Genomic DNA, 258,811 nt, shown 5'->3' on the forward strand with positions numbered 1-258,811 from the left:
TTGATCTCTGGTCTGGAACTAAGATCCTGCAAGACACGTGGCACGGCCAAAAAAAAGAAAGAAAAAAAAAGGCTAGACTCTTGCAAATGCAGAACCTGAGGTCAGGAGGGGACCCTGGGGGTGAAAGTGGGGTGGCCAATCCTGAGGCTCAACCCACCGGGCTCCTGGAACCAGCACAATGGAGCGTGATCACGTGGATGTGTGGCCAGCCCCATGACCGGTTCATGACCTGGACCCTGTGCCCAGGCCCCTGCTCCCGTGCCCAGGCCCTCTCCCCCCACGTAAACCGCCTGCTCGCAAGCCTTGGTCTCAGGCTCCACACTGGCTTTCCCAGTGTACCCGGGGGAGGGGGGTAGTAATCAGGCTGAGGCACAGTCTAGTGGAAAGGCAAAATGGGCAAATATGCAGAGTGACGGAGATGCCATCAGAAGTCATTGAGGTACGATGACAACGGGAAGCGGATAATCAGGACGATCGGGGAGGATGTCACCGAGTCGTCCCTCCAGCAGGATCTTAGACCACAGGGCAGGTCACCAGGGGCCCCAAGGGGAGGGAAGCGTGTTGATCTCCCCAGCTTCGCCCTTTCCACTTTTGTTTCCAGAGCAGCCTCTGCCAGAGATACACCTCTGAGATCCGTGTTTTAATCCATCCAGGACTCTCTGTGTAACTGAAACAGGAGGGAAGGGGGCAGGGCACAACCTTTGAAAGAATGAGACAGCCCGAGGACATGACATAAACTGATTAGAACCAAATGGGTCCAAGATAGTGGACAAGTTGACTTCCACTAGACCTTGAGCCTCAGTATATGCTCATTGTAACACACCAGCACAGCTAAATGACACACTCACAGGCGCCATGACAGTTCTAAGGTGACCCTAAGGATCAAAAAGTGGGCGGTGGCCCGATTCCTGGAAATCCCTGCCCCTTCCAGAAATAGCTGGAATCCTCCTCCCACTCATTAGCCTGTGAAATTACCCACCCCTATAAAAACTGACAACCCCATACCCTGGTGCCTTTCTCACCTTCTGAGATGGCCCACACTCTGTCTGTGGAGTGTGTGTTTCTCTCTAAATAAATCCACTTCTTACCTATCATCACTTTGTCTCTCACTGAATTCTTTCTGCGATGAGACATCAAGAACCTGAGCTTCATTAAGTCCTGAAACCAGGTGTGTGATCTCAGTTGGAAGACTGTGGGTTTGGGCCGGGTCTGAGTCCCAGTTGTGTGGGTTCAAGTCCCAGTCAGGGGTCTGGCTGGGTTCAAGTCCCAGCCGTGTGGGCTCAAGTCCCAATCTGGGTTTTGATTCAGTTCGAGTCCCGGCACGTTGGTTCAAGTCCCAATTTGAGGTGCACAGTTTCATAACCACGGTCAACCAACACATAGTTTCCATGACTGTACTCATATCTTATATACATGTAATCATTGGGGGTCCAGCACAAAGCCTTGCCTTGTGGAGCTCACATCCCAGCGTGGACGATGGGCCTTAAATGAACAGGCAAAGAAATATCTAGAACAGCATTAGGTGGTGATAGATGCTTCATGAAGAATAGAGAGGCAGGGGATGGAGCTTGCCTAAGGGAGGGGGCAGATGGGACTCACTCTCATTGGACATTTAAGCAGGCTGGAAGGCAGGGAGATCAGAGCCATGCAACCAGCAGAGGGTCGAGGGTCCAGGGTCAGAAGAAAGTTCTGAGCAAAGACCCAGAGGCAGGGTCACGTTTGGCTGTTCAAGAAATGAGAGACCGGTTGCCCCGGGGAGCTGAGCCAGGAGCAGGAGCCAGGGGGTCCTGGGGGCAGAGGGGAGGAATTAGGAAGAAACCTGGATTTCCATTTTAAAAGGATCCCTCTGGCTGCTGAGTGAAAGCTGGAAGATCAACATGGTCCAGGAGTTTTGTTGGACAGCCCTTTCCTTCCCTGGTGTATTTATCCTTCTAACAGGGTTCGATGCAATTGTTAATCTCAGCTCCTAAAATCACAGCGGTTTCCTGTAAGGAGTCCTGCAGATAACATGCAGGACTTAGACATTTCCCTAAACCTAGACAGTCTGCCCAAGTCCCTTCACCTTCACCCTGAATGGCAGCCTGGCAAGCAAATGACCTGAGCTGCCTCCCACCCCAGACACGAAAACAAAGCTCCAGGGGCCCTGGGACTTTAAGGCATCTGAGAAAGGGTTTAAAGTGTTCTTGTTTATCTTTTGGTTTGGTTGTTTGAGGATTTTTGGAATGTTTCCGTAACAAAAACAGATCTTACAGGCACTCTCTGATTCCTGATATGGGAGTCTGCCTTTAGAAACAGACCGTGCATATGTTTTAGCTCAGATAAAGCAGCGCTCAACTCCCAGCTCAAGTAGCAGATTGTCCCTCTGAGCCTCCAAAATGGGCGCAATTAGCTTTATCTCCAAGGAATGCCGTGAACTGAGTCCCGACTGACCCAGAGCAGGCTGTCAATTAAAGGTGGGTATCATTGCCACTGCAGGGCTTTGTGACTTCCCTCTGTTTCCTGGCTGAGCTCTGCAAATTGTGAAAGGCAAGCCTCTCTTAAGACCTTCATCCTTCCCCCTTAGGCCCACAGGGAGCTTTGTGCAGGAGCCCTTGCCCAGCTCTGCTCCGGGGGTCGGGTCCCTGCACCTGCCAGTACTTGGCACACAGTAGGGCTCAGTGACCCTGAGTCAGAGGAACGGCTGCTTTCCTGGACTTCTTCAGAGGCTGCTGCCCCTCTCTGGTCTCCGTGTCTCCATCTGTCAAGGGGGTGGAGGGAGCTGGTCCAGATTCCCTGACCTGAGTCCCGCGCCCTAAGTTCATGGTTCATGCCCTCCTCCTCCCTGGTTTTCTGTCTTCTGCTACACAAACCGTGTGTGCGAGGGTGCAGCTCTCCAGCTCGCCTTTTATTTGGTCTCCTTCCCACCTATCCTTCCACGTACGGCGTCCTCTGGCCAGCCATCACTGCCGGGTGTGCCTTGGTTCTGCAGTAGCTGATTGCAATCATTCTCTAAGGTGGGCTGGCAATGCATGTTGTTTCTACTGATTCTTCTTCCCTTTGTTTTTTTGGATTGTGTTTTGGACTCAATAGTAGATTCTTTGTTTGTGCGGCAGAACTTCTGGATTGAACCCAGATTGTGTTTGTTTATTCTTTATCTTTAAGATCGTCTTTCCTCCAGAAGGTATTATTTGCATTCGCCTGGGTTTGGCAGAAGCAGGCTTTCTCCTTCTACTCGGGGTGCAGGCCCATCCCCTGCCTCCTGTCCCCGGTTCATGGAACTTACCGTTGCCCTCCCCCACCCTGTGGCTGAATCAGATCACCTGTCTCCCAAGCCTTTGCAATTTCCTCTTATATTTTACAGACCTCGGATATCAAAAGGCAAATGCACATGCCAGGTATGCTATCCAGCCTCTCCCGATCCGTCTGAAGACCATAGTTGACGGCTGTCCTGTGCAAGCATCACCTCCGCCGTGTCCCCGGCAGCCCTGGACACCGGGTCACGTGTTCCCCACCCCACATCCCACTGCACCCGACCAAAGGCCACTCAGCCAGGCTGCATGCTGGGCCATAGATGTCACCGGCTGGGAACCTCCCAGGGTCCTCCTCCCCCGGGGCCCAAGGCTGGACACTGCAGCAGCTCCCATCCCCGAGGAGTCAAGGCCGTACTGCATGAACCAGAAGTGGACTCTGCTGCCGACCTGGGGACGCGGCTCACGTGCAGGTGCCCCTCCCACCGCCCTCACTGAGCTCTCCCCGCCTCTGAGGACCCCAGCCAGCCAGCCAGCTTTCCTCCAGCTGCGGAGACGGGAGCGGAGTCTCTGCAGAGTTCATCCCCCGGGAGCTGGCCTTTTCCCCAGCACGGTCTGCTGCTAAGCAAACAGCATCCCCCAGACAAGGCAGGCCTACTCCCCACGGGGAGAGAAACCCAGGATGTTGCCGACAGGACGGCCAGACTGTGCGAGGGCGGCCTTCGGGGTCCCACAGCCCTGTGTGTCATTCCCTGCTCCACCCCTCGCTACTGGATAACCCTGGCCCACGTCCTAACCTCACTGGGACGGTCTTCTCACCTGCAGAGCAGTGTCACCTTGAAGATTAGATGAGCTGGTGCAGAGCGCAATGCCAGGCACCCTCTCAGCACCCGACCCAGGCAGGTCACCCGAGCAGGCCTGGGGAGCCTAGGGGGTGCAGACCAAACCTGATCCTGGCCTTCGGGCCCTCCCCTGGGTGCACTGCTCCCACGGTGCCCAGGTCTGCGAGCAGCCCTGATCCTTCGGCCACCTGTGGTATTATTCTCCGCTGGTCGCGCCCGACTGGCCCTTCCAGCTCAGATCCACCCTCTGGCCACCACCCTTGAGGGCCACCCTCCATGCCAGCCCAGGCTCGGGGCTTTCCCGGGTGGGCAGGTCCAGCCTCTGCGGTATAGTCTCTGGGAATCTGGATGGGGCCCACAAGAGCACGTCAGGCAGGACAGCCCTGTGTATCCTGGAGGGTGGCTTGGTTGGAGTGCCTGGGGCAGGACCTGCTGGGGGTGCAGGCTGCCCTTGTGTGCCCCCTGTTCTCATATTTCGGACTCTCCTACACCAGTGTGGCCCTGGGGCTCCCACTGAGCTAGTTACCTTTCTGTAGAACTTGAACAGGCCAGGTTAGTTTTGAGGGCCTCAGTCTTTCCATGTGTAAAACGGGGCAAATAAATCCCACTTCCAGAGGTTGCTGTCTGGGTCACAGGGATGTGCATTTTGTAACTTATCAGCTTACCCTCCCTGGGATATTTCTTCCAGGCAGTCAACCTTGACGGGAAGTTAGAAGCTCTTCTTGCAGGATGGAGGGCAGAGGGCGGCGCTGCGGGCAGCCGGTGTGCAGCTGGTGCAGGCGTTCCCACCCCCACGCAGCAGGATTGTGATGTCAAGTCCGATGCTGAGTTCATGGGGAGGAAGCCTGGGAAGATAAGCAGAGCTGTCACAGTCAATGCGGCCAGGGGCTCCCAGGGGAGAGAGAAAGTAGGTCAGAGGCCATGGAAGGGATGGTGCTAGGAGGTGCTGACGGCGCCAGGTCCCCATTAGCGGCCAGGGCTCTGTGGGCAGAAGCCAGTGGGCCTCCGGCTGGGATGACGCAGTGGGCGGGATGCTTGTGGGCGTTGGGTGGCAATGCTGTGGGCCTAGACTGGACCTCAGGGTGCAGGCAGCCCGCATGTGAGGTAACCTGGACAGGCGCAGCGTGGCCCAGGGGGCGGTGGCCAACGCTGGGCAAGATGTCCAGCCTAGACCAGCTGGCCACTTCAGGCTGTAGGGCAGTCACGCCACCAGGGAGCAGCCCAAGCCTGCAGACTGGACACGGGACGGGACAGGTGGCAGGGCAGGGCCTGACCCAGCGGGGCTCCAGGCTGCTGGGCTGAGCCTGTGCTCTCGGGCCCAGCTGGCTGCCGGGGCACAGCTCGGCCCCGTGGAGGAATGGCCAGCAATGGGCACACACCAGAACCGCAACAGGTTCTGCGGTGCCGCGTGTGGAGATGAGGCCATGGACGGGCAGCCCCGAGGAAGCCCCATGAAGCCAGCTGCCCAGGGATTCGGCCGCGTTAAAGGAGAAGGCTGGTGGGGTTTCCCAGGCAGACACGTGGGAAGGGCATCTGGCCAGGGCCCAGCATGCGAAAGGTGAGAGGTGAGGTGGCTGGAAGGCCAGCAGGGGAGCCCGGGGCACATTCTGAACGCAGACGGCTGAGTCACCCCAGCCTTCTGAAGGTTCTTGGTGGCTGTTCTGCTGATTTGCCTTTGCAGCCAGCTCCTGACGGGCCCACCAGGACCTGGCGTGCAGCAGGGGCCTAGCAGCTGCTCTGGGGCAAAGCCGCCTCTTTCCTTCCATGCCCCCAGCTCTGTGCTCAGAGTCACGGGCCCACAGCCCTCACGTAGGGCCTGACCCCCTGCCCAACCCTCTCCCCATCCAGCTCAAGTGCAGGAAGCACGTCTTCTGAAAACTTGGCCTTTATTTCAATAAATTCTCCCTCTGGTTTAAGCATGTGGTCTTGCCTTGGCCAGGCCCCTCCCCGGCCAAACCAAGGACTACAGCCCCCTGGGGTGGAAGGCCGCGGTAGCGGTTGGTTGGGGCTGCAAAATGCCATAGACTGGGTGGCTGAAACAAGAGAAATTCATTTCCTCAGTTCTGGTTCGGAGAGGCTGCAAGTCCAAGATCAAGGTGCCAGCAGGTTGTTTTCCTCTGAGGCCTCTCTCTGTGGTTTGCAAACAGCTGCCCTCTTGCTGCCTCTTCATGTGTTTGACCCTCTGTGCCCGATCACCCATGGTCCCTCTGAGTGTCCAAATCCCCTCTCTTATAAAGCCACCTGTCACACTGGATTGGGGCCTACCCCCAAGGCCACATTATACTTTAATCACCTCTGTAAAGACTCTATCTCCAACTCCACTCACGTTCTGAAGTCCTGGGGGTCAGGACTTCAGCATGTGAATTTTAGGGGGTCACAATGCAGCCTATAACAGCCACTGAGAGCCCCCTGGCCTGGCCTATGGACTTTGAGTCTGTCAAGTGAGGAGGGTGGGGGTCCCTCGGGGCCCCAGCAGCGTTGTGTAGTTGACGCTGCTGCCTCCCCGACAGAGCGCCCTGAGGGTGGGGGTGGGGAGGGGGCCTGAGTCCTCTCTGGGCGCCCCCCTGGCTACAGGATTGTATCAGCTGACGTGTGGCATTCAAGGATCCTGTGTGAGTAACCGAGGAGGGCAGAAGGGGCGCAGCCCAGGGAGGCCGCAGGGAGAGGCCACACAGGGAGGCTGGCACTTCTGAGTCCCTGCCCACCGGCCCTTTCCTGGCATCCCTCCTCACGTGCAGCAGTGTGTTACCAGCCCCCCGCCTGGTGCTGGTGCAAGATTTCCAAACACGTTTCATATCCACATTTTCGGAGCCTCAGACCAGCAGCCCTGTTGCCATCAGCCCTACTGGGCTGGGAGATCAGGCCCGGCTTGCCCAAGGGAGGGGCTAGAACTCACACCCCACCTTCTGCCCTATCCGGGCTCCTGATTCCCTGCACCCAGCCTGAACAGGGGCTGGGCTCCCAGCGGGAGTGAATCACAGGGAGCTGGCAGGATCAGACCTGTACCTGTGGCTCCCCAGTGCCAGGCATGGGCAGCGAGGCCGCAGGCCTGCCCTTCCGCCATCCGCTGAGGGGGCGCACGCGCTCTGAGAGCAGGGCTGGAGCCCCGCTGGGCTGGGTGCTGCACTTAGCAGGGGGTGTCAGGGAAGGTCCCCTGTGGAGAGGGGACGGTTGAGCTGAGCACGGTGGTGAGGAAGAGAATCCGGGGGCACCAGGGTGATGCCTCAGCAAAGTGCTCAAAACAGCAGCCCCCCTCTCCTTGGGCCTGCTCAGGAGGGGAGCGCAGGGCTCAGCTGCCTGCCCCCCGCCAGCTTCCTCCCAGGCCCCTAAGGGGAAGACTGCTTCCTCCAGCCAGCCTTCCCTGCCTGCCAGCCTGCAGGCCCCTCCCCTCTGGTGGCCGCTTATACTCCAGCATCTTCCCCTTGCAGGCTGGCTGGCCATGAGAACCTGGGGCTGCGGGACCCCTAGCTGCTCTCTGCAGCCCCCAGCCCAGACACATACTCCAGTGGGCAGTAAAGGGTGGCTGGACCCTGGCAGGCCTCTGAGCCACACCTCTGCTACCTGTGACCAGGACGTACCTCCTCAGGGGGAATCTGTCCACAACCTAGGTGTGCAGGCCCGGGAGGGCCCTTTGACCCAGTTTTAGGCACTCACTCCCCAGTGCCTAAAACTGCCCCCTTAGGAGTGTAGGGGTGCTGCAGCACCTGCCTCCCTGGGTGGTCCCGAGGGTGGCCTCTAAGCAGAGGAGAGGGTGCCCGGTACCATGCTGGCCCCAGCAGAGCCCACACCTCCAGAGGGTGCATGCCAGGCCTTCAAGAGGAGAGGACGGGGTATCCAAGACGCCGCCCGACGCCCAAAGTCAAGCTGCCCAGGGCGGCCGCAGGAGGACAGGCGTGGGGCGCGGAGCCCACCCAAGGCCCGTGGGCTTCCTCCACACCCGCACGACCGCCCAGGCAGCATTTCGGCGCCCCTGGAGGCCCCCGCCTGTCCTGACGACCCACCAGGGAGGCGCTACTGAGCTCCACGCCCCCGGCCACGGCGGCCCGCTCCCCAGGATCGGCGGCAAGGGGAAGCCACCTCCTCGGGCCAGAGCGAAGCCCTGCGGACTCGCCCGGGCGAGCTCACCCGGTCCGCGCGGCCCGACCCCAGCCCAGGCCCCTCCTCGATCGCCCGGCCCCTCCCCCGCCCCCTCCTCTGTTCCCTGCTCCCTCCTCTCCCCGCCCCCCTCACGCCCGACCCCCTTCTCAGGTCCCCCCGCCCAGACCCCCCCTTGGTTCCTCGGCTCGGCACCCACCTCGTCCGTCCCCCTCCTCGTCCCCTCCCCGTCCCACCGCCCGGTCCCCCTCGCGGCCTTTCCTCGTCCCCTCGCCCCGCCCACCTCCCCCGGCCGACTCCTCCCCTCCCCCGTCCAGCCCCCTCTCAGTGCCCCGAGTCCGGCCCTCCTCCCAAGCCCGACCCCCTCTCCCTCCCCCGCTCCGCCCCCTCCCCGTCCCCCGCCTGGTCCCCCGCGGCCGCTCTGCGTACGGGGTGACGCAGCGCCGCCCACCCGCGCGCCCCGCCCGCCCCGCGCCGCCGCCGCCGCCGCCGCCGCCGCCGCCGCCGCCGCCGCCGCCGCCGCCGCCGCCGCCGCCGCCGCTGCAGCCGCCGCCGCGACCCGGCTGGGCTCCAGGGGCCGCTAACGGTCCAGCGCCCCTCGGCGTCTGCGCGCCCGCCCGGCGCCCTCAGCCCGGCCGACCCGGCGGCGCCCTGGGCGCTGGGCGCGATGGGGGCCGCGGAGCCGCTGCGCTCGGTGCTGTGGGTGAAGCAGCAGCGCTGCGCAGTGAGCCTGGACCCCGCGCGGGCGCTGCTGCGCTGGTGGCGGAGCCCGGGGCCCGAAGCCGGCGCCCCCGGCGCGGGTGAGTGTCGCCGCCGGCCCGCGGGCTCGGCCGGGGTGGCGGGGCAGGGAGGGGCCGGGGAGGCCGGCGGGCGGGGGCCCCGGGACCGGAGGCCCGGAGATGGGGGCCGGGGTCTCGGCAGCAGCTGGCAGGGAGGAGTCCCGGGCGCCGAGAGTGTGTACACTCCGGGACCGGGGTGACAAAGAGCGAGCGCCGGGGCGGGGGCGGGGGTGGGGGGAGGTGCCGGCGGGGAGGGCCGGAGCCCGGGCGCCTGCGGTCCCGGCGAGGATGCGACCCCGGAGGGCGAGGCGCGGCGTGGTGACGGCGGGGGAGGTCTGCGGCCCGGGAGGTGTCGCCTGGACGGGGCCGCATCTCCGTGACCGGCCTGCAAGTATCTGAAAGGCACCATCTGGATCGATTGTGAGACTGATTACGGATGGATCCCGAGGGAGTGCCGGCGCCCCGCACTCGGTTTCAGTTTAACCCGAGTACAGATGCTTTTCGTTAGCGGGGATCCAGAGCGGGGTCAGGAATTCCTGTTGTAAAGTGAAAGACAGGCTCATGATCTTCTGTCTGGGATGTGCTCCCTGGTGGGGTTGGTGTGGGTGTTAATTCTGGTGCAACAGGCTGGACACAGGACCTGCGGAGGCCCTCCGATTTGGAGAAGTGTAATTTAACTAAAAAGGGCACTCTCTCTCCCAAGGAGAAGGGGCCAGCGGCTCCCTGGGCCGAGACGGCGGCGGCAGAGGGGTGGGCAGAGGCTTATCAAGGAGGTGTCATTTGACCCCTGGCAGGAGGAGGAGGATTACCGGAGGCGCCTTTGGACAGTGAGAAGGGGGAGGCGTCCATGGCTGGCGAGGAAGCCCAGGGCTGGCGAGTGTGGGTGTGTTTCCATCTCATTCATTTGTCTTTCGCAATGTTTTATTGAGGCCCTGTCCGGGAAGGGCGCGGCGGTAATCCTCGCCTCTGCTCAGTGCACGTGACAAAGTCCCTGCCGCAATGGAGCATTTTCCATTAGAGGGAGAGACAAGAGGGGAACACAGGGGCGTGTATGTCTCAGAAGAGCCCTGCAGGGTGGGGGCAGGTCGCTGTGGTGCAGGGGGTCCCAGAGTCCTCACTTGCAGGGGGGCATTGGACCAGAGCCCTGGAGGGACCTGTGCACATTGGGAAGAGATGGTCCTTGCGGGAAGGCCACAAATGCCAAGGCCGGAGGTCCACGGGGTACTGCAGGAACGGAGGGAGATGGGGGAGGGGAAACGGGGCTGTTTGGGTGGCATGGGCTGAGATGGGGACCCCTGGAGGGCTTTATCCATCTTAACCTGGAGAAAGGATCCCTGTGGCAGCTTGGAGGAGAGCAGACAGAGGAGGGACTGCAGGTGGGAGTGGTGGTGAGCAGGGCTGGGCCTGCCTGTACTGAATGAGCAGCGCCAGGGGAACGTGAATTCCAGGTTTGTAGTTACTGAAATTGCAGGAGGAGCAGGGATTTCGTTTTTAATTATTGGGGGGTGGGGTGTGTAGGTCAGGGTTCTCTGGTGGATGTTCTGAGTTTGGGATGGCTTTCAGATGCCTTGGGGGCAGTCGGGGGTGCTGCGATGGGTCTGGGGGTGCTTTCTGACACAGGTTGTGTGGCTCTGCTGGTGGGGGAGAGGTGAGGCAGAGCTGGCCGGTTAATTGGGGCCAAGGTCAAGGGTGGTCTTGGACTCTTGGTTTCTAGCCTCGGCATCACCAGAAGCATGGTCTGCAGAGAGCTTATCTGTGGCCGGGGGTCTGAGACTCTACCCTTCTACCAGCTTTCTGTTGTCCCCTTGGGAAGACATGTCATTCCTCGGACGTCATGCTCCGGCCTCCTGGCACCGCACGACTAGGTCATGCCTGGCCTGTCCCTGAGGGCTTTTGAGCTTTCCTGTAAACCTCTCGGGTTAAGGATGGGGCACTGCCATTTCGTGGGGCACTTGGGCGCAGCCACTGTGCTTCTGTCCTGTATCCCATTCAAACATGATGCATTCCTGCAGGGCAGCTTCTCCTGTATTTTACGGACATAGAGAGTTTCAGAAACCGGCCCAACTAGTGGTTGAACCCTGGTTTGAGGCGTGGTGGGTCCAACTCCAGCTGCTGTGCACTGGGTGGTGTGGCCTCCCTCAGGCCACAGCGGCCATGTGGACACTGGACAGACCCCGCCCGTCCGGGACGTCTCGGTGGGGAGGTCACTCCTTGCCTGCTTTCGGCGTGGGCATCCTCAGCCGGCTGCCGTTATGGTTTCCAGTCCCCAGATCCTCGGTTTTGGGCGGCGTGCTTCGGGGCGGCTCCTCACTGGCACAGCTGCCTGCCCTCTTCCCTGGGACGGTGGTTGCTTCACTCTTACAAACCGTGAAGGCCCTTTTGTACGGGGACTGGTATGCAAGAGATTGGTCCCCTCCCCGGAGAGGCCGGGGCTGTGGGAGCCCTGGCAGCCCCTGTGCAGCCCACCACCCTGGGAAAGCGCTGGGTCAGCAGTGCAGGGACGGAGCTCGGGGCTTTCCTCATAGCTGCATCCCCAGGGCAGTGGCGTCTGAGTCAGATGATTCCATGCTTGAGAGCAGCCCTGGCAGTAGGGAGACGGGAAGCAGTCCACGGGACATTTGATTCAGTTACAGAGTGGCAGTACCCAGCCTCCCGCAGTCCCAGGTGTGTCTGCTTGCCGGGATGGACCGTGGCTTGGCCGCGGAGGGAAGGGAGGGGAGGGTTGTGCAAAAACAGACTGATGGGGCAGGGAGTGAATTGAGATCACCTTCGAGGAAGGACAGGGGAGGGACCTGCCCCGGGGCAGCCGCGTGCACTGGGTGCAGCCGCTCCATCTGACCCGCTCGGTCTCTCCACAGCCTCGCTCCTGTTTTCAGACGGGAAAAATGGAAGTTGTGAACTGATTGCAATTGACTGTAACGTACAGAAGGGAGCTAGCTTTTAATCCAGGCCCACGCTCCTTCATGTGTGAGGGGGCTCAGTGGTTGAGAGCAAAGGAGGGACCCGGATTTCAGGGGGCAGCGTTGTCTGGACCCAGGAACAGCTGCTCTTAAGGAAGCTGTGAGGCTCCGGGGCGCCAGCCTGGTCGGAAGTGGGGCAGACTGAACACAGGAAACCCGGACCCAGCCTTCTCACAGTGGGTCGGGCTAGTTCAGCTTGAAACAGACTGAAACTGCATCTGGGCTGTACCCCGGGGTTCAGGAAAAGAGACTCTGGATGTGTTCCTTTAGAGTTGGGGCTGGGAGGAGTGTATTGGCACCCTGGGGTGGGGTGGGGCAGTGCCCAGGCTCCACCTGTGAAGGAAACCCTCCCCTTCCTCTGGCGGCTCCCCCCGAGCCTGGGATGCCCCAGGGCCGATGGGGAGCTCCTTGGGTAGGTCACTGCTGTATTTACAGAGTGTCCCCAACACCCCTACGCAGTGCCCAGCAAAAGGTAGGGAAGCCACAGATACTTAAAAAGTTTTTTAATGCTTACAAAAGTAACTCATGTTGATTTAGTAAAATCTAGAAAACACAGAAAGCACACAGAAAAAGAATCACCCTTAGTCTTAACCTTCAACAGTGAATATTTGGTGTTTGTTTCTGTGCAAATATGCATATTACTGTTTACTCTCTTAAAACATGGTTTTTTTAATGTGAACTTTATCGAGGCATAATTTGCATACAGTAAAATTCACACATTTTAAGTGTATAGTTTGGTGACTTTGCCACATTTGATCATCTGTCCTAAGGAAAAAGACAGGTACTTAAGGAACTGTGGTTTAGGCTTTAGAAAATATATTTTCTGTGTGTTTGTTAAGATACTGATGACCCCCTCCTCATGTCCCCGTCCCCATTCTCCCGGGGCTCCTCGTGTGCCTGTGCACGGCAGGTGCTGAATAACCCTGTGTGGATGGCCGCATATGGGAGGTGAGGTGTGGCCTGCCCCTGGCCACGTGGTGAGCGGAGGCCGCCTCGGGACTGGGCTCTGGCTGTGTGGGATGCAGCATGTCCAGGGGTCACCGCTGCCACTGGCAGGAGAACATGGGGGGGAGTGGTTGCTTTGCTGTTTGCTCTCCCAGCACCTTGACTTTTCTCTGGAGGATGTGGGTTTAAAACCATTGGAAGTGGCTGGGAAGCTGAATGGTTTGTGTAAAGCCCACAAATTCTACAGAATCCCCTAAAGCATAAACACCACAGATCCTGTAGTCCTGTGTTTCAGTATCCCCTGATGTGTCTTAGTTATGCCCTGTGAGAAAGTCAAAAGTGCTGTAGATAGTGTCAGATGATGTAAAGCTAACGACCTGCACAGTTTGATAGGAGGAATCTCAGTATATTTGAATAGGAAATAAATGGCAATCCTGTCTACCTGTTTCAGAAAAAAAAATAGAATCTCATTCTAGATTTGCATGTGATTCACCGTCGGAAGAGATGTACCGGCTTTTGTGGTTTCGAAAGCAGATGTCAGGAAAACAGCAGTCCTGCCTGCCATCTGTCTCTCTAGGCACCTGCCTCAGTTATGGTCAGGTTACATGACTTAACAGTAGGCGAACGTGGTCATAAATATCATAATCTGAGATAATTCCAAGGTTAACTTTTATTTGTTACTCTAAAATAGGTCAGCAAACATTTTCTTCAAAAGCCAGATAGCAATTATTTTAGACTCTGGGTCACAACTTCTCAGCTCTGCTGTTTTAGCACAAAAGCTGCTGTAGGCAGCATGAGAGTGAATGCACGTGGCCGTGTGCCAATAAAACTTTATTTACAAAAGCGGGCAGCAAGCTGAATTTGGCCTGCAGTTTGCCGACCCTGCTCTAAACCATTATTCATCATTATGCGTTTTCCTGCTCTGTTGTTTGGTGCATTCACATTCAGGATTGCTATGTCTTCATTTTGGATTGACCCTTTTTTCGTTGTGTAATGCCCTTCTCTGTCTCTGATCATTGTATTTGTTCTGGAGTCTACTTTATTGATTGACACGGCCACTCCTGCTCCACACGTCTTTTCCATCCTTTTACTTTCAACCTGCTTACATCATTAGATTTGAAGTGAGTTTCTTTAGACTGCATAGGGTTGACTCATGTTTTTTAATTAAGTAAGCCAATCTATGTCTTTTTAATGTAAATATATTAGGGCTTAAGTCTGCCATTTTATTTTTTGTTTTCTGGTTTTTGTTTCTCTGTTTTTCCCTGCCTTCCTGTGAATTACTTAAAAATATTTTTTTAGAATTCCATTTGTCTATATATCTTCGTCTTTTTTTTTTTTAATTTTATTTATTTATTTTTATTTATTTATGGCTGCATTGGGTCTTCGTTTCTGTACGAGGGCTTTCTCTAGTTGCGGCAAGTGGGGGCCACTCTTCATCGAGGTGCGCAGGCCTCTCACTATCGCGGCCTCTCTTGTTGCAGAGCACAGGCTCCAGACGCGCAGGCTCAGTAATTGTGGTTCACGGGCCTAGTTGCTCCGCGGCATGTGGGATCTTCCCAGACCAGGGCTCGAACCCGTGTCCCCTGCATTGGCAGGCAGATTCTCAACCACTGCGCCACCAAGGAAGCCCTATCTTCATCTTTTTTATTAGCTGTTTATTGTGGTAAAATATCCGTACTGTTTTTGAGTGCACCTCTTTGTATAGAGGTGGAGTGGTTGCCCAAGATATTGGTCTATATATATGTATCTCATCCCAATCTTGTGGTGCTGCCATTTTACCAGTTTGAGTGAAGTGCAGAAACCTTACCTCTCTGCATCGCTTTACTCTCCCGTTTTATAATGAAATTGTCTTAATTATTTCTTCTACATGGGTTTAGAACCACATTGGTGTTATAATTTTCTCTTCCACCCGGAAACATAATTAAGAAAAGTCAGGAAGAGAAGGAAATCCTATTGTGTTTACCCATATCTTTGCTTACTCTGTTCTTTCTTCCTTTTTTTTCCCCCCCAGGACTCTTATCACTTCATTTCTACTTCCTGCATCCTTTCTTTTATGATAGGTCTGCTGGCAACAAGTTCTCTTAGTTTTTCTTCATCTGAGAATGTCTTAATTTCTCCTTTATCCCTAAAGGATATTTTTGCTGGGTGTAAGATTCCAGGTTGACCATTCTTTTCTTTTCAGCACTGGAAAAATATTGTGCCACTTCCTCTGGCTTCCATGGTTTCTGAGGAGAAATCCACTGTCATTCAGATTTTTCTCACCTGTAGGTAAGGTGTAGTTTCTCTCTCGCTGATGTGAACATTCTTTTCCTTGTACTTGATTTTCAGAATCCAGACTGTAATGTGTCTTGGACTGGATTTCTTTGGATTAATCGTGTTTGAGGTTATGCCTTTTATCAAATTTGGGAAGTTTTCAGCCATTATTTTTTGAGTACTTTTTCAGCCCCTCTCCTTCTCTACTTCTGAGACTGTAGTGACACACATGTTGGATCCTCCATTATAATCCCACAGGTCTCTGAGGCTCTGTTCGTTTTGTGTTTTTTTGTTTTGTTTTTGTTTTTAATTCTGTTTTCCTCTGCTGTTCAATTTGAGTCATTTCTGTTGTCCCATCTTCCAGTTCACTGATTCTTTCTTCTGTCCCTCCGTTCTGCTGTTGAGTCCACCTGTTTGTTTTCTATTTTGGTTACTGTATTTTTCAGTTCTAAAATGTCCATTTGGATCTTCTTTATATCTTCTATTTCTTTTTTCTTTTTTAAAGATTTATTTATTATTTATTTATTTTTGGCTGCATCGGGTTTTAGTTGTGGCATGCGCGATCTTTGTTGAGGCATGCAGGCTTCTCTCTAGTTGTGGTGCACAGGCTCCAGGGCACGTGGGCTCTGTAGTTTGTGGCATACGGGCCTTCTAGTTGAGGCGCAAGGGCTCAGTAGTTGTGGCTTATGGGCTTAGTTGCCCTGCAGCCTGTGGGATCTTAAGTTTCCCAACCAGGGGTCGAACCCGCATTCCCTGCATTAGAAGGCGGATTCCTTACCACTGGACTGCCAGGGAAGTCCCTATGTCTTCTACTTCTTTGCTAAGACTTTTTTCTTTGCTGAGTCTTTATATGTCTTCAATTGTTTCAAGTGTGTAATTGTTCGTGAAGCCTTTTCACAGTGGCTGCTTTAAGGTCCTTGTCAGACAATCCTAACATCTTTGTCATCTCAGTGTTGGCATCCAGCAATTGTCTTTTTTTCTCTCATTTTGAGATCTTCCTAGTTCTTGGCATGGTGATTGATTTTAGATTGAAACCTGGACATTTTGGTACTGTGTTATGAAATTTTGGATCTTATTTAAATTTCCTCTTTTAGCTTGCCCTCTCTGACACTGCTGCATCAGGGAAGAGGGAGACTAGTTACTGCCAGGTGGGGGAAGAAGTCCAGGTTCCCCTCGGCCCTGTTGACAATCGGGGGGGGGAGGGGCTCCTCATTGATGCTGGGTGGGCTAGGACTTCCGGCCCCCCACTAGGCCTGCACAGAGACCCCCTTGGCTGGAAGGGGTAGGGGTGCCTCGCAACTGCTCTCCAAGGGTCTCCTGACACCTGGGTGGGTGGAGGTGGGTGGTGGTGAAAATCCTGACTTTCCCCTAGGTCTCCCCTGACACCACCCCACTACTGCTGAGTGAAGGTGAAGTCCACTCCCTCTTTGTCTCCACCGACCCCTGTGGGGAGCGAGGCTCGTTACCAGCTGGCTGGGATGAAAGTCCTGGCTCCCTGAATGCCTTCCCTCACGCCACCCTGGTGGGGAGTGTCGGGTGCCTCCCTACACCCCTGAGGGTGGAAGTCTAGGCCCCCAGGTGGACTTTGCTGGCGTGTGGGCATGGGGCCAGGTTTTCTGTGTGTTTGTTGTTTGTCTAGAAGTTTCCTGTCTTACTGGGCTGTCCTTCCCCTGGTCCTTTGGCCAGAGAGGGCACTCTTTGTTGGGGTTTTTGGTTTGTACCCACTGGCATTTCCGGGTTGCTGGATTCTTCAAATCTGGGACGCATGAGGCAAAAGGAAACCCAGGGAACTCACCCCCTGTCCTTCCCTGGTCCCGAGGTCCCCGGCCAGCTTCCTCCTTCTCCCCACCTTTCAGAGTCTCCCTGTGTTTGTGTGACACATGGCTCAGCGGAGGAACAGGGAAAAGCACACCTTGTCCATCATCTCAGCAGTGGAAGGTCCCTGTGCATTTTTTAAAATATTTTTTCTCTCTGTTATTCAAAACAGATTATTCCTACTGACCTGTTCAGCTTCACTGGCTTTCCTCTGTCACCCCCACTCCGCTACTGAGCCCAGCTAGTGGATGTTTTATTTCAGATGCTGTACTTTCAGTTTTAAAGCTTCCATTTGGTTCCTTCTAATAGTTTATTTTTCTCCCCTGGGAACTTCTGTCATCTTTCCGTTCATTTTAAGAATGTTCAGCTGTACCTCACCGAGCACGGTTATACCGACCACGTTAAAGTTTTTGTCTCGTGCCTCCGACATCTGGGTCATCTCAGGCCGGGCGTCTGTGGACTGTCTTTCCCTTGGGCATGGCAGCGTTTTCTGGTTCTTGGTGTGCTGATTAATTTTGTACCCTGGACATTTTTCATATTTCTTTGTAAGGCTCTGGGTCCCATCAAAGTCCTTTGGAGAATTTTCTTAGGCAGGTGCTCAGCCTGGTTGTACACAGACGGCAAGTCGGTCTCACATTGTGGGAGGGGTTTCCACATCAGTCCAGCTCTCAAGGCCTTTTTCACGCCGCGGGGGGCCACCCTGGTGTTTGTCACTCAGGGGTGAGTCTGGGGCCGGGGAGCTGGCACACTTGGCACTTCGGCTCCCAAGGCTCCTCTGTGCTTCCCGCGGTTCAGCACACGGAGGCCGGGAGGGAGCCCGGCGTGTGTCAGCTCACGGGCAGAGCCAGGACGCCCTTCCCCAGCCCTGCCGGCCACGCTCTGGCTCCTCTGGACAGAGGGCTGGGCGTTCGCTGTCCGCATCCAGCGAGCCGTTCTAGCTCTCAGGCTGCCCTTGGCTCAGAGCTGGGGATGGAGAGGAGAGGAAGGCTCTGGAAGACTGCAGGGCGCCGCTCCTTCTGCGTGGGTGCTGCTCCGGCCACTGGCCCGCCGCTCGTTGCTTTTGGCGCCTTCGGTTAACTGTCTCCCTCCCATCTTGTCCAGACCTCTTGGTCACCATCAGAGGAGGGATAGGCGGTCATGCGCCTGCTTCATCCTGGTCGGAACTGTGTCTGTCCAGACTGACGTTCTCGTGCCTGTAGTGCTGTGCTTACCGCCTCAAGTAATCCTCACCAGAGCCCTTGGAGCCATCTGGTGTTGTCCCCAGTTCAGAGGTGGCAGGTGGGGGGGCTGCTCCAGAGCTCGGGCGCTGAGATCCTGGGGTACGCCCCTGCAAGGACGTGGCTGCCGGGGTCCGTTTCTGCAGCGCCCACTGCCTTTCCTGGCGGGCAGGTGGGGGGAGAGCAGGGTTCTTGGAGCAGGAGTCATTCTGGCTGCAGCCCCCGGCGGCCGCGGGCGGGGGCACCGCACGCCCCCTGGTCACTCGGCTGGGGGTGCTCACACGGGGTAGCACGTGGTCGGAGGAGCCGATGGCTGTGCGAGTGGGAATCGGGGACGGGCTGTTTCCTGGGTGTGGAAATGCAGTTGTGCCAGAGTTGGCTCCACGGTATACGGTCCGCAGGTCCAGGGTGAGTGCAACCCGTCCCCTGAACCTACAGCCTGGGGACCCGAGGAGAACCCTGTCCCAGGCAGGTGTGGCAGAGGCGTTTCCTGAAGGGCCAGGTCCAGTCCTGTCGCAGGTGCTGATGGAGCAGAGCCCCGAGGGCGGCAGGGCCGGGGGCCACCTGGAGCCGGACGCTTGGCCAGGTCGCTAGGCCGCTGGTGCCCCAGGACTGCTGGGCTCTCCCCGCAGTGGCCGGGGTCAAAGGCCAAAGTGCGACAAAGGTGGTAGCGAGTCCCTCTTAGGCAGGACTGTTTCAGGATGGGCGGGAGCTGCTCTGGTCTCCGGGTTTTGAGTCAGGAGGACACGGTGATGCCTTATCTTTCCGGACGGGGTTGATGACATTTCTTCACGTGGGGACGACAGTGAAGTGTCAGCAGTGTGGGGTCTGCATCCTGTCTCCACGCCCCATTCAAAGGGCAGGTGCACGTGTGTGAGTGTGTGCGCAGGAGCGTGTGCACGTGTGCCTGTGTGTGAGCAGCGGCTCCTGGGTGGAAAGGGGCCGCCCTCCCTGCCCGCCAGCCTGTGGCCCCAGCAGTCCCCGCGTCTCGGCTTCCTCTCTGGCCACACGCCTTGTGCAGCCTTTCTCAGGAAACCAGTGGACCTGCTCCGCTGCCTTTTCCATAGCATTTATGACTGGATAAGTTGATAAAACATGTATATCAACTTCGTCGTTTCTCAGAGGCCTCCCCACACCTGCCAGAGGGCGGGGTTTCTGTCCCGCACCGCCTCCCTGTCTGAAGCTGGGTGGGCCCGTAGCAGTGCTGAGCACGTGAGTGGAGCGTGGTGGGGCAGCTTCGGGCGCAGTGCCTGGGCTTTTTAATGGGTACTCATGAGCCTTGGTGACTCACGTGTGTTAAGGTTTAGCATAAACCATGATATACCTGATAATTGAATATCTTCTAAGAGAAAAGTACATCGTGAAGTATTTTAGGGCCTAAGGATTCCAAAGATTTTGTGCCTGGAATGATCTAGAAAGGTTTATCTAGAAAGGTTTAAAAATAGACTCAACTGAGCTGGACACTGATTCAGCCCACAGACTCAGAGAGCCCGTGGGGTTCCAGGCGGGCCCCTGGCCTGCCCTGCCGGCTCCCCCCCACCGCCCCAGCTCCCCCCCGCCCCCCTGCTGCTTCTCCCCGTAAACCTGACTATAAACAGCTAAACTGGTTGGGCCGCTTTTCCTAAGAAAGGTGCCTGGTGCCCTCCCTCGTCCTCTGGTGTCGTCCCCCCCCCCCCCCCCCCCGTCCCTTATCTGAATGCCTGCACCTGCCCTTTTCTGTAGATCCCGTGCTTCCCTCCTAGGGCCTGTACAGTCCCTGGCTGGCACTTGCCACCTTCTGGAGTTTCTTGAGCCTAAGGGGACAGAGTGTCTCGGACAGGATTACCTCTGAGGACACTTAGACCCACGCACCCGAGTCGTAGTAAGAGATGTTACCTGTGCCCTGCCGTGGCGAGCGCTAAGAACAGCTAACACACATGGGGCGGCCGGGCACCAGACCCTCTTCTCAGCGCTTTAGGTGAGAATCCTTTCATTCTCACGTGTCCCCATTTTACAGAGAAGGTAACTCAGCACAGAGATGCTAGGCATTTGCCCAAGGTCACATAGCTGGGAAGCGCCAGGGCCCACTTCCAGCCTTGGCTTCTACTCTGGATCCACTGTCGGTCCTTCTGGTCAACAGTGGGGACTGCTCTTTGGCCAGAGTGAGGAAAGGTGGGCTTGTGAGCCAGGCTCGACTTCGGGTCAGAAGAGGTGAAAAGGTGGGAGGCTGCTGGGGGGAGGGTTCCTCCTGTGAGCAGCCTCGGGTAGCTGCCGGAGCTGCAGCGGTGGGCAGACGGTCAGGGCCCCTGCAGCGCATGGGACACGCACACCAGCTTCCCTCCCAGGCTGGCGTCCTGGTGACGTGCTGGCCACTGCGGGTGTGCAGACAAGGGTCGAAGGCCACATTGTACTGGGTCAAGTAAATTCTAATTGACCGGCACCTCATCTGCGCATCAGGAACTTTGGGGCTAAAGTAACTGGGATATACTTACAGTTTTGTTTGAAATTATTGTGTTATTGAAATAAACCAGTAAGGGACTTCTCTGGCGGTCCAGTGGTTAAGACTCTGCGATTCCACTGCAGGGGGCATGGGTTAGATCCCTGGTCGGGGAACTAACATACTGCATCATGCTGTGCGGTGTGGCCAAAAACGAAACAAAACAAACAAAAAACCAATAAGAAATAGTTACAAATGGAAATTTAATTATTAAAATAGATCACTCAGTGGAAACAATTATTGTTCTCATAGAAACGTGACCTGCTGTTGATAAGTCTGTAGGACTTGCCGTTCTTCTTCTAGACAGATAACCCTGGAGTGGCAGCTGCGTAGCCTTACCAAGCTTGTAAAACATCGAAGAGGAGCTATGTTGGTTTGTTTCCAACTTTGTTTCCAAAGTGATAGGAATCTAATTTCACTTAAATTTTTCTTGTGTGTCAGGCTAGACTGGGTGAAATGATAGCCATTATGGGTGATACAATTTTATTTGTAATCTGTAGGGTCAGAGTAACTACAGATTGTCCTCACGGGGGGGGGGGGGGGGGGGGGCGGGGGGGGTGCTGCTGATGGGTCGCCCTTGGGCTAAATTTGGCCCACAGATATTTTTTGACTTGTCCAGTGAGGTTTTCTTTTCCTTTTCGAATTATAGTCAACATTTTAAGTCAGGAGATTTCACACCAAAAAATCCAAGCTTCTGGCGTATCCCTGAGTGATGTCGCCTGTGTGCTGTGACCAGGACTATGGCCTCCAGGTGGTTGGGGCGCTTGGGTGCCACCCGCCCACCGCCTCGTGGAGCTTCACGAACACGATCTTGAAACATCAAGCTGCCGGACGAATTTTCTGTTTCTGTGGAGTTAGAAGACAAATTTTTTTCTGTATGAGAAAAGCCACTGGGGATTGCCTGGGTTGGGTAGGGTGCCTGAGAAGTAGCTACCTTCAAGATTTGCCTGTTTTGACTGAAACTGGAAGACTGTTCTACAAATGTCTAGTGGGGTGTGTGGACATGCAGAGGGGGAGGATGCTTACCCAGAGTCCACCTGTCAGTCGCCGTGCTCCCCTCCGTCGCCCCCGTGGGATTTGGGGCAGGTGTGGACCTGCCATCACGGGCTGTGGCAGGTGGCAGGTGCTCGAGGCCGTGGTTTGTTGTCTTGGTGACAAGGTCTCGGGCACACGTCTTGGAGTGGAGAAGTACTTTGTGACATTTATGCTGTAGGAGAAAATGTGTAATGCTTGAAGAGAGATCGAAAACTGGTCTATAGGTTTAGTCCTCAAAATGCCTCGCTCTCGTTGGAAATCCAAATTCTTCCCTTCTTGTGAAGCCACTTAAGTCTGTCCCTCTCCTTGTGGCCTTTTCCTGTTCTGAATTGGTGTCGCGGGTGGCGGTGATGTCACATAATCCAGCCCCGAGGATCCTTTAATCTAAGGCCGCACGTGGAGGCGCCCAGGGAAGGCTGCTGAGCGAGGAGGCAGCGGGTGCAGGGGCGGAGCAGCAGCCTGGACCGTCCTCCGCGGCTCACCCAGCCCGCCACAAACCCGGCCTGCCGGGATCTGTCCTGGCCCCGTCAGCGACCAGCAGGTCCCCCACCCCTCGGTGCCTTTGTTTGCTCGTCTGTCCATCAGGGGAGTCGGCGACCTGCCCCAGCGGGCCGTGGGGTTCTGTCCACGGGAGGCGGTAGCTGGCGCGCGGGCGTCTCTGAAACCAGCCGGGCCTGTGGCCCTCCGCTACCTCCCAAGGGCACCTCCACCCATGACCCCTCCCCTCCTCCCCGATCACGTCCAAAACCTGTCGTCTGCTGGGCCTGGGACGCCGCTCCCCCAGGTGCCGGGACAGTGTGGCTGTGTGGTCACTAAGTGATCGTGATGTGACTCTTGGGCGTGTGGGGTCTCTCGTGACGCCGGCCGGCTCTCCCGACTCTCATCGTCAAACCAGAGCAGGTGTTGATGAGTGGAGGGAGGGGCCCCGCCCCGCAGGGCCTTGGAGAAAGTTTGCGGCGCTCGCCGCCGAGGGCGCCTCGGGAAAGAGCGGCGTCTGCCTTCGGCCCTGACGTGGATCTGCGGGGTCAGGTCTGGGAGGTCGCAGCTCATCTTTGCCCACCGGACGTGACGGTGTCGTGTAGCAGATGAGAGCGGCCCGCTGGCGGGGATGGCGGGGCAGTGTGAGCACGGTGACCATGGTCCAGTGAATTTGTTTTCTGCATGGTGTTTCTGGACTCTGCGAGGTGGTGAGCTGTGGGCAGGAGGGCTCCCTGGTCTTCATTTCCACAGGGAGCTCTCACCCAGGGGCGCTCTGCTTCTGCTGCACGTGTTCGGGCGGCTGAGCTGCCGGGAGGCGCGTTTCACGTGCGTAATTGCTCAGGGGGTTGGGCGGTGTGACCTCAGACCCTCGGGCTCTTCCTCGGGGCAGGGGCCCTGGTGCTGGTGCCCCGGGGTGGGGCTGCGTGGCTGCCAGCTCCCCGGCTTTTCTCTCTGGCCTCATCGCCGTCTAGTTCCCGTGGACGTGCGTCTCAGGCTGTGACACGATGCACCAGGTGCTCCGTGGGGACCTGCCCTGCCCTGTCCCGTGCGCTCCCTCTCACGCGGATGGCGTGTCCTGGGAGCGGAGCTGTGCCCTTGACTGTGAACTTGTCTTTGCTCTGGTCGCCCTTGGCCTCCTCGATGTCTGCGGGACCCTGGCCACCTCGCCACCAGCACGGGGTACGTGTGCGCTGACACATGGGCGGTCGCTCTCCTGGGGGAACGGAGGCCACTGCGTGCTCGGCCATCCAGGAACTTGTAAGATAAGCAGATTGACAGACAGCAGGGACTTTTCTCCCCCTTAGTCACAGCCGTGAAGCACACTCAGCGTTCGTGGGTCACAGTGAGCACTGAAAAGGGTAGAACAGAACCGAGAACAGTGGTGAGAGTGGCTGGGGTCCTCAGCTGTCCCGGGAGAGCTGCGGGCCTGCAGCGTGGGCACCCTGTCCGGCGGGCATTGCCTGTGGTTGCTCTGGAACACGGCGGCCCTTCGGTCACCACCTTGTGGGAGAGTACGGGGCACAGTCGCACTCCTTGGGGAGGGGAGCACAGAAGAGTCGCATCTCTTGTCAGCAAAAGCCTTGAAACTTCCAGCCCAGGTTTGGTTACCAAATTTCAGTCCACTTTTGGAAAGGATTCTACTGCATGAGAACTTTTTTTTTTTTTTTTGAGTTGGTGACAATTATTATATTTGAACCGGTGGTAATGGCCCTTAAAATAGATTGCTTTATTATTAGAAAGAAAAATTAATGCTGAAACTGAACTGAAACACAGAGAGAGGCACGTTCAAGTTTGGCCAAAGGATCTGAAAGTGAAAGAAGAGGGGGTTGATCTTAGTCATTCAGTCGGCAGTTCTAACTCACTTGAGCCGCATTCTAAGAAGAAATCCAGATTATTTAGAGTATGGTTTTATAAAATGTGCAAAACCTAATAAAATGACCTATCCTGATATATTATTGGTAAGGATATTCTTGTAAGTGAAAGCTTAAGTCCTTCAAGATTAAAGATATTCCAACCGTTTGCTCTACATGGCTGCCGATCATGCACACTGGAGTTGAGGGGGGCCCTTGGTTGTGGGTGCAGAGGATGCACCCCTGCCTCGGTCCCCCGCTGGTGTTTGGGTTTGGCAGGCTCTCTTTAACCTCTGCCTGACAGGAAACATTTTTTGATAGATTTGCCAGAAGCGAGTCCTGGCCCTGCCGGTGGCTTGGACGAGTTCTCTGACCTGCAGGCTTCAGTAGGAGTAGGATCTGGAAGACCTTCTGTGAGTCCCTCTGTGCAGTGAGGATCATGATATTTACCTTCTGGGTTGTTTGTGAGGACTACACGAGATTATACATTTAGCACAAAGTTGGCCTCACAAGTGGCAATTATTATTATTACTATCACTATTATTATGCCCGGCGTAAAGCAGCCTACTCATGTGACAAAGCGTGACACATGGAGACCAGGGCTGGACTCGGGTTGGCCAGGCCCTGTGTGAGGTGACCGGTGCGGACACACACAGCTCTGAATGGAGCAAGTAAGACCACCCTCAGGGAAATGCCACCTAGTAGGAGGCAGAAAAGTGACTGCAGGCCAGGCTGACACCCTGGTGAGGGGGGACCTGGAGGCCTCCCCGAGGAGATGGGGTTAAGCTGGGAAGCAGAAAGCCCTGGGCCAGTCAGGTGGCCGTGTGTGTGTGTGTGTATCTGGCGTGTGTGTATGTGGTGTGTGTGTGTGTGTCTGGGTGTGTGTGTATCTGGGTGTGTGTGTGTATCTGGCGTGTGTGTATGTGGTGTGTGTGTGTATCTGGGTGTGTGTATCTGGGTGTGTGTATCTGAGTGTGTGTGTGTATCTGGCATGTGTGTATGTGGTGTGTGTTTGTATGTGGGTATGTGTGTGTATCTGGCGTGTGTGTATGTGGTGTGTGTGTGTGTGTATCTGGCGTGTGTGTATGTGGGGTGTGTGTGTGTATCTGGGTGTGTGTATCTGGGGGTGTGTGTGTATCTGGCGTGTGTGTATGTGGTGTGTGTGTGTGTATCTGGCGTGTGCGTATGTGGGGTGTGTGTGTGTGTATCTGGCGTGTGTGTGGGCAGGGCGTACCTGGTGTATAGACAGACCATTCCCAGAAAAGGGAGCAAGGCTGGGAACTAGCGGCTTGGCTGAGGGACAGAGGTGGTCCCCGAGTGAGTGTGTGGTTAGAACATACTTACTTTACATCCCAAGCAAGTTATTTGTGATCATACATTCCAGTAAAGCCTTATAAATGCTTTACTTCTTTTGGAATTTGGAATGTGTCAGGTAAGTTGTAGAATTTATTATTATCAATGAATAAAAATGACCAAAATTAGCATCATAGCTGGAGATTAGGTTTATAAGATGTTTAACAGTGTAAAATAAAAATATCAAATAGGTATTCAAATTTTATGGGTTTTTTCCTAATTTTATCAAAAGTTTGCCTCTTCTATATTTGTCTTCTTTATTTCAAATCTGCTCAGTTTTTATAGCATTGCAAAAGTTGATGCTACTTAAAATTTCAGTTTTAAACTTAAAAAACTCTCCTAAACTATACTTCAATCACACGTATCCTAAACTTTAATATTGTACCACATGCAATTTAATATCCCAATTAGGGAAGGATAGAAGGAAGAAAGCCCTTCTCGTGAACAATGTGTGTTTTTATCCCGTGGCTGTGTTTTCCCGCCCTGTGTCCTCTTCACTGCAGACACACTCACCGTCTTCCGGGTGGTGATGATCCGTGACCACATTACTGCATTTTACTCTTTGGACACAAATGGTTCTTTCTGTACTTCGTTTTCTTTTTAAATACTTTTATCATGGAGGTAATACATGGTGCTCCATGGAAAGATAGTCTTCTTGTCATTAATACATAGTATCTCTTTAGTTCTTTGTATTATGACCAACATTGCCTTTTGTTTCTCAAAATTTGTAATGTCTGTAGAGGGTAATAAAACAGTTTGTTTCTGTTGGATTCCAAATTGAGTCTTCCAGACCAGAGGTAACTGAAACCACATTAGAAGGAGGACAGAGAACACCCGGGATGGATGTTTTCAGTGTCCCTGTGGTGTGCACCCAGCACAGAGCCCGCTGCCCACGCGGGAGGACCCGGTGAAGTTGTGTGGGGAGCACGTCTGGCGCTGCCCGCTGGGCACGTGGAAGGCGGCACAGAGCACGTTTTGTTTGCTTGCATGATGAGATTTTCTCTCTTAAATGTTCAAGACCCTTCAGACTGTGACGGGACGCAAGTTCTCAGAGGCTTGTCAACTTGCCCCTCAGATCGTAAGCATCCTTTCCAAGTACCAGCGTGAGTTGCTGCCTCGTGGCACTGGGTCAGTGTGTCCCCAGGATGCGCTTGTAAAATACATGCCCTGTGGGGACCGTGCTGCTTGTGATTAAAACTCTTTGGTGGGCTTCCCTGGTGGCGCAGTGGTTGAGAATCTGCCTGCTAATGCAGGGGACACGGGTTCGAGCCCTGGTCTGGGAAGATCCCACATGCCGCGGAGCAGCTGGGCCCGTGAGCCACAATTGCTGAGCCTGCGCGTCTGGAGCCTGTGCCCCGCGACGGGAGGGGCCGCGATAGAGAAAGGCCCGCGCACCGCGATGAAGAGCGGTCCCCGCACCGCGATGAAGAGTGGCCCCCGCTTGCCGCAACTGGAGAAAGCCCTCGCACGAACCGAAGACCCAACACAGCCAAAAATAAATAAATAAATAAATAAATAAATAAGAAAATCCTTTAAAAAAAAAAAAAAAAAAAAAAACTCTTTGGTGACTTTCGTGCTCAGAGGCGTGGCAGCAAGTTCCCGGGGAGTAACCAGTTTGAGAAGACAGGAGAATATTTTTGTGGAAGTTACGTCCAAGCCATCTCGCGGTGGGTTGGTTTTCTTGGTGGTTCTATGAAGCCCTCCATCACAGCTGGCACACGAGGGTGTGCGGTGAGTCTAGGTGAGGGGGCCTGGGGAAGAGTTAGGAGATGCCGGTCAGAGCTGGATGGGTGGGACCAGCTGAAGCCACAGTGTGTCCTGTAGAACGCAGAGGGCCTGCTCTGCCAGGACCAAGCTGTGGCACAGGGTGTGCTCGGCCCCTGCCTTCCCCAGCTACACACACACACACACACACACGGATGCACACACGCACATACACACACGGATACACACACGCACATACACACACGGATACACACACGCATATACACACACGGATACGCACACGCAGAGCCGGGAGAGAAGCCCCACGGGGCCTGCAGTCAGAGAGGGAGGGAGTCTGTGTTGGCAGGCAGGCAGGCAGTGGGGATGTCAGCTGCTGAAGCCGTGGGTTCTGCGTCAGATCCGTTGCACCTGCCTCCACTGATGAAGGTCGTTTTCAGACTTGCACGCCCTCCAAGCAGTACAGAGCGTAAATAGTAAGATGTTTGCCCAAGTTGTTTTCTGAAACTTGGGATCAGCTATGTCTGGTTCCAGCTGATCTGGTTGAGACTAGATAGGACCACCGACCCTCCAACTGGGCCTGCGTCTGTGTCTGCTTGCTGACCTTTTAACATCACAGGGCCGAAAACTTCACCCTCAGATGGTGCTCAGCGCCCCCATTTCTGATTGTGCAGAGGCCGGTGGCCTAGTTACACCTGCACACGATGACGTACCTGTTCCCCCATCACCCTCCCCCATGCTCCCCCCGCCCTGGGTGCCCTTCTGCTTTGTCCCAAAGATACCCCAGCCCCTGGCCTTGGGGAGGCGCACCCGAGGCTTGTTCTCCTGCCTCCTCGCGTGGCTGCCTTGGAAGTAAACCTTTCTCTGCTGCTGACCTCGGCGTGTCCGCATTTGGCTTGCTGCATGTCCGGCAGGACGAGCCTGGTTTGGTAACGGTGGCACTTAGAGCGCTTGGTATGTTCCATTGTTCTCTCGAACCTTGGGGATCCCACAGTGGCAGGGCTTGTAAGCCCGAGACCCTCTGTGACGCAGAGTGGGCACTGCCAGCCTGGGAGGGTCACTGAATCCGAGCGGCGCCTGAAACCTGGAGCTCGGGCCGGGGGCTCCTGCTTGGCTTGGGGGGCCTCGGGGGTCTTCTGCCTCTCGTGTGATCTTACCCAAGCGTGAAAGGAGGTGGAGGGGGCCCCAATCCTCTTCCTCTGGCTCAGTCCCCGAGAGGATGGAGGACTGGCTCCTGGTCGGGGATGGCCACCATCGGCCCGATCTGTCACGGGGGTGCCCAGGGCTCCGTTTGTTCCCGGGGTGGCCACTGCCCCAGGTGGACTCCCTTTTTCATCTCAGGAATGTTAAAAAAATCACCCAGAAAAAGTCGCTTTGTTTTAGGAATTTAGTGTAGCAGAGAGGTTTTCACAAGAGCTGCCAGTGAGATTGCAATGCTTCTGCAAGGTGGTTTATAATTTGGCTGGACTTTGGTTGAAAATCTTCAAGTTCTGTTGTAGGCATGTCTATGTATGGGGGGTTAGTATCCAGCAGTTAAAACAAATGCTTGTTTGATCAGGGCAGGGGTAGGCGTGGGAGTTAGAATGAGATCAAGTGGGGGGCAGCGGCCCCTGCGGTGGGTAGCCACCCCCTTCCCTGCCCCGGCTTTGCCAGGAAGGGGGGCAGGGGCGGAGGGACACGGGCAGCCGCATGCCCAGCCTGGGGTGTTGAATTAACCCGCGTGCTGAGCGGCAGGGGGTAGACACTGAAAGGTCCAGGCAGAGCAGAGCCGCGTTCACACGTCTGCGGCTCAGTTGGGGGGGATGAACCCCAGCGGGAGGGCTGGCGGCCGCCCGAGTTGGAGAGGAGCCTGGCTTGCTGGGCACCCGAGCCTGTGGACACAGCACCCTTCACTGGGCTGGGGGATGCGGGGGGGGGGGGTGGAGGAGGAGAAAGATGGGTTTAGATGTAGACGGTTGGGTGTGAGGCACCTGTGGGACGTGGACGTGACTGGCCAGGTGCACTCCTGGGGCTCTGAGATGCGGGCGTGGTCAGGGTCAACAGGACAGGTGTCTGCCTGTCCCCCGTGGCCCCAAGCCTGGCCTCAGTTTGCCGCCCTGCTCTCTGTGTAGAGAAGGGTTGCTAAGCGCGCTAACCCTGTGAGCGTGGTTCTCAGTCGGCGCCCTTGCCTTCGGGAGGCGTTGGCCAATGTCCGGCGTGCTGGGAGGGGAGGCGCCGGCACTAGTGGCTGGAGCCCAGGGGCGCTGCTCAAACCCGACGTGACGAGACGGCCCACCGCAGAGAGGTGCGGAGTGGGGACCCCTGGGCCAGGGAGGCTCCCAGGGGGTCGGGCGGCTTTCGAGTCCTCCTCTCCTTCAGAGGTCCCTGTCTGTTCCAGAACGTTCTGCTCGGAAGTTTGCTTCAAGTGGGTGTTGGGTTGTTACTTTATAAAGAGAGAGGGAACGCCCGCGAGCCTTGGCCACTGATCCTCCGACAGGGCCACAGTCAGCCCGGTGACCACGAGGAGGATTCAGATCGCGAGGGCGACTCCCGAGGGCGGCCGGAGCAGCTTGGGAAGCGGGGAGTCAGCAAGGGACGTGCCTTCTGTGTGCAGAGACTGGCCCGAATCAGGTGGGGCGGCCAGGCCATGGCGCGAGGCGGCCAGCTGTGCTCCGGGCCCCGTCGTCTGCCAGTGAGTTGCGTCCGCATGCGTTGCCGGCATCGATTTGGCCGCCGGCCAGGTGCAGTTTGGTCTGGAAGTAACTCTACCGCGTCTCCTCTCATCACACGATCTTTTACAGAAGACTTTGACTTTTTATCTAATCCCATATGCAGTGCAGGATTATGCAAAATGCAAGCAAAGGGAGAGAAATGCTAATACTATGCAGAAAATGAAAGTGACCCCCAAGTTCCCAGCATCAACTCTGTGCAAGATGCTCCTCTAAGAATATCTATTTTTACATCCATGAATTTATAATTTATACCTGGTGTGTGCACACGACGTGCAGTGCTGTGCTTGGAAGCCTCTCCGTGCCAGCACAGGGAGGTTGACCAGGGGACTACGGTGTCACTTTCCCCTTAAGGGACAGCCGGTCGCCTCCACTGTGGCCTGGGATTGATTCTTCCAGTCAAACTAAATTCACAAGACTAGAGGTTGCTAATTTATAGACTCTTTCTGCGGGTTACCCTGTGAGTCATGCATAACTTTTCAGGAACTCTCTGATTCTCGATGCCTCCTAACTAGACATAAGGGTTTTGCAGAACAGGGTGCAACACTGACCTGCAAACGTGAAGGGACACACAGCAGGGTGCAGAGGAACGTGGCCTCGGGGTCAGCGGGCGAGGGAGGCCGAAAGGAACCTGTTTCGTGCTGGACCCCTCTCACCCTGATCGGGTAGCTTCCAGAACCCCTCCCAGTTTGACACGACGAGCCCTGTGTGTTGTCGTGAAGTTCAGGCTGAGCTCCTGGCCCAGCGGATGGAGGGGCCGGTGGAGGCGGTCACTCGCCAAGTCCTGCTTTGGAGGTCCCCGCCCCAGGCACAGACTCACCCAGGACGGCCTCCAGCCAGACCCCAGGATTCTGTTGGTGTCATTCCTCAATCGACTAGGGATGCAGATAGTGTTGATGTTTTTTTCACGTCCCCATGGATCTCTGTCCCTTTTTCGAGAAAATAATTGTGTCTCACCACATCTGTTACATGTAACAGCAGTGCGCGTATAAAATAGTATATCCTCCTTACCTGTTTTTGTTTTTCTTCTCACCCAAGCAGCAGATAAAGCTTTGGGTGAGCTGAATGTAGCGGAAGGTGGGGAGAGCTATACTGCAGGTTTCATAGCCAGCCTGGGGCCTAACCAGGAACTGCCATGCTCGTCTGTGTAAAGGCAGACGGTGACTGCCACCAGCCGTCACCGGTGGGCTTTGGGAACGCAGCCTGTCCACACTGGGGGCTGGTCTTCCAGCTTCTCTGCTTCCCAGTCCCTGTGCTGTCCTCGGAGGGTTCTTTCTGGGCCCCACTTGCCATTACAAGCTGTCACCTCACGTTTCCCACAGCTGTTTGTGTGTCCGGCCTTACCTGGTGGCAGCTGCAGGCCTGCAGTTATGACTGGGTTTCCCATGGTAGAGGATGTCCTGTGCTGTCATCCCTACGTCCACCCAAGTCTCCCCTTTCTCCTCCTGCATCCTAGTGGATGGTTGGACCCACCAGGCCTTTCTAGAGCCCTCTACCCGCCCCCGCCCTGCCTTGGTGTGGCCCTGACTCACCTGCACACTCTGTGGTCCTGGGTCTGTTATGTGCATCTTTCCCACTTGATTTCTGAGCCAGACTGAACACAGGCACTGGGTCTTGAACATCTTTCCCCAAATTTAATACAGGAGCTGGCCTGGAAAATTCACAGCCTCCATTTGGTGACTGTGGATAAGACAGCCCATCTTCTGATGACATAGAGTTTCCCAAACTTATTTAGCTCTGAATTTTAAAATTACGTATAACTTGTCCTCTTCCTTTTGGATGTCTGATGAATTTTAAAGCAGAATGTTTCCCAGCACTTTGGAGTGGCATTCCTTGTGTTCACGTGAATTCCGTGAACCCTCTTGACTGACACTGTGGTGTTTTTACAGATGCCTGCTCTGTGCCTATTTCCGAGATCATCACCGTTGAAGAAACAGACATTAATGGGAAACACTACACCAGTGGAAAATGGCAGAAAATGGAAAAGCCTTATGCTTTCACAGGTAATGTGGCCTGAATGTTCCTCAGTAATTCCATGCAGGTTACATGAAAGGGAACTTTTTTTGTCACTTGTTTAACAAACTCATTGTGTCCTTGGTTTATCTTTATAGAAAGGTCCTTATATCATTTTTTCCAAGCTCTACTTTTATTTATTTTTTATTTATTTTTGGCTGCATTGGGTCTTCGTTGCTGCACACGGGCTTTCTCTAGTTGTGGCGAGCGGGGACTACTCTTTGTTGCGGTGCGTGGGCTTCTCACTGCGGTGGCTTCTCTTGTTGCGGAGCACGGGCTCTAGGCGCGTGGGCTCAGTAGTTGTGGCTCACGGGCTCTAGAGTGCAGGCTCAGTAGTCGTGGCGCACGAGCTTAGCTGCTCCGCGGCATGTGGGATCTTCCCGGACCAGGGCTGGAACCCGTGTCCCCTGCATTGGCAGGTGGATTCTTAACCACCGCGCCACCGGGGAAGTCCCAAGCTCTACTTTTAATATTCATTTTTTTCTTATTTTTTATTGTTTTTTTAACATGGGTTAAAAGAACTGAGAATTAGGATCTTTTCCCTAATATACCTTGGAAGTTACTAGTCAGAAGAAAAGGGGACCATTGGGGCGCTTTGAGTGTGAACCTGGGGTCAGTGTGAGGGGAGCACGTTCCCCGGTCCGCAGGGCCGCGAGCTCACGGCGTGTGTTCTCTGTGCAGTGCATCGTGTGAGGAGGGCCCGGCGGCACCGCTGGAGGTGGGCGCAGGTGACCTTCTGGTGTCCTGAGGAGCAGCTGTGCCACCTGTGGTTGCAGACCCTCAGGGAGCTACTGGAGAAGCTGAGTACGTGCGTGGTTTGTATTCGGCCCAGCTCCCTGTAACCAAGGCGGGTGTGATGGGTCGCTGTGGCTTTTGAACGCTTTACTGATTAGAGGACCACGTAGCGTGGTGCCCAGAGCCTGGCCCCCAGGGCGCTGGCACCTTCACTTACAGCCGCGAGGCTCGGGGCAGACCCCTTGGCTCTCTGGGCCTGGGTTTCTTTTCCTGGAAAATGGGGTGATAATGCCTGCACTCGCGGTGAATGGCGGATTAAACCAGGTGCCTGGGGAAGGCACCTCTGTCCCCCTGGGGTGTGTCTGAACATCTGAGCTGTGAGTTACTGGTGTGCAGCCAGAGTCTGTCTGTCACACTTAACGGTAGGTGTCAACTCATTTTGTATCTGGAACACTATTTCATGTTGTTTGGGTATAATCTTTTTTTTTCTTTAAATTGAAGTATAGTTGATTTACAATGTTGTGTTAATTTCTGCTGTACAGCAAAGTGATTCGGTTATACATATACATATATTCTTTTCCATTATGGTTTATTACAAGATATTGAATATAGTTTCCTGTGCTCTACAGCAGGACCTTGTTGTTTATCCATCCTGTATATAGTAGTGCGCCTCTGCTAATCTGTTTGGATATAATCTTAATACACAGTCTTGACAACTCAGTGCAGACTTCAGCCATAGAAAAGAAAGAGCATGCGTTTAGGTTGGTTTTATATCTTTTAAAATTAATTTGGCATCTAGATTAAAAAAAGTGAATTATAATTTGTTTGAGGAAGGCATTTCCCACACAGCAGCTTCAGAGAGACTTCCTGGCTTGGAAAAGCACGTGTTTGGCTTAGCATCTGGGCGGCGGGACTTGGATTCTGCGTTTCGCCGTCTGATTCTGTGGGACGGGCTGGGGCGTTTGGTCCCCCGCCGTCCGTCCAACCAGTGCATCCTGACCTTTCCTTCCATCTCAGATCGCTGGCGCTCTGTCCTCTGCTTGTCCACTGGACTTCTGAACGAGTCTGGTTGGGAGGTTGCCTCAGTTCCTCTACCGCCACCTCCCCCCTCCTCCTGACCCTCCCTCCTCATCCTCACCTGCTCTCTCCCCTCTGTCCTCCGGTTGTTTTCATGAGACTTTGAGTCTTTGGATCAGGATGATTCTGGAGGTTCAGACTCCAAAAGAAAGCCCTCTGAACCTGCCCCCCACTGAATAATGGGACTTTTTTCACAGAAAAACCTATACAGTCGTGCATCTGCTATAGTCTACTTGTATCTAAAACTATTCTATAATTCAGTTTTTTCAGCTGCTCTGTCACTTTGTGTTACTACTGAATGTTTAACTGAAGTATAACCAGACACAAAGAAGTTCTCACACACTGAGTGCCCTCGGGTAACCCGCACACAGATCAGGAGACAACGCTGCCAGCCCCCTGGAGCCCCAGGGCCCCTGCCATCGCTCCCCAGAGGTGACGATCACCTGACTTCAGACACCTGGGTTCGTTTTGTACTCATGCGGTCGGATCACAGCTGACACTCCCGTGTCTGGCTCTCCGGCAGCTTGTCGTCACGTGCAGGGCGGGTGGCCCGTTCTCTGGGCTGCATGGTGTTCCAGGGGATGAGTGGCCGGTTATGCAGCCCTTTTACCTTTGATGGCCACTGGATGGCCTCCTGGCGTGGCCGCTGTGAGCAGAGCTGTTCTGAACTCGCCCGCACGCGTCTCCTGGTGCACGCGTGGGACTGGACTTGCTGGGCTGGTGGCGTGTTTGAGCCTCGGTGCACGCGGCCACGCTGCCTCCCCAACTGGAGGTCCCGGGGCCACGCCCCCCAGCAGGGGACCGGAGCTCTGCTGGTCCCACACCTTTAAAATTGTAGTTACTCTGGTGGGTGTTAGCAGTCTTGCATTATGGTTTTGATTGGCATTTCCCTGATAGGAATGCATTTCTCACCTTCACTGGCTCTGTTTATGGGCCATTTGGAGATCCTCTTTTGTGAGGTGTCTGTCCAAGTCTTTTACCCATCTTTCTGTTGGGTTGTCTGTCTGTCTAAATGATGTGTAGAAATTCTTTACATATTGTAGATCTGAATCTTTCATTGGATTTTTGAATTACAGATACCGTCTCCCACTGGATGGCTTGTGTTTTCACTCTCTTCATTCCATTCTTTTGATGGACATTCTTAATATTTACGTAGCTCTGTTTATCTTTTTTAAAAACTCTGTGGCTAGTTTGTGTCCTATTTAGGACAGCTTTTCTGCTCCGAGGCCACGAAGATGCTTTCTTCTCAAAGCTTTGCTCTACCTCTCGCTTTGAGAGCTGCAGTGCCTTTGGAAGTGATGTGTGTATGCAGCGTGAAGTAAGCGGTCAAGGTTCACGTTCCTTAAATATAGATATCTGCTTCACCCCGTGCCATCTGTGGGAAAGCTTGTCCTTTCCCCACCGCACTGTGGTGCTATTATTTTGTTTTTTATTTATTTTTTGCTCATATATAGACATTGAATTGGATTTTGTATTTCACCTTGCATCCAATGACCTTGCTAAATTCATTGATTAATTTTAATAGTTTGATGATTCTTTTTGTCAGCTGTGAATAATGACTGTTCTGTTTTTTTCCATCTCAGTTCTTATGCCTTTTTCTTTCTTTTTCTTACCCTTTTGCCCTGGTTTGGACCTCCAGTGCAGCGGGGAGGGTCTTAGTCCTGATCTTGGGGGAAACTTTTCAACATCCCACTGTCGAGAATGATGTTTCTTAGGTTTTTGTGTTTTTGGTGTCTTTTTTTGGCCACGCTGCGTGGTATGCGGGGATTGAACCACGTGCCCCCTGCAGTGGGGGCAGAGTCTTAACCACTGGGCCACCAGGGAAGCCCCAGGTTTTTTTAAGTAAGTTTTTAAAATCCGGATTAAGGAAGTTCCTTTCTAACCCTAGTTTTCTGAGAATTTTTAAAAATCATCATTGGATGTGTAATTTGATAAGTGCTTTTTCTGCATCTATTGAGATGATTGTATGATTTTCTTCTTTTTGAGTTAATGTGTTGAAAAACATTGGTTTCTCCTAGTATTTTGTATAAAAGCCTTTGTATTCCTGGAATAAATCCTACTTGGTAATGATGTATTGCCCTTTTTGTGCATTTCTGGATTTGACTTGATGATATTTTGTTTAGGATTTTCTCACCTAGGCTCAGGGGAGAAATAGACCTATGAGTTTCCTTTCTGTAAATGTGCTTGTCTGGTTTTGCTGTCAAGCTTACAGTGGTCATGTACACAGAGTTGAGAAGTGCTTCTTTCTTTTCTGTCATGTGGAAGAATTTTTATAATGTTGAGGCTACTTTTCCCCTTAAATATTTGGAAACATTAAGTGGTGAAACCATCTGGGGTTTTCTTTGTGGGAAGGCTTTTATTAATGGCTTCAGTTTCTTTATTAGATATCAGACTATTCAGATTTTCTATTTATTCTGTCACTTTTGGTAAATAGTATTTTTTGAGAAATGTGTCTCTTACATAAAAATTTACAAATTTATCGGCATAAGTTTAATAAATCCTTTCAGTTTCCTTGTAATATTTGTAGGTTCTGAAATAATGTCCTCTTTCTCATTCCTGATATTGTTAATTTGTGTTTTTTCCCTTTTCCTTTATATCAGTTTTATTAGGGACTTATCAATTTTATGAATCTTTTCAAAGAATAGACTTTTGGCTTTGATTTTTCTCTATTGTGTATTGCCTTCAATATTTTATTATGAAGATTTTCAGACATACAGAAAAATTGAAAAAATTGTACCGTAGACATTCATACACCCACCACCTACATTCTGCAGTTGTTAACATTTTGCTGGTTTTGCTTTGTCTGTGTCTCTCTGCCCATCCATTAGTTAATGGTACGTTTGCTGTGTTTCCAAGTAAGTGACAGACATCAGGGCATGACCCTTCAGACACTTCAGCACGTGTGTCATTACCTAGAGGTCAGTATTTGTTTTCAGTTCGGAGGTGGAATTTACATACAGTGAAATGGACAAATGGTAAGTGTAAATCAATGAGTTTTGAAGCATACGTGTACCCGTGTAACCCAGACCCTGTAAGACTTAACGTCACCCCAGTTTCCTCGTGACCCTCCCCGGCCAGTCCAGAGACGACCACCAGTCTGATTGTTTCTTTTTGTCATTGTTGCCGCAAGTTAGTTCTGCCACATAAATGGAATCATGTAAAAGGGCTGTTTTGTGTAATTCTTCCATCTCTCAGCATCATGCTTTTGGTATTTATTCATGTTGGTTAAGTGTATCAGTGGGCTGTTCCTTTTCGTTGCTGAACGATACTCCTTTGGTCACATTCTGTGTATCCCGCCGTCAGTTGGTGGACACCTGGGGGGTCTCCACGTTTTGGCCGCTGTGAATGGCGCTATTGTGAGCGTTCATGTGTGGGATTCTGTGTGGACCCAGGGCTTCGATTTTCTTGCTACTTTTATTGATTTGTTGGTTAAATTTGGTTTTTAAGTATCAGAATCTACTTGAACCGACCCAAGCAGAAATGTGGAAGTTGCTATAAGAAAACAGGGTGTTTCAGGAGACCTGGGTGTAGGCGGTTAGCCAGGCCTCTGGAAGGGACGTCCTGCCGTCCTTCCGTCTCTCTGTCCGTCTCCAGATTGAGCGTTCCCTGTGCCTGTCCGTCTGTCTTTCTCGCCCAACGCTCCGTGCTGTATATCTGTTTCTCTCATTTTCTGAAGACTCACTTTCCTTCACATGAAGAAGAATGAAGCTGCTGCTTCCAGGATTTACAGCCTGTAGGACTGCTCATCAGGAGAGAGCGTCCTTCTCTGCCGGGATTCTGAATCCCCGGGGCTGCCATCCCCTTGGCCGATGTGCAGAGCACCTGCCTGATCTCACAAGCTGTGCTTTTCTCTTTTCAGAGATTAGGAAACTCTTGAGCACCGTTCTTTACCTTAAAAATGCTTTTTGTCAGATAATACTAAGCAGAGTTCTAGAACCATTGTGGTTTGATTTTGTTCAGTAACACAGTTCTTCATTTTGATCACCTACATTCATTGTGACTTACGCGGTGTTGCTGTTTTGCAGCATCTAGACCAAAGCACTTACTGGTGTTCATCAATCCGTTTGGAGGGAAAGGACAAGGCAAGCGTATCTATGAGAGAAAAGTGGCGCCGTTGTTTACACTGGCCTCCATCACCACCGAGATCATTGGTAAGGCGCAAAGTCTCTGTAGAAGTAAATTTGAGAATGACTCAGATATGGTCACTAGGGAAGATTTTTATTGTATTAAGATTTTTTTTTTTTTGGCCATGCTTCGCAGCTTGCAGGATCTTAGTTCCCCAACTGGGGATTGAACCCGGGCCCCAGCAGTGAATGCGCAGAGTCCTAACCACTGGACCACCAGGGAATTCCCCGTATAAGATTATTTTAACAAACTGAAATGTTGGGGTTTTTGGCATACCAGAATGAGGAGAATACAAAGTAAAGAACGTAGGCTGTTCTAGCCAAGTATAAGCACATAAAGCACTCAGGAAAAACACTAAGGATAAAAGGACAAAGATTATGGGGCTTCCCTCGTGGCGCAGTGGTTGAGAATCTGCCTGCCAATGCAGGGGACACGGGTTCGAGCCCTGGTCTGGGAAGATCCCACATGCCACGGAGCAACTGGGCCCGTGAGCCACAATTACTGAGCCTGCGCGTCTGGAGCCTGTGCTCCGCAACAAGAGAGGTCGCGATAATGAGAGGCCCGCGCACCGCGATGAAGAGAGGCCCCCACTTGCCGCAACTAGAGAAAGCCCTCGCACAGAAACGAAGACACAACACAGCCATAAATAAAAATAAATAAATAAATTAAAGAAAAAAAAAAGGACAAAGATTATGGACAGAAAATTCTTGCAAGAGATACAAGCAATTAGTAAGGCTTAGAAATCATTTCACCAGTAAGCGGTATTTTTAAGAAACACGATGCAATGCCACATTTGCGGTACCGAGTTTCAGAGCAAGTTCTAGATGCTGGGAGGGTGTAGGGAGACGGTTTCTCCCTTCAGAGATTTGAGGGTTTTGTGTAAACTTATTAAAGGGCCCCCTGGCAGTGCGGGTCAAGATCCTCAAAAAGGAGGGGGTTTTTGTCCAATCTTACAGTTTTCTAAACTTCCCTGAGAAAACCATCAGCTCTACACAGAGGGCGAGGTACACAGGTGTCCGTTGCCTCATTTTTATAAAAGCAAAACACTGGAAACCACTTATACCCCGGAACAGGAAACATAAAGACAGAATTGTGGTGAATCTGAAGGAATAGTATGTAGCTCTTTAAAATGGTCTTTACAAGGAATTTTTAATGATGAAAAAGGGATTGTAATAAGATGTTGGGAAAACAAGGACACAAAATGGTGTGTACAAGTGAATTTTAAGAGAGTTTTTGTTGGGACTTCCCTGGTGGTCCAGTGGCTAAGACTCCGCGCTCCCAGTGCAGGGGGCCCGGGTTCGATCCCTGGTCAGGGAACTAGATCCCATGTGCTGCAACTAAAGATCCGCATGCTACAAATGAAGATCCTGCACGCGGCAACGAAGATCCCATGTGCCGCAACTAAGACCCAGTGCACCCAAATAAAAATATTAATAAATTTTTCTTTTTTAAAAAAAGAGAGTTTTTGTTACAGTGAGTATACAGACTATGGACTAACATTTTCTTTCTTCTACATTTTGGTATATTCTAAAATTTTCCAAGTTCCTTGGATAATAAGGGAAAACTATAAAATAGAAGATGTAATCTCTTCCCAAGAAAGTTATTATTTGTTGGCAATTAAATGCCAAGAATGTGGGGCTTCCCTGGTGGCGCAGTGGTTGAGAATCCGCCTGCCAGTGCAGGGGACACGGGTTCGAGCCCTAGTCTGGGAAGATCCCACATGCCGCGGAGCAACTAAGCCCGTGCGCCACAACTAATGAGCCTGTGCTCTAGAGCCCATGAGCCGCAACTACTGAAGCCCACGCGCCTAGAGCCCATGCTCCACAACGAGAGAAGCCACCACAATGAGAAGCCCGTGCACCGCAACGAAGAGTAGCCCCCGCTCGCCGCTACTAGAGAAAGCCTGCGCACAGCAACGAAGACCCAACACAGCCAAAAATAAATAAATTAATTAATTTTTTTAAAATGCCAAGAATGTGATGGTCCTACCCAGTAGAGTGTATTCTGAGAGGTCCTGTTCCCCTGAGGTCAGCATCCTGTCCGTGAAAGGAATTTGGGTAAGATCAAAGGAGGGCTTTCTTACAGGAAACCCTCCTGCAGATTTTATAGGACCTCATTTTAAAAGCATGGTTTACTTGCCTTTCATTTTAAAGAGGATTCACAGACTTGAGTGTAAACTCTATAATGTAATATGTTTTTTTCCCACAGTTACTGAGCATGCTAATCATGCCAAGGAGAGTTTATATGAGCTCAACATAGACAAATATGACGGGTAAGTAAGCGTCTTTCATCTGATTAATAAATAGTCAGTTCTCATCAAGTTTTACCCATCTGTCTTCATTTTATTCACTCCCTTTCCTTACACCTTTTTTCCTAGTTGTCGAAGTAAAATAAACCTTCTTCTCCTAGAAAACTAGGAAAGGCAGAAAAGTTCAGTCATGTTCTTCTCCTTGGAAAACCACCGTGTAATAGTTTTGTTTTCCTTTTCAGTCTTACCACCTACGTACAGAAATTTTTTCTGTATCGTTTGGAAGTATGTTATAGACATGATCAGCTTTCGTCCCTAAATACTTGTATTTCCTAAAAGCAAGGATATTCTCTTACAGAACTAAAATGCAGTGATCAAAACCAGGAGATTTAAACTGATACGAGTGCCGTGACCCATTTGCTGTCCTTATCGGACTCTGCCCGCTGTCCCATTACTCCCTAAGGCAGAAGAGCCCTGGATCATACGTTGCCTTCAGACTCAGTGGGTGTGTCTCTGGTCTCCCGTAACCCGGACCAGATCCTCTCAGCCTTCTCGGTGCGGCTGAATTTTGAGAGAACAGGCCAGTGCCTTTGCAGCATGTCCCTTGGCTCTGGGTCTGTCTGAGGTTTCCTCTCGGTCAGGACCTGCTTGTGCGTTTCTGGCTGCGACAGCGCGGAGCGGGTGCTGTGCGCGTCCCCGCAGGAGGCACCGGCCCCGAGTGTGACTCTGCATCTGTGTTGCGTCTGTGCCTGCTGGCGTGTCAGCTCCTGGAGAGCCGGCGCCTCTGCCTTGTGCACAGCGGCCCCCCGCGCCTGGCACAGGGCTGGCGCGTGGCAGGTGCTCGGCGAATGAGCAGACGAGGCTGGGGAAAGGTGGTGAGGATCCCCGGAAAGCTTGTACCTAGATGTCCTATAGGCTCGGGTGTTTTGGAAAGATAACTTTTGTTTTAATTTATTTATTTTGTTTATTTATTTTTGGCTGCGTTGGGTCTTTGTTGCTGTGCGCGGGCTTTCTCTAGTTGTGGCGAGCGGGGGCTACTCTTCATTGCAGTGCGCGGGCTTCCCGTTGCGGTGGCTTCTCTTGTTGCGGAGCACGGGCTCTAGGCACGCGGGCTTCAGTAGTTGTGGCGCACGGGCTCAGTAGTTGTGGCTCTTGGGTCTAGAGCGCAGGCTTAGTAGTTGTGGCGCACGGCTTAGTTGCTCCACGGCATGTGGGATCTTCCCGGACCAGGGCTCGAACCCGTGTCCCCTGCATTGGCAGGCGGATTCTTAACCACTGCGCCACCAGGGAAGCCCCGGAAAGATACTCTTGAAAGCGGCGTGGCAAGTAGCAAGGAGGATTGGACCCAAGGAGGCTGGCAGAGGTTATGGGTCTCGGGCAGGAGCTGGCTGGACAGTGGCAGAGGTTATGGGTTTTGGGCAGGAGCTGGCTGGACAGTGGCAGAGGTTATGGGTCTCGGGCAGGAGCTGGCTGGACAGTGGCAGAGGTTATGGGTCTCGGGCAGGAGCTGGCTGGACAGTGGCAGAGGCAGAGGGGCTGCTCTCCAGGACGTGTGGGGGAGAATCGGCTGGTCCCCGTGACCGAGTCCTCACCAAGCGTCATCAGGCAATGAGATGAGCTGAAGCAGGTTTTGGTGTGGGGGATGTCAGTGGAGCTGTGGGCCCCCTCCAGTCGGGTCAGCGTGAAGGCTGGGGGGCAGCCAAGGACTGGACGCCAAGCTTTGTGACCAGGCGTGGCGGCGTCCTGAGTGTCCCTGCGCCCCATCCCAGGGCCCCAAGAAGGCTCTAGGGTCTCAAGTGGGCGACTGTGCCGCTGGGGACCTCAGGCAGTGTGAAGAGCCTCCCTGGAGGGAAGGGTCAGGGAGGTGGATTAGGGTCACACGGCGGGAGTGGGTCTTGAGTGGGGGAGGGGTGGCGGGAGCATCAGGGAGGGAGGAAGCCACGTGTCACCTGCCCCAGAGGCCGAGTTCCTGGAGACCCTATTCAGGGGCTGGAAGGCAGAGGGGAGAAATCTGTTGAGGTCATGTTTTGTCTGCTTATTTTTCGTCAGCCTCGCCTGCTAGGGAAGGAAGGGGCCTTCTCTGCAGCTTGGCCCCAGGCCCTGCCCTTCACCCGGTCCCCCAGGCCCTGCCCTTCACCCGGTCCCCCAGGCCCTGCCCTTCACCTGGTCCCCCAGGCCCTGCCCTTCTCGACCTGTCAGCGCCTGGCCGTGTGGCTGCGGTGGGCATCAGGAGCCTCTCCCTGCAGGGCTTGGACGCAGACACGGAGGGTCTGAAGAGGTCTGCCGCTGGAGCGGGGAGTGAGCTGAGACGGGTGGGGACTGTGCCGGCCGACGGGGCACGGGCACCGCTGCGGCCTGGGTGGCGGCTCGGAGGCCAGCGCAGGAGGGGGCTGGCGGCGCGGGGCGGGTGCTGAGGGCCTGACGCCTGTGCTCCTCCCGCAGCGTCGTCTGTGTGGGCGGAGACGGCATGTTCAGCGAGGTCCTGCACGGCCTGGTGGGCAGGACGCAGAGGGACGCCGGCGTGGACCAGGACCAGCCCCGGGCGGCGCTCGTGCCCAGCCCGCTGAGGATCGGTATCATCCCTGCGGGTACGCGGCCGGGAGGGGTTGCCCTTGGGTCTTCCTGAGGCTCGTCCCTTATTTCAGGCGAGCTCTTCTCTCCACGCACCTGACACAGGACCGCCGCTGCGTGCGGGAAGGGGTCCTGCCGTCCCCCCCGGACGCCTGCTTCCTGCCAGGCGCTGGGGGCACGGTCCTGGCTCTCGAAGGGATGGCCGTTTGGCAGTGGGGGGGATGGGGGAGGCGCAGAGCACAGTGCAGGAGAAGGGGAGCGTGGGGAGCAGGCGGTGTCCTGGAAGAAGTGACCGGTACCCGGGGCTGGGGGCCGGGCGTCGGGGCGGGAGGCCTCGGGGTGTGAGCGGGACAGGGGCCGGCCGTGCCGCGTCCTGAGGTGGCCGGCTCGGCGTGTTGGTGTCTCCGGGAAGCACCCAGCTCTTAGGAGAATCACAGCGTTAAGCTGGCCGGTGGCAGGGTGGGTGGGGTGAAGCCGGGGCTCTGCAGACCACCCAGCGGAAGGAGGCACCCTCCTCACCCTGTGTCTGGGCCACAGCGGCAGGGACCCTGGCAGGTCGGGTTCGGGTGGACATCCGCATTCTCTGATGGCTCTGAGAATGGTGCTGTCACCCCATTTTCTGGGTGACGATGCGGGGTGCCAGGGTCAGGTTGCATGGCTGCCCAGAAGGGCGCGGACAGTGGGGCTCGGAGGCTGCTCTGCCCCGCGGGAAGGTCTGTCCTTCCCCACCTGGCCGGGTGCTGTCTGTGTGTTAAGGATGTTCCCCTCAGTGGGTCACATGTTTTCCAACTTCTCTGCCAGGTTAGGCTTTTGTCCTTGAATCTTGTACATGGTGTGTCTGGACTACGTGAATTTTATTTTTCTACGTTCTAATCCGTGTTTCCTTTATGCCTCTTGTCACCATTTGCCCGTGTGGCTCTGATACCTAAAACCCTGGGCTATTAAAATGGTTGAAGGGCGCAAGAGCTCAGGCTGACGCCGCACAGCGGGAGTGCGCCTGGCAGATGCCCTGCTTCTCCGCGGCCTGGCATGGACCGGGTCTTGCTGTGGAGCTCAGCAGACACACGGACCCGCGTGGCAGGAGAGGGTCTCCAGCAGTGGGGCAGGGTAGAGGAGGCGCCGCTGGCGTGGGTCTGGGTGAGGGGCTCGGAGGGGCTCCTCCCGGGGGGTCCCAGGAGCCTCCCTGAGAGGTGATGGGTGAGGGGCCGGGCGCAGAGTGACACACGCCAAGGGTCCCCTGGGGCAGCGGGCGGCCATGGGAATAGCCGTGAGCTCAGGCGGGGGGCTAGAGGGACTGGGGAAAGGCCCTGGGTCAGGCCCTCATCTAGAGGGCCGCGCGTGAGACCACCCTCTACGTTCCGTTCTAGGGCAGTGGCGGGTGGGCTGCCCGGGTCCTGGGTGGACGCTGGACATCGGGTGTACGGTCGGCTGTGACTCGGGCACAGTTTCAGTGGCAGAGCCAGCAGGACTTGGCAAATCGGATGGCGCAGCCAGTCCGAGCCCCCCAGCAGGACCCCCCCAGCACCGGGCTGTGGGCGCTGGCCTTGGAGCTCAGGGACAGTGTGTCGGGGTTCGGAGCTGGGTGGTCCCGCCTGGGCCTGCTCAGGTCTCAGGAAGGCCGGCACAGCGGGAGCGGGGAGACAGCAGTGCCCAGACTGTGCTTGCAAGGAGAAGGGCGCATGCCCGCTGCCTCTGCCCTGGGCCGGGTGACACAGCTTCCGGGAGGGCCGCCTCCCAGGCGGGGCCTCGAGGAGGGGGAGGCTGCAGGTGGCTCTGGGGCACAGGGACTGGGGGTCAGGGGGCTCCTGATGCCCGAGATAAACCAGATCTTAGGTCTGAGCTGGTGCTCCCTCTGGGTTAAAGTCTTCACCGCACAGAGGTAACTGGGGACTTACGTTGTCCCCAGAGGGAGCAATAAGCTGTTGGAAGCAGACTGAATGTTAAACAAGCGAGAAGTGGTGTTTCGGGGACGAAGAAGAATCAGACGTTCTCCTGCCCTGAAGCGGCTGTCTGCGGGTGCCCGGCGCCCCGGCCGCCAGCCCAAAGCATAGGGGTCCACAGCTCGCAGACGCCCCGCGCTCCGTCCGTCCGTTCCCTCGGTGGGTCCTCGTGCGTACATTCTGCTGGCCTCCTGTGGGCCGGCCTCGCTGTGGGCCTTGCGAGGAAACAAGGCGGAGACGCAGGGAGTCCAGGGGGAGAGGCAGGTGATTAGCATGAAACGGAGAGAACAGAGCAGTGGGGCCCGGGGGAGCATGGTCCAGACGGGCGCAGGGGGCCTTTCACGTGTGATCCCACTCAGAGGCCTGAAGGGCGGGGACAGCGCCCTGCATCTGGGGCACGATGTTCTAGGCAGGAGGAGCGGCACAGGCGATGGCCCTGAGGCAGGAACAGGCTTGGCTGTGGGTGGTGCAGACGTGAGCATCGTGCGTGAGAGGCAGAGTGGAGGTGGGAGCTGCAGGGAGGCGGGTGGGGAGGTGGCCCGTGAAGGATGCTGAGCAGGGAGGAAGCTGAGCTGAGTACCTTCTTTAAAAATCTGATTTTTCAGCAAAATAACCCCTGAAACCTACTAGAAACTCGGTTCACTTGCGCTATTTGTTGCCCTAAGGACTTGGGTAACAGTGAATGCGTGTCCCCCAGCCCAGGGCAGGCCCCACTGAGCCCTCTGCTTTTTTCTGTAGAGTTCAGGTGCCTGTAGGTTCTGCGCCATCTCACACACTCAGTGGAAGTGTTTGCGGTTAGTTCCTAGTGAATGAACTCGGAAAAGTGGGCCACGTCCAGCCCAGCCCGCTAGAGCCGGCGGTTTCCCCCACGTGCGGCCCAAGACTGACCGACTGACCAGTGGCCTTCAGCCTGTCCCTGTCCTGCCCGCTGTTCCCACACGAGGTGCCTCTCGAGCAGCTTCTATGACAAGATGCTGTCGTTGAGATGGGTCATCAAAAAGGGCCCGTCTTTGTTGTGGCTGTAAAAAGGATGATGCAGCAGGTCAGAAGTGCTGGGGGTTTTTTCCCTACTCGAGACAGATCCCTTTATGAGACTTTCAACTTGATTCTAACATGTGTTTAATAGAGCAGTTAGATTCTAGATAGACCCACAAATAAAGAGGGATTTTAAAGGTCAAAAGGACATGGTGCAAAGTGCAGACCACTCGTTTCTTCATTTTTATTTGAGATCACTGCTGAATTTCTACTGATTAAAAGATTGCTGAATATACAAGTTATATCTGATAAAATGCAGGGGAGGGGACTTCCCTGGTGGCGCAGTGGTTAAGAATCCGCCTGCCAATGCAGGGAACTCGGGTTCGAGCCCTGGTCCGGGAAGATCCCACATGCCGCGGAGCAACTAAGCCCGTGTGCCACAACTACTGAGCCCACGCGCCACAACTACTGAAGCCCGCATGCCTAGAGCCCGTGTTCCGCAACAAGAGAAGCCACTGCAACGAGAAGCCCATGCACCGCAACGAAGAGTAGCCCCCGCTCGCCGCAACTAGAGAAAGCTCACGCGCAGCAACGAAGACCCAAGGCGGCCAAAAATAAAAATAAAATAATTAATTAATTTTTTAAAAAATGCAGGGGATGTTGGATGTCTGATCAGTTTTTGTTCTAAAGGATGGTTTGTGAAGAAAGTAAACAGTGCGGTAGGCACGTAAGGGGAGCAAGTGGGCTCTGGAAATTCTGGGAAGTTCTAGGGATATGAAGATGTGCTTCAAGTTAATTTCATGGCTCTTTTATAGTTTATTTTGTCAGAAATGTTTATACCCGTTATTCGGGTACCCTCAGAAAAATAAGGGTGTGGAAGATAGTCTGAAACCATGTCGTTTTCCTTAAATACTGTTAATTCCATTTTAAGAATTAGTCACTCCTATAATCTTAAATGTTCATTTAAACCGTTTTACTTTTCGGCTCATTTTTGGAATGAGATGTCATTCAAGTCTTCAGGTTAAGATTAACAGAAAAGAAAAACATACATATTAAAAATATATGCATCTGTATGTGTTTATATAAGTTTCCGACCATAAGAAGGCATATGTTAGCCTAAATAGTTAAGAGGCTTCTACTCTGATCTCAGACTGGACCAGATTCTGTTGCTCTAAGAGGTGACAAACACTGCGTGCGATCCAGCGCGTCTATTTAGAACCATGGACTTTCAGGCTCCACTTAGGCTGAGGGCCTTATAGAATGTTCTGGGGCCTGAGGGCACAGCATCTGGATCCTGCCTGCGGCCAGAGCTTGTGTGCCTGCTAACAGGATGGTTATTCCCTGATGGGCCTCAACCTGCGTTGGTTGTGTGTCTGAGGCAGCATTTATGGTGCAATTCTGGATGCCGTCAGAGTTTATTTTTGGGAAATCTAGACTAGGGTTTTCGGCTATTCAGCAGACGTGTTAAAATTCAGATCGCTCAGCCCCATCCCAAACCTACTGAGTCAGGATCTCGGGGGTGGGGCGGGGCTCAGGAATCTGTTATAAATAAGCACCCGGGAGATTTTCTGCCCACTCAGGTGGAGAACAGAGACGTTGGTGACGACCCAGTTAGAACCAGGACAGACCGAGGGAGGACCCGTAGTATCACTGCCGTGCCCTCGGGATCCAGGCGCGAGCTGGGTGCGCTGAGGTCGCCTCCACTGTACAGACGGGGGGTGGGCAGGAGGAGGGAGAGCCCCGGCCGAGCCCGTGGGGGTCAGAGCGGGTCCCGCTGGCCCCTCACGCCTGTCAGCCTGCAGCTGCTGCGCCCTCGTGACCCAGGGGCGGGCCGAGGCTCCGGGTCTCTCGCCGCGCACAGGTCTGCGGTGCTTTTTCTGTGACCTCCACGAGCTGTCCTTGCTTTGCAGGCACTTCCCCGCCGCAGAGTCCCTTTGGTCTTGAGGTCTGGAGCCCCAGGGCTGCTGCCCGCCTTTGTGGCAGCCAGGAGCGGGGACACCGTGCAGAGCGCTGAGCCGCGCGCCCTGGCGCCCCGCTGCCACCGCTGCAGGGACCTCCCAGGGGCCCCGCCCCCCGGACGGGCTCGGGAGGGGTCTCTGAACCCTCTGTGAGGAGCTGGCTGGCTGCTGGTAGTCAAGGTCAATCTCAGTGTTCTTGATGAATCAACCTCAGCGACTAACTCTCTAGGCAAACGGAGTTTATTCCTTCTTATTTACTCCAGGGCCATGGAAGAAACGGAAGAGCTCACCACTCATGCACTTGGAAACACGCTAGGATCTTAAGCGATTGTAGTGACATTAAGGACCTTTCCCCCCCTTTAGGGTCGACAGACTGTGTGTGTTACTCAACGGTTGGCACGAACGACGCGGAGACCTCGGCTCTGCACATCGTCGTGGGTGGGTGCCTCTCTCAGCGCCGCACTTGGCTTGCCCCATCCCAGGTCCCCGGGCACACGCAGGTGTCGGTCCACCTCGCCGTGCGGGTGCCCGTCCGTCCGCCAGCAGGGCCCTGGCTGCCACCCTTCCCTGCCACTTCCCATCCCGTCCAGCGGGGTGACCTTCAGAAACAGAAGCGCTGCTCTGCTCAGAACCCTCTGGTGCCCTCCCCAGAGCATTGGGGGTGCCCGGCACCTGCGCCCCGGTGGTTCTCCGTGGCGTCCCCTGCGCTGGCCCGGTGCTCCTCTGCCCCGACACGCCCGCGCCCTCATCTGGAGCCCTGCTGTCAGCCCTCATCCCTGCTCGGGACTTGGCCCCTTGTCGCGCTGCAGGGACAGGCCTCCCCAGTCACCCCCCGCCCTCCCCGCTCCTCTAGAAAGCGCGCCCCCCGGGGTCGGAGGCCCCAGGCTGCGGGTAGCGCTGCTCGGAGCTGCCAGGCGCCGCCAGGGCACCCGTGTGGCTCCTCTGCCCGTCCTCGTCCCTGCTGGCCGTGCTACTCGCGTGTCGGCCACAGTCACGGAGGGCTGTGTTCACAGATGGTACACGTGTGATTTTACACTTGAGAATGCCAGGCGCCTTTTCCTCCTTCCTTTCACTTAGTGGCGTTCAGCGAGCTTCACGGTCACATTGTTTTCCCCTCCTTACGGAACCGCTTTCCAAGCCCGTTTTGGAAATTTGAGTCAAATTTAGTCACTTGGGTCGCGAGCAGGAGGCCGGGCACCCCGGGAGAACAGACCACGGCCTCGACTGCCTTCTGCCTATTCTCGCGCTTTAATTCGCGGCTCCGTCACAGCCACCGGGCGCTGTGCAGGGGGCAGGCGGAGGGGCGCGGGCTCCACCCTGGCTTCTCTCCGCAGGGGACTCGCTGGCCATGGACGTGTCCTCTGTGCATCACAACAGCACGCTGCTGCGGTACTCGGTGTCCCTGCTGGGCTACGGCTTCTATGGGGACATCATCAAGGACAGCGAGAGGAAGCGGTGGATGGGTCTCGTCAGATACGACTTCTCAGGTAACTCAGAGTAACATGCCGGGAGCTTCCACACACGGCCTCCGCCTCGCTCCAGGTGGGGCCTCGTTCACAGACGGAAACCAAGGGGCGCGAGTCTGACGGGTCCCGGGTGCCCGGAGAACCGCTGCTGTCGGTCACAGGCCAGTTCTCACATCTGCTCAGAGCTGGAACGAGGAGGAATGGGGTCGATCCCAGATCATACAAACGAGAGACGGTCTGCACTTTCAGGTTATGTGCAACACCACCCTTTCAGCCTTCAAATGCGTTTAAATGCAGAAAAAAAGTTTGAAAGGATGTAGGATTCAAAGTTTGACACTTGTTGCTGAGATGAATTCCTTGGCTGTATTTATTTATTTATTTGCAGGGACTTATAGTACTATTTTATTTTATTTTTTAACATCTTTATTGGAATATAATTGCTTTACAATGTTGTGTTAGTTTCCGCTGTATGACAAAGTGAATCAGCCATATGCATAAATATATCCCCATATCTCCTCCCTCTTGCGTCTCCCTCCCACCCTCCCTATCCCACCCCTCTGGGTGGTCACAAAGCACAAGCTGATCTCCCTGTGCTATGCGGCTGCTTCCCACTAGCTATCTGTTTTACATTCGGTAGGGTATATATGTCAGTGCTACTCTCTCACTTCACCCCAGCTTACCCATCCCCCTCCCCATGTCCTCAAGTCCATTCTCTACATCTGCGTCTTTATTCCTGTCCTGCCCCTAGGTGCTTCAGGACCTTTTTTTTTTTTTTTTTTAGATTCCATATATATGTGTTAGCATACGGTATTTGTTTTTCTCTTTCTGACTTACTTAACTCTGTGTGACAGACTCTAGGTCCATCCACCTCACTACAAATACCTCAATTTCGTTCCTTTTTATGGCTGAGTAATATTCCATTGTATATATGTGCCTCATCTTCTTTATCCATTCATCTGTCGATGGACACTTAGGTTGCTTCCATGTCCTGGCTATTGTAACTAGTGCTGCAGTGAACATTGGGGTACATGACTCTTTTTGAATTATGGTTTTCTCTGGGCATATGCCCAGTAGTGGGATTGCTGGGTCGTATGGTAGTTCTATTTTTAGTTTTTTAAGGAACCTCCATACTGTTCTCCATAGTGGCTGTATCAATTTACGTTCCCTCCAACAGTGCAGGAGGGTTCCCTTTTCTCCACACCCTCTCCAGCATTTGTTGTCTGTAGATTTTGTGACGATGGCTTGGCTGTATTTAATGAGTGTCATTTCTCTGGTCACTGCCCTGTGTCGGTCACTTTTGGGTAAATTTACAGGCACACCTTTGGAGATATTTAGGGTTCAGTTCCAGACCACCTTAAGAAAGCAAATATCAAAATAAAGCAAGTCACACGAATTTTTTGCATTCCCAGTGCATATAAAAGTTATGTTTAGGCTATACTGTAGTCTGTTAAGTGTGCAATAGCATTATGTCTAAAAAAAGATACATACCTTAATTTAAAAATACTTCATGGTTAAAAAGTGCTCCCCATCACCTGCACCTTCAGTAAGTCGTAATCTTTGTGCTGGGTCTTGCCTTGATGCAGACGGCTGCTGACGGATCAGGGTCGGGGGTGCTGAGGGCTGTGGGGGGGCCGCCGCGATGCCTTGAAATACGACAGCAGTGAAGTTGGCTGCATCAGTTGACTCTTCCTTTCAGGAACGATTGCTCTGTAGCCTGCAGTGAAATTTGATAGCACTTTCCCCACAGTAGAACTTCTTTCAAAAGTGGAGTCAGTCCTCTCAGACCCTGCTGCTGCTTTATCAGCTAAGTTTACGTCATATTCTACATCCTTTGCTGTCATTTTAACAACCTCCTCAGCATCTTCACCAGGGTAGATTCCGTCTCAAGAAACCGCTCTCTTTGCTCATCCATAAGAAGCAGCTCCTCGTCCATTAACGTTTTACCATGAGATGCAGCAGTCCGGTCCCATCTTCAGGCTCCACTTCTTTTCTTTTTTTTTTTAACTTTTTTTTTAACTTTTATAAATTTATTTATTTTATTTTTGGCTGCATTGGGTCTTTGTTGCTGCGTGTGGGCTTTCTCTAGTTGCTGCGAGCAGGGGCTGCTCTTCATTGTGGTGCTCTGGCTTCTCATTGCAGTGGCTTCTCTTGTTGCAGAGCTCAGGCTCTAGGTGCGCGGGCTTCAGTAGTTGTGGCACATGGGCTCAGTAGTTGTGGCTCGCGGGCTCTAGGGCGCAGGCTCAGTAGCTGTGGTGCACAGGCTTAGCTGCTCCGCGGCATGTGGGATCTTCCCGGACCAGGGCTCGAACCTGTGTCCCCTGCATTGGCAGGCAGATTCTTAACCACTGCGCCACCGGGGAAGCCCCAGGCTCCACTTCTGATTCTAGTTCTCTTGCTGTTTCCACCACATCTGCAGTGACTTCCTCCACTGAGGTCTGAACCCCTCCAAGTCATCCAGGAGGGTTGGAATCAACTTGTTCCAAACTCCTGTTAATGTTGATATTTTGACCTCTTCCCATGAGTCATCCCAGATGTTCTTAATGGCATCTGGATGGTGAAGGTTTTTGGTTTACTTTGCCCAGATCCATGAGAGAAATTACTGTCTGTGGCAACTATAGCCTTACAAAATGTATTTCTTAAGGAATAAGACTTGGAAGTTGAAATGGGGACTTCCCTGGTGGCACAGTGGTTAAGAATCCACCTGCCAATGCAGGGGACACGGGTTCGAGCCCTGGTCCGGGAAGATCCCATATGCTGTGGAGCAACTAAGCCCGTGCGCCACAACTACTGAGCCTGCACTCTGGAGCCCGTGAGCCGCAACTACTGAGCCCACGCGCCACAACGACAGAAGCCCACGCGCCTAGAGCCCGTGCTCCGCAACAAGAGAAGCCACTGCAGTGAGAAGGGCACACACAGCAATGAAGAGCAGAGAAAGCCTGCACATAGCAACGAAGACCCAACACACCAAAAATAAATAAATGAATTAATTTTTTAAAAAAAAGAAAAGAAAGTTGAAATGACTCCTTGATCCATGGGCTGCAGAATGAATGTTGTGTTGTCAGGCATGAAAACAATGTGAATCTCGCCCATCTCCCTCAGAGCTCTCGGGTGACCAGGTGCATTGTCACTGAGCAGTAACATTTTGAAAGAAATCTTTTTTTCTGAGCAGTAGGTCTCAACAGTGGGCTTAAAATAGTTAATCATGTTGTAAATAGATGTGTTTATAAACAGGCTTTGTTGTTCCATTTACAGAGCACAGGCAGAGTGGATTTAGCATAATTCTTAAGGGCCCCAGGATCTTCAGATGGTAAAGGAGCACTGGCTTCAACTTCAAGCCACCAGCTGCATTAGCCCCTAACACAAGAGGCTCAGCCTGTCCTCTGAAGCTTTGAAGCCAGGCAGCGACCTCTCCTCTCTAGCTGGGAGAGTCCTGCATGGCCTCTTCTTCCGGGAGAAGTGTGTCCTCTGCACTGGGAATCTGTCGTTTGGTGGAGCCGCCTCCGTGAATGACCTTAGCTAGGTCTTCTGGCTCGCCGGCTGCAGCTTCCACACCAGCCCTCGCTGCTTCCCCTTGCGCTTCGATGTTCTGGAGGCGGCTTCTCTCCTTCAGCCTCGTGAACCAACCTCTGCTCGCTTCACACGCTGCTTCTGCAGCCTCCTCACCTCTCTCAGCCTTGGCGTGCTGGGGGTGCAGGCGGCTCGACAGACAGCCTGCCACAGCTTCCCAGAGGGGCCGCCACGGCCTGGGGGCAGTGCCGCCTGGTCTTTGTCCTGAGTTCCTCCACGACACCAAAGTTGTGGACGACGGGGTCAAGCCTGGGGGTGCGTTGGGGGCTTCACAGGGCGGAACCTGCAGGCCACGTCGTCGAGGCCACGACGAGGGGTCACTGGTGGCCAAGACGTCCCCTTTGCCAGTGTGGAAGGCAGCCCTGGCGGCCGGGAGCCTGCAGTCCTCTGTGATGGTGGTGGCAGCTCAGCCTGAAGTGGGAGGGGGCCGTGTCCTCCTGCAGACGCTCTGTCCCCAGGCGGGTGCCCTGCGCCCACGCTTTGCAGAAGCTGACGGCACGGTCTCCTGCGCAGGCAGTGGTGCATGTGGGTGTGTCTCTCCGTCTCGCTCTGTTCTCAGGTTTGAAGACCTTCCTCTCCCATCACTGCTACGAAGGGACAGTGTCCTTCCTGCCAGCACAGCACACGGTGGGCTCCCCGAGGGACAGGAAACCCTGCCGGGCGGGGTAAGCACATCCCTTACGTGTGTTTCTGCTCAAACGATGAGATAGAAGCAGGACTGGCTGGGGTTTGCTCCTGCTGTGAAGTGAGTGGGCAGTACTTGGCAATGTAGACGGGAGGTGCTGGTTCCTCCTGACCAGCGGTCAGGGTCTCACGCACCCTGAGGGGGTCCCGCCGTGTCCCCCATGCTGGGTCCTGGGTCACGGGGCGGCCCAGGGTCAGATTTGGTCCCCGTCGTCTACCCAGCAGAGGGCTCACACCACGCCGTCTGCTCCGGTGCGGGGGTCCGCTGTCCCCCCCGCTGGGGATGTGAGAAATGACGAAGACGAGCCCCTTTATGGACAGGTCTGTGCGCGCCCTCGGGGCGCCCGTGGAGCTGGCTGGACGGGCCCCCCGTCCCCCCACTGGGTGGTCAGGAGAGGCCGATCCAGACCCCGGGCCAGCAGTGGGGGCCCCTCTGCGAGCCACGCTGCCTTGTCACCCTGTGTGTCCCCACCGTGCTCAACAGCGTGTGCCCGGGTTAACCTGGAACGAGTGTCAGGTTGGCCACCTGTACCCGCGGCCCGACAGCCTGCATCTTGTCCCTGCTCCTCAGTCTGAGGATGCGGAGAGGCTGTAGGGATTTGATGGACTCGGGGGTTTTCCTTCCTTCTTTAAGTCATTCAGACGTGGGCCCTTCCTTCCCCTGGTCCTCTCCTCCTTTAAGTGAAGAATTTGAGACCATAAAATCAAACAGTAAGAGGCATGGCCTCGCCACCTCAGTTGCTGATGAGCTAATTCCACCAGCAAAAGCCCCTGGCCCGTTCGACGGCCTGAATCCAGCGGTGCCCAGGACCGCAAACATCTGTGAGACCAACGACCAAGTCCCGCGATAGCTGCTCTGAGTCATTTACTTGCTTGTTACTGACTGGACCAGATCACCACTATGTTCCCTGTTTTGTGAAAGGGAACAAAGTCTCAGGCCGGGAATCCACGCTGGGATCTGCACCTTGTCCTTCGCTCCGTCTGCCGCCACCCCGGCGTCGGGGCCAAGCTCAGCCCGCTCCCCAGGGCCAACAGAAGGGCCTCATGGGATGCTGTTTGCTTTTTGTAATGTTTATCCATTTTCAAAACGGATATGTTGTCTGTGTAATTTCTAAGAGTGGATCTGATTCTGAGAACTCAAATTAATATGCAAACAAAATATTTTTAAGTGAAGCCTCTGAAAATTGCACTTCCTACTATATGAAAAGAATTGAAACGCTTTTGCAGCCTGTAGGTTCCAGACAAGGTGGTCATGTTCTCGTCCTCCAGGTGCTTTGTCTGCAGGCAGAGCAAGCAGCAGCTGGAGGCCGAGCAGAGAAGGTCGCTGTACGGCTTGGAGAGCACCGGTAACGTGGCGGGGCCGACGCGGCCGTGGCTGGACCTACAGTCCGGGGCCTCGGGTCTCGCCCCTCCTACCCCCGCCCCTTCTTGTCTGCAGGGGCACCTGCTTCCACTTCAGCTCCAGGCAGAGTGCGTGGTTGCCTTTGCCAGACTTTGGGGGAAAGGGGATTTTGTGGAAGGGCCCGTCTTGCCACGTCCCTCTGAACTACTGTTGGGGCGCCGGCCAGGCCCCTGTCCCTAGAGTGGCGCAGAACGGGGGTCAGCGAGTGGCCTTTTCGAGGGCTTAGAGGAAAGCAGTGGGCTCAGCAGTGCTCCAGAAACTATTCGTGGACGCTGAAATTTCAGTTTCACGTCATTTTCCCATGTCACAAAATACTTTCCTTTTGATTTTTTTTTCAACCATTTAAGAATGTAAAACCCATTCTTAGCTCACAGGCCACACCCAGTCAGGTAGGTGGTGGGCCAGATTTGGCGACCCCTGCTCTAGATCGTGGTCCCAAGTCCCAGGCGAGGGCCCGAGAAACAGCTCTGCCTCTCGGGAGGTGACTGCCGGGCACAGCGGTGGGCGCGGTTTTCTCTGTGTTGATGCTGAGAAGCGATCGCATGGTGCGTTTGTAGAGACGACCCCTCCCGGTCATCTCAGGACGCCCGCCTGCCCGGCTCGGATGTAACGGATTTAACGTAGCCTCTGCGATGCTTCTTCCTGCTTCAGAGGAGGTGGAAGAGTGGAAGGTCGTCTGCGGGCAGTTCCTGGCCATCAACGCCACCAACATGTCCTGTGCTTGTCCCCGGAGCCCCCAGGGGCTCTCCCCGGCCGCCCACCTGGGAGACGGGTCTTCCGACCTCATCCTCATCCGGAAGTGCTCCCGGTTCAACTTCCTGAGGTTTCTCGTCAGGCACACCAACCAGGGCGACCAGGTAAGGGCACCGCTGCTTCCACATGGCCTGCGTCGGCGGCCGCTTCTACCTGGGCGACCCCGATCTGTATGTTGTAGGATCGGCTGTGAATTCAAGGGGAAGAAGGACAGATTTTTCTGTTTGCATTTCACCCATTTTAAAGTCTTAGTCATAGTTATTCCTTGTAAAATCTCATTTAAAAATATAAAGTCTTTGAGCAGAGAAACTAGGAGGCGTGAATGTTTCTCTTCCTATTTAAAAACAGAACGAAGTGATGCAGTGCAACTTTCTGTTGCCCTTGCTGGTCACTTACAACAAAATTTTTCAGCTCCCAGAAAGGGGTTCTACTGAGGCTTTTCCAGCAAACCTTTCCTTAGTCACTGGCACCCTTGTAGTGACACGGGGTGGGGTAGGGCAAGTCTAACCATACCCAGACAATTGCAACTTCTGATCAGTCTATGATTTTGGTAAAGTTTGTGGCTGTTACATTTTTTTAAGATCTGGGCCAACAGTGTTTTTATGTGGCTTTTAAAATACTGCTTGTTAAAAAGGTAAATAATCGTACAAGTTGCTGCTCAGGAATTCTTTACTCCGTGTCATTCATTGTGGATGGGACCGGGTTGTAAGAGTCGTGGTGACCACTTCTCTTGTCCCCAAGCTGCGGGGGGAAGAGCTGCCGGGAGGCCCCGACGGCTGTCCCCTCCCAGCGCAGCACCGCTGAGAGCACGTTTCCGTCCTGCTGTCTCTTGGTAGTTTGACTTCACTTTCGTCGAAGTCTATCGCGTCAAGAAGTTCCAGTTTGTGCCGAAGCCTGCGGAGGACGAGGACGGCAGCGTCCGGGGCCGCGGGAAGAAGCGATTGGGGCAGCTGTGCAGCGACCGCCCCCCGTGCTGCTGCGCCGTCTCCAGCAGCGCCTGGAACTGCGACGGGGAGGTTCTGAGCAGCCCTGCCATCGAGGTCAGGTGAGCGAAGGTGGCCCTGGGGCTCTGTGGGCCCGGCACCCTCACAGCCTAAAGCGTAAGAGTGCGTCATAGACGCACGTGTGTTTCCCCGGGTGAAAGCCCCAGGGAGACGCCGTTACCTCAGTTTTGGAAAGATGCTGAGGGGTTGATCTTTTCACAGGTTTTGAAGCCCCTCAGTTTTATTTTTCTCTTCCACATCCTGCACTGCCAGTACTGGCATTCTCGCTCTGGTCTCCTAACTAGTTAAACAAACTAACAAAGCGCCTTTGTGGGCACTTTCCAAGTCCTGGGTCCACTGACCACCCGGAGAGGCTCCGGCCCCGAGGAGCCCAGCCGCGGCCGTGCTGCGGTCCAGGCGCCAGGCCCGCCCCTCCGGCCCTGAACCTGCTGGGCCTGCTGTATTTGGACTTGGGAATCTGCAGTCTGATTATATGTATTTATTACATCACCAGATGAAATAGGAGTGCCAAGAACGTGGTTTTTGGCCCCACTGAAAGACACAGTAAAGGAAACTGTTTTTTAGAAAAAGGCTATTGATTGAGGTGTGTGTGTAACAGTTACAAGAGACTGAGGGAGAACTGTAAAGTTGTAGAAGGATTCTGTCCTGTGACCAATGGCTTTAGGATCTTGGTCGACCTTAAGGAATCCAAGCTGGACTCCCGCTGGCGATAGCAGAGTGGGTGTTGCATGAGCAAGGTGGTCGGGAGCCTGCCTGTAGGCCCCACCCCCGCCGCGTGGAAGGACGGGTGGCGGGCGCACCCTTCCGTGTTTCAGCGTGCTGTGTGTTCTCCCCGTTTATAATCCCCACTGTAAATGGCTCTCAGCCAACCAGCTGCTGGTCCCAGCTGGGTCTCCTGACTGCTAGCGTCCAAGCCAAAGCCGTGGGCAGGGGCAGGCTCTCCGACCTCCCCCAGTGCCCGTCTGCGTGCTCCCTGCTCTTGCGACCAGGATGCGGCCAGCGTGGCGGTGACCGCCCTGCTCCCGTCTCGGGACAAGAGGCAGCTCCGCGGTCACAGGCGAGCCCGCCCTGCCAGTCGTGCGTGCGGGGGTTCGGCTCCTGTAGACTCACTTAGCAAGTTAAGGAAACGGAAGTATTTTTAATGCCGGCTTATGAATTGCTGAAAGTTAAAAAAGGCATTCTTTTGTGAAATATATCCTACACATCTTGATAAAGATTGCGGTGCCTTGAACAGTGAGTCACTTACTTACGGGGCCTTTGGGACTAATCATCTCTCAGGAGGCTGTGACGTCATTCATCAAGTGGGACGGTGGCACTGCCAGTGGGACGCAAGAGCCCACGCTGACCTCCGAGCCCCCGCTTACGTGCTGTGGCTCTCTGTGGAAGGCGGGCGCTCGGGCTGGTGTGGCGACACTTGTCTTCCGTGACGGCACATTTCCTGTGCCTCCTACTCGCTCGGGCTTGCCCTTCAGGGGACCCTCCCCATGGCCCCGTCAGCTCAGTTCTCATAAGGAAACCGAAGCAGGGAGAGAGGCGGCCTGTGGTTTGTTACTCTGCTCGCGGGTGAGGCGCTGGAGTTAGAACCGGGTCTACGGGGTCCCGGATCTCCACTTGGCCGTCAGCTGCCCTTTGCAAAATAGGTCTCTCAGGAGTGTCAGGAAGTCGCTCTGCGCCCCTGGCCCATCGCTGCCGGGTGGGACCAGAGACTGCCACGGTGAGACCCACCGTCCTGGTGCATGAGGCCCACCTCCGCCCTCGACCGGCTGGGGGGGCCGAGGGTCAGGGGACGCACAGGGTCTAAGTGTGGCCCTTTGTCTCTGCAGGGTCCACTGCCAGCTGGTCCGGCTCTTTGCACGAGGAATCGAAGAGAACTCGAAACAGGAGTCACAGCGCTGAGACGCCGTCTCGCATCGCCGGCCTTCTTGCTGCGCTTGGGAAGTGGGAACAGTATTTAAGAAAATTACTACAGACCAATTACGTTGATATGCATTCAAACTTAGAAATTTATTTTTGATAGTTCAATGTTGATTTTAGAAAAAATACCTTTTGTCAACAATTTTGTGGACGTATTTGGCATTTTCAGTTCTATGTGAGTCTTTGGGTTGCGTTTCACGTAACTTATCCTCAGCAAGTGGCGCTTGCTGATTTTGGGAGTGCTTGGCTTCTTAGATTTCAACCATGCTGACGGCGCAGATGTTAAAATGGCCCATTTGTGGCTCTGTCGCAATAACTGTAGGAACAACGCGATGTGAACGTGTTCCATCGAGGTCACGCCACCAGGACACGAGTGTCTACAGGGTCACCGATCTGCTTGGCAAGACTTACCCTGTAGTAGCTTGTGATCAAGTTTTGGAAAGTAGTTGGTTCTCTTTGCCTTTGTAGTACCTGCATCTTAACTTGCGATTAAGACGTTATTACTGGACCCTTTCTGTCCCGTGCAACTACAATGCAATATCACAGTCCTGCTCGAAGTGACACTTCCAGAGTAGCCCGTTCTAGTGAGTGAGAAGAACACTCAGAGTAACGATACTGTAGCTTGAAAAATCACAGTAGTGTTTCTAGACAATCCAGCTGGGAGCGAGAACAAGTCAGGAGCTCTGGAAACGGGCAGCTTGCAAAGCACTCGCAAGGGTTTTACTCGTTTAAATCTGGAATCCCCGAGCTTTCTCTCCGCACAGCGGGGGTGCAATAGCTGGGCTTTGTGGGGAGACAGAAAGCAGCCGAGCGCGGTGGGTGAGACATTCCTGCGCGAACTGTGTGAACTCCAGACCGAGCTCCCCACCCCCAGGGGAGGGTCCCACGCCCCGGGGTCCCTTGGCTGTACCACGTGGTCCAGGTTTGTTCCTTTCTTATCTTCACACTTATTTCTATATATTTATTGAAAGTTCTGGCCTTTCAACCAGAAGAGGATAAACGGTGCCCTCACTGTCAGTGTTTTCGTTTGTTTCTGCTCAAGTGCTGGGGCCTCCCCGGGCCCAGGGGCGCCCCTCGCCTGGGCCTTGTTTTGTTTGTGTTCGTGCTTCAGTGTGTGGAAGACGCGTCTACAACAGCTTTAGCTGAAACGTGAGAGGCTGCAGCTTCACCTTGGATTTGTGTTGAGGGAGTCTGTTAAGAGAGGCGGTGGGAGCGGCCGTCGCCTTTCACGCAGGGTCCAGGCAGCCGCTTTAGCATCTAACAGACATCGTTTATCTTTGGAATTCCTTTGCGGTGATTTCTATTTGGAAGTACACGTGAATGTCCTGTTTCACCATTCAGTCCCACCCAGGGCAGATGAAAGGGCAGCCTCAACAGTGGATTTTCAGGAGACCATGTTATTAAGTGATTGTGCAAGTTGAATGATTTGATAACTGGCGGGTGAGTGAAAAGTCTGGGGATGAGAAAGAAAGAGATGCTGCCGTCTTGTTGATGCTTGCCCTCGGTGGGGAGGAAACCAAAGGTGCGCGAGCTCTGCGCGGGGGACCGTGGGCACCGTGGACGCGCCGTGGAATTGATTGCGCTGCTTCACCAGGGTCCCCGAGAGGGTCTCCAGTCTTCATCGTCCCTGGGGAATGCTTCCAATCACTGGCCTGCCCTGAAATGCACTGCCAATTGGAGAAAAACCGTCCAGGCCAGAGGGTAAGCATTTTACGTTCAGGAAGAAACCCCGCCATGCCACATGGTTCCTGCGTGCCTTGGCGATATTCACCGACTGCTTGCTGACATTCAAAATCGCAGACCTTGGAACTGCCCCTGGAGGTTGTGTGGCTGTCTGAGGACCGCCCCGCCCCACCCCGGGAGCTGTGGATGACCCCGTCACGGGGCCAGAGTACCCTTCAGACCTTGCGGCGCGTGAGGACCCTGAGTGGAGTGACCCCAGCGCCTATACTGCAGGACTTTAAGAAAAAATCAGAACTGATGGCTGGACAGTGAAAACCTGGGGTCGCTGAGCAGTGTTAGTCTAGGTTGGTGACCTCCTGTGTGGCCTGTTGGTGCAGCAGTTACGCCCGGACCTTCCTCCTGGTCATCCTGATGCCGAGCGCGGGCGGCGCGTGCCTGCCCCTGGGCGGGCGGCTGACTCTGTCCTTACTGCAGTCCCGTGTAACTGGGCGGTGTGGGCAGAAAGGGGCTTAATTTCCTTTCTAGTCTTGCTGGCTTCAAGATTAGAAAATGGTGAATTTGCTCTGATATGTTTGAGAAGACAAATAAAGTTGTTACTTTGGGCAGAGCGTAGCTTCTTTTTTCTCTTACGAGTTTCCTGTTGTTTTTCAAAGCAGAGTATTTTTTGTGAAAACACGTACAATTTAAAGAACAGGAGTAAAATGAACAGTGGAGTACCTACCACCCATGCCAAGAAATTGAACTTCACCCCCAAGCTCCCTGTGTGCCCTTGTGGACTGAGCCTCCCCTGCCTCCACCGAAGAGCTAATTAACTACTGTTTCAAAATTTGAGGGTATCATTTCCTTGCGTTACCCATGAGGGGATCAGAAGGTGGCACCCCCAAATGTGCCACTTTGGCATAAGGACTGCTCTGAGCGGAAGACAGCTAAGAAGTGGCAGATGCCAAAAAGAGCTCTCTGCCCTCCCCCATCTGCCTGAAAGGACATCTCTTCCTCTTTGTGAGGGTGTGCCCCCTTTTCTCTCCTGGGCCCCCTCTGTCCCTGGAGACAAAGTTAGCACTGAGGTGGTGCTGCGCAAACAAACCTTAATAAAAGAACGCTTCTCTTCCATTAGTTTCTCCATATGAAATGCCCCAATACATTAACTTTACCCTAGAAGCCCCAACTCCCTTTCCTTTGTCGCTTCTTGTCAAATTTATTGCCCTTTATTAAAATCCATATAAGGCGCTGGGTCTGACCACCTCTTTGTGTCTCCACTGCTTTTCTACAAAGGCCTGGAGTCACATAAAAAAAATTAAATATTAGCATTAGATGATAAAAATTGTATGCCGTTTCTTCTAATTTGCCTTTGGTCAGTTTAATTCACAGACCCCCAAGAACTGAACCTGAGAGGGTAGAAGAAAGGTGGTTTTTTTTCTCTTCCCCTACTTGTTTATATTCTCAGCATAGTTTTTCAGGTTTTGCTCTTTATATAAAGGCATCATACTGTGTCATTTTCTGTAGCCTGTTTCATTCTGTGGGTATTAAGAAGACGTTTTCATCATGAAACTGAATTTTCCAATCTATGAACATTGCATATATTTCCCATTATGTAAGTCCTAATTCGCATCTTTCAATACAGGTTAATAATTTTTCCATATGTCTCTTAATTTTGTTTAGATTTCTTCTTAAAAACTTCCTATTTTGAGGCTGTTATCCTTTAAAATTTTTGTTTTTATGTAGAAATGCAGTGGCTTTTTATGTATCAGATTCTATCCAGAAAAACTTGCCTCTTCTTATTTTTCTGTAGATTTGGGGGCTTTCTATAATCACAAATATTTGAGTATTATCCTTTCCAATCTTACTGGTGCTGTGATGCCAGCCTTTGACAGTGGAGGACACTGGGGCCCAGAGTAGGAAGGGGCTGGGCTTCCTGGTTCCAGTGTTTGGGGGGCAGATCTCCACAAGCTGGGCGGCTTTCCCACACACTGGGGGGGGGGTTCTCCCGGACCCTCAGTTCCCAGGCAGAGGCTGCTCCCCGAGATTCCGGCAGCCTTCAGGGTCGCCTCGCCCCTCACTCCAGTCTCTGTTACAGCCAATAATGTTGGACTCAGCTTTGCCCGTTGGTTAAATACTGTGGGGAGAACAGTATTACAATCCTTGGTTCATCATGAGCACCCCTCTTTGGTCAGCGTATGACCTTATTTACCCATCGTGTAGTCGTAAAATTCACTCACCAAATGCCGTGTTACTAAACAGTAAGTACCTATGAAGAGAACCCCGATTCAAGAACAAGAACATTAATTTCATTTCCCTCTGTGGGCTGTCGGAAGAGGGCCCGCCACAAAGAGGGGCAGAGGCTGAGTGGGAACTTCAAGTGTAGGTAGAGGACCAGGAGGTTTATTTTAGCTACAAAATCACAGCTTGGGTGTGTCGTCAGGAGAGTCACTGGCGAGCGGACAGCACTCCCAGGGGTCTCTGATGTCTGCCAGGTTCCCCAGGGACCGCTGTCCCGTCACTGCTGTGTCCAGCGCATAGGACAGCGCCGGAAGTGGATGGATGGATAGGTGGACGGATGTGGTATCCAAGGCTGCCCCCCTCACCACGGAGCTGGCCCACTGGACCTGGTTTCCATCCAGCTCTGGCCACTCCCTGAGGGACCTGGGCAGGCCTCTGCCTCCCGGGGGCTCAGGGTGCAGGGGGCTGGGGGCCCTTGGGTGTCCCCACCACAGGTCGGTGTGCGATCTTGGGGGTCTCAGAAGCCAGGCAGGTTCCTGCATCCCTCAGTGTTCAGTGCCAGCAACTGGACCAGCTAAGCCAGCAGCACTGCTAAGGACCCCTCTGCCCAGGGCCCCCTCAGCCTCAGACCTCGGGGAGGGCTGCAGGCAGCAGCTGGTCCCAGGGATGCCCACGGCCCCCGAGGGGAGGCACCTCTGGGCGGGGCCAGGACCTGTACCCCAAACTGCAAGTGCTGCTTCGGCCCCATCCCTGAGCTCCCCCCGCCCCCGGGGCGTGTGCCAGCCCGTGGACGCTCCTCCCCCGCTGGCCACCACCCCTCCTTGGCTTCCTTCTGGAAGCTGGGCCCCTGCCTCCCGCCTCCCGCCTCCCAGTGTCCACAGCTTCCCCCGCCCGCAGTCCACTCCCTGGGTGCCCACCTCGCTCCTCGGCCTTGGTGCTGAAACCCCCACTGCCCTCTAGTGCTAGTGGCCACAGGGACCCTGCCAGGAAAACTGAGCCCCCCCCCGACCTTAGCACAAAGCATTACAGGTTTATTTAAATAAAAATTTATAATTTATACAAGACTTTTTCTTTAAACAAGGTTTTCTTAAAAAAATGTTACAGGGGCATTTTTTTCATCAGTTCTTCATACAGTACAATCCTTTTGTTGAACAAAAGTTACACTGGTAATGAGTATTTACAGATCCAAAATAGACTCGAGCTCCAGACATAAAAAATTTAACATTCATTCTAGTTCAGTGATTAGTCGCAGAAATGAAACATCTGCCCAGATTTACACAACTCAATAAAACTCCAGGCTCTCCCCAGCAGGGAGCCCGCACAGGCCCGCGCTCTTCCCAGCAGGGGCCCTGGGCTTCCAAAGGGGGACCTGCCGTGGGCCACTGCAGCTGGGGACAGCCGCCCCGCACGTGGTCAGCTTTCATCTCCCTCGCTCCTCAGAAGGGACTCAAGCCAAACCACGCCACTCTGAAGGAGGCAAGTCCACTCCACGCAGGGACACACCCGCAGTGCGGGGGACAGAGTCCCACCGTGCCGACAGGGACGCATGTTGAGCCCACAGCAGCCCCGGGGAGTGGGGCTTGAGCAGCACCCACGGGTGTCGCCCCGCAGTCACCCTGGGCCAGTTCAGGGCCCACCCTGCCTTGCCCCGGACACAGAGGGGGTCCCACTGGGTGTGTACCCACAGCCCCCCCAGGACTCGGTCCGCCTGCACCGACTGTGGGGCAAAGCCCAGGTCTCGGGCGGGCTCTGCCTTCGTGTCTGAAAGGTCACAGGACACCGACGCCAGGGGGACCAGGAGCTGGGCAGCCACCGCAGGGCCCCGGGACCTCACGACCGGGCCGGGGCGTGTGCTTGTCTGGCTGGTGGGCGTGGCTCCCGAGCGCACTCCGCGGGGTCCCCCACCAAGGGGTGACAGGAGTGACGCCACCGAATCGCCCGCCCAACCAGCAAATGGGGAGCAAAGGTAAAAATTACGTCTGAAAAACGATACAAAAATAAGAAAAACAGCTTGCTCTCTGTAAAAAATATAATCTTCTGTTTCTTCAAAAAACAACGATCTCCGTGACACCCAGACGACTCAGGACAAGCTGAGGGACCGGAGGTGCCCGTGTCGGGAGTGTGCCGAGCGGGGGTGTCCCCGCCGTCTCCTGGGCGTGTCCATCCCCGCGGCCTTCGGCCAGTCAGTCCCAATGGGACGCCGGCTTCAGGGAAGGGCCGGGCCTGCGAGACGTGCACTCTGACCTCCCCGAGGGCGAGGGCTCTCTCCCCCTCCCCGCCGCGTGTGTGCAGGCACCAGGGGTGCGGACCCCGACCTCTGGGCTCTGCTCGCGGTCACTCCCCAAAGCCAGCTGACCTCCCCAGCGTCCCTGCACAGCAGGCCCTCTGCCAGCCTGGGCCCCTCGGGCCTGAGGCGCTCTGGTCCACTCCCACCCCGGCCCGGGAGTCCCCCTCACCCACCCCGGCACAGCAGCCTGGAGGCCAGGGCGACCCCGAAGCGGCTGTCCTCCTGGGCCTTTCCACCGCACGGCGCTCCGCATCCTCCTGAGGAGCTGATCTCGGGCCCCCGGCCAGCTGGTCAGCACCGCGCTCCCGGGACGTGCACGGGGGTCTCCCTAAAGGACGGGCCCGTTCACGGCGCTGGCCAAGGGCCCCCACGTCGCCTGTCGCCAGCGTCCTTCACCCGGGGAGGGCCCCGCATGCTCCTATGGCTTTGGTGTGGCAGAGCTGCTGGCCTCCGAGAGCCGGGGTGCGGCCGCGCCGGTCTCCGCCGGGTGGGGACAGAGAAGGCGCAGCTGTGCCTGGCGGTGTGTCCTGCGTGTCATCCTTCCCGGTGGCCTCGCGTCCACAGGACGCGCCCTCGAGAGTCCCGACCCCCGTGCGAAGGAGTCTGTAAAACGCAGGGTCAACACAACAGAAACCACAGATCAGGGGGGTTATTGCAAAAGATCACGAGGATGTCCAATTTTTCTGCACTACCGAATTACTAAAAAAAGAAAAACTCCCAGCGACGTCACGGCGAGGCAACCCTAGCTGTCGCCGCCCGATGCCGCCGCCGCCGTGATCTTCATGTACTGGCTGAAGATGGTCTCGAACGCCTCGTCTCTGTGCACCATGGCGCCGAACACCAGCGGCTGGCGGGGAGAGGAAGCACCAGCGGCGAGTCCGCGGGCGGCCAGGTCCACACGGAGCCGCCCCTCCCCGCCAGCACCTGCGCTGGGCCGCAGCCTCCTGCCCCGGGAGGGAGGGAGGGGGCTTCCCAGGCCCCTCTGCCCGGCCGCAAGCCTGGCCAGCCTGCGCTCAGAGCCACGCCCGGGCCCCCCCCTCCCCGGCCCCCGCCCGGCACTTACTTTCTGTGTTGATGGCGTGGACACGGCAATCCCCATGCCCGACCCCGGGAGGACGGAGAGGACCTTGTACTGAAAGCCAACGGCGTGCCTGTCACCACGGGCCCCCCTGGAGACGGGGCCACCCTCCTCACACCCCAGGACACTCTCCACAGAGCCCCAGATGGGCCTGGGCCTCCCCAGTCAGCAGAGAACAAGGACTGACGGTGTGAATGAAACAGCAGACCTGCTGACACTGCCGCCCAGCCTTGCCGGGGTCTCCCCAGGAGCGCTGTGTGGGGGGAACAGGCCCCCCAACCCGATCTTGCTCCTGCGACCCCACTGACCACACCCCTCTCTGGGAGGGAGGGACCCACCACAGCCACAGGGGTGCTCCTGACACACCTGCCCAGCGGACCCCTGGGGCCCACCCAGGATGCCCAGAGGGGGCGCGGGTGGGCCTGGCCACCCCGCCAGGTGTGTGTGTCAGGCTCTGCGCACACCTGTGCCTGCTCCACGTGACACGACGGAAAGTGCTAGAAAATGCCGGAGCCGGGACAGCCTACCCCAGGGGAACGTCTCAGGGCCAAGGGGCAGACGGCACAGCGGTGAGAGCGGGCTCGGGCGCCCAGCTGCCGGGGCCCAGCTCACTGCCCCCCCCACTCCCCTCTGTGCAAGGATGCCAGGCGCTGGCCCACCAGGCAGAAGAGAGGGCCCAGCCCGTGGCGCGTGGATATCCCCCGACGGGCCGCAGGGCTCCGCACAGACACCGCCTAGAAGCGGGGCCCTGCCGCGGGGAGAAACGCCGCCTGTCCGACCGTCCAGACGGCACCCCTCGTCTTGTTCTAATCGCACCCCACTCCCAACTCGACCGCCAGCTTCGTGACCCCGCAGCTCCTCCGCTCCTGAGACTGGGGGGTGAGGGCGAGCAGGGCGCCGCACCCACCTTTTGGATGTCCGTGATGTCCACCAGCTTGATGACTTTGTTCCTCTTGGAGAAGCCGGACTTGGAGCTTTCGAAGCACAGGTAACTACCGGGGGCGGTGGCGGGGGGCAAGGGAGGACAGAGCACAGCCCAGCAGGTGAGCCAGAGGGCACCGTGCCCGGCGGCGGGGGGCAAGGGAGGACAGAGCACAGCCCAGCAGGTGAGCCAGAGGGCACCGTGCCCGGCGGCTGCAGCCACAGCCCAGACACAGGGCCCCCTCACCTGCCGCGACGCGCCGGCCTCTTACAACCGATTTCATTTTTACCGAGTCTCACAGCTTCTCAGGTTTAAAACCCACTGCTCTGCACTGAACCCGACCCACGTTCCCATGACGTGAGCATCCCCGGGACGCCCAACAAGAGACCCGTGTGTCCCTGAGGCCCGGCCGGGGTCTCCTCGGCCAGTTCCTCCAGCGAGGGAGATGAACAGGTGGTCCTTGGCTGAGAGTGGGGGGCGAGGTGGCCGAGGGTCCCCAGGGCTAAGAACAGACCCCACCGTGCACCTGCTCCGCCCCTCCCACCCCTGGCGGTAGCTGGGCTGCTACGCCCCGAAAGGAGGGTAACGAGAGCCCTGCTGCCGCCCTGGGGCCAGGGCCCTGGCTGGGGGAACCGCACGGTTCCCGCCGCACGACGTTGGGTACCCAGACCAGGCCATCCCGGGGCCTGGGGAAATGACGGCCTGCGGCCCCGGCTGCGCCCGGCTCTGAGGCAGCACCTCCCCACCCGGGGGCCGGGAGCCAGCAGGAGTCGGGCTCTCGGCAGGGCTAGGGGTGCCCACGGCTAGGCCGCCCTGGACCGCGGGGCCTGCGAGGAGCCCCGTCCCATCCTGGCCCCAGCCGGAGGGCGCGCCCGCCCGCCGCCGGCCTCACTCACTTCTCCGTCACGTACAGGACCCCGTTCCTGATGTAGTCGGTCGGCATCTTCCGGTCTCTGTTTATCAAGCAGCACCGCCAGCCGCTCTCACACACTGACGGGGACAAAAGCGGCCCGTGACCTTTCCTACTGGAAATACCCGCCCTCTGACTTGATGTTGGAACCATCAGCACTGGCTTTTCAAGGATGTACTGACGTTCACCCTCCGCCATCAGGTGAAACCCACAGTGGGAGGAAAGTGGCCTCTGAGAGCCTCTGGAAAGCAGATGTTTCCCCTCCCACGTCAGTGGGCGGGGATTTTGTTGTTTTTTTTAAAGGAAAAGCACAATTTAAATAAATCAAACTACGGCCCTGACTCTCAAGGTTCACGGTCTGGGTCAGCAGAAAGAGGGCTCAGGAAAAAATAAAAACTTAAATTCTCCAAAGTTCTCTTTCTGCAGTTGGTATCACACACGACAGACGCCAAATCGTTTAAGAGCCCCCGACCCGCCTCACAGAGAGCCGGGCAGCGCAGGTGTTTCGGGGGAGGCCGAGCAGGGCCCTGGGCTCCCGAGTCACCTGTCACCACCCCGCTTTCTAGGAGGCCACAGCAAGGGACGAGCGGGCCAAAGCAGGACCGGGAAGCCCCTGCACGCGTGGCGCCGAGGCTGGCAGCCGCGCCGAGTCGCGCTCTGCGGCTCCGCTTCGGGGCCGGCCGGCCTGCCTGCCTTTCCGCTGTCAAGCCACCCACTGCAGACGCGCCCGGCCCCTCCGACCCACCCGCCCAGGAAGCCCGGGAAGGGGGAGGCGGGCGGGCGGCCCTCCCTCGGCCCCCGCCGGGCCCCCCAGCACTGGGGCGGGCGACCCCGCCTGGCCACGGGCTCAGCACACACGTACCCGCCAGCGGACGCTCGTTTTCTGTCAAGTTAAAGATTTCGTGGAAATTGCTCTTCTTGGCGCCGTGGACGCGGCTGGCGTCCTCGTCCTTGTTCAGGCCGGCGGGCGCGCTGGTCACGTAGCTCCGCGAGGAAGCCGTTTGCGGCTGCCGAGGGCACACAACGTCCCCGTCAGCCCCGCCGGCCAGGGTGGGGGGAAGCCGTGGGCGGGCGTGAGGGGGCGGGGCCGAGCCGGGACGCACGCACGCACGCAGCCTAGCCCCGCCCCGCCCAGGCCCCGCCCCACGCGTGGACGAGCGGAGAGGCAGGCACACCCAGACGTGGGGTCCCGTCCTCCCCGCCCACGAGCCCCGGTCTGGGCAGAGCAGCCCGCCGCAGGCGGGCAGACCCTCTGCCCCGTGACGTCACGCTGTTCCGAGCCCGACCCAGCACGTGCAGTCAGTGCGGTGCCGGCAGGCGCTCATGCCCGCGCTGCGGACACCGGGACCGGCCGTGGGACGGGCCACTGAGAGCAAGGTTGGCAAGTCAAACGGAGTCAGGCCACAGCAACGCGCGGCATCAGGGCACGGCGTGGGGGTGCGGGTACCACACAGACACCGTACCATTGTGTCCCGACAGCTGGCCGGACGGGACCACAGACGCGTGCGACCACAACGGAAGGAAAGGTGGGTCCACGTGACACGAGGCGGTAAACACCAGCTGAGCAAGCAGCACGCGCAGACACACGGCCGCGGGACGCCCTGGTGGGGTCGCCCTCCACCCCGGGAAGCCAACCTCCCAGCCGCTCGGGTCTATGACACTTAGGGAGCCAGGCTGCCCGCTCTTGGGCCTCACCCCTTGGGTCCACCTCCTTCTGCGTGACCAGAGCCCACCCACCAGCTCCCCAAGGTGCGGGCTGCTCCTGCCTGCCCGGCTGCACACCTGGCTTGCGAGTCTGGGGCCCCAACAAGCTTGGTTGTTCTAGAACCCAGGAAGCCTGATCCACACTTGACCCAGAGCTTCCCTTCCACGGACAAAAGCATCAGTTCCCAGACACCCTTTCCTCAACGGACACTCATACACGAGACTCTGAAATCCAACGTCACCTCCTCCAGGAAGCCCTCCTACACCTCCGTGGGAGTGCTACTAAGCCCAGAACCTCCCCACTAGTCTGAGACCCCAGGAGGAGCACCAAGGCCAGCTTGCCCTCCTCGTCCTGGCTCTGGACAGGGTGCCTAATGCCCACATAGCCTTCCACCCAGTCCTAGCCCGTGAGCACAAAATGTGCCCATCTCGGCCTTGCTGTCCCCTTGCCAGGAACAGCAGGGACCCGGCACCCAATCAGAGAGCAGTCACTCCCAGGGCTCCCAGGGTCTCGGCAGTCACGGCCAACGCCCTGTACCCTCCTGCCCTTGGCCTGGGGGCCAGCTGCACCTGGCAGGGCCCACTCCCCAGCCAGCCTAGGTGGGTAGGGGCCCCCTGACCAGCCTCCAAGTGCTGCACAGCCTCCCCCAGCAGCCGTCCCCTGCCCAGGGCTGGCCAGCCCCAGGGTGTCCGCCCTGGACCTTCGGGACAGCAGAGCCGGTCACAGCGAATCCACCCCCGCAGCTGTCTTAAGTTGTCTGTTTCAAGGGCCCCGAGAATCAGAGACACCAGCCTCCCTGCAAGCCGGAAGTGAGGGACAGCGGCGTGTGGCCGGTGCATCTCCCGGCCGCCGCGGGGCCTACCCTGGGGCCTACCCTGCGTGACACAGCAGTGCTGGAGCGCTCCTTGAGCTGGGGGTCTGTAGGGAGGCTCTTCCAGATGATGTAGGGAGTGTCATACTTGGCTCTCAGCCTCGGGCAGCGTTTGAAGATAAAATCGATGACAAAAAGCTTGATTCCGGCATAGAGTCCTAGGGGCAGAATGAGGTCCCGTTTCTCCAGGACCCTGCGGCCCTGCCCGCGTGGCCGGCACGGCGGTCCCCGCCCTGCGGGGCGCTCTGTGGAGGGCCTCCCGGGACTCAGGTGTGGGCCGATGGTCCTGGGGTGGTTACACAGGGCAGGGAAGTGACCCCAGCTAAAAGGGAAGCCACTTCTGTGTGTGTGTTGTTGCCTCCAACCCAGAGGTGGCTCAGGCCAAACACTAACCTGTCCCTAAAACCGACCAACCAAACAAAACCACGAGTCACCATCCTCCAAAGGGGACGTGAGCAGCACTTCAGGGGACCCGTCCCCAGCCTGCCCACGCCTGACTAGGTGAGCCGGCAGTGATGGCCAGGGGCTCCCACACCCCGGTCAGGGCACCTGCATTGGCCCAGGTCCCCAGAGAAACGAGACAGACAGCCCGGAGCACGCTGCACTTCCGTTGGCGTTTGTCCTTCCCCCCACGGCCTCATTTGCCTGCCCCGGTTTTCCTGGCGAGGGGGGCGGGGAGGGGGAGGGGGCGAGAGACCGAGGACCCACCTGCACGTTGGGGGCCGAAGGGCAGGTGGGGACAGTGCCCAGACCGTGAGGCCCCCGAACTGTGTGACCGCCACACCCAACACTCCAGCTCAGGCCAGGCGCCCCCTGCCCGCCCCCCACCCACGCACCGTGGACGGTGCTGATGAGACGGCGCGGCGCGCTGACCGTCCGGCAGGCTCCTTACCCAGGGCCAGCCCCACCAGGCGGTAGGGGAAGAAGCAGGAGGCGAGGAAGGCGGCCCACAGCGCGATGTACAGCTTCTGTGTGATCTCAGGCTGCACCCACATGAACAGGCTGGAAGGGAGAGGGGAGGTTCAGCCAGGTGGCAGGCGCAGCCTCGACGCGGCCGGCTGGGGGCTGACAACTTACTTCTTGATCTTTTCCAGGATGTCGGCCATCTTGCCAAAGAGGTTCTGTGTGAAGAAGCAGCTGCGGTCACGGGAGACCACGGCCGGGCCACGGAGCCCGTGGTCCTGCCCCGCCGCTCCCAGGCCGAGGACCGGGTGATGGTCCGGTCCGAATCACGGGTTAAGGCACCGCTCGAGACGAGGGACCCAGGCCCGCACCCTCCCGGGAGCTCGCCTGGCACTGGTCAGGAAGGCCTCCACCAGCCGGGGCGCCAGCATCAGACCAAGCCAAGAGGGCCCTCCCCACCAACCGGGTTGTCTCGGGTGTCAGCTCCCAGACAAGCCAGGCCTGGAGGGCTGGGTAGCTGGGGTCCCCCCACCTGGAGCCCAGCAGCAGTACCTGGGCTTTCTGGGCGACGTCCAGCACGAGCTGGAACTTCTCAGACACGGTCAGGTCTTCCTTTGGAGGCTCCTTCAGTCAAAGGGGAAAGAGAATTTCCACTGAAATTTAACAGTTCAGAGAAATTACTGACAAAAACAGCAAGGAGGCCTCCCAGCCCGGGGACCAGGTCTCTGCTGCCCCAACACAGTCAGAGGGACGGGCATCCCTGGGGGGCCCAGCCCGAGGGGGCAGCACGGGCAGCTGAGCTAGCTGACACCCGTCTGGTACCTGAGAGGGTGGTAGGCAGCCCCCCAGCTGGGCAGGGCTGCTTAAGCAGATCACCTTCAGAGGTGCATCTGAGACCACAGAGCCCGCGCCCACCCCGCACTTTACAGGCGGGGGAACTGAGGTCCCAGCAGGGGGGCCTGACTTTGTCCTGCTTGTCTGAGTTCATTCAGCAAGAAACTCCCTAAGACCTCCAAGTACCAGGGCCAAAGGGCACAGGCCTGCCTCCCCAGAGACACCCTCCCTGACCCCTGTTCTAAAGGGGCCCCTGCAGACACCACCACATCCTGCACCCCTACTGTGTGCTCTACGCACATGGTAGGTGCTCAAACACCTGATGAAGCCCATGGACGCACCATGGCCTCCCTCCTGCCTGTGCCCGGTGGTTCAGCCCCACGGGCCAGAGTCCCCCGTAGAGTGGTGGGCAGACTTTCTGTAAAGGGCCAGGTGATAAGCACATGTGCCTCTGCAGGCCCAATGGCTGGTCACAGCAGCTTGGCTGCTGCAGCCCCAAAGCAGCCACAGCGTAAACGAACAGGCGTGACGGGGGCCAATAAAACCTCGTTTACAAAATCGGGCGGCAGGCCACTGGTCCAGCCCGTCCATCGTTCACCTCCCGCCACGGGAGGCTGTGAGCGGCTACAGGGGCCCCCTCGCTACTTCCCTTCCACATCACGTCCCAGCTGAGGAGGGTCAGGTCAAGCCAAGCCCGGCCAGGCCAACCTGCTTCCCACGCAGCCAAGCCCAGGCTCGTGAAGGGCACTCGGGCATCAGCTGGCGAGGGGTCAGGGTGTGGCCACGCAGGGCTCCGCGTAGGGGCGGCTGGCCTTCTCCTCCCCGACCTCTCCTCGCCTGGCAGGGCTCCCCGCCGGCGTCCACACAGCTGCACCTGGAGGCCTCGGGGGACCTGCGGCCCCCACACAGCACTGGCGGGTAGAGCCCGGCCCCCCCGGCGATGGAGCCCCTCCCAGGACTCACCACCACTTCGGACACTTCAGGCACGATGCTCCACTGTATCCTCCAGCCCCTGGCAAACAGGAGACAGCATCGTCTGCAGGCGGTGGCCGTAGAGGGGTGACGTTAAGTCACCAGGCCTGTGCTCCCAACTAGGAGCCGCCCCCGGAAATTTTGGCCACTGGGACAGGAGCTTCAGAAACACCCGGCCATCTGCCGAGACCACAGGGCCCCCTCCTAGGCTCCTGAGAGATGACCCAGGTCACCCCCACGGATCCCTCCCCAGGGGCCCTCCTGGGGGTGGGCACACATTTACAAGCACCCAGAGGTGACGGGCCTCTCAAAATAAGGAAGTGGCAATGGCAACAACTTTAGTGAACCACGTCTAGTCTGGGCACGGAGAACCCTTTCATAAGCGCTTAAAAGTTTTCTATGAGAAACGTTTTCAAATGAACCAACTTAGGCAACCGCAGAGAAGCACCTAGAAAAACAGTGTGTAAAGTGAACTTTTGAACGGCTCAGTGAAAATACAGAAGGCAGGGCCTCCTCTCAGGCCGGACATGAAGCTGGGGTTCACTCTGTGGGGCGACCTCAGGTCCACACAGACCCGGGAGGACCCGGGGATGCGGGGCTCCCACCCCAGCGTGCTGGCTTCCAATAGCGCCGCCCACCCCCAGCCTCGAGATGGAAAGGGGGTGCTCGGAGAGGGCGCAGGGAAGACACCGCGTGGCCCTGGGCTCTGGGGTTGCTGAGTCCCAGCGCCTCTTCGGCACCTGCACTCCGACCACTGGGGACCTCCCAGGGCACAGAACCGCTGCAGCTCCGTCAACCCCCCTCCACCCATTGGGATGTCACTGCTGAGGTGTGTGTGGAGGGGGGACTTTCCTGCCCAAAAGCAGCACGACCGGAGGAGGGGCCGGAGTGACCCCAAAGCCGGCACCCACTGGCAGCCTGCTGGAAAGAGCTGCTGGGGTTTGGGAATCACCCTGCCCGCTGCAGCAAACCATCCTCCTGGGGGCTCGGGAACTATCAGAGGACAACCTCCCAAAACGCCAGCACGTGACACAGAGCCGGCTCGGCACGTGCCCTGCCGTGCGTGTAACGCAGGAAGACAGCACAGCCGCGAACACACAACAAACCGGAGCACCTACCTGGCTATGAGGTAATTGAGGGATAACCTCAAAATTGCTAGAAATAAGAACATGGGGATGGCCCAGCCATGCCACACGGCATTCATGTACACCTGCGGGTTTGGAGAGAAACGGGTCGGGAGGGAGACGGTTAGGCGACCTGCCAGCGTGGTTCAGGACAGACCAGATCCCTCTCTCCCCAAGCCAGGCAGGCTGCGCTCGCAGGCAGGGAGACCAGGCCCCAGCGGCCCTCCGCAGGCCCGAGGACCAGGGCACGCAGCGTAGACAAACCCGCTCAGGGAGGAGGTGAGAGGGAAACACTGCTCTGGGTGGGCGGGGAGCGGTTATGCCCCGGAAGGAGCAGCCTGGACGTGGCCCGGGATCACAGGAGGGCTGACCCCACAGAGGCCTTGGCCCACCGCCGCTGCGGGCCCCCCTGCCAGAGCCGGAGGCATCCGCGTACCCAGCACCGCTGACCGTCTACCCCGCGCCACAGGGCAGGCAGAGTGCGGGGCACAGTGCTGGCGCTCAGAGAGTGTAGGGGACGCATGCAGTGGGTTCAGGAGGAGGCCTGGCAGGTGGTCTGAACGGCGGGCAGGGCTAGCTCAGCCGTAACACACCGGCAGGACTAGGGACCTGGGACCCAAAGCAGCCAAGGCCCCAAGGAGCAGAGTGCTGGTGAAGGGTGGCCGCAGGAGAGCTCCAGGGTGGAGGGGGCTGGCCCCTGGCCACCACGGCCTGTCCTCTGCATGTGCACAACACCCATCTCCCCGGTGGACGGTGGGCCCCTGGGGCTTCAGGGCGGCCCTCGGGACCCTCTCAGGTGGAGGCCACCTATGGGGGCCTCTGCAGAGATGGGGCCTTTGGGGGCTGCGGCTCTCCCCCTCCTTCCTCCTTCCACTGGACAGCAGGGTCTCCCCGGGCAGGGCTGGGAGCAGCCACCGCAGGACAATTCAGACTGCGACTGGGCCTGTCTTCCCCAAAGCACCCCGTGATGCTGGCCCAGCGCCGCCTACCTTCCCCAGGCCTGGTGGCCTGCTTGGCCCCTAGGCCACTGTGCGCCCGCCAGGAGCCTCCCCCAGCCGCCGGTGCCTGATGGGAGGGACGGCTGGTTTCTGCACAAGCAGACAGACCGCCCCACCGGCCCTTCCCCAACCCACTTGGGAAAGTCGGCCGTAAGCTTGGCACGAGGCCCTCTCCTGAGAACACTGCTGCGGGGATTCTGGGCAGGCGAGGAGCCCCAGTGCCAGCCCCGGGATGCACCCCACAACACCCTTATCCAGTCCTTACAGCTGCCCTGCAGCCCACTTTACAGACGGAAACACCGAGGCCGGGAGCTGCCCCGCACGGCAGGGATGGGGGGGTCCCTCAGGAAACCTCAGGGAGGGTGCACAGCCCACCAGCCACCCGCGGGGAGCACTCACGGTGAAGGCGATGGCAGACGTGTAGACGGAGTACCAGTCGGATAAGGCAGAGAGGTTCTTCACAAAGCTGGTGACGGGCTTGGCACCGCGCTCTGGGGACAGAACGGACCACGCGGTCAGGCCAGCGCCAGCCCGGCCCTCGGACACACCTGGCGGTCCGGCTGCTGCACCAGCTGGCGGTGTGGGGCGGGGGAGGGAACCAAAAGGAGCAAAGCAAACCCCAACCGTCGCGGGCGCCCAGCGCGCCTGACCCCAGGCCAGCGCTCCCGCGGCCACTCCCGGGCTGCGGCCCGTCCCCCGTCCCCACGGGGAGACGTCTGTCTGCCTGTCTGCCCCGGCCCGTGCCCGCAGGCGGGGAACGGGGTTTAGTTCACAGACCCCGGGCCCGACAAGTATCTGGAGAAGCACCACGGTGCGCTGGGGCTCCCAGGCCTGGAGGGAAACTCGGCTTCTGGCCACGGGCCAGGGGCGGACAGACAGACGGGGTGGGCCTTGGACATATTTCCCACAGCGTTAGGAAGAAGGCTGGGCTGGGAAATCCTGAAAAACGTGCTTCCGGAAGCAAGTCCAGTTCAGTGCAAGACCGCAGTCACCCCCCGGGCGGCCCTGGCCCCAGCGGCTCACACAGCCAGAGACGAGCGGGTACTTACTAAGTCCACGCCGGGTACTTACTGAGCCTCCTCATGTTCTCGGTCAACCTAAGAGGGGGGAAGAGATGAGTGCCAGCACCCACTCGGCTGCAGCCGCGTCCTGACCCCGCAGCTCCCTGCAGGCCCTCGGGGAGCACGGGTGACCCACGAGGGGCGGCTTCCTCGTCTCCCGCCCACGCTGCCCCCACCCGAGTCTGAGAGCCCGGCCCACGGGCACTCTCGGGGTCGCCACCGTCCCCGCGTGGCGTCTGTTGCAAAGCACCAGTACGACCACTGATTGGGGGGCACGGCCGTGAGGCCGCCCCCCCCGCAAATCCTCCCCGGCTTTGCTTGCCGCCCCGAGGAGGCCTGTCCTGCCGGACGGCTGCAAAGCCAGACCCAGGGAGCCCCGGGGGCCATCCCACTCCATCCCTCCACCCCGACCTCCACCAGGGCCCCACCTCCGGGCGCTGAGGGGCTCCTCCGTCTCCACCGTGCTCTCCTCGGGCTGGAACCGGAAGTCCTCCACGTACTCCCCGAATTTCTCATAGAACCACTTCTGGACACGGGGGCACAGCCCCTGGCTCCGTCGGTCTGCAGGACGGGGGTGGGTCCAGGTGAGGGCAGCAGGCCGAGAGGGGCCTTACAGAGCGGCAGAGGTGGGGGCACCGGCGGGTGGGGCTCCCGGCCGGGCCGGCGAGGGCACGTCCACGCCAGAACCATGAGGGGCCGGGTGCCCTGAGAACAGAGCCCGACCCACTTCACCACGAGGTGCAAACCAACCAACGCAGACCCCGGGGGTCCCCGTGTTCCTCACACCGACCCCCGGCTTGTTGGAGGCTGTCTCCAGTGCAGGTGCCGTCCAGGCGGGCTCTCAGCCCACCGCTGGCGCTGCATTGACCACCCCCCGCCGCTGGGCACACTGGTTGGTCTGGGAAGTGGCCAGGTGGGCTCACTCCCAGGGACACCCGGACCCTGGGGAACAGCCAGTGGGCGTGCGTCAGGGGCTGTGGTCCGCTGGGGGCCCCAGTGAAGTCACCCACATCAGACTCAAGAAAACCAGCCCGAATCCCGCGGAACAAGTCCGTCCCGTCGGAGAGCAGGTCGTGGAGTCGCCTGCAGGGGGCGCCGTCCCACCACAGAGGGGGATGGAGTGCACGCAGGTGGGCGTGTGCTGCCAGCTCGAAGGGACGGAGGCCGGGGGATGGAGGGTGGTGCACACAGAGCCCACGAGGCTCAGAAATGCCCAGAGGAGGGGCGGCAAGGGCCCGGGGTTCTCACAGCCCACCTGGAGCACGACAGGGTCTTTAGGGAGAGAGTCTAGGCAGGCTCAGCCCTATAACCGCTTGGACAGCAGCCGCGGACAGTGAGTAATGGGACGGGCGTGGCTGCGTCCCCAGGAAACCACACTGACGCCGCCGAAAGTTGAAATTTATGTTAACGTTCACGTGTCAAATCCTTTTGATTGTTTTTCAACCATTTAAAAGTGTAAGAAGATTTTTTTCAACGTAAAGGCAGATGGGGAGCTGTAGTTCGCCGACCCCAGGTCTAGGTCAGGTGGGCTGCCCGAGTGGACAGGCCTCACGGTGCTCCCGAGCCCCACTCCGCCCCAGCACCACGGAGAGCACCCGTCCCCGCCACCTACGTCCTCGGGACTGCACTTGGTGGGGTCCTTCCCTCCCTACCCACACTCCCCACCTCCCACACAGAGCACGACACGGCGGCCCTCGGTGTGGGTACGGGGTGGAAGGACTCTCCTCTGACGCTTCCCACGAGTGCAGGAGGCTCATCAATTGCCACACACAGCAGGGGCCTTGGCGGGGGGGGGGGGGGGGGTCTCTAGTGCTGTACCTGGCTCAGAACCTGGGCCACTGGTCATGAACCCTGAGAACCCAAGGGGACCATGACCCAGTGGACACAGCAGCCAATGCCGCACCCGGCCGGCCTGTCGGCGGGTCCAGCACCGGGGCCCTGGGAAAGAGGCATCTCCCTCTCTGGATGGCAGGTAGGGCGTCAGGACCTGGCTCTGGTCTGAGCTCAGCCTCCACCTGGAGCGTAAGCCTGAGAGGCCTTCCCTCCCGGGCCTCGGTCTCCTCACCTTTACACTGGGCAGGGCTTAACCGAAGGCCCTCCTGGTGTGGCTCTCTGAGCCCCCAGCACAGGCAGGGGCTTAGCGTCAACGGTCAGCCTGCGAGGGACCTGGGTCCACCACAAATCCGGCCCCTCAAGAAGCCCAGTTTCCCCCCATGCCATCCTCTGAAGGACAATTTCAGAAAGTGCCAAGTGCGGAGGGAGGTAAGGAACTCGAGCCTGGGGTGGGAAGAGAAGGCACTGAAAGCAGCTCTGCGTCCTGACCTGGGGGGCGCTGGGCACAATGCCCGCAGCTGACCCCACCTCCCCACTCACCCCCTTGTCAGGACAGCCGGCCTCTGGAAGCAGGTCGCCAGGCCAGGGGCCAAGCAGCCAGTGTGACCACGACATGATTCCTCTTTGGGGAAGGGCTGGGGGACATGTCGTGTTGTATTTTTAGGAGAAAATAAAGTCATGTTTTGATCGAATGCCTTGCATCTGCTACGGAGACTCACCAACCGGTAATCAGAGACACTAACCCAGTTCCAACAGGAGGGGGTCCCCGGAAGTGAGCAAGTGCGCCGGGGAACAGAAACAACCCCCCCCCCACCCCATCTCCATCCCCTAGGCCTACCTGCTCCATTATTGACCTGGGCCTGCCCTTTTGGAGGCTGCTGAGCTGGCGGGTCCTCGGCTCTTAAAGAGGGGGGAGAAGAAGCAAGATCTCTGTTAGTTCAAAACAGCACGATGAGTCCGGGCTTCGCAAAGTTCCCGCGCTCACGGGAGCCACGCCCACGGGAGCCACGCCCACGGAAGCCACGCCCAACACCAGAGTGCCCGTTCCCACCCTCGGGGCTCCCTCTGGGGTCCTGGCTGCTCAGCTCAGACGCCAGGTGAGGGCAGTAGGGCAAGCCCAGAGCTGCATTCCTCACGGGCACACTTTAGTTAGTTAGTTAGTTATTTTTGGCTGCGCTGGGTCTTCGTTGCTGTGCGCGGGCTTTCTCTAGTTTCAGGGAGTGGGGGCTACGCTTCGTTGTGGTGCCCGGGCTTCTCATTGTGGCGGCTTCTCTTGTTGCGGAGCACGGGCTCTAGGCGCGGGGGCTTCAGTAGTTGTGGCACGTGGGCTCAGTAGTTGCGGCTCACGGGCTCTAGAGCACAGGCTCAGTAGTTGTGGCGCACGGGCTTAGTTGCTCCGCGGCTTGTGGGATCTTCCGGGACCAGGGCTCGAACCTGTGTCCCCTGCATTGGCAGGAGGATTCTTAATCTCTGCGCCACCAGGGAAGTCCTACACTTCTTGTTTTTTGATGACCAAACACTGTCTCAAACATACAACTCTTTTCTTTCCTATTAATTTTGACCCATTTGCTTCTTTATTTAATGTTAAGCTCAGCATAAACAGCTGTTACACCAGTTACTTGGCCTGCTAATGAAAAGGTACTTAGCTACACACATATTTAGCAAGCACCATGCAAGGCCACAGGCTGGGTGAGCCCCTGCCCGGCAAGCTGTGCACAGGTCCCGGCTTGGTCCGTGCCAGCCACCTACCCGGCTCCCTGCCCCTGCGGCCTCGCGGCACCTGACCACAGCAGTCACCCGACCTCAGAGCCGTCCCGGAGTTCCCGGCCGCCCGCCGGATCCTGACCGCAGACCTGACTTTCAGCCACAGGCCCTGACGGACTGGCCCCCAGCCGCTGGCCGGACCCCCTTCCCTTGGGCAGTGCCCTGTCCCTGACTGGCCAGCCCACCTGCCCTCCTCACCCTGCACTGGTCTGGGCTACCAACACGCCACACTGCTGCCGTGGTTCCCAGTGCAGCAGAGATCCCAGGATGTGGGAAAAGTGGCACCCCAGGCAAACCTCGGCAGGACTGGGGGGGCACGGGGGGCTCTTCCAGGACAGAGACAGTGGGGCTGGGAGATCCCCGGCAGGCGCGCCCCCCTCGGCATCCTGCTCTGTTCACACAACATGATCTTGTAATAGGGAAGAACCTTTGTATCCTATCACAAGTTCATCACTAAAGAGATGTTGCCTATAAGCTTAAATTATACATAGTGGCCCATCTCTGGGAACCCTGCCTCCCAGGTAATAAGCGTTAAACTAAAATACCTTTGTTTAGCTCACAGGAAACCTCCTGCCCAGGCCCACCTGTGAATGACTGCAGGCAGGAAGAAATGAACACATCCCCTCTGGGGGCTGATGGGAACCAGGAAGCGTTTGGCTTTACTCTCCCTCCCCTTTTCGTATAAAAGGAGCCTGAATTCTAACTCAGGCAAGATGGGTCTTTGGGGCCACGAGCCCACCATCCCCTTGGTTTGCTGGATTTCCGAATAAAGTCGTTACTCCCTGTCCCAACAACTCGCCTCTCGATATTGGCCTGTCATGCGGTGCGCGGTGGTAGGAGCTTAGACCGGTAACACCCCCCCCTCCAGCATCTCCGTGAACCGACCTGCTCTGCGGGTTTATAACCCGTAACTGCAGCCCATCACGGCCACGCCGTGCCGGAGCGGGAAGCGCGGAGGACAAGCTGGATCCGAGAAGCGCAGGGTGAGCAGGGGGCGAGCCTGCAGCCTCGTGAAGCCGTGGACAGGGAACCATGAAGCAGAGGGGGGGGGGTCCCAGAGAAGGGAGCCACGGTGGAAGAGGAGGGGGCTAGGCCTCCACGCCCACCCCTCCCTGTGGCCAGGCTGCCCCAACGGCCGTCCGTGCTCAGAGCTCCCGACAAACGGGGATTTACTGGGAACAGGAGGGGAGCTGGGGCACGCAGGAGACCCCAGACTGGGTTCCCTCTGTTCCTGGGCAGGTGTCCAGGCCTCCGGACCAGGACATTCCCTGAACCGACCGGGGGTCCTGAAGAGGCAGCTCACACAGGAAGCACTAACAAATGGGCTCCCAGCAGAGCCCGGGCCCAGGTGTACCACTGAGGCCGCGCGGGCCCGAAGGACACGGCACCGCTCAGCCACAGGTGGGCCTGGGGTCTGAGTGGCCGGCGGGGCTGTCCGGGGTGCCGTGCTCGGTACCAGTGGGCTTGCACCTGATGATACTGATACTGCACAGCCACTGGCTGTGTGATCTTTCCAACATAATCACCGCTGGAATCGGACAGGTATTTAGGTATAAATGGGCTGCTAGCTGCCTGCAGGGAAAGACGGCTGGCAACACGGGCGCAGGTGTTCCAGGTGGCGGGGAATTTTACCTTCTTCCCGTCACACCACATATGGAACATCGTGAGCGCCTGTAACGTGCACGGGACGTGGGAAACAGACTGACAACACAGCGCACAGCAATGACGTTCTGAACATTAAGAGGAAGGCAGAGGGCAGACAGCGTATCAGGGCCTCCCAGCCGGGTCCACCCACAGCTCCGGGTAGGTGGGGAGTGAGCGGTGGCCTCAGAGCAACACGAATGCCCCCCCGGGACTTCACTTCATCAGAAGAAAGGGCCCTGTACTCCTAATAACTGTGGATTCTTCCAAGTGTTTTGGAACAACCTCCGCTGATGTTTAACGATCAGCGGAACAAGTCTGGAGTGGAGTGCGCCTGGAGGGCTTTTCTAAAATCTAATTATCCCGCAGGCAACAACCCGAGGCCGCAGGACAGATGCTGAAGCCCACGGGCGGGGGATGCCAGGGCCACATGTCAGGGCCGGGCTGGGCACGGGAGGCAGTCACCAGGGTCTGCGTAGTTCCCACACGGGGTGCCCCGGCCAAAGCCCCAACCAACACCGTAGGCGGTGCAGCACAGGACAATGACACGCACCCTCCAGCCCCCTCAACGCAGCCGGGAGGGCGGAGGAGCCGTGGGAGGTGCCGCTGAGAGCAAACCCAAGGGTGGGGCCCGGGCAGGGCCTGACCAGAGGCCAGTGGAGGTCAAAGGCAGTTTCTCCATGTTGCTTTCGGACTGATAACTGGACGTGGCCTTCGCCTGGAGTAAGCTTAAACCAAGGCGATTTCCCAGGAATTTTCTTAAAAAGCAAAACAGAGGTTTGTATAAACGACCATGTTTTAATCCTGCAGATCGAGTGTGTCTGTGTGTGCGCGCCCAGGTGTGAAGGTGGCCCTCCACACAGTTGCCCACCCTGGACGGCCCACAGCGACCCCAGATGGGCACCAGGATAACAAGGAAAGAGGAGGTCCCTTGCCTGGAACCTGCTTCTCCCTGTTCCTCTCCTCTCTCAGGTCTCAGCTTCCAGAAGGTTCCTAAACCCTAAGCCCCCCCTAAACCCCATGCTCCCCAGGACCCTCAGCTGCTTCTTCCTCGGTCCGGGCCTGGATGTTCCTTTCCTGTAATCCCCAGTTGGTCCCCAAGCAGACCCGTGAGAAACAGATCTGTCTGCAGCCTCAGAACCTACCGGGGGCCAGGCACCCAAGGGGCTTTGGTGGAAGGATGAGGATTAAACCCCCGGAGCGGGCTGGGGGTGGCGGGAGGGTGGAAGACAGAAGACATGGATCCTGCAAAGGGAGCTGGGACACGGCATCCTCTCAGGCCGAGCGCCACCCGACGCCACCAGGGCAAGCGTGGCCTCCAGTAAAGCCGCACATAAACACAAACTGCATCAGACAGAAGCGCGTCAGTGCAGGTGACAGCACTGTGACATGCCATGAGAGGCCAGGCCCGGCCGGCCAGCGGGCTGACAATACCCCCCACACCCAGCCAAGCACCTGGATCTCCCAGAGTCGTCCCAGGTCAGGTCGCTGGCTGCACCTCTTTGCGTTATTAAATGTAATTGAATCTTTGAACGTCTACAGATTTTCACATAAGGTTTAACATCAGGGAAAGTACTGCTTGAAGCCGTGGTCCGATTTCCGGTCCAGGGAGGGGTGCCGGCCTTGTAGCCCGGCAAAGCAAGTGACACCCTCCCCCAACACCGGGGCCCCCGCGGGGAGCCCCAGAGAACTGCAGAATGGGCCACGCTGACCTGTGGGACAGGCAGGTGGCCTTCGTTCAGGGGCACCAGAAAGCCCATGGAGCTGTCCTAACACTCGGCAGAGCAGGAAACTAAAGGACCTTCTCCTCCAGGGAACCAAGTGCCACCTGTTCCCCGGGGCTGAGAACCAGCTGCTGAGACCCAGAGGAGGCCAGCACGAAGCACAGGAGGTTCGGCCTTTCCAGCAGCTGAAGCCCGCGCGGCGCGGTACCTGGAGCGGGGGTCTCCTCAGAGCCCCACCGCAGTGACGACACTCAGAAACGACAACGACGCCAGGCCACCCCACGGAAAAGCCAGCTCTGACTGGGGTGTCCCAAGCTGGAGAGGGCTGTGCGCTCGGGCCAGGGGGGCCTGGACAAAGGGGTGCGGGGCCAGAGGCCAGGCTGGTGAGGGGGAGGGATGGAGACTTTGGCGGCCTCAGCTCCCAGGCCTCGTCCGCCAGGCCGCCGGCCTGGACGCTGTACACAGGGACAGGGAGCCCTGGGGGGTTTTATCAGGACGGGAAGAACACAGCTCCTAGGACTTGCAAATATCCCTCTGGAATGACCCGCTTCGGCTGGCAGCACCATGAGGCAGGGGCCGAGCTCGCATGGGCAGAGGTGGGAGTCCACACCACCCCGTCCGGAAGCTGGGGCGGCCTCTGGCCGCCCCAGGATGGAGGGACCCTGCTGGGAGGAGGGGATTGGCCATGGCAGGCTGACCCCGCCCGAGGGTGCTGTCAGGGGCTCGGGGCGGGGTGTGTCCGAGTGGGCACTGAGGCAGGGTTGGGGGAGTCAGCATGCGAGCACACAGGCAGGCTGGGCAGGGTCTCAGGGTCCTGGGGGCGACGTCAGGTGGTTCTGGGGGCTCTGCGTCCCTCTTCAGCCCTGCCCGGCCAGACCTCCCAGGGCCCAGCTGAGACTCCGCCCGTTCCCCCTCCAGCGTGCAGCAGGAGCACCTACACGCCCCCACCCCAGGCCCCGAGGCACAGGAAGGCAGCCACTTTCCCAGGATCGCAGCTCGCCGCGGGCACAGGCAGGACTCAGCCCAGAAAGTTGGGGCCAGGCCCACCGTCACCACTCACCCGCGTACCCTCCTGATGCCCTGGGTCCGGCAGGGGCTGGGAGGGTGGCGGTGGCCGCTCACGGGGACCGGCCACCTCAGGGTTTGAGCAGGGTCTTGGCTCAGGGGACCGCTACCCACCGAGAGGGCAACGGTACCTGGGCGACAGTGTTACCTGGCCCTCCCCTCCTCCCCACCTGTCCTTGGGCTCCTCACCTGGCCTTGGACTCCTCACCTGGCCCTTCCCCCCTCCTCACCTGGCCTTGGGCTCCTCCCCTGGCCCTCCCCTGCTCCTCACCTGGCCTTGGGCTCCTCACCTGGCCCTCCCCCCTCCTCACCTGGCCCCTCCCCCTCCTCACCTGGCCTTCAGCACTTCCTGGACCTTCTGCTCTAGCTCCATCCGCCGCTGCCGCTCCCGGTCCAGCTCCTGCCGCAGCATCTCAGAGTTGGTTTCCTCTCGCAGCTTCCGGAGCTCCTCCTCTGCGAAGGGAGAGAAGCCCAGGTGAATGTCATGTGGTCCATTCTGGCCCCCATGCAGAGGTGCCGAGAGGGGGCTGGTCTGCAAAGCACTGAGACAACTGGCAACAGCAGCTCTCTTGCTCCTTCCTGGGGGGCACACCTGCGGGAGTCTATCAACCGGGGCTCCTCTTATACAGTCAGGGCAAGATCTGAGGCGAAGCAAGGGTGAGGGTGTCTTTACTAAATAAAACCCATTCAAGATAGACACACAAAAGGCATTTCACCAAACCACCTCCACGGGGGCAGGACACCCCGAGGAAGGGACGCTGGTGGCACTTGGTCACCCCAGAGACACACATGCAGCAGGTGCAGTTCTGGGAGGTCTCGGCCGCAGAGCAAAGCCCACGTGAGGGGCAGAGAGCTCCGCCACCTGGCTGCTGACCACCTGAGAACCGTGCGGCGGGAGGATGAGGGGTGCGGCGGGAGGATGAGGGGTGCGGCGGGACGACGAGGGGTACAGTGGGAGGGTGAGCGGGTGCTCGAGAGAAGCCGCACCAAGGTGTGTCTGAGTCAGAACCTGGATGAACAGAAGGTCACGGACCGGCAGGGTAGGGGTGGGGGGGGGGGAGCGTGGGATGGGCAGAAGGAGCAGCCTTGGTGAGGCGAAGGCAGGAGGGGCCGTGGGCTGGGGGGAAGGGTCACAGATGAGATGCGGGCGGGGCATCAGAGCCCAGGAAGCCAGAATGAGGACCGGACATTTATTCCAGGTGTGATGGAAGCCAGTGCCAGGTAGTTGCTGTTCTAATTGGGAGCGTGGGGTGGGCTGAGGAATGGCCCCAAGGATGGACCATCCTAACCTTGGAAGCTGTGACTAAGCACCCTACATGGACAAAGGGACCCTGCAGAAGTGATAAGGATCTTGAGATGGGTGCGTATCCTGGATTATGTGCATGGGACCAATGTCATCACAATGATGGAAACTCAGGAGGAAGCAGGAGGGTCAGGGGTCAGAGAGGCGACAGAAAGGTGCTGTCCCGCTGACTGTGAAGAGCCAAGGGCACGGGCAGCATCTACGAGCTGGAAGAGTCAAGGACACAGAGTCTCCCCTGGAGCCTCCAGAAGGAAGACGGCTCTGCCCGCACCTTGACGTGAGCTCTGTGACACTCATTTCAGACTTCTGGCCTCTGAACTGTAAGAGAATAAGGAGGCTACTTTAAGCCCCCAGTTCGTGGAAATCTGTTACAGAGGTGACAGGAACCTCGTACACACGTGGCTGCACACGCCCTAAGTGGACGTCGCTCTTCATTTCTGCACGACCGGACACCGCACGACGACACCCAGATCCAGCGACTGCGCACTTCAGGCCCCACAGCAGCCCCTGCCACTCCCTCCACCCTGCATCCTGTCCTGCCCCGTCCCCAGGGGTGACCACCGGCCAGACTTCTACGCACAGATGAGGCCTCCCTTTCTGGAGACTGTACAGTGGAGGTGGGTGTGTCTTAGTGTGCTCAGGCGGCTATAACAAGATACCACAGACCAGGTGGCCTAAACAACAGACATTTATCTCTCACAGCCCTGGAGGCTGGACATCCAAGGTCAGGGTGCCAGCAGATTCAGTTCCTGGCGAGGACTCTCTTCGGGGCCTGCAGACGGCAGCCTTCTCACTGTGTCCTCAAAGGCAGAGAGCCAGCTCTGGCATCTCTTCCTCTTCTTATAAGGGCACTAATTCCATCACGGGGCCCCACCATCGTGACCTCAGCTAACCCTAATCGCCTCCCAAGGGCCCACCTCTCACCACCACCACGTGGAGGTGAGGGCTTCAGCACGTGCACTTTGGGGGGTGCAAACGTTCAGTCCATAACGGGGCATGAACTCAGGCAGTCTGGCTCCCGAGCCCAGGCTCTTGGCCAGGACACTGTGCTGACAGGCCAGCTGCGGCCTCTCCTGGGTGTGGGCGTCCGCACACTGCCCTGGCCAGCCATCCTGCTCTCCTCGAGGGACACCAGCACTGTGACTCACGCTGCAGAACCCACGCAAACACACACGATTCCATTTGGTTTTTATGTGCCACGAGCAAAGCTCAAAGGCTTCGAACTAAGCAAACTGAGTTTGAGGAACTGGCACTCCCAGAAGTTCACATTCGCTTCCTAAGAAGCAAACCCAGCCACATCCTTTCTACTTAAATCTGCACCAGAGTCCAGTGCCACCTTCTAGGCAGGGCCTTGAGCCCTTGAGGAGTGGTCCTGACTCCCTCTTCCCCAGAGGGCCTCACTGCACTCAGACACCCAGGCTGGCGAGTCTAGCTTTTGGCAAGAAGGTTCCAGATGGCTTGAACCAGCCACACAACACAAGAGATCCGTGAGCAGCCACCCAGCCCACACTCCTGAGGACGAGTCTCCTCCCACCTCCAGGCTGGAGCTGCAGTGAAGACACAGACCCTCTGGGCCTGTGGACCCAGGGCGGCCTGAGTTTAGTGAGGAAGGGGGCCTCAGAGAGCACCGTGCACAGGGAGGTGATCAGGACCATGGACGGCCACCCCTCTGACGGCTGGGCGCAAAGAGCAGAAGGAGGAGGGTGTGCAAGAAGGTTCCGGAACACGCTTTGCATACAATCTAGTCCTGCACTTCTCGTGTCTCCCCCAAAGCACCCCAGCTACCTCTACTGAAGAAGTGAGTTATGCATCGATGAAGAGGCCCAGTCCAGCCTGACACAAGTCCTGCAGAGTTGCGTGGGGGCCACAGATGCTCCTGAGCTCAGTCTGGTCCAGGGCGGGGATGCCGGCTCTCCTCCTACCTGGGCGCTGACGGTGGGGTAGGGGGCCTAGCCTGGCTGCAGGGACGATGGGAGCAAAGAGCCCACAGGGGGAGCTAAGGAAAGACCCACCCTCCTCCCACCATGGGAGAACATGCGTGCACCGCCCGCCGTGCACATGCCCGGGCAGCGCCGGCCGTGCAGGAGGCCCAAGGTCACAACCAGAGGCAGACGGGTGCTGGTCCCGCTGCAGGCCCAGACCAGAGCCCCCGGTAGCGGGAAGCATCACCCGCTGACTCAAGAGTGAGGGCTCACATTTGCAGCAACGTGGATGCAACCAGAGATGATTATACTAAGTCAGTCAGACAGAGAAAGACAAATAACGTGCGATATCACTTATATGTGGAATCTGAAATATGATACAAATGAACCAATCTATGAAACAGAAACAGACTCAGGGACATGGAGAATAGTCTGGTAGTCTCCAAGGGGAAGGGGGTTGAGGGAAGGATGGAGTGGGAGTTTGGGGTTAGCAGATGTAAGCTATTATATACAGAATGGATAAACAACAAGGTCCTACTGTAGAGCACAGGGAACTATATACAATATCCTGGGATAAACCATAATGGAAAAGAATATAAAAAAGAACGTATATATATGTATAACTGAATCACTCTGCTATACAGCAGTAATTCACACAACATTGTAAATCAACCATAAATTAAAAAAATTTTAAAGTTAGGGCTCAGCCCTGGGCCTGGGGGTCAGTCTACACCGAGCACCTGAGAGCCCCGAGCACTTGCTGAGTGAGTGAGTGAAGGGGTTCTGCTCTCCGCCCCCGCCCCCCAGAAGTGAGCACAGCCCAGCTGCAACCAGGACCCTTGTCCTCCAGTTGGGGAACTCCTTCGCCATCCCGCAAAGCCCCTCCCCACTCAGTCGCCCCACAGACATCTGGGGAATGACAGGTAGCTGCAGGCAACTTCTCCAGGATCCCGCCCCAAGTCCTTTGTACGATGTAATCACTGTAAGATGCAATCGAGCCCATCTGGAAATCTTAGGTCACCTCCCTCGGGCCTAAGGCTCCTGCAGGTACGAGACCCAAGTCACGTCAGAAATCGCTTTTTCTTGTTTCTGAACCGGTACATGGGGGGCTCGTTCTCGTCACGGCCCCACGGTGACACCGTCCTCACCCCTCTGCCCACCTCCTGCATTTCCTGGGCGTGAGCCCTCACTCCTCAGCGTTCTCAAAGATGTGACCCTGGAGGAGTCACCGCCCACCCGGGACAGGCAGGCCCCAGACTCACGGAGGGCAGAGGACCTGGGGCCACGAAGAGGCACACGAGGCCGCCGCCACACCCCTCGCTCGGCTCCACCGGGGCCCTAGGGCAAGGCTGCCCACGCGCAGATGGGACAGTGGTGCAGCAGGGACACAGCCACGGCAGCCGCAGAGCATGCCGTGGCCCAGCTACAAAGCCACGTGGAGTCACAGCCTCGACAGACACCCATTCCCCACGCGACAGCGTGTCGAGGGCCAAGACCAGAGATCGGCCCCTCCGCAGGCAGCTGCTTTGGGCCAATGCTCCCGTTTCCGCTTTTCTGCAAACAGCTAAAGTTGCAAAACAAACCTGACGGCCTGGGCCAGGCTGAACCAGAGCAGCTCAGAGCCCGCATCGGCCACTCCGCCAGTGAGCGCTGGGCAGCCTCGTGCGCCAGGCACGCTCCGGACACTTGTGATAAAGGAGTGACCCAAACAGAGAGCCACCCTCGGTGGGGGGGCGGAGCGGGCTGGGCCGTAGGAACAGCCGTGTTCAGCGAGCCTGAGCCGAGGGCAAACGTGAGCAGGGCTGTGGAGAAGGATCGAGCCCCGTGCACCTGAGAGGGGAGCGTCCAGGCGGCAGGGGTAGCGCCTGCCAGAGTCCCCGAGGTGGTCCCGGGCAAGGGACCACACGGGCTCCCATGGGGCGGGGCTGTGCTCGCCCACCTGCAGCTCAGCCTGCGGTCAGTATGCTTTCCCCTGAGACCCAACTCCCCCCGTCCCTTGGTGACAATGACAACAGCCTACACTGCTGAGACGCTGGCTCCTGAGCGCTCTCTACAGGTGTAACTCAGCAGGAGCTGCCAGTGCAGAGCCTGCCCGACCCTGCGGGTGCCGCCCGCTCCAGGCCCCGGGAGCTCCAGCAGGTGGGCCTCTGCCCGGCCCGCGGCGTCCACAGCGCGGGAGCCCTCGGGGAGCGTCAGCCGGCCGCCGGGTGGCAGGATGAATCCTGGACGCCCAGCCCATGGCCCCCACCGGCCATGTCCAAGGGGGTCCCTTTTCAACAGCCTTGGGGAAAACAGACCGAGCAGCCCCCCGGATAGAGGAACACAACCTCTGACAACAGTGACAGAGGGACGACCCTCCCCGGGCCCGGGAGGTCGGCAGACTTCCGAGCCAACACCACGATGGCCCAGGGTCAGGGTCACCGGCCTGCCGGGTGGGACCGAGGATGCTTTACGTGCAGCGGTGGGCTCCAGGGTCTGGCTGAGGGTCAGCCCAGCGCTCCCTCTACCCAGAAGTCAGCCCCACGTGTGGCGTGTGGCAGCCATGGTCCGGGTGGTGGGTCACAGACCACCCCAATCGTGGGGTTGACAGGCTGCAATGGAAATTCCCACAGGAGAAGCCTCACTTGGGCAAGTCCCAAAAGGCATTCCTGAGACCTCAGAATGTGACCAACTAATTCACCAAAATCAGGGGCGTGGACTGGAGCCCAGGGGAGGCCAGGATCCGCTGCCCTCGCTGCCAGTCAAGTGAGACCCTCGCTGGCCTGGAACCTGCTTTCTGGATAGGATGGGGCTCAGGGGGACCCAGCAGGTTCCTCTCCTGTCCTGGCCGCCTCACCAGACCTGGGGACACAGGGCCGAGCCCAAGACCCTGAAATTCAGGCCAAGGTCAGTATGACAGCCCCAGGTCCCAGAAACAGACGGGCTGGCAGAGCGGCCGTGTCTACACAGCGGCCGCCCCGCCCCGTGCAGGCAGAGCCATGGGGAGACCCCGCTGCCTCTCGGGGGCGTCCGGGGCGGGGGCAGGAAGGAGAGGCGCCAGCCCCACCTCCCACCTGGGGAGTTCAGGACTCGCCCGATTTGGCCACTAACGAGGGGCAGATGTTTAGGTTTGCTGAGTGCCGGCATCCACGTGCTCGGTAAATATTTGGAGTCCTCGGGACCTCCCGCGCTGCCCCTCCTGCTGGGCTCTGCCCTGATCTGGGCATGTGGCTCAGCATTCTTCAGGGCCCTGTGGTCCCTCCCACCCCCTGGGAGAAGACCCTCCAGACAAGGGGGCTGGGAGGACACCACGCCAAGCCCACAGGGAGCCATCCCACCTGGCTCCTGTTAGCCACGGTCTCCTCCAGAGACCCCCCCCCCTTCAGTCCTGGGGTGAAGCAGCGCGGCCCTCGTGCCGCCTAGTTTCCCTGAGGACCATGGCCTCCCAACCCACTGGATTTGGTGCCTCCCAGGGGCACAGGAGAGGCTCTGTAAAGGGGCCGCACAAAGCGGGGGACCAGGGGGAGGGGCCAGCCTCTGCCTAGGGCCTGGGGGACATTTCCAAGTTAAGACTCAGAAGCAGGGTCCAGCCGGGGCCAGGCAATGAGCGAAGAGCAGCCACGGAGACGGGTGACAGGAGAGCAGAGACCCCTGCTCCAGGGCTGCGGGAAGCCAGGCCTCGGACCGCCAGCCCCAGGAGGGCTATGCCCCACCCCTCTCAGTCTGGCTTATTTACAGCAGAGGGGCCCCGTGCCAGGTGCAGATGGGCAGGGCCCTCACCCCCACCTGTCGGGGTTCTTCCTCCGAACACCCCCAAACCCACCCGCTCTCATCTCGGCTCACACCCTGCTTCCTAACTGGCACCCCAGCTCGCCTCACACCCTCCAGTCTGGCTCCAAACGGCAGTCAGAGGCTCCTCTAAAGTGTAAGTCAGAACCTGACGGTGTCCCGCCCAAACTGGCCACACAGGGAGTCCTTCCAGCCTGAAGCCCCACCCCACTCCCAACTTCGACGCCCTGTGCTCTTGCTCTCACCTTTGCTCTTTGGGTTCAAGCCACAGGAGCCTTCTCTCAGGTGCCCAAATGCCTCCACAGTCAGACCCCGCCCCAGGACCTTCGCACATGCTGGTGCCCCTCGACCTCAGTGCTGGCTCAAGCGCCATTTTCCCCCAGAGAGACCCCCCCGACCCCCTCCCATCTTACGTGGCCCTTTGTCATCTTCTCTTGCGGGTCTTGCTTTTTCCTGTCAGGGACAACACGGGTCCTCCCCAGGGTGCTGGGAGGGGATTCCCTCAGGTGACACAGCTCCACAGGGAGGGGCTCAGCAAACATGACCCGTGGTAAGCATGCCACATTCCTAAGTCACATTCAGCTGCAGGATGCCCCAACTCAGGCCCCTGAGAGAGGACCCCGTCTGATTCACTGTCTGTGACGGCCCAGGACCCAGCCTGGCTCAAGGGGAAGCCAGGAAAGATGCGGTGAATGGACACTGGGCAGTGGGGACAGCACAGCAAGTGAACTGCAGGACGCACGCACCAGGCTGGTCGAGAACCAGGCAGAGAGGACACCAGTGGGAGGGGAGGGCCGTGGTGGGAATTCAGCAAACGGAGCCAAGAGTGATTGGCCGGCCACCAGCATCTGAGGGACGTCTGCATCCTGCACGCCAGGCACGTGGGCCCCAAACCTCGGGCCTCGGCCTCCCCCTGCCTCGTACTGGGGTTCCCGGGGACCCTGGCCCTGAGGACTCAAGGGCACTCAGAGTCCCCACCTGTGATGTCCTTGCACACAGAGCACCTGCTGGGAGGTGGCGGGGGGCACTCAGACGATCGGGGGTCCAGAGCCCTGACACGTAATCCGCTCAGGAGCCCCAGCCTCCACGGGGACCCCCACTCGGCCCCGCACCACGTACGCCTGGCTGTGCGGAGAAGCCACTGCCCGCACACAACTCCACGAGCAAACACTCGCCGTGCAAGTGTAACGCACCAGGCTCTGTCAAAGCGGGGACGCTGCCGTGACCAAGCACCCACACCCGCCCGGAGGGGGCATCGGGTGGTGCCCCAGGCACCTCGCCTGCGTGACCTGACCCCAGGGCCACCCGGGTGCAGCGTCCCGCTGGACCCTGGACCCTCGGGAGGCGGGTCTCCTGTCCCGACGCAGGCGGGGCCCTGGGGCCCCCTTCTGCGAGGACGTGCTCCCCCTGGCAGTGGGAGAGCCTGGGCCCTGGAGCCACGTGGAGGCCCTCTGCCCTCGTGAGCGCCCGCGGAGCACCGCTCAGCCTCCTCCCGCGGGACCCACTTCGGAGGCCCCCACGGAGGGCCTGGCTTACGGCAGTGCTCAGTCGAGGCGCACCGGGTGAGGGTGGGTGAAGCTCCCAGGGAGCCCCCGCAGAGACCCGCCCCCCGGGCTCCGGGCGGCCGGCCCTCCGCAGTAGTGAGTGCGCATCCCCGGGGGGGCCGCCTCGGGCTCGGCCGGGTGCGCAGGGGCTCCCACCGCCTCTCGAGGACAGGCGTGGGCGGACTCGCCGGCCACGGAGCTTCACGGCGGGAAACAGAGGCGATGGGCTTCACGCCACCGCGGCCTTGCTCCTGGGAGCCGAGCTCGGGGTGCTGGGTGCCTTCCCATCTGCTCCTCTGAACCCCATCACCCACACACACTCCAGTCCCCTCTGTGGACCTTGGCTCCACCTGAAGGGCAAGGCAGCCCCGGCCGCCTCCTCATCCACAGCGTCATCCGCAGGAAACCACATTTTCCTCAACGCCCCCGAACTCCCTTCCCCACGCCACTCACCTGCGAGGGGTCACGTGCAGCTGGTTCCCACCATGTGGAGACGGTCAGCCAGGCCGCTGTGGACACACAGCTCCCGTCCCAAGCTCCAGGGATGCTCCTCGCCTGCTTGCAAGCGTGCAGACACACTCACGGACTCCAGTCCTGGAGGCAAGGGGGCCTCGGGCCATGTCCTCTTAACCTGGGCTCCTGACAAAGCCCCCTCGGCCCTGCCCTTCCCGCGGGCACCATCCCCCCTCAAGCTGCCCCTTGCTCTCCTGGGCCTTCCCAGGGTGGCCGCTCTGTGGAGCCGAGACAAGCGGGCTCCTCCCTCCTCCCAGGAACCCCCGCAGTCCTGCCCTCCTCACTCCTCAAAGCCGCCCGCCCCCGCAAGCCAGTGAGAGGACAGCGGCCCCGCAGACAAGGACGCTTGGGTACAGCCTGGCAAATCCACTCGTCCCAGTTCACAGCAGACGTTAAGAAGGCTTCCCGCCTCTTCCAGGTGCCTCCTCTCCTGGGGGCACAAAGACAGCTAAATAAATAAAACCCATCAGCATTCTGATCATTTCTCTCCTACAAGCCTTTCTCTGAGCAAATGGCTGCCCCAAGGCCACGCAACTCTCCCTACGCCTGCAACGATGATTAGACCCCATGACGGCGGATATTATGGGTCTGCTCCCTCCGGCAACATATTTAGGTCAACTGCAGTGCAGAGCACAGCTGGCTCCTTGCACAGGACAAAGACGATACAAATCCCTGCAATCAATTTTCCTCCTCCTCTCGGATAGAGAAGAAACAGGAGGCCAACTTCCCGCCAGGCGGAAAGCGCTGAGCCGGTCACTCAGAAGGTGGCCTCGTCTTGCGCAGCCCCCCAACGGGACCGTGTCCCCCAGGGGCTGTCAGGGCCCGTGGCAGCTGGCCTCTGGCCCCCGCGGCTCTCCTCGGGCTGCCCTCCAACCTCAGAGCCCAGCTCATGGCCTCTTCCGCAGTGGCCTGGCCTTCGGGCTACCGGCCCCGGATACCACCTGCAGCAGCAAAGGGCTCCCCTTGTGCCCCTGCTCCGTCAGTCGGGGGCCGGGAGGGTCTCCTGCAGGTGGGGGCAGGGGTGCAATGCCACACACAGGGTCCCCCCCCCACGTTGATTTCCTACTGCTGCTGTAATAAGTCACCACAGACGGAGTGGAAGAGTGTGTCCTCTTACAGCTCTGGAGGTCAGAGTCTGAAATGGGTCTCGAGGGGCTCAGGTCAAGGTGTGGGCAGGGCTGGCTCCAGGAGAAAGTCCACTTCCTGGCCCTTTCTGCTTCTAGAGGCACCCACATTCCTTGGCTGGTGACCCCTCGCCATCAGGGACATCACCCCGACCTCTGATTCCACTGTCAACTCTCCTCCTCTTTCTCTGAGCCCCCCGCCTCCCTCTCACGAGGACCCCTGTGACGACACTGGGTCCACCTGGATAACCCAGGCCCATCTCCCCATCTCAGACCCTTAACTCAATCACGTCTGCAAAGCCCCTTTGGCCTCGTGAGGTGACACAGTCACAGGTTCTGGTGATCAGGACGAGGACATTGTGGGGAGCCATGATTCCACCCACCACACTCCCCGTGAGACAATACTCTCGGGCCAAGGAGGCTGAGCTGGCTCTGGGAGGGGGGGACGATCCCCCCTCTTTCCACCAAGCCCAGAGGGGGTCTTCCCGCCCCCAGAGAATCCACAGGCCATAAGAAGAGTCCTCCTTTAGCAGGTCAAGTGGCCCCTGGGGAGTGCTGGGCGTCCCAGCCGGCCCCCTCCCTCCCATCCCTCTGCTCCTCACCTCTGGCTGTGCCCCTAACGCCCCCACTGATGATGCTTCCACTGACTTCGCCAAACTCTCACAGTGAGAAGTACCAGCGCAGGGCATCCTGGAGTCACGCCTGCCACGAGCCCGCGACCTTCCACAGGCGCGTCCTGACAGAGGCCCACTCTCGGGCCCCCCTCCTGGGCCTCTCTGCACCTCCGCAGCCACGCAGATGGGCCAGGAAAGGCAGCTTCATACCTGCCGGCAGCTAAGTCACAGGCAGGGGTCCCAGGAGTAGGAGCGACAGCCCGGCAGGGCGGGAAGGGCCTGTGCACCAGCGGTCACAGGGTTTGCCTGGGTCACATGGCCCAGCTCCCAGCCTGATGAGTCTCTCCTTTTCAAGACCTGGTGCCGGCTCTGTGGCATCTGCTGACCCGGCAGATGGCCGGGGCCGGCCAGGGGATGGGAAGGAAGCCTGCAGGAGGCCAGGGGAGCCAGAATACCCGCCCAAGATAGGATTCAGAACCCCCGAACCTTCTAAGATGGGAGGGCACGCCCAGGAGAGAGACGTTTGCACATAATTCATCCATTCCCTCACTGGGCCCCCGCTCAGCAGGACACCCACGTGAGCAAAGCCCAGCAGCCAGGTGCATGGCCCCGAAGGGAAACCAGGGCCAGCTCCGCAGGGGGTTCAGCCTGCTCCCACCCACCTCCCACGAGAGCAGGCAGGCAGCAGAGTGTAACAGGGGGAAGGGCGAGGCCCGGGCTGCTCTGCGAGCCCAGAGGGACCCTCACGCAGGTGTCCAACGTGACTTTCTAAAGCTTGGTTTCTGCATCCAAAATGCCCCCTTCACGCAGCCCGGAGTCCAAACAAACCTGAGCATACTCTAATACCCCGACCAGCGTGCTGGCAAACCAGCGCTTTCAGAGGGAGAGGCAAAGTGAGCTACAGGCGTGGAGCCCCGAACACAGGAAAGCAGCTCCTTGTGGCAAAGCGTTTCGCGCAGCGCTCACCCACCAGGACGGCCGGCCCACCCACGTGGTCCAGCCTTCATGCCTCCCCAAGCCTACAAGGAAAAGGGCAGGGACAGCACCTGACCAGCGACTCCAGGTGCACCCCTATCGGCCCACGGCCACCCTGACTGGCTCAGGGAGACAGAGGGGACGCCTCGGCTCATGCCCACCCATGCCCAGGCAGCAGGGCCATAGCCCAGCCCACTACCCCAGCCCCCAGGGAAGCCACCAGGAGGTAGGAACACAGCTTTGAGGCTATTTTTAAACCTGTAAAAGTAGAACTCTCAAGCAAGAGTCCTCTTGGCACACAATTCAACAGGCCCAGCCACAGCCAAAAATAAAAATCAAGTGATAATCCTTAAATAAAACTCCTTCCCACCGGCCAGGTGTGCAAATGCAGGGACCACTCGCAAAGCTGTTTCTGGGTCCTGGCCAGGTGGCAGGCTGCACACCTGGAGGCCCCACCCCGTGGTCCTAGGCTCTGCCCTTCACCTCCCTCCTCAACTCTCCCCAAACTGAACTCTCCCGGCCTCCCAGCTTAATTTGGATCCCCCCACCCCATGACCTCGGACCTTTCTAGAAGGCAGAGCCACGCCCTCCCAAAGTGCCAGGTAGCGGGTCCTGAACCGAGGGCATGCTTGCGGCAACCAGGAAAGAAGCAGCCACGTCAGCCCCTTCCCTTCCTGCACCCTCTCCCCTCAAGGAAAACAGTTCATCACGGGAAAGGCCGTGCTTTCGTGGTAAACTTCCGTTTGCAATCTTCCCCAGCGTTTACTCACCGCTGTGCTACTTGCTGCTGGATGCAGAGGCAGAGTTTACGGAACGATGAACAAACCATCCCCCACCACACCGACGGCCTGGTCACCAGGAAGCAGTGCTGCTTTCAGCTCTGACATGCCCACACGACAGGCTGCAGCCTAGATGCTGGTACACCGCTGCCTTTCACACACATTTTAGGAAACTGACTGGGGGTCTGGGGTGAAGAAGCAGTGCACTAAAACGTTTCCCGTGTAAAATAAGAAGGAACAGGATCCCAGCCAGTGTTTCCACCCAGAACAGCTGATTTTCAGGAACCGATGACCGCCTTTCAGCCAGAGGTGGCGCGCTGCTCTGACGGCCAAGGTCCGGGCTCCAGGGCCCTGGCCAGCACCGAACCAGGAAACATGTGTGTGCCCAGCCCCCATCCCCACTCCTCCTTCTGCCCGAGCACTCAGGGCCCAGGCGGGGGACGTGCTCTGCTGGGCGCTGAGCCAGGACTGCCTGGTGGGCCAGCTCGCCTCTGGCCAGCGAGGAGGCAGGGCCGGACATCTGCAGGGATAAGCAAGGAGCGGGTTCCCACCGGGCAGCAGGAGTGACCTAGAAATATGCAATTCAGAGCCAGCCCAGCGGGTCAGACACGCCATTTTCTTCGGGGCCAATTTCATTTTTTCCCCAGATAAGTTCTCGATGATATGGACATGCAGTCTCATCTCTGTCTTCATCTGCCGGTTATCCGATCTGTTTGCTCCCTTCCCATCCGTCTGGGTCACCCATTTGCCGTCCTCACGAAAGGGCAGAAACCACTCGACAAGCGCATCGCTACAGGGGAAGAACTGTCCGACCCAGCCTCTGGCACTGGGAGTTTATCCTCTCAGCTCAACATCACCGAGTACACAGGAGGAGCAGAGTTGTTTTAAAAAGCCAGACCGGGACGTCCCTGGTGGCACAGTGGTTAAGAATCCACCTGCCAGTGCAGGGAAGACGGGTTCGAGCCCTGGTCCGGGAGCATCCCACATGCCGCGGAGCAACTAAGCCCGTGCACTACAACTACTGAGCCTGCGCTCTAGAGCCCGTGAGCCACAACTACTGAAGCCCGCGTGCCTAGAGCCTGTGCTCTGTAACAAAGAGAAGCCACCGCAGTGAGAAGCCTGTGCGCCGCAACGAAGAGTAGCCCCCGCTCACCGCAACTAGAGAAAGCCCGCGCGCAGCAACAAAGACCCAATGCAGCCATAAATAAATAAATAAATTTATATATTTTTTTAAAAAGCCAGACCCCCAGAGGGACATCTGCAGGCCCAGGCCCAAAGGGGCGGGTCCGGAGGTATCCGAGCAACGCCACACCTAACCCATCCCCGGCCGGCTTCGGATGGCTGCCCCATCGCACGCCTCTAGCAGCCGGCAGCTCCCGCGCTGCTGTATTCAGGGGTGAGAAAGGGCGTCCTCAGCCTGAATCACCCAGACTGGCGCCCGGAAACTTCCTTCCCTCCAGGCCCCTCTGTTCAGCCTCGGCAACCAGAGGGAGGCCCTCAGTCCACAGGAGATAGACGGCCACCCTCCTGCCACCTCCCTGGCCACCTTCTCCAGGAAGCCCTCCCAGGGGGGTCACAGCCGGCCACACTGGCCCACCGCGAGTTGGGGCAGGAAGGGGAGCTCCCGGGAGCAGAGGGGCTCAGGAGCAAAGGGCCCCTTTCCCAGAGGCACCCTCCCCAGGAACCACCACAGTGTGTCTGGCACCTGCGTCAGTGGCTCAGAGATGATGGATCCCTGTCCCGAGGGCTCAAGCCCCCAGGGTGTGGCCGAGGGGACCACCCTCCAGCATGTCCATCCAGAGAGGAGTCCACAGGCCTCACGTCAAGTGGAGAAGAAGAAACTGCCCGGCAACACACCACCTGCACACAGGTCAGGGACCCTCGGGCTTAGCCCAGCACCCAGGAGGCCTTGGACCCCTGACACGCCGTAAGCACTTTCCCTCTAAGCTCCATATTCCATGCCCAGTCACTTTCGGGAAGAGCCTGTGTGTGCAGCTTACGATGCTGGAGAATCTCCCTTCCCAGAGCCTGCACCCAGCAGGTGATCGATAAATGCACACTCCTGCTCAGAAACTATGGAGGGGTGTGTGTGTGTGCTCAAAAAGCAGTAACAACCGAAATGCATTTCGGGCTAAATGAAAATGGATGATGCTTTTCATTTATTTATGTGCTTCTTTAACAAATTTAGGATCCTGCCCCCAGTCCTGAGCCAGGACACATTTCAATTTCCCATTCTTCATCCTCTGCCATCTTCTCTCGGGAACATTTGTACTCTTCAATATTTAATAACCGAAGAAAGTCGCTGTGAACCTGGGCTATTTCCTCTTCTCCGAGAAGAATAACAGTCTGCTTCTGGAGAAAAAGTACTACAGGTAATTAAATGGAACTTTAACACTGACCACTTAGGCGTTTTACAGATGGGGGCAACCAGGCCCTGAATGGTGAAATGTCCACGGCTACCTGATCACTCGGGCCTGAGTCAGGAAACAGAAGCCTGGGTCCCAACTCCAGAGCAAAGCTCCCCATCACCGCAGCCCCCTGCAACCAGGGGTGGCCACCCTAGCACACAGATGCAGGTTCAGCAGCAACCAAAACACCTCTGTGGGTCCCAAGGGGGTCTACATCCTTTCTTCCACACCGTACTCCCCTGGGTACTGAGACGGAAGAGAGAGTGCAGGGAGGGACAGTCTCTCTGTGCAAACTCCAGCTCTGACCAGGTTTCCCTGCAAGGCATCCCTCCAAGCACTGAACTCCTATTAGATCCAGGGCATCGCGCCAGATCCTCAGGGTATAGAAATAAGTGTGGACCATGCACTCAAGGCGCAGACCGCCTGCTAAGAACCACCTGTAACTATGTAACAGGGATCAGGGAGCAGGCAGGTTACCCACACCCTACAGCCACAGGGCAGTTGCAGATGGAACATGGAACAGCTTTGAGAACCATTTTGGAGGGACCTCCAGGATGTGATATCGGTGTGGAGAAAGTGAAAACACACAAACATTCATCTAAGGGGGGAGGTAGGCCAAATATACATATTTGCTTCTATAAAAATTCAATGGAAGGATAGACTGTACAATTAAAAGACAACTGGTTATCTATAGGGGAAGAGAAGGAATGAGGGTTACAGGGAGAGAAACCTGATTTCTCTGGAAATACCCTGACTTTGGAACCATGGAAACAATTTTAGATAACTACAAAAGTTAATTTAATTTTTTAAAAACTAACTTTTATTGGAATATAGTTGTTTTACAATATTAATTTTTTAAAAAAACCAAACAAACTCTCTACAACATGCATATGGGGACAAAATGACATCACAGACCTCCTGGTCAGATGCACTGTGGACACAGCATCATACCTGTGACACTCTGACCTGAGTCTCATCCTGAGGAAACAACAGACAAACCCAGACCAGAGGTGGGGCTATCTGAGCACCAATGAGACGATAAACATGGCGATTAAGACTCATTAAACTATGTTTAAATCCACGATCTCATGATGACAGCAAAACCCCCCGCAAAAGCCTAACACCCTCACCCTCTGGAGGATGTTCTAAGCAGAGAACCAAGTCGTTATTCTGAAAGCCGGAAATACAAAGGACAAATTCAAGCACGTCTCCTGCCTCTCCTATATGAACTACATCTTGGGGCAACCAAATAGTTAAGTTTTCAGAAATATGTCCAGTTAATAAATGGAGAAAGAATGTCAGAAGTCGAAAATTACCATCTGCAACCTCTAATGAGATGATGGATGGAAGCCATAATGACCCAGGTCCTGATACAGGACAAAAGAAACGGCCTCAGGAAAGCACGCACCTCCACCACCACCACCACTGGGGAGGGAGTCCTCCCAAAGATCCCCCCGACCCCACCAGCGCCAAGGGACGGGGGACACGCTGGCTCATGTGTCGGGACCACGGGGATGGGCTCAGCAAGGTCCAGGGTGGAGACCCCACCCACAGACGGCCTGGTTTCCTCAATAAAGAGCAAAAACAGATGCAGGGAGAACGGGCAGAGTAAAAGACGGGAGAGGTACATCTACCAGTCACAACCTATGGACCTTGTCTGATTCCAGAGTTGCCCAAAAAATGACCAGACAACTGGGGAAATTGGAGCTTAAGTTGGGTATCTGATGATATTCAAGAAAAACTTGATTTTTTTAGTTGTAATACTGCACTCAGGACTTTTGTTTTTAAAACAGAATGAGGGACTGCCCTGGCAGTCCAGGGGTTAGAAAGAACTCTGTGCTTCCACTGCAGGGGGTGCGGGTTCGATCCCTGGTCAGGGAGCTAAGATCCCGCAAGCCGCGCAGCACGGCCAAAAAACAAAAACAAAAACCCACGATGAGCTATCTACTAAAATATTAATGGGTCAAATGACAGAATGCTGGCTGGAATTTCCTTCAAAAGACCTGGCGGAGAGGGGCTGTAGGTGGGGGCTTGGAGGAAACCAGCCTGGCCGCGAGCCGATTCTTGCTGAAACCGACGGCAGGTGCGTGAGAGGCGCGTTACACCACGTTCTCTATTTCTGATCCATCTAAAATTTCCCATAACTAAAAAAAAATGCCCATAATTATTACCTTCCCCATCTGGCCCCGGGCTGCCAAAGTGGAACTCTGCACTTTTACAACATGAGCTACCCACTGTTTTACTCTTCTGGTAAAACACGGAGGACAGACCACGAGGACCGGTCCAAGGACGCCCGCGACGCCGATCCGGAGCCAGGCGGCCTCTTTTCTTTTCCTTTTTTCAACACAGAGCAGGGTGGCCCCAGACAGGCATCCCTGTGGGTCGCAGCCGTCCGGCCCACCCGGCTGCCTGGTGGACACTCGCTCCCCGCCTGCCCCGCCTGTAACCCCTTCTCCTGGAAGCCTCACGCTGCCCCTCCCTGGCCAGGGGGGGCTCCCTGTTGGACACTCTCACAGACCCTTCCCCTTTCGTTGAGAGCCCTTGACTCTGCTGGTTCCTCGAACCCTGTGAAACCACCAATATCTTCCGCGTGACCCACCAAAGGCGCTTTCACAAGGCTCCACCCACTGCTGCCTCGAGCAGGGCCGTCCAGCTCTGCTGCCCAGCACAGCCTCCACCCAGCGGGGCCTGCTCAGCACTGGCGAGACCACCTGGGCTGCCCCGCCGTTCACACAGAGCCGCCCCGCGGGAGCTCGGCAAAGGCCGAGGCCACAGGAACCAGGGCCTAACCAGGCAGGGCCCTCACCGCCCGCAGCGCGGGAAGTCCCGCAGACCCAGCCCGGCCCCGTGTCCCCAGCCAGCTCAGCCGCAACCTCAGACTCGCAGGGAGACTGAGTCACTCCACAGCGCCGTCCTCACAACCTCGGTGCTCGGACCCTGCGGGCGAGCGCTGGCCGGCAGGGTGCAGACGGGCACACGCCCAGAGCTCGTGCGCGTACACACGTGCGTGCACACGCACGCTCGCCCAGGGAGGTACTGACCAGGAAGAGGGGCCTGGGGGGAGACGGGGCTGCAGCACCTGGTGGCTGGAAGGTGCACAGAAATATAGTGAGAGCCACGCCGCCCACTTCTGGGAGAAGAAGGCAGGCCCCCAAGGCTTCCCGCCGCGGCGCTGACACCCCGCCTTCGTTTGCAGGCAACGGGCCCCGCATGCTGCATGGGCGGCACAGCCGGGGTGGCCACGGCTGGAGCTCAGATGACACTTGTCACATAAATGAGGGAGACACTAGACGAAAGAGGGAGAGGACTCAGGTGGGGACAGAGGGCGGGTGCCTGCGGGCAAGCAAGGGCGCCAGCTGCTTGGTCCCAGGTATCAGAGGGAGACCCCAGCTGGGCACGATGCCCAAGGGGCCCTTCCTCCTGGGCCCGGGCGGCTCTCCTCGTGGCCCAGACGTGACTGGCTCTGGGCACACGGGGGCGAAGCTGCTTCTTTCTCCCTGTATTTTTTCCCTAATATCATCGCCCACACCCTGGTGTCAGCTATGAAAACACTGTGTCACATGCGGGGGCTTCAGGGCTAGTCTGCCTGGTTTAAACCCCGTACTAGTCAGAAGACTTAACCTACCAGTAGGATCACTTTTCTTAGCCCTGGTGCCTCCGTTTCCTCGTCTGCAAGGCAGGACAGAGGGGTGGTGAGAGGAGCAAAGGCAACCCATCAAATGAGATCATCTCTGGGAGGAGCCCCGCAGGCCCTTCCAGAACCATCTCTACTATCATCACTACCCAGAGGCCAACGCCCCCAGCAGGAGGGCCGACAGTTAAGCAACACAAATGCCAAATGCCAAGGTACCCATGCCCGCGGCCAACAGACAATAAAACCCCACTGTGCCCCCTCCCACACTCCCTCCTTGATGTGCAAACTACACACAACAGAAAATTTCAGATTCCTCCAAAAAGCTCTATTACATGCTGAGTTAACCATGGCCATGCACCAGATTCACTAACATAGTGAGAACTTCCAGGGGACGTCTTATTGCTTCCCCAGTGACGTTCTCGTCTATCTCAGAGTAAAGGCATCGTAACCATCCAGACAGGAGTGCTGAGCTTCGTGGAGCAGCAAAGGGAGATGCAGACTCAGGACGCAAAAGGCCGTGTGGGGACGTCCACACCTGTCCCCACTGCTAGCCTGGTGACACCTGTTGTGACCCAGCTGCACTCCTGCAGGACAGCGTCCCCTCTGCCCCTCCCTCCCCGACTGGTACTCACGTAAGAAGTGTTTTTCCAATAAGGCGATTTCCAGGTGACCTTTGATCTCATTTAAGCGATCAAACTCTGTCCGGTTAAAGTCTTGGACTCCTGCAGCCATGATGAGGGTCCCTGGACCAGCCTAGAAGGAAAACACCAAGAGCTCAGAGGAGCCTCCCGGAAGCACCCTGGGTCCACATCGACCAGTTCTCTAAGGGGTACCCCCAAGGACCCCGTGGTCTAGAAGGGCTGGTCCACAGGCCCACCGGCCTAGGAAGACACTGGCTCTGCCTTAGAACTCGCATCAGTTCACCTCGGCTTTGCCGGTCGGTGGAAGGGAAATTTCAGACAACAGGGACGTCCTCAGAGCCCCGGTGAGGCCGACTTTCAGCAATAGTAAAGGCAAAACCAGAAGCGTGACGCTAAGCCTCCTGACGGTCACAACACAACTCTCAGGCTGCAGAGGGAAGGAAACCATCGGAACCTGCCCCGGCTCGAGTGGCGACCTCCCAGGAGGAGGGTGGGCCTGGCCACAGGGCCTGTCGCCCTCTTGCCCTGGGAGGGGCAGCAACAGGACTCTGGGGAGGTGGGGCAGGGCGTGTCCACGTGCCAGGCTCTGAGGTGAGCGAACTCCAAACAGGGGCCTGTCCTTTCCCACAGAAGGCTAATTAAAGCCACCACCCGCCATCCCGCCGGGCCCAGGGCAGGCTCCTGTTTCAGGCCACCGCTGCCCGCTGGAAAGGGGTGCACGCGTCGGCACAGCCAGGCCTGCCCGGGGCGCAGCAGGGCTGTCGGCTCACACCCACCCCACTGCTGACCTGGTGAGGGCGGCACCTGAGCGCCCTGCCATGCAATGGGGGGAATCTGACTCCCCAGTTTTGGTCTCCACGACCACCCCCCGAAGGCAGGGTGCGGAAGGGGACACCCGGCATGGACAGGGCCCGTGACAGCCCCGGTGACTGCTCCAGGCACAGGTCACCTGCTCGGAGGCCACACCCCGGGAAGCAGCAGCTCACACTGGGGAACAACGGGGGCCGGTAAGACCCTCTAGCCCATGGCTGCCCTGTCCTGGCACGTGACCTCCTGGACTTTCAGCTGCTCTGGCTACCGGGGCATGAGGTCCCAGAGGGCAGGGACCAGGCCATGTTTACCTGCCCGCCCCGTGGGCCTGGCAGGGGCAGGTACGGCGAGACTGGGCGGTAGGCGAAAGGCAGGGTACGCCCCCTGCTCTGCGCGGGGAACATGGCCCAGGCTCGCCCATTTGTCCCTCCCCGGCCCATCCCCAACCTCGGCGCCCAAGGTGGTGGCCGCAGAGCGGAGGGCAGAGGCTGGCCCGGAAAGGCGGCTCTACACTGATTCGGAAGCAGAACGCTGGACTCCATTATGTCAGCAACTTCCCACCAAAGCAGGCAGGGCGTCCCCCGGTTTGCAGCCCCGTCTGAACACGTGAATGCACGTCCTCGGAAGGCTGTGGCGCGTGTTAGTCTCTAAGCTGCTGGAATTAAGTTCCTCTGGAACTTGCCCTAGAGCTGAAGAGCTCCTACAGGGGCCCCGAGGTCCAAGAGAGCCTGGGACCCTTGTGGCTTTGGCCGGACTCCGTGTCGAAGCTGCAGCAGCTCAGCTGGGCGCCCACAGGACGGCAGGGACGGTGAGGACCAGCTCTGGGGAGCCAGGCAGCTGGAGGGGGCACCGAGGCGGATGGCAGGCGCCGGGGTGGTGCCCGGAAATCCTGGGGCCCAAACCCCTCCGCAAGCCCCTTGGGTCCCTCCTGCTGACCCCTTTTCAGACTTGCCGAGAGCAACGCTAAGCTTGGGGTCGGGAGCCTGGACTCGGGACCACCAAGGCTGCAGCGCTGCCGCCACAAAGCCAGGGAGGCGGCCTGGTTGCCTCTGCCCCCCCCCCCCCCCCCCCCCGCTTCCTTAGAACCGTGTCTCTCCGCGGCGGGACCGGCTTCTGCCCCCGGCTCCTGGAGGCGTTGCCCGCTCCGCCTCCACGTGCGTGGGGTCTCTCCCTCTGCCCCAGATCTAGGGCTCTCGTCCTCTCCTCCTTGCCCCTCTCCCTACTGGCCTGTCACCAACCGGTCGGTGGACCCTGGCCTCAGACTCCTCATCTTCCTCTTCAACGGCCCTCCCCCGACCGCAGCCACACCCTGCCCTGGACATCACCCCACCTCCACCGCTGCGCCCCCCTCAAGCCCGTCTGCCCGTCCAGGACCCCCTCCCCCCTCATTCCCCTCCCCCACCATGGGACCCGGATTCTACCCTCAACCACTGGGTCCGCTCGCCTCCTTTGCCCCAGGACGCAGACGGGTTGCCCACAAAAAAGGACGTAAGGATGAAGCCTGACGCTACAGCACGATGGCCCCTGAGGACATGGTGCTGAGACAGGCCCGTCACAGGGGACAGACACCGCGGGGCTCACTCAGGACGGGGCTGGAGGAGTCGGGTCACAGACGGAAAGCAGACGGGGCCGGGGGCGGCCTGGAGGGGGAGCTGCGGAGCTGCTGTTTAATGCGGACAGAGCTTCAGTTTGGGAAGATGAAGAAGTTCCGGAGGTGGAGGGTGGGGACGGCCGCACGACAATGTGAATGTGCTTAAGGCCACCGAGCTGGGCACTTAAAAAGGGTTACAGCGGTCAATTTTATGTTATGCGCACTTTACCACAATTTAAAAAAAATAAAAAGAATGAAGCCTAAACACAGGTAAAGGTGACCAACCTCCCTCGTAGGGAAAGCCACTCTTCACCCCTTGGGTTCGCAGAACAGAAACACCTGGTGACACCCCGTGCAGGTGGGCAAGGGCATGGCACGCGGGCCCCTCGGGTGGCGGCGGAGGACACTGCACGCTCGTGGGAGGGGACGACAGACACACGACCCTGCCCGCACAGCCGGGGTGACGCAGGCCACGTGGGCACGAGGCTCATGGGAGTGACCGAGTGCCCCTCAGGGGCAGAGGTCAAGTGAAGGACGGCACATCCCAGGGTGGGATGCTGGCTTGTCCCGCCACCACGGAGAGAGAGCCCCGAGGGCGGGGGGGGAGTGAGCGCGACAGCCATTTGTACGCACGGCCCCCGTGCTCGCCCCTCCCTCAGGTCCTCCCCTCGGCCCTCGCCGGCCAGCTGGACCCACCCCGACGTGGAGGCACCCCCTTCTTAGGACAGCGCCCGCGAGCCCCGCGATGTCCCGACAGGCAGGTGCTGATGGGCTGCATTAGGAGACACATCAAGCGAGGCCCTGGCCCGCACCGGGCCCAATGGCGGGAGGACCGCCACCACCTCTGCAGGGGACACAGCAAGTGCCCAAGCAGGGCGCTCCCCTCCAGGCTCTGCAGCTCCAGCCCTGCCTGATTGGATGGCTGGCTCTTAGGAGGCAGCGCCAATCAATTATTCATTCCTGCCCGGAGCAAACGCGCCATCCCTGTTCTATTATAAAGCATTAGTAATACAAGGAGCTGGGAAGGCGAGGGCTCACGGCCACATCTGGGAGGAAAACCTAGCTCAGGTGCTTGGGGAGGAACCCACAGGCCACCACATCTGGCGTCCACTCGGGCAGGGCATCCACAGCTGGCGGGGGCTGGATGGCTCTGGGCTTCTTCCCTGACAACAGGGAGGATTCGGTCAGCTGTGCCCACAACGGGGAGCCCGGCGGTCACACCTGGCCAGGAGGGGACCACAGGAAGCACACCCCACCCTGCTGCATGCCCGCTGACAAAACACAAGCTTCCAGAAGGCAGGGCCTGCTCACGCCTGGTTCCCAGCAGAGCCGCGAGCCCCACTGAGGAAACTTGCTGTCCAAATAAAGGGCGTCCAATGACGGGCCCACAGGGGCCACTGTCCCCACGTGGGCTGATGAGGCCCAGCCTGGGCTCGGCCAGCTGCCAGGGGTCGATGACACGCACTCTGGGACGGCCAGGCAGACCAGCCAGGCACCCAGAGGCAGCTGCCCTCGGGCCAGGGGCCAGCAGCTTCCAGACAGCGCCCTGCGACCCCTCGAGTCCAACTCCCGGGCATCAGGCTGTGTGAGACGTTTGCCGGTCACCCAGAAAACCAGTGAGGAAGGAAAAGAAAACTGGCCAATGGACAAATTATGCTCGGCCCGGGGATGAGCCCCCACCAGTGAGGCTGGGGGAGGACTGGGGCGAGATGGGGAGCGGCCCCGTCTGTGTCTGAGCAGCCTGGGCAGGACGTGGTCCACCCAAGCGCACGCTCAGCGTGGCCGCCTGAGGATGGGGCCAGCCTCCCCCATCAAGCGCGGGGCCTGGTGCCCGCGGCCGCGCAGAGGGGAGGGCGCTCCGGTACTCACAGGGTCCCTCAGCTCCTCACTGTCCCGGGGCGAGGTCCGAGGTGTCTTCAGGGGTGTCTCGTCTCCGCATTCGGTGTCCGAGGCGTTTGGAGACTCTGCTAGATCAAGGAAGTCATCTCTCTTGTGACCTCTGAACCTGATTTTGTCCAGCCTCCTTAGCATGTTCAGCACTGAGCCCCTCTGCTTTACCTTAACATGACGCTCGGGGTCCCTGCAAGACAGCAAGGGGGAGGCAAGGTCACGTGGTCAGCCACTCGCTGGCCACCACCCTCCCACACACGGCTCCAGGCCCCAGCCCTGGGCTGCCACCCGGCCCTGCCCTCAGGGAGCAGCCAGTCCCGCGATTCAGGGGCCCCGGGGCCCACAGGCTCCCGTCTTGCGCCCACCAGGCCGGGGCCCTCTGTCACCCCCATCCAGCTGGGCTGGCCGCTGAGCTCGGACCCCCGTCGCCCACCCAGGCCAGCTCCCCCGAGTGGCCCATAGGGCAGAAGGAAGCCACGTCTCTCGGTGGGACCTCCCGGCACAAAGACGGGGCCAGCCTGGAGCAGCAAGGGAGCCGCCGACCCTGGGAAGAGGGGGCTGGAGAGGCGGCGGGGGGGCGGGGAGACTGCGGTGAGAAGCGGGGAGGGCCGGCGCTCCTCCTCCCAGGCTCTAACAACCGTCAAGACCCACGGCCACGTGCATGCCCAGGACAGCCCCCAGAACGCTGGGCCTCAGGGTGTCTCAGACCCCCACCGGGCCCCGTCCCCTCGCTCCACCTGGCCCCACTCCCAGGGACACGGCACAGGCGGCCCCATCGGCCTGAAACACCGTCCTGCTCGCCTGGGCACCCCAGCTCTGCTCTCAGGACCAGCTCAGCCTCACTCGCTCCGAGATATCTTCCCACACACGGCCAGTCAGGAACCCAGCGCCCGCCCACCCGCCTCCTGAGCACAGCCCCCGAGCTGCCGGCGCTGGATCCCTCCAGCCTGGAGGGAGGGCAGCAAAGGCCTGGTGTGGTGTCTCTGTGTGCTGGCATGGAGGACACGTGTAAGTTCAAATTCACGTGCACACCAGGGATGGATGTCTACAGGGGTGCCCACTCCCCACATCTCTGACCCAACCCGGCCAGGAAAGCCCAGTGGGTGGGGTGTAGTGGCCCTTCTGCACGTCCAGCCCACCTCACTCCCAAGCCCACGGCAGGGGCCATGCAGCCCAACCCCAGTCCTGGTCACACAGTCCTCGGCCCCCAACGTCTGCAAGAGGCCCTGGGTCCCTGCGGGGCAGGGACTCTGGACACACCTGGGCTCAAAGCCTGTCCCGTCACTTCCCACCTTTCTGGGCCTCAGCTTCCACCTCTGAAACGGGATTAACCCCGATCGGGCCAAAGTATCCCGAGAATTTGAGATGACGCACAAGCAGAGACACTCAGCCTGGACCCCATAAACAGCACGATGATTTCCTGCAGGGAGGGCAGGAAGTGGGGTGAGCAGGGTGGAATCCATCAACTCAGCCCGAACCGCCCCAGTCGGGACAGTTTACGGAGAACCACGAAGGCAGGGAGAAGCACTTCCTGTTTCGGACGGTGCAGGCTCAGAGCCTTTAAATCATGTTAAATCACAGCCCAGGGTGCCTGCCTGCAGCCCTGCGTACCTGCCCCACCTTCCAAGGGGCCTCCACTCCCCCGGCATCACTGCTCAAGGCAAGAAAGCTTGTGAACAGTGGCGGCCCGTGAGCCCCACGTCAGAATGAGCCAGGGCTCCGCTCTACAAGGACAACTGAGGCTGCAGCACATCGGGGGAGGGTCTGCAGGTGTTGCTGGGACAGATGCTTCTCGGGGCTCACGTGGAACACTAAGGTGGCCTGATGTGGCCTAACCCTAACCCTAACCCTGGTGCAAAAACCACAGGAAACCCACCATCCCCTGGAGTCCAGGGTAGCCCAGGAGTGGGCAAGGCCATGGGGCTAGAGAAGCCAGTGTCCCTGCTCACGTGGCGGGAAAGGGGCACATGGCCGGCCATCTGGAAAGATATCCACCTGAAGGAGCTGTGAACTCCAGACGGACTAAAAGGTTAAGTAAACTTTATAAAAAAGAAGAAGAGAAAAAAGAAGACAGAACTTAAGTCCCTAGAGAGAGGCTGACAGTCTACATTAAGAGACTGAAAAAATAAAAAGACTCAGTCAACCAGACAAAAGTAAATAGACATTTGTTTTAAAGCTGCAATGAGGGGCTTCCCTGGTGGGGCAGTGGTTAAGAATCTGCCTGCCAATGCAGGGGACACAGGTTCGAGCCCTGGTCTGCGAAGATCCCACATGCCGCAGAGCAACTAAGCCCGTGCGCCACAACTACTGAGCCCGTGCTCCCAACAAGAGAAGCCACCGCAATGAGAAGCCCGCGCACCGCAACGAAGAGTAGCCCCCGCTCACTGCAACTAGAGGAAGCCCGCGAACAGCAACGAAGACCCAATGCAGCCAAAAATAAAATAAATAAATTTATTTAAAAAAAAAAAGCTGCAATGAAACAGGGGATACATGTAGCAAGCCAGGTACATGAGAACTAATATTTTTGTTGTGAGACAACCTGAACAAATTGGTGAAAATTAGAGGACCTTGGTACACAGACCCACCAACTCCCTGAGCAAGAGGAAAGTTACCCAGTACTTGTGCAAAAGCCTCCACCTTCACCAAAAAGGAAACAAAAGCCAGCGATGTGGCAGAGGCAGCAGGAAGCGTGAACATCAACACCCTCTGAACCAGTGATTCCCGGTCTCGGGATCCGTCCCAGGGGCAAATCCAGCATGTGGAGGGCATCTCGGCAGCACCAGGGCCAGGCCGGGAGCTCTGAGTGCCACGTGGGACGCACAGACGTCCCTGGGAGTCTCAGAGGCGGTGACAAAACGTTGCTGCACCGAGGTCACCGTTACGGACAACTGGCATCTACACAGACCACAGGTGACACAGGACCCTGCTTGAGGCTTGCGGGTGGCTGTGAAACTTCTCTCCACATGTCCTTTCCAATTGCTTTTCTAACTTGAAAACTAAAAGCAAACCGGGCAGGGGAAGTGCAGCCATGTAAAACCTTCCTTCCGTTTTCAGAAGGACCTGGGGGACCCCTCCGCCCCCAGCGTCGGATGGAAGCGGGGCGGAGGGGATGGGCCTGCTTCCCTCCTTGCCGGGTCCCGTCAGGCGGTTCTCCTGTCTGGGACTCACCACCCCGCAGGCTGGGGCTGCCTTCCTTCCTGATTCAGCCCAGAAAGCAAATGACGTGGCCGCCCGGGGAAAGGGGACGAAGCGCCAAGTGTCCGCCCTGCCACCATCAGGATGCCGCTCACAACCCACGCTGCCCCGGCACCGAGCCCATGCGCCCCCCTGCCCAGCGGAGCCCCTGCCGGCAGCTGCCAGCTGCCAGCTCACCCCAACCCGGCTCCTCCTGACACCCGCTCACATCAGCCCTCGCCGAGGGCGGGGGTCCCCGAGGGCCCGCTCTGTCCCCACTGCCCTGCCCCCAGGCCCCTGGGGCTCCTGCAGAGGCGAGCAGTTCATGCCGCTGCCCAATGAGGACCAGGTGCCAGGACACCTGACCACCCCTCCCAGGCGGGTCCGGGCTGCGAGGGAAGCCCTCCCCGTCACACACCCCACCCACCCCGGGCTGAGGGGCGGCCCACCCTACCCCGGGACGACCTCATCTCAACTACACCGTCCAAGCCGGTCACCCCCAACTTCCAGATGAAGATGGAAGACCGACACGGATATTGTCCACGGACACCAAGTGTGACCCAGAGCAAAGCTCTCCCCACAAAGCCAGTGTCAGTGGACGCCGTCCCCACAAAGCTCACCTGCACCTTCCATCCAGGGGCTGCCATGTGTCCCACTCCCACCCCAGCCCCCATCCAGTCTTCCCTGGATCCAACCAGCCCCCAACTCCCTGCACACCCACCACGCACTTCCCAAAGACCCGGCCCCTCCACGTGCACCCACAGGCCCCCGGGCAGCTCCCTTCACGCCCACCCCTCAAGGTGGGGCAGCGCCTCAGAGCAGGACCTGCTGCCCCAGCTCCCCGTACCTCCACGTGGAAGTAGACGCGTTGGGAGACGCTCCCTGTGGCGACTCCAGACCCCTGCTCAGAGCCGCGACACCTGCAAGGAGCGTGCAGCCGTGGAGGCAAGCAGACAGAGGGGCAGGGCGAGGGGAGCCTCAAGGCAGCGTCCCCGTGCTGCGGGCCCTCGGGACACAGGACTGAGGCCAGCTCTGGCCCCGGGACACAAAGCACGCTGCTCTGGAAACCCGCTGAATGGCTCCTGGACACACAAAGGCCACAGTGTCTAGGGAACACTGGACTTGGAAACCACAAAGGACTTTACTTTCCCTCCCAGACCAAGATTTAGAAAAAAGTGGTTCCTGGTCCAGCACTTGCCACGTCCCAGGTCCCAGCCATTCTCCTCGCTGCACGGGGCTCGCGACCCCCGGCTGAGCTCCCTTCTGCGTTCAGACAAGCAGCTCGGCCTGGCTTCACCCCGTTATCTAGTGGCTCTTCTGCTGATCCCAGGATAAACAACATCCTTTTTCCCAAAGGAAGCAACCCTTGTCCTAAACCATATTCCTGGGGAGTCACAGATGTTGGGCGAGGACCGGGACTCTCCCCCCACCCCACCCAAGGCCAGTCCCAGCCGGCCACTCGGCCCTCTGCCAGGTCTCTGTTCTCCAAGAAGACAGCCCCAGAGGCCCACAGCCCTGCAGCCATGCCCTCAGGACCCCGACATGCACACGGCTCCAGGGCAGCCCGTGGGGCCCCGTGCTGGGCCACCCCGCCCGGGGAGCCGTCTGGGACGCCCGAGACCCACGAGGCGCGGGTGACCGCTCCCCCCGGTCATGCCAGGCTCAAGACGTTGGCGCACGCCCGATGACCCACGGGTTCCCCCAAACTCTAGGCCGGTCAGGGAACCACTGCCCCAACCCCGCATCCAGCCTCAGTTAGCGGGACCCCAAACGTTCAGACGCTCCGCTGACTCCACGCCCACCAGCCTCCCCGCGAGCTGGACTCCGGGTGGCCCACCGTCTGTGGGACATCTCATCGGTAGCTCGACTCTGCCACACTCAGCTCGGAGCTGGAGCCTCCGCGGGCCCTGCTCCTGGGTGGCACCTGTACCAGCAGCTGCTCAAGTCAAACCCCTGGAAGGAGCCCTTGATCACGTGATCGCTGCACAGCCACCTACGGCGAGCAGGGCCCCCGCCTCCCAGCCAGGCTGCTCCACCCCTGTGCTGCTCTGCCCCCGCCCCACCCTCCAGCCCGGCCGGGTCTGGTCCAGGCAGCCACACGCCTCACGGAGCCCCTTCTCCAGGTGGCGGGAAACCGGAGTCTGGAGCATCCCGCCAAGACCCCTCCCAGGGCTTCCCCCACTGGGCTCCAGCCCTGCTGACCCTCGGGGGTCCTCCGGCCACCACATTTTGTTCCTACCGCGGCGCCCAGCACTTCAGGTTCTGGGATGGCCCCGTGCCAGCTCGTCCTCCTCCAAGTGCCCCCCTCGAATTCTATCAGCCCGTCTGGTTTGGAGTCCTGCAACTTCCGGCAAGCTCCCTGGTTTAGGATCTGTGCCCCCAGCCCCACCGGTTAGCATACATGCCCGAGGGCAGGTGCTGAAGGCGCCCCGTCTGTCTCAGCAGGGCTGGCACACGCTGGCCATTCAGTGACAGAGGGGACGCTGCACAAAGGCGGGGCCCCCACGACTGGGCCCTGAGTGCCGGGAGAGCCAGGCCCGCGCCGCCCACTCTCGGAGCCGCCCAGCCACAGAGGCCTCAAAGCAAAGGGCTGTCCGTGGACTTTGCCCTCGAGCCCTCCTGGCGAAGCACGAAGTCCCTAAATCCGTGAGCACTTCCAGAGCTTAACTCCAAGGCTTCGACAGCCTGGGGCGTTTCTCCAGGAAGAGGCCTGAATTCTTCAGGGGCTTTCCGTCCTGCACAGGTCAGGCCAAGACCCGCCCTGGGCCAGGAGCTGAGTTTTCTGCATTGTAACAGGGAAGCTGCCCAGGGTCCTGCTGGCTCCGTGACCCCGCCATGGGCCAGGGCGGCGGGGGGAGCCGGTCAGGAAGCGCAGGAGAGCTGGGAGGGTCTGGTGAAGCCACCACAGCCTCCTCTGTGAGCTGGGACCATGCATGCCCTAGCGACACCCCTGGGCATAGACATACACACATTTATTATAATCTCAGTGATAAAGATGTGTTGCACATGTACAAATAGTAATAAAACACAACACTCTTTACTGTAACCTCCACACAGCCAAGTGATGCCCACAGGATGCTTTCACTAATTTGTGCCGAAATCCTCCCTCCGGTCAACCAGGACTGCAGCTGACCAACAAGCGCGGTTCCGGCCTGAATGTCGGCTGACGTCCCTGTTTACGTGAACAAGACACAACAAAGGTGGGAAAGGAAGGCAGAACCTTATTCGTTTGTCTAGGACGGGAGAGACGTCCTTGCTGAAGCAGACGATAGTATTCTAACAGGAGGAGGTTTCCTCAACCTTCCTGTGCCTTCGCAGTGAATGCGACGGACATCACACGCTTAACCTTCACCTGCGTATCAGCGTTTTCTCCATCACTTTCTGTAGTCTAGACAAGCAACAAAATGAGAAGTGAAGCCCTGATGTGCAGTATCTACCCGTTTCCATGGTGTAACCACTCCCATCGTGGCCATTTTCAAGCCACCAAAGTGATGTCCGGCAGTGAATGAGCACGTGGGTGGGAAGAGCTGCCCAGGGCCACCGGCCACAGGATTTCCACCAGGCCCAAGAAATGCCAGTCACCTCAGGATCATAACCCAGTCATAAAACGTAGTGAAATAGTTCAGAAACGGGCACCTTCGAGCATTTAATATTGATACCTTTGCTTTCAATATAATTTATCTAACTTTATACACTCTCATTTTATGAGTGGCCAGCTCACAAAGTTCCTGAAAACTTCACAACCGGCTCTTGCAGGCCCTCGTGAGCAGCTCCAACGCACCACTGCCCCATCCCTCCGTCCCAGGCTGTCTTGGCCACACAGGGAGCAGGGCTCAGGAAACACCAGTGCCCCCGCCTGCCCTCCTCCTTCCCTGGCACAGCTCGGGGGCACAGGTCAAAGTGAAAGTCCCTGAGAGGCCCGAAGGGGTCAAAGACAGCCCTGGGAAGCAGGACCCAGACCACCACGCTCAGGCAGGCCAGGGGGACTGGGTCGGGGAGTGCACAAAAGAACGTGCTGGACCCGAGCCTCTAGGTGGGGCCCCACGAGCCCGGGGCCAGCAGCAGGGAGCTCAGGCGGGCACACTGTCCTCATGTCCTGCTCACTGCCATCCCAGCCCCCCTTGGGTCCCCATACGAGACGCCAGGTCTCCCCGGCCTTGGGGACACTGCCCAGGCCATTCCCTGCCACCGGGTGACACCCCATTCTTCTACCTCTAGTTCGGCATCCCCTTCCCGTCCAGCCAGGCTGCTCCCACCCTCAGCGACGTCACCCCTGCTCGGGCCCCAGGTCGCCATCACCTTGGCCGGGGGGCTGGAGGGTAGGGCACCGTCACCTGTCAGGTCGGTTCCAATTGCCCTAAGTACTGTTGTGTTCACAGACACCGCTGGGAGCAAGCGGGCTCTGCTGGGCTCCGGACACGAGCTAAGTCACCTGATGGTCTCGAGGCCGTGAGCCACCGCGGCCAGGACCCCGCTGCCTCTGCTGCTGACCCTGCAGGTGACACATGACCTCCACGCCCTGGCTTCCTTGGCCACACAGAGGTTAACGGTAGTCCCTGCTCAGAGGGCAGCCAGAGGATGACGTGAAGCGCGTGGGGAAGGACTCAGGGGCCGCCCAGCGGGCAGCAGTAACCATGGGGAAAACTCAGACGCCTCTTTCCAAAAAACCACTGAACAAGCGTCACTACCCTGCATTACTCTCCATCTCCACGGGAACCCCTGGCACTTTACTTTTGGGGGTGCTGTGGAAGGGAGGGTAAGAGGCTCTGGGACATCCCAAGACCGCCCCCCGCCCCTGGTCATTACCAGCTTCCGAGGAGGGAGGGACCCAAACCTGGGGTCTGTGGGGCCTGCAGACAGTGGGCAACACAGAGAGTTCAGACTAGAGGCCCCGGGAAGCCAGAGGCCGCTTCAGAGAGGACGCAGCGTCCTCCGCCAGCCCTCAGGCACCAAGGCTCAGCTGCGCTCCCAGCTCTGCGTGATCCATGCCCTCTGACCCCAGCCCTGGACCAGCCCCAGAGGGTCAAGAGTGAGGTCTGCAGAGGCTGGTCATGCCCAGCCCTCCCTAAGCCTCAGCCCCCTGGCTTTAAGGTGGCAGTAAGAAAGAGTGGCACCTGACACAGGCGTGGGCTGTGCCTACCTGAGGACACACCCTTGGGCACTCGGGCTTCAGTCCAGGCTCACAAGAGCACGGACCCTGGAGAAAAGCCCCAGGCGAGGGCTTGCGGCCCGTGCTGTGGCGGGAGCGTGGGCCCTCCACGGGGCGAGGACCATCCTCAGCACCGAGCTTCCACCCCACAGGCCTCCTGCGCGCCCAGAGCCTGCAGGGCCCCAAATCTCAGGCAAGAACGACAAGCCCCTCTCCCCACCCCAGGTGTCATGCGTCCTGGTCACAACACCGAGAGGGAAGAGCTGCTGTTACACCCACTGACAGATGGGGAAACTGAGGCTCGGGGTAAGAGCCTCATCAGGAACATGAGCCAACCTCGCTGCACTCAAGCCTGCACTTGCCCCAGGCACCCACCCTCCCCAGCACATGCCTCTGTTAATGCATCCATCACGCTGTGTGAGAGCCCACAGGCCCCCCTGCCTACAGACCGAGTGGGGAGCCCGGCGGACTGGCCGCACAGCCATTCATCTAAACAAAACAAAGCTAGCAGGAAAACCTAGAGTTTAGGTTTGTATGAACCTGTGTTGTATAAACAAGCAACATAAACTAAACAGTAGGAAACGCACACAAGAACTCATTTCTGGTGGAAGCGTTTTTTTTTTTCCAAGTCTCTCCATCACTCCTAGCATCCAGGACTGGGGAAGATCCAGCCAATGAGACAGCTGGGAGGAAACACCTTCCGGATTCCCAGTATTCGTCACGACTTCCTGCCAGCGCCCTGGCCCAGCTCCTGAAAGCAGAGATAGGCTCTGGCCCACAGCTGTCTGCAAACAAGCTCTTCTCCAAATGCACTGCAGCCCCCGACTGAACGCGCAGGCTCGGCGAACCCCCTCTGCAAAGGGCCCTGGCGGTAATGTCTTAGGTGTGGCGGCCACACAGCCTGTCACAAGTTCTCACTCTGCTGCAGCGTGAAACAGGTGTGGCTCTGGGCCAAGAAGAATAGTTACCAAAGCAGGGAGCAGTGGGCGGGCCACTGTTGACGTGGGCCACGGCTGGCTGTCCCTTGTCTCAAGGCGATAAATGCCCAGCAGAACAAGGACTCTCAACTGGGTCCCAGTACTTACTGGCCCCCGAACAGGGAACTGGGCCCTCACTCAGCACTGGGGTCCCACTCCCAGTGGCCTTGCCACTCTCACACTCGGGTGTGGGCCTCGTCATCGTCAAACCTTCTTTAGGAAAGGGCTGAGGGCAAGGCGCCGCCTGTGCCGAGGGGCCAGGAGGATCTCAGGGAGGGAACCCAACACGCTGAGAGCCACTCTCCTCTGTCCCACCTGGGCCATGTGCCAGGGCCTTCCCCCGCCCCATCCTGTATCCCACCCGAGGCAGAGGGGCCAGCCTCCAGCTCTGACTAGCCCACCACCGGAGGCCACCATCCACACTCAGGTCTCAGGCAGGGCCCCCTGCTCTGCGGTGTGACACGCAGCACAGTGAAAAAGACCTCAGGAAACGAGGAGCCGGCCCCTCCCCACCCCTCCCGCCTGCAGCCCTCCGACCCACACTTCAGTACCATGCACGGCCCCTCCCCCCGAGGGCTCCCCAACTGCCCCACACCGCCCCCCGTCCCCAGATCACTCTGCTCAAGGGCAGGGATCCCGGCCAGCCCCCACCTCAGCGTCCGGGCCCCGCACGCGGCGTGGCAGAGAATCAGTGGGTGAGGGAGGCACACTTTAAAGGACGTCCTGGTCCCTGGGTAAACCCAGCACCAAAGTCAGCCCACGGGGCCTTACACGGCCCCCGGGGGAAAAGGGCCTCGGGGGCACCTCCAAACCACTGGCCTGCGGCAACTTCTTCCTTTTTGGAAACTTGGCCCAGCTGAGGCCGAGGGCTCCCTCCCAGGGCCCCGCTGCTGGACTCACCCGCAGACCAAGCCCCGGGATATGCACGGGCCCGCGGGGGGCTGTCAAGCACATCCGCCACAAAAGGCTTTCTGTGTTTAAAACACCACCCAGCGCAGAGAAGGTGGAACCCACATTTCCTGCTGAGCTGGCCAAGAAAGGAACACCGCCCCAGGCAGGGCCTGACAGCAGAGGTGCCTGGCTGGCATCCTCACCTTACGCCTCTGCCGTGAAACTCACATCCAGTGACGAAGAAGAAACATTTAAAAATAAACAGACAGACAGACAGACAAACCCTGAGTCCTTCTCGCACGTGCCGCCCAGGTAACCGCCCACCGTGGTCGGCAGTTCCGCCTCACACAGATCTCCCGGCTGGGCTGACGCAAGCTGGCAGGTGGGCTGTGCTGGCACGAGACAGGCTGGGTCTAAGCGCTCCACAGGCACGTCACGTAGGGGGCGGGGGTCTGCCCCGCGCGGCTCCCCATCCGGCGGGGGTTAGGAACAGAGCGGTGAGCGGGCAGAGGAAGTCTCCCGGGCTGGAGCAGAGGCATCCAGCAGTAACAGTGAGGACAGATCTGCTTGAGCATTTAATGAGCACCTACTATGCACCAGCTGCGGTCGGCACCAGGATGCAGAGGAGGCTGCTCTCGGGAGGTGATGGCTAGTCCTCGGGCTGACTGCACCAAGGAGGCCACCATGCGCTGCAGAGGAAGGCGCCCTGGACGGAGCGCCTACACCAGAACACGCCAGAAGGAAACGGTGGGGACGGGCGGGGGCAGACAAGGCGCTCGGGTTCATCTGGGGTCATGGCATGGGACAGCAGGGGAGAGACGGTGGCCTGATTGGGCCGGCAGGTGTGGACCAATGCAGGGCGCGGATGCACCAGTGGGAGGGGCGAGGGCAGGGATCGTCCAGGATGACCCACCCCACTCTTTACGAACAGCCACGCTTTGTGGAGAACAGGCACCTGCTTGATGCTCCCAGGCCTCACGTCGTTTAATCCTCCCACATGAGCCTCCGGGACCCCGGCCCCTCCACGCCTTGTCTCTGGGCCTGGCACGTACTAAGAACTTAATAAACATGAGCCCACACCAGCCTCCGGGACCCCGGCCCCTCCACGCCTTGTCTCTGGGCCTGGCACGTACTAAGAACTTAATAAACATGAGCTGCTACTACTATGGGGCCTCCCCTTTTTAATGAAAAGAGGAAAGTGAGGTTCAGAGAGGGAGGTCACAGCTCCTAGAGGTGGAGGATGGAGCCCAGGGTCTCATCCCTCCCGCCCGCCCGCCGGGACCTGCTCGCGGACCAGGGAGCCAGGCTCTCGGAGGTCCGGCCGGGTCAGCAGCAGAGCTGGGGTTCACCGTATCCTCAGCAAACACTCCGGCCTGATTTTCAGCACGCACGACCAGAAGCATAAACCACAGCCATGGCGACTACAGAAAACAGCACAGCAGTTCCTCAAAAAATTAAAAACAGGACTACCGTATGATCCAGCAATTCCACGTCTGGGTATTCCAAAAGAACTGAAAGCAGGGACTCAAACAGATACCGGTACACCCAGGTTCACAGCAGCACAACAGCCAAAACAAGGAAGTAACCCAAGTGTCCATCAACCAGTGAATGGATAAACAAAGTGTGGTCTCTACATAAGGGGGGATATTATTCAGCCTTAAAAAGGAAGGAAGAATTGACACGTGCTACAACCTTGAGGACATTAAGCTCAGGGAAATAAGCAGGTCACAAAAAGACAAATACTATATGATCCACTTACATGAGGCACCTAGGAGGCAAATCCACAGGGACAGAAAGTAGGATGGTGGGGGCCAGGGGCTGGGGGACGGGGATGGGGAGTGAGTGTTTCATGGGGAGAGAGTTTCAGTTTGGGAAGATGAGGAAGTTCCGAAGATGGGTGTACATTAATCGTGCACTGAGTACAATGTGAATGTACTTAATGCCACTGAACGGCACATTTCAAAAACGGTGTAAATCTTATGTATATTTCACCAAATATTTATTGGTATAGTATTATTTACACGTATTATGTTATGTGTATTTTCCATATTTACGTATAAAGAGAGAGGAAAGGAGGGGAGAATGGTCACACAAAACCCTAAAATAATCTATAAACTTAATGTGATTCCCCTTAAAAGAATAACAAAAAGGTTTTAGAGGAAGCAAGACAAGCTCAGTCTACGGCTTATAAGGAAAAACCAGCCAAATAGCTGGGACAATTCTGAAAAGCAAGAGTGATGAGGGGAGACTGGCCCTGCCACATAATAAAACACGATGCAGCTACGGTCAGAAGTTAAAAGTGCGATGATAGCACGTGAATACACGGCAGAGCCGTGGAACGAACGAGAATGTACAGAAACAGACCCAGACCTAACTGGGATCAAAGGGGCCTCCTCAGAGGGGAGACACACATTATTCAACAAATGATGCTGGGACATCCCGAGCTTTGTGGGAAAAGATAATGCTGAAACCATACCTCACACCCTCCCGAAATAAATTCAAAATGGACCAAAGCCTTGAGTGTAAAATAAGGAAAGCAGGGAAGGAGCCAGGGGGGCCATGGTGGGGGGACTCAGAACCTGGGGGCCAGGCAGGGCCTTTCCAAAGCAAGACGTGACACATGATAAAGGAGACGACAGATTACACAAAAACACATTTCTGCAAGGCGAAAGCCTCCATAAACAGTCAAAGATAAATGGTAACCCTGGAAAACGTATTTGCAGTACATATTACGAAGCATTAATTTGTCTAATGTTGAAAAACAGCCCAGGAGAAAAATGGGCAAGAGATACAGACAGTTTATAGCAAAGGAAAACAAACAGTTCTTAAATACATGAAACGGCAATCAACCTTCACTTACAAAGAGAAAAATACAAATTAAAATTACATCAGGAAACCCTTTTCCTAACAGACTGGCAGAGACGCAGCATGCGGCTGTCAGGACAGGCAAACGGGGTCCCCCCGCTTAGGAGTGGAGCAGAGGGCAATTTTGCAAAATCCAGTAAAACCACACTTCCGTTTCCAGGAATGTCTCCTACTCACACTTGCTAAAGTTTCATTCCAGTGTGTGCGCCTGCCACCTGCCAGGAGCAGGGCCCTTGCCGGTGGTGCTGCCCCTGTGTCCTGGGGAGAAGGGGGTGGGGAGAATCAGGCAGGACGGGGACCCGGCGCAGGCTGCAACCCCTTCTGAACAAACTCCTGAATGTGTGGACTAGGCCACATAAACGAAGTTCAAAATTAAAATTTTAAGATAAAAGAAATAAGGAGGGTTCAAATAAAACAGAAAAAAAAAAAACAACTTTAAAAAAGGCTCTCACTCTCCACCGCAGGGACATGTCTCCTAGTTCTCAGAGTGTGGTCCAGGAGCCCTGGGGGTCCCCAAGACCCTCTCAGGGGGCCCAGGAGGTCAGATCTACTTAACAGCAATCCTCAGACATCGTCTGCTTTCCACACTTGCCCCCTTGAGGCCCCACCGGCTATGGGGGTGATGGCGGGGGCCCCGAGAACCCAGCTGTCTTTAATTAACCAGACCCCGCCAAGGCCTGCAAAACCACCAGTGCCCCCCTTCACCACTAATTTCCCCTTTTGGGGGAAAATAGTGATTTTTTTAAACACAAAAATATGCTATTTATGTTAACATGTAATGGGTTTACAGTTGGCAGTTTTCGATAAATAAATATTTGTAAATTCCTTAGTTTTAATTTCTCACACAGGAAAGAGCAATGGATACATACCACATAAACAGGCTTTCTGATGACTTCGCTAACTCACGATCAAAGGGGTTGCGAGACCAGAATCTGAGAAGCCCTGGCCTGTTCCAGTGCTGCGGGGAAGAGATGCGGGGATGGGCTCGGACACGGTGCCCTGAGGGTGCCCCCGTCAGCCCCCTGCTCCCCATGACCCCAGCCCTGGCCTTGGGCAGCTGCAGTGGGGCCCCGGCAGGGGCCTGTGTCCACGGGCACAACCCCAGACCCTGGGTGAGGGGAGAGGCAGACAGCCGGCCACGGGCGTGCGGCAGCCTGTAGGCCTGGCACCTACACCCAGCCGCGGTCCCCAGTGTGCCGTGCAGAGCAGCCCAGGGCTCTCACGCGCACCACGCCCCGGCCTGGCCGCCTCAGTGGAGGTGGAGGGCCGTGGACGGGAGGCCCAGCCCCAGCAGAGGGCATGGCCGACGGGGGTGTGAGGGCCCGAGCCATGCCGCCCCTGGGGGAGACCCTCACAGTGACCTGACCTCCTGCCGCTAGGAGAATGGGAGGAGACTGCCAGCACTCAGGTGACACCTGTGGGAAGGGTTACAAGCCGGTGGCAGCGTTCTCGAGATCACGGGCACTGCCGGCCTTGAGAAATCAAGGCGTAAAATAGTCCATTTCCAAAACAGATGCTCTGGAAAGAATAATTTTGTGGCCAAAGGGCTCCTCTCTCCGCAGGACCCTGTGACAAATCGTTCTGTAAACAGCAAGCTGTGCTGGTGCCTTAAAGTTAAGATGAGATTTGCAATCATCCACCTTACTGGCTATTCCATGGGGAGAAAGCACCACTGGTAGCAAGATGCACCGGGGATTCTCCTAAATCAGTCTCAAGAGGAAGTCCCCATGTGGGGAGAGCCTTCGGACAGTCACTTTTCTACAAAGGTAATTAAAGCAAAGCGTGCACTTGCTTCGGGAGAACAATCGTGGCAGAATCCATCAGCCTGTGTGGCTACAATGCTTTAGGCGGCTGATCTGTGGAAACCTTTTAGTCCCCATCTTCCAGAGAACTGAGCGAATACGTTAAGTGCAGGTTACAGCACTAGGTGACGTTAACTCTTAAAAAGAATGAATAACCCCAAGCACAACCATGAAGATAATGGCTCACGGTGTGAAAAGCCAATGGCCGTCTGCGTCTTACATAATTAATGATGCAACTACCAACGCACACAGGCACCGAAACAGCCAGCCCCAGCCCCACCTGCTGCCGCAGGTCCCGACAATCCACTCCCTGTGTGCTAGGGACCCGCTCCGTCTCGGGAAGTCCGCACCAGACCCCACACCTCAGCTGGTCCCATCCCCACGCTGCCTGTCACAGTCCCCGGGACCCTCTTCCTGCCCAACACGCCCACCACCCCCGGGGGCTGCAGAGCACTGGGCCGCCGGCGCCCCCCGCCCCCCAGCTCACAGCAGACCCTCCCCACCGGCCTTCAGGTGAGAGCAGTCTCACCTTCCCGGGACACACCTCCCTGGGCTCAGGGCTCTGGCCCATTTACTCCACTCCAGGCCTGGAATAGCCCGCACAGTTGATAAGGACACGGGCCCACACAAAGCCTGCTCAGTCCTCACCTCCTATGCTGGCCAGGGAGAGGGAGGGGGAGGGGGAGGGGGGAGAGGGGGAGGGAGGGGTGGGGAGGGAGGGGAGGGGGAGGGGGAGGGGGGAGAGGGGAGGGGAGGGGGAGGGGGAGAGGGGGGAGGGGAGGGGGAGAGGGGGAGAGGGGAGGGGAGGGGGAGGGGGAGAGGGGGGAGGGGAAGGGGAGAGGGGAGGGGGAGAGGGGAGGGGAGGGGGAGAGGGGAGGGGAGGGGAGGGGGAGAGGGGAGGGGAGGGGAGGGGGAGAGGGGAGGGGAGGGGAGGAGAGAGGGGAGAGAGGAGGGCAACTCCTGTTTCTGACATCAGGTATTCCTGCCCCTCAGAGGAGCTCAGCGCTGTGCTGCTCCCCCCCCATCGGACCACAGGGTCTCCCCAGCCACCCCCTCCCACCCTACAGTTGAGGGTGTGGCCTTCTGAACAGGCTCCTCCCCCCAGGCTGTCCCCCTGCAGCTCAGCTAACCAGAACCCCACCATCTGGCCCCCCCACTGAGCAGCCTGAATCCAGCCTCAGCAAAGCATAGCAAATCAGACCCAAACCAGCATTTCATCTTAAGAAGGGCGCGGGTTGGGGGGAGGGGAGAAGGTTTCCCTGGTGGCGCAGTGGTTAAGAATCCACCTGCCAATGCAGGGGACACGGGTTCGAGCCCTGGTCCGGGAAGATCCCACATGCCGTGGGGCAACTAAGCCCGTGCGCCACAACTACTGAGCCTGCGCTCTAGAGCCCCCGAGCCACAACTACTGAGCCTGCGTGCCACAACTACTGAGCCCACGCACCTAGAGCCTGTGCTCCACAAGAGAAGCCACCGCAATGAGAAGTCCGCGTACCGCAAAGAAGAGTAGCTCCCGCTCACCGCAACTAGAGAAAGCCCGCACACAGCAACGAAGACCCAATGCAGCCAAAAATAAATAAATTAAATAAATAAATTTAAAAAAAAAAAGAAGTAGGGGAGGGACACTTACAGGGTCTCCTGTCAGGATGCACTGCAGACAAGGTTCTATTCCTTGTCTGATTAGAATCGTCAGGCAACAAAAACCGATGAGCAAGATAAAGACCCCCCCCCACACACCCACATCCCTGGTCTCCACTTAACAGAGCAGAAGAGAACCAAGCATCTCGCTAGAATTTTCATCAAAGTCTGACCATAACAACACTGTCACTGCCAAACCCTTAATGAACTTAAAAACCATAACTCATCAGAACATACCACGTTCCACTGCATCCGAAAAACAAGCTGTGAAAGCAGATAAAATGGATAAAAACTTACATTTCATATAAACTTGCCCCCAGAACAATAACCTGCAAATAAAGCTGTACTTGTTTTCATCCTCATTAAAACCCTGCCAGGAACCACCTGAAACCCCGAGAGCTCACTCAGCGGGGTTCCTCCAGATGGAAGAGCCCAGCTCAGCGCGTCACCCCACTCCCACACGCGGTGGAGGCTCCAGATCACTTCTCTTTGGGAAAACCCAACATCCCACGGAAACAAACCCTCACAGAGCTTTGCCTGCGCAGGTCTCCTGCCAGGATCAGCACGCCAAGAGCATCAAAGGAACCCTCTCCTGCTGGAGCCCCTCCTGGTCCGCAGCCAAGGGGCCCCAGGGTCTGGCCCTGGATTCCCAGGGGAGGGCAGGACCCTTTGAAAGCAGGCGTGCAGACCTGGCGTAACCAGACAAACAGGTTGGCAACACGGAGAAGGGTGGTTTCCAGTCCCACCCCGGGGTGGTAGCTGAGCCGAACCTGCAGCATCAGGAGGCCTCAGTGACAGTGGAAAAGGCCCGGAGATGACAAAGCAATGCCGCCTCTGGGGCCTAACCTCCCAATTCCAAAAGGGAACAAAATCCCATCAACTGGTTCAGCCGAGAAGTGAGGAAGAACCCGGAAGCCCCTGCCAAGCACACACCCCCCACGGCCCCAGAAGGCCCGGCTGCACCCCCAAAGGAGAGGGGTGAGGCTCCCTCAGTTACCACACACGTGCTGTGGCAGGTGGCCCACGACCCTGCAGGAAAGGCCGCCCTGACGTCCGTCACCCCACCACACTCACACCTGTGCAAGCTGGCAGCTCTGGCCTCATCACCGCGATGTAACAGGTAAGACTCCAAGCCTGTGTCTCTTCCTGGGGAGCTGGGCCAGGCACCTGGCGGCCTCCTGGCCAGGCCAGGGAGAAGCAGCAGAGGGGAAACTGCAGCTACCTGGCCCCCGACCTCCCCTCAGAGCGCTGGATCTGCGCACAGAGGATCCCCACCAACTCCACAAAGAGCCTTTCCCTCAAGGCCATCCACCTGGGACACCGGCTCAGCCCACAGGGCACGGGAGTGGCCGCCAGGCGGGCTCATCCTTCCCCACTGTGAGGCCCCTAGGCTATCCACTCCTCCCCCCCTGCCATGAGCTCGAAAAGGGGGCACAGGATTTAATGGCTGCTGGCTGTGGACAAGTGGCCCCTCACCCCTCACCCCCGTCGGGCAGGGCGGCACCTGCCTGGGCAGTGCAGGCTGGGGGTTCTCTGTGCACAGGGGCAGGGGACCCCCGATGGCACAGGGGACAGTCAGCCAGAAGAGCTGCTCCCCTGGCGGCTGCCTGGGTGGCTCTGGCTGGGGGTGGACACAGGGAGGGGGCGGGGTGCGGAGGCGGGAAGAGGGGCCTCCACGGCTGTGCCAGGGGCTGAGCCTCCTGACGGGAGCTGGTTTTCCTCTCAGGTCCCCCACTCTGGGACCCCGGCGCTTCCACCAGACCCGGATCGTCCCGGGCATCACCACCTCCCTTCCCAGAAAGGCAGGCAGCGCCGACCGGCCCCGCCACAAGATGAGCATCCGTGGTGGGACACCCTTCACTAAAGGCAGATCCACAGCCCAGGACACTGGAGTCAGAAGAGACACCCCCCCCAAAGCAACCACATGAAAGCCCTGTCCCAGTGGCCGGTCCCCCAGATCACCGCTCACGCTGTCCTGGAACCCTCTCTGCCCCGTCCCGCACCTTCCCTGACACTTGCAAACTGGCCCTCTGCACCTGCCGCCTCAGTCCCCAGGTGCGGGCAGCACACCTGCGCACGCATCTCTGGGCTGAAGGGTACATCCCTCTGCGCTTGCTCTGCGGGCCCCACCGGGCGGGGGCGAGGACGCGCTTCCCTGGAAGCTTTGCCTCTTGACGGCCCCCCAGGCCCCCGTGACACCCCAACGCGGCCAGGTGTGCACGGCCCCCAACCTTCCCCTCCTCTCCCAGGACCAGGGCAGCCCCAGCCTCGACCACCAGCCCTGACCTCCTCCCCGGGCCATTTCTACACCTGAAACCTCTGGAAACACCTGCCCTCCCTGGGCTGATCCCCAGAGGTTCCTCACCACCCCCAGGGAGGCTCTACCTCCGAGAGGCCAGGAGCCTTCCCACTCACCGCCCCCCCACTCTCCTCTGGCTGCTTCTGGCCTCTCCCCTACGCCCCACACATGCCTGAACACACCTGGTCCCTCGTGCGCTTCCGTACCTGCTCTGGCCTACAATGTTCTTTATCATCATCCCACCTGCTCTGCCCAGACCATGTCCACCAGTCCTTCAAGATTCAATCAGAAGGAGAGGGGCCGGGAGCAGGACCCTCCAGGGACCAGTCAGACCCCAGGGATGAAGCAGCGGTACTGAGGCAGCGGGGTGTCGGCCCGAGCAAGGCACATGAGGAAACGAGGGAGCTGGAGCTGGTGATCACGGGCACGGAGGCTAGGGGTGCACAGCTGAGATCTCGGGCTCAGTGATGGGGGTGATCAGCAAGGCCCCAGCTTGTGCTTCGGTGGTGAACTCAAGGGTGCCTGTTACATTAAAAATAACTAAACAGGACTTCCCTGGTGGCACAGTGGTTAAGAATCCGCCTGCCAATGCAGGGGACACGGGTTCGGGCCCTGGTCTGGGAAGATCCCACATGCCGCAGAGCGACTAAGTCCGTGAGCCACAACTACTGAGCCTGTGCCCTAGAGCCGGCGAGCCACAACTACTGAGCCCGCGTGCCACAACTACTGAAGCCCGCGTGTCCCAACTACTGAAGCTCACATGCCTAGAGCCCGTGCTCCACAAAAGAAGCCACTGCAATGAGAAGCCCGCGCGCCGCCACAAAGAGTAGCCCCTGCTCGCCACAACTAGAGAAAGCCCGCGTGCAGCAACAAAGACCCAAAGCAGCCAAAAATAAATAAACTTTTTTAAAAAAAATAAATAACTAAACAGACAAGAGGCTCCTGCATGATCAGTGAAGGCTGCACACCATGACCCAAGGACTATGGCTTCTCCAATTCGATGCACCTGAGGTCCAAAACTATGAAAAAAAAGAAGATTCAGCCCGTACGTCTCCCCTTAAAAGTCTGCTCCAAGCCCATATATGCTGCTCTGGAAACTCGGCCACGTAGGGCAGCGCCAGCCCCACACCTGCCTCCCCGCCCAGGGATGTTCCTCTAAGGGACACTGCTGGCATCCAGCAACCTGCCCTCCGCAGGCGGCGCCCAAGCAGCTAAGAAGCCCCAAGAACACGTGCTAAATGGACAAGAGCCACAAATCCCACTCCTGCACCATCTGAAGCCTCGCGTGAAGAGCGCACAGCACACAACCGGGCGCACCTGCGGTGAAGCTTCTGGCTGAACCTGAGGTTGAGGGGAGAAGGAGCCGGCAGGTGGAAGTCCAGTCACGGCTCCTCCGCCTCAAGTCAGAATTCACGGGGACGTTTTCAACATTTGTTCCAAAACATGGACCTTCTGCTCTTGCTGAAGAGAGAGGGTCTGCAAATCAGTCAACAAGGTTTCCAGGTTTCTTCGGCACAAACAGTATCTTCAAGCATTTGAGAACAGTGAAGATAAAATCAATTCCTTTATGCTTTTTGTTCCAATGATTTCTTTTTTAATAAACCTACATGGAGAGAGTTCTAATTTAGGTTATGTTGGTGCATAAAAAAAATTCCCAGAGTAGGGTTTATATCTTCTAATTATACAGAATTTAGGACAAAATATTCATGCAAGTGATTCTGAGATACTTTATAAATAGGTCATAATAGGCTCTCTTTACTGCCAAGAGTTTTAAACTCAGCCCAGCAGGGCCAGCCTCTACATGCAGAACCAGCGACAGGCAGGAGGCCAGCAGCACCCTCCGCGGTGCCGGCCACATCCTGGGAGAGCGGGTCGGGCCAGCTGAGAACCGGCCTGACACTGGTTTGTAGAAGCCAGTGGACGGGCTGGTCCCCGTAAACATAAGTGGGGGAATGCAAAGACTCTCCGGATGGAAACCTGCTTTGAACTCGGAATCTCCTGCTGGTGTAGGACGACGCAGCTCCTACCTGGTCTGATCCGATCCAATCCAAGCGAAGGGTGAAAACGTTCAGGAGAGAAGCCGAGCCCAGCCCGTCCCCAGCTGTGAGTGACCGCCCAGCTGTGAGTGACCGTCCCCAGCTGTGAGTGACCGCCCAGCTGTGAGTGACCGTCCCCAGCTGTGAGTGACCGTCCCCAGCCGTGAGTGACCGTCCCCAGCCGTGAGTGACCGTCCCAGCTGTGAGTGACCGTCCCCAGCTGTGAGTGACCGCCCCAGCCGTGAGTGACCGTCCCCAGCCGTGAGTGACCGTCCCCAGCTGTGAGTGACCGAGTCAGTGTGAGGCTGGGGCTCAGCATCCTCACTACGGCTCAGTGCAAACAACTCACTTCACTAATTTTAATCACACAATTAAGTGGTCAATTATCAAAGATACACACTTGCGAAACTTAAAAGGAGACGGATGGTCAACCCAAGTCGGCGGGGTGGGGGGGGTGGGAGGAGTGGCGCTGGGCCTCGGGGGACAGCCATCAGCAGGCTCCCCTCAAACACGCCCCGGTGCCTCGGGCCAAGCGCTGGGCACACGGGCACGAGTGAGCCGGTCCTGTCGGCCCTCACGGAGCCCACAGTTACACTGCCCGGTCGATGCCAACAGACCCTCCCCATCCCTCCATGGCCATGGCTAACTGCAGGTTGCAGGGGCGGGTGGGGGGAGGGAACTCGGGACTCGTGGGGGACCTAACCAGGGACGTCAGCCTGGGCCCTGCTTAGCTTTGCTAAACGTGGAGTCAAACCACCGTCCCTTTGCTGATGCAGCAGCAGCAGTTAAGTCCTGAATCGGAGAACGCAAGAGGAAGAGGGATTTCATGGCCACGTTGGCCCTGGATGAGGGAGGACATGCCAGGGAAGCAGTCACCTGCCCGGGCCCATCAGCTGCAGGCACCCGGCTCCCATTCCCGGCCCCTGCCTTCTCCAGCCGCTTTTCTAAACTGGAAGCCTCGCGGGACTTCCCCGGTGGTCCAGTGCTTAGGACTCTGCACTTCCACTGCAGGGGGCATGGGTTCGATCCCTGGTCGGGGAACTAAGATCCCATGTGCCACACGCAGTGCAGCCAAAAAGTAAAAAAATATAAATAAATAAATAAACCGGAAGCCTCGCCATCATCCTCAGCTGTCCTCGCACAGAGGCTGCGGACCTCTCCCACCCCTATGCCCCGAGTCCAGGCCTCTCCCCCACAGCTGGCCCGCGCTTGTTTCTCCCTCCCCTCCCCCACCAAGCTGCCTCAGCCAGGCCAGTCCTAAGCAACAGCAGATGCCCACCGACCGGCATCCGCAGCGGCAACCCCAGGCCCGGGTCACATACACAGTAACAACGATGTCCCAGCCCCCTAGGGTCACCTCCTCTGGGGGTTAAGGAGTCCCCCACCCCCCCTCCCCCCAGCGCCTTCTCAGCTCTCCGGAGGTGTCCTGCAGCTCCTGGAGAGACACACATGGCAGACAGAAAGGCACGGGACAGGCCTCCCAGGACAGGGCAGGGGATGGTCCCCGTGCCCCGAGAGCTGCGTGGGCCAGACTCCCCGCTCAGTCCCGCCTGCCTTGGGAAGGAACCAAGGGCCCGAGGCCTGTGCAGGCCACCAAGGGTGGTGGAGACACCTCAAGGCCCTGCTGACTGCCAGTGGCTCAGCTACCCAGGCCACAGTAGGTGGGTGACGGTGGCCTTTAGAATCACCCAGCCTCGCTGGCCCAGGCCTGCCCTCAAGGAGCTCAGGGTCTAGTGTGGGAGACCCATCCCCACACATTACATGCCAGGCGGCGGGGCTGGGTAAGGGGCTCAGGGAGGTCTGGCATGTGCAACCGTAGAACCTGGGTGTTGAGGGAACAGCCTCCCTGAGGGGTGCAGGAGGTGGTGAGGCCCTCGGGCACACACATGGAGGGGGTGGGCCACCCAGAGCCCTGAGCAGTGGGCCTGGCGCAAAGGGTTAAGGGTCCACGTGCAGCCCACAGGTGCGTATCACGGAGGACAGCTTTGACCTCTGAAAACACTTAAATAAACCCCAGGAGAGGGCAGGCGGGCCATGGACACGGGCGTGGGCCCTGCGGGCAGCGAGCTGCCAGCCACTTACTTACTGGGTCCCCCCGCCCGACTCCCACTTAGTCATCTGCAAAGTGGGGACCAGGTGGCCTTTTCCGGGGTGGCAGCCACCCACGTACATCCCCTGGCACCCAGAAGTGTCCAGATACCAGCAACCGGGCTCATCCTCTCCCCGGGGCATCCTCAGACAGCCCTCCCTTGTCCCCCAACCAGCCCAGGCCCACCACACTGTCCCTGTGGGCCACGTGAGGCAGGGTCCCCGACATCCGGGGCTTACCTCCCTTCCCCATCCCGGGAGCATCTCAAGGTGGCCGATTCTCCAAGCGCAGAGACGGCCACATCAGGCGGGGGGCCGTTCCAGAGCTTAGACAGTGGCTGGCGAGAGGCCAGGTCTCTCCTTTTCCTGCTTCCAGCCCGCCCGCACACAGCAGCACAAACCCCAGCCTGCAGAGAACCTGTCCGGCCGGCCGGCCTCTCACCAACGCAAGCGGGACCTCAACCTCCCTTCCTGACGCTGCCAGCACGCCTTCCCTCACCTGTGGTCACGAGGATTCCCAGCCCTGCTCCCTCCCCCACTCCCTCCTTCCGCCCTCCCCACCTGCCAGCAGATGAGGGTCGCGGGGCCCGCCCACCCTGGGAGTCACAGTCCTAGATGTCCAGCTTAGAATGTGATAGCCCATCGCCTTGCCCCCCAGACCGGCGCTGGCCCCCTTCCCCCAGGCCCTCCCAGGAGGGACACAGGCTGCCAGGGCGGGAGCAGCGGCAGCCCTGCCTTCCCTCCTGTCTACGGGCCAGCAGCTCCGCCCGCCCCCCCACCCTCGTGCCCAGGGCCTTCTGCCTGCTGACTCACATTTCACTTCCTCTCCCCCAAATGTGCTCAGCAGCGGAGAAGTCACACATCTGCAGCCTCCAGCATCGGGCAGGCTGGGCGCTAAGGAGCAGGATGACCGCCAGTGAACCTCACTCCTTTAAATTCTACTTCCCGGTCCAGCATCCTTGGGTCCCAGTGGCCACCCCTCCCCTCCAGACCCACCCCCCACGCCGTCCTCCACTCTTAGGGGCTGACGTATCCACACATCCCCCGGCTTTCTTAAGCAGTGGCTGTGGAACAAAACACTGCTTTTCCTCCTGATCCAGGATGGGCTCAGCACGCTTGCGATGGGCTCGCCCAACAGGATGGGGCCGGGCAGGGCCTGGGGGCACGCCACCGCTGACCGCCCTCCGCAGGCAGCACCGGCCACAGGTCCTCAGGGGGGCCTCCTGTCCAGCCCACCTGTCTCGTTCCTGACCTTCCTCTCTGGATGGACTAGGGAAAGGGCTGCAGACGCCAGCCCCTGGACACCTAACCTGGATGCTGAAGCCAGCACAGGACCCCAAGGACATGCCCGGGGGGTCTGGGAGGAGCGCACAGCCAGGCCAGCAGGTGGCCTCCAGCAGGGCAGGTGAGCCTCACTCCCAGGCAGGCCCGCCCACCGAGCCCCAAGCCAGCCCCACCCCCCCGCTTCCTTAGGGCTCCCCTCACAGGACCAGGGGAGACGGGGTACCACCTCGGTGAGGCCCCAGCCCCACAGCAGGGAATCGAGGGCTTTCAGGATGCTGAGCCGAAAGCCTGAGCTGGGGGCAGGACAGACAGCCATGCGTCCCATGGCTCCCCCAGCGCGGCCCGGAGCCCAACCTGCCCCAGCAGAGGTGTGGCCACCGCCAGCTGGGCCTCCAGGAGTCTTGGACAGGAGATGACCTTTGATAAACTGAGCCCACGCCAGCCCCAGCTGGTCCCAGGGAGGGCGGCATGGCGACCCACACGTGTAGACAGTACCGTGTGAGCAGCACCTCCCCACGAGTGTAGACGGCACAGTGTACACAGCACCTCCTCACACGCACAGAGGCGGTGCAGTCAGCACGGCAGCTCCCGCCGCTGCTCCGTCACCTGTGGGCCACTCAAAGCGACAGCCATCGTGGGTGCCACCCTCAGAAACCCGGAACCTGGCCCACGACACGTGGCACACAGGAACCCAGGCGCCGGACCAGCTGCTGAGGCCCAGCCGGTGTCCCGTCCACTGACCCTCCCCCCTCATTTTATCTCAAAAGGGCAGGAGCACAAGGGACAACCGCGGTTCCAGGCGTCTTCCGAGCCCGCCCAGGTGGCCGCCCCTTTCCTCTGAAGCACAAACCCAGCAAAGCCCCGCCCGCGGCTGCTCTCAGGTCTCCTCGGCCCTGGGTCCAGGGTGCCCGCCCTCTGCCCACCAACTCGGCCCTAAAACGGTGGGCACCTTGCCTCTCACCGTCCCACCTGCTCAGAAGCCTACAGCTGAAGCCCTCGCCGCCCCCAGACCCCACACACGTGCGGACGGAAACGGGAGCCGGCATAGGTCCCCGAGTGAACCAGAGCAGAACTCGCCCAGTTCTCTCCTTTCCAGAAAGGAACCCGGCCTCAGTGCTCCACCCCTGTTCCACAGAACCGTGGTCGGAGGCTGCCCCTCCCCACTGCAGCGCGAGTTCCCAGGCCGGGGGAACTCACAGGCCAGGATCTGAGTCAAAGCTGCGCCTGAGCTCCAAAGGGTCCCGCCGGCAGCCTTCCTCCTCGTGCCGCCCAGGCCGGGCCTCCAGGGTGTGTTCAAAGCCAGCCCCGCTTTCAGATTTCAAAGGGATGCCACGTCTGTGCCCATCCCCACAGGCCTGGGGTGACCAGGCACAGCGAGGAGCCCCCCAGTTCTCTTTTTCTCTCCTTGCAGGTCACAGACCTTCTCGGGGAGGCGGCGGCCCCCCCAGCCTCGGCAGGGCCCGGGCAGAGAACACCTATCAGCGCCCGTTCCAACAGCACAGCAAGAACCCAGGGGAGCAAGAAGGAGCCACACGTGCACACAGCACTGTGGCCCGTGAAGCCACTTCCCAGGGGGCGGGGTAACAGTCTGGTCCTGCTCTGCAGCTACACTGGAACTGAACGATCACGTGAACGATGGCAAATGGGGGGAGCCCAGTTTCCCACGGCTGGAATGGAAACTGGTCAACGAGAGAAGCAGGATCCACAAGGTAATGACTACAGATTATACCACTAGGATGAACTCACATCTCACTTAATACGCTACTTAATGTATCAACACAGATGGTTACACACAGAAGTACTTACAGACGTGTGCACATCCACAGTGTGCATTTCTGCTCTGCCCAGCAGAGAGGGCCCAGAGCAATGAGACCCCAGTAGCCACGAGCACACCCAGCGCCCAGATCTTGGTTTCTAAAACCACACTCCGGTAAAAGCAACCAGGCTCCTGGGAGAACTGGCTGATTCTAGGGCTTGGGAGCACCCACAGTGCCAGGAAGTGAGCATGTGTCCACATCGCCCCACATGATGGGAGCACGTCAACTGAACTCAGGGACCACCTGAACGAGCTCCCAGCGGCCAAGGCTGGAACAATCTGACCAACAAAATAGTAAAGTGGGACTGCACTGTTAACTCAAAGTATAAAATAAGGAGACATGAATCCACACTGACGTAAAACATGACTGAATAAATTGATAAATGGGGGAGAAGAGACAAGTCTCCCATTCAGAAGATTCCAAATCATTTATAGGCACTCCACCCTCAAACCCCTTACGTGTGGGCTGCACATCCTGACTTCCTTCCAAGGAGGACAGCGTGGACAGACGGAAAAGAGTAAGTTTACATCAGCCAGACGACCTAGGCCAACATCACAGCGATCAGTGCCCTGATGGGATGGGGTGAGGGCTCTTCACCTCTGTGATCTTCCTCCCAAAATCCACGACCCCAGCCTAACCCGGAGAAAAACATCCAAATTCCAGCAGGGTGTTTCCAACTGTCCAAATTCCAGTGGAGAGGGATCTACAATGTCCCTAATATTCCTCAAGACTATCAAGTCATCAAAAATAAGAAAAGTCTGAGAAACTGTCCCAGCCCAGAGGAGCCGAAGGAGACTAAATGTAGTATGGTGTCCTGGGGTAGAAAAAGGACATTAGGTGAAAACTAAGAAAATCTGAATAAACTACAGACTTCAGTTAATAATTGTCAATATTGGCCCATTAATTAATTATAACAACGTTCCACACTAAAGTAAAATGGTAATAATAAGGGAAACCGTGGGGAGGGACAGATATATGGGAATTGTGTTTTCTTTGTAATGTTTCTGTAAGTCTAAAACTGTCCTAAAAAGTACAGTCTATTATTAGGAAAAAAAAAAAAAGGAAAACAAAACCAAAAACCCAGCCTGCCACCCAGTGTGGGGCGTGGTGGGCAGGTAGGGCAGAGGTGGGGCGGGCAGGGCTCAGCTCACTCAGCAGCCCTGCCTGAACGTCCAGGATACCCAGAGCCAGACCCGGGCCTGCCCTTGAGGTGATCCAGAGGACACAGACAGTACAGTTTCAAAGTCAAGTGATCACACAGTAACAGAAGGATAATCAAGGAAGAGAAATAGTGGGGCAGCCAGTAAGAGAGCCCCATGGGACCTAATGCCTCACAAACACGCCATCCCCCCATCTGCAACCATTCACCCCCCGACACTGTCTCCAACGAGGCCAGCCAGGAATCAGGTGAAAAGCGGGGCCCCTGCTCTCCAGGAGCTCAGAAGGCAGGCGGGTAAACAGAAGATCACACAGGATGACAGGCACAAGGGCCCTAACCCTGGGGGCATGGGAAGGCTAGGAGGGCTTCCTGGAGGAGGTGACTTGAGTGCAGCTCACATAAATGGTAAGTGTGCCAAAGGCCACTGAAAATGAGTCACGTGAAATGGCTCATGGTGCCAGCACAGAGTTCTCAGACAGCCATAGCGACAGAAGGGGCCGCTATGAACTCTGACCCCGGCTGCCTGGTGATGCAAGGCGAGCTCACCAAGACTGGTGAGAAAGGTGGTCCAGGGTCACCTCGTGCTGGGGAAGAGGGGCCACACTTCAGAAGAGGCACCAAGCACAACTCTGTCACTACACGCTGCCACACGGTTGAAAATGCATCCCGCTAAGTGAAGGAAAGCAGAGCCAAATGTCCACAGAGCATACGATTCCTCTGATATGAAATGTCCAGGGCAGGCAAATCCATGGAGACAGAAAGCAGATTAGCGGTTGCCAGGGGCTAGAGGGAAAGAGAATGAGTGATTGCTAAAGGGGGTGATGAAAATGTTCTAAAATTAGATTGTGGTGATGGCTGCACAATTTTGTGGATATGCTAGAAGTCGGTGAATGGCACTTTCCATGGCTGGATTGCATGGTATGTGAACTGTACCTCGATAAAGACACTTAAAAAACAAACGCACACCTCTCTCACTGCCCAGGCCTGCCCCCGCCTTTGGGGAGCCTGGCCCCTCCCCTCCCCCAGCCCCCAGCTTAGCTCAGCTGCAGGTGGGCTCCCCCCAGCCAGGCCCCCAGGACCCAAAGCTGCTGGTCCCTGGAGGCCAGGCTGCAGAGTGGCCCCCGAGGGCAGAGCAGGGAGCGCCTCCATCATCCCTGCTCTGGGCTGCTCAGGACCAGGACAAGAGGGAGAGGGCCCCTGCCTCCGCGGAGGACAACTACTGTGGGGGGCAGGGGGGCAAGTGAGGGGGGCCGTCTATAAACGGGGTGCTGGGGGAGGCCTCCCCAGCAGGGGGGATGGAGCCGAGATATGCCTGACACAGAGGCCTGCCATCCCTGGCACCGGTGTACCCCGTACCGCGCTCCATGCTGGCGGGCTGGGGAGGGCCGCCTGTGCCATGTACCCCCTGCCCACGGGGAAGGGCTAGACGCAGCAGCCCTCTCCGCCGATGCCGGGCACCTGACCGCAAGAGGGCTGAGCGGTTTCCCTGGGGGTCCCCGGGCCACTGCAGCCCTCCATGGCGCCGGCACACCTAGTTCTCCCAGCACAGCCGAGCGGGGTTTGGCGGCACAGGGGGGCTCTGGATAGGGCCGCCCATCACCCCCCCGCCCGATTCCCGAGGGACAGAGCAGTGGGGGCTTTCCGAGCGCCCTCACTTCACAGAGGGAGCGGTGCCCGGTGTCAGGTGTCTCTCTCCCCAGGTGTGGTCTGAGCTTCCAGGAGAGCCAGAGCCCTCACCCCGACAACAGCCAGGGCCACTCCACCCAACACCAGCCAGTGCTGGGGCGCACTGGCCCCCTTCACCACGACTCTCCTCCTGGGGGGGGAAGCTGCAATGGTTGGGCCTCCCCACCCAGGGCCTTCCTGGGGGAGGCAGTGCAGACGCGGCCAGCTCGGAGGCCTCTGGCTTCTATATTCCACACCAAGACCCTTGTCTCCCGGCGACCAAACGGAAGCCCAGAGGGGTTAAGCGTCTTGCCCAAGAACACACAGCAACAGACAAAGAGTTTTCTCCACTTAATCCCCCCTGCATACAGTACCCAGCTTAGGAACAGATACCCAGCTCTGCCACTCACCAGCCTGTGGCCTCTGGGAAGTTACTTAACCTCTCTGTGCCGACGGAGCTAATAATAGCACCGACCTCCAGCTGTTATGAAAATCAATCATCTAAAGTGCGTGGCATGCCATCAGGCCCAGGGTAAGAGACGCTCTTGCTATTAGCACACGTTTGATGGCAAAGAGACTTCTCATCATGACTGTAAATTTACTTCTGTTTCTTATACAAACCCCCAGAAATTCAACTGATTATCAGGGAGGCAGTGAGGTTAAGAGCACAGCCTTTGTTGCCAAACAACCCGAGTTCCGATCCCAGCTCTGCTCCTTAACTAACTGGGGACTGAGGCCAGCCGCCTGCCTCTCTGGGCCTGTTTCTGCCTCTGCAGGACGCATGAAAGTGGAGGTTGTGAGGACCACGAGAGGCAACGCGTGAAAGACACTTAGCACCACGCCTGACACTATACTGAGTGATTTCTACTACTGTTAATTTTTTTTTTCCTTTGGACATGTCAGTACTGCCTGTCTGCCGGTGTAACCACAGAGGGCTTTAATCACATGGCTTAAACATAATCACAACCCTGGTTATAACTCAGATGCCAAATGATCTTAATAACCTTTAGATGGCGGCCGTCATTAGTGGTGAATTACAGTCCAAAGTCTCTGCCCGAATCCTCCGTACAAGGCACATGCAGACCCCAAAGGCTCAAAGAACACAGTTTTCTCTAATTAGGGAAACCCTCACTTTCTTGCTCCATCTCAATCTGTAAGAGAAGTCAGACGACCTGCCTTTAAGTTCTCAAGTTAACCAACTGCCTTCCTCCGTCAGCGGCCAGCTCCGCGCAGGTGGCCGCGCTGCCCCGCACGCAGGGCCGGCTGTGCCTCAACCTCCATCCGCAAAACACTCATCACCATCGAGGACCCAGGCCTCGCCCTCGTCCACCAGCCAGCAACTGAACTCAGCCCCTTTACAAAGGGTGTTTTCTAGATTCTGCCCAGGATAGAGACCCAACGAGAGCCCCCATTGCCATACCACCCAAAAGCCAAGGAAAAATCAGACCTAAACCCCTTGCAGTGCCTAAGGACCCCCCAGCCGGCTTTCAAGTCCCAAGCAAAGGCGTTCTGAGTGCCACCTGAGTGGTCACACTTGCACGTCCGGGCTGGTAAACAAACAGAAGCTGCTCCCCTGGCAGGAGCATCTGTATTCCTATTACTCACTCTCACGGCCCACGTCTCATTACCCTCAGTTCATTTTTCACTTCTTTAAGGGGAGGGATGCTCTGCTACATACCCCAAGGCTGTCAGCAGCCTCCCTAGGGAGCAGGGGTACTCGGCTTTTGACAAAAGTGGCCTCCCTTCCTGCTGGCGACAGGAACAGCAGCCTCCAAGCAGGCCACACAGCCACCACCAGTGTCTTCCGTCCCAGCTGGCACACGCCCTCCACTGACCGGAGCTCCTGAGACGCTCAGCAAGTCCCCAGCACGGCCACTAGGCAGGAGCCCCCCATCCTGACTCACACAGGGGGCCAAACGCCACAGGCCCACAAGAAGGGAAACCAGCCTAGGTCCCCGAGAGGGAGTGGCCCCCAGAAATGGGGACCTGGCTGCAGCCAAGCCACTCCACAATGGGAAGCCCACTCCCACACAAAGTTCAGATATGACCGGCTTCAGGAGGGAAACTCCCAAGCCGCGAAGCATGGGGAGCTGGAAGGGGTCCCCTAGGGCCCATGAGATGCCAGGGTACCAGTGGTACAACCACTAACATGGGTCACACCATGGAAACATCAGGGGAGCCCTTCGCTTCTCCGATTACATTGATTCCACGGAGATGCAGACTGGGCCTGGCACTGTTATCTCTGTCACATCTGTAACATCGCTCAGATACTCTGTTACAAACAGAAAATGCGCTTCAGACTCGCAATCTCCCCTGGCAACTGCACTCTCACTAGAATCTAATAACACTTTGTTTTCACTGGGCCTGAACCACTATTCTATTCTATTGTACAGCAAAAGTGGTGATTCAGGAAAAACGGGCCTGATACTCCTCATTTCTAGCCAGTGAAGGTGAGGCCCGGGGAGGGCAGGGGAAGCAGAGGTCACTCGGAGCTGGCGACCATCGGGTTCCTGACACCCACTCTGGCTGGACAGATACGAGGAGCGCCTCACAGCCTGGCGGCTTGGAGAGACCACCAGGTTCTCCCCGCATGAGGGGCCCCCGCCCACCCAACTCAGTGGAAGACACAGACTAAGGCGGCCAGGGCCAAGCAAACCACACTTTGAGACCTTCCTGTACAGTTTCCAGGAAATGCCTTTCCCGAGTGCAGGCAGGCAGACAGCAAAGGGACAGGCCCTGCCCGTCCCCAGGCCGCACCTCTGGGACAGCCACACCCCATGAGCCAAGGCAGCCCACAGGAAAGAAGGGCGGAGAGGGGGTGGCGTCGTCTAGAGGCTCCAGGGAACCTTCCCTCCCGGTCCCCAGGACCAAGCTGGCAGCCCCGCCAACAGGAGTCCAGCACTGTCCAGCCTGCAGGTTCAAGACCCCTGCCCGTGGTCACAGTGCCGCAGAAGGATCAACATCACAGCCAAGACAGAGGGAAGGACAGGCAGGCCAGGTCCCTTCCCTGGGCCAGGCGGGGAGTTTTCAGAGGGGTTTGCAACAGGAAGGAGGGGCAGGTTTAATGAGGTCCCTGATCCGAGGGGTCGCAGCTCACATCGCGGGATGCGGTTCCACCCCAGCAGGGGACAAGGGCAGCAACTGGAGCACACTCACACAGGCAGACCGTGCGTCCCCAAAAGGGCATGGGACGCGCGGGGCAGAGCCAGGGAATCAACAGCCGCCAGGGGGCGAAGGGCACCGCTGGCCTCTCCAGGGTGTTCTGCTCTCTGCCCTGGGTGTGTCCAGTCAGGGAGGGGGGTGGAGGGGGGGGTCTGTATCACATCATCTAATCCTCTTGTCACCCCCCCTCCCCATTTACTGGTGGGGAAACTGAGGCATGAGACGGCTCAAGGCCGTCCTGCCCAAGGTCACCGAGCAGATGTGTGACGAAGGCAAGACTCCAAATTCCTCTCTTAACTATTGCACAGCCCTGCCCGTGCCAGGCCCAGGCCTGAAACTACCCCTAAGGCTGCGCTGCGATGAGCGCTGGGGCTCAGACGCCTCCATTTTTGTGGGGGGTGGGGAGATGCTCAGAACTCTGTCTTTTCTCCCCAGCCTGCACTAGGAAGGCAAGAAGGGAACCCCATCCTGCAGAAGGTGTCGCCCAAACTGAATCCTCCCCGCCTCCGGAAATGCAAGGCTGGCAACAGCGCCAGGGTGGACTCAGCTTCCAGGGGTACCCCCTCAGGTCCATGGCCCTGGCGGGGGCCGCTGCTCCTACTGCCAGAGCCTCCCTGCCCAGGCAGGTGCAGCAGCCCGCCCGGCTCCGACTCTCCTCCCTCCGCCGGTGGTAGGCCAGGCCTGGACGGGGTTGCAGGGCCTGCTCTGGGCAGGCGGGGGCCCCGGGCTGGGAGCTGCTGCACTACACCTCTCCTCCATGCCTGCACGCGGGGCTGGGCCCCAGCAGAGCCCCACCAGCTAAAAGTCCCAAACAAAGGGAAAGGGGACAGGGCGAACGGAGGGGTGCGGGGAAGAGGACGAGCGCCCACAACTTTTTGGCGGGGTCGTCTCTGGGGTCGCAGCGGCCGGGGTCTCCCTCCTCCTCTCCTGTGTCCCCAAGGAGTGAGTCGCGAAGACGACATTTGCCGCGCCCGCCCGTGCCCCAGCCTGGCCGCGGTGACCCCCGCCCTGCCCACCACCACCACCCCATCTCAGGCCCCGCGCCCACGGGACGTCCTCCTCTCCCTGGCCAGCCCGGCACAACGCGGGCCAGGAGACGCCGTGGCCGCGGCGCGCCCAGGCCAACGCGGGACCCGGGGGCGTGTATGCGGGGCGCGCCCGCGCGGGGCCCTGCTAGGAGAGCCGCTGGCTGCGGGCGCGGGGAGAGCGTGGCCGAGCGCGCCGGGTCGCGGCCCGGCCGGCCCCCGTGGGGAGCCTGTCCGTGTGTCCGTCGAGGTCCGTGTGGGCGTCCGCGCGCGCGCCGCTTACCCTGCGCGGAGATCGGGACCACCTCTCATCCACCCGCCGCCTCGGCGTCCCCTGCGCCAGCCGCCCAGCCGCGCTGCACCTGCCGCCCGCCCGGGAGCCGAGCGGCGCCGGGGAGCCCGGAGGAGGCGGCCCCGCGGGTCCCGGCCACGAGCGCGGAGGCGGCAGCGGCGGCGGCGGCGCGAGGTCGCGCGCTCGCGTCCCGCTGCGCGGAGTCTGCGCGCCCCCGGCCGGGCCTGCGCAGCCGCCGCCCCGCCCCGCGCGCGCTCCGCCCCGCCCAACGCCCCCGCCCACACGCCCCCGCCCACACGCCCCGCGCCGCCACGCCCAACGCCACGCCCCACGACCTGAGTTGGCAAGCCCCGCCCCGCCCCGCCGAGCCTTAAAGGAGTCGCGCCCCTCCTTGTGCCGCCTCGGGGCAGCCGGCCCACCCGGGGGCGGCCCCCCGCGGGGGCTCGCCTGCCCTGGCGGATTCGCACGCGAGAGCGAGCTGGGTCACGCAGCACCACCTTTGTTTGGGTGGCCCACGTGCGCCCCCGCCACCTACACTCACGCGCACGCGCGGCGTCTCCTCCGCGCGGCCGTCCGCTGGTTGCGCCTACGGCCGCGCGGTCCGGCGCGTCTATAGGACGGACGCCACGGGCCCAGCCACGCCCAGGCACGCATGCTGCCGTCACTTTATCCGCGGTCAGCTGGCCAGGCATCCCACGGGGGCCGCAGTTGGACCGCCTGAGGTTCAGAGCTGGGTCAAAGGCTGCTACCGGTGGCGACCACATCCCATAGGGAACCGCCTTTCCCCTGAAGCCACTCTTCGGCCCACCCAGGGGGAGGGTACCTGGAGCCTGCAGGGGGAGGGCAGGTGGGGTTGCACACACTCCCTCTAGACTCGAATGTGTAGCGGGGGCTGACCCTCCCCCACGCCCAGGGGTGCTCCCTGTCCTCAGGATCTGGGCCTCTTTCTCTGAATCGCACCTTTGTCACTCAAGGGAGCCCATCCTGCACGCTTCTACACGACTGCATCTCCCCGGCCACCGCACTGCGGGGCGGGGCGTTAGTAGAAGGAGGCAGCTTTAAGCCCACCCGCCCCCCACCCCTGCCCGGGTCTGGACGCGCGCGCGCCCCCAGGAGAACCCTGCACATTCCTTGGCTCCAGGACCAGGGGCTGTCTAGCTCACCGGTAGAAGGGACCACCCTTCCAAAACCATAGGTCCTCATCCTGGGCTGCGGGCCCCACGATTAACTCCCCTCCCAGGTCTGACCAGGAGGATGGCTGCTGGAGCTTGGAGTGGGAGGATTGGGGAACCCAGAGAACATGGAAGGCCCCAAGGCTGTCTGTGCCCAGACTTATCAGCCACCCCTCCTCAGCTGGGTCCTCTGGGCTCTGCCCTGACGGTCCCATCTGCCTTACGTGTCTTCAGCCCAGCTCCCCTGCTCTGCCCAAAACCCAATGACCGTGGGAGTCCTACAGATACCGCCAGGAATCCGGAACTGAGCTACCCCCCGCCCCCTACCCCACTACCTAACCCACCTCCCAATCTCCTATCCAGTTCTCAAGGCTCCCAACTCAGGTGACTCTGAAGCATTCCCTGGGGTAAGTGTCAACTGAAAAAATTTTGCACAACCTGAAAGTTGAGAATTATGTCTTCAGTTTTTTTGGCCATACCGTGTGGCATGTGGGATCTTAGTTCCCCAACCAGGGATGGAACCAGAGCCCCCTGCATTGGAAAGGCGGAGTCTTAACCACTGGACTGCAGGGGAAGTCACCAGGGATGGTAGCCTCTCACATAGCTCTGAGAGACTGTTCCAAAGAAGTAAAGGCAGGAGCCAGGATACATAGGAGTTTTTGCTGGGGGGAAAAAACGTAGTTGAACAACAAAGGATTACTGATAATCACAAAAAACAGGCATTTCAAGCTAATTTTAGTACTTTTCTACTTATGGGAAGAGGAAAGAGATTCGTCTCATTGAAATCACTCCTTTCATATGCATCTTAACTATCTCGGGCCAGTGTCCTGTTTTTCTCCATCCTGAATCCCCTCAGGGTGCACCGTTGGGGGCAGGGGGCGTCTGGAGTGACTGATGGCTTGATGGCCACATCCTTTGTTTACTGAAATGGCAGGTGACATTCTTTGTCCTCAAGATTTGGGGGCCTTCTATCATCCTCCCCCAGCCTGGGAAGGTAGACCTGATGAGTCTGGGTCAGAGGCAATCATTCAGGTGGGCTCCTAGCAGGAGGCCTTACCTCTCTGCGCCTCAGTTTCCCGACTGCAGAATGGGAGACCAAATGATTTCAGATTAAGGGAGCTAACGCACAAACGTGGGGTCTGTTTCAGGGGCGGTAGGGGTACCGTGGCAAGCTGTTGGCAGAACTGTCTCTTCCTCAGTATGAGAGCTCCGTTGGGTGGTCTGAGTCGCATTCATGCCCAGCGCCCCTGCCAGGACCAGGCCCAGCTTCCAGACCCCACTGGTTCCGTCTCTGTCTTGGCCTGGAATGCACTGTGCCCTCACAGCTTCCTGGCCTTATCTCTCTGCTCTCCAGGCAACAGGACTAGAGATTTTCCCAAACACAAGCTCAATTTTCCTGCCCCCAAGCCATTGTTCCTGCCACATCCTCCCAGGACCACCTTCCTTATTCAAACTCCACCCAGCCTGCAAGACCCAGCTCCACAAAGGCCCCCTCGCCAGCCTGGCCAGAAGTGGTCCCAGCCTCCCTTGCAGCCAGGGCCCTCGGGACTCCCCCGCATGGGCCCCATCACCCCCTGCATCCATCACCCTGTTGTTGGTTGTGTTCTTGTCTTTTCCCCCAACTCTCCCCATCGACCCCCCTGGGGAAAGACCCAGATTATCCATGTGTGTGTCCCTGCCCCGCACCTCAGGACCTTAGCCAGTCTCTGTAATTGTCAGAGCCCTTTTGTTCACAGATGACAGAAATCCACCTCGAACAGCCCCCAAAGGGGACCTCTTTGTTCCTGAAAGTAGCAAGTGCAGTGGTTGAAGTATTCACGCACAGCTACAAACCACAGCCCTCCACCCTAGCGGGGCACAGAGCGGGTGCCCAAGGAATGTTCTTGAATGAAAGACCAGGACTAGGGGGACCAGGCAGGAGGCGGAGGGACCAGGGGAAGGGAAGAGGTTGAAGCATGTTTCTGGGGCCACCTCAGCATCCCTGACTTTCAGCCCAGCCTACGGACATTCGCTGGGCGCCCACCCTGTACCTGGCACTGCTTGCGCTGTGCCTGCCTGGTGGACAGACATGGACCAGATACACCCCAAAGTGGGGCACTTGACGTTACAGGGCTCCCGCACCACCCTGCTTGGCAGCTCTTCAGAGTCCTCCTGTCCCCCCGTTTACAGAGGAGGACTGTAACGGGCTGAACTCTGTTCCCCAGAACTCGTAAGTTGAAATCCTAACCCCCAGTTCCTCAGAATGTGATGTATTTGGAGATAAGGCCTTTGAAGAGGTGATTGCGTTCAAATAAATTCCTTAGGGTGTGCCCTAATCCCACAGGACCGGGGTCCTTATAAGAAAAGGAGATTCGGACACCCACACTCAGAGTGATGACCACGTGAGGACACAGGGAGAGGATGGCGCTCTACACGCCAGGGAGAGAGGCCTCAGGAAGAACCAACCCTGCTGACGTTCCGGTCCTTCACCTCCAGCCTCCAGGCTGTGAGGGAATAAATCTCTGTTGCTTAAACTGCCCCATCCGCGGTATTTGTTATGCCAGACCTGGTGGACACAGGCTCAGAGCAGTCACCTGGCCCTCAGGGCCACACTGCTGAGGGTCGGCAGGGCCACCACTGGCTCCCCACCCCGCCGCTCGAAGCTGAGCTGGACGCGGGGCATCGGCAGGGCAGGACTGTGCAGAGCGGGCGGCGCCAAACTCCAAGCCCGGCTGCCCGCTCTGGGAAGGTGGCCTGGAGCCCGCACACACCCTGGGGCCAGCTGAGCCCTCAGGACCCTGTCCCCCAGCCTGAGAGTCCTGGAGAGCACCTGGGAGCAAGATGCCGAGACCCACGTGACGAGCTCCCATGGTTCATGGAATTGACATTGGCCCTCGGTATCCCATGTCCCACGGGACGCCGACACAGGGGGCTCAGGGAGAACGGGATCCAAGCCAGGGACTGCCAGCTCCAGACTCCTGGTCCTTTCCTGTGTCACCTGCTCCAGGATCTGGCAGCACCTGGCACTGAGTGGCCCCTGGGGAGTGGTGGGGAGCAGGGGTGGAGCCTGGGCTCAGGAGGGAAGGAGCCTAGGTCCTGAGCGGCTGGAAGGAGAAGGCAGCAATGGGGGTCGGGGTGGGGCAGGGAGCAAGGCCGGGGTGGGGTGGGGGGAAGAGAGCCCCACTTGTTCTGTTTAGCTGGAAAAAGGCAGGAGGACAGCCCAGTGAGTTCAGGCTTATCCGAGGAGCAGCTGGGAGCTGTGGAAGGATTTTCAGCAGGGGCCACAGGGTCGCACCAGTGCTTTTGGCAGAGAAAGCCTTCTGGCTCCAGAATGGTTCCAGAGGGTGTTGACCGGAGGGTCTCAGAGCGACCAGCAGGTGGGAGGTGGGTGCGAGCAGCTTTTGTAGAGCCCTGCCCACAGTCACGGGACTTGTCCATTGCCCAGATCACAAACGGGGGGACACGTGGGGAATAAAGCCCCAGCCCCACGCCGTGCGTGCTGCCGCTCGGGGCTTGTGGCAGGGAAGGTTGGGACCACCCTGCACGTGCTCTTTGCCATGGGAGGGGCAGGACTGGGTCTGCCCTTGGTGGCTGTGTGTCCTTGTACACGCCACCCAACCCTCTGAGCCTCGGTCTCTTCCTCTGCAAAGCGAAGAAGGGAAACGCCCACTAGCAGGCTGGGGTTGTGGTCTCTACCACGGCCCACATGGTTCCCACTGAACAGGCTGGCCACAGCGGGTAGGGGAGGCCAAGGGCATGCAAGGCCTCCTCCCCCGAGGGGTCTGGAACAGGATGTACATTGCCTGCCCGCCCGTCCAGAGGTGGAAGTTCTGACAGTTCCGTATATTCTGAGTCAATCAGCACATGTTATACTCCAGTCCCTGGGGCTGCGTTGCACACAGTAGGCATTCAGCAAATGTGGTACTAATGATGGCCATATGACGCCCAGAAACGTAATTCACATATTTCCTTGACTTTAAAATGCCACCGGGTAAGATGTACCATCAACTTAATAACAGCTTTTTAGGAAAAAATGAACCACCCACCCCGCATCAGAGCCCTCCTGTGTTGTAAGTTGCGTCAGCATCCCGGAAATGTTAAGATGGGAAACAAATGAGCATCTCTCAGCAGAGGAAGCGTGGTGATAAATGCAAGATGTGAAGGCTTTTCTCTGCTTGTGGCCGTAGAGAGATGGTGTTCCCTGCGGGGGGGTGGGGGGTGGGGGTCCTGATAGAATACATGGCTTCTCAGCAGGGCTTAGCCAGGTCTCAAGGAGGCGACGGAGCCCAGCACCCCAGCCTGCTGGCCTGGGACGGGGGCTTGCTGCACAAACTTGGGGTCCTGGCTTCTGAGCCTGACAGAGTGCGCCACCTTGTGGCCTCAAACGGAAGTGCAGGGGCCAGAAGCCGAGCCCCCTGGCCAGCCTCCCACTCCCAGGCCCCGTCCTTGCTGCCACGCAGCCTGCCGGTGTCGGCACCACATAGGGCCACGTGGACAGGTCTCCCGCCTTAGCAGCCCGGCCTTCTATCCCCTTGGGGAGGAGACTGGGTCTGCTAGCCGGGCTCTAGGCTCTGGGTCTTACCTGCTGTGTAACCCTGGCAAGTCCCTCCACCTCTCTGTGCCTCAGTTTCCCTACTTTGCAGGGTGGTGGCCAGACCTCCTTCCTTCTCGCCCCTCACCCCGCAGACATGCAGACCTGGCCTACATAGACCTTCTTGTGGGGGAGGAGGACCCGTGCCTGAGTCCCCAGTGTGAACGGTCAGTGGAGCTGGGGTAGCAGCGGGGGCACCCGTCACATCCCAGGGGGCCGGGGGCTTCTCGGAGGAGGGGCTTGCAAGCCAGGGTAGGGATGTGAGGGAGGGCAGGCCTGGCAGCGGCCAGAAGGAAGAGGTCGTGGAGGGGCCCCAGCCTCTTTGTTGGGCCCCTGGGGCTGAGTGGGTGGGGGGAGCCTTAAGGAATTGTAACAGAGCAGCCTGGAGGAGGTCACGGTAACATTACCCAGAGTTATAAGAAAAAGAGCAAGGCAGAGAGTTATGATCCTATGGGCCAGCTCTGTCTGATAGAACTTTCTAGAATGATGGAAATACCCTGTATCTGTGCAGCCCAATGCACTAGCCACACATGGTTATTGAGCATTTAAGATGTGGCTGGTGTGGGACTTCCCTGGTGGTGCAATGGTTAAGAATCCGCCTGCCAATGCTGGGGACACGGGTTCGAGCCCTGGTCCGGAAGGATCCCACATGCCGCGGAGCAACTAAGCCCGTGAGCCACAACTACTGAGCCTGTGCTCTAGAGCCCGCAAGCCACAACTGCTGAGCCCGCGTGCCACAACTGCCGAAGCCCGCACTCCTGGAGCCCGTGCTCCACAACAAGAGAAGCCACCGCAATGAGAAGCCCGCGCACCGCAACGAAGAGTAGCCCCGCTCGCCACAACTAGAGAAAGCCCTCACGCAGCAACGAAGACCAAACACAGCCAGAAATAAAATATATAAATTTATTTAAAAAAACACTATGAGAACTTAATTTTTTACTTTATATAGCCAATACTTACTTAGATTTACCCACTTATTTATATAACTTTTTTATTGTGGTGAAATGTACATAACACAAAATTTACCATCTTAACCATTTTAGGTGTATAATTCAGCAACATTAAGTCCATGCACATTCTTGTGCAACCATCACCACTATCCGTGTCCAGAACTTTTTTCATCTTGCAAAACCAACTCTGTCTTCATGAAACACTGACTCCCCATCCTCCTCCCCCAGCCCCTGGCACCACCATCTACTTTCTGTCTTTATGGATTTGACTCCTCTAGGGACCTCCTGTAAGTGGAATCATACAGTATTTATCTTTTTTGTGTCTGGCTTATTTCACTGAGCATAATGTCCTCAAAGTCCATCTATGTGGTAGCACGTGTCAGATGTTCCTTCCTTTTCAAGGCTGCATGATATTCCACTGTGTGTAGAGACCACACTTTGCTTACCTATTCACCCATCAATGGAACTTGGGTTATTTCCACCTTTTGTCAATTGTGAACAATGCTACTATGACCATGGGTGGGCAAGTATCTGTTTGAGTGCCTGCTTTCAATTCTTTAGGGTATATATATATATACCCAGGGATGGAATTGCTGGGTCATATGGTAATTTTATATTTAACCTTTTAAGGAACTGTGTTCCATAGAAGCTGCACCATTTTGCATTCCCGCCAGCAAAGCCCAGGGATTCCAATTTCTTTACATCCTCGCCAATGGAACATTATTTTCCTTTTTTTTGTTTTGTTTTCTTAAACAATGATAACAATCCTAATGGGTGTAAAGTGGCATGTCTTTTTAAATTTTTTAAGCATTTTTATTATTCTTTGAGTAGGTGTTAAGGACTGAGTCCTGTGCCTCCCTCCCCAAATTCATATGTTGAAGTCCTCATCCCCAGCGTGATGGTGTTAGGAGATGGGGCTTTTGGAAGGTGCTTAGTTTTAGATAAGGTCATGAAGGTGGGGTCCTCATGATGGGATTAGTGTCCTTATAAGAAGAGGAAGAAAGAGAAAGAGAGAGATCTCTGTCACCATTTGTATGCACCGAGGAAAGGCCACGTGAGGACACAGTGAGAAGGCAGCCGTCAGCAACCCAAGGAGAGAGCCCTCACCAGGAACTGAATCAGTGCACCTTGATCTTGGACTTCCAGCCTCCAGAACCATGCGAAACAAACGTCTGCTGTTTAAGTGGCCTAGTGTGGCATTTTGTTATGGAGGCCCGAGCAGAGTGAGACAGTAGGTAATATATTCACATGGTTCAACATTGAAAAGGCACAAAAGGGCTTCTAGTGAAGCCCCCTTCACCGCCGGCCCCAGCCAAACATGTCCCTGGGGGGAGGGAACATTTGAACCAAGATCCCATAATGAGACAGTCGTGTGAGAAGAGTGATCCAGGCAAAAGGAAGAGGCTGTGCCCGAGCCCAGGAGGCGAAGAGGTCCGAGGAGCTGAGACGGCAGAGCGGCTGAAGGGAGTGGCTGAGGGGAAGCTGAGCAGCTGTGACGCGGACAGAGCCCTGCAGGGGCTGTGGAGGCAGGCTGGTTCCATCAGCTACCAGGGCAGAAGACTCACCCCTCTCTCCGCGCCTCGGCGTCCCCATCAGTAAAATAAGGAGAGTAATTGCACCTACCTCGTGGGGCAGTGAGTGTGTTGGCTTCTGTAAAGCCCCTAGAACAGTGCCTGGCACGGTCAGCCTCCGTCCTCCAGGGCCCTCGTCATCCCCGAGCAGGTTCATGGGCTGGGATGTTGTCACAGACAGAAGGGACGGGTCCGGGGAAGAAAAGAGGCCTGTCTTGTTGTCTCCTTTGTCTGCTGAGGAAACCTCGTCTGGAAGCCCCAGCAGACTTTCCTCCATTGGCCAGAACCGGCTCACACACCCACCCGGACCAATCACAGGCCAGGGGACATGTGAGGCAGGCTGGTGGGCCCTGGACCCGAGGACGAGCAACTTGGCAGGAGGCGCACCGCCCAGCCCCACACATGGCTCAGCTGATACTCTCCCAGCAGACTTTTTATTTTTTAAAGGTATTTTTTAAAATGTATTTATTTAATTTATTTACTTTTGGCTGCATTGGGTCTTCGTTGCTGCGCGTGGGCTTTCTCTAGTTGCGGCGAGTGGAGGCTACTCTTCGCTGTGGTGCACGGGCTTCTCATTATGGTGGCTTCTCTTGTTGCAGAGCACAGGCTGTAGGCGCACAGGCTTCGGTAGTTGTGGCATGTGGGCTCAGTAGTTGTGGCGCACGGGCTTAGCTGCTCCGTGGCATGTGGGATCTTCCCGGACCAGGGCTCGAACCCGTGTCCCCTGCATTGGCAGGCGGATTCTTAACCGCTGCGCCACCAGGGAAGCCCTCCCAGCAGACTTTTCAAATGAAGGAAGCAATGGGTTGACACATATTCTGCCACAAGCTCCTCAATTTGCTGCAGCCCCGGGGAGGCTGGGCTCCCCCCAAGAACTGAGCCTCTGCCAGGAAGGAGGAGGGGAGGTGGTGGTGGGGAGGCCACGGGCACTGCTAGATATGGCTGTAGACGCCGCCGTGGAGCACGGGGCAGGTTGAGGAGGGCAGGGTCACATTTTAAGATCACTCTGGCTGCTGGTGAAGAATGGATTGGAGGGGCCAGAAGGGGGGCAAGGGGACCCACTGGAAATCCCCGGTATTGTCGGGGGGAGATGACAGTGGCCTGGACCGAGGCATTAACGCAAAGATGGAGAGACCTGGACAGACCCGCCGTGCAGGGCTGGAGGTGGCATACATGCGCCGGCCCCTGGACAGGGAGGGGACCAGGCCCTGAGGCCTTTCATGAGGTTCCTTGGCCAGGAACTTGGACCTTCCGCTCAACTCTGCCTGCTTCCTACCATCCAGCCGCCACCAAGGCCCTGGCCAGGCCATGTCAGCCTCTGCCAGCAGCCAGCGCCATTCCCCTGAAGGACCAGCCCCATCCTGGTCATGTCACTACCCATCCAGAAAGCCTCCACAGCCTCGGAGAGCGAATCAAAGCTAATTCAGGGCCTCTCCCACCTCACCTGGTTGTCAGCGTGAGAGGAACTGTGGGGACAAGGGGACACCTCCTGCGGGGGATGTGTGACAGGAGTTCGTGCCCTGCCTCCCCACAAAAGCTTCTGGACAATCCACAGTATTGGAAGTGAGCTAGTCTGGGGGAGGCGTGGGCCTGGCCTCACAGGGGTCCAGGGGTGAGGGCACAGGCAAGGGCGTTGGAAGGAACGGGCCTGTCACCTTGGGTCACTTCACCCTCACAGGACTCAGGCGGGCCTGCGTTACCTCCCATAACTCAGAGGGGGGCCAGGGCTCCCAGGTGCAGTGACCTGCCCAGGTCATAGCCGCCAGCATGACCTTGGCCCTAGGGGGGCTGCTCCACTCTCCCGAGGCCCCCCAAGGCCCCTTAAACCCCCCCAATACTCCCTAAGGTCCCAAAGATTTCCCAAGGTTGCCCAAGACCCACAGGCCTCTCAAGGTTCCCCGAGGTCCCCTATGCCTCCAGAGGCACCCAAAGTTCCCCCAAACTCCTTAGGCCCCCTGAGGCCCCAAAGATTCTCCCAAGATGCCTCAAAGCCCCCCATGACCACCCAGGGCTCCTAAAAGACCCCCCAGGTTCCCCAAGGTGCCCTGAAGTCCCCTAGGCCCTCCCGGGTCCCCCAAGACCCCCAGGCTCCCCAGGACCCCCCGGGCACCAGGACCCCCCCCTCCCCCCCCGCATCTTCAACCCTCCAGGAGTCCCTCTCTTTTCCTGCGATGTCCAGCTGGGGCCGAGGGGGTGAATCCAGCTGGTTAGCTCCGCACCTCCTGCTGTCAGCTATTGGTCCCGGGTGGGCCTATGGAGTGCCACCTCGGGGTCACGTGACTGCTCAGGCATGGTCACATGGTGTCAGACATGGCGGCCCACAGCTCTGCCATCAGCGAGGAGGGAAGCAAGGTCTCCCGCAGGGCCGCAGGTGGCCTGGTGGTCAGGGCGTTGCCTGCTGCCCTGGGCACCACAGGCACGGGCCTCGCTCAGGAGGGAAACAGCAGTCGGTGCAGGACCCCGGGCCCTCCTGGAGCCCCACCCATAGCCCGCCCTGCCCGCCAGTGGGGGATCCCAGCCTCCACCCCACACCCCGCCCCTTGGGGTGTCTCCCTCAGCGGTACCAGTGCCAGGGCGCAGCCAGAGTCCCCTCCACCCCCTCCCCTGGTCTGGAGGCCCAGGGCTGCGCCCACCAGCCTCCATCCAGCAACAATGCCTGCACACAAAGGCTGAACCCATCCACCAACGTGCCCTGAACACACCCTCAAACCACAAACTCAGCCGCCTCTTTGCCTACAGGATGCCCACAGGAAAAAGTTTCACCAAGAGAAGGGAGGAAGGCCCAGACTGGCTCTGCCTCTATGGGAAAGAACTGGCGTGCAGCCTCCAAGGAAGCCTGGTGAAAAGGTGAGAACCTTTGGGTCCCAAGGCCTTGGGGCTCCCGTTTCAAAGGAAGGAAGAGTCAGACCAGGAGGCAGGAGGGTTGTTTGGCCACTGGCTGCGAGGCCACAGTCTAGTCCCTTTGCCTTCTTGGTCCTCAGTGCCCTCACTGCACATCTGGAATGACGACACGTAGTGGTCCTGGGGCTAAGAGCACAGACTCTGGAGAAGGACCACCTGGGTTTGAGTCCTGGCTCTGCTGCCTACAGGCTGTGTGACTCTGGACAAGTGACTGAGTCACTCTGTGCCTGAGTTTCCAAACCTGTTAAGTGGGGATCAAACAGAAGATATCACCAGGGGTCTCTTGAGGAGTCAGTGAGTTTGTATGTATTAATCATTTAAAACAGTGCCTGCCACATGGTAAGTGCAATGTAATTGGACCCTCGAAATTTTAGCCAACTTTTCTTTATTCATTTAGCAAACATTTACCCATCAGGTGTACTTACCAGGTCCTGGCTGGGCCTTGGGTTGGCAGAGATGAACCAAAGGAAAATACAACATACGTACAAGTAGCTGCCTCGCATGATAGTCTGGGAATGGCAGTCTGTGAGGGGTTCTGAGTTCAAAGGAACATGAGAAGCAGGATGGAGCCCTTTTGCCTGGGGTGGTCAGGGAAGGCTTCTTGGAGGAGGTGGCATTTAAGCTGGGCCTGGAGGCGTGGGCTGGCAGTGACAGGCACAAAGCACGTGCAGCCCACTGATTGGCTGATCAATCTGCAGAAGTCTGAACATTGATGGGTGCAAAGTCTGCTGGGACCAAGGATCTGAAATGACTTCATTGCAGAGCTGAGAGTGGACCCTTAAACCCACTTGGTTTGGTAACCTGCACATTGCACCTGACTGGCACTGCCCCCATGGGGTGTCCACCGTACTGGCCAAGCTGGAGGCTAGGGAGGGACAGGTGTGGGCTGATGACCTCTGGACATTGCTCCTCTCACATACCTTAGCTGAATCCTGAGGCTGGGAGTCCTGACACCAGCATGACCCATGAGGCAAGACCTTTGGGGAACTAAACTGCCCACCCTCATGCAATGCTTCTGCAGTGTTACCCCCTCTTCAGGCCTCCAGCCCTCGCCAAGGCCCAAGGCTATCATATCACTTTGGGGAGCCAACCTGGAAGCCTGGGGCCTGCCTGGGCAGAGATCACACCCAGGAGGCAGTGAGCTGCACTGGCTCCCAGGAAGACAGCCAACGCCTGCACCGGCTTGCCCGGGCACACCCCTCTGCCCCCAGCTAACTATGACGCAAGTCATATGATCAAGGCTTACAACTGTGATCAAGGCCTAGCCCAGCTGTCACCTCCTCTGAGCTGGGGCCAGGGTTATCCATGGGGTCTCCAGCTTTGGTGCTTCCGTGACATGGATGGGGTGAGGAGTTACACACGACAGGAAAACTGACTCAGACCCATCAAGGAGAAAAGGAAATCTATTAGTGCATGTAACTGCCAAGTCCAGGGTGTCCTTCAGGCACAGCTGGATCCAGGGCTCAAAGGGCTCTGCTTCTTTTTGTGTTGGCTCCATCTCATGGGGGTCCCAGGCCAAAGTTTTCCCTGTCAGCAATCCTGGCAGAACCAGAGATTTCCTCTGCCCATTGTTCTCCTGGCTGGGGTCATACATCCACTCCTTAAGCATGAAGGACTGAAGTTAGCTCTACCTGGACCACGTGGCCTGAGAGTGGGGGAGGAGAAAGGGTGCAGTTAGCAGTCGAAGGGGAAATGGAGCTAGCCAGCTAGCAGCACAGCTGTCTGCCTCATTGCAGCTGGCTCCGCACCAGACTGCCTGGTACTCAGGCAGGGATAGTGTCCAAAGCATCTGTGCCCCAGAGTTGCCCTTCACAAGGCTGGCAACGGAGCAAGGGCTATAGCACACTGGCTTTGGGTGGGTTCCTCAGGACCTTGGCGTGTGCTCTTCCCTCTGCCTGGAACAGCCAGGTACCTCCCTCCCTCCTCCAATTAGTACCTCCTCATCCTGCAGGCTTGGAATTCTAATTAAAGGCACATAAATAGTCTCACTCTATCCTGGCCTCCTTACCTCTCTTTCATATTTTCTGTCTTCTTATTTCCTGTGCCGCATCCTGGGAAATTTCTTCAGATCTGTGCTCCAGTTCACTGATCCTCTCTTCAGCTGTTTATTTTATTTTTATTTTATTATTTTTGTTTGCTTCTGCCAGTCATAAGGGGGTACTCCCAATCTGGGACTGTTTTAATTTAATTTCTTACCTGGGATTTCCCTGTCTATGAGGATGGCATAAATGTAAACTCCAGCACTGCGTGAGAGCAGGCCTATCGCTGCAAATTCTCAAGGGAAATTATTATTGTTATTAAATATTTGCTACATGGAGCCCTACAGCAGACAACTAGATTTCCCAGGAATTCTGTTTGCCGGCAGGGAGATTTAGTTGGGACCACTCTGTCCTGAGTGGGGTCGCCCCCTTTGAGGATCTCAGCTCAATGTAGGATCTTAGGGTCACTCCCCCTCTCCACCCACCTCGCTGCAACGCCTCTGTCCTTGTCTGTCACAAGCACCAGGGGGAAATGCTTATTATCATCTCCCTGGTCACAGCTGTTTCTCTTGCTTGTTTCTTTCTTTTTGGGGGGGTTGGCGGAATTTCTTACAAGCTCAGCAATGCAATATAGTTATGTCTGTAGACACTTATCCAGAATCTGACAGCAGCATGGCACTTAGGGGATCTGATCGTCATGCAGCCAGAAGTCAAGTCAACTCGTCAACTCATTCTGGGTCTTGTATCCTTGGCCGCTGATGTGGTTGACACTTTGCTTCCGCATGGGTATTTAGAGAGAACGGGGTGCACGTTTTCGTGGCTGGGGTGGGTTCTGCCCTGTGCCCGCTTCCCCTTCCGCTCTCATGCTGAGGAAAGCCTGCTTCCAAGATTCAGAGTCCGCAGCAGGACCGCCTTCCTGGTGACCCCGTGGACACTTCGGAGGACAGCCAGCAGGGATGCACGGGAGAAAGAGGGGTGAGTGTGCCAGTGTGTATGTGTTGGGGGTCCCCAGGGGCTGCTGTGGGTGTTGGTGGTAGGAAGAGCCCTAGGGATGGTCAGACCGCTCAGGTCCTCAGGCCTCTCAGGTGGCAGCAGACTTCCAAGAATGCAAGGGCCAGAGCTTCCAGGTCTCCCTCAGGCTCAGGTCTGACACAGCATCACTTCTGATGCATTTTGTGGGTTAATTCGAGAGTTAGGGCCAGTTCAGAGTCACCCTGGGGGGGAGACTAAAGTAAGGTGGGAACATCAGGAGGGGTGGCGCGTTGGGGACCACCTTTGGAGACTGGCTACCACGGGGTGGACCCTGTATCCAAGCTCAGGTCTATGTATCAGACACCCCAGTCATGTCTGAGCCACTATGACCCTTCTCCTCTTTCGGGGCCATGGCCACATTTGGGGTCAACTGGAGTCACAGTGAGGCTGCTTCTCTGAGAACCGCTCTTGTGGTCCTATTTCTAATACGTGACACTCAGAGCCAGTCCATATGGTGCTTGTATCAGTTATCTATTGCTGTGTAACAAACCCCCCCCCAAGTTTGGTAGGTAAAAACACAACCACTTGTTCTTTTTTTTTTTTTAACTTTTTTTTTTTTTTTTTGGCTGCACAGCTTGCAGGATCCTAGCTCCCCAAGCAGGGATCGAACCCATGCCCCCAGCAATGGAAGCGCAGAGTCCTAATCACTGGACTGCCAGGGAAGTCCCAACACAACCACTCCTTATTTCTCATGAATCTACGGGCTGCCTGGCTGGTTCTGCTGGTCTGGACTCGCATGTCTGCAGTCACTGCATCAGCTTCGTGGCTTTGCCCTCAGGCTGGACCCGGAGGCTTTGGCGGGGGTGGGGCGGGGCCGGGGCTCCTCTCTGGCCTCCTGCTCTCTCATCCCCTCACAGGCCGGTCTGGACTTGTTCCCACGGTTGCAGAGCTTTGAGAGGGAGCAGACGTGCACGGGGCCCTTAAGGCCCAGGCTCAGACTGGCACGGAGTGGCTTACGCCACATTCTATTGGCCAAAACCAGGCATGAGGTCACCACCGATTCACCGTGAAAAGTCACACTGAGGGGCGCACGGACACAGGGAGCGTGAGGAAGGGGGGCCTCGTGTAACCTGTCTGCTGCTGCACCTTTGGAGATGGCGGGGCCCGATCCCTGTGCCAGGACACACAGCTCAGTGATGTTGGGTGCTGCTCACCGCTCACCCGCCTGGCCGGGCACCTTTGGGTACCCTCGTGACCCTGCCTGATGCTAACGATTCCACCAGGCTGGATGCTTCACCTGAACTGGGCCAGCTCGGGAGCTGGGATTAGAAATAAGGCTCTTGTCATTCGGGATGAACTGCTGGTTTCACCCGAGGAGAGCTGAGTGCAGGAGCTGAGGCCGAATACAGGGCCCACAGAGGAGCAGAGAAAACAGGACAGAGAGAGAGGAGCGAAGGTGGGGGGAGGGGAGGGAGGCCGAGCGGGAGGACAGGGAGGCAGGGGCCTGTCCTGTGTCCGGCGGACTGCCAGCCCCTCACGTCTGTCCTTCCAGCGTCACTTCTTCTGGACTGAGGCGCACCTCACACGCCACGCTCCCACGGCGCCTCCTGCACCCTCCGTGCTGCAGGGACCCACAGAGCATCTTCAGAGGCAAATCAGAATCCACTCCCACATCAGCCTGTGTACACCCGGTCGGTGTGGTCAGAGAGGGCGAGGCCATGGGGCTGGGCACTCCTGGCACCCAGAAGTGGCTGGGAGACCGGCGGGCTGGCAAGGGGCTTGGGCCGGTAGCAAGCTGAAGGCTCAAGCCAGGGAGAACGGAAGTCACAGAGGAGAAGGAGAATGAGGGGCCCAAGTTCAGGCGCAAACTGAGGCCAGGCTGGGTCAGCCAGCTCCCCACCTGCTAAGGCTGCTGGGAGCCAGGACAGCCGGGCACAGGGTCCTCCGGGGCACACTGGACCAGAGGGCAAGGAGGTGGTCACACAAGCTCACTGTCCCCACCCTTTTCTTTTGGTCACGCTGTGTGGCACGCAGGATCCTAGTTCCCCGACCAGGGATCGAGCCCACGCCCCCTGCAGTGCAAGTACAGAGTCCTAACCACTGAACCACCAGGGAAGTCCCTCTCACCATCCCCTTAACACCAGGAAACCGAGAGGAAGCAGCAGATGGAGAAGGGGAGAGGGTCTGAGGGTACCAGACCTGCCTCTGTCCTGTGCCCACCCTGTCCTGGGGCGGGGGCTCCTGAGGATGCCTGGAGGGGGGCAGGCACAGCCCAGAAGTTGCATGTTCTCTGTGCCGCGAGGTTCTGAGGGAGGGAGATTTTTTCAGACCCTAAAGTGTGGTGTCCAGTCCCATCTTATTTCCTAGAAGAGCCCTGATTTGTTACCATGTCCACAATTCAAGCAAAAATAGAAGGGTGGGGGGCTTCCCTGGTGGCGCAGTGGTTGAGAATCTGCCTGCTAATGCAGGGGACACGGGTTCGAGCCCTGGTCTGGGAAGATCCCACATGCCGTGGAGCAACTAGGCCCGTGAGCCACAATTGCTAAGCCTGCGCGTCTGGCGCCTGTGCTTCGCAACAAGAGAGGCCGCGATAGTGAGAGGCCCGCGCACCGCGATGAAGAGTGGCCCCCGCTTGCCACAACTGGAGAGAGCCCTCGCGCAGAAACGAAGACCCAACACAGCCATAAAATAAATAAATAAATAAAAATTAAAAAAAAAAAAAATAGAAGGGTGATCCGGGTTCAGAAAGTCCAGAGCTTTGTCCAGCTGGGCATGGCTGGTGCTGCTTGGAGCCTGGGGGGCCTCTGCTGCCACCCCCTCCCCAGCATAAGGGATGCCCCCAGTTCTCCCCGCAGCCCACCTCGCACACCTGGACATCTGGCCGCTCTCTGGGGAGACCCCACATCCCTTGCAGTCCACCTCCCATCCCAACGTTATGACAGGCAGAACCTTCTGGAATGCCCTCCCTCCTGCCCCAGGCCCCCTTCGAGCTTCAGCTCCCTCCTCTCCTCCAAGATGCCATCCCCACCTCTAAGTTCCGATCCAGACAGACCCAGAGAGAACAGCTGCCCCGGCTCTGGGCCACACCTGCCACTGAGCCTGGCACCCAGCAGGCACTCAGAACTCATTCAGGGGACAGAAATCATCCTGAGACCCAGATAATTCATCAGAGGTCGTCAAGGTGGAGGCCTGACGGGGACCCTCTGATGATGGGCCGTTGACCCTGTCTGGACCCGTGTGGCTTCAGGGAACTCCCATCCCAGCCCCGCTTTGGGGGCCAGCCTGGGAGACTGCCACTCACTGATGCTCCTGAGACCTGGGGGGCTGCAGCAGGGACACCTGTGGGTCTCCTCTCCTCCCTGATTCCATCCCCATCCCTTCCCCAAAGGACGGGGCGGGCAGGGGGTATATCCCTGTGGCTGTGGTCCCTGAGCTCTCTCCAAGTCCCACTGGTCTGAAGGTGGGCAGTGAGCACAGGGCCCCATCGCTATGTGGGACTCATACCTGGGGGGGGCTCAGTGGGTGGGGAGGCACTGGGCTCCTGGGTGGGTGGGGCTGTCCCAAGCCCTGCCCACGCCCAAGCCCAAGCCTGGCCCAGCTCCACGCCCTGCGCCCTGGATGTACTGCACTGTACGGTGCCCCCCGGCCACGCCTGACTGCAGCGCAACTTCCGGAGGAAGGCCAGCCTTCTCGAACTTTTCATTTTGTGATGTCTTGGCCAGATAAGTGACTGGTTCATGAACTTCTTAACTCCATCCTTGGAATATTAGAGGAGCTGAAGCCAGCAGGGGCCTGGGGTCTGGTGGCAAGTGGAATGTGTATGTGTGTGTGTGCTTCTGTATGTGTGTGTATTTGTGTGTGTGGGTATTTGTGCGTTTGGGTAATTGTGCATGGGTATTTGTGTATGGCTGAGTGTGCGTGTGTGTGTGTGTGTATTTGTGTGTTTGGGTAATTGTGCATGGGTATTTGTGTATGGCTGAGTGTGTGTGTGTGTGCGTGTGTATTTGTATGTTTGGGTAATTGTGTGTGGGTATTTGTGTATGGCTGAGTGTGTGTGTGTATGTATTTGTGTGTGAGTGTAATTGTGCCTGGGTATTTGTGTATGGCTGAGTTTGTGTGTGTGCACTTCTGTATGTGTGTGTATTTGTGTGTGTGTGTGTAACTGTGCGTGGGTACTTGTGGATGGCTGAGTGTGTGTGTGTGTATTTGTGTGTGGGGGTAACTGTGCATGGGTATTTGTGGATGGCTGAGTGTGTGTGTGTGTATTTGTGTGTGTGTGTAACTGTGCGTGGGTACTTGTGGATGGCTGAGTGTGTGTGTGTGTATTTGTGTGTGTGGGTAACTGTGCGTGGGTATTTGTGGATGGCTGAGTGTGTGTGTGTGTATTTGTGTGTGTGTGTGTAACTGTGCATGGGTATTTGTGGATGGCTGAGTGTGTGTGTGTATTTGTGTGTGTGGGTAACTGTGCGTGGGTACTTGTGGATGGCTGAGTGTGTGTGTGTGTATTTGTGTGTGTGTGTAACTGTGCGTGGGTACTTGTGGATGGCTGAGTGTGTGTGTGCACTTCTGTATGTGTGTGTATTTGTATGTGTAACTGTGTGTGGGTACTTGTGGATGGCTGTGTGTGTGTGTTTATTTGTGTGTGTGGATAACTGTGCGTGGGTACTTGTGGATGGCTGAGTGTGTGTGTGTGTGTTTGTGTGTTTGGGAAACTGTGCGTGGGTACTTGTGGATGGCTGAGTGTGTGTGTGTGTATTTGTGTGCTCACGATGGGAGAGGTCAGGTGATCGCTGTGCCCTCCCTCTGCACACACTGCAGCCCTCTGTGCTGTGCGCAGGAGCTGGTCCTCCTTCTGTCCGCCCCCCGCATGCCCACATCTGGTCGGCTCAGGGCTGCAGGAGCTCAAGAGAGACCCCCTCACAGGGCAAGGTACTGGCAGGTTAAAGGAAGGCGGCCTGAGGGCCTGGGCGGATCCTGGCTCCTCTGATTCCTGACGCTGGTCCTTACTATGTACAGACCAGACACTCGGCTTCCCCCTGTACCAAAGGACACGGTCATCTTCATCTCGCTGGGGTGGGGGAGTGGGGGCCTCAGGCTGCGGTTGGTTCCCCAGATGGCAGCTTACCCGCCTTCCTGTGGGAAACCAGAGTGAAACCCAGCTGGAGACACAGGGGCCTGGCTCACTCAGACCCCGCAGGGAGTGAGCAGTGGGTGGGGCATCTCACCCCAAAGACCGTGTGCGAAGCTCTCTGAGGGGGTCGTGGGCTCTGGATTGGCCCGAGGTGAAGGAGGCAGAGAGGGGCTTGGAGCCAGTTCCTGCTGTGTGACCCAGCCTCTCTGAGCCCCTTTCTGCACGTGTGAGGCTTCCCACCAGGCAGTACCGTTACAGTCAGGGAGCCGAGCAGTGGCAAGTTCTCAGTGAGGTGGGCAAAAGCCAAATTAGATGCCATCTCGCACCCCCTTTACAGAGGTAGAACAGAGATCACACTCTTCCTGGGCGCATGGCTGGAGGGTGGCAGGAGTGGAACCCTCCAGGCTGCTTCAGGCAAGTCCGGCTCTCTATCCATCAACGCCAAGCTGGCCTCCTGAGGAGCTACCTTTCACAGTGGGCCAATGAGCAAGGTGCTAGTCAAAGGAGTGACTCTCAAATGTTGGAATTTCTGTCTATGAAACAGACAAGAGAGCAGAGCTCTGGGGGACTGGCTGCCCTGGGGCAGGTAGCCTCCTCCCCGACCCAGGGAAACTCTCAGCTGGGGCTTTGGGATGACCCGTCTGTCACCTGCCCCAGCCTGGTGCCCCATGTGTCATTGTGGGCACACACCTTTCAGGGCGGGGAGCAGTAGCCGCACCTGTGCTCTCTGGGCTCCACCTCACAGTGGGCATCGCGTTTTGTCAATTGATCTTGGTACTCTCACATGCACCCCTGTTCTGAGATGCACGCCTGACCATGTCCCTCCACAGCTTAAAACACCTACTGCCTGCAGCGAAAGGCCAAACTCCTCAACCTAGTCCCTGCTCGCCTCTGGCCTCATCTCCAACCCCTGCCCCCGTCTCACCCCTCAGGAATACCAACCTGCTTACATTCTCTGCCCTCCCCCCAACATACACAATGTTCTCTTCCTCTTTCATGCCTTTGCAAGTTGTTCCCTCTGGCTGGAATTCCACATTCCCATTTACCTGGTGAACTCCTATTCACACTTCAAAACCCACCTACCCTTTTTCTCAGACCTTTCCCCTTCATAAGAGGGAGACAACACTTTCTCTTTGGAGTGACCCTGTCCCTCAGTTTTAACTAGTATGTGGGCATGTCCCTCTGTCCAGTAGAACTCAGCCAGGGCAGGCCAACACATCTGTTTAAGTGGGCCCCCCCCACCCCGTCCAGCACAGGGCTGGGCATAGGGCAGGCCCTCAGCAGTGGCGTGTGGTCTGGATGAGATGAAGCACCCTCCCCCCAGTCTTGGCTCCAGGAAACGTCTCTATAGAATCGTGGTGTGGATCTGGGGGGGTCACAGTGGGGGGGTCACAGTGGAATCCTTTGGGAATGCTCCCAGCCTCCACCCTGGAGCAGAGGCCCCTTCTCCTCCCAAGGACACCCTGGGCAGGAGAGGCTGCTGATGACACGATGCTTCGGCTTCTGCCCACGGCAGCTCCTGGTTCTTACACTTCAGTGGGCTGTGCGAGCAGAGGGTTCCCTGCAGGAGCCCTGGGCTCCAGTCCCCGTGGCAGCCAGAACAGCGCCCCATTCTGGACACCCGCGTCCTACTCTCCCAAACCTGAGACCACGTGGTCACACGACAACAGGAATTAAGGTGGCAGATGGATCCAGGTGGCTAATCAGCGGCTGAGATGGGAGACGATCCTGGATTACCTGGGCGGCGCCAAGGTAATCAGAAGGATCCTTCAAACTGGAAGGTGGGGGGTGGGGCCGGAGAATCAGTGCTGTCGGGGAGAAAGGCCGCTGCTGGCTTCGAAGATGGAGGGAGGGACCATGAACCAAGGAATGTGGGCGGTCTCAAGAAGGAGGGAAAGGCAGGAAGCGGATTCTCTCCTGGAACCTCTGGAAAGACACAGCGCTGCTGACACTTAGACTACAGCCCTGTGAAACCCACTGTGGACCCCTGACCCCCAGACTGTGGGATAATAAACGTGTGCTGTTTTAAGCCACTAAATTTGTAGGATGTTATTACATCATCCACAGGAGATGGGTACACCCCATTTCACGGAGGAAGAGACTGAGGCCCAGAGGGGAGAAGGGACCTGCCCAAGCCCACAGCGAGCACGCCGCCAGGCCTCCCAGCTCACTGCCCGGTGCTCCTGGTCCTGCCTGCTCTCTTCCGACGACAAGGACGCAGCCCCCAGCGAACCCCCATGGTCGATTCTGCAGAGGTGAGAGGCCGGGAAAAGCCAGCCGAACCCATTTTTCTGGGTGCCCCATGAACGAGAGAATTTGTGGAGAGAGAAGCACGTGTACCTTGAATCGTGCAAAGCAACCAATTAACCAATTTTGACAGAAGTTGAAACTTGCAAGGAACCGAACGCTCTGCCAGCAGTCACTCCTCATCCCCCCCGTCCCGTCCCCCTGAAGCAGGTGGCAGCGTGCCACTGATGTCCACTGGGTCTGGAGTTTCTCAGCTTCGTGGGCACAGAGAAGAGAGGTGCCGATCACACCCCCTGCATCCTGGAGGCCGCCCGGTGGCTCTGGCCTATTTATAGTGTCCTCATCCATCTTCTTTCCTTTTGATCTGGGCAGGGGTTGCTCGCTTTGAGGAGCTGCAGATCACAGCACGCTTGCCGGGTTCCAGCGGGTCGTGACTCATCGTCGCCCGGCCCCGGTGAGGGCCTTCCTCTGCCAGCAGGGCTGGGGGCCCCAGGGCTCGCCTGCTGCCCAAGTCAGAGCCAGTGCCCCCCTGTGTCCCCATGCACCCCAGATGATGCCCAGAGCCCCCGTGACCTCAGGCCAGCTTCTCCCCTGAGGATCTTGGCTGACCCTGCAAGGAAGAGGCCTCTATGAAAAGAGGGTTTCCTTAGCTTGTCTTCTCTTTCTGGCAAGACTGGTGACCAGGAGCCCTTTGGCACTGGTGGCTCCTCAAGCCTGGCACCTCTTGCCCGGAAGACCACGTGGGTCTCAGTCATGCCCCTCCCTTGCCCCAGCCCCCAGTCTCCAGATGGCCAAAGTCCCCATGCTCCCTGGAATTGGGGTGGCCTTCCGTCCCCAAACCCTGGGGGAAGCACGGAGCTGGCCACTTCCTTCCTGCTTGGGGTCAGGCTTCGCCTGATGGACAGGGGCAGCCCTCTGCCCGATGTCCTGCCCCGGCATCCCCGAGGGGCCAGCTCCCTCCCCTGTTCCCTGGCAGTTGCCCTTTCCACTGGCTCTGGGTGACCAGAGCCTGGAGGCCTGTGCTGTGTTTCTAACACGTCCACGTAGCAGATGGCTGGGCTCTGGTGCTGAGTGTCGCTAAGGGCCTGGGGCGAGCGGACATTCCATCGTTGGAATACAGCAGAAATAGCGGCAATCTTTCAGCCACTGCTCCCTGGAGTCGGGGCCTTCACTGGTGTCATTCCCCTCCCTGTGTCATGCTTTTGTCTCCGAGGGCCTGGGGAAAGGGACTCAGGCAGAGGAGGGGCAGAGGGACAGGGTTGGCTCCCAGGCTTTGTGACCCCGGGAGGGAGAGCTTTCTTTGTATTTTTCTATGTTTTAAGAAGATAGAATTGGGGAACTGTCTTTACCTTCTCTGGGTCTCGGCCATTCTTGTCGCATCATTAATGGAATCATCTTGCCTACCATCACGCGCCCACCTCCCCCTACCCCGGAAAAGTTTTGCAAGTTGAGGGAGAGAAATACACAAGGAGGGGGTGCCTCCTGGTCCCCCTCTGCCCTCAAGAGGGACGTGGGTAGGTGGAAGCTTCCCGAGGGAGACACGGGGCCTTTTCCATCTCTGCCTCCCCGCAGCCCCCGAGGGGTGCCTCTCACGGTGGTTCTCACCAGACACTTTCCCACCTGAGTGTTTGAGCTGAGGCACTGTGGCCCTTTAGTGGAGACAAAAAGGCTTGGCGGAAGAAGCACCGCTGTGTGATGCCCACGGCGCGTCGGGGGAAGACGGCGTGGAGGTGGGGATGGGGGGACGTAGATCACCCACTGCCCGTCGCTGAGGCCAGCCTCTGGGGGAGCCTTGGTGTCTCTATTTCTTTCACCCACCACTTCCACTCCATGGGCAAGTCCTGCCGAGTCCCCTCCAAACCTCCAAACCTCAGCCCACCTCCGACCACTTCTCCCTCCTCCACGTCCCCCATCAGTCCCGCTCAGGATGCCTGTGGTGTGGCCTCCCAGATCCTCTCCAACCACCTCCAATCAGCCAGCGTGATGGTTTGAAAGCATACGTCACCGCACTGCTCTCTCCTGCTCTCAGCTGCCTGATGCCTTTCTGTCAGACGCTCAGGAAAAACCAAAGCCCTGGCAGCCCAGGACCCCTGCCACTCCCTGTTCTCCACCCACACCAGCTTCAAACGCCCCAGCACACACCCTCCTGCCTCAGGGCCTTTGCTCTTGCTGTCTTCCCTGCCTTGACTGTGCTTCCCACCGAAGTTCCCAAGGCCAGGTTCTCACCCCTTCGGTCTCTGCCCCTTTGTCACCTGGCCAGGAGGCCCTTCGAGATCACCTCCCCCAGATAGCCCTTCCATCTGTCTCCATTATTCTACTGTATTTCTTTCACCTGAAGAGGAATATTTCCTTATACTTACTGTCTATACTCTCCCACGAGGATAATTCTCCATGAAGTCAGGGTGTTGCCTGTTGTATTCACCACGGTATTGAGGGGACATTGAATGAATGAATGAATGAATGAATGAAGGGAAGGGGAAGCCCGGGGCAAGGTGCCGGGCAGCTGGAGGATCCCCTGCCATTGGCTGCTGGTTGATGAGGAGGAGGGTGATGGCATTGGGGAGGGGGCAAGAGGCCACCAGCTTCCCAGCCTCACCCCAATCCCGCCCGGGGCACCTTTAGCGCCCTTTCCTGTACCCATCAGGAACCGAGAAAAGCCCCCAAGGAAAGTCCCCTGCGAGCCATTGATGACAGCATGGTTGTGGTCACATTGTCAAAACATAAAAATAAAGAAAAATTTCAAAAAAGATTTTGTGTGCAGTTTTGCAGAGAGAAGTGCCTTGCCTTTTATTTCTCCGCTCAAAAGGAAAGGTTATTCAAAATAGTCCAAAAGTGGAAACAACCCAAATATCCATCAGGTGATGAATGGATAAACAAACCATGGTCTATTCATACAAAGGAATATTACTCAACCATGAAAAGGAATGAAGCGCTGACACAAGCTACAACCCAGGCGATCCTTGAAATCATTATGCTACGGGGATGGAGCCAGATACAAAAGGCCACGTATTGTGTGATTCCATTGATATGAAAAGTCTGGAACAGGCAGAACCATAGAGACAGAAAGTGGATTCGTGGTTGCCGGGGCCAGGGCCAAGGGGAGAAGGAGTGACGGCTAATGCATATGGGCTTCTTTCTAGGGTGATGAAAATGTTCTGGAATTTGTTAGTGGTGATGGTTGCACAACTTTGTGAATATGCTAAAAAGCACTGAGTTGTACATTTTAAAAAGAGGGAATTTGTAAAATATATCTCTTAAAAAAAAAAAAAAGAGGAATGTGAAGGAGAAAAATAATCAAGGTAAGACAATAGTGCTTCCCAGAATTGGCTTCGTGATAATGTTTGTGTGGGGAGGGGGGCAGGAAACAACAACGATGATGATGTCAGTAATAATGATAACAGAACAAGGATACCTACCACTGTGGACTCTGGTGAAATGCTGAATCTTCAGGTGGTGTCCGCATCCCCCTTTCCCATCCGCGCACGAAGCGGTCTCCCACTTAGCTCTGTTCCTGCCATTCGTGGCCTTTCTGGGTCCTTGGGAGACCTCTTCGGACCAGCCGCCTCCCCCAAATGCAGCACCTGTGCCTTCCAGGTGCTCAGGTACTGAGTGGACCTTCCTTGTCTGCCAGCTCAGGTCATTCTCTGGGGGCTGGTGACCAGACCCAGGACGAGAAGACGGAGTTTGTGTTCCAGCAACGCCCACTCCATGCCGTGTGCTCTGTGCCTCAGTTTGCCAAGTGTCCTACAGAGCTGGGCCCCCTCACCCTACAGAGTCCCAGGAGCACCGGGCAGTGTGCCTGGCCTACTCAGGGTCAGCAGGGCCTGCACACTGTCGGGCCTGTAGTGCCTACGTGTGCACGCACCGCCCAGAGCTTGGGCCTGTTGCCGTCTGTGAGCTTGGTGGGCATCTGTGCTGGGTAGGACAGAGACTGTGCTTGGCCACTAGAGGCCAGTGCAGCCTGAGGTGGGCCTGCCTCGGACTGGCTCAGTGTGTGTGGGGGGCCAGGGTAGAGGCGAGGCACCTTGTCTCCCGCCGTGCCCCCCTCCCCGGCTCCCCAGAGTTGCAGTGGCAGCTCGGACATGAGACCTGTGCCCATCACCTCCATGATCACAGCACTTCCAGTCAGTCTGGAGATTGGGACTCCAAGCCCTGCCCATGCCAGCTTCCAGAACCTTCCAGAACCTTCTCAGAGCTGAGGCCTGTTGGGGATGGACTGGGCATGGGCTGGTCAGGTGCTGGCCTCTCAGGGAGTACCTGCAGGACATGGGCTCCCTGAAGGGGCCTTCACCCAAGGTCCCCTGAGGCCACACACCCCAGGCTAAGGGCCTGGGAGCCCCAAAGAAACCCCAGCATTTGTATTTAGAGGCTCTGCAACTTCCAAGCAGAAAAACAATTCTCTTTTTTGTCCTAACGTTATCTGGGTCTTTCAGGGAAGCGCGAGTCCGTACAATGTGCTCCGTGAGGATCTAAATTCCCTCCATCCCCTTGCTTCCATCAACCTCTAATTAAGTCAAGGTCCTGCTTTTGTTCCATGCTTTAACTTTCACAGTTTTCCACAAGTCAAACCCCACCAAAGGTGAGGGGCACGGAGAGGAGGGGGAGTGATGAACACTGCTCCCAAGAGGGTTTTCCCTCTGAATTCGAAAAAAAAGGGCAAAGTGGGGCCCAGGCCTGGACTTGCTTTTCCGCTTTCACCAATAGGGTGTTTCTTTTAGCTCCTTCCTTGCTGTTTAAAGATTGGCCCAGGAATTTATTGTGTAAGGAACAGATTCCAGAATTCATGCGGGCTCTGGTTCAAGCCCCTGGCAAAAAAGCGTTTTGAGCTCCTTTTTAGAACATGTACAACACTAGAAACCCATAACTTCTGCCTTTTTTTTTTTTTTTTTAATTTTTTTGGCTGTGTTGGATCTTCATTGCTGTGCGCGGTCTTTCTCTAGTTGTGGCGAGCAGGGACTACTCTTTGTTGCAGTGCGCAGGCTTCTCATTGTCGTGGCTTTTCTTGTTGCGGAGCACGGGCTCTAGGCGCGTGGGCTTCAGTAGTTGTGGCACGCGGGCTCAGTAGTTGCGGCTCGTGGGCTCTAGAGCGCAGGCTCAGTAGTTGTGGTGCACGGGCTTAGTTGCTCCGTGGCATGTGGGATCTTCCCGGACCAGGGCTTGAACCCGCGTCCCCTGCACTGGCAGGCGGATTCTTAACCGCTGCGCCACCAGGGAAGCCCAACTTCTGCCTTTTAAAAAAAATTCTATTTTTATTTTTTAAAAGCATTCAGTTCACGTGAAACACCTCAGGGGTGCGTGCAAAATCTCAACACCAATTACGATTCACTGAGCCCGAGGAGGGCTGGCAGCCACTCCAGACGCACAAACAGTGGGAGAGGTGCGGCCTCTTTTTGCCAGCGGCTCTCAGGGGGACACAGGAGAGACTGCTGCGTCCATCCACCCCCAAGGGAGAAGGGCAGGTGAACAGGACACAGCCCCTCAGGTGGTGCTGGACAGGCCACCGCCATGTCGCACCCCTTCCTGTAGCCCCAGGCACGTGCCTTCCCCTCCTGGGCCTGGGATCACTTTCTACGAACAGTCTGGGTGGACAGGATCAGGGGCCAAGCACAGACCTCCCGGGAAACCGGATGAAAGCTACAGCCCCTACCTCTCCACAGGCACGGATGGTGCACACACCATTTAATTCACAATTTCAATCACATCCGTGGAGGCAGTGATGAAGCCCTGTGATCACGTGCTCCTTGACAGTGACACAACAGTAAAGGTTACCCACAGTAGGTCTGCACCTGAGCCGGGCCTGAACCAGCCTCTTTAGGCAAAAGATCTCGTTAATCCTCCAACAATGTTAGGAATCTAGACTCTTGTTATCTCCAGTTAGATGAGGAGTTAGGCCCTGGCGAAGCTTACACACCTAGATAGTGGCAGAATTGGAACTCGACCACGCTAAGACGCCAGCCACTTCAGATTCGTGATTTCTGTCCTGCTGAAGCAGCTGGATCGCCCTCAAATCACATCACAAGCTGCAGCCTGTTTTTAATTCCTTCCTCCTACCCCCCTCGAAAATTCTGGACCGTAGCATGCATATAGAAAAGCACATAAAGCATGCATGTAGAGTTCAATGTAAGATCGTAAAGCCAACACTTGGCCAACCCTCAGGTGTAGAAGCGGCTATGCCCCGCTCCCCAGCCCTCCTCCTGACCACACTCACATCATGTCCTTGCTTTTCTTAACCTTTTCCCTGTCTGCGTGCATTCTAAACAGTGTGGTGGAGCGGGCCTGCTTCTGACCTGTATCTGAATGGAACCATCATCTGTCTCTCAGCCTTTTGCTGGACATCCCGTTAGCAAGGTCTGTCCCTGTGTTCCTCTCCCAGCCCCTGAGACCAGGAAGTGGGTCCCTGCGATTCCCTTGCAGCGGGCAGGTGTCTTATTCCAGGAAAGCAAGCCCACACCCAAACTCATTCACTGCGTTTGAATTTTCAAAAACCAGCAAGAGCAGTGAAACAGAACCGTTTGTTGATTTAAACCCAACCCACCCTATTCAAAGTCCCTGTTGCGAAATAAGCACTCTAGGGGTTCTCCAGTGGGGGTCCCCCCCGGGGTACCCCCCCCAACGCCGCCGCCTCCCCTTCACTCCGGCTGGGAGCTTTCCACGGTGAGGCCGGGATGGGGAGGGTCCCCCCTGCCTTCCTGACCCTAAAACTCCTGCCCTCTGACCCTCCCCAGGAAGACGAAGGGCAGTCCGGGGAGGTCCTGGACAGCCACATTTAAGGGATGGACTTGCCCCTCCCCGCCAATCTCCCTACTGGGCTTGCCAGTGGAAACTCCCAGATTAAAAGTTTCCAAAGCAAATCTACCTTTTAGGTCAACAATAACGTCTTCAAATCTTTGCTAATGGGAAGAGAATGTTCATATTTGGCTTCAACCCCAAAACGTATTCAGCAACTTGCAACAATACTGGTCGAGTTTACTTACTGATTTATTTTTTTGTGCCCCAGTTCCACACCTATCTGCACTCAGCTCGGAAATGCGGCGGCCGCCCCCAGGTCAGAAAAACCTGCTCTGGAGACGATTGTGCGACATCTCCCACCCTAGCGCTGCTGGGACCGGGAGAGGCCTTGTCGAAGCAGAGTCTCCGCCCCGCTCCTCACCGCCCCCCGACCGCTGGGAGGCCGAGGGGCTAGAGTGGGTTCTAGCATCCAGAGCTCTACGGACGACAAGTGCATCTCCCCACCCGGCGGTGGCACAGTCCTAAAGCCCCGCCGGAGGAGGAGGGGTGTCTCACAGTACGAATCCCCCGCCCCCAGGCTGCGCCCCGCAAGAGGTGGGGCAGGTACCCACCCCCAATCTGTGCCCCGCAGGAGGCGTTGATGTGCATCTCAGTTCTAAAACTCCCTTCCCGCGCTGTTCCCCGCAGGAGACGGCGTGCTGTCTCGGAGTTCTAAGTTCCCCCTCCCCTCGGTTCCCCGCCCCACGCCGCCTCCCGGGCCCGCGCTCGCGGCCGCCGCGCTGCGGCAGTAGCCGAGGGGCCCCGGGGCTGGACCGCGCGACCGCGAACGGAGCGCTCAGGCTGGTCGCACGCGCGGGAGACGAGCTCGCCTCCGCCGTCCCCAACTCCGCCATCCCCAGCTCCAGTCCCAAGTGTCAACCCGGACTGTTTTTCTTTTCGATTAAAAGTTTCGTTTTAAACCCAGTGGGACCCGAATCCGGTTAGCTGCCTATAGAATTTCAAAGTCCAGGGAAGTTCTGTCGGGTAAAGCACTTCAGCCTCCGGCATTTTGCTGTAACTCTGTAAGCGCCCCCCAGCAGCCGCCGCGGGGAGACCCGACCCTCTCCCCGGAACCTCCGCACCCTTCCCTCTCCCCTCCCGGGTCCAACCCGCGCGGCGGCCGGGGCGGCGGTCTCCGCGGATCAGTGTTGCCGGGCTGGGGTGGGGAGCTTTGGCCGCGCCCAGCACCCGACGAGTGGAGCCACCGCCCCACTGGTAGTAGCCGCACCAGGCCCCCCAGCCCGCCTTTCCTGGCCTGGCTCCCTCGGCCCCGCCCCCCAGGGAGGCAGGGTGGGGAGGCCGCCCGGGAGTGAACCCGGCCCCCCGCCCCCGTCACCGCTGCGCCCCCGCGTCTCCATAGCGATTCTCCCGGCGCGCACCTCCGGGCCGGCCCCCCGCCCCCCCGGTTTGAACAATACGCGGCGGGGCCGGGGGCGGGGCCGGGCCTGGCCAGGGGCGGGGAGAGCGCGGGCGCTGGGGGCGCAAGCCGAGCGCACCGCCCAGGCAGCAGCCGGCCGCCGGGGTCTGAGCGGCGCGGTGCGGCCCAGCCCGCTCCGGGAGCGCAGCCCTCGCCCCGCTCCGGGCCCGCCCTGCTTCCCACGCCGCCCTGCCGAGCCAGCGCGGGAGCCACCTGGAGCCACCTAGAGCCGCCGCCGCCGCAGGTTGATGCGCGGCGCCCTCCCGGGACGCGCGGGGGAGCCATCTTGAAACCAACTTAGCAAACTTTCGCAAAGTGCTCTCGAAGTGGAAGCTGCGGGGGAGACCGGGAGCCCGGCCTCCGGTGTCCCCGCCAGGGCCCCCGGGGAGGCGGGGCGCGAGCCGCCCCGAGGGCCCGGCACAGGCCGCGCGGGAGCCGCCCCCCGGCCGCGCCGGGTGGATGCGGAGCCGCGCCGGGTGCATGGATTGTGCTCGGGCGCCCGGCTCGGGCTCGGGCTCCGGGCCATGGCGCCGCCGCCGCCGCCGCCTGTGCTGCCCGCGCTACTGCTCCTGGCTGCGGTCGCCGCCCTACCGGTGTTGGGGCTTCGAGCGGCCGCCTGGGAGCTGCGAGTGCCCGGCGGGGCCCGCGCCTTCGCCCTCGGGCCCGGCTGGACCTATGCGCTGGACGCGGCGCGCACGCCCCGGGCGCTGCGGGAGCTGCTGGACGTGAGCCGCGACGGGCGGCTGGCGGCGCGGCGGCGCGGGCCGGGCGCGGGGCTCCGGAGCTGCGCGCGCCTGGGGGGACGCCCGCTGCCGCTGCATGTCCGCCTGGCTGCCCGTAGCGCCCAGACGGCGCTGAGCCTCCGCCTGCGGGCACGCGCGCACGGTCCCGGTTGCAGCGCCCGGCCCCGGGGCGGACGGGCTCCCGGCGCGGAGCTGCGCGCGCGGGCTGTGCTCACGGTGCCTGACCCCGGCGCGGTGCTCTGCTTCCCCGGCCCCGGCGGCGGCGGGGCCACGCTGCACTCGGCGCTCGCGGCCCTGACCACGTTCCCCGCCTGCAGCTGCCCGCCGCGCGCCGGGTCCCGTTGCCCACGTCGTCCTGTCTGCCTGCCGCCTGGTGGCTCGGCCCGCCTGCGCCTGCTCTGTGCCCTGCGGCGCGCGGCCGGCACCATCCGGGTGGAGCTGGCGCTGGAGGCGGCCTCGGGGACACCCTCCCCATCGCTGTCGCCGCCAAGCCTGCCTCAGGTCGGGGCGGGGGCGGCGCGGCGGGCCCGGCGGGGTGCTGGCGGCAGCACTACCCCGCAGTTCCAGCTGCCGAGCTACCAGGTGTCGGTGCCCGAGAACGAGCCGGCGGGCACCGTGGTCATCGAGCTGCGCGCGCACGACCCGGACGAGGGCGAGGCGGGGCGCCTGAGCTACCAGATGGAGGCGCTGTTCGATGAGCGCTCCAATGGCTACTTCCTCATCGACTCCGACACGGGCTTGGTGAGCACCGCCCGCGCGCTGGACCGCGAGACCAAGGACACGCACGTACTCAAAGTGAGCGCTGTGGACCACGGCTCGCCACGGCGCTCGGCCGCCACCTACCTCACCGTCACAGTCAGCGACACCAACGACCACAGTCCGGTCTTCGAGCAGTCTGAGTACCGCGAGCGAGTGCGCGAGAACCTGGAGGTGGGCTACGAGGTTCTGACCATCCGCGCTACCGACGGCGACGCGCCCTCCAACGCCAATATGCGCTACCGGCTGCTGGAGGGCGCGGGTGGTGTCTTCGAGATCGACGAGCGCTCGGGCGTAGTGCGCACGCGGGCGGTGGTGGACCGGGAGGAAGAGGCCTCCTACCAGCTGCTGGTGGAGGCCAACGACCAGGGCCGCAACCCGGGCCCGCTCAGTGCCACTGCCACCGTGCACATCGTGGTGGAGGACGAGAACGACAACTACCCCCAGTTCAGCGAGAAGCGCTACGTGGTCCAGGTGCCCGAGGACGTGGCGGTCAACACGCCCGTGCTGCGCGTGCAGGCCACGGATCGGGACCAGGGCCAGAACGCGGCCATACACTACAGCATCATCAGCGGCAACCTGAAGGGGCAGTTCTACCTGCACTCGCTGAGCGGCAGCCTGGATGTGATCAACCCGCTGGACTTCGAGGCCATCCGCGAGTACACGCTGCGCATCAAGGCCCAGGACGGGGGCCGGCCGCCACTCATCAACTCCTCGGGGCTGGTCTCGGTGCAGGTGCTGGACGTGAACGACAACGCCCCCATATTTGTGAGCAGCCCTTTTCAGGCGGCCGTGCTGGAGAACGTGCCTCTGGGCCACTCGGTTCTGCACATCCAGGCAGTGGACGCGGACGCGGGTGAGAACGCGCGTCTGCGCTACCGCCTGGTGGACACCGCCTCGGCCTCCGTGGGCGGTGGCGGTGCTGGGCCCCAAGACCCCGCTTCGGCCGCGGACTTCCCTTTCCACATCCACAACAGCTCGGGCTGGATCACCGTGTGCGCGGAGCTGGACCGCGAGGAGGTGGAGCAGTATAGCTTCGGGGTGGAGGCGGTGGACCACGGTTCGCCGCCCATGAGCTCCTCCGCCAGCGTGTCCATCACGGTGCTAGACGTAAACGACAACGACCCCACGTTCACGCAGCCCGTGTACGAGCTGCGTTTGAACGAGGACGCAGCCGTGGGGAGCAGCGTGCTGACCCTGCGGGCCCTCGACCGGGATGCTAATAGTGTGATCACCTACCAGCTCACCGGCGGCAACACGCGGAACCGCTTCGCGCTCAGCAGCCAGAGCGGCGGTGGCCTCATCACGCTGGCGCTGCCGCTCGACTACAAGCAGGAACGGCAGTACGTGCTGGCGGTGACCGCCTCCGACGGCATGCGCGCGCACACCGCGCAGGTCTTCATCAACGTCACCGACGCCAACACCCACCGGCCGGTCTTCCAGAGCTCGCACTACACCGTGAGCGTCAGCGAGGAGCGGCCCGTGGGCACCTCCATCGCCACCATCAGCGCCACCGACGAGGACACCGGCGAGAACGCCCGCATCACCTACGTGCTGGAGGATCCGGTGCCGCAGTTCCGAATCGACCCCGACACCGGCACCATCTACACCATGACAGAGCTGGATTACGAGGACCAGGCCGCCTACACGCTGGCCATCACAGCCCGGGACAACGGTATCCCTCAGAAGTCCGACACCACCTCCCTGGAGATCCTCGTCCTGGACGCCAATGACAACGCACCGCGGTTCCTGCGGGATTTTTACCAGGGCTCCGTCTTCGAGGATGCTCCCCCGTCAACCAGCGTCCTCCAGGTCTCGGCCACGGATCGGGACTCAGGCCCCAATGGCCGCCTGCTGTACACCTTCCAGGGCGGGGACGATGGCGACGGGGACTTCTACATTGAGCCCACATCTGGCGTGATCCGCACCCAGCGCCGGCTGGACCGGGAGAACGTGGCCGTGTACGATCTTCGTGCCCTGGCCGTGGACCGGGGTAGCCCGGTGCCCCTTAGCGCCTCGGTGGAAATCCAGGTGACCGTCTTGGACATTAATGACAACCCTCCGGTGTTTGAGAGGGACGAGCTGGAGCTGTTTGTGGAGGAGAACAGCCCGGTGGGGTCCGTGGTGGCGAGGATTCAAGCTAGTGACCCCGACGAAGGCCCCAACGCCCAGATCATGTACCAGATTGTGGAAGGCAACGTGCCTGAGGTCTTCCAGCTTGATCTGCTGAGTGGGGACCTACGTGCCCTGGTCGAGCTGGACTTTGAGGTCCGGCGGGAGTACGTGCTCGTGGTGCAGGCCACGTCGGCCCCCCTGGTGAGCCGGGCCACGGTGCACATCCGCCTTCTGGACCAGAACGACAACCCGCCGGTGCTGCCGGACTTCCAGATCCTCTTCAACAACTATGTCACCAATAAGTCCAATAGCTTCCCCACTGGTGTGATTGGCCGCATCCCGGCCCACGACCCTGACCTCTCGGACAGCCTCAACTACACCTTCCTGCAGGGCAACGAGCTGCAGCTGCTGCTGCTGGACCCCGCCACGGGCGAGCTGCAGCTCAGCCACGACCTGAACAGCAACCGGCCGCTGGAGGCGCTCATGGAGGTGTCTGTTTCCGGTGAGTGGCCTTGGGGGCTCCGCGGGGCCACCTGGAGGGCTGCGGGCACCTGCCCCGAGCCCGCCCGGCTTGCCGGGGCGCAGTCAGGCCGGGCCCGGGTAGCTCCGGGGATTTGTGGCCTCCGGTTGGATGGTTGGATACCGCCAGCCCAGGGCGTGCTCCTCACCCAGGCCAAGAGGGTGAGAGGGGCACGACACTGCTGCCCTCAGCGTTTTTGCTGGGAGCAGGCCTGGGCTTCTTCAAGTTCAAGACCGGGGCTTCCTGGGCTTTTCTCAGAGGGTCTGGCTCCCGAGTTGTGCTCTAAAAACCTGGTCTCGGAGGTTATCTGAGCGTCTGGTTTGCTTGGTGATGCTTTGTAGTCAGCCACGTGCCTGTCTGGAAAGGTCAGAGGTCACTGGGTGCCCATGTGCCAATTAGTTCTTGGGTGGGACCGTTGGAAATTGCCGGATGGGTCCTTGAGTCGCCCTGCAAGACAGCTGGAGTTAGTTCCTTTCGTGTCTCTTTTCTGTCTCCTCCAGGTAGTAACAGTCGGGCTTATGTGTGCTCGCCTGTGTGGGAGCTCTTTGAAAGCGCAGCCTCGTTTGATCTTGGCTTCAGCTCCTGGACGTGCACTTGTAATTCGGATGTTACTTAGAGGCCTGCCTGGGCTGGTGGTGGAGCCAGTGTGGGAACCCTGCTGGCCCGCTCTGGGCTGGAGGGAGGATTCTCACCAGGCAGTCCGGGGTGGGTCCTCCATGCTGCTGACCTCCCTGTGGCAGGTGGAGCTGCGGGGCCAGAGAGGGGGACGAACAGGAGGACACAGAAGAGAGAGGGAAGGATTTGGCCGGGGCCGGTGGGGGGGGGATTGGGGAACAGTAAAGAGACCCCCCCAGTGGCTCCTGCAGGCAGGTGACCTTAATTAGGAGACCAAACTATCACCAAAAAAGGCTAGGATCTGTGGGTTGAGTCAATGTTTCAGATGAATTGTTTAAACAATAAATTATTACAATACAGCATACCCATGGGAGCCCTGGAAGAATTAAAAAGTTAATTTTCTGATTTATTTTGTTTCTGCATTTGGCTGTAATTCTTTATATATTAAGGATTGGGTAGCAAACAGGTTCCAGTTGTTTGCTTATAAAATCCGGAACTTAACAGGTCCAGTTTTGAGGCCATGCGATACTGCAACATTGATGTTGTGTCAGCCTAGTCTGTCTGTAGGTGAATATTGTGGGTTTTGTGAAGTTGTGAATGTGTGTAGAGAATACGGAATAGCCCTTTAAGGAGAATTGTCAACCAGGGTTATGGATTTTCCGAGCAGCAACAATTTAAAAAAAAGTCTCTTTCACAAATTTCCATTTGCATTTTCTCTTTCTTTTTTCCCCCGTACTGCTTTATCTGCTAGATAAAGCAGAGTGGATGGAAAATTTAGCCTATATAAAAATGACTTGGGGGGACTTACCTGGTGGTGCGGTGGTTAAGAATCCGCCTGCCAATGCAGGGGACACGGGTTTGATCCCTGGTCTGGGAAGATCCCACATGCCACGGAGCAACTAAGCCTGCGCGCCCCAACTACTGAGCCTGCGCTCTAGAGCCCGTGAGCCACTACTACTGAGCCCGAGAGCCACAACTACTGAGCCCAAGCACCTAGAGCCCATGCTCTGCACCAAGAGAAGCCCCCGCCTGCCTCAACTAGAGAAAGCCTGCGCGCAGCAACGAAGACCTAACACAGGCAAAAAAAAAAAAAAAAAAAAAAATGACTTGGCAACATCATAGGGTTTTGAATTTGCAGGGGATATGGTGCTTTAGTGGGAACGGGCGCACGCCGGGAGCAGGGATGTTTCGTGTGTCTGAAGCATCAGGAATGTGGCCCCCCCTACGATGGATGGATAAAGGGTTTAAGATGGATTTTGTTCAAAAGAGGTTAGTTACTGAGGGCCGTCTTGCCTACCGGGTGGAACCACAGCCAGGACCACAGTTGAAGGTGGGTTGGGTGCTCCATGCTATGCTGTAATTGTCCCAGTGATCCAGTTTGGGCTTCCAGTCCTTGTGACGTACCCTCGTGTCAGTCAGGCACTGGGGCCTCATGTCCACCCTCCCAGATGATGATGATCACCTTGTACTGGGTTCTGCCTGGATATCAAGCAGTTTTGTAAACTCTTTTACCTACACCATCACTTATTCCTCTGGTGCCTGGGAAGTGAGTGGCATTAGGCGGCTGCCCATTACACAGATGAAGAGACTGAGGCTCAGAGGGGTTACGTCACTTCCTCAGGGTCACATAGCCGGCAAGCAGGAGCACCAGGCATCCAACCCAGATGTAAGCAAAACAAGCCGGCTCTTCGCACTCCCCTCTCTTACCTGAGAGAAAATTTTTGTTTTGTTTTTGTTTTTTTAAAATTGAATTTCATTTTAGTTACTTTTTTTTAATATAAATTTATTTATTTATTTATTTATTTTTGGCTGCATTGGGTCTTCGTTGCTGCGGGCGGGCTTTCTCTAGCTGTGGTGAGCCGGGGCTACTCTTCGTTGCGGTGCATGGGCTTCTCATTGCGGTGGCTTATCTTGTTGCGGAGCGTGGGTTCTAGGTGCGTGGGCTTCACTAGTTGTGGCACGTGGGCTCAGTAGTTGTGGTGCACGGGCTTAGTTGCTCTGCGGCATGTGGGATCTTCCCGGGCCAGGGATCGAACCCATGTCCCATGCATTGGCAGGCGGATTCTTAACGACTGCACCACCAGGGAAGTCCCAAGAGAAAAGTTTTGAGGAATTAGTTGCTAAGCTGAATTGCTTCAGGGCCGAATCCTTGCCCTGGTTTAAGTAGGCACCTTGGGATCCTATACAACCCTCTGACCATTTGACGACTATTTAATGCTTCAAAGAAAAAAATATTATAAACTATAAAATATGTAATTCCCAACAGCAAAGCTGTGTGTAGAAACAGAACAAAACAAAAAGATCAGCCTTTGAATTAACCAGACTTGGAGTCTTAGGTTTTTTAAAGGAAACAATGGGGAAAGCTGTGGTTTCAAACTCACAAGCTATTTTCAGTGAAGTGTGATTGGCTTCCCCGGGTTTACAGCCATACCCTATGGCCTCTAGCACATTATTACCGCCCTCGAGGTGCTGTAAAGAAGAGCCCATGGGTCTTCCCTGGTGGCGCAGTGGTTAAGAATCCTCCTGCCAATGCAGGGGACACGGATTCAAGCCCTAGTCCAGGAAGATCCCACATGCCGCAGAGCAACTAAGCCCATGTGCCACAACTACTGAAGCCCGTGCGCCTAGAGCCCGTGCTCCGCAACAAGAAAAGCGACCGCAGTGAGAAGCCTGCGCACCGCAACGAACAGTAGCCCCTGCTCGCCGCAACTAGAGAAAGCCCGTGCGCAGCAACAAAGACCCAACGCAGCCAAAAATAAATAAATAAAATAAATAAATAAATGAAAAAGAAGAAGAGCCCAGTTGTACACTAGGTTTTGTGGAAGCCATGCCAGGAAGGGCTGGGTGCTTCCAGAAGTGGAGCCGCTGGGAAGGTGCACAGGATTGCGGGGACCGGGGGTGGGGGGTGGGGTCGGGGAGGGGGATGGGGTATGTGGTACCCAAGATGGACACGCTTGGGAGGAGGGCAGCTCCTTTTGCCTGGATGGGGGAGTTAGTACAATCTTTGGACTGGGAGCAGATAGTGTTGATGGTTTTATGTGGCCCACCAAGGACAAAACACTGAAAATTTTCTGAATTCTGAGTATAGTCACATTCAAATTGCTCCCGTTTTTAGATAACTTCCAGTGATACATGGTGTTTGTTTTATATGTGATAGTTTTTTTTTTTTAATTTTTAAAATTTATTTTTGGTTGTATTGGGTCTTTGTTGCTATGCACGGGCTTTCTCTAGTTGTGTTGAGCGGGGACTACTTTTCGTTGTGGTGCGTGGGCTTCTCCTTGCGGTGGCTTCTCTTGTTGCGGAGCACAGACTCTAGGTGCACGGGCTTCAGTAGTTGTGGCACGTAGGCTCAGTAGTTGTGGCTCACAGGCTCTAGAGTGCAGGCTCAGTAGCTGTGGCTCACGGGTTTAGTTGCTCCGGGGCATGTGGGATCTCCCCGGTCTAGGGCTCGAACCTGTGTCCCCTGCATTGGCGGGCGGATTCTTAACCACTGCACCACCAGGGAAGTCCCTATATGTGACAGGTTTTTTTTTGTTTTTAAATTTTTTTTTTTAATAAATTTATTTATTTATATTTGGCTGTTTTGGGTCTTTGTTGCTGCGCGCGGGCTTTGTCTAGTTGCCGCGAGCGGGGGCTACTCTTCGTTGTGATAGCACTGGCTTCTCATTGTGGTGGCTTCTCTCGTTGCGGAGCGCAGGCTCTAGGCGCGCAGGCTCAGGAGTTGTGGCGCATGGACTTAGTTGCTCTTAGTTGCTCTGCGGCATGTGGGATCTTCCCGGACCAGGGCTCGAACCCGTTTGTTTCCCCTGCATTGGCAGGCGGATTCTTAACCACTGTGCCACCAGGGAAGTCCTATGTGACAGTTTTTGAATGAGATTTAAAATTTTACGATAGGGGCTTTTGTACTCCGAATGTTTATAAGAGCCGTGTTTGCGTTTTAGAAAGCAGCGTGGCTAATAACCCAAGGGGACTGTCGCGTGTGGAGTCCCTTAGGTAGTTTTTCTAGATGTAGGTCATTTAGTAACACAGACATTTTAAATTCAACTTGAACATGTGTGTCCCTGTGGGTGTCCAGCTGTGAGCTGCACATCATGGAACGCGGCATTTGGTGGAAAATGACCTTGTGCTTGTGGGCATGTGGGCCAGTGGGGGTGGGAAAAGTAGCATTTTGCGGGGTAAAAATGATTGGGCCATGAGTCATTCAGACGTGTCAGAAAATACTGAAAGTCGTGAAATAACAAGATTGAATAACCTTTATCCGTTTACTCTGGTGGGGACTTGATGGGATAAAGCCGTCCAGGCTTGATAAAGTTTTAAAAAGTGTTTGCCGAGTTAAATACAGGATATCGTAGGGACTCTGATGGCCAACAAGGAAATAGGGAGATGGGCATTGTACCAGGCAGCGTCTGGAGGCAAGCATTATGTTTCTTTTCTGAATCTTACCATGTGGAAAAGGATCAGACCAGCTTAAACCACGTCAGTTGTCGAGCTGGATTCTCCAGTAACGTAACTTGCCCCGGAAGAGTTAGGTACTTTGGGAAGCTAGTTAACCGTCTCAGGGCTACAGTATCTGGAGGTAGTCACTTGCTAATATACTTTCAGAAACAGTGGCTCAGAAACAAGGGGGTGTTTATTTGTTTATCGAGCGCCTACTATGTGCCGGGCCTACTGTGTGCCAGGCCCTGGAGAGGGAGGTTGGGTGGAGACAGTCGATAAACAGGGAAGTGAATTCAAGGGGAGGGTGGGCTGGGGACTCCCCCGTGCCCAGGTGAGTGTGCTATGCCTTCCCAGTGGGGGGCTGGGCATGGCTGAATCCCCTCCCCCCCCCAGCTGAGCTGCTGATGGGGGTGGGTGGACAGAGGGGATTTGGGAGGTTAGCTGGTGAGATGTGGAGGTGAGGGTGGGGTCGGTCAGCCCACGTGCTCCTCGCGCTGGGACCCTCCCCCACGACCCCCGCGCCCCGACCCCGTGCTACCTGTCTGCTCCTGCAGCAGATGCATCAGTGGAAGGTATTGTCTCATCGAGGAGCACACCAGGGCCCCCAGAGGCTCGACCCCGCATCCTGGGCGCCCAGCTTGTGGTGGCCGCTTTGGGATTTGAACCCGGGACGGCGGCTCCTGAGCTGTGTTCTCTCAGGCTGTGCTTTGGGGAACATGCAGATGAAGATGGGGAGAGCAGGTGCCTGCACCAGGGGAGGGCCCTGAGGCCCCTTTGGACCCCGTGCAGCTGGGCACCTGTGACCTTGTCGTGACGACGGTTGGATGCACAGGTCTGGGCAGGAGAGACCAGCTGGGGCCACAGCCAGAGGTGGTGAGCATGGCCTCCGCGGTGACAGAGAGGACCATCATGGCCGCGGGGGTGGAGGGCACTCGGGCAGAGGACCCCCATGATGGGGACATGGGTCAGGTGCAGCCTGGGGGGGGCCCAGGAAGGCTGGACCTGCCTGAGAACTGGAGCCGGAATACCCACCTGCAGGAGGAAAAAACCAAGGGTCCGAGGCCCTGGGGGCTGAGGGAGTGTGAGGGCCTGAAGGGGGTCACCAGTGGCTGATGGCTTTTGGTGTTCAGGGAGCCTCAGGACAGAGGTGTGACTTGGGTTAGCCCAGGGGGGGTCCTTGATGGTCTCCATGAGAGCCGGGGTGTTGGGGGGCTTGGGGAGCAGAGGACTGGGTGACCGGGTGTGGGGGAGACTCAGAGGGAAGGTGCGATGGCCATGGGGACCCAGGCAGAGTTGACAGTCGAGAGGAGTTGACCAGCTAACGGGCACAACCGTCCTGGCCCGTCCTGCAGTGCTGCCTGCTTGCGCAGGTGTTCATCTGTCACAGGCGCTGGCACCTCGGGGGGGGCACTGGACTCGGGGGATAAGCCTCAGTGGCAGTTAGGGGCCTGCTGTGGCCGAGCTGAGTGTCGATGGGGCTGTAGGAGTCGGGGCGGGGACGGCGGCGTCTGCTTCTCTTTGAGCCACGGGACCCCTGATGCGGGAGCAGGAGGGCAGGGGAGGATGGGCAGGGGCTGAAGGGCACAGGTGACCTGGACTCACAAGGACCCAGCTTTCCCCATCTCAGCGCTGGCTACCTGGTGACCTGAGGTCTCCATCTGTCCCCACGTACCAATGAGGGTGACAGAGAGACTGTTTTTTTTAAATCTGGGAAAAGTTGCAGCCACATGAGCCCTTCGGAAGGAGGGGTGGCGCTGATATCATACCTGGAAAAGTGACTGGTGTTGGTGATGCCACAAGTCTGTCCAGAACCTGGTGTCACCGTTGAAAGTCCACTTTGGTCTGGGCTGATGCACGCGCCTGTCCGTTTGGACACCTGAGAGCAGAAACCTGTTAAGGAACCAGGTGGGTGGGAGGGTGGGTGCCAGGGCCCTGGTAGCAGAGGCTGTGCCCCCGGGGCATGTAGTCTGGCTGGGCCGCCGGCACTTGGATGCAGACAGAAGCAGATTTTATCAAGTGGGGCAGAGAGTGCAGAAAATATTCTGAAGGCTGGCTTGATTCTTTTCAACTCACAGCCTTGGGGGAAAATAGTTTTCGGTTTTTTCTTCTTCTCTAACCTGAACACGTAGGTTCTTATAAAAGCCCTCCTTGGATATTGGGTGGAGGAGGGATAGTAAATAACCCTCTTCCTTTTTGCATGTTTGTTTTGGAAGGGTAACCGGGGTAACTCGGGTTAGGGACCCAGGTTGTGGTGGACAGAGGGAAGTAGCCTTTCGTTCTTGGGGACAACGGGCCCCCCTCTGCTTTGCCCTGTGGGCCTGAGGCTCGGCACACAGTAGATGCTCAGCAAATCTGTGGATTATTTATGGAATGATCCAGAGGGGTCCGGGGGGAGGGGCCACGTGCCGAGGCCAAGGGCGGCTCCTCCTCTTCTGCCTTCACTTAGAGGACAGATGGGGGGGGAGGGGGCCTGTGCAGAGGACAAGCCACTCTCAGTTCCTTCCATGCTTGGCTGGGGGCTTGGCCCCGGGTGGAAAGAATGGGCTGTTTTAGGAGAACTCCAATGGCTGGATTCTGCTTTTGCTTCAGGTAAGAACTTGTGGCTACCTGGCTAATCAAGCACCTTTTTGGGCGTGAACATTCCGAAGCTGGGAAAAGCCCAGCAGGAGGCTTTATCATTTTCATCACTCTGTTGAGTGTCTCTTGATGTCCTGGATAAAGGCCATGGTTTTTTCTTAAACACACAGGCACGCACATGTACACATATACACACGTACACACATACACACGTACACACATACACATGTACGCGTGTCTACACGTGAACACACACATGATTTAAACAACTACTTTAAAGGCAAACTATGTAGAATAACCTTTCCTTCCACCCACCGCACTACTGGGTTTTAACCTTTGCCGTCGTGGTGGAGGGCACATGGGCCAACACCGGGGGTCCCTCGGAGCTGGGGGCCTTGTGCAGGGGTTTGGGAACGCACGGAGGATGGGGGACCCCGTGGAAGGGGCACTGTGCTAGCCCTTGGCCGGCGGACGCCACCATGTCAGAGCCACAGTGCCTGGGAGGTCGGCGGCTGAGGCTGCAGGGATTGGCCTTGTGAGCACCTTTCCATGTGCTTTTCCGTTGGAGCTGCCGGTGCAGGTGAACTTCAGGTGAACAGGTGAGCTGGTGTCCTTTCTCCATGAATCTTGTGGACGAGGTGACAGTCCTTCCATTTTCTAGGCAGGAACCTGAGATGCGCTGCCCCGCCCCTCACCTTTCGTCATGTTTCCTGAAAGGGTGGACACTTCTGGGTCTCCGAATGCCTTGTGCTGGCTCTGGGGAGCTGGGGGGTTATGGCCCCCCTCCCTGGCAGTGCCCCCCAGCCCCCCTCCTCCTCTTTGCTGTGGCTTCATGGTCAGGGGTCGGGGCCTGGCCCTCGAGGACCAGGAGGCCCACGGTGCAGGAGGCTGGCCTCAGAGCCGGATGGGGCGTCTGGGCTGGTCACATGAGAGCACGGTCACCACGCTGTTCTGGCTTGTGTGCCTGGGCTCTGCCTGCGTCATCTCACTGGGATCTCAGAGAATCCTCATTTCACAGCGGAGAGACTGAGGCCGGCGAGCTGGTCGTGGTGGGGAGGGCCAGGCCCAGACCCTGGTGTCTGAGTGCTCTAACCACTGTGGTGACCACCCCCTTCAATCCCCACCTTCGGCCAATGGCTGAGCCCTGGAAGGGGGAGCCCAGGTTTGGGGATTCTGAGGATGGAAGCTCGGTGAGAGTGACCACATTGCCCAGAACAGGAGGGCTGAGGGTCACGTGTGCATCAGGCCTGATTCCACGGGAGCAACTCGGCCCTTCCCCCCTCCCTCGGATGAGCAGGGTGGGGAAGCAGGGGGTCCTGGGGAGCTGTGCCCGAGTCTCTATGGGGTCTTCTGTGGTGGAGCTGTGTCATAGGAGAGTGTGGCGTGCAGGACCGGTGTGCACCAGGTGCAGGGAGGAACCAGAGCCAGTGCAGGGGTCAGAGCCACAGGCAGGGGAGGTGGGCGCCGATGGGGAGCCCACACAGAGCAGCTGTCCGATGTGCCCTCGGGGGGCGTTCCGGCTGCAAGAGCCCAGGTTCTGCTGGCCGGGGAGCCCCTGCCAGCCTTCCCTCTTTCCCTCCCTCTCTCCCTCCATCTGTCAATCAAGAGTTTTCTCTCATTTCTTATAATGTGTTTTTACTGCTGGTTCCGTAGCTTTCCTATCTTTTTAGGAGTTTTAAAACACCTACTCTAAATTATACTTCGTTAAGGTAGACTAACAGCAAGTAGTGTAAATAAAGTCGTATGCTCTGTAAGCATTTGGAGATAAGAGCTTTCTTGCCAGGCAATACACTTTTATCAGTGAGTTGGGTTTTTTTTTTTTTTTTTTTGGCCGCTCCTTGTGGCTTGCGGGATCTTAGTTCCCTGACCAGGTATCAAACCCTTGCCCCTTGTGGTGGAAGCGCAGAGTCCTAACCACTGGACCACCAGGGAGGTCCCTGTGAGTTGATTGTTGCAGGACCATTTCCATAGAGTGAAGTAGTTCAGCTGCTCTGCAGCCCTGCATTGGAAAAGGCCAAGTGCGGCCACCATCCCAGCAGCTGTCCTTCTGTGTTGTGACCCATCTCCAGTATTGGGGGGAGCATGAGGGAGGTTTCACTGGCGAGGAAGCCCGGGTGGCATGCCCTCGTGCTGACTGCTGACACTGGTCCGGGTGGCCCTCTCTGGGCCTTGGTGCCCCCATTGAAATGGGGGTGGGGGTGGGGTCATTGCCCAGGACCCTCCTCTCGACTCCTACCCTGTATCATTCTGTAAGTGAAGGGTCCAGCCTGGGCCGTGACTTGGGAAACCTTTTTCTTGCCATGTACTGTGCAGGTGCTGAGAAATGATCGCGTTTAAAAGCTGTTATGAACTGCTTTCATATCCAGTATCTGATAAGGGAATACTATCCAGAACATGTAAAGAACTCCTGCAACTCAACAGCAGAGAAACAGACAACCAGATTAAACAATGGGCAAAGGACATGATAGACATTTCTCCCAAGAAGAGAGCCAGATGGTCAACAGGCAAAAGATGCTCAACACCACTGATCATTAGGAAAATGCAAATCAGAGCCACAGTGGGACACCACCTCAGACCTTTAGGATGGCCATTATGAAAACAAAACAAAGGAGAAAATAGCAAGTGTTGGCAAGGGTGTGGAGAAATCGGAACCCTTGTGCACTATTGGGAATGTAAAATGGTGCAGCTGCTGTGGAAAACAGTGTGGTGGTTCCTCAAAAAGTTAAACATAGAATTGCCATAGGATCCAGGAATTCCGCTTCTGGACATACACCCCAAAGAAGTAAAAGCAGGGACTTAAACAGATATTGGCACACCCATGTTCATAGCAGCACGATTCACAATAGCCAAAGGTGGAAGCAACCCAAGTGTCCATTGGTGGATGAACGGATGAGCAAAAGTGGTCTCTACATACCACGGAATATCGTTCAGCCTTAAGAAGGAAGGAAGTTCTGACACAGGCTAACCACGTGGATGGACCTTGAGGGCGTTGTGCTCATTGAAAGAAGCCAGACATAAAAGGACGAATAATGTAGGATTACTTGAGGTTGCTGGGGTAGTCAAATTCGTAGAGTTAAAAAGTAGAATGGACGTTACCAGGGCTGGGGAAGAGGGAATGGGGGTGGGGGTTGTTTGATGGGTATATAGTTTGATGGGTATAAAGTTTCAGTTTTGCTAGATGAAAAGAGCTCTGGAGATGGATGGTGGTGATGGTTGCACAGTAACGTATTTAATGCCACTGAGCTGTACACTTAAAAATGACTACAGTGTTAAACTTTACGTACATTTTACCACAATTAAAAAAACGCCAACAAAGCAAAACTGTTCCGGCCACTCAGGTTCTGGTCAAGTGGAAGCAGGTGCCTTTGCCTTGTGGTTTTCCCGCCCCGAGACCTGCGCCCTGCTCCCTTTTGTCTTGTCCTGGGTTGTGATGGCATCCAGGCCCCTTCTGCAGAGCCCGGGTGTCTCATTCTTTGTGTTTCTGAGCTCAACCTGTGGCTTGACAGCGTTCACAGCAAAAGGGGCAGGTACGTTAATATAAATTTTGGGTCTGGTACCTGAGTAAAGTCTCGTTGGTGTTTAACTGTATATTAGAAGCTGCAAAGATGAACATGTACCTTGCCTTTAAGGCCCAGGGTGAGAAGAAGGGTCCTCGGATCCCTGGGTGCCCGGGTGTCCCCAGGGCCTTGCAGCCCAGCCTGGGGAAGGAGGTTGGCTCGGGGTTGGGGATCCAGACCTGAGGCCAGTGCCTCCAGCTGGTCCCACGGCTGCACGGGAGGAGGCCAGCGGGGGGCGGGGACACTGCTGCCCCGCCCGCATGCGAGGCGGGTTCCGCTCTCCCCAGCCCCACCCTGTCATTTGGCCCCTCCCCCGATCAGGACCAAGTCTCGGGTTCAGTACAACTCGGCACATGTGCCGGTCCACGCGTATCTTTGTTGGCATTTTGACACGTGTAAGCAATTAGGTATGATCTTTCCTTTTGTATTTTTATTGAGGTGACATTCACATAACATAAACCATTTCAAAGTGGACAATTCAGTGGCATTTGGTACATTCACAGTGATGTGCAACCACCACCTGTCTCTTTCTAAACGGTTTTTGTCACCTCCAGAGGAAACCCCATACCCATTAGGGTCACTCCCCCTCCCCTCACCTCCCAGCCCCTGGGAAGCCCAGTTGTGTGGTCAAGGGTCAGCCAAAGCCCTTGCCCCCCCCAGGGTCTGGGCCGGGGCAGAGATTCTGGCGGCGTCTTGGGGTTGCTTTGGGCCATCCTGTGTGAGATCCCCACTGGGCACTTCTGCTGCCTCTTGGTTCCCTCTGGAGCTTTGCCTGGGCTGCGCACAGAGGATTTGAGTTGTGGGTTCCTTACCCCGCCCAGCCCTCTCTCTGCACCTTCTGTAAAGTTCTGCTTCACTCACAGACTTTTACAGGCTGCATCCTGGGCTCAGATCAAGCCTCCTAAGAAGCCAAGGGACTTGTGATCAGCTGGATGTTAGATTGAGTGAAAGGGTCGGCCGATTCTGTTAGGACCAGTCCTTCAAGGTTACAGACCTGCTGCGTCAGCTTCGGGGGGCTGCTGTAACTGGTGCCTTCAAACAACGGACATTTATTCTCTCACGGTCCGGAGGCCACAGATCCGAGAAATGGAGGTATCGGCAGGTGGCTCCCTCTGAAGCTGTAGGGCTTCCTGCCTCTTCCAGGGGTTGCCAGGACCCTCAGCCTGCAGCTGCATCACCTGGTCTGCTTGCCTTGGTTATCACCTGGCCCCCTCCCCGTGTGTCTCTACATCTTCTCCTTGCTCATAAGCACTCCAGTCCTACTGAGTTTTGTTTTTTGGCCGCGCTGTGTGGCATGCAGGATCTTAGTTCCCCAACCAGGGCTCAAACCCGAGCCCCCCCGTAGTGGAAGCGCAGAGTCCTAACCACTGGACCACCAGGGAAGTCCCTCCAGTCCTATCGAGTTTAGGGCCCATTCCACTCCTCTACGACTTCATCTTAATTTATATCTTTATCACATCCGCAGAGACCCTACTTCCAAATAAGGTCACGTTCACAGGTACCGGCGGTTTGGGACTTGGATGTATCTTTTTGGAGGACACGATTCAACCCACTATAGCACCTGCCTGCATGCTCGGGCACATAACTGATTTCTTTCTGTTAAATCGGGTGATGGAGTTCTGCTTTCCCAGTGGAACCCACGGTTTGCCCACCTGAACACCTGGAACACAGCAGGGTCTCCCTTATTGTAGTGACCCATCGAGATCCTCCCCTTTTCTCTCTTCCCCTCAGGCTCCTCTAATTAGACTGAATATCACACCAGATGAGGTTTCCTGTCGGTTGTGATCACACAGGCTCCTAACTCTCTACTCACTTAGGAAATCATAGCGGCCTTTGGGCTTAGTGGATGTGTGCGCATGCCTCCAGATGTGTAGTGAACAGAAGGTCGGTGTGAGGGCAGGTAAGCATGTTTTTAAGATGAGAGCTCACCCTGCTTTGCCTTTTGTGATTTGTTGCCCTGGGACCCGACTGTAGGAGTCGCCTTTTCGATTGATCCTCTCTTCTAAGCATGGAAAATTCTCTAATGTGTAATTGAAAGTTCCCCCAAATCTTCAAAGAGAGAATGGAAAATATTAAGGTTTATTGTTCTGAGAGATTTCCTGTGCATCCGGCACATGGCCATCGGAGGTCAGGGGTGTGTGCGTGTGCGCCTGTGTATGTGTGTGTGTGTACGTGGGTGCAGAGAGTTACAGCGCGTGTGCAAGGGCACCTCACGGTGGAACAGATATGCCCAAGGAAGTGGGATTGGGGGCCAGCGGTTCTGGACCCGGACAGCGCCACTTGTTGCTAAGTAGAAAATGACAAGTGCTACATGAAGTCAGTTTTGGGGGAAAACCAGGCGGAGGTGACCCCGAAGGCAGGAAGCTGAGGGCTTCAGGGTCGGGACAGCTGTCCAAGTCCCCGGTCTGGCCTGGGAAAGCCATTGTGTTTGCTGCAGGAACCCTGCTTTCCCTCCCTTTGTTTCTGTCACTCATCCGTCTGGCATTTTTTGAACCAAAAGTGAATTTGGTGTGTGGGAGCTGACCAAGCTCCTTCAGGGGCCAAACTGGTGTGTGGCAGCTCCTTTCTCTGTAGCTGGGGAGCCCGGTGGCGGGGGGGGGGGGGTTCTTTTTCCCTCTCTGTAGTGACCCCTCCGACAGGACGCCCTCCATCCTGCTTCCCCGGAACCAGTGAGTCTCTGCGTCTGCGTTCTCTGGAGCTGATGACCCCAGCCTCGGGGTCTTTCCTTTCTAACCCCCGCTTAGAAACCAAAAAGGGCGTCTCCTGGCTCACCCAGCCGGGACACGGGTTTGAGTAGGATTCGGTGGGGCGGCGGCAGGTGCTTTGGGGCAGTAGGGAGGCACTGTGACGTGTAGCTGGGGCCACAGCTTCCTGTCGCAGCCCTGGGGTGTGGCCCCTGTCCTGAGAGTTGTTTTTAAACACTGTGCAAACTGGCGAGAGGTGGAGAGAACGGAGCTGAAGAGCGCAGGGAGTGACGTGGCCGTGGAAAGTGCCAGGAGGAACCGTGGCGGCGAGAGGAGCTTCTCGGTGTGTCCTTTCCCGTTGTTTTGTTTTCAAGGTCACATGTGCATGATCCCTGTTGGTGGGCGCTGCCTGATAACATTCTTGGGGTCGGCTTAACAGATCCTTTTAGGGAGGAAGCCTTTAGTGCCACCAGCTAATAACACAAGTTAAACCTGAGCTTGTGATTTCTGAGCACGGTCTTGTTTACCGTGTATGCGTGCCCGCAGGACAATTTACTGAACATAAAATCCAGCAACCTAGCCGTCACGGAGTGGACAGTCCAATGGCATTTGGGACATTCTCGGTGCCGTGCAACCATCACTCCTGTCTGGCTTGGGAATATTTTCAACTTGTATACTTTTTGGTTTACTTTATTGATGTTTGAAAAGATACTCTTAAATCACTAGCCTGTCAATACCCATGATTGGGATTGGTTGCTTTTAGCGGAGTGGTTGTTCACTGTCTGGTGGGAAGGGAGGTAGGTGTCCACCCTCATCCTTGTGGGGCCTGTCTGCGGGGGCTGAGCGTGGAGCTTCTGCCCTAAGAGCCAGAGACACAGCTTTGGGTCTCAGCCTTGGTCTTTTGCCTGCTCCCATGCCCCGGCCAACATTGGAGTCACTGTGGGACCCGGGGAGGTTCACCATGTAGGACTTCAGTGCTAAAACTGAGCAGGTCCTGGGCAGAGTAGGCAGGACTGTCACATTGCTGTCCCCTAGCCTGACAGTCCCTCTTGCATGACGCCCTGGACTCCATCTGAGTCCTCGGGCAGCATCAGTCACATTCAGGCCTGTGGTCCATCCAGGGTGCCCCCAGCTGGTGCCGACCAGGCCCCATCCCGAGCCCCAGACCTAGTCCGCTGTGCCCACAGCCTGCCCTCTGTCAGATGTGTCTTCTAGAGTTTGCTAGTCTCCGCCCCTCCCACGTGTTGGCCTGAGGCCTTCCCACCCGATAATCTAGATAATCTACCTGCCTTGGGCTTAGCCAACGCATGGCTCCGCCCCCTTCCCCACCTCCTGCCCCTCCGCCTGGACTGAGCAGGTGTGTCTGGGCCTGAGGCTTTCTCACCCCTCATACCTTGTCCCTAAGTGGAATTCTGCCTCCCATACCCCACCCCAGTGTCCCACCTGCCAGAGCCTCAGCCTCCGCTCCTGGAGACCTGGCCTGGCCCCGTGATGGCTACCCAGCGAGTCCTCAGACCAAGGGCCCCCCGGGACCCCTCCCTTGGGGCACTTGCTCATGGGGCGATGCCGGTGGCAGAACTGAGCTCATTGTGTGGCCCCGGCTGCCCCCGCGGTCTCCCGAGCATCTCGTGTGTGCCCTGCTCCTCCCGCCGTCCCAGTCACCCCTTGGGGTCAAGGCCTCGTCCTTCCCAGCAGCCTGGCTCTCAGGGAGGTGTCCTTCCTGTGAACCTGTGCCCCCCCCCGCCCCCCATTGGCCCATCAGCATCCTGGGCTTATTAGCAGGTATGCCCACCAGCCTGCTCATAGAAGCTGTGCCCTCTGGGTGCTGGTGAGGCTAGGCTAGGTAATGTGCTTCTGGAGACGTGACAGTTAGTACTTTACACAGAAGATCTGACTCTCCCAGGTATTCTCTAGACTTTCCTGCTTTTTAAAAAGCTAATTTTAGTCACTGGATGAGCAGGTCAGCATCCATTCGGGGAAACAGAAGCCACCCTAGGTATTTCAAGCAGAAAGGAATTTGACGCAGGGAATTGGGGCTGGAGGCAAAACCGGGTTGTCTGTTCCCCCACCCCTCCGTCTCTGCCTCTGCTCCGTGGAGGCCTGTGGTCACCTTCTCTGGGCTGTCCATGCCACCCAGGGGTTGGACCAGGTCCGTGACTTACGACATTCCTTCAGCAGCAGAGCTCTTCACAGGAAATCATGGGCTATAAGATGAGCCCATTCCAACTGGGTGCCTCCCGGGGGCACTGGGGGAAGGGGTCCCCCCGGGCATCACGGGAGCAAGTTGGCCACTGAGGAGATGCCCGGGTGAAACCACAGTGTGGAGGGTCCCCACCCATTAGGTGGGTGTGTGACAGTGGCCCTGAGTTCTGTTTTTTTTTTTTTTTTAGTTTATTTTATTTATTTATTTTTGGCTGCGTTGGGTCTTCGTTGCTGCACGTGGGCTTTCTCTAGTTGTGGAGAGCGGGGGCTACTCTTCGTTGCGGTGCATGGGCTTCTCATTGCGGTGGCTTCTCTTGTTGCGGAACACAGGCTCTAGGCAGTGGGCTTCAGTAGTTGTGGCACATGGGCTCAGTAGTTGTGGCTCACGGTCTCTAGAGCACAGGCTCAGTAGTTGTGGTGCACGGGCTTAGTTGCTCCGCGGCATGTGGGATCTTCCCGGACCAGGGCTCGAACCCGTGTCCCCTGCCTTGGCAGGCGGATTCTTAACCACTGCACCACCAGGGAAGCCCTGGCCCTGAGTTCTGAAGGCAACACAGGCTTGGGGTGCGGAGTTTGGAGTGGACGCCGGCGGCCCCGAGCGGCTTGGGGCACTCACCCGCCGGGCTGAAGGGCTGGAGGGCTGGCGGGTGCAGGCAGGCATCCCCGGGTGCGGAGTGGGGCTCCAGGGCTTTTCCTGCAGTGACTTGCTCTTGTTGAGGGGGTGAGGATGACTCAGAGAGTGGGTGCCGGGCCCGAGGCTCATTTTGCTGCACCGCTGAGCTGTGAGCTGAAGCTCCTCCCTGCAGCCCTGGCTTCCTCGGCGGACGGACTTTTCCCTGTGGGCTTGCTGCTCTTGACACTAAGAGGGGGACCATGGAGAGAGCGGGAGCGGCAGGGACAGTGACCGTGGTCCCTGCCTCCCAGCTGGGATCTGGCCGGGTGGCGTCCTCGGGGCATGTCCCCCCAGGTCTGGTCTGACTCACTGGCAGCTGGGGCCTCCGGGGATCAGAACGTGAACAGGCCTTGGTGGATGGGATATCTGGGGCCTGTTGAGATGCTGGGGCTTCTGCATCACGCAGGTTAGCCATGCAGGAGTGACTCAGATGGTACAGTTTAGGGACCTTGACCCCATCGTCAGCGGTCTCACCTTGGCGATGAGGGTGGGGAAGATCCGCAGTCAAGGTTAGAGGCAGTTCCATTCTCAAGGGCCTGTTCCCACTGGGAGCTGGGAGGTGAGGGAAAGGTGGACATGCCCAATACAGAGCTGGCACAAACCGTAAACAGGACATTTCCATGGGCTTTGTTACTCTGAGGATGTGTGAACATTTGCCTCTGGCTTTTAGCTTCTGGGCTCACATTCCAACGAGCATGTGCAGCTGAGAGCTGGGCCTGGGGATGGACCCCACAGGCAGCATCTCCCGTGGGGACTGTAAGTCCCCCTGGCTTGATCTCTGCTCCACGGTAGAGGGCGTGGCTGGAGTGCGTTGGATCACCTCCATTTTTGTGTGGATGTTTTGTGTAATGCATCGGACTTCCTGGTGTGGACAAGGGCGCAGGCTGACCCAGGCATCCTGAAAACCTTACTCAGGACCCTCCATGGGGACTGTTTTCTTTTTTTTTTAAATTTTTAAAATTTTTTGGCTGTGCCACGTGGCATATGGGATCTTAGTTCCCCGACCAGGGATCGAACCTGTGCCCCCTTTGGTGGAAGCGTGGAGTCCTAACCACTGGACCGCCAGGGAAGTCCCCGTGGGAACTGTTTTTGAACGTGGATTTTTATCTCCTTGCAGACTTACAGATTGTTTCACCCAAAGTCATCATAGGCGCTGCCTTCCCTGTGTTGTCTGATGTACAGAGAATAAAGTCAGCAGTGAGACACAGCCGTTCGTTCCCCGGGGGCCTCCCTCCTGGCAGCCTGGGGGCGGTCAGGCTCCGGGCTGGGATGGGGCCAGGCTTGTGCCTCAGGACGGAAATGACTTGTGCTTCCCTGGAGGCTGTGGGAGCCCAAGTGTGTCCTGGCGGAATTGAAATCGCTGACGCCGGGGGGAAAACTAGAGGAGTCCATCACTCCACAGTTATGTGGCCGGGCAAGGGGACGCCCTACTCAACGCCTGGGCTGAGCAGTGGGAAGAGAGGGGGATTGTGTCTAATTATCAGGAGGCGCTCGCAGGGTGGCAGTGCCTGGGGGCTGCAGGGTGTCACCGAGGGTGCCTGCAGCTCAGCAGGAAGGGCAGCTCGTCCTGGTGCTGCCCCACGCCTGGGAGGTGCCCTCGCTGGCCCCCGACCCTTGGTCTGCCCAGCTTCTCCCCCTGCTCCCTCTGCTTCTGCCCTCAGTGTCACCCTGGGGTGCCCCATTATGCCTTGGGGGCCCCCAGGGGAACGTGACACTGCGGAGTGTCAACCGCACTGCCCTGAGATCTCATGGCTCTCTGTGCCCCGGGTGCCCAGCTCAAGGTGAAGGCATGGCCAGTGTTTGTTGAGTGAATAAGTGGTCGCGTGCCAAAGAAACTTAGCATGGTTAATATCGTGTTGTAAAATAGAACAAAAGGGAAGCTTTGCTCCACGTCATCCTCTGCCTGGGAGAGCTGTGACATTGTGACAAACGGTGTCCCAGTTGGGATTTAAGAGCCTTGACCAGGGGGATTGTCAGGATCCTGGGTGGGAGCTGGTTGGCACTGACCCGCCGTGTGGAACTGCCAAGCTGGCCCCATGGTCTGCAGGGAGCACCAGCTGTGCTTGTTGCCTGTACTTTTTCCCATATTAATCATGTTTTAAATCCCATCTTTGGGCCTAGGTAAAAATAAAACCAGAAAAGCTGCTGAGCAGACAGACCGTGGGGAAGGCAACACTGTGCGTTTTCAATTTTTAGTTTTTTAAACCTTTACTGTGGGCTATTAATAGAAATTGCTTTTCAGAATCAGAAATGTTTTTGGTCTGTTCAAAAAGCACTCAGGAAATTCTCCCAATATCGAAAAGCAATAAAGGAGGAAGCAGGAACTCGCCCTAGACCCCAAGCCCAGACGCAGCCCCTGTTGCCCTTGTGGGTTAAGTCAGGTTTTCTTTGGCTGCTCTTTCTGACTTTTCTCTGGGCTGTGTGTCTGCGGCGGGGAAGGCGGCTTCCCCGTGTGGCTCATCCTGGTGTCGGCAGCCCCCCTTCCCCCCACCCCCCCCCCCCCCCGCCCTGGTGGGGCAGGGTTGTCATGGCGATGGAGCTCCGGAGCTTTTGGGAGGCACCTCTGGGGCCCTTGCACTGAAGAGCCGTCCCCTTTGTCCAGGGACAATGGGGCTCTGAAGGACTGTTTGTGTGTCCGGCTCACTTTAATTACCTTCAAGGGGAGCCCCTGGGAAGAGGGAGTCCCCATCTACTTGGAATGAGCTGCTCCTTTCCTGAAATGCTTACGCTTGGATCCCTCGCTTTAAAAAATAATGTAGGTATTTCACACCAGAGGCCTTAGCTTTTATGACTTCACCGTAATGGGCCAGAGATGGACTCCGAGGGTAGCCACCTGGAGGCCTGACCTTGTCTGCTGCGTGCAGAACCAGTGCGCCACATTTAGAGCCAATGTCACCAACTGCCCTGGGAAGCACACAGTCCCTCTCGGCCTGCAGCCCATGTGCCGGGCATGAGGGGTGGCCTTCCCGGAGGAGCTGTAAAGCTCCAGCATTGTCACCTGTGCCCCATGAGGCACGTCAGGCTGAACAGAGGAGGGGAGGGCCCGCCGGGTCCTCATTGGACGGGTATCGTACTCAACAAACAGCCTGCTGGCTGCCGGGTCACAGGGGCATGTCCCTGCCTCCAGGGGGTCCCTGGGCCCCCTTGCTGGGCCTCCGCCAGCTGGCCCCTTGTTAGTTCTCCCCAGGTGTTCCTTCCTCAGAGGGCTTTCCCCGAGGCCAGTCCCTCCTGAGGACCCCCAAAGGCTCTCACCTTTGTCGCACTCGCACACTTGCCATCTGTCGGCCCCCAGAGCAGGCTTCTCCCCCTCGGCACTGTTGACATTTGAGGCCTGGTCATTCTCTGTGCACCGTGGGATGTCGGACAGCATCCCTGGCCCCCACCCACTATGTGCCAGGAGTTCCCCCTCCCCCTCAAGTCGTGACAAGCAAAGGTGTCTCCAGACATCAGCACGTGTGCCCTGGGCCCCCCGTTGACGTGACCGCCCTAGCGCTGGGTATCCCCTCCAGGGGGACCAGCCTGTGATCTGTCGGGTTTGCCTTTGATTCCCCAGTGCCAGGCACAGCCCCGGCACCCAGGAAGCCCTTGGGAAAGCTTCAGGGGTCACGGCACGTTTGGTCTGGTAGGGTCGGCTCGGGGCTGGTTACATGAAGACAGTGCAGAGTGATGTATTCAACCAGAGAGGTGTGCAGCTGGGTCCCGGGTGGGGACGAGGCTGGCCCAGGCCAACCCCGCCCAGCCGTGTGATTTGGGGTGCCCTTCCCCCTCTCTGAGCCCCAGTCTCATGTAAGGGTGATGAGGCAGATGTCATGGAGATTGGAACCCCCAGTGTGGGTCCCCCCAGACCCCTGGCCCTCCGATCCTGTCCCAGGACTCTGCCCGAGGGCTGTGCTGCCCAGCAAGGTGCCTGCATCCTCTGGTCTCCAGCCCCTCACCCAGAGCAGGCCCTGGGGACGCTGGTGGCTGACCTGGCCTGGGGGGGCCACCAGGCACAGGGACAGGACACATAGAGCCACTTGGCTTTATGCCGATGCCATTAGACGGAACAGAGAACACAGCTGGTCACCGTGTGGTCCTCCCTGGTCGGGGGCCCTGGTGGCTGGAGTGATGGGAGAGGACCCTGGGCAGGTGCAATGTGTTCTGGAGCGTCCGCAACACGCAGGTTGCGATTCTCGTCTTAGCGGCCAGCGCAGGGGCTGAGGCCCGGCCGGGTCCCTGTGGTCATCTCCGTGTCCCAGGCTCCCTGACACAGACGCCCCCCAGCCTTCCCGGCACTTTTGCAAACTGCAGTGTGTTCCCATGGGAACACATTACCCATGGGAATGTGCTATTTATAACTGTTTAACATATTCATTCCTAGAAATCTGGCACTTCTAAATTTCAGCCAAACCCGGAATCACACGATCCTTGGAGAGGGGACGAGCTCTCAGAACTGGGCGGGGTGGGGAGGCCGCGGGCCGGCAGCTGGTGGGGTCCCAGCCACACCGCCTGGAGTGGGGGGAGGGCCACCGCCAGGGGCATCGGGGACCCTCGGAATTTGGCGAGGAAGCGAGGTCCTCCAGGGAGGGGAGGGGCCGTGAGTGCACGAAATGCCACACAACAAAGGGCTCTTGTGGGAGGACGTGGAGGGGCCGCGGGGCCCAGCGGGGGCGGGTGACTGAGCAGATGACCAGATGGCAGAGAGCAAGCAGAGCCACTGGCTAGTCTGCTGCCCGCATTCCCGGCAGGTGCCCCCCTCCTGGTGCAGGTACCGTGGGCACCTGCTCGGTGCCCAGGACGTCGGTGCAGCGCAGGCGGGATCTGACCCGTGTGGCCTCTCCTGGGGGAGGTGGAGAGTGGCACACAAGCAGGGCTTCCCCACAGGGGGGGCGGCCGGCGGGCGGGACCTCGAGGTGCTGCTGCTCGGCCCAGGCTCCCCGGCCCTCGTCCTGGTGCACCGTCCCACCCCCGGGCAGGGGCCTGGTTATAGGCACCGCGTGTCCCCAGCGCCCTGCTGGCATCTCGCAGGGCCACCGCGGTGGCCAGGACGGTGCTGGCTGTCAGGGGCACTGGCCAGTGGGCAGGCAGCATCGGGCATGGTTTGGGCGATGTGCAGAAGGCTGCAGAGCCCCACGGCGGCACCCGCCCCCGACGGGCTGGGTCTCAGCGGGTCCCCAGGCCGGGGGGCGCTTGCGGAGGGCCAGGCTCGCCAGGCACTGGCTGGGCACTGAGCCGCCCCCAGCGTGGCCATCCCATCAAGGAGCCCAGCGCCCGGGACGGCAGACAGATGGACAGGGAACTGGACCGTTCTGGTCGGGGGGGCGGAGGGTGCCCCGTCGAGTCAGCCAGCGCGTCCCCATCGGGCTTCTGCGGAGTGCTGGGCTGTGGTCGGTTCTGGGTACGTGACAGAGAAGGAAGCAGGCAGCACACCCCCTCACAGCGCTCATCCCGTAGCGGGGACCCTCGCCCAGCTGGACAGGGGCTCCCCAGCACTCCAGGCCAGGGTGGGGTGCTAGGCGGCACAGCCAGCCAGCCTGGGGGCAGGGAGGGCCCCCGAGAGCAGCCTCGGAGGCCTGGGTGGAGGGAGAGGGTCAGGGACAGGTCAGCTGGGCTGAGAGGCTGAGAGTGCGGCCTGGCGAGGGGGCCAAGGGTGGAGTGACCGGGTGGGGTCTGCACGCCCACTGCAGCTGTTGGCGGGGCAGTGCAGGAGGCTGGTGAACGTGGGGTGCCAGTGGCCGCCAGAGCCAGTGTTGGGTGGGGATCTCAGCATAGGGACCCCCCGGCCACCCCAGAGAATTGTGCATTTGCCCACTGAAGGGGAGCCAGTGACAGTGGCCTGTGAACGTGGGGGGCCAGTGGTTCCCCAGACTCCCCTCAGGCTGTGGCAGGCGTTGGGGGGCTGGACGGAGACCCCCAATTGTGGGCGCCTGGCTGCCGCCCTGATGGACTCCGTCGGTGTCTGTTTTAGCATCTTTGGGATGCTCTCAGGCCTCTGTCCCCCGTTACCGCGCGTCTCTCCAGGGAGATCTTGGCATCTGTTCGCATGTGGATGATGGGCTAGACGTCTGAAAATCAGAACACGACTCCTGATTTGAGCTCACTTGTATGTACACTGTCAGCTTGTCTCAGCTGCTTTGTTTCACTGGGGACCAGAACTTAGATGTTGGATGTTCTGGAAGCATCCCCTGAAGGAAGTGGTCTTGGAGATGGGTGAGAATTCCAAGAGGTGAGACGCCTTTCTGGACTTCTGGGACTTAGGTGGGAACCAGGGGGCCCCTGGTTAGCTGGACCCTTTGTGGTTTCAGATCTGCAAAAGGGGCCTGGTCTGAGGACAGAGGGAGGGGTGGCGTTGGGTCTGGAAAACGAAGGGAGTGAAGACAGTCTGAGGAGGAAGGAGGGGCCTCCTCCCTCGGGCCCCCCCCACCCCCCGGCCAGCAGGGCTGCTGCTCACGCGGTGTCAGGCAGGTGCGCCTCGCTCAGAGCGCTGCCCTGGGTGCTTGTCCACTGTGCTCTACAAACCCTTCCAGAGCCAGCCTTCTCAAGGAAAGGGGAAGGATGGGTGGAATAGATTTATTTTATTTTTTAAAAAATTCTTAAGTATCTTGTTAATCAAAAGAGTAAAACAACCTTGTAGAAATTCAAAAGTGCACAAAGTAGAAAATCAGCACTTTCTGCGGATCCATCCACGCATTTTTCTGTGGATATAAACATACATGGGGGGGCTTCCCTGGTGGTGCAGTGGGTGGGAATCTGCCTGCCAATGCAGGGGACACAGGTTCGATCCCTGGCCCGGGAAGATTCCCACATGCTGCGGAGCAACTGGGCCCGTGTGCCACGACTACTGAGCCTGCGCATCTGGAGCCTGTGCTCCGCAACAAGAGAGGCCATGGCAATGAGAAGCCCGCGCACCACTCGCTGCAACTGGAGAAAGCCTGCGCACAGAACAAAGACCCAACACAGCCAAAAATAAAAACAAATAAATAAATAAATTTATAAAAAAACAAAACAAAACAAAAAAAACATATATGGGATTTCTTACTTCATTTCCCCATACGCCCCCAAGTGCTCCTTCAGGTGGATCACCGTGGACCTTCCATTCCAGCACATGAAGGTCAACCTTGCCCTTCTAACCCTTGTTCATTTGCCGCTGTCTGGGTGTAATGTGACGTATTCAGCCAGTTCCCTCTTATTGTATGTTCGTTTCCAGATGTTTTTTCATAGTGTTGCAATGAGCATTAATGCAGGGTGTGTATGTGTTTAACTTTCAAGTTATTCTGAGTAGAAAGTTATTCTGAGTAATAAATTCCTAGAAGTGAAATTATTGGTGCCAAAGTTCTGCCCACTTTATATTCTGATAACCTGGGTCAAATTGCCTTTGGAAGATTTGGACTAATTTATCCTAGAGTGAGCAGTGTACGAAAATCCTCTGTATTTGCATCATGATTGGGAAGATCAGTCTTTTTCATCCTTTCTGATCCTATAGATAAAAATAAATGTCTTCCTTTTCTGACGTGCACATCTATCTTTAGGGAAGGGGAACAGTTTTCATCTGTTTATCAACCATTCCTGTTTCTTCTGTGAATTGCCAGACTAGTTTTTCCATTAGATTGGTCATCTTTTATTGATTTACATTAGCTCTTTGTATATTTATGATATCCTTATAGATAACAATCTTTTTATGTCTTGCAAACTTTTTTTGTCATTTTGAATTTTCTCTTTAACTCGACGGTATCTTTGTAACTCGATGGTGTAAGTCATAAATGTTTCTGAAGTGGAAACGTGGCTGTTTTCATTCCTGGCTTCTCTGTGCCCTGGGACAACGTGCTCAGTCCCTGAGTTCCAGTTTCTGCTCTTTATTTGATTTTATTTTTATTTTTTCCAGTTTCTACTCTTGGAAATGGGGGCAGTACTGCCAGCCTCATAGGGTTGTTTGACAGTTAAATGAAGGAGTGAGAGGTAGCGATCAGCACCCCGCCCAGCCTCTGGCCCCATGGCTACCCCTTGCTGGGAACTGACCACGCAGGTTGAGGTCAGTGTCACTCATTTCTCTCCGGCAGTGCCCACCGGCAGCCCCACCACCGTGGGGTGATGGAGGGAAAGGGAGCCCCAGGCCGGGCCCCGGCCCAGGCCGACAGCCGATAGGAAGCAGACACCAGCACATCCACAGCCCCTGGCCTGTAGGCGCGGTGTCCGCTCAGGGCCCCTGGGTGCAGATGCTAGATCTTCTAGCACAGGCTCCAGCTGACCTCCTGCCTGGAATTAGGCAGCAGAAGGCGTCTGGTGGTTGATTGAACACCACCAGATCACCAGCAGGTTGGATTCCTGGGTGTAGGACACCATTCCCAGGGGTGCAGGCTCTGAGCCCGCTGGGTTCTTAGGTCCTGTCCCTCAGAGCGCCAGGGACCCTGTGGTAGAGCTAGCTGAACCTTGTACATCCCAAAACGCTTACGTCACCAGGAAAGCGCCTCACCAGGAAGAGCCTCTCCGGCAGCAAAGCCTCTGGAGGGGGTGAGGACAGAGAAGGGGGACTGGGAGTTGCCTTTGGAGTAGGCGTGTCCAGCTCCATCCTGCAGATGCTAGCCAAAGGGGGCGGTCCAGCTGCTCCCAGGGGTACACCTTTGCAGCTCACTCTCCACGGGAAGTATTTCAGTCGGTCATCCCTGTCCTGCCTCATGTGGACTCTTGGGCATCCTTTAAAATCGTCTTGTTCCTTTCTCTTCAGGTCAGGGAGTCCATGACTGTGCCAGAGAAGATTACACAATATTCAGAAATTCTTTTCTCAGGGAGTTACTCCAAGTTAATGGAAAGACGCATTCAGTCCTCTCTGATGGGAGATGTTCAAATGTCAAAGGGTGATATTTGATTTACAAAAATAACATTCTACCTTTGTGGGCGGGTCTTAACAACCATAATGTCAAGTGTGTGTCATTTGAACGGACTGGTTTTCAGCTCTGACAGGCAACCGCCAGCCCCGGCGTGCACACGGCCAGCTCTGCCACGGAACAGGAGGTCGTGAACCATCCACGCCTCCCCCGTGACACGCCAGTCGCGTTCCAACACCAGGCGGGGGTCACGACGGTGAGTTCCATTCTGAGACTGCAGTTGAAGCGCACTAGTTGCTGAGAACTTAGGCCTGATAGTGGTGATAAAGTCCCCTTCAGAAATAATGACCTCTGACCAAGGACCCGCAGAGTCATTGCTGTGAATTCCCCCAAAGATCAAAAAGCGCAGGTGTGGCCCAGCCTCTGTTCTTTTGTGGCGGTTATGGGGCCATTCACGCCCCCTGTGGAAGCCTGTCTCGCGTCATTTTGCTAGTGGCCTTTGTGCTGGGCTCCCATTCAGCCCGCCCCGTCATCTGAATAAGCACAGAGCCGCCGCTGTCATTGTCCCGAGGTTACACATCAACCGCCCGCCCGCCTGCCTGCGCGGGGCTGCCCGTTTCCATGGTTACCGCCGCCGCCGTGAATGTGATCCCAGAGCCCTGGGGGAGGGGCTGGAGCAGGTCCATAGAAAGAGCGTCTCCAGCAGGCAGTTGAAACCCTGCACCAGGCTTTGCTGCCATGTTACTGCGAGCTTTCCTTCTGTCCCTCGGGGGCTGTGAGCTCAGCTCTCCTGTTAGACCAGCACTGTAGGCGAGGGGCTGGGATGGAGTTACAGCAGGAGAGACCGGACCAACAGAAGCCATCCTTGGGGTGACCGTCACTCCTGGGGGCCTGGTGTGTTCAGAGGAGAGGAGGGGGCAGGGTTTTGGCTTTTGAGAGGAAATGTGCAGACAGTGGAGGGGTTTCAAGCCTACAGGTCGGAAAGATCCAGAAGGGAGCTGGCGGAGCCGTTGGCATCTGGCGGCTTGGGGTTCTGAGAGGCGAAAGCAGAGGATGCTGGGAGATGAGGGTCAAGAATGGAGGGGCCAGGGTCACAGGGCAAGATGACGGGGCACAGCCTCAAAAGTCCCTGCAGAATCCCCCATGGTCGTGATCGGAGATTGATGGAGGTTGGGTCGTGTCCCGTTTCTTGCTGTTACAACAAAACAGTGACTGTCCTTGGGACAAAAGTCTTTGGGTGTGTATTCCAAGGCTCCTTGAAAATAGATGTATAGAAGTGGATTTGCTGCTTCACAGATATAGGGTGTTTACATTTTGATCGAATTACCAAATTGTCTTCTAAAAACGCATCACTAGTCGACATGCTTGCCACTGGCTCAGAAGCTTGTTAATCTGTGTCTTCCCCAAGCTTGATGTTATCATTGTCTAAAACGTTTGCCAATCTGATGGGTAAAAAATAGCTTCTCTGTTGGATTTTCGCCTTTCTCTGGTTCCTTTGAGGTGGAGGCTTCTTTTCAAATGTTTATCAGTCATTTGCATTTCTTCTGGGGCCTGCCAATCCCAGGGCTGTCTTTCCCCAGTGGTTTCTGGTTTGGGGTTTATTAGCATTCCCAGCCCCAGGATTATGAAACTATCCCATGTTTTATTTTAATTTTTAAAAAAGTCTTCCTATCATGTATGGGTCTTTAATTTGTTGAGTTAATTTTGGGGTAACCGGATGAAGTCAAGGTTTAGTTTTACCAATTGTCTCAATACCTTTTATTGCAGAGTCCATCCCCTGCTCCTTGAAATGCCACTTTTATCACAAACTGCATGCCCACAGCCAAGTAAGGGGGACTGTTTCTCACTTTCCCCTGTGCCTGTTTGTCCTCACCCCACCCACTACACTGTTTTAATAACTGGTGCACTGTAGCGGCTTCTGAGAGCCAGTGGTGCGGTGCATAGTTCCTCCCATTGTTCTTTATCATAATTTTCTTGGGCTATTCTTATGGATTTTCTCTTCTGTGTGAGTGTAAAAATACCTTGTAAAGCTCTATTGAATTAAAACAAACAAACAAACCTGTAGGAATTTTGGTGAGAATTACATCGTGTGTATGGATTACTTTGTGTCATGGCTTAAAAAGTGGGCCCCCCAAAGATACATCTACTCGGAACCCATAGGGGTGACCTTTTTTGGAAAAAGGGTCCTTGCAGATATAGTTAAGGGTCTCAAGATGAGATGATCTTGAACTAGGATGGACCCTAAATCCAACGACACGTGCTGAGGAGAGCAGAGCAGAGCAGGAGACACAGAGAGAAGGCCATGTGGCGGCACAGAGACTGCGGCCCAGGGTCGCCGGCGTCACCAAAAGCTGGGAAGAGGCAGGGTAGGTTCTATTTCAGAGCCTCTGAAGGAATCAGTTCCTCCGGCCAACACCTTGATTCCAGACCTCTGGCCTCCACAAGTGTGAGGGAATAATTTTCCGTTGCGTTGACGCCACCCATTTTGTGGCAATTTGTTACGGCAGGTCCAAGAAACCAATACACTTTGGGACAAAGTGATATCTTTACACTGTTGTTTTTCTGTTTAGAAACATCGTATGTTTTTTCATTTCTTAATGTCATCTTTTAAGTGCTGTAGTGAAATCAGTTATGTTCTCCACATATAGGTCGTTTCTAGGGATTTTATGGGTTTTGTTGCTGTCATGATAAGGACTCTGTTGTTGTTTTCTATTACATTTTCTAACTGGCTCCTGCTGGGTGTGGTAAAGTAATGAATTTTTGTCTGGTGATTTTGCACCCAGCCACCTTCTCAAGCTCTCTTATTAATTAAAATAATTCTTCAACCGATTCTCTAGGAGAGCTGTCATATTGACTCAGAACAACAAAGGTTTTGTTCCTTTCTTTCAGTTATTTCCTCTCTCCCTTTCTTACTGTCTTATTTTGTGTTCAGGTGGTTTTTACCCTCTCAGACCCTGTGCGGCCCCTGCTCATTTGCTAACAAACTGGGTTAGGATCTCCTGGCATGAAGTTCAAGAGCCAAATCTTGACTTGAGACTTGTGGTGACACTAGTTGTTGCTAATGAGTTAGCTCACGTCACCCAATCAATATTCATTTGGTTTCTACTGTAGGCCAGACCTTTGTTTTAGATGCTGGGTATGCAGCATTGTACTGGAAGTCAACCAGTGCAACAAGATAAGAAAAAAAACCCTGTAAACATAACACTGTTACTATTATGAATAATAAAATCTATAAATAATAACGTTGCTATTATTCACAGATGATGTGATTACATACAAAGAAAATCCAAAAGAATCTGCAAGTAAATGATTAATAGTAAGAGACTTTAGCAGGATTGCTGGATACTTGGGTAATATGTGAAATAAAATGTGCTCCTGTGTACCGGCAGTAAATGGTAAATGAAATGAGATGTATTATTTTCAATAGCATGAAAGATCAGATAACCAGAAATAAATCTAATAAAAGATGGGCAGAAAACTATAAAACGTTATTGTGAGAAATTCAGGGAGGGTTAACCATGTTCATGGATTAGAAGACTCAATATTGTAAAGATGTCATTTCTCCCCAGACTGTTGTATAGATTCAGAGCAATACTAACCAAAACCCACAGGATTTTTAGGGGAAATTGAAAAAATGGACAAGTTGACATATAAAACTTATATGTAAATACATATAAAACCTACATGTAAATACATGCAAATTTACACGTATACATTACACATTAACTTACATATAAACTTATATGTAAATTTCATATGTAACTAAAATTGGCCAAGAAGAGCCAAGGCAATCTTGAAGAACAAGGAGGGAGGACTTGGTCTGTTATGTGTCAGGCTTATTAAAAAGCCATTGGTTCATTAATTATAACAAATGTACCACACTAATGTAATATGTTAGTAACAGGGAAAATGGGTACGAGGTATATGAGAACTGTCTGTAGTATCCTCTCAATTTTTCTGTAAATTTTAAAATGTTCTAAAAAATAAAGTCGACTAAAAAAAAAAAAAAAGCCATTGTAATTAAGAGGGTCTGCCAGTAGCCAGGGATAGCCAGGTAGACTAGTGGAATTGACTAGAGAGCCCAGAAAGCAGACTCTGCACGTTTAAAAGTATAATTGATCAAGTAACAAAGAATAAATCGGGAAATCAGAAGAGCTGAGTTATTCTCCATGAGGATAGATTCTGTGCCTGCCTTTCTTTTTTTTTCCTGAATGTGCTTCATTCTGAATATCCTCTTTTGATCTGTCTTAAGATTTACTAACTTTCTTATCAGCTGGGTCTAATCTATTCCATCTAAATTGGCAGGTCCCTTGCTCACAGGCAGGGGTCCTGCACAGTGGTCACGCGTGGTTCCCCCAGACCCCTGGGCACTCAGATGTCACATCACCTCCTCACCCAGTTTATTGCTTTGTCCCTGGAGGCACTGGGGCCCAATAAACTTTCTAGATAGAGGAGCCACTCCTTTGGCGAGTGAGAGTACACAGACCAGGGTCACCCTATGGTGGCTGATACTGGCATCTGGTGGGCAGAGGCCAGGGATGCTGCTCAGTGTCCCCCAGTGCAGGGGACAGTCCCACGTGGCAAAGAAGGAGCCAACCCAAATGTCCACGGTACTGGGGTGGAGAAGCTCGTCTTTAGATGTACGGGCTGTGGACTTCAGCAGAGCTGCTTCCTGTGCTGGGGGTGGGGTGTCCTGACTCCCTCCTACGTTCAAGAGGCAGCGGGGCGTGGGGGCAGCCTGGAGCCCCCGGCCAGACGTGGGCTTGAACTTTGGCACCTCATTCACCAGCCAGGTGACCCTGGGCAAGTCACTTCACCTCCTGCCCCTCTGAGGCCTGGTCTGTAAAACAAGGAAAATGAAAGCTGCCTGGCAGGATTGTGGGGAGAATTTGGATGAAGTTCCCAGAGCCAGGCCAGGCTGGGCGCTGGGCGCTGGGTCGGTTGATGATGAGACCCCCGTTTGTGCCCAAGGACTGGCAAATGCATCGGGCTGCAGGGGTTGGATTATTTTTCTCTTGTTCTAAAAGTGAACCCCGGCCCCCCACATCTGCAGGCTGCAGCACATGCTGTGTGAAGTGGTGGTGGAGGGCTGCCTGGGGTTACCTGTACTCCGTGCATTTCACCCCAGGTCGTATTTCAAAGATATTTTTTGAGTAAAATGATTGTGGCCCTAGAGTGCACAGGTGAGTGTCTTTTTTATTTGTCTCTTACTGTGACATAAAATGTTTAGACCGAGGACAGGAACATTTAAATGGAGGCCATAGGCCTCTGCGTGTTTCAGGAGCCCGGCTCGGCTAGAACCTCTCCAGGTGACCCTGCGTAGAATCCCTTCTCCGCCTCTGCCTCATCAGATGCACATCAGGGGGCAGGACCCCCTGCATCTGGGGGTCTCTTCCGGCTGGAGGAGACCAGGACCCTACTCTGGGTGCTCCAGGTGGACGTGCCCAGGTGACTCTGGAACTCTTTGCACTTCTGAAAGCCAGTCCTTGGAAGGTGTCCCGTTTGGCCATGTCACCACTGCAGGGGCGAGGAAGCTGAGACCGGCCAGGGGAAGGGCCAGCTCTCACGCCCACCAGGTGGGGAGCCAGCCGAGGTCTGGGTCTGCACTCCGGACCTGAGAACTCGTCCTGGGAACCCCCAGGCCACAGAGTGTAGGAAACACCGGCATTTTCCTGGACAGACTGAACGCTGCTCTTGGGGACCTGGGCCCGGGCCCATCTCTGAGTCAGGGGAGGCTGGGCTGCCAGGGTCCCTCGGAATCTAAGCAGCGTCTGTCCCTCTGATTAAGGGGCGGGACGGCCACTCGGCACCTGCAGAGGCCTGGGCACCCAAGCTCGGGCCTCCTTCTTCCCATGGTCATTAAAGCCTTCACAGTGGTCATAAATTACGGTCTTGCTGCCCCTGGAGCCAGAGCGTTGGGAAAGCCGGGCCTCGGGTTAATAGATAAAAGTGCCCTCGGCAGAAAGGCATCCAACCCGCCCCTGCTGCTGGGCCAGTGTTGCCTCAGGATCATCGCTGGCCGGCCCTTTGGGTTGTGACAACCAGAGGAATTGGAGACAGTAGCAATTTGTTGGTTAACAGTTTCAAACGAAGAAAAACCACTTAGGCATCCCTGACTGGCTACAAACTGAAAGTAATGATTCACTTTGGGAGAACTAAATTTCTGGCAGTTGTTTTTTAGGCCAGTGTATAACCAGCAGGAAAGAGGCCGGCCCTGGCTGTGGGGTGTGGGCCCTTCTGGGCGTCTGAGCTGATTTATGCCTTCCTGCCACTGAGACCCCAAATGCCACATGCTAAAAAGAGTACCATCGGTGCAAAGGAGCAGTTCCTATTGTCACCAGGTGCAGTGACATAACATGGATGGATACCAGCTGTAAGCATGTGCTGACCACAGACCTTCACCCAGCTGCTCCTGCCAGCATTGCCCTTCCTCCTGCGGGGTCCTCCCCCACACCCCCGTTCTCACCCTCGGTGCCCCTCCCCCAAACCCCATTCCCGCCCTGGGTGCCCTTCCCCCACACCCCCGTTCGCACCCTGGGTGCCCTTCCCCCACACCCCATTTGCACCCTGGGCACCCCTCCCCCACACCCCCGTTCTCACCCTCGGTGCCCCTCCCCCACACCCCCATTCGCACCCTGGGTGCCCTCTCCCACCCCACACACCCCCATCTGCACCCTGGACGCCCCCCATGGCACTTTCCAGGCTGAAGTCGTCTGTGGCCCCATCTGTCACCCCCACCGGGCTGAGGATGCCTTGAGGGCAACCCTGTGGGTTTTCCTCTTGGCAGCCTGAGATCTGGGCCCGGAACATGGAGGGCTGCGAATATTGGTTGAGTGAATGAGTGATGACAATTTTAATTAGTTTTTTTGAGTTTCGGTTGTAGATTAGGCTCGTTTAAAAGGTTTATTATACCAAATAATTTAAAATGATAAATGAATTGTAACTGTAGTCAGTTGTGGTGATTCCTGAGTGAACCTTATTTGTCCTCTCCAGGACCCTTGGGGCACGTAAGAGGGAAATCCAATCTATTACTTTCAAGCCATCTCAATCAATTACAGGATATCTGGTAGTAGATTAATCACTTCCATCTGTTTAGACCCACGCGGAAGGCGCCACTGGAAGAACTTGGAGCTGGCATTCTCCTTCAGAACCTCGGAATTGTGTGTGTGGGTGTGTGTGAGGCCTTATGTGGAGGAGGGGCAGGAGGCCCTGGGCAGGCGCACAGTAGGTGCTCCATCGAGAACTGCTCCTGGGAGGGAGGTGGCCTGCAGGGCCGGGGAACAGCGGCGAGACCCCTGCCTTCAGGGAACAGGGACTGACAGGTGGGTGGGGGGGACGTGGGTTCAGGACACCTCTTGGGGAACATTCCTGATGTTTGACTTTATTTATTTTTAAAAATTTATTTATTTATTTATTTATTTATTTATGGCTGTGTTGGGTCTTCCTTTCTGTGCGAGGGCTTTCTCTAGTTGCGGCAAGCGAGGGCCACTCTTCATCGCGGTGCGCGGGCCTCTCACTGTCGCGGCCTCTCTTGTCGTACAGCACAGGCTCCAGACGCGCAGGCTCAGTAATTGTGGCTCACGGGCCTAGTTGCTCCGCGGCATGTGGGACCTTCCCAGACCAGGGCTCGAACCCGCGTCTCCTGCATTGGCAGGCGGATTCTCAACCACTGCGCCACCAGGGAAGCCCCTGATGTATGACTTTAAAAAGTACCTGCAACATGAGAGCATCTTACGAGCAAAACAGAGTGGGCCACGGAGTGCATCATCACGACGGTCAAACCCACCAGGGTTCCCCAGAGCAGAACACCTTCCACATCCCCCATCTGTCTGTGAGCGGCCCCCACACCCTCCCGCTCCGGCCCATTCCCCGGACTGTGGGCCTGAGTGTCCCTGACCGGATTCCACGCAGACAGCACATACCTGGGTGCAAGGGGCCAGGAGCTGCAGCTTCCCTCCCCGGCGGCTGGGAGACACTCAGACACTGGGTGTGTGGTGAACGGGGAGGTGTCAGCGGCCAGATGTCACTTTCAGCCTCACTGGACACATCCCTCCTCCCAGGCTCCCTGATGAGCGCCCAGACAGAAGCTGCATCCCTGTGTCTGCGCGGAGCCCGCACACGGGCCGTCCCATCCAAATGGAGTTTTGAGTCTCGAATCTTCTTGCCTCTGATTTCAGAATAGGCACTCAGCTCATTAATTTCCGGGAAAAGCAGTAAGGCGGCCGCAAACAAAGGCCGCAGAAGGAGAACCACACAGCAAATACGAGGAAGGCAGGCAGGGATTTGGTTCCACCCTTTGAATACTGGAAACTTATTTCACCCTCTGGACGGAGAGGAAAGAGGCCTGAAAGTAAAGTAAATTACAAGACTCAGCACCAGAAAGACATTTAAGATGTAATAAAGACAAGAGAAGAAAGGATGCTAAAGTATACATTTTCTCTGTTTGCTAAAAGATACATGTTTTCACTGGGAGGACTCTGAGTTTTCTCTCATGCTTCTTCCACAAGAGTTTCTGGTTAATAATCTAAAACGACTATGTCTTACGCTTCTAATGTCATGCTAAATCAAGTCTCTTGAAATTTAGGATTGGAATTTTCTTAGCAAATATTTAACCAGGAAAAAAAAAAAAACGCCCTTCTTTTCTGTTCTCAGCAGTTGCGTGCCGTGTAAGTTGTAAATTAATGGACGTCTGGGCCAATATTTGATCTCTTCCCAAAAAGAAGAGGATTCGTGGGGTCTTCACTCAATTGGAGGGAAGGGTCCCAGGAAGTAGCAAAGATGATCTGTCGCTGTCGGTGGATGTTTGTCCCCGCTGATGGGGGGCCGGGCCGGGTGTTTGCCGCCCCCGGTAGCACGTGGGTGAGGTCACAGTGAGTGTCTCTCCAGTATCTCCGCCGGCCACAAAGTGTGAGGGCAGCTGCCTCCTGCCCTGGGGAGCCCGGGCTGCCCGGGGCCCTCTGACGTGAGGAGCTAAGCCACCAAGGGGCCAGGGCCTTAATATAACCTCCCAGTGGTATTTGTGTTTCAAAAGAGGTTTCACTGAAATTGTTCTGCAAGGGACTTTAGGGTCCCTGAGTGGGGTGACAGTAGGGGCCAGGAAGGTGACCGCTCTGGTCCCTATCCATGCTCTGCCGTCCGTGTCTTGAGGAAGGCTAAGCCGGCGGCAGCTGCTCCCGTGGGCTGGGCTGGAGGGACGGCCCCGCCCCCTGCAGGGGCCCGTGTGGATGGCCCACACCCTGCCCAGGTCCCCATCACTGCAGCGCCCTCTCTCTGGCCTTATTCCCCTGGGTTTCTGGGCTGAGAGTCCTCTCTACAGGCGTGTCAGAGCCGGGCTGGGTCTGGGGGCCACAGGTGTGTCAGGAACCCAGGCCGGGTCTGGGGGCCCACAGGTGTGTCAGGAAGCTGGGCCGGGTCTGGGGGCCACAGGTGCGGGAAAAGTCCTGCTTTTTGTCTGGCTTCACGCACCCTGTGCTCAGCTGTGCTTTCTTACCCGGCAGCAAAGGAAACAGTCTGATACTGTCGCTCGCAGCCGCCTTTGTTGTAGCGCATTTGCTCTTAAATAGGTACAAATTATTGGTATTAGAGATCCTCGCAGCTCCCTCTCCTCATGAAGCCTCTGCAGTTAATAATTATTTTCTCTCTGGAAAGCATTCGTGTAGAACAGCAGAGACGACCGGAGGCTGCCTGGCTTCTTCCCCGAAGGCTGGGTGTCCTGGGCCTCCCTGGGTCCCACGTCCCTTGTCACTGGGGTAGCAGAATCGGAGCCGTGGGAGAAGCAAAGGACATCATCGGTCATGAGGACAAAGGCTCGTGTGGCTCTGCAGTCCTCATGGGCCTCTTGGGGCAGGAGAGCCCGCCATCTTGGCTTTACTGGTGAGGAAACCGAGGAGCTTTCACAGGGTCACAGCGGCCGTGGGTGGCAGAGGGGGACTGTCTCGGCAGCGTGGAACGTGGGACTTTTTGTGACCCAGGGGTCACTCTGTGACATTCCTCCCTCTTCTGTTGGTTGAAGCCGTCCCAGGCCCACCCAGATTCCAGAGGAAAGGGACACCGGTCTCACCTGTGGGTGGGAGGACGTCAGCGCATTTGTCGCCTTTTTTTTTTTTTTTTTTTTTTTTAATTTATTGATTTTTGGCTGCGTTGGGTCTTCGTTGCTGCTTGCGGGCTTTCTCTAGTTGTGATGAGCGGGGGCTACTCTTCCTTGCGGTGTGCGGGCTTCAGTAGTTGTGGCGCGTGGGCTCAGTAGTTGTGGCTCACGGGCTCTAGAGCGCAGGCTCAGTAGTTGTGGCGCACGGGCTTAGTTGCTCCGCGGCATGTGGGATCCTCCCGGACCATGGCTTGAATCCGCGTCCCCGGCATTGACAGGCGGATTCCTAACCACTGTGCCACCAGGGAAGCCCTCGCCATTTTTAAAACCACACGTTCTTCAATCCCATCACGCCCCAGACAGAGAGAAAACCTCACCTTCCTCCCGAGTTTCCTGTCTGGGAACAGGATCCCCATTCAAGCCAGAAACCTCGGGCCTGCCTCTTTCCCCCTTTCAATCACCCCTCTCCCACTCCCATTTCACTTACAGAATTTTTATTATTGTTTTGAAACAGTTCAAACGTATGAAATAATAAAGGACAGTAACGAACACACGTGTGTGGTAGACCCTTCCGTGTCCCCGAAGCCCTCTGTGTGTCACCTCCCTCTCCTGCCTCGCTTTTCATTTTGACTCCATGGCATGTGGTCCTAGATGTCAGTACGTCGGTCTGTAGCCCTCAGCTGCTTTTCCAAAATCCCAAAGCTCTGAAAACCAAAGTCAGTTTTGCAAAAATTCACTTGGCAGCAAAACGTAACCCACACCAACATGAGATCGTTGACATTTTTTTTTTTTTTTTGGCTGTGCTGCGCAGCGAGTGGGATCATAGTTCCCCGACCAGGGATCAAACCCGTGCCCCTTGCAGTGGAAGCGCAGAGTTTTAACCACTGGACCACCAGGGAAGTCCCAGATTGTTGACAGTTTTTAATCCTGGTTCGTGTGAATATTCACACGCGGTACTGCAGGAGGATTATGCATTTGATGGCGGAGTCTGCTGTTACATAAGATAGAATAGGCACTGTTTATAACTTTCCGCATTCAAAAAATTCTGCATTGCAGAACCGCCTGGTCCCAGGGGTTTCGGATAAAGGATCTGGACCCGTCTCGTTGGGCTGTGCCTGTGTCTGGAGTCCGTATACCTGGCACCAGACTGTGTGTCTTCCTTGACGTCCTGCCCCTTCCACTCAATGCCCACATTGGCGTGCTACGCTGTAGTTGGTTCATTCTCACTGTTGCGTGGTATTTCATCCAGTGAACGTTCCACTCTTGATCTGTTCTGCTCCTTGGATAGGCTGTGTGCACCTCCTGGCCCACAAGGGCATGGCTTCCCCTGGGGTGATTCCCCTGGGAGTTGCTGTCAGGCACGGGAGGGTTAGGGGGACTCCAGGGTTTTGCCGAGCAATTGGACCAATTCACCTTTCCACCAGCAACGAACAACCGTTCCTCTCTCGTGCTTGCCATCACTTGCTGGTGTCTGGTTTCTTAACTTTTGCCAATCTGTTGGGTGTAAATTGGTATCTCACTGTGGTTTCGATTTGCATTTCTCAGATTGCTAATGATGTTGAGCATCTTTTTATTTGTTTTAGGACCAAATATGTTCCAGTTTGTGGCTTGTCTCGTCATTAATTTGTAAAATCAGGTTCTTTGTAAAGTTCTTCTAGTTAATGTCAAAATTATACAGTTTTTCCCTTTAAGATCATGTCTTATGTCTTAGGAAATCCTTACCTGCCTCAGATCATAAACAGTAGTTCTGTACAGTCTCTTCTAAAATAGGTTTTGCCTTTCACATTTAAGTCCTTAATTCCCTGGAATTGCTTTTTGTATTCAGTGTGAGGTAGGGATCCAATGTCATTTTGTCAGCCGTACAGATGGTCTTGGGCCCATTTATGGAATATTCCTCTCTGCCAGCAGCCAGCCCTGTGACGTGTCACATTTTCATGTACACGTGGCTCTGTTTCTGGGCTCTCTCCTGCCCGTGGGTCTGTAGGTTGCTCCTTGTCAATCCCTTCTTGTTTCTGTAGGCTCGGACGAGCAGTCACATCTCCTACAAGCTGTCCCGCTCCCCTGTTTTTCGGGCGTGTCTGCCTTTTCCTGGCCTGGCCTGTCTTCCATGTGGATTAGAGACTATCTTGCCAGTTCTATGAAGGACCCTGTAGGGATCTTGATAAGAATGGCAATGAATCTTTAAGTCAGTTTGAGGAGAACTGCTACCCTTTCCACACTGGCTCCTTCCATCAATGAATATGGATGGATTGTCTTCATTTCTGCCAATAATAGTTTTTTTTATTTAATCTTTTTATTTATAAAGGGCTTCTATGTCTTTTATTAGATTTGTTCTTAAGCGCAGCATATTTTTGCTCTACCGTAAATGAGATTTTTAAAATTACGTTTTACGAGACTGGTATAGGAAATGTGTTTGATTTTTCTGTCTTGATCTTTAGCCACCTTGTTAAACACTCTGATGCATTCTGACAAATTGCCTGTAGAGCCTGTGGACTTTTCTGTGTTGTTGGTCATACGATCTCTGAATAATGATATGATATCTTTTTCCATTCATTCGTTCCCATTGCACTGATTAGGCCTTCAGTACAACTTGGAAAAGGACATAGTGGGCACCACTGTTCAGTGTGATGTTTGCTGTTGGACTTTGAGAGATGCCTTCATCATTTTAAGGAAGGACCTGTCTCTACATTGTTTGCCAAGCATCTTTATTATGAGTGACTGAGGAATTTTATTGAATCTCTTCCTCTATTTATTGAGGTTCAAATATGCGTTTTTTTTTTTAAGGGTGGTGTTACGTTAATACATTTTCAAATGTTAAATTCGTGAGATAAATCCAATTTGGTCTTGATACATTGTCTTTTCTAATACATTATTAGATGTAGTTTTCGTTTTCCTCTTTTAAGAATTGTTGCCTTTATGTTCACGAGTGATGTGACCTGTACTTTTTCTTCCTTGTGTCATTTTGGTGTCAAGGACATGGTAACCCCACAGAATGAGGTCTTCCGTTGCTGCTGTAACAGGTTACCACAAGCACAGTGGCTTGAGACAACCCAGATTTACTCTCTCACCATTCACTAGGTTGGAAGCCCAACACGGTCTCTCCGGGATGCAAGCACGCTGTGGCAGGGCTGCGGTCCTTTCTGGAGGCTCGGGGGGACCCTGCTTCCGGGCTTCTCCAGCAGCTAGAGGCACCTCCACCCCCGGCTCGGGGCCCCTTCCCCCGCCATCACAGCTGGCAGCGTGGCATCTCTGTGACCTGGTGTCCGTCATCACTCCTCTTTCTCTCACTCTCTTCTCTGCCATCAGAGGAAGCGTGTCCCCAAAGGTGGGGCCTCCTCTGGTTGAGGAGCCTCTATGGCGTCTGCCCCGCCGGGTGACGGGTGACACTTCCAGGCCCAGATTGCGGGTTTTCTCCAGCAGCCACTGTTCTAGAGGAACTGTGCGGGGGGCGAGTGGGGGGGCATCTGTCACAAGTGGTTCCTGGAGATAGTCAGGACTTCAGAGACGCTGTCGGTGAGCACGAGGTCAAGGCCAAACAAGAGTCCATATGCAGTGTTGGAGAATTGGAAACTTCCAGAACTAAACGAAGCCCAGGGAACGTTCTTGAACCAGTGCCTGCAGGTGCTCATGTGCAGGACCCCCTCCAGCCGAGGAGAGAAGGAGGAGAAATGACACATGGGTGTACTTACCACCTTACCCAAGGTCACCTGCCAGGGCTGCCCGGGTCACCTGCCACTCCGACCATCCAAGCGGCTGCAGGGGCTTGGTGGCCTCTGCCCAGCTGGGTGGCAGATGGCACTTTTGGAGCCGGAGCCTGGAATGTTCCAGACTGGTGCTTGGCCCTCCTGTGTCCCTGGGCTGGCTGTGGGCCATTTGCAGTGACTGAAGAGGCCTGGGGGACCCAGCAGGGCCCCTGGGCTCAGTGGCCCGCAGGCTGGGTTGAGTTGGTGCATTTGTTAAAAATCGCGTCTTTACCGCACACAGCTCTCTTGGGCTGACAGCTGCTCCTGGACCTGCCCGGGGCCGGAGGACATGTGAGTGTCCCTCGGCAGGTGCCTGGGGCCATGTGATCATGCCGGCAGGGCAGGCCGATCGCTAGTTCTTTTAAATCCACTTTGGGCTTAAGTCTTTGCCTCAGGGAACTTTGCCCATTTTCCTAGGACAGAGCAGAAGGGTGGGCTTTCTGGCTCTGGCAGGGAAAAGTGAGGCTGGGTGGGCTCCCTGTTGGCCCCGACGGCGGAGGGAAGCCCCAGCTGGCACTGCAGGAGGCGTGGAGCCCCCGGGCCAGCCTGGCAGCCACGGGGTGCGGAACCCCGAGCCCCGCTGCTGCCCGGGCTCCTGGTTCTTCCCAAGAGTCTCAAGCCGGAGGACGAGTCCAGAAACCTTTGTGTTGTTTCCTAGAGCAGGGCTGTCACCTGGATGCGATTGTGTCCCCGGTGGACATCTGAGAATGTCTGGAGACGTTTGTGGTTGTGACAGCTGGAGGTGGGGAGGGGTGACTAACTGGCATTGGGGTGCTGCTTGGCATTCTCTAGCGCCTGGGCTGGCCCCAGGCCTCAGGTTATCCCCCGCCAGCCCCTGAGTGTCCACACTGCCGCCCGTGGTGGAGGGGGCCCGCCCTGACGCCAGAGCCCCTGCATCACTGCTTTTCTGTTCCGAATCCTAACACAGCCTCTGGGTCAGGCCTGGTGATCACCACGAGTCCCCAACAAGGGGTGTGGTGAGATCAGACTTCTGGGTTCCTGTTCGGCCAACGATGCCTACGTATTGTTCCGCCAGTACTTGAAATAAAACAAAAACCAGGAACAACAAAGGTCCCTGACGAAACTCTTGGTGTGACCCCATCGGAGCCAGCGGCGGCCGGTGTGTTTTCACTGCGGGCATGTGCTGGTTTCTTTCGCAGTGTTTAGTTGATGGTGTAAACAGCTGGTGGGGGCTCTAGCTCCCCCTAAGCAGTAACAGCGTTTTCACCATCATCGCGGGTCAGAAGGTGGCGCCCGGCTCTGAAGGCAAAGGCCGTTCTGCTCCCAGCACTCAGCTAGGAGTGGGGCCTGGTACAACTTCAGCCTTCCAGAATGTTCCATCCAGCATGGACATGACGAGCTGCTTCTCATGGAACAACTTAATGGTGTGGAATGCTGCATTAGATACTAACTTCGGCCTTGGGATAGGAGCTTTACTTCATACATGACGTTAGGAGAGCGCATTGCTGAATCAATGTTATCCTCTATCAGGCAATTTTAGAGTAAATAATAAAAGTGGGAGTGACAAGAGAAGGAAGCTTTAGGGATCTTGGCTGCTTGTTTTCTCATTTCTCCATTCTCCCTTTATGTTTATTTATGTACTCATGTTTTTATTTATTTATAATTGTAGTAAAATTTACATAACGTCAGAGTTGCCATTGAACCGTTTTTAGGTGCACAGGTCCGTGGCGTTAAGTCCGTTCACACTGTTGTGTGACCATCACCACCGTCCGTCTCCTGGACTTGTTCATCTTGCAGAACTGAGACTCTGTCCCCATTAAACACTAACCCCCGATATCCCTCCCCCAGCCCCTGGCACCCACTGTCTGCTCTCTGTCTCTGTGAAGCTGACCACTCTGGACACCCCATCTCCGTGGGATCACACGGTATCCGTCTTTTTGTGACTGGCTTCTCTTGCTCAGCACACTGTCCTGAGGTTCGTCCGCATCGTAGCCGGTGCCAGGATCCCCCGCCTTTGTAAGGTCTCCCCAGTCCTCGTGCTTCCTGAGGCCAGGCATTTCCTAATGTGTCTCGTGCGTATTTGACTCACTTGATCCTGACGGTCTGGAGATGTAGCTTCTTCTCCTCTCTCCATATCTTGGGAGAGAATAATTTCTTGTCATTGCTAGAATTTTATAATTTTGGAGGGGAGGAAGGATGCTGGGTCCATAAGCGTGCTTGGAAACAGAATAATGTGGCAAGATCAAACCACATATTTAATTTCAATGACTGGATTTGAAGCTGTAGATATTTTAAAGCCGAGCATCAAATTGCTCATCCTTTACCCATGCGTGGGCTTCCTGGTGCCCGTGTGTGCATTGCCATTTGATTGGAGCAGTGATGTCCCGGCTTTGGGATGACTTGAGGGGACCCTGCAGCCTGGCCTGGGCCCACGTTCAGAGGGGGTTTGTTCTTTCCCTCCTGGCTCCTCACGGCTATGGCAAGTCTCTTGCACCTGGTTATATTTTTTTGGGGGTGGTTACTAAGAATGGTAGCCACGTGGAGAGTTGACTGAGTGCTTTCCGAGTGCTTGAGGGCGCTTGCCGGCTGTTCCTGCCCAGTGTCTTGGGGGTTTTCCTGGCATCCTCGTCGGGGGAGCCCTTGCTGCTGCCCCCCTTACAGATGGGCCGAGCAGGGCTTGCTCCTTGGAGCCCCTGACCAAGTTAAGGGGGAGACCAGGCCCGAGGTCAGGACTGGGGAGGGGTCGTGACATGGCCCCATCACAAAAATATACGAAACGTGTCATTTTCATCCTTCCCGAAGATGTTTCTGGCACTCGGATCCCCTGACGTGGTGGGTCGGATCGTCTGTCGAGAGCAGCTTGGTGGCTGGGTGCTCTGCACACAGCTTACCTGAAGCTGCTGTGCGTGGGTGCGTCTCTGGGTGTGGGGACGTGGGCCCAGCCTCCCGTTTCATCCTCTTGATGTCACAGCGGAAGTAGGAGGACCCGCGCGGGTGGACGCTGGGGGGACGCAGGGAGGAAGGGCACTTCCTTCCGCCCTTGTTGCCGCCGCTGGGATTCTCAGGAGCGGCAGCGGAGACAAGGGTCCTGGACGGGACACCCCTGGTGAAGGGCATCGCCCTTCCAGCAGGGAGCCAGCGTTTGGTGTTTAAAAGAGCCATGCGTGTGCCTCAGAGCTCCTGGGATAGTCTGGGGCGTTCGTTTTCACATGTAAACTAGATGCGTCGTGTGCAGTGAGTAGACGGGTGGCGAGGCCCGGGACCCCGGAGAGGTGGGTTGTAAATGCTGCCTGATCCTGAGCCCCCTGAGCTGTCTTTCTCTCTTTTTTTTTTTTTTGGCCACGCTGCATGGCATGAGGGATCTTTATTCCCTGACCAGGGATTGAACCCGCGCCCCCTGCTTTAGAAACGCGAAGTCTTAACCACGGGACCGCCAGGGAAGTGCCCCCCGCAAGCTGTCTTGGTTGGCCAGTGGGTGCCAGGTTGAGGGGACTGGCCCAGGTGCCCCCTGGCAAGGCAGGTTGGGGTCCCCACTGACGCCTGGATCCCAGGCCTGGCTCCTCCTCTGAGGGGGGTGTGGATGCAAAGATAGGGCACGGCTGGAGGAGGGGGCCAGGGGAGGAGTCAGGGTGGGGGGCTCGAGGTCATTTCAGGTGAAGGAAGAGTGGCCAAGGGCCTCAGATATTAAGGTGGCGGGCCCGGTGCAGCGGGCCCAGGCTCGGGGCCCTGTAGGAGTGAACGTCCCCTGAAATGGGAGTTAGGGGTTGAGTGCTGTGTCGGGGAGCGTCCCCCAGGCCCAGGCTCCTGGGTGGGGGTGGGCTTTGGGGGGCTGCCTGGGGCCTGCAGGAGAAGGGCTGTGAGGACCGCGCCTCCAGCAGTTTGAGGGGAGACGATGGTAGAAATGACAGGGTGAGGACATGGGCTCCAAAGGAGGAGAAACCCAAGGCGTGGGCTGCCACTGTCGTCAAGGTCCCGGGATGCGTGGCGACAGGGAAGGAGGGACCGTAGATGCGTCGAGAGCAAGTGCATCGTCTGATTTGCCTGAGATGCTGGTGCTTGAATGGGGCCCTCCCCTTCAGACCTGAGGCCCCTCCTCCCTGGATGGGGCAGGACAAGCAGCGTCTTCTCAGGCCAGCGTGCCCGCCAGGCCTGACACCAGCATTTGCCCCACTGTCCCCCGAACCCCCATCACCCTGTTCCCGGGAAGGGAGCCCCTTTCCTGACTCACAGGTTCTGGGTTCAGCTTTTGCTGCCCCAAAAGGAAACCACTTCAAAGTCCCCCCCCGCCCCGGCAGGCACTCCCTGCCCCTGGTGAGGCCTGGGAGGGGGCAGGAGGGGGCAGGCTTTGTGTCAAACCGGCCGGACGGCAAACAGTGCCCAGTGGATGTGGCCGCGGCCTACTGCGGCGTCACGGGCTGTGCCAGCCGGGCCTGGCAGGGCGTTGGCGGTAGGAGACGGAGATGCCCCCCCAACTTAGACCACGGTGCGTGTGGAGTGGGGTGACCAAGACGCTGGCGACTGGTGCTGGTCCCTCCTGGCACCGCTGCATCTCCAACTGCTGGTGGCCCTGCCTCACCGCGTTGTCCCCAAGGCTGCAGGTGTATAACGGGTCAGAAACCGGCCTCTTTCCACGTGGACCCTCCGAGCCAGGACCATAGTTCTCTGGACCCTCTGCCCACCGTTGGAGGGGCTCAGGCTCAGTCGGTCTGGGCCTGCCACTTGCTGCCCGAGTGACCTCGGCCGGGCCTGCTGGCCAACTTCCTTGTGCGTTGGTGTCCTCATCTGTGCAGGACCAGCAGAGGTGTCCCTCGCGGGCTGTGACGAGGGCTGGAGGGGCGGCACAGCGGAAGGTGTCGGTGCGGAGCCGCTGCGGGCAGTGGTGGGGCACCGTCCGGGTCAGCGAGGTCTACACCATGGACGTTTCCCCCGCGTCCACCCCCCACTGCCCTACGCCAAGGGTCCAAGAGGCGGCAGCGTCAGAGGACCTTCCCCTGCCCCCCGGCCTTGTCTCCCCCAACCCACATTCCCATCTGTCCGGGGTGGAGTAGCGTCCCCCCGAGTTCACGGCCCCCTGGAACCTCAACATAGGTGTATTTGGAGGTTGGATCTGAGCAGATGTGATCAAACTAAGCATTGACACCTCCTGGATTCGGGTGGATCCTGATCCAACGACGGGTGACCTTTTCAGAAGGGAATCGGGACACAGACTCACGTGGGGAGAGGCCACGTGCCGATGAGGCAGAGACGGGAGTGAGGCATCTGCCAGCTGGGGGTACCAAGGACTGCCAGCAGCCACCGGACGCTGGGACAGAGCCACGGGACGGATTCTCCCTCCGAGCCCCCATGTGGAGCCAACCCTGCTGACACTTGATCTTGGACTCCTGGCCTCCAGGCTGTGAGGGGATCAGTTATGTGAGCCTCAGGCTGTGGTGCAGCCCCGGGACTGACACGGCCTCCCGCCACCGACTGGCCAGGCCTTGCTGCTTTTTCGCATCTTGTGCTGGGAAGATGGTTGCACGCCACTGTGTGACAAGGTCCGTTCCTCCGTGGACCCTGCCCTCCCCGCTGCCTCCTGGGGTCCTCCTGTCCTGCCTCTTGCAAACTCGGCTCTGTCCCCTGCCCCCTTGTGGGCCACCGGCTCCTTGGGCACTGAGACCCCCAGGGCTGAGTGGGCCACAGGGATGAGATTGTAGACGACGGCTGTCCTCTGACCAGAGATGGATGCGTGGACAGGCCCCACCCTCCGTGAAGACCTGCGAAGACCCCCTCACCTGCACCGTTGGGGGTTTTGCGGGAAGCAGCTGCCGGTGGGCACCCCACAGCCCCGCCCTGCCATCTGTTCTGTCTCTTTCCCGCTGTGACTTAGGGACAATAAGGGGACTCACCTTTCCTAGGGAAAGCCATGGAAACTGTGCTGGCCCGGTTTGGAGGCGCTGGTTCTGGCGCTGTTGTTTCCAGCCACGGATGAAGTGCCTACAGCACAGGTTGGGGGGAGCCCCGGGTGAGCTCCATGTTTTCCAAAATGAAAACAGCCTTCTAAGTGATAAACCTAGTGGATGCTCGGGCAGGAGAATAAAACGATACAAGAAAGTGTAGGGGAAAAAGTGAAAATCGCCTAAATGTCAGCAACATTCCTGACCAGTACTTCTCCAAACGGTCAGGGTCATCAGAAACAAGGAAAGCCTGAGAAAGTCCGTCACAGCTGGAGGAGCAAGGAGACAGGATGACTCATGTCCTGTGGGGTCCTGGGACAGAGAAAGGACAGTAGGTAAAACCAAGGAAATATGAGTGGAGTATGGACTTCAGTTAATCGCGGGTCCGTATTGCTTCATTCATTCTAACAAATACCCCACACTGACGTCACAATAGTATTAATTGCAGGGGAACCTGGGTGCTGGGTATACGGGACCTCCCTGCACTGTCTTCGCAGTTTTTCTGTTCATCTAGAACTGCTCCAAAATAAAAAGTTTATTTAAAAGCAAAGTCAGCGACCCACATAGAATCACCGTCAGCACTGAAGTTTTTGCTGTCCCTGCCGACGGCTCCCTGGATTTGTGTGCAAACATATTTCTTTGTTTCGTGTGAAAAGTGACTTACTTTTCCCTTTTAACATCATGTTGTCTGGATCTGCCCTGACACCGGTGGAGGCGAGTGTCACCTAGTGGGTTTCGCTGAACCGAGCTACAGGGTGAGAACAGCCGTCCTTTATTTCAGTGGCTCCCTGTTGATGGGCAGTCGCATTCGTGCTCGTGGCGACTCAGAAATGCAACCCAGATGAGTTAAGCACAGAGCGTATTCATTGTCTCCAGGACCTGGTAGGCCAGGACGGTCCATGGTCTTGAAAGAAATTAATTGTAAAATTAACAGTAAGGTGCGTATTTTATTTTCCAGCACGTTTGACGTGAGTTAATATTTAACACTATTTTCTGGTCATTACGTGGCCCCTGGTTCCTGGGCATTCCTCCGTGCCGTGCCTTCCTGGGCTCCCTGCCCACCCCCGGGGAGGGAGAGGGCAGAATAGCCTGGAGCATGCCCAGACGGCCTGAACTTTGAGCTTAAAATCAGCACGACCCTCGAATCTTGGACCAGAGCAAATTTGTGTGTGGTTTAAGATTAAAAGGATGTTTCATAACAACTGCCACCAGGAAACAAACAATATCCTATATCCTATATTATTGTAATGGGCCTTTGCGAAAAAAAAAAAAGGGAAAAGAAACACCCACAGAAAAATAGCTTAGATGGAAAAATGGAGTCTCTGATGCTGTTTGTGCCAATGTCAATCTTGGGGTTAAAGAGATGCCACTGGAAGAGGGACTCTGCCCTCCCTCCCTCCCTTCCCCGAATGTTTATCCAGGAGCTTCTGAGTGCCAGGGACTGTTCTAGAAGTGACGGGCACAGCAGGAACAAGACCTACAAGTTCTTGGTCCTCCTGGGTTCACTGCGGGGAGAGACGGATATGAACAAATAAAAGCAGCTTGTGGCCGCTCCTGTGAGGGAGTTAAAGTGAAGATGGGGCAGAGCATGGGGGATGTGGAGGGCCCCTCTGTTGAGGGACATGCAGCTGAGACCCGGGTGTCCCCGGGAGCAGCTACCGGCGACAAGGAGGGCGGTGTTCCAGGCGGAAGATGAAGTGTGCAAAGGCCCTGAGGCAGGGAGGTGTCTCTAAGACAAGGGAGGGTGACGGGGACGGAGCACTTAGGACCATAAGATGGGGTAGGCAGTATGGGTTTTATCCTGGGTGCCATTGGGGGCCCCAAGGGAGTGGTGTGATGTTTTAGGACGACTGCTGTGACCACAGTGTGAATAAATGTGCCCTGCTGCCTGGGTGTAGCCGGCGTGTGGGGGAGGGGAGGAGGGTGGTACCATCTCTGAGGCTTCCTGCCGTATGGGCTGTACCATCTTTTGCCTTAATTTCTTTTCCTCATTACTTATTCCAGCCACTGGCCCTGTGTTTTGTTTGGTTTTGTTTTGAATTTTATTTTATTTATTTATACAACAGGTTCTTACTAGTTATTATTATATACATATTGGTGTATACATGTCAATCCCAATCTCCCAGTTCTCCCACCATCCCCCGTCTACCCCCCCCACCCCGCCCCGCTTTCCCCCCTTGGTGTCCGTACGTTTGTTCTCTACATCTGTGTCTCTATTTCTGCCCTGCAAACAGCTTCCTCTGTACCATTTTTCTAGATTCCACGTATATGCGTTAATATACGATATTTGTTTTTCTCTTTCTGACTTACTTCGCTCTGTATGACAGTCTCTAGGTCCATCCACGTCTCTACAGATGACCCAGTTTCATTCCCTTTTACGGCTGAGTAACGGCCCTTTGTATATGAGCAGCAGATACAGTCCCAGCGTCCACCTTCAGCTCCGCGGAAGCCGCACACAGAGCTGAGCCCTTACCTCGCCGGCCTTTGGGTTTTACACCAGCCTTTGGGGTGCCCCTCCCCACAACGAGGTCATACAAATGTTATTTCCTCTTTCAGATTTGGTCCTTCCAGGGAATTCCCTGGTGGTCCAGTGGTTAGGACTCCATGCTTTCACTGCCGGGGGCCTGGGTTCAACCCCTGGTCAGGGAGCTAAGATCCTGCAAGCCGTGCAGCCAAAAAAAAAAAAAAAAAAAATATGGCCTTGCCGGGTTATCGTGAGGACCAGATGGAGTGCTCGCTGCCTGAGCTCCTGGGCGATGGTCGTCATCACTGGGGGGAAGCCAGGGCCCCCTCCACCAAGCGTGTGTTCGTGGGTGTGAAACCTGACTTCCCAGGGTCTCAGTTTTGGTCACCTGTCAAATGGGGTGATGCTGGTTCTCTCAGAATCTCTCGGAATCTCAGGTTTGCCCCTGAACGTGTTGTGACTTGTGGAGCAGTTACGTTTCTCCGTTGTCTGGACGCACGGTGACGCACGGTGTCCCCCGCCAAAAGGGGCTTGTGGCTCCTGAGCGTCTGAGGCAAACAGTCCCAGGCGCAGAAGCTTCTGTGCTTCCGCTCCCCGTCGTCCTAAGGGCTCCCTGCAAGCTTGTGCCTTGGTGGGGACTGTGCTGGGTCCAGAGTGACGAGATGGCCTCCAAGTTTTGTCACCTGACTGCATCCTCTCAGGGGTCCTAAGACTTTCCTGCAGCTTCCCGGAAATAAGCCTGCCTTTCGTGTGGGCACCGCCAGGCTTCAGCTTCGAGAGGGGTGGGACCCGCCGGGGGCTCACAGGCTTGCCCAGATGCCTCATGGAAACTGGGGTGGGTGTGCTTGAGGGGGGAATCCATCAGGGCTGCAGGGACACGGACCTGAGCTGAACCAGAAGGATGTGAACTTTGCCAGGTTTTGCTCGGGTCCCAGAGCACGTTTGGGGGGCGGGCACTGGGAGGCAGGTGCAGGCCCTCTGCGCAGCATGGCTGCATCTATCAGGGCTGCCCTGGAGGTGACGATGCCGCCCTGTGGCCATCGTGAGCAGAGCCCCTGTGGCGGCCCCTGGTCAGTTCCTCTGGTTCTGGGCGCGGAACCTATGGTGTGCTCAACCTGATAACCCAAATACCCCACCCTTTCCAGTCCCCAAGTCCTAAGTGCCGCGTTTCATGAGCGGGTCACCTGTGTTGGCTGAGATGCACCATCCTCTTGTGCGTCTTTCTGAAGCAGCACGTGCTGTCCTCTCCTGTGTGCTGGGCGCCTGGAGATGAGTAGGTCACAGCTAAGAGCAGAGAAGCCACCAGCATTGCACAAGACAAGGCCGTACCTGGGCTGGACCGCGCTGGACACCGTGGGGTCTGAGCTGGGCTGGGGGATGGGCAGGGTCACCTAGTGGCTGGAACAGGTGCTGAGGAGGTAAAACAGGGGCTCTGCGTCCCCACGTGTCTGGAGCAAAGCGTGTGAGGCTGGGGGGCTGGATCGTGGTGGTTGTTGAGACGCCCTGATGAGCAGTTGGGGGGTTCCACTGGGGGCTTCTGAGCTTGACGGGCATGATGGGAGCTGAGTGTGGAAGGAGGGGAAGGGGGTCTGGGACGTGAGGTCAAGGTGGTGGTCGTGGGAGGGGCGGGGCAGGGCATGGGGCTCGGGGGTGTTGTTCCCGGTCGGGCCGGGGTGGGGACCAGGCAGGCAGGCCTCCGAGTGACACCCCCTTGTGTCTCGCAGACGGCATCCACAGCGTGGCGGCGCTCTGCACCCTGCGGGTCACCGTCATCACGGACGACATGCTGACCAACAGCATCACCGTCCGCCTGGAGAACATGTCGCAGGAGAAGTTCCTGTCCCCACTGCTGTCCCGCTTCGTGGAAGGGGTGGCCACGGTGCTGTCCACCACCAAGGACGCCGTCTTCGTCTTCAACATCCAGAACGACACGGACGTCAGCTCCAACATCCTGAACGTGACCTTCTCGGCCTTGCTCCCCGGAGGCGTCCGGGACAAGTTCTTCCCATCGGAGGACCTACAGGAGCAGATCTACCTGAACCGGACGCTGCTGACGGCCGTGTCCACCCAGCGCGTCCTGCCCTTCGACGACAACATCTGTCTGCGGGAGCCGTGCGAGAACTACATGAAGTGCGTGTCGGTGCTCAAGTTCGACAGCTCGGCCCCCTTCATCAGCTCCCCAACCGTGCTCTTCCGGCCCATCCATCCCGTCAACGGGCTGCGCTGCCGCTGCCCACCCGGCTTCACCGGCGACTATTGCGAGACTGAGATTGACCTGTGCTACTCCAGCCCCTGCGGTGCCCACGGCCGGTGTCGCAGCCGGGAGGGCGGCTACACCTGCGAGTGTCAGGAGGACTTCACAGGTAGGTGTCACCCTTCGCGGGTCCCGGGGTGGCACAGGCGGTGGGGAGGCCCCGGGTCACCTCTGCTTCACACGAGGTTCCCAGTCCGCAGGTCTGAGGGTGTCGGATGGTTTCCTCTGTCCACTTCCCTCCTCGGGGACAGGGTCAAAGGATGGACCGTGGGCCTGGGCGTTGGCTCTGCTTGCTGAGCACAGCCCCGAGGTCTCTACTGATCCCGTGCCACTTAAGCCACCCTCTTTATAAGGACAGTAAGAGGAGGATGATAGTGCCAGAGCCACCTAAAAAATCTGCGTGTCTGTAATGACATGTGCTTTTTATAAGTGGCTTCAAATTTAAAGCAGTTCATTCCGGACTTCGGGTTTAATTGGTTACTGGAAAACAGTGTAATAATTGGGATAGAAATTGTGAGCCACTGATCACTTGGGTCTGGAAAGACTGTTGGTTTTTTCGTGCCTCATTGTCACTGTAGAAATTACTCATCTTCTCTGCCTTGAAGATACACTTACCTCGAGACGTCCTGATTTGTCACAAAGATGAATTGCTCTAAAGGCAGCCAATGGTTGTTTTTAAAAATAAAAAGCCGCCAAGAGCAGTACAGAAACATATGCTCTTGCTTTGGTCTTCGATGGCCTGTTACATAGAAGGACGGCTCACTTGACAAACAAGTGTACTGTGGCAGATGGTGACCGTCTGTCTTTTTGGAAAGTTCTCTGAGGTTGGGTGGGACCTGATTCATCCCAGAGGTGGTTTTGAGAGTCTTCCGCGGACTGTGTCCTCGGTTGACGTGTTTGGTGTAGACAGTGGAGAAATGGTTTCTGTGCGTGTGGGACGCAGCGCAACTGATGGAGCTTAGGACGGGGCTTACAGTATTAACAGGTATTCATTGAGCAGGAAGGGAGTAAGCCTGGGGTGGGAGCACGGAGAGAGGGAGGCGGCCGGGTGGTGCTTTGCATCGGAAGAGGAGGAGCCCCAGCCAGAAGAGGGGGCGTTGGGCAGCCTGGGGAGATGGGTGTGCGCCCCGGTTTGCCGTGTCTGAGCACCAGCCTGGTTATAATCTGCTGGCACCGCTGCGGCGAGAAAGGCTTGATCGCCTGCCTGTGTCTCCCCTCCCCTCGCCCGTCTGTGTCTGTCTGCCTGTCCATCCGTCCTGTCCGGCTCTGGAGATCTCTTCCCCGCGGTCTCTCAAGTGTTAACCCTAAATTCCTGGTTACGCTGGAGCTTGGTGGTGAGCGGGGAAGGAAGGCAAAGGAGACTCCAGCCCCCAAGCCCGCGCCTGAGTTGTCAGGGGGCTCTGGTTGTGCCGAGGAGCCGTGCCACGCAGGTGGGGGTCCTCCCCCACTCCCCTTCCCTCTGCACGGCGTTGAGGTGGCATCTCGGCCTCTTCTGAAGTGCCTGACCGGGTGTGCCAGCCGCGGCACAGTGGAGGGGCCGGTGTCCCTGTCCCCCCCTTCTTGCCACGTGGCCTGGATGGGGAGTGCTTCTGCGGATGACTCCTGCTTCAAGTGGGGAAGCCGTAGCCCCGGGAAAGAGCCTGGTGCCCTCCAGGGAGTCAGCCAGTGAGCAGTCATTCACTCGCTCCACGAGCATAAGTTGAGTGCCTGCTGTATGCCCGGCCAGTGTACGCAGCCGACCTACCCCTGCCCAATCAGGTGGGCCACCCAAGGTGACCGGCCCTCTCCCTGCTGGAGACATGTAGTGGTGGGGACCTGGTGGGGGACACCCCTAAGCAGCCCCAGAATCTGGTGATTTCATCTTGAAGATGGGTCTGAAGGGTGGGGTCTACCTTGGTCGAGGACACCAGCTTGTCTCGTGGCTGCAGCAGCAGTCCTGGCTTCCAGAAGTCCCGGATGTGAGCTTGGGGCCATGTCTGGGCAGGATAAGTAGAGGCCGCTAGGGACCCGCGGACCCTGGATCCCCTCCAAAGAGGCCTCAACCCATTGGGTGGAAAGGACTTCCAGAGTTCTCAAATTTTGTTTTCATCGCCAGAGTCATTTCTAGAGAAATTATGCCTGGGAATGACCCACTGTGTCATCACCACTGAAATGTCTTGATTGGCAGGGGACTAATTTGAATGTCTTTGGTACTAAATTATCATATGTATTTCCCTCCGAGATAAGACTGATTCAGACTGATTATTTTTTACTCAGTCCCCCTTCCTCTCTTTCTTCCTTTCTTCCTTTGAAGCCCTGCTCTCTTGGTGCAGGTAATTGAGCCCATTTATTCGCGGTGAAAGCCGTGCTGTCGTCGCCAGGGTTTTATTACTTGCTCCCTGGTAAGCCGAGCTCGGGCCTGGCAGGCGGGAAGCTGGAAGGGGCCCAAGGCCGCCGGAGGACCCTGGCTTCCTGTGTTGCCAGACGGGAGACGAGCTGGGTGAAGGAAGGTATCAGTTAATTTCAGGAAAAGCTCATGAATTTGATGCTGGAAAAATACCCCGACAGCTCCCCTGTGTTTCTTCAGTCCCCTTTGGCCTCGGGGAAGCTCCGAGGCCCCAGGGAAGAGGACTCCCCGTCCTTGTAGGGAGAAGGCATCTCCCCTTCTCACGGCTCTGCGTGGGGGCCTGGCGGGGGTCTGCAGGGGACCCCACTCTGAAGGGAACGGGGACAGAAGGACTGGAGGCATCGCGGTGCAGCTCAGCAACTGTCATGTGTGACAAGCATGCGCGCCGGGTTCCTTGGTTCCGGCCCCCTTGGTTCCGGCCCCCTTGGTTCCGGCCCCTCTGTCTTCCAGCCTGTGAACAGCGTAGCTTTGGTTTTGGCTTTGCTTTTGGTTAAGCTCCCCAAGGACGTAGCCCGTTCCTCCCATCTCCCCACCCCCGCACCGGCCGTCCCTCTGTCCTTGCCTCCCTCAGGACCCCCAGCCCAGCGCTGTCCCTGCTGTCAGAAGGTTCTGGAAGTTTTCCCAACTTCCTTGGACAGTGACCGTCGATCTTCTCGGAAACTTCCTCGGTGCCTTGTTTATGCGTTGGTTGCTCTGCTCTCATTTTGGGTGTGATCCACTTACTTCCAGGACCCTCAGGACAGCAGCAACCTGCAGATAGTACTTATTGGGCACTTAACGTGCTGTACTGTTCCAGATGATTCTACACTGCTACCCCAATCCTCCTGGCAGCTGTACATCCCCATTTTATAAATGGAGAGACTGTGGTACGGGGCATTAAAGTTTCTAGCCCAGAGGTTCCCAGCGGGGGTGATTCTGCCCCCGGGGGACACACGACGGTATCCAAAGATGGTTTTGGTTGTCTCAGCTGGGGGTGGGGTGCTCGTGGCGGGAGGCCAGGGGTGCTGCCTTGCGTCGTCCAAGGGTACAGGACGCCCCCCACGGAGAATGGTCCTCGTGTCTGCGGTGGAGGTGGAGGAGCCCTGCTCTAGACCCGGGCGAGGGGTGAGTCGGGATTCGAACCCGGTGCTCTGGCTTCTGAGCTCAGGCTTGTCCGCCCTGTGGATTCCTCGAGGGCGGAATGGCCTGGTTTGCCTGTTTATTACTGGGTCCTTTCTCTTGCTTCCTTGACTTCACGGCATCGATTAAGAAGCGCCTTCTGTGTGCAGGGTTCCGAGTGAAGTGTGATGCGTAAGAAGGAGCAGTTTCGCTGAGCAGTGGCCCCAGGGAGAGGGTTTCACTCGCGGTCACCCCGTTACCCGAGGGGGTGGCAGGAAACTCTTCCCGCCCGGGAGGACACTGGACAAAACCCATCCAGGGCAAGCCTCAGGGTGGGATTCTGCGTCCGGGTCCTGTGGCCTCTTGATGCGTCGTCTCCCTAATTAAACAGTCTGATCACTCCTCGCTGACGTGGTGGAGAGCACGTGTCCACCCTGGCTCTGCTCCAGGTCCTTTCCCCGTGCCTGTCACGACCCCATGAGGTAGGGACAGTTGTCACCCATTTCAGGGACACCAAGATGCAGAGCCGGGTGGGGGGCCCCGGGGATTTCCTTCCAGAGCCTCAGGGGCCGGCCCCGCCCCACCCCACTGCCCCTTGCTGGCCTTCCAGAAACATGCCCGGCTCCTCTCCCCGGGGCTCTGCCCCTCGAGTGCGCTTTCCCTTGTCTTCCCGAATGTCACCTCCGTGTCCCCGTTCCTCTGCCCGCCCCTCCCCCACGGCAGAGGTCGGAGGCTGGAGTCCAGATCTGCTCGGTGCTGTCTGCCCCCTCCCCTCTGTGTCCAGCATCTTTGTCCATCAGCACAGTGCCGGGCACACAGTAGGCGTGTGATAAATACCCATGTGGGACGACGGGGTCAGGGGTTAAGTGGGCCATTCCTCCTCGCAGGCCTCAGAAGACGTCCTGGAGTTCTGGGATTCTGTGCTGTGCTCAGAGCGGAGCCTCTGCCGCCCCCGCGGCTGAGCTGGAGGGGACGGGGCTCCCCCTTCCGTCCGCTGTGTCCCTTCCTGTCCTGCTGGTGGGTGTGCCCACCAGGGTCCACTCGGGTCACTGCCCGGCCGTGTGCCCACGCGGCCCCGGCCCACGGCTGCCTTGGAATCCCTTCCCCTTCCTCACACACATCCTCCCAGGGTGAGAGCAGCGGGCAGTGATTTATGTCACAGCCACGTCGGCCCAGGGGTGCATTCCTGAGAAGGCGGCAGCTTTGATGTCACCCGGGAAGGAGGGCTTTCAAGGACCTCTCGGTCATCTGCGTGTCGGGGGGGACAGAGGGGAGGGTTCCGTTTATTCCTGAGCCTCTGTGTTTAGACCCCAGGCCACTTGTCTGGGTTCAGAGGGTGTTTTCGGCAAATACCAGCCAACAATCCTGCCTCTGTGCGTGAAGCACACAGCTGTCCCTGGGCTTCGGACATCCAGGCTGCTGGACCCTGTGTCGTCAAGGGTGTGCCCCAGCTGGATTTAGCCTGGTTTGGGGATCAGAGGGTCAGGGGCCACTTAGGAGAGTCTCAGTGACGCTGGGTTTGAGCTTTGTGCTAACAGCCCCAGGGTGGGATGTCCCAGTTGGCCTGTGAGGGGGGCTTCTGGGACCCTGACTGTCCCCCGGGGTGACCTCAGCAGGGCTGGGGGCCCTGACTGTCCCCAGGGCCAGGATATTTTGTGTAGGTTCAAGGCCAAGAGAAACTTTTAATGTAAAAATCGAATCATCTTTTCTGTCCATGGGGAAAAATTTAAATCAATTCTGGCACTTCTCTGATTCTTACTCCAGCTCTGAGTTTTATCTTGAATTCTCTCATCAGAGTAATAGTATCTCCATCCTCCTGGGGTACACTGACCCTGCACCCCCATATTAGACTAAAAATGCTTCGTGCGTCTGAGCCGTGCCGTCCTCCTGTGGGGTGACATTCACATAACACAAGAGAAATAAGTTTGCTGCACTTACTGCAATTTACTGGATTAAAGCTCCACTTGGAGAGTTCATCGTCAAGTTGAATTTAGTCCTTACACCGGAGAGTTAATTATCATTCAAAATGAAAATCGTTACCTGGCCTATAATTAAAATCTCAAATAAATCAGAAACAGAATCCTTTCTCAGGAAAATGTACTTTTCAGATACTCAGGATTACTCCAAGTTTCTCTCTCTTTAGCACCTCTCCAGTCTTTGACGTTGGGTTCTTTCTACTGGTTCCAGGTGGGGGATATCCAGCATTTCTCTAGTACATTATTGTAAAGCTAGGGCATTATTGCACTTCAGGAAGACTTTGTGTTCCATTAAAATCATATACAGAGGGATTGCGGTGGGGATAGATTTAGCCAGCGATCTCGTTTTCTCTTCCATGGAATTCTTTCCCCCAAAGCTGGGGTTTTGACAGACAGAATAATCATCCTCCTCGTCTGGCCAGGGTGTCCGAGCAGAGCCAAACGGCCGCTGGGGATAGGGGTGGGGGTAACAGGGCTTCTGTTAGCTTCCTGGGGCTACTGTCACAAAGGACCACACACTGGCTGGCTTAAAATAACAGAAATTGGACTTCCCTGGTGGCGCAGTGGTTAAGAATCTGCCTGCCAATGCAGGGGACATGGGTTCGAGCCCTGGTCCAGGAAGATCCCACATGGCGCAGAGCAACTAAGCCCGTGCGCCACAACTGCTGAGTCTGCACTCTAGAGCCCGCAAGCCACAACTACTGAAGCCCGCGCGCCTAGAGCCCGTGCTCTGCAACAAGAGAAGCCACCGCAATGAGAAGCCCGCACACCGCAATGAAGAGTAGCCCCCGTTCTCCGCAACTAGAGAAAGCCCGCGCGCAGCAACGAAGACCCAACGCAGCCAAAAATAAAATAAATTTATTAAAATAAAAAATAACATGAATTTATTCTCTCACAGCTCTGGAGGCCTGAAGTCCGAAATCAAGGTGTCGGCGGGGACTTGCTCCCTGCAGAGGCCCTAGGGGAGAGTCCTTCCTGCCTCTTCTTAGCTTCTGGTTGTCCTGGGTGGTCCTTGGCTTGTAGCTGCATCTCTTCAGTCTCTGCCTCTGTCCTCATATGGTACCCCCCCCCCACCGCCCGGTGTGTTCTGTCTCTGTGTCCAAATTTCCCTCATTTTAAAAGGACACCAGTCATTGGACTAGGGCCCCGCTAGTCCAGTATAATCTCATTTTAACTTGATCACATCTGCAAGAACCTATTTCCAAGTGAGATTAATTCACAAGCACCAGGGGTTAGGACTTGAACATGATTTGGTTGCTGGGAACACAGTTCCACCGGCCTCAGGGCTTCTGGGGGTTGGTGGTGGTGGCCACTTCTTGTCGAGCATCCGCTGGGCCAGAGGACACAGAGGCTCTGGGTCAGAGGCTCTGACAGGCTTCTGGGGTTTGTTTTCTTTTTAGAGATCTAAAAACAAGCGTTCCTCATGTCCACCCAGCCAGCTTCTAGGTGGGTCAGATGAGCTGGGCGCAGGGCGTGGGTCGGTGAGGAACACGGGTATACGCTGAAATGTCTGACCACGGTGAGCAGAGTGGCCTGAGGACATGCCACGTGCGGTTAGAACCTTCCTGGGTCGTCGTACCCGCTGTCCGAGGGGAGACGAGGCTCCGTGGCCAGTTCCTGCCGAGGGTCTCCCCCATGCAGGCTGTGAGTATCCGGTGTGTGCGCGTGTGGAGAGCAGCTGCTTCTGCAGAAAGAGCTGGAAGGCAGGCTCCATGAGAGCAAGGACTGGGCTTGCCTGCTCCCCCCTCAGCTCGTGTCCTGCAGCTGCTGTGACAAAGTCCCACAGACGAGTGGCTTAAGCAGTACAGATTTATTCTCGCGGAGTTCCTTCTGGAGGCGCCGGGGGAGAATCTCTCCTTTTCCAGCTTCTAGAGGCTGCCTGCATCCCTTGGCTGGCGGCCCTTCCTCACCCCACGCCAGCCTCTGCCTCTGTCATCACAGCTTCTCTGCTGACCCCCGTCCCCCACGAGGACCCTGGCCATTACCCCGGGCCCCCAGGAATCCAGGGTAACCCCTGTCTCAAGTTTCAAGATCCCTACCTGAACCACACCTGCCAAGTCCCTTCTGTGGTGTGAGGTCACATGGCCTCAGGCTCCAGGGAGTAGGATGTGGATGGCTTCGGGGCTCCGTATTCTCCCACCGGCGCCCGGGACCCCCTTGACGCTCAGTCAGTATTTGTGGAGGGATGCGTAAGCGAGGCCTTTGCCATCGGCACTGGGGTCCATCCCCGCTCTTTCTCTGGAGGCACCGCGTGGACCAAGGGCCACCGGGAGTTACTGGGAGTCCAGTTTGAGCCCTTGACCCATGAGTGGCCACTCCCGACTTCCCCAGGGAGAGTGGTCTCCGCTCACGCTGTTGCCCATCGCCCCGTCCTGAGCCCTTTCCCTGATGTGGAGAGACAGATGTCTCTTGTCGTGCTCCCAGTGCCTGCAGGGCTGGGGTAACGGGGTGAGGCTTCTCTGCTGGGGTCGCCGGGCGCAGCTGGAGGAGGGAGGGTGTGTTAACCAGGGCAACGCAGCTGTCCTGAGTCCAAGCGGCGAATACAGAATGCGCGTCCTTCCCTCTGGACGTTCATCTGTCCCGGGAACCGTGCCTCCTCCCAGCACCAGGCAGGAAGGGGAATTGGAACCATCGGGGGCTGAGCTGCTGTTTTGCATGGATGATTAAGGTTTTAGTTAGCATTCCGGCTGAGTTTGGACACGTCGCCATTTCAGAGTTGGCACGGTTTCCCTACTAACTGATAAAGTGCTGGGGGCTCCCCTTTCCAGCCTCGCTGCCCACAGCTGCGAGTTTACTTTCCACCGACAGGTTCTTCCCGTGGTCAGCAGGGACCCTCAGCCCGGCCTCCAGGCTTCCATCTTCCCTGGGGTGCAGGGCGTCTCCCACCCCACCCACGCAAGCCCACCCTCTCCAGGAGACCTTCCCAGGCCCTCCCGTGCCCCGACCCTCAGAGGGCCCCATGTCATTAGAACTAAACCATAGTCCTGTGTCTGAGATACTATCCTGGAGCTGGTTCTTGGGACGTTGCAGGACAGATGCTCTGGCCCAGGGGTTTCCGGGTGACCTCTCCCAAAGCTGGGGCCTCCCTGGATGAGGCGGTTTCCAGGCTGTGTACCTCCCCCCCATCCCGTGGTCTCTGGAGAGAGGCCTGCAGAGGCCCACAAGGGCACAAGGAGGGCCCTGGACAGCCTCACCGTCGGGCCCCAGGACAGCGTGAACCTCCCTCCCACCAAGCCCCCGGCGGATGTTGGCTGGGGCCCAGGCTGCCCCGGGGCGGGACCCTCCACCATTCTGGGACCCCAGATGTCTCCTGAGCTGCCACCAGCTGTATCCTTCTGAGCCCACATCCTTGGCCGGGAAGGACCCTGCCTTTGCTTTCAGGGGGTTGAGTAGCCAAGATGGGGTTCTGGGCGCTCAGGCCCTGGGGGTCAGCTCGGCGAACTCACCCCTGGTAACCAGGTGCACCTTTGCCCCAGGCACCCCACGTGGAAGTGTCCGGCCCTCTGGGGGGCCTCCCCCACCGGCTTTAGCAGCCAAGATTTTGGGGTCCACCTGTGTGTGTTCAGTTGGTGCCTCCTGGGTCCTTAGCTGCTGCCCACCGTGGAAGAGAAAGCCCAGGTCTTTGTGGTGACCTGGGGGACAGAGGGGGCTTTCTCTTCCACGGCTCCAGCTCCGCTGAGGCTTACGGAGTCGCTGAAAGGTGTTAGGGGCGCTGCTTTCTTGGGGGACTGTCCCCAGGAAGAGATTTCTGCTGAGTCTGGCCGGTTTCCGGGGTGTGTTTAGGATTTGTAGTGGTTTCCTCTGACTGCCGGAATAAAAGACCGTAGGCTGGGTGGCTTAACACAGCAGAAATTCATTCTCTCATGGTTCCAGAGGCCAGAATTCTGAAATCAAGGTGTGGGCGGGGCCATGCTCCCTCTGAAGGCTTTGGGGACACCACGGGGGGGGTCCTTTTGTCTCTTCCAGCCGTGGTGGCCTCAGGCTCCCTGGGCTCGTGCCTCCATCCTCACATGGTCTGTAAACTCCAGCTGTTCCTCTTTCATAAGGATTCGCGTGATTACAGGGGGCCCACCCGGGTAACAAGGAGGGTCTCAGTTCAAGATCCTTAATTTAATCATGTCTTTTGCCACGTGACGTGATAGTCACTCTTTTGCCACATGGGGTGATAGTCACAGGTTCCGGGAATTAGGATGTGGACGTATCTTTTAGGAGCCACCGTTTAGCTGACTTCAGGGTTGGTTATTTTCTGTTCCCCCCACCCCCCAATGGACGTGAGGAGAGGGGGATAGGGAGAGCACCCCCTTTCTGACAGGAGGGGGTCCCCAAGTATGGCTGCGGGCTGGGCTGGGCTGGGCTGGGCCGGGCCGTGTACCTGCACCAGGAGTTTGGAAAGCACTGTGATTTTTCAGGTTCGCCGGGTTTCAACCTCTCAGGTGTGTAGGTAACTCTTGACTTACAGCCAGGAGCTGTGGAGAAGCTGGAATCATTTTTTTTGGTGCTGGAATGCATTTTTAATTTATATTTTAGAAAAATGGGTGTGTCGGGGTTCTGGGAATTTGCTTCAAAGACAGTAGTGAAGTCACCCCGAAGCCCCAGCCTGGGGCAGGCCTGCCATGGTCTGGGCTTCCGGCCTCCCCTCCCCGTGGTGTGGGCAGGTGTCTGGCCTCTGAGAGGCCCTTCTTGGCAGCCTTGCCCCGTAGGGGAGGGGGCTTCAGGGCCGGGCCAGGAGGTGAGGCAGTCCAGCAACCTTGAAACTCAGAGGCAGAGGGGGAGAGGCTTGAAGGGAGCTGGGGGTGGGGAGCGGGCCAGTGGGGGGCTTGGGTGGACAGATGGGGCCTCCAGGCTCAAGAAGCCAGTTCAGAGCAGGGGGTCATGTGACAGCCCACACACCAGGTGGTCAGCTCAAGAGCTTCACAGAATTAGCCGATCTCACCTTGACCCTGGCCTCCTAGGGGCTAGGCTAGCCCCGGGGCCAGAAACAGAAATCCTGCCTTCAGGGAGGGTTTCCAGCCGGGGAAACTGAGTCAGTGGTTGGGAGCCTGCTCGGGGCACCTCTGCGGGGGGTTAGGTGGGAGGGTGTGCCTAGGCCGTGGGTGGGTGGATGGAAGGGTGGATGGACCGACTTTTTCAGTGTTGAACCTTTTCAGAGACCCTGTCCTTGTCTCTGTGCTCCTTCTGAAGCTTCCAACACAAGCTGTGCCGGTGGATCACTGCCTCCGGAGAGTCTAGTTTTTCTAGTTCAAAGCCCTGAGCTGTCGCTTAGGACCAGAAGGCAATTTTGTCTCTTTATTTATTGAAAAACTGAAGTCATAAAAACCTCTACACTCCCTTCTCTTCCTGGGGCCCGGCCCTGGCCCTCCTCCAGGGCCGAGGGGTTCGGCCTGGCTGCGCTCCCCCTCCTGCTGGCCCCCAGCTCCTCGTCTCCCTCCTCCTCATCCCCCAGCAGCCCCGGCATCTTCTGCAGCGCCTCTTGGCAGGAACCAGGTTCACATCGTCATCTCCTGCTTCTCGCCCTGCCCCTCCTCCCCCAGACCTGCCGTGACTGTCACACACACGTGCACACACTCCCCACACCACATATACACTCCACACAGATATACATCACATCCCACACACACACACATCACATATACACACCACACAGACATACGTCACATACATACACATACCACACACACACATCACATACCATACACATCTCACACACACACACACATCACATATACATGCCACACAGACATACATCACATACATACACACATATCACATATACACACCACAAAGACATACATCACATACATACACATACCACACACATCACACACACATCACATACCATACACATCACACACACACATCACATACCATACACATCACACACACACATCACATACCATACACATCTCACACACACATACATCACATATACATGCCACACAGACATACATCACATACATACACACACCACACACATCACACACACACACATCACATATACACGCCACACAGACATACATCACATACATACACACACATCACATATACACGCCACACAGACATACATCACATAACACACACACACACATCACATATACACACCACACAGACATACATCACATAACACACACACACATCACATACCATACACATCTCACACACACACACATCACATATACACGCCACACAGACATACATCACATACATACACACACATCACATATACACGCCACACAGACATACATCACATAACACACACACACATCACATATACACACCACACAGACATACATCACATAACACACACACACATCACATACCATACACATCTCACACACACACATACATCACATATACATGCCACACAGACATACATCACATACATACACATACCACACACATCACACACACATCACATACCACGCACATCACACACATCACATACCATACACATCTCACACACACATACATCACTTATACATGCCACACAGACATACATCACATACATACACATACCACACACATCACACACACATCACATACCACACACATCACACACATCACATACCATACACATCTCACACACACATACATCACTTATACATGCCACACAGACATACATCACATACATACACATACCACACACATCACACACACATCACATACCACACACATCACACACACATCACATACCATACACATCTCACACACACACATACATCACATATACATGCCACACAGACATACATCACATACATACACATACCACACACATCACACACACATCACATACCACACACATCACACACACATCACATACCATACACATCACACACACACACATCACATATACACGCCACACAGACATACATCACATACATACACACACACCACACACACATCACATATACACGCCACACAGACATACATCACATACATACACACACACCACACACACACATCACATATACACGCCACACAGACATACATCACATACATACACACACACCACACACACACACACATCACATATACACGCCACACAGACATACATCACATAACACACACACACACACACACACACACGCACTCCTGTGCCGTCTGCCTTCCCCCTGCCAGGCCCTGCTCCCCACGGGTCTCTACAGCGAGGGGTGTTTGGCTGTGCCCCTCCTCCTTCGCAGACCTGACCAGGTGCGCACCCGTCACCCAGCATCCGGCGCAGCCCCCGATATCCCTGTGCTTCTGCTGGGGCCCTTTCCGGGGCCGAGCCGTCTCCACCGCCATGGACGCTCCTGCACAGCCCGGCTCAGACGCTCCCCCGCTCGGGCACTATGTCTTTCCTCCATTTCCCTTATCTTTAAGGAATATCTTGGTTACAAACAAAAAATGGTATGCTTATACCCTATGCCGGGCGTCAGCTTCCGGCCTGTAAGATGGGGGCGTATGAGAGTTCCCACACCAGGGGCTGTGAGGCCTCCTCCGCCCCTGTAACCCTGAGCCGTTATCACAGCCCCCCTGCAGACGAGCCCTTGTTTAAGCTCTGTGAAGCTGGCGCTCCTCTAGGGCACTTAACGCTCCCCACCTGCGGGTCTGTGGCTTTGGCACTACGGGCTGGGGCCCCTGGGTGGCCAGTGTTGTTCCCGCATCCCCAGCCCCAAGCCTGGGTGGGACAGGCATCCAGTGACGGGGACGTGCGTGAGGTCGTGGCGGCTGGAGGGGCCTCGGCTCCTGGGAGCTCCTGCTTTGCAGCTACAAATGCCTTTCTGTGTGGCGGGGGTCCTTTCCCAGTTTTCCGTGCAGGGTTCTGCATTGGCAGCCGTGACCAGGAGGCCAGGCCTCAGGTCCTCCTCGGCAGGGGGTTGCAGTGCCACCTGCATTATTGAGCGAGGCTGTGGGCTTGCTCGGGTGACCCCGATCCTCGGTGGAGGGCGAGGCTGGCAGTCATAATGGGTGGGGGTTGCACAGGGGGAGGGTGGGGGACCTTTCCCCAGGTTTTGAATGGCTCAGAGCAAGCATCTGACTCTAAGCAGGATACCAGGGTGCTTGGAATAAATTTGGAAGCCCAGATTTACTTTGAGGATTCCTAGAAGAGGAAAGGTGAAGTTAAATCTTGTTAAGAAAGCGTGTCTGAGAACATTTATTGCATTAAAATAGTGTTTCATGTAAGAGCTGTATATTAAAAAAAAGATACAGGGCTCACTAAATTTGGTCCTAATTATTTGCCTCAAGTAAGGTGATTTTAAGAATTAAAAACCATCCTATCACATCTCTTCACAACTCTGAGTTCTGATGCCAGGTTGGCTGTGATATCCCATGGAAACGGGACAGTTCTGCACATCAGGGCTTTCCCCCGAGGGCTGGCCGTCGGGATCTGCCAGCACAGCCCTGAGGAGAAGATACCGTTAAAGAAACATGTAAGTGGATTACCGTGCAGTTTAGCTGGAGTGGCTGCCACGGAAAGCACCCTGCTAAGGCACGCACGGGGGCCTGGGGTTGGCCTGAACGAAGGTCCTGGAACCCAGAGACGAGACCCTTTCCAGGGGACCCAGTTCATCCGAAACCTGCACGCTCAGAGTCCTCACTGCCTTTCATTAAAAAGAAAAGAAAAAACGTGTTTATCTGTAGAATTAATTCTTCATTCATGAGACCAACAAATTCCCAACACTATTGGAATCAAACCTGTGAATTATGCAGGTTTTATAATTCTGTACAGCATTCGTCATTGGCTTGGAAGGGGGGAAATCCTGGCCTTTTATGACTTCATCTCACAAGCATTGGTCGAGTACCTGCTACGTGCCGGGCGTTTGTCAGGCACCCTCTGTGTGCTGGATATTCTTAGACTTGACCCCCAGACAGACCCTGCCCCTGCCCCTGCCCCTGCCCCAGAGCCTGGGGAGACAGAGGCTGGGGAACAGTTGCACAGCAGGTGTCACCCTGGAGCTGGGATGGGCGCTCTCTGGAGAGGGGAGATTCTGGGCCCATCAGGGTCTGTCCTGGGTGCCCTGGCCCTGGTCAGGTGGGCGGGCGAAGCCTCCTGAGGGGATGCAGGGTACCCGAGATGAGGCTACATCCAGGCACAGGGAAGCCACCTGCAGAGGCCGGCGGAGAGGATGCCAGGCACAGAGAAGAGAAAGGGGGTCACCAGGGGGTGATCGTTGACAGTGGTGAATATGCATGAGTGTGGACCTAGGGGGTCGTCGCCATTAGCCTATTGAATCCCCCAGCCTCCCTTCAAAGAGGGAGACCTCGTGGCCGGCATCAGAGGTGGTGAGTGTGGCGTAGACGGGGCTGGCATGTGGCCGAGGGCCAGGCTCCAAGGCGGAAGGGTCTTTATGGAGCAGCGGGATTGTTTTGAAGCCAGTGTGTGGCCAGGCCAGCATTCTGGAAAGCTCTCTCGGGTGCTCTGTGGAGAACAGGCAGATTTGTAAGGTGATGAGCAGCTGGCCTGAGTCCAGGGGCCCGAGAGATGGTCACTGTCTGTGGTTGTGCAGATGGGGGTTGGTGTAGACTAGGGTGCAGGTGGCAGCGCAGGCGAGTGACACGGACCCTGGGGGATGGCACTGGTGGGGACAAGTGAGAAGGGGAGGGGATGGCTCCGGGGCTCCTGGCCCCCCTCTCTGGGCAGCTGCAGGACCCTCTCCAGGTGGGGGACCCGGAGAACAGGCTTGGCGAGGGAAGACAGATTTGAAGCCTGGGTTTTCGGAGGAGAGAACAAGGGGAGAAGGGGTTGGATGGCTGTGTGTGGGCCCCAGAGGAGGGGCCTGAGGCACGGCTGCGGAGGTGGGAAGCTGGCCCTGGCCCACCGCCCCTTACTGGCCTGGTGGGAGAGGCCGGGAAGAGCGTTCCCAGAGGGCAGAGAAACCAGAGCCCGGTGAATCTCTCGGAGGCTGGGGAATGCAGCCCCACAGGGTCAGGTGCTGCTTCACCTCGGGTCTCCGTGTTTGCAGAGGCCGACATTTACTATGATTGTAACTCTAGGACAGACGTGGAGGGCCGCTAGAGTGGTCGAGTAGTATCACCCCCAGATTCGTGCCCAGAACCTCAGAATGTGACCTCCTTTGGGCATAGGGTCTTTCCAGATGTAATTAGTAAGGCTCTCGATGAATAGTAAAATCATCCTGGATTTAGGGTCCACCCTGAATCCAGTGACTGGCGTCCTTATAAGAGAAAGGAGGGGGAGATTTGAGACCCAGGGAAGACGGCCGTGTGATGGCAGAGGCAGAGATGGGTGATGAAGCCACAAGCCCAGGGAACACAGGGAGCCCCCATCAGCTGGAAGAGGCAGGAAGGATCCTCCCCTGGAGCCTGCAGAGGGAGTGCGGCCCCGCCCACACCTTCATTCTGGACTTTCGGCCCCCAGAGCTATGAGAGAAAACATTTCTGTTCTTTTTAAGCCACCAGATTTGTTGTACTTGTTACAGCAGTGCCAGGAAACGAATACCGCAACGACCTATTGGAAATGAAAAGATATCTTTTGTGCTTAAAACAAACAACTTCACGGAGACTTAGCTTTATTTGCAGCTGATTTGAAATTGCACGATTGGTTAAGTAGAGGAACAGAATAATCCCACACATCATCACGCCCTTTCCACGGGACAGCGGACGCTTTAAGGCAGCTGGCTGAGCTGCATGGCTGTGGGGAGCACGGGTCCTGCTCTGCCGTCCTCCTGTTCACAGGGGCGGCCTGAGGAACGAGGCTTCCCTGCAGCCGCTGAAAACCACACATGAGCAGAAATACCGTCAGCAAAGTCAAATTCAGGTCTTCGGGAATTGAATGAAGGGTGCTCTGTGTGTGTGTGTGTGTGTGTGTGTGTGTGTGTGTGTGTGTGCGCGCGCACACGCGCTCGGGGCCTTCCTTCTCTGGGCCTCGGTAGCAGGTGGCCCTTGAGAGGGCACTGCAGGAGTCCTCAGATGCTGAGGCGGAGGTGGAGGAGTTGGGACTTCAGTCAACACGAGGGCAGAGCTTGGGAGCGGCTGTGGCCGCACTGGGGGCGTGGGCTGTGCTTTCATCCTGGTGACATTGACCACCTGGGCCGAGCCCAGATGGGCAGGATTCTGGAACACCACAGGCAGAGCACCGTGGGAAGGGGCCGTGCCGGGCCCCCATTTGTTTGCCGTCATGGTTTGGGGAGCACGGCCCGCCCCGTCCTCTCACGGCAGCTTTATTATTTCAGAATGCCCTTGACCTGCCAAGTTGGGACTTGGAAGGCAAACACTCCCAGACGTCACATGTATTTTAAAAGTAGAGATTAAAGAATTTGAAGTGTATGAAGAACAAATACACTTTCAGCTAAGCATTTAAAATTAATGACTAGAATTTAAGGAGGCTGCAGGCTGCCCACCTGGAGAAGACGCCAGGAGCAGGGATTAGCGTGAGAGTGTGTGTGTGAGGGTGTGAATGTGGGTGTGTGTCTGTGTGTGCAGGTGTGTACGTGTGTGGCTGAGGGTGTGTGTGAGGGTGTGAATGCGTTTATGGGTGTGAATGCGTGTGAAGACGAGAGTGTGTGTGTGAGGGTGTATGTGCGAAGATGTGTCAGCAGCGTGTGACTGGGTGTGAGTGAGGGCACAGGTGTGTGTACACGAGTGTGTGTGAGGTTATGTGTGCACATGCGTGTATTTGTGCACACAGCCTGCCTGGCGGGGCGGCCGAGCCCAGTGTTCTGGGGCCAGCAGGGCACCCTGCTAAGCCGGGAGCGGGCAGGTGGGCAGTGGGGGGGAGACCAGACGGTGTCCATTGCTGGTGGAGCTGAGAGGAGGGTCTGCAGCCGGGTGGGCCGCCGTCCTTTTCCTGTTGAGCAGCATGTGAATCCTCTGCTCACAAGGTTCCTTGGGGGCAGCCCCTGCTAGGGGAGAACAGGTGGGTGACCTGGCTGGGCCTTCTGGCCTCTCCCTCCCTGCCCTGCCTGGTGGGGAGGAGGGGGATGAAAAAGAACCCATCTGATCCTGTCCGGCCCTGGGGGTGGGCTTTGCCCTGGGTCCCCGGCCTGGTGGGCCCTGCATGGTTATGTAAGTCAGTAGAGGTCAGTGATTGCGACTCTCCTCCCTGTTTTTGAGGGACTCAGACTGAGTTACCTTTGCTTAGCAAGTTGTGCATTCTTGGGTGTTGCAACCTGGGAAGGAAGTAGAGGAAGTTCAGATTTGTTTCTGATGCTTGTTATGCTAATTACAGATCAGTTTCACCTCTTCCTCAAAAGGAAGCTCATTCTGAAGCGCTCCCTTGGAAGGTTGAAAGGATTTTCTTACACCAGTCAATTATTGACCCCTCTAAAATCTGCATGCTTGAAGGTTGGCCTCCCTGAGAAACAGACCCTGAGGCCCGAGATCTGCCTTCTCGGGAGCCACGCGTGGGCAGGGGCAGGGGGCAGGGGGCAGGGGTGGGGGGCTCCCAGGGCTGTGCAGAGGAGAGGTTGGGCTGCAATGCAGTGGCAGCAAAAGCCTCTGTGGACCCCGCGTCTCAGCTCTGGAGATGCAGTGCCGAGGTGGCTGCACTAGCCCAAGGGTCTGGGCCCCTCCACCTCCACGCTCACCCGTCGCTGGCTGTGAGCTGCCCCAGCAAGGGCTGTGCAACCTTGGGTGAGGGATTTCGGGAGGAGGATCTGAGTGTGGAGTCTCAGTTGTGAGCCACCGTCACCCAGCGCTCCGGAACCTTGGTCCTGGAGGGACATGTGGGGTACACCGCCGTACCCACTCTTCCACAGCATCTAAGCTTTCTTTTTTAAAATGATGATACATTTTAGTATCACTATCCAGTTTGTTCAAATTCCCAATTGTCTCATACATGCCTGCTCTGGTCTGAATTGTGTCCCCCCCCAAATTCCTAGGTTGCAGCCCTAACTCCACAATGGGACTGTATCTGGAGGTGGGCCCTACAGGAAGTAATTCGGGTAAATGATCAGGGTGGGCCCTGATCCGATGGGATTAGTGTCCACATAAGCAGAGGCAACAGAAATCTCTGCCTCTTTCTGTGCGCACACACACAGAGGAAGGGCCGTGTGAGGACAGAGTGAGTGGGCAGCTGGGAAGAGAGGCCTCACCAGACCCCAGCCGTGCTGGTACCCTGATCTCGCTGCTACTTCTAGCCTCCAGAACCGTGAGAAATACACTTCTGTTGTTTAAGCCCCCAGCCCATGGTATTTTGTTACGGCCGCCCGAGCGGACTGAGACAGTAGGTAATGTATTCACATGGTTCAATATTGAAAAGGCACAGAGGGCATCCAGGGAAGCCCATATCTGGGGATCCCAGTGACTTTGGGTTCCAGGATGGTGCTGCCGTTTGAATGCACGCTTCTGCGTGCACCAAGGATCCTGGTGCCGGATGTCTCTGGAGCTCCGGGTTTCGTATCTCTTCATACCAGCCTTTTAATAACCCGAGAGCACTAACATCGCAAAGGAAACATTGATAAATATGACCATATGCAGATATAACCTTTTTATGTGACTACAAATACATAAATAAGTTGAAAGTTAAACGTAAGCCAGGAGGGAGTTACCACAGAAATGGCAGAGAATAGTTAATTTCTGAAATTTATGAGGACCTTGTGTAACACAATAAAAACAAGACCAACCATCATTGAAAAATGAACACAGGAATAATCAGGCAGTTCAGAGAAAGGAAATGGACGTTGCCAGTAAAATTCAGGCAGATGTTGAACCTCATCAAAAATTATTGCAGATAAAACACCTTGAAGATTCATTTGTCAGAAATGCAAAATATTTTACAGGTGGAACATACCTTGTGTTGGCGAGGATGTGTGAGTTTGTGCATCCTTTTCGGGAGGACGGTTTGGAAATATTGGGTTAGCCAAAAAGTGCGGCCGTCAAAATGTCAACTGTGTGTACCTTTGTTTTGATTCATCACTTTTAGGAATTTTCTCGAGAGAGATACTCTTAACACACGCCAAGGATGTATATCAAAAAGTTACCTGCAATAAAAGCGAGCTATAAACAGCCCCGTGTCCGTCAGTAGTAGAACAAGAAACATTAGTGATTTAAATTCTGATGGGGTCCTCTATCGCAGGGGTCCCCAACCCTCAGGAACCGGGCCGCACAGCAGGAGGTGAGTGGCGGGGGAGCGAGCGAAGCTACATCTGCCGCTCCCCATCACTCCCCATCGCTCCCCATCGCTCGCATTACCCCCTGAGCCATCCCCCCACTCCCCCCCCCCCACCGCCCCTCCACCGCTCACCGTCCGTGGAAAAATTGTCTTCCATGAAACCAGTCCCTGGTGCCAAAAAGGTTGGGGACCGCTGCTCTAACTGAATACCGTGCAGCCATTAGGAAGAAAGAGGGGGCACTCCAAGTGCCAACAGGGAGGGTCTCCAAGGTACCGCACTGAGCAAACATGCCGGGCGGCAGGGGCATCCAGATCTCCTGATGTTTTCCTGTGGGGACCTCCAAGAAACTGCTGCAGGCTTCCCATGCCGCGCTGTTTGCACAGCGATTTCTTTTTTTTTTTTTTTTAGTATGCGATGTAGTACTTTTATTTTAAAATGCGTGCATTTAAAAGTCAAAAACTGGTGACACACATTGGTGGGAGCTGGGGAGTTTCCAGTGGTCGGTCTGCGGGTCTGTGGGTGGCTGGCAATGTCCACCCGGTGACAGAGGCAGGTCCGGGCTGTGTCCCAGGGAGCGAGGATCACCCAGTCAGACCCCTGCTGGCTGCCGCGGTGGGCACTCTGGGTCTGACGGGCCTCGGGGGGTCAGCTTGGGCTGCCTGATCAGTTTCTATGTGGAAGCTTCCAGAACCTTCCTGGCGTGAGGGATTAGGCCACAGGGAGGACGTTGGAGCAGAGTTGGAGGCCAGTGGGAGGAACAGACATGATTAAAGACGAACTGGAATCCAGCGTTGCCCGGCCGGGCAGTGGGGGAGGGAGGAGGCCACACAGGAGGCCCTGGGCCAGAGTGACCCTGGCCTCCCGAGTCTCCCACGAGGCCCGGAGGTGGCCAGCCGTCGTGCGGGCAAGCGTGCGGGGAGGGCACGAGGTCTTCTCATCATCCTCACTATTTCTAGGTGATTCTCTCATAAGGGAGCCAGGCTCAGCCAGCGGGGGGTTCAGAAAGGGATTGGATGCCCAGAAGTGTTCACAGTTGCACGTTCCCCTGGTCCCCCCACTCCCCCGAGGCCGGGGACCCCGGCAGGCCCGGGACAGGGACAGGGTTGGAGTGACTTGGCCACCTGGTGCATTCGGCCGAGGAGCCCCCGGGGGTGCTTATTGGGAACCCGCTGCCCCGCCACCCTTAGACGGCCCACCGGGTGCTGGGTGCCCTCAGGCCAGAGAGAACGGCACACGTCTGATTGCAGCCCGACTCCGGCGTGGTTCCCAGAGGCCTCAGGTGCCCCCGGGTTTGGGTCTAGCAGCTGGTTCTGCAGCGGCATTTGCAGCCTGGGTGGGGGCAGTGCCCCCCTCCTCCCGGCAGGCCACCGTGTGACCTCCTCCCGCCCTCGTCCCCCAGGTGAGCACTGCGAGGTGAACGCACGCTCCGGCCGCTGCACCAACGGCGTGTGCAAGAACGGGGGCACCTGCGTGAACCTGCTGATCGGCGGCTTCCACTGCGTGTGCCCCCCCGGCGAGTTCGAGAGGCCCTACTGCGAAGTGACCACCAGGAGCTTCCCGCCGCAGTCCTTCGTCACCTTCCGCGGCCTGAGGCAACGCTTCCACTTCACCGTGGCCCTCGCGTGAGTCCCTGCGCGTCCCCGCGACCCCTCCTGTGGTTGGAGGTTAGGGAGGTGGCCTTGTGTCTCCGCGCATCCCTCCGTCCTATAACAACAACACCCGTCCACTGGGGCCTCTGAGAGTCGAGTCACCTTGGCCCGCGCTGGCTGTAGGACCGGCCACTTAATTTGTAGGACCCCATGCACATTGAAGATATGGTTCAAAAATTAAGAATTTCCAGCTGGTGACAGCAGAGCATCAGCAGGTGTGGCACCCTGTTTGCCCGCCCAGCTCACATGCCCATGAAGCCGACCCCCGGCTGCCCTGGTCCTACTCACCTGCCGCCACGTGGTGGCCAGAAGGTGGAGGGAAAGGGCCCAGCAGGCTTGGGAGTGAGACTCAGCGTAGGTTCCTGCTGTGTCACCCGCTTGCAGGGAAACCGCGGGCGGCGGCCTCACCCCTTCCCGCCCTGGTTCTTTAACCCATAACAGGAGGAAGCGGGCTGACTGTGTGCTGTGGCCATTCTTTTACTTTTGCATCTTCTTCTCCAAGAGAATTTAGATTTAATTTAACTTTTAAAAATCTGTCGTTTCCATTGTAAAGACTTCTATCAAGTTCACCTTAGTAGTACAGGGTGTATTTTGTATTTGGTCAGCGTTTAGGGGGCCCACTAGGGGAATGCGGCATTCTGTGTCCCCCAGAACAAGATGCTCCTCTGAGCTGCCCTTTGGAGAACAGGGCATCCCGGGGAGGGATGGGACAGACTTCTCTCCTGGGGGTGCCCCCCCCGAGCAGGTGAGGGGTGCGGTGCAGCCAACAGGCGCCGCGTGGTGCTGACGTGAACCCCCCCCGGGCAGTCCTCCTCCATCTCGCCCCCGCTCCCATCTCGGTCAGGTCCTGTGAGTCCCTTGACCTCGTGTCTCCCCTGCCCGCCACTGTTCTCCCAGTTCCCAGCACTTTGGCCTGGGCCACCGGCCTCTCCCCCGTGGAACAGCAGTGGTGGCGTCTGCTCTCAGCCTGAGTCAGGCGGATCCCTGTGCGACAGTCCCGCCGGGCCTGCCTGCCACCTGGGGCAAAACCCAAACTTCTTAATAGGGCACAGGGTGGCCCCCTGTGTGCTGACCCCTAGTGACCCCCGATTCTGGCACCTCGCATCCTGTGACATGGCCACCCTCACCTCGTGATTCTCTGGACCTGCCCAGCCTTGCACAGGCATTTCCTCGGCCCCTCCTGCCGGCCCGCCCGACTGCTGCCGCTTCCTTCAGGAAGCCCCCCTGACCCAGGCGGGCCATACCTGCATTCCAGCTCCGGCTGGACGTCTGGTCACTGCCTGCTTGTCTGCTGCCTTCAGCCTTTGATGGTCCTGCTTGCAGGATCAGGCCGCCGTCCACCCTGACTGCCCCTAAAGAAAGGTCCAGATGAGGGCACTTGGGTAACATGGGAGCTTGAGTCGTTGGCGGGTTTTCTACATTGCGGCTCAGATCTTTTTGCTCTAAACCCATCCTTCATACTGGATCATTGGTTGGGGGTGTGAACTCATGCCAGATTTCCTGATCCTGATTTTTTTTCCTGGTTGTCAGATGATTTGATTGGGCTAAAGTCTCCAAAGCAGATGCATGTCCTTTTGAAACCTTTAAACGGCCACACGGGCTCCCTGGCTGTTTCCGGGCTTCTGCCCCAGGATTGCTGTGCCCGCGCTCATCACTGTGCTGAGATCCAGCTCTCTCTCTGTGCCTGTCCGCCCACTGGCCGGAAGCTCCTCAGGGGCTTTTTGTCCTGTGTCATGACACCCAGGTGCCCAGGCGAGCAGCTAGCTGGTAGTTCCACTCTCACAAAGCACGAGCGCCCACGCTCCCCGCTGTGGCCCCAAGACGTTGGCTGGGGGGCTCCCGCTCTCCCAGAGGAGGGGCTCTTCGGCCCGGTGGGGGGTGGGAGGGGGTTGAGTTGCAGAGGGAGAACATTCCGGGCATTCTGAGTGGCCTGGAGTGTCTGCTGGGAGCTCTGCAGAGGCAGGCAGACCTCTGCACCCACTTTGGCCTGCTTCAGCCCCTCGGTACATTCTTGGGCTCGGACATCTGTGTGGGGTGCAGACGGCGTCCTCTTGGAGGACGTTCTGTTTAGGGAGACTGGTCCCTGCTGAAGTACCTTCTGGGCTCTGCCCGACTCATCACAGACTTCAGCGTGGATCCCTCAGCGGCCGCATTCGGGTTTTGTGCTGGCCCTGCCCTGGCACCTCACCTGTCAGGCCCATTTCCTTCTCGCAGGAAACCTGAGAGCTGGTATCACTGTTCTCCCCATTTCACAGGTGAGGAAACTGAGGCAGAAAGGTTGAAAAACTTGCCCAAGGTCATAGGCTGTCCGGTGGGACCCCCAGGCCCTGCGTGTAACCTGTACTCTTAATCTCCCGCCCCCTGGCCCCCACCCCCCCATAAAGGATACGGGCCCAGGGCCACCTTGTCCTGATCTGCAGGTGTTTCCCACGTTCTGCCCTCTTCCTGAATTTCCCTTGGAGACCAGCTTTAATAAAAGAGCAAGAGCAGCTGTCATCCGTGGAGCCCGTGTGCATGCCGGGCGCCCTGCTCGTGGCTCTGTTTCTCATCTTTAGAACATCACCCCCTTTCCCGGGAACTTGGAAGAGGGAGGGGTGGGAGATAGAGCTCCGGTTGGCCCCCTGGGCCCGGCTGCAAGGCTGCAGTACTGTTTGATTCTAAGAGCAGTTTTAAGGTTTGGGCCATTTGGGCCGCTGTTTTAGGGTGACTGCCCACATTTTGGTACACGGTTCAGGGCTCCACCCCGCCCTGTAAAGCGGCTGGTGAGGCTTCCTCTCCAGGGGTGTTGTGAGGACTCGCGTGAGCTGGCACTTGCTGTACCCCCCCCCCGCCCTGTTTCTCTCGCTGCGCCTCTGCGCCAGGCCCTGGTCCTGGCCTGCCTGCTCCCAACACCACGTCCCCGCCCTCTGCCCCTAAGCCCTGTGCTCAGGAGACCACCACGTGGGCACAGCCTCCAAAAGGAGGGCCCCTCGTTGGGAGCCCTGGCCCCTCTGTGTCCCACGTGGCTGGAATATTGAGAACAGCAGGCTTCTGTGGGTATCCGCCCCCCAAATCAAAGGGGCCCTGTGTCTTCTGGCAAACAGGTCGATGGCGTGTGGTTTTGGTGTCTACGTGGCCATAGCCACACACCACCTGGGCGTGGCCAGCAGCCCTCTGTCATAGGCAGTGCAGTGAGTAAGCTGCAGGAGGCTGACCTGAAAGGTGACCAGAGTCCTGGTGCGGTGGGGGCCCATGGACACAGCGGCCGGCAGACATGCTGGAAACCAACAAAGGAAGTCTGGCGGCTCCAGACTCAGAGAAACTAAAGAACAGTCGTGTTTAATTAAATGTCCACGTAATGTAGCGTATGTCCCCTTGCTTGTCAAATCTAGTATTTTAGATGCTCACGTGTGACACCAATTTATGGACGATTTCCGATACACCTGATGATGGCTAAAAGGTCGGGGCCGAGGCCAAATCAGGGAGTTTAGCTTCAAAAGCAAAATCGTAGAAAGCCCCCCCCTAGAACCTGGGCAGGAGAACGGTTCCGTGTCGGGGCTGCGGTTGCTCTGGGGCAGGGCCGGGAAGGAGTTGGGCCTCCTGCCTCCTGACGGGCGTACTGTGAGAAAGGTGGGCTGGGGCACCGGCCCAGGGCTTTTGTTTCAGGTGGTTTCTTTCGAAGCTGCTTCTCCTCTTTCTGGTTTCTGTTTGCCAAGGGCCTGGGCTCCCGGCGCCTCAGCTCCCTGGTGCCCGCCTCCTTGTCCCCATCCTTTGTTCTCCCTCTTCCCCTGGCCCCTCACCAGGCCTCGGCTTCTGTTTCTGGCCTTTCCCCTTTTTACTTGTGCTGTTCAGACCCTCCCTGTGGCCCTGGGTCCCATCATTAGATCGTCCATTCCCAGCAGTGCGTGGTGCCTGCCCGGAGGACCATGTCAGCACTGACCCCCACCCTGTACCAGCTGCCACCTCGGTCCAAAGAGAAACCCACAAGAGTGAGACCCCCCAAAGGGAAGCGAGCCTGGGGTCGAGTGCAGCCCCGTCTTAATTCAGCTCTTCTACCTGCTCACTCCACACCGCAAAGTGGAGCCTCCACTTTGCCGTGCAGGTATTTTTTCTTTAGAGTTTGTCATCAGTGCTTGCTGACTTCTAAACCGAGGGGATGCAAGGTCTGGGCGGGAAATGTCAATTTTATGTAACTCAAGGGAGAGGCTAGGGTCGCATGCCTGAGTCTGGTTCTGACAGACTCCTGCCGCATGAAAATGGATAAACCAACCTGGAATCAAAGGAAAGAATTTCCCCCACCTAATCTCCGGTGAGAGAGACATCCGGCTGGCTCAGGAGACAGTCCCGAGTTCACTCTGGAGGTTTGCGGGTTCTCCGTAACCAGGGCGTCGAGGAAGCCTTGTGGTGACTTGGTGTGTCGGGGACCCTCGGGTCTGATGGAAAAGGCTTCCTCAGGGGGTGGGAGAAGGATTTCTGAGGCTATTTGTCTCTTGTCAGAGTAAGTGGTTTTTTACTCCGGGTGCTTCAAGTCTGACAAGTCTTTCGTTTTCACGCGTCTGTTGGTTCACATGGGCCGCCATCCGTCCGTGGATTCAGCACATCGGTATCAAGCGCTTGTGTGGACCAGGTCCTGTTTTGGTCTCAGGGATGCAGCAGTGAACGGGAGTCATCATCTGTCCCCTTAAAGGATCATGTGTTCTTATAAACGAACAAATAAGCAGGATAATTTCAGAAGTAAGATGAGTGGTGTGATAGCCTGTAGGGTGAGGGGCACAACTTAGATAAAGTGAGTTGGGGAAAGCACAATCGGAGTGACATCTGGGAGATCTGCAGAGCCAGGGAAGATCATTCCCCACACAGGGGAACAGCAGGTGCAAAGGCCCGGGGGCAGGGAAGAGTGTAGGGTGTGGGAGCAAAAGGACGCAGTGTGGCTGGAGCGTGGTGGTGGAGACGAGGGGCATAGGCCCTGAGGTGGTGATCAACACCTACATCCCTGTGCCCTGGGGCATGAACGCGGGATGTAGGCACTGCCTGTGTTTACTGTCCAAACATTTCCAGTTGGTATAGTGGCTGTGTCATCCTTCTAGAGCACTGTGCGAATGGAATCTTTTCACCTGTACAGGTTGTGGTAAGCAAAGTGCCCCCTGGAATCTGCTTTGCTCCTTCCAGAAGAGAACATCGCTAATCAGGTTTTATGGGCTGTCCACTCCTGATGTGAATAAAAGAGTCCTGGGGACCAGAGTCTTTGCTGAGTGCACTCACGCTCTTGCCCACTCTGGCCGGGCTTGTCGCCCTGGGCAGCCTCTTGTTCCCCCACCTGCAGGCCACCTGCAGACCTTCCACCCCGGGCTCATTCACTGTGTGACGTGCTTCCCCTTGGCCCCCAGGTTTGCCACCCAGGAGAGGAACGCCCTGCTGCTGTATAATGGCCGCTTCAACGAGAAGCACGACTTCATCGCCCTGGAGATCGTGGATGAGCAGGTGCAGCTCACCTTCTCGGCAGGTAAAGCCTCCTGCACAGGACAGAGCCACCCTCGGAGCACGTCCTGGGCACTTGGTTGGTTAAAACCACCCCATCAGGACTTCCCTGGTGGTCCAGTGGTTAGGACTCCACGCTTCCATCGCAGGGGGCGTGGGTTCGATCCGTGGTCGGGGAACTAAGGTCCCGCATGCCTCACGGCACGGTCAAAAAAGCAAAAAACCACCCCATGCTGTGCAGCGCCGTCAAGCGTGCTGACCCACTGATTCCCTGGTTCTCCATCTGGGAATCCGTCCCGTGGGAGAGATGCAGAACGCACAAAGATGTTCATTGCAGCGTTGTTTATAAGACACAGCTCAAATTTCCAAAAACTAGGGAATCATTGAAGTGTGCTTCTGCCTCTGTAGGTTGAAAATATTGACAAAGCCGTTAAAAATGTTTTCCCGGTGGTTGGAAAGAACATTCATCCAGGCTGTTGGAAGGACTCTTAGCCTTAGTGGTCTGTTCACCTCTCTGTTCTCTCTGGACCTCCCCCCGCCCCGCAGGTGAGACCACGACGATGGTGGCGCCGCACGTTCCTGGGGGCGTGAGTGACGGGCGGTGGCACTCGGTGCAGGTGCAGTATTACAACAAGGTAGGACCGGCGCCGCCCCACCCGACCCCCAGCCCGGGCGGCCGGTGTGGGGGGGGCCCTGGCAACTTTTTGGTCTTTAGACATTTATACTCTGAAATTGCAATAAATATGCTGGTTGAAAAAGTTATTTAGGAAATGAGCATTTGTTGAGGGTCCGTGTAAAGATACCCAAGCCCTGCGCTGGGGCGGATACTCCCCCAGGGAGCGCTGGGCGGGGAGACTCAGGGACCCCAGAGTCCTACACGGGGGAAAGGACGTAGAAAGAGCTTATTCATTGCAGCTGCCTCGGCCGAGTCATTACTGGTGGCTAAAATTCCAGGCCATTCAAACACTGTTCCAAAGCCCAAATCGTCCAGTCTTACCTGGATGAAACCTGAGAGTCAGAAGGCTCCCCTAGGAAATGCTGTGAAGGTCTGGGCGTTTCGGGGGGTTTCCTTTCATTTTGCTGTTTATTGGCTTGTAAGGAAACTCTTGGCGGTTTTTGCATCAGCATGCCCCGCTTTCCATCGCTGTGGTGCTTTCCGTAGTCGCTGTGGTTTTTGCAAACCGCTCTTCTCCTTCCTGGGAAACTCCAGGGTGCCTTCTGTTCATTGAGCCCCGACCCAGGCCTCCACAGGGCTTGGGCCTGGGCTTGGCTGGCAGACAAGGGGTCCTCCCTCTGTAAGAGATACACCCGTGGAGGAAGGGTGCTTTCTGTCTTTCACGTCTACTGCATTTCAGCTTTTTGACACAGTGGTGATGGGCGACCTCTCCCACCACTTGGGCCTCAGGTCTGTGTCATACGGACCCCTTCCTGTCGCCGTCCTTCCCCTAGTCTGTCCTCAGCCATCGGCGCCCTCTGCCTCCTGTTTACATATGGCTCACCCTACATGTCTCATTTCTCCATCACCCGAAACACTTAGGCCCCCAGCAGTGATCACCCCCATGGTGACCGTGGTTTTTGTCCCCAGTCTGTGGGCGGGAGACGCCCGTGTCCCCCAGCCCAGGACAGAGGCCGGGTAGGTTTTGGCTCGGGTGTGGAACTCTGTGCGGTCTTTGTGATGAGGGCAGCGAGAGGTTCTGGGGGGGTCAGGGTGCAGATCTGAGGCGATGTGGGGGCTGGTGCTGCTCTCAGGATTCTGGGGACCAAGCAGAGAGTGTTTGCAGTGCCTGGGACGGGGTCTGGGCTACCGCAGCCCCCAGGACAGCCTGCCGCCCTCATTCCTCTTAGCCCCCCGGGGCCATGGTCTCGGCAGTGCTCAGCAGTGCTTGATGCAGGGCCGCGTGAGCCAGTTAAGGAGGCGGGGTGGGGGGCGGGGGGGCGGACCAGAGGAAGACAGTGCGCCTCCAAAGACACACGTGCAGTTTCCTAGCTGCCCCGCCTCAGGCGCTGGAGTCTTCTGCTGCAGCTGTGCCCCTATGGCTGTTCGGGACAATTAGGAGCCAGTGTGAGGTGCACCCACCTGCTGCCCGCCTGGAGCAGCCTTGCGTGGCCGCTGTGCGAGACAGTGGGTGCCGTGGGACCCTCAGAGCCTCCCCTCCTGCTGAGCTCCGGGGGGCTCGAGGATGGGATGGACACACAGCTTGGGTTTCTCTTTCACGACGTCTTAACCCACGCGACGTCCTTTCCCCAGTTGCTACCCGTGGGCCTCTCTCACCCTAGAGGACAGAGGGGGCCCCCCAGACTCCCCCAAGTGAATTCTTCTGCCCCTACAACCTGCTCGAGGTCAAGTGGTTTCGGCCCCTTCTCTCTGCCCTGGAGACAGTCTCCCCCACAGCCTTTCTGTCACGAGGCAGCCGAGGGACAGCAGCTCTCAACTGCGCACAGGTACGAAGACTGTGCCCCAGCATCCTGCAGGGTCACGAGCCCCGAGGCCAGGACCACGCCCTGTGAGCCTCTGTGTCCCCAAAGCACGGGGCACAGTCCCGCTGAGCGCAGGAACTGTTGCATCTGATGTCGGGGCCTGGATCTGCTCCAGCCAGCAGGACAGCAGATGGACCCCTGATTCCTCTGTTCACATGGTCGGGATGGCTGTCCCGTGTCCGGGCAGGACCACCAGGCAGATGTGTCGGCAGCAGAGCTCCTGCGAGGCTGGCCCCTCCTGGGCCAAGGTTGGGGACAAGGGGTCAGTGGTTTTCTGGCTCAAACACATTCGGGCTTTTGTCGGGACGTTGCGCACCCCCTCGAGTAGAAAGAAGGAAAAGTAAGAGTTGGCAATGGACGCTCTGGCCTGCCCGCTGCTCCGGGGCAGGTGCCTGCCACGTGGCAAGGAGGTCATGCCCCACGGTCTGGGCTTCGCACACCTCTGAGCTCTCAGCCTCTGGCCTCCTCCCCTCGCCAGCAGGGCCAGGACGTCAGGGACGGGCAGTCAGCTGTGCGCTCGGCAGGGTGCAGGCCAGTCGGGGTGGGCCGAGGGGACCCTCCGGGGCCCACGCTCCATGTCAGGGAAGCAAAGGACGCACACGTGGTGCATTTCCATTCCTGCTTGTATGGGAAACGCATCTCCCAGGGCCGGCTGAAGACTTCGGGCTTCGGGGCTGTGTCAGCCTTGGTTGCCCACCAGAGCACCTGCACGTGGCGTGTTCCAGAGTCACCTGCCGATGGCTGAAGCAGCAGCCTGTCACAGCTGAGCAGAGACAGAACCTCTGGCTCCGCCAGCCCTGCCCAGGTCCGGAGGCATCCATCATTCTTGACCATCGTCAGGCACGCGGGAAGCATCACGAGGGTCTGCTCGCAGAGACCCTCCAGGGAGCACCGAGGAGTCAACTCACTCCTAAAGGGCCCCCGGGAGAAGGAAGGAGGAGCCCACGTGAGAGAACACGCCGTGGCGGTGGATCACTGCCACCCACCGCTTCCGTTCTCAGGGCCAGCCTTTCAGCGGCACCTGAAGCAGACCCTCCGCGCGGGATTAGGCCTTTCCCCTGCTGCCAGCTCAGCTATTTCCTCTCCTGCCCTCGGCTGTTTGATGGAGGAAACCAAGCAGTTTGCAGGTAGACCCTGAGGCCCCCCTGCTGTGGTTTCCCTCATCACACAATGGGAAGTGCCCAAAGTGCTCTGGATTAGGGACATGGGTCTCCTGGGAGCTTTGTTGTCTCAGGGCCCGAGGCACTCACATGTCCAGGGGCCCGGGCGGGGCTCGGCAGGGGGCGAGCAGGTTTGGAGGGGGGCGTGGGGGCAGTGCGCAGGGCCCACGTCAGGGTGCGCGGCCGGACGGATGGGAAGGAGGGCAGCGCTGGAAGTGGTCCGGGAGGGGCGTGTCGCTCTGCTCTGCGGGCACCTGTTGTGTCATCCACGTCGTGTCTGGTCCTTAGACTGGGTCCTGTGTGGGAAACCTCTGGGGCCCCTTGGACCCTCCCCAAGTCTGCTGGGGCCCTGGAGCCTGTCTGGGCTACTTTACCAGTCACCACCCCCCCCAACACACACACCCAGGAAATAGGTGGAAACCTCACCAGGATGGTCCCAGGAGGGTATATCACCAAAGGGGCGCAGAGTGCGGGGCACCCATGATGGGCAGTGCAGGACCCGGGGCTGTGACAGCCCTGAGGCCGAGAGGAACCAGAGGAGAGGGCAGAATGGAACCCAGATAGGAGGGGTCCTGGAGAGAAGCCACCTGTGCAGAGAAGCGACCTCCTGACGGCTCTCCCCGCCCTCTCTTCCATTTCCTTAGGCTCCCCATTGGCCAAAGGCAGCCAGAAATCAGAGAACAGGGCTGCTTGATGTGGTCCCTATGGGTTGGTGCCCCCAGGCAGGGAGCCGGGCAAAGTCAGTTTACTTTTTTTTCCTGCTTGGTGGCATTTGAAGCGGGAAGGTCTGGTGATATAATTCACCTTCGGTGGAGCCGGGGTGCCCGCTGGGGCTGGGCGTTTTCCTGGGAAGGTATTTTAAAGGCGGACGCTTTGCAGAAACATGTCGAACTCCGTCAAGCACAGATGGAACCCAGAGTCCCGCCGCCCACACCCGCCCCTGGAGGTTTGGGGAGGATTTGGAGGATTTGTGGTCATCACTTCGTCACAGATGTGCTTTTTTTTCCGAGGCTATTGTGCACAATAAGTAAACATTTCCCCTGCCAACTCGCAAAAGAGTGAATGCGCCTGATGGAAGAGTTTGTGCAGGTTGTTCTGAGATAATAGTTTTGTGTAGATCGTTCTAAAATGATTTCTTTGCAGTTGGAACTCGGGTTTGGCGGTAGTCAGGGCTCTTCGGGGTGTCTGCCCTTTCCCCTTGCCCTTCGGTGTCAAAATGTTTGGTGTAGAGACCCTGGGGGCCGTGGGGAGGGGGAGAAGCACCCTCCTGTGGAGCATCTATAATGTGGCATCTCCGCTCTTCCTGGGGAGGACGCCTGAGAGGACAGTCACTCACTCACTGAGTGCCTATCGTGTGCCCGGCGGGGCCCTTGCCCTGGGCGTCTGGAGGGATTACCTGGAGGCCCTCACCTTGTCCGGGAGCCCAGCTGGGCCTCGGGGATGCTGACACATCATCCAGGAGGAGTTTGATAGGATCCTGGGCGGGGCCTCGGCAGGCGGCCTGTTCTGGTTTGAGTGACTCTGAGATGACAAGGGTTGTCTTTGGTCCAGCGCTGAAAGCATCTTCGTGAAGTGAGAGCCGCAGCTGAGCTGCTTCTCTCAAGTGTCAGCATCCTCTGAGATCACTGAGGAGAGCATCCCAGTGCTGGAGATTCCCACGACCTTGGGGAAGGGGCCACTGGTACGGGTTCATTAGGGACTACTCTGCCCCGGCGGCACTTCAGGCCTGGCTTGTTCAAGTCATTCATAACCTCTTGGGTCTGTGTCACCCACTATATTCCAGGGGTTCCAGGGAAGTGGGCTGTGCATGGGGTGGTGCAGAGGGATGTGATCCACCACACCCTGGGGTCAGGGGGGTCTCCCTCTGCTTCCACAAATGTTCCAGAAAACTCAAGGGCTTCCACTCAGAATCTTGTTTCAGGCTGGTCTTGATGAAAGTTCTCCTGGGGTCCTGCAGACCTGCTGTGGTTTATGTGGTCCTCTGGGTGTGGCTGCCTGGCCTCCCTCGTCACTCCCTGCAGCCCTTCCTTCATGCCTTTGTTCATTCATTAATACATGGAGCAGTTATTGACTGCCTGCTGTGTGCCAGGAACTGTTTAGGGTACGGGGATTTACAGAAGACAAAAGAGATAAAACTCTATTGCTGTCCAGGAACTGATGCTCCAGAGGACGTGGAAGGGGTGGCGTAGGGAAGAGGAGAAGGGGAGAGGGAGAGAGAGAGAGTGAGAAGGAGAGGGAGATAGAGAAAGAGAGGGAGGGAGAGGGAGAGAGAGGGAGGGAGGGAGAAGGGTCATTTTACCCTCAGAACTCTGGATTCTTTTAATAAAGGAAGGCATTTAATTGCACAGTTTGTATGGGAACACAAAAGACCCCGAATAGCCAAAGCAATCTTGAGAAAGAAAAACGGAGCCGGAGGAATCAGGCTCCCGGACTTCAGACTATACTACAAAGCTACAGTAATCGAGACAGTATGGTACTGGCACAAAAACAGAAATATAGATCAATGGAACAGGATAGAAAGCCCAGAGATAAACCCACGCACCTATGGTCACCTTATCTTTGATAAAGGAGGCAAGAGTATACAATGGAGAAAAGACAGCCTCTTCAATAACTGGTGCTGGGAAAACTGGACAGCTACATGTAAAAGTGAAATCAGAACACTTCCTAACACCATACACAAAAATAAACTCAAAATGGATTAAAGACCTAAATGTAAGGCCAGGCACTATAAAACTCTTAGAGGAAAACATAGGCAGGACACTCTATGACATAAATCACAGCAAGATCCTTTTTGACCCACCTCCTAGAGAAATGGAAATAAAAACAAAAATAAACAAATGGGACCTAATGAAACTTAAAAGCTTTTGCACAGCAAAGGAAACCATAAAAAAGATGAAAAGACAACCCCTAGAATGGGAGAAAATATTTGCAAACAAAGCAACTGACAGAGGATTAATCTCCAAAATATACAAGCAGCTCATGCAGCTCAATATCAAAAAAACAAACAACCCAATCCAAAAATGGGCAGAAGACCTAAACAGACATTTCTCCAAAGAAGATATACAGATTGCCAACAAACACATGAAAAGATGCTCAACATCACTAATCATTAGAGAAATGCAAATCAAAACTACAATGAGGTATCACCTCACACCGGTCAGAATGGCCATCGTCAAAAAATCTACAAACAATAAATGCTGGAGAGGGTGTGGAGAAAAGGGAGCCCTCTTGCACGGTTGGTGGGAATGTAAATTGATACAGCCACTATGGAGAGCAGTATGGAGGCTCCTTAAAAAACTAAAAATAGAACTACCACATGACCCAGCAATCCCACTACTGGGCATATACCCTGAGAAAACCATAATTCAAAAAGAGTGATGTACCACAATGTTCATTGCAGCACTATTTACAATAGCCAGGACATGGAAGCAACCTAAGTGTCCATAACAGATGAATGGATAAAGAAGATGTGGCACATATGTGCAATGGAATATTACTCAGCCATAAAAAGAAACGAAATTGAGTTATTTGTAGTGAGGTGGATGGACCTAGAGTCTGTCATACAGAGTGAAGTAAGTCAGAAAGAGAAAAACAAATACCATATGCTAATACATATATATGGAATCTAAAAAAAAAAAGAAGATGGTTCTGATGAACCTAGGGGCAGGACAGGAATAAAGACACAGACGTAGAGAATGGACCTGGGGACACAGGGAGGGGGAAGGGTAAGCTGGGACGAAGTGAGAGAGTAGCATTGACATATATACACTACCAAATGTAAAATAGATAGCTAGTGGGAAGCAGCTGCATCGCACAGGGAGATCAGCTCGGTGCTTTGCGACCACCTAGAGGTGTGGGATAAGGAGGATGGGAGGGAGACGCAAGAGGGAGGGGATATGGGGATATATGTATGCATATAGCTGATTCACTTCGTTATACAGCAGAAACTAACACAACATTGTAAAGCAATTATACTCCAATAAAGATGTTAAAAAAAAAAAAAGAAAGGTATTTAAAAACCAAGATTCAGGGGCTAGATATGCTCATTGCTCCTAGGGTGTCTCACTCCCAATCTCTCTCACTGGGCAGAGCTAGGACATGGATGTGTGTGTATATGTATGTATAGGTATGTGTGC

The 258,811-nt window shown here is 57.1% G+C and overlaps 3 protein-coding genes across 10 annotated transcripts in view; 2 read left to right on the top strand and 1 right to left on the bottom strand.

Moving 5' to 3' along the window:
- Positions 1–7,832: 7,832 nt before the first annotated feature.
- On the top strand, positions 7,833–60,477 carry CERK (ceramide kinase). The gene is made up of 14 exons (XM_057556530.1): positions 7,833–7,899; positions 8,677–8,964; positions 31,647–31,760; positions 32,452–32,574; positions 37,608–37,733; positions 39,916–39,979; positions 42,398–42,543; positions 47,763–47,837; positions 48,734–48,886; positions 52,992–53,097; positions 54,386–54,462; positions 55,170–55,375; positions 56,108–56,316; positions 58,099–60,477. The coding sequence occupies exons 1-14, from the start codon at positions 7,833–7,835 to the stop codon at positions 58,169–58,171; spliced, it is 1,827 nt and encodes a 608-aa protein (XP_057412513.1). The 3' UTR covers positions 58,172–60,477.
- Positions 60,478–63,121: 2,644 nt separating this feature from the next.
- On the bottom strand, positions 63,122–140,825 carry GRAMD4 (GRAM domain containing 4). Of its 6 annotated transcripts, none has more exons than XM_057556818.1 (20): positions 140,612–140,825; positions 107,466–107,487; positions 107,277–107,371; positions 102,998–103,118; positions 84,114–84,234; positions 78,426–78,487; positions 76,183–76,315; positions 75,765–75,790; positions 75,093–75,184; positions 73,690–73,781; positions 72,563–72,635; positions 71,318–71,389; positions 70,940–70,983; positions 70,755–70,864; positions 69,866–70,020; positions 68,149–68,293; positions 67,273–67,366; positions 66,362–66,446; positions 65,440–65,508; positions 63,122–65,223 (listed from the first exon to the last, which is right to left on the bottom strand). In XM_057556818.1, exons 4-20 carry the CDS (start codon positions 103,095–103,097, stop codon positions 65,119–65,121), a joined length of 1,578 nt encoding a protein of 525 aa, XP_057412801.1. In that variant the 5' UTR covers positions 103,098–103,118; positions 107,277–107,371; positions 107,466–107,487; positions 140,612–140,825; the 3' UTR covers positions 63,122–65,118. The 6 variants fall into 6 exon arrangements, with proteins under 6 accessions (XP_057412801.1, XP_057412802.1, XP_057412798.1 ...); XM_057556819.1 differs by having other exon boundaries at positions 107,277–107,374; XM_057556815.1 differs by having other exon boundaries at positions 107,277–107,487.
- Positions 140,826–170,365: 29,540 nt separating this feature from the next.
- CELSR1 (cadherin EGF LAG seven-pass G-type receptor 1) overlaps positions 170,366–258,811 on the top strand; it is a 148,695-nt gene continuing 60,249 nt past the window's right edge. For 2 of the 3 annotated variants that reach the window (XM_057555962.1, XM_028168244.2), the window contains exons 1-5: positions 170,366–174,414; positions 223,891–224,529; positions 245,331–245,553; positions 250,947–251,062; positions 251,584–251,672. In XM_057555962.1, the coding sequence (XP_057411945.1) occupies positions 170,823–174,414; positions 223,891–224,529; positions 245,331–245,553; positions 250,947–251,062; positions 251,584–251,672 (4,659 nt within the window). In that variant the 5' untranslated portion in view covers positions 170,366–170,822. The remainder of the gene's footprint in view (positions 174,415–223,890; positions 224,530–245,330; positions 245,554–250,946; positions 251,063–251,583; positions 251,673–258,811) is intronic. The other variant, XM_057555963.1, reaches the window with a different exon arrangement.

The sequence above is a fragment of the Balaenoptera acutorostrata genome, chromosome 11 (genome assembly GCF_949987535.1).
Source record: "Balaenoptera acutorostrata chromosome 11, mBalAcu1.1, whole genome shotgun sequence".
NCBI classification, from domain to species: domain Eukaryota; kingdom Metazoa; phylum Chordata; class Mammalia; order Artiodactyla; family Balaenopteridae; genus Balaenoptera; species Balaenoptera acutorostrata.

What these genes read in the sequence shown, in the direction of transcription:
- CERK (XM_057556530.1), top strand. Translation starts at nt 7,833, where the DNA reads ATGCTGGCCCCAGCAGAGCCCACACCTCCAGAGGGTGCATGCCAGGCC. An exon ending in AGCCGGCGCCCCCGGCGCGG is followed by an intron (nt 8,965 to 31,646) that starts GTGAGTGTCGCC and finishes GTGTTTTTACAG; the next exon opens with ATGCCTGCTCTGTGCCTATT. An exon ending in GGAGCTACTGGAGAAGCTGA is followed by an intron (nt 32,575 to 37,607) that starts GTACGTGCGTGG and finishes GCTGTTTTGCAG; the next exon opens with CATCTAGACCAAAGCACTTA.
- GRAMD4 (XM_057556815.1), bottom strand. Translation starts at nt 140,640, where the DNA reads ATGAGAGGTGGTCCCGATCTCCGCGCAGG. An exon ending in GTGAGGAGCTGAGGGACCCT is followed by an intron (nt 103,119 to 107,276) that starts GTGAGTACCGGA and finishes TTTTCCTTCTAG; the next exon opens with GCTGGTCCAGGGACCCTCAT. An exon ending in CGTCTGCCATCGCCTTCACC is followed by an intron (nt 73,782 to 75,092) that starts GTGAGTGCTCCC and finishes CCAAACCCGCAG; the next exon opens with GTGTACATGAATGCCGTGTG.